The 230,193-nt window shown below is 40.8% G+C and overlaps 11 protein-coding genes across 22 annotated transcripts; 4 read left to right on the forward strand and 7 right to left on the reverse strand.

Moving 5' to 3' along the window:
• Positions 1 to 5,655: 5,655 nt before the first annotated feature.
• Positions 5,656 to 10,604, forward strand: LOC137879688 (G-protein coupled receptor 26-like). Its single transcript, XM_068720596.1, has 3 exons — positions 5,656 to 6,733; positions 7,682 to 7,795; positions 8,776 to 10,604. The coding sequence occupies exons 1-3, from the start codon at positions 6,063 to 6,065 to the stop codon at positions 9,026 to 9,028; spliced, it is 1,038 nt and encodes a 345-aa protein (XP_068576697.1). The 5' UTR covers positions 5,656 to 6,062; the 3' UTR covers positions 9,029 to 10,604.
• A 13,482-nt stretch (positions 10,605 to 24,086) lies between these two features.
• LOC137879696 (carbohydrate sulfotransferase 15-like) lies at positions 24,087 to 39,759 on the reverse strand. Of its 3 annotated transcripts, none has more exons than XM_068720618.1 (9): positions 39,642 to 39,759; positions 38,941 to 39,034; positions 30,127 to 30,716; positions 29,011 to 29,350; positions 27,819 to 27,956; positions 27,208 to 27,364; positions 26,864 to 27,020; positions 25,559 to 25,706; positions 24,087 to 25,451 (listed from the first exon to the last, which is right to left on the reverse strand). In XM_068720618.1, the coding sequence occupies exons 3-9, from the start codon at positions 30,559 to 30,561 to the stop codon at positions 25,261 to 25,263; spliced, it is 1,566 nt and encodes a 521-aa protein (XP_068576719.1). In that variant the 5' UTR covers positions 30,562 to 30,716; positions 38,941 to 39,034; positions 39,642 to 39,759; the 3' UTR covers positions 24,087 to 25,260. The 3 variants fall into 3 exon arrangements, with proteins under 3 accessions (XP_068576719.1, XP_068576729.1, XP_068576711.1); XM_068720628.1 differs by having other exon boundaries at positions 39,630 to 39,642; XM_068720610.1 differs by lacking the exon at positions 39,642 to 39,759 and having other exon boundaries at positions 38,941 to 39,177.
• Positions 39,760 to 49,938: 10,179 nt separating this feature from the next.
• Positions 49,939 to 52,156, reverse strand: nkx1.2la (NK1 transcription factor related 2-like,a). The gene is made up of 2 exons (XM_068717167.1): positions 51,940 to 52,156; positions 49,939 to 50,587 (listed from the first exon to the last, which is right to left on the reverse strand). The coding sequence occupies exons 1-2, from the start codon at positions 52,154 to 52,156 to the stop codon at positions 49,986 to 49,988; spliced, it is 819 nt and encodes a 272-aa protein (XP_068573268.1). The 3' UTR covers positions 49,939 to 49,985.
• A 29,178-nt stretch (positions 52,157 to 81,334) lies between these two features.
• fam53b (family with sequence similarity 53 member B) lies at positions 81,335 to 103,625 on the reverse strand. The gene is made up of 5 exons (XM_068720639.1): positions 103,478 to 103,625; positions 93,715 to 93,987; positions 91,355 to 91,409; positions 88,549 to 89,423; positions 81,335 to 82,526 (listed from the first exon to the last, which is right to left on the reverse strand). The coding sequence occupies exons 2-5, from the start codon at positions 93,793 to 93,795 to the stop codon at positions 82,200 to 82,202; spliced, it is 1,338 nt and encodes a 445-aa protein (XP_068576740.1). The 5' UTR covers positions 93,796 to 93,987; positions 103,478 to 103,625; the 3' UTR covers positions 81,335 to 82,199.
• Positions 103,626 to 106,050: 2,425 nt separating this feature from the next.
• Positions 106,051 to 110,441, reverse strand: eef1akmt2 (EEF1A lysine methyltransferase 2). Its single transcript, XM_068720658.1, has 6 exons — positions 110,292 to 110,441; positions 109,912 to 109,977; positions 109,620 to 109,734; positions 109,107 to 109,214; positions 107,534 to 107,750; positions 106,051 to 106,338 (listed from the first exon to the last, which is right to left on the reverse strand). The coding sequence occupies exons 1-6, from the start codon at positions 110,402 to 110,404 to the stop codon at positions 106,241 to 106,243; spliced, it is 717 nt and encodes a 238-aa protein (XP_068576759.1). The 5' UTR covers positions 110,405 to 110,441; the 3' UTR covers positions 106,051 to 106,240.
• A 49-nt stretch (positions 110,442 to 110,490) lies between these two features.
• On the forward strand, positions 110,491 to 118,927 carry abraxas2 (abraxas 2, BRISC complex subunit). Of its 2 annotated transcripts, none has more exons than XM_068720647.1 (9): positions 110,491 to 110,588; positions 111,783 to 111,873; positions 112,443 to 112,479; positions 112,985 to 113,051; positions 113,539 to 113,729; positions 114,236 to 114,358; positions 115,085 to 115,169; positions 115,254 to 115,371; positions 115,601 to 118,927. In XM_068720647.1, the coding sequence occupies exons 1-9, from the start codon at positions 110,517 to 110,519 to the stop codon at positions 116,155 to 116,157; spliced, it is 1,341 nt and encodes a 446-aa protein (XP_068576748.1). In that variant the 5' UTR covers positions 110,491 to 110,516; the 3' UTR covers positions 116,158 to 118,927. The 2 variants fall into 2 exon arrangements, with proteins under 2 accessions (XP_068576748.1, XP_068576749.1); XM_068720648.1 differs by having other exon boundaries at positions 114,239 to 114,358.
• A 710-nt stretch (positions 118,928 to 119,637) lies between these two features.
• LOC137879722 (ubiquitin thioesterase Zranb1-like) lies at positions 119,638 to 136,379 on the forward strand. 2 transcript variants are annotated; one of them, XM_068720644.1, is made up of 10 exons: positions 119,638 to 119,842; positions 121,191 to 122,248; positions 126,178 to 126,365; positions 127,462 to 127,615; positions 128,449 to 128,520; positions 130,977 to 131,175; positions 132,081 to 132,201; positions 132,458 to 132,587; positions 134,186 to 134,415; positions 134,640 to 136,379. In XM_068720644.1, exons 2-10 carry the CDS (start codon positions 121,285 to 121,287, stop codon positions 134,856 to 134,858), a joined length of 2,277 nt encoding a protein of 758 aa, XP_068576745.1. In that variant the 5' UTR covers positions 119,638 to 119,842; positions 121,191 to 121,284; the 3' UTR covers positions 134,859 to 136,379. The 2 variants fall into 2 exon arrangements, with proteins under 2 accessions (XP_068576745.1, XP_068576744.1); XM_068720643.1 differs by lacking the exon at positions 119,638 to 119,842 and adding an exon at positions 119,987 to 120,043.
• A 7,420-nt stretch (positions 136,380 to 143,799) lies between these two features.
• On the reverse strand, positions 143,800 to 205,044 carry ctbp2a (C-terminal binding protein 2a). Of its 6 annotated transcripts, XM_068720685.1 has the most exons (11): positions 175,476 to 176,295; positions 165,925 to 165,935; positions 165,395 to 165,404; positions 155,573 to 155,727; positions 151,469 to 151,613; positions 150,501 to 150,707; positions 149,511 to 149,725; positions 148,605 to 148,735; positions 148,224 to 148,351; positions 148,016 to 148,139; positions 143,800 to 145,988 (listed from the first exon to the last, which is right to left on the reverse strand). In XM_068720685.1, exons 1-11 carry the CDS (start codon positions 176,293 to 176,295, stop codon positions 145,805 to 145,807), a joined length of 2,130 nt encoding a protein of 709 aa, XP_068576786.1. In that variant the 3' UTR covers positions 143,800 to 145,804. The 6 variants fall into 6 exon arrangements, with proteins under 6 accessions (XP_068576786.1, XP_068576794.1, XP_068576802.1 ...); XM_068720693.1 differs by lacking the exons at positions 165,395 to 165,404; positions 165,925 to 165,935; positions 175,476 to 176,295 and adding exons at positions 184,533 to 184,697; positions 204,699 to 205,044; XM_068720701.1 differs by lacking the exons at positions 165,395 to 165,404; positions 165,925 to 165,935; positions 175,476 to 176,295 and adding exons at positions 184,533 to 184,697; positions 204,466 to 204,631.
• Positions 205,045 to 213,344: 8,300 nt separating this feature from the next.
• On the reverse strand, positions 213,345 to 215,103 carry tex36 (testis expressed 36). The gene is made up of 4 exons (XM_068717179.1): positions 215,005 to 215,103; positions 214,768 to 214,908; positions 214,515 to 214,589; positions 213,345 to 214,415 (listed from the first exon to the last, which is right to left on the reverse strand). Exons 1-4 carry the CDS (start codon positions 215,053 to 215,055, stop codon positions 214,095 to 214,097), a joined length of 588 nt encoding a protein of 195 aa, XP_068573280.1. The 5' UTR covers positions 215,056 to 215,103; the 3' UTR covers positions 213,345 to 214,094.
• Positions 215,104 to 215,471: 368 nt separating this feature from the next.
• Positions 215,472 to 219,081, reverse strand: si:ch1073-143l10.2 (uncharacterized protein LOC565165 homolog). 2 transcript variants are annotated; one of them, XM_068717199.1, is made up of 7 exons: positions 218,860 to 219,081; positions 218,625 to 218,711; positions 218,435 to 218,519; positions 218,152 to 218,225; positions 217,207 to 217,458; positions 216,963 to 217,084; positions 215,472 to 216,247 (listed from the first exon to the last, which is right to left on the reverse strand). In XM_068717199.1, the coding sequence occupies exons 1-7, from the start codon at positions 218,922 to 218,924 to the stop codon at positions 216,174 to 216,176; spliced, it is 759 nt and encodes a 252-aa protein (XP_068573300.1). In that variant the 5' UTR covers positions 218,925 to 219,081; the 3' UTR covers positions 215,472 to 216,173. The 2 variants fall into 2 exon arrangements, with proteins under 2 accessions (XP_068573300.1, XP_068573292.1); XM_068717191.1 differs by having other exon boundaries at positions 218,625 to 218,688; positions 218,837 to 219,081.
• Positions 219,082 to 220,060: 979 nt separating this feature from the next.
• edrf1 (erythroid differentiation regulatory factor 1) lies at positions 220,061 to 229,706 on the forward strand. Of its 2 annotated transcripts, none has more exons than XM_068720722.1 (25): positions 220,061 to 220,188; positions 220,361 to 220,499; positions 220,582 to 220,787; positions 221,570 to 221,636; positions 221,735 to 221,860; positions 221,993 to 222,117; positions 222,209 to 222,356; positions 222,562 to 222,663; positions 222,760 to 222,881; positions 223,129 to 223,240; positions 223,449 to 223,596; positions 223,674 to 223,785; positions 223,914 to 224,025; positions 224,169 to 224,444; positions 224,562 to 224,633; positions 224,743 to 225,082; positions 225,273 to 225,473; positions 225,680 to 225,886; positions 226,149 to 226,375; positions 226,521 to 226,679; positions 226,862 to 227,011; positions 227,161 to 227,314; positions 227,415 to 227,539; positions 228,628 to 228,800; positions 228,894 to 229,706. In XM_068720722.1, the coding sequence occupies exons 2-25, from the start codon at positions 220,401 to 220,403 to the stop codon at positions 229,048 to 229,050; spliced, it is 3,720 nt and encodes a 1,239-aa protein (XP_068576823.1). In that variant the 5' UTR covers positions 220,061 to 220,188; positions 220,361 to 220,400; the 3' UTR covers positions 229,051 to 229,706. The 2 variants fall into 2 exon arrangements, with proteins under 2 accessions (XP_068576823.1, XP_068576831.1); XM_068720730.1 differs by having other exon boundaries at positions 220,061 to 220,166.
• The last annotated feature ends 487 nt before the right edge of the window (positions 229,707 to 230,193 follow it).

The following is a 230,193-nucleotide window of genomic DNA, read 5'->3' on the forward strand; positions in this document are numbered from 1 at the left end:
CTCCTCACGCATGCTCACTCATTATTTCTTTGCTTTCTTTGCTCGGGGCTGTCAATCGTGATATCAGCTGTTTAGATCAGCTGGTCTCCTCTATCCAATAGCACAGCAAAACAATGACATTGTTAGCCTATCATCTTGCTGCTGTCTGTTTTAAATATGATTGTCTCTCTACCTTCAGTACGTTCATGCTGCTGTTACGCACCCCTCCACCTCCCCATCTCCACCCAGTCTTTACAGATTCATCAGCTTCATCAACTCATCATTCTATCAGCCTCATCAGCCACCACCATCAGTGTCTGGACTCCACGGGGGGATTTATGTTGCTGCTGCTCAGGGCAGACGCCCCTCGATTACAAATCTCCCTGTAGAATCCAAGCGCCAAAGACATACTTGCATTCTCATGATTTAGCCGTCGTTCCTCTGAGTCACCAAACTGACGTGTTAGAGTATGAATCTTGACATAGGACAAGCAGCTTGGCCGTGGATGTGAAGCTTACTCTACAGAAGTGAGACGGCTGTCCAAGCACTAAACAAACAAAGAATAATACGAAAAGACAGCCTCTGAAGTTGTGCATGAGCCAGTTGGGGCTGCAGCCAAGCGTGCATTTATTTAGCCAAAGGCACGAGTCATCTATTGCTGGCACTGCTGTCTGCATCACGCATATACTGTAAAGTACTATTGCTTTACTATGCTCATGAGGTTGCTTTAATTGAAGAAATTCTATCTAACATTTCTGTCCTTTGTAGAAACTAATTCCCACAAGAATTGACAGTGAAACACACACATAGATTTGAAGCTGTGTGTGCCAGATATTAATAGAATAAAACCAGCCAGCTTCAGAAACATGCATGAAGGTCCTGACATGTACCATCATGATCCCTCATTAAGACTCCCTGCTTCATTTAAAAAAAATGAAAAGCTGCTTCCTGTCATGCTTGTATACAGCGATGTCACACTTATTAGCAGAGAAAGGACATCAAAGCAGATGGGCGAGCACGATTAACTGAGCCTGGAATCGCTGGGAGAATTTATGTACAGCCAAGATACAACCAGCCATTTGAGGTTTAGCCAACAGAAAAAACCACAGCCTTCAGATCTACAGTAAAATAAAGAAGAAAGTGGCTCTGTATCTAAGGAGAAGTGTACTCAGTAAACTCTGTTTTACAGGTGTGGAAGAGTGATACAGTCGGACGAAGAAAAAAGCAGATTTAGATACTAACTAAGATTTAAAAGTTCAGTTGTAGTGGAAAAATTGGAGTCAAATTGGAGTTATAGAAATTCTTTCAAAACCGCAATCAAAACTCACCTAATTAAATCTGCTTTTAACCTGTGACGCTAATTATATAAGGTGTTTTATTTTATTGATATGTCATTTTTCTGCCTTGTTTATATCATTATTGCTTTTACAGTTTCTGTTTTTACCATGTGAAGTGCCTTTGAGTACCTTTTAAAGCGCTATACCAAATACTTGTATTATTATTATCATCATAATCATCTTGTGAGTAAACAAACATAGCATGGCAGCAAAAGTGAAACAATCTGCTCCTGCAGGTTGATGAAGCAGCAACTGTGCAAGTAGACACAGGAGATGTCCGACTAAGCAGACAAATCAATATTAAAGTCAGTTCTAATTAGCTAATTCATAAAACTACACAAAACAGACAATGCTGACAATTCATGATATTGCTTGTTTGCAGAAAAATGACTGACTACAACTTTGTGTGGTCTCAAAAACGTTCTACCTGTTCTAGCTGGCCCATGGAAACTTCAGAAATGTCACTGCTTCAGGAACGAAGAAACAGCCTTGATTTCAGCTTGACCACCCAGTATTTTGGGTTTATTAGAAGGGTTTTGAAAAGGCTTTGAAAGACAAAACAGGGGAGAATTTTCATCTCTATTCTCCTACATTTCCAGCACCAGCAGGCTGTACACTGCAGAACCAGCACACAACTGCAGACAGACAAAGTTAGCAACTATAGTGGAAGATTTTAGCAGCTGGAGTGACACATTTTTTTTCATGTCCCGATGGAGCTAAAACAGAGCTGAAGGGAGAATAAACATTTAACTCACATTCATCTCCAAATGAATGATAATGTTGCTCCATGTCTGCTAGCTAGATGGGTTAATAAGAACACTAACCTGAACATGTTTTTGCTGAGATGTTCCCACAACAAATTCATAAGGTGATATAATATGTCAGCGTCGTGTTTACAGCTTATTCTGCTGTCCATAAGCAGCCAAAGAAATCAAATTCAGTCAGAGATTGCATAAAAAGACCCACAACAACGCCAAACTGTCAGGGGAGAAAATGCCTCAATCTCATCAGAGCAAACAAAAGCCATGAACACCAACATTTAATGCACATCATAATTGAATCCGAACAGCAACAGCAGCAAAGCCGAACCGAGACACAGCCAACAACAATGCAGCCACAGCTTCCTGGCATTGCCAAGCAAACACAACCTGCATGTTGAGTCCAAACATGCCATGTCACTCTCAATGAATGAAAGCCCACAAGTACACTTAGCTGCAAACGGTCTCTGGATGTATTTTTTTTATCTTTCATGTAGAATAGTAGTGAAGGTAGCTGGTCGATCACCAGGTAGAGCGCTTAAGGGTGAGTCCTTACCTCAGCGGCACGAGTTCAAGTCCCGCACAGGACCCATTGCTGTCATCTATTCCCATCTCTCTCTCCTGCCTTCTGGTGCTTCTTTCTCACTATCAAATAAAGCAGAAATGCCAAAAATGTATTAATAATAATAATAATACCAGGGAAGTATAGTTCTTCAAAGTTTATAAAACAAGAATCCATAATATAAATCAATTCTGGGTTTATTGAGATAAAAATAAATTTGCTGTAAATGTGAATTATGAAAGAACTTACAAAGTTCTCCAGAGGATTATATGGCCGTGTGTAGCTGTAACCTTCCACCTCATTAACTCAAAGTCTGGAGGCAAATGAAGTTCAACTTTATCCTATTTAGGGGAGCACTGCAGAGACTTGATGCTTCTTAAAAATAAAAAATAAAATATCACATGTTTCACTGTCTGTTCCTTCACTTCCTGTAAAGGGCAGAAGTGAAAAGCCTCTCCCTCTCTCTCTCTGGGGAATTAATTAAAAATCTGCGCAGCCATTATTGGCAATTTTTCATTACTGATAATTTATAGCATAGCTAGACAGCTGAACATGTGACAACTCTTATAACAAATAGATGGTTTCTCTTATACTTGTAGCCGGACAGAGACAAGAGCTCTTTCAATTAAGCACTATAGATCACATCCATGATTTTGGTCCTGGAACTAATCTGAGGCAAATCACTTTTTGCAAATGAGTAATTCTAATTTTCATCCTTACTAGGGGGTCTCATTGAGCATGTTAATTGAAATTTTGAAAGAGCTGAAATGCATGGTCGTCTATGACAGTGGTAAATGAGTCTATTCTGTATTCAAAGAATAGGTGAGAGTAGAAACTATACTAATATAATACAATGGTCATATATCACAGTCTTCCCACGAAAAGCGTCATTCTTTCTGTATGTGCTGTTTTGTTTACAGTGTAGATCCCACTAGCACAGCTCTACAGGACGACAGTGAATCATGTACGTCTTCTCCCATCAGCAGGACGATCAGCAGACTCTCTGCCTCAGACACGACACCAGACCTGGATCAAATAATAGTCTAGTCTGTTCTAATCTACTGGAACACTAGTTCAGTGGAGAAGATTTAGATTGAGGCCATTCACAGAATAGTATTCCTCCTACACTGTCCACTGCTTGCTTGACAATGTATGTACTATGAATGTATGTAAATATCAGTACATCCTGAACTGCAATAACACCAACAGAGCCATATGATTTATTATTATCAGTGGTGAAATATATATAATATAATACTAAGTACATTTGCCCAAGTACTGTAGGCTACTTAAGTGCAATGTTGACATACTTAGACTTTACTATTTTCATTTTATGCAACTTCACATCAGGAAATGTACTTTTTACTCCACTTCATTTTGTTCACAACTATAGTTCAACTTTTAAGATTTTACATACAAAATGTATGTTCACTTAGTTTATAAAATATGATGCAAGTTGATTATCTCCATTAGCTGCAACATTACAATGCTGCTCACACATTGATGCATCCATAACAATAATATAATATACAGCGTTAATATGTTGCCTTTTAGGTGGAAAATAACATTTGGACAGATGCAAAATCTGAAAATTAACAATTTGACATAATGCACATTTCAACATTTTCATACGTGTTTTTTTTAATCCAACTGGGCACGTACCTGTTCTTATCGACGTGACGTTATACTGGTTAGTTCCCCGTTATGCTGCCAGTTTGGGTAGAGTAAACTACGTTTGGTCAGTTTCACCACGTTGTCCTGATGCTTTCAAGTTTGGCAATCCTCTCGGAGGGATGCTTGAGACCCTGAAAGTCTGTTGTTGACCCAGGCATTATCCCATCCCGATAACACACGCGTGCTAGCGTCTTTTTTTACCAGCGGTTTGGTTTGTGAAAATATCCTGCAGCTCGTGGACAACTCTATGTTTAATATTGAGCTTATGCTCTAAATGCAACCTTTTGAATTGTGTATAAAAATAAAATAACACGATTCACATTGTTCACGTTGACCGCAGTTTACGTTGCCTTGCTCCATAGCCAAACTACGAGCCAATGACGACAACAGTACTTGGCAAACAGCCAATCAAATAGCAGATGGGCGACAGGTGAAAATGTGCGTCATCCGCCTGCATTGCCGAAGAGTTTGAGCATGAACATTGTTGTTTTCCCAGTCGTGACACTTGACTTTGCAGCATGAGTTTATCCTATGGCTGTAGGTCTACCCACACTTCAAACACCATTTATAAATCATCATTATCAGCCACTGACTAAAGATGATAAAGAACCACATGATGTATGTCATGCATTAATTCAGAATTATATTGATTGATGAATATGTTGATAATCATAGGCCTACCATTAAAACCACATAAACCCGACATTCTGCTGCCAGCAGGTGGGGCTTTTCCCCGTTGCAGGGGGCATTTTTCTGCATAAGCACATTTTGCTTATTTTACTTACTGTTATGCATGCAATGTAAGAATTTGAATGCAGGACTTTAACTGAATACCTATTAGCCACTGAATATTTCTGACCTTGTGACCCCTATTCTTCGGACCTTTACTCCTGCAGAGTTGGTCATTATGGCATTTCCTCCTGCTCCTGCTTTACTGTGGACTAATAATCTGGATGGAGTAGTCCAGCTACACCGCGTCCATATAAGGCTTTGAACACTACACTGATGAGGCTCTGTACATTTTTTGCTGCTGAGAAATTAAATTATATAAAGTGTCGACGGTGATTCTATCTAGACACTGACAAAATAAATAAACTAATAACGTTACTCTGCACGATTTTAATACGCATGCACTATCGTTTAATGCAGGGTGTTACTTGCACAAGTCATCTCATTACCCAAAAACTGCTGTGTTCAACGTGATGCTCGTGACATCAGCTTCATCACCAACCACGCAATTGTGCGTGGTGCTTCTATTTTTTGCTCTAGAAAGCTATTTTTGAACAGAGGTGCACTAACGTGCTATAGACTCTGGCAGAGTAGACAATATAAGTAGCGACAGAGCCCGAAAGCTTGAAGTACTTTCATGTCCCTGACAGAGCAGCGTGTCAATGCGCAATTGCGCAGCCAGGAAACTCTGAGCTGTGCGACCAGAGGCAAGAAGGGAGCGTGGAAATTACCGCAGTGCCTGTCGGAAAAAAAGCCTCCTGCTGTGACCCCATTCCCATGGAAATTCCTTTCAAATGTTCCTCCTTATGATCAGGTGAGCACTATTTATCTATGAATTCCCTGCGGCTTGATCTTGGACGGCATTGGAGGGGCCGCTTCGTTAATTGACATTTGGACACATTGGGAGGTTAGGCATGACAATGTATTGGACTCATATATGTTGTGGCAGCAACTCACGATGACAGTTCGCATCAGGACGGTGGATGCACTCATCAAAAGTCAGGATATTTCTGGGGAAGCACCATGGACGCAGCGGACATAGTTGCTTCCGTTTTGGTTTTGGGGATTATTATCGTATCACTGCTGTCCAACGTTGTGGTGCTGATCTGCTTTCTGTACAACCCGGAGATCCGCAAACAGGTACCCGGTCTTTTTATTCTCAACTTGACGTTTTGCAACCTGTTGCTAAGCGTGTCAAACATGCCACTAACTCTGGTCGGGCTCGTCACCACGGGCTACCCCGGAGGCAGCGGCTTCTGCCAATTTGTGGGTTTCCTCGACACTTTTCTCACCACTAACTCCATGCTGAGCATGGCAGCTCTCAGCATCGATAGATGGGTGGCCGTGGTGTTCCCTCTGAGCTACCACTCCAGAATACGGCACCGGGATGCAATGGTAGCACTGGCGTACACGTGGATCCACTCACTTTGCTTCTCAACAGTGGCCACCTGCCGCTCCTGGGTCGGGTACCATCACCTTTACGCATCGTGCACTCTCTGCAACGTCAGGGCGAAGGGAGCCGGGACGCAGTTCGTCATTTTCACGGTGGCTTTGCACTCTCTCACTTTCCTCCTCACGCTGATCGTTATGTGTGTAACGTACTTGAAAGTGCTGAAAGTCGCAAGGTTTCACTGTAAACGCATCGACGTGATCACCATGCAAACGTTGGTGCTGCTTGTGGATATCCACCCCAGGTAAACAATTATAGAGATGCATTGAGTCTAAACCGCTTGTCCCTTTGATGCATTTGTATTTCGCTGAAGTGATTTCTCTCTGTTCCTTTTCATTTTGCCCACTATGTATAACATTTCAGAAGGAGCGTTTTGATCCTGTGGAAAAAAAATAAGAACATGCTCCAAAGAATTCTGGGAGTTTAAGACTACACTTAGAGTGTTTATAATGTAGAATACCAAAAGGATGGTGGTGGGTTCTTCTTTGCTTTGCAAAACGTTTTTAGATGATGGACAGGAAAAATAATCAATTTAATAAATGTATTCATTATTGCCTGGCTCCAGATTGAGGATTTGCTTTTTAATCAATTGCTACTATTTATTTTTCTTTTGTAGTTAGAACAGTTGGTCAGACAAATTGAGCAATTTGGAAATGTCACCTTGGATGCTGTGATGCACATTCTTCCGAATACATTTTATAGTTATCTGTAAAAAAATAAATATTTTGAAATGAATCTATAGTCAAAGAAGTTGGTTACAGTAGTTATTTGCATTACTACACAGTCAAAATATATGTTTAACTATTTTAAACTGCACAACGTATACACAAAACTTCTGGAGCATCCCTCTATGGCTACACATGAATATAAAGGTCTCCACTGATGATGAGTGAACTCCGTCAAGCCTGTCTGCAGTCAGTGCTTACATTATCATGTCTCATTAAGGTCAGAAATGTCGCCATCATTTTTTGTGTGTTTCTTGTTATCCATCCTGATTCACACCTTGAATGGCTCTTCATTTACATAATTGATACATGTACAATATCCAATGTAATCCTCAGAGATAACAGGGCACAGTTCACTGCTTTCTTCTCGTCCATCCCACATGTTTTCTCTGTTGACTGCTTCATTGTGGCTTCATGTCTCTGATCATGCTTCCTGTGTATATAATGGTGCCTGTGTGCTTTGGCAGTGTGCGGCAGAAATGCTTGGATGAGCAGAAGCGGAGGCGGCAGAGGGCCACCAAAAAGATCAGTACTTTCATCGGCACATTTGTGGTGTGCTTCACCCCACATGTCATTACAAGGTGAGCAGAGATTCATAAGATTCTAAATGGGTTTTTTGTGAGCTTGTGTGGGAATGCATGTGTCAGGTATTTAACACTTTGTACAGTATCATCCTCCCTTTTCCTTTCTTTTGAATCACACTATTGAAAAGAAATGCTTAACACACAGCGTAAAGGATATTGAACTCCAGCTCAACAATAAAACAAATTGAGTTATCTTCCTCGTTCAGCTTTAGAAGTACAACTCTCCCAGGACTTTCTTTCCCTTACCTTGTTGCTGCTAATGTGCTTCTACTCGCCTTATCGTTTGAATACAGATGGTGATAATTATTTTCAATGCTCTCTTGTTATCTGGTAACATTTTGAACTGCTTCCTTTTCATAATGTCACAGCTCATTGGTTCTACACTCATTTGTCATCCTTGTCACTGAGTTTCCACAGCTGGGGAGATGAGAAGGAGAGAGACAGGGAGAGAGGGAGATAGCCAATGAGTCAGTGATGGTATCACTGGCTCTCATTAGTATTAGCCACAGTATTAGTGGTGGCAACCTGTCAAAAGCTGTTAATATTGTGGTATGGAAATAGAAAGGAAGCGCATTAGGAGCTGTGTGTTGGTGAGACACGCTCAACTTAAGGAGATCACGCCAATTACAAAAAGACAGATTGAAGACAAAACAATGCTCCTGTTGGTTTTCACTTTGTCTTTAATTTCATTTATTAGGACAAAAGAAGTGTCAGACACTGGATTTGCTGTAAAAATATTTTAACAGCAAGAAGTCTGGAAGCTGCAAAACTGACACCCATCAGTTCACATTCCCCAACACAGTGGTGACATTTCAGTGAAGTGAAATGATGACATTTTGTCAATATTACAGCACTGGGGGAGGGTTATTAGCTTTAGATGTCTTCCACACTACTTACACTGATCTAAGAATTGGCGTGTGTCTTGCTTATGGATGGTGTGTGACCTTTTTTTCTTCTTTTGTTTTTTGTTGAGGTAGAATTGTAGAGCTGTTCTCCCCAGGGCCCATAAGCCCTCACTGGGGAGTGCTGTCCAAATGTTTGGCCTACAGCAAGGCAGCAAGCGACCCGTTTGTCTACTCGCTGCTGCGTCACCAGTACAGGAAGACCTGCAACCTTCTGGCTAACAAAGTCCTCAAGGGGAGTCCGCTCAACTCCTCCTCCCTCAGGATGGAGAACAGCGTAGTGAGGAGCGACAACCATTCCAACACAACCAACAACATCCGACAGTAGATTGACCTCTGCGTGACGGTGTAACATCAGCGTGAACTGTTAACGTAATTATTGTTGAAGGACAAGGCTGGCAATATTCTCTTTTTTTTCTTATTGTCAGCAAATCCCATGAAAAGACCAAAACCGACAAGACGACGTTCCCATCCTGTCTGCGGCACCCTAAGATCATACATTTCATACTGAGGACATGCGTCTTTAAAATAGTTAAACTGCCGGGTTTTTTTGCAAACAGAAGTAGAAGGTGTTTACAGTGCACGACTTTCTGCAGCAGATATGGTATAGCGCATATTTACAGCAGCAGGACTGCATACATAAGATCAACGTAAGATAAACTACACTGCCCATGTAATGAAGGAACATGTCACCCAGCACTACAGTGTGGCTCATAGATGTATTTTTATGATGACAATGATGGAGGTGTAAGGCCCAGAAGAGTAATCTGTATAAAGCTTTGGCTATACAGGAAATCATAATCAGTAGAATAATCAGTAGGATCAATTCAATGTAAAAACAGAGAATATCCTTTAAAGAAGAATAGACAGACCCCCTTTGTAGGTTATGTGTGTAGATTGTAATGGTATTAAGTATTTCAATACAAATGTAATACTGTCTTTTTCTGCAAAGACTGACAGTTTCCAATAAGCTTATTTCGTAGCATTCTGGTAAGTATGTGTCAAAAAGCCTGTATAACATGAAAAGCAACATTATGGTGACTAATTTGTCAATTGTGTCATTAAAGGCACAAACTACAACCCAAATGTGAACTGTAGTGTAGCCCCACCTCCAAACTACAGCAGGAGCCAGTTATCACTCTTTAACACTATAGACAACATCTAAATCTAGTAGAACATCCAGTATTAACATTCTCTGATGCTGTTAAAGGTTTGGACAAACCAGTCCAATGTATTACCTATCGTTAGTATGGTGTAAAAAACAAAAAAAAACATTGATTTAAATGTAAGATGTTTTACATCACACCTGAACAGAATGGCAGAGTTTCTAAATTCAGGCATAACCTCTGACCTCAATGATGATTCTCTGGCTGGATAAAGTAGTATAGTATATGTTGGAGGGATAATAAAAAAGAGATGAGCATTTTGACTGATTTAATTGAAATGACTGTATGCTGTAGCTGTGAGTTCTAAAGTGCCTTTTAGACTATATGAGCTCGCTGATTTGATCAAAACGCAAAACAGAGGAAACCTTCCTATTCATTTTCTTGGTATTCTGTGCTGTGGTCAAGTGTGATGATGGAGCCTGTGATGCAGTTTGGTGACATTGTAAGAAAGTTTTAAGTGATGTTTATTTTGTAATAACCACCCCATTGTATTGTTGCATCGAGCAGAACAGGGTGAAATGTTATTTGAATGTGGTAGCAGCTATTCTGTGATGTGTAATTAACATTTCTGCTCATGCCGTGTGAGCGGCTGTGTGACGTCTTGGTTGTAAAAATGATTCATTTTGACAACGCTGGCAAATCAGGATGTTGTGTTTTTACTTTATTGTGACAGTATGAAGACTTTTCAAGGCTTATTTATTTTTGTGAAAACTATGTCTGATTTTTGCTAAATACATTTGTGACTATATTGCAATAAATGCTGTGCATTTTGACATTTTAAAACCTCACAAGTTTCTTCTTATACATCTATTAATGTCTGTAATCATTGCTGTGTATGACCTGAATAGACATCTAAGCTCATTTTTAACAATGCTTTACCAAAAGACAAGTCTGCCAAATCTTAACACCTTTATTCTCCCACGCTGATCAAGTCAAGGAGAAGGAATAATTAATTTGAAAAATAATTTAAGATGTGTTCCACCCACCACTGCTGCTGTTGATGTGGCAGCAGAACAAAGACTTTTTACAAAAGCATCGGGGCTGTGAGTTAAAGGCTTTTTTAAATTGTAGAGCTGCTATAGGGAGTGGGAAAAGAAGAAAAGGAGCCAAGAAAAAGAGAGGACAGAAGGCATTACCTCACAAAGTCCATGCAGCTGTGACAGTACTAAAGATTACGAGGAATTTGCATCCGCCATCCACCATCATAAACCAAATTTCAATCATATATTGTTAAAAAACTCTCTTGTTGACCTCCATTTTCCAGCTTTAATAACAAGCGGCTGCAACAAAGTCTATTCTATCTCCATCAAAAACATGAGACAATCATGACTCGTCACCCATCAAAGCTGCCTCCACCAAGGGGGGCAAAACCTACATTCATCATATTATTGTAGTCAGTATGGTGTTCCCCAATCTAGGGGAATTGCTGGAGAGTATTCAAAAGGTTTGGAAGGATCCCCAGTCTCTAATCTCCTTGGGAGACTCAGTGAGTGGGTGAGAGGCAGACACCAACCTGCCATCCACAAAACGCTGCACACAGACCTTGTGATTAAGCCACAGCATGTAGGAAGTACAAGAAAGCAGAGGAGGAAGGCTGAGAAGACGAATGCACTGGCTGACTTCACACAACCCCAATGTGAGGGCAAGAGTGGTTCTCCCTGACTCTTAAAGTAAAGGTTGTGCCTATAAGACCTCATCACATTTACTGAAGGGATTCCATCACGTCACTTAAATTACATGCCATGCTTCCACACAGTCACAGTGCAGCCACCGTCTCTACATCTGACTGAAAGGAAGTTACATACAGCATGTCTAAATGTGGCATGAAGGAGACAGCTAAGCTCAGACCTAAGACCACACTTGACACAAAAACATCCTGGCTTGAACATTAAATAAGTGAATTACATTAATTTGGAAAAACATGTGCATAATAACTTTCCTAAGTCATGAGAATTTAGCAAGAGAAGAAAAAACATGAATTTGAATTTTTTTAACTGCGTCATAAACGAAAGCAGCTGTCAAATTGTGCAGAACATCCAGAGTAACTTGAGTCACCCATGAACAGCAACTTCTTTTAATCAGCAGCAGCAGCAACACTGAACTGCATAAGTAATGAATCATCCACAACTCACTGAGAAAACTTAAAACAAATAAAATGTCTTTATGCCAACAAAAGAGCATACAAGGCGGGTCACTGTTCATTCCCTCAGGTTCGTCATTAATCATATATAACAGGTGTTGCAAGTCAGCTGGTGTTCAAACATCACAAATCACTTGATCATGGAAGCCAAAACATGAAGTGATAATGCATACTGTAGATGCATTATTGTCTCATTTACTATCAGTTTTTTGTTTTTACTTAGCCCTCAACCTCTGACAGGCTTCTCTAGCTCTGGAGCTATCAGACTGGCTACAGGCATTTAATGTGAGTCATGGGAATGTTGGACCCAGAAGTCATGGTATTCCCCATCCCTAGAGCAAACAGTTTGCCCTGCTCACAGGACAAATAATAAAAGACCGTCTATTTCTGTCCAGGAATGCTGTATTTGTTTTTGCTGTGGGGGTTGTAAAAAAAGGTCTCAAATGCATTTGCAGCAGTGTTTAAAAAGTATCATGGTCTTCAAGTGACAAATCTCAAACCTCTATTATACAGTTTTGAGGACATGTAAGGACTTCAGACAAACAGCTTTTGATTTTATTCCTTTGATTTTATCCAATATGTTTGGAAAAAGTCTCATCAGCACAAATGTGTCAATTCAAGTAGGAGATAATGCCGTTCCACTGAAGTCAAGAAGACCAACAAAACCTGATTCAGAGGGTAATCCTCCATAAGGGCAAGGTGTGCTCCACGGGTCCATGTACAGCAGAAATTGTCTGCATTAAATTACATTGTAATCCATCTAATACTTGCTGTGACATTTCACTCTGAGACACAAATGTCAACCTGCTGATGATACAAGAGGATGGTTCACCAAAGTCATTAGGAGTCATCCTCTGGGTCGCATGGATATCTGCAGCAGATGTATTGGCTATCCACTCATATATTGAGATAATTCCCTAAAAAACAAACATGTCAGCCTCATTGTGGTGCTAGAGGTATAGTCAGGGGTTACTTAAGTCAGAAGGCTTCATCCTCTGGGGACAACGAATGTCTGTACAAAATTTCATGGCATCCCATCATTGTTTAGATATTTCCAATTGACGATGCCATCCAAAGAGCCACCCAGCTAAAAGGTTAAAAATCTAAATTATTAAGAGGGATTTTGATGACTTTGGTTAAAAAATGAATAGCAGCAAAGAGTTAGAAAAGAGCCATATTTTGCTTCTTTAACTAAATATAAGTCGCTTTGGACTAAAGCATCTGCCAAATAAACGTCTTGATTTTACAGATAGGTCAGTGAAAGAAACATAGAAATAATCACAGACGGTTGTTTTAGACATACACGTTTAAAAGTATGACAATTATGAGTTTTCCCGTGCTCCATACAAGCACCAATCAAAATGTGCTAGATTTGTCTTCTGTAGTAATAGATAATTGCCTGGCAGCATATCCCAACCACCACATTGTTCCAGATTCAAAGCAGTAAAGGCACTTAACAACTTAATGTAATCTGGCCTTTACATGAACATATTACCAGTGTCCAGCTATACGATCTATAAGATCCACCGTTCCAGCAATTGCTTCAAAATAATCAGCAGATGGGTTGAAATATGTGTAATGTTCAATATATGTGCAATATGAGCAAGATATTTATGTCTTCTTTTATGACAGAGAGTGAAAAAAGAAAGACGCACACACAGATGTACGATAACAATTATTCTATACAATTGTATACTTTACATACAATAATTACACAAAAACAGAGTCCCTTCTCTGCATCATATCTTTGAGTTGATGCAGAAACACCGACTGCTCCTTATGTCACGAGTCACATCCACAGCCGAGTAATGCTGCTCTGCATCAAACAGCAGCAGAACTCCAGAAGAGGGAATTCAGCAACGGAAATAGATCAGAGGGAAAAAAATGCTCCATATGTTGTTATTTCATACCTAATCAAAACTCAAGACGAGACAGCCGAGAAGGTGAAACCATGAGGCCTTTATTTGCATGTTAACACCAAGTGATTGTGAATGTCCATTCAAATGCTTGCTAGGAGTATGATGAGTGCTTTTTGAATAATATTCAAGATTACACAATGATTTACTGGACGACCACATTAAGCCAAACGTGGATGAAGTTAGATTTTTACTTTAACTGTGCCTGCTGCTGACAGTTAATGAGAGTATGACGTATGTGGATTCAGTCCTCAGAGTGGTTTGTGTGGGTAGCAGAAAGATAAATAATCTGTCGTAGCATAATGAATACAGAGGGACGCATAACTGTATTATAGATTAGAATGTGGTGAGGGAAGATGTAAATTAATTCCCCTCTGTAAAACAAAATGTTTGTTTTGAAATTATGTCTTGAAAAAAACATTCACTTTTGATCCAAGCAATAGCTACATGTTATATGAAATGGGCTGAAGAAGTACAATACATCAGCTGCATCTGAACACCTTGTTCAATCAAACTGATACAAAGCTAAGTGCCACAAATGCTGTCTTGTCTTCATGTCTCCAGTTAGCATGCTGCCCATGTTTACCAGTGCTGCCCAGTATACAAGGCACATATTCAGACAGCCGCCTTCTACTTCATTGATGGAGCGCTGCACGCAGACTCCCAACCTGCTAAAATTCCATTAACTCGTCTCTACAGTGTTTCAATTTAAATGAAATCCATTTTCTTCGCCCAACATCCATATTGCATTTTAAAGTACATGGCTTTATGTGTTTAAGGCAATAATTGGAGTAATTAGTGCTACAGTGGCACTGCAATAATGTTATCATTCTATGAAAACTGTTTTCCCTCTTCTATCCATATACACAGTCACTTTACATCATATAAACACACAGTCCTACCTTTACCATGTGGCATTTTGCTATACAACCCTTTGATAACCTCAGGCTGATGTTATGAAATGCATTTGACAGGTGATCCCACCTTTCTCATTACGCTGCTGTCAGCTGCAGTGATAGCTGTGTGTGATAAAAATGTGCCAAAAAGACCCACTGTGACATGAGGTACCATTAGAAATCCCATCAGACAATAATTGAGACCAAAGAGGGACACGTCTAAACTGACACAGAGACGACCTATCCTCTTTTAAAGGTGTGTTAGGGTTCAGAGAAAGTAAAAGCTGAAGCAGAAGTATCCACTCAGGGTTGTGTTATATTTCAACAGATAGCATTTGCTGTTTCATGCCCTGCGAGAAAAAACAACAACAAAATATCTTCTCATGCTGAGTGGCACATTGTGGTGAGGAGAGTGTGACATTGAAATGCAGCAGGATGTGAGTGTAGCTCAGTTACCATATATGTCTCCTTCCAGGCCCCTTCCACTACTCTCAACCACAGAGGAAATCTGAAAGAGGACTCTAAGGAGGAGCCATTAAAAAGGACAGAAAAAAACCCAATGGGAAGGGATTGGGAATCTATCAACAGGACAGAGAACAAAAACCGATCCACGCAATTATTGTTTCAGCCAGCTAAGAACCCACGGCTTAGGGAAAATCCATCACGTCATTTCATTAGGAGAGAGCCTCAGCAGAGAAAAGATCGGAGACAATGGAGCCGCTTTCTGGAGAACGGCAGTTAGACATGGAAAAGACGCTCTCACAGAAGGTCAAATGAACATGCAGGCTTGTTTCCTGTGAAAAGGAGAATTCCTGTCAAGTGAAAACACTTGATAACAATAACGAAAGGGAGACCTGGGATTGCAGATTACTTTCTAGTAAAATAGTACGGGGAAAAAAAAGTTTGAATTATCTAACAAGAAAGGGAGATGATCCAATGAGAAATGGAAGGGCTCCATACTCACTGTCTTCTATTGCGGAAAGGGTACTATTTTGAAATGAATGTATTTTTTCTTTGCACTCTGAGATGTTTGCACGCTGAGATGCGACTTCAAGTAAAAGGTTTTCAACACTTGACGAGTTCTCTGTCGCTTCACAGAAGAAAGATCCACCAGCCTGATGTTCCCCAGTGTCAGCATGGGTGTCCTCTGAGTGCTTCAGTTTCTTCCCACACTCCAAACACATGCCGTTCAGGTGTTAAAAGGGAAAAGGACTAACAGGAGTGGCATGACGTTGAACCTGACAGAGAGGAGACGTCATCACCTGCTGTGAACTACGAAGGCTCCATGTTCATTTCCTCTTTGTCACATCGCTCACTAATAAAGAGACAGAGCAGTGAAGATATATACGCTACTATGCAAGATCCAAGCTGATCTGATGTGCTCGTTAACCACGAGAGAAGAAAAAGACAACATAATGCAAGTAGTGTATTGCTATGTAAGATTGTTTTTTAATAAGGCACAGAATATTATAAGTTGTTTACACATATAGAACTTTCATATAAATATTTTGTAGTTATAATCTTGAACATAAAATGTGATTATGATTTGCTATCTCTGTCATTACCAAATGTCAAAATGTAAATGCAAAAATTATATAATAAAATAAATAAATTAATATTTAATACACATCTGAGTCATAATTTGTCACATTATCCCATCACAAAAGCGACTATCATTGCATTTTAAGTTAGAAATAATTAATATTAGGGACAACTGAGAAGAATGAATCAGAAATAAATCAGCACAGCAGCATAGATGGCAGATGCAGAGCGAGACCGAACTTAAGACAGACAGAAAAGTCTTGTCTTGAGTTGCCATGGTTTCAGGGCCATGCAACTTTTGGAAAAATGCTGTGTGTGTGTGTGTGTGTGTGTGTGTGTGTGTGTGTGTGTGTGTGTGTGTGTGTGTGTGTGTGTGTGTGTGTGTGTTTCCATTTAATTTGGCACTAAACACAGGCTTAAGAAAAGCAATACATTTAACTATTTAAATATAATTGACTCCAAAACCAGACAATCTTATCTAAAGTTGCGTGTGTGGGGGGGACTAGCGGTGACTGACAATAAAATAAAGAAAATAAAACATAATTATATCATTACACTCTTTTTTTAATGGTAAAGTGAAGACACTTTCCACCATTAATCCAGGGCCATTTTGTCTATGCCTGCGCTGGATGGTATAGTGGAGTTTCCCATAAGCTTAAAAACAAAATGCAAGTAGCACAAGATACATGTATTAGATACAGGCTCAATGCTCCTCCTAGCCAACATATACTAATAAAAATGAACAACTGAAACATTGGAAGCCAACATACAATAAGTGTAACACAAGAGCAAGCATTGTGTCATGTAGTTTTCCTCATGTCAAAAGTAAAAAAGCAGGAAGCTCATTATTCTATACGATGATCTCCTTATGGAACAACATGCTCCTGCATGTTAATCAAAGCCAAACAAAGGAAATTTAAAACTAAAGGCGGACATGTGAAGAGTGTTGATGGTTTGCGTTTAATGGCGTGTGTTTGAAGCATGGCCGTTTAAGTCATAGTCTGCTTGTCTCCATTGATTTCTGTTCTAATGCATTGTGTTTGTTTTGTTTCCATCAAGGACCACTTTGGATATAAGCATTTTTAGAAATGCTTTTAATGTTATCCTCTGTCTGTTTTGTCATGATCATCTTTTGAGTTGTTGTGCTTTTATCAAATATAACAACTTTATGATTTTCAGTCTAAGATTGTAGCATTTCTATCTATATCTATCTATATATATAGATAGATATAGATATATCTATCTATATATATATAGATATATATCTATATATATATATATCTATATAGATATATATATATATATATATATAAGAAGGCAAATGTCTTCTATCCGTCCTTGAGTGACATGTTGTTAAAGCACAAGAACACATACCTCATCCACATTTAATTAAATCTTCCAGTATCACACTCTTATGTGCTCTTGTGAACGTCACAATATCATCTCTGTGCATATAGCGTAGCGTGTGTGAAATTCAATTGAATTCAAGAGGTTAACATAATGTAAATTAAATCCCTCTGCTCTTGTATACATCCAACTAAATTTGAATACAGACTAAGACATATATCCTATTATTCATGCCATCAAGAGCCATAACAAGATCCTGTTATTTATGTATTAATAGTATAAATGTGTGTTATTGTTTTTCTGCTTGTGTTTATTGTATAAAGTAACAACACCTGTATGCATCGACACGTGTGGTCTTTGCACATTATCATCCATACAGAGTAGCATGTGTGTATTTCTTTGTTACAAAAATCATCCCAAAAATGTTGCCTTTCTCCTTTTTACCAGGATGAAATAAACAGAGTCCCAACAGTGGGCCTCTCTATTGTGCAATCAAATGAGATAGCAGGATGAGTTTCCTTTCACTGGAATTGAAGTCATAGCACAGTTCAACCACGACTGATTGCCTCTGCTCAGGCCCAGTAGTACACAGAGATTTATCTCTTTCATTCTTTTACTCGGTTTGTCTCCGCGAGCGTGAAACTGAACAAGCCGCCTTTGGATGTAGCTGGCTGTTGTTGCTGCTGATGGGTGGCCAGAAGGAAACACAGCCAATACACACAGTCAGGACATGTGCCTTTGCAGCTCATTCAACAGAGGTTAGATGTTTGTGCTCTGTGTAAGTGAAAGATGAAAAATCCCTCTGATACAAATTATTCACATAACATTTCTGAGTTTTCATTTGCACTAAGCCAATGTCTTTATATGGACAACACAGAGGCAGACTGGTGATAATCCTGGAGCTGTTCCATATATAGAACAACTCCTGGGACACTATGACAGCACCCATAGTGATCTTCACATTTCTAATTCACTGGTTCCCGGCATTCAATTTTGATCCTTTGGATATAATATTTATATTGGGTGTAAGACTTTGCCCTTTTAACATACACAGGGCAGGTGTGGATTTACTCACGAGCCCTTGGCTGAGTGCAGCTTTGTTGGAGTTTTATCCCGGGGAATGACGGGGTTGATTCTATGCGACTGCGAGTCGCTGAGAGGAAGTCTCCGGTAGTGTGTGCATATGAACCAAAAAACAGTTCGGAGTACCCGACCTTCTTGGAGTCTCTGGGTGGCGCCCTGGAAAGAGCACCAACTGGTGACTCTATAGTTCTGCTGGGGGACCTAAACGCTGGGTAACTATGGGGAAACCTGGAGGAACGGCCTGCCTGACCTGAACCCAAGTGGTGCTTTGTTGTTGGACTTCTGTGCTAGTCATGAATTGGCCATAACAAACACCATGTTCGAGCATTGGGCGGTTCATAATTGTTCTTGGTTTATGAAAAACAGGGTCTTCAGCTGTTGGAACATAAATATTTCAACAATAACATCGTACAAATTAAACTTTTGTAAATGCAAGTTGTGTTCCAAAGAACGGGGATTATTTTCTCCTGAGTCTACAAACTCGAAATTGCAAGTTTTCTCAAAACTCGAAACACTCAGCGCCCGCTTTTAGACAAACTTCATATGTTACAGTCCCACTGACAGAAATCGATGATCTTTCCAAACGGCATATTTTAGCGCAGTGAGGGAGGAGTCAGCAGGCATCTTAGGTAATTAGTCAAGTTTGAATGACTTTCAGTGGTGAGAGCTCTGGCTGTTTGTGGCCACCTCGTGGCCGTAACGAAGCACAAGCCTCATATCGCTCTATTCAGCTTGCTGAGACAAATCAGTGGATATCTCATAAAGCAGTGTGAGCCCTGACATCATCCATTTACCTGCCTGTATTGCGAGGAGCTCATCGTTGATCAATATTCTTTGTGTTTATTATTTCAATGTTTGTGGGAGATTTATGTTATTTGTAAAATGGCTACATGGAAATAAGTTTGTACAAGTAAAACTCAACATGTAAACATGGAGGCCTCCTCAGTATATCTTCATAAATTGCATTTTAGTGTATTTTCACCAAATGTACAGTCCCAGTTGAAGTAGAGAGGAAAATACATTCAGTTGCATCATTATCAATGGGATCTTCTTATAATGGTGATATTGTCTTTAAGCAGGGATACAAATCTTGTTGTTTTGATTTATTGCATCTTCATTTAATCTTGAATGGATAAACATAAACATAAATATGTTTGCTTCCAATGGATTCATATTCCTCAGCATCTAATCTTTCATACGGAATCGGAAACATGCATATAAACCTTATGGTTGAACTATTCCTGGTTCATTTAAGGTATGTTATTTTAGGCATTCCTCCTATAGCTAGGGCTTAATAGGTTAATAGTAGCCTTCTGCCAAACATGTAACAAGTCGTAATCATCAAAAAAATTACCATATGAATCTGAAAGTGCTGGTGGCGTTACAATTATGAGAATGATTCAGGATTAGGCCTGATTCTCCGTCTGATTAGAGTAGGGATGGACCGTCATATAATTGGATTAATTGGGCTGAGTACTATCTGAATCATAGTGCCAGATGTCTGCAATTTGGTGTTCTCAGTACAGCTGAACACTAAATAGTAGATGCTTGATACAGGATGTTTAATGTGCTCACCTCAAGCTACCTTTGCACAATGTCAATATGGTTGTTTTTAATCACCTCCTATTTTTATATCATCGTCGCCAGCGATGTCATTTTTCTCCTGCTGACTAAAGACAAGCTGTAATTCTGTACCAGCCAACAGCAACTACAGTGGACTTTTTAAACTTTGTTACTTACAATTTCCATTGAAGAACAAACAGTTAAGCAGAGGACAGTGAAGAACACACACAAAACTAACGGAACATTGAGGTGCAAAAGTTTGTTCCTACTACCTGTTCTGTACAAAAGATATTTTAGAGTCAAGTGCAGACATTTGTGGTTGGGATGGAAACGTTTGCTGATAAGAGGGTTGTTTTTCACGCGCTGATGTAGACCTGAAGGATGAACTTGGGAAGCCCTGAGAACTCTTGTAAAGTTTGTATTATTGGTAAAAGCACATATGCTTTCAGCCAATTATAAAGCTTTTCACATAGATTGTTTAGTTGTTATTACTATTACTGTCTGCTGCTCTGTTGAAACCCAAAGGCCAGTCTCATTTTAAAATGTTTCCTCAGTGAACTAGTGAGAAGAAACTTTTTAAATAAATAAAAGTTGGCATGAAAATAAAATGAAGAGTGAAAACAGCTTCAGAGTTAAACCTTTCACTCCGCAAGCAGTTCAATCCTGCCTTCTAGAAAATGTTTACAGTATAAACAACAAACAGACTGTCCATTATTCTGAAACAACAGCTTAACCACATTCACAAGTATCTCTGACAGAAATGTTGTTATTTTTACTATTTTTCTATACATATATAAAAACTAAACAGTTGGGGTCAATGAGCAAAAAAAAAACTGTACTGCTCCTTCATTATATATATATATATATATATATATATATATATATATATATATATATATATATATATATATATATATATATATATAGCGTATACTGTACATATTTTCATAGTATTTATTTTCTTATATTTTTACCAGATTTTTCTATTCTATATTTATGTTTCTTGACTTTTGTAGTAAGTTGCTTTTATTTGTTTATTGAATGCACCACAACAAGGCTAATTCCTTGTATGTGAAAACCAATAAACAATAAACATTATTCTGATTCTTATCCAAATACATTCTGAAGGAAATGTAATGCTGACTGGGCATACACATCATTTACCAAAAAAAAGCCTTTGTACACAAAGTCAAGTGTAAACACAACAAGTAATGGAACGTACAGAACTTGCACTGACTTCCCCAAAGACTCAGTTGGTTATAGCAAACTAACAGTGGCGACATCAATTCTAGCCATTTCCCCCTGCTCCCAGTATTTATGCTAAGCTAAACTAAGCTAAGCTAAGCAGCAGCTGGCTGTAGCATTAAATTGAAATTACATGACATAAAAAAATGTTTTTAAAAATGATTAAAGCTTATAGGCCTATACAACAATCTGTATTCCATTACACCTCTGTCTCCATCAGTAGCTGTGAGCTTCTGCTCCTCGGTAGGCAAGTGATATTTATTCATTGCGTTCTCAATTGATTCACTACTAATCAATGATTCGAGGATGCTCCAAAACTTCAATTGCTTTTTTCCCTCCACAACATGCCTAATTTACCTCAGGTCATCACAGATGAGCCGCAGAGAAAAGCCAAACAAAACCAAGAAGGAAGATATTTTAGACAAAGGATCAGATGTGTGAATCAACAAAAAAAATTAATAATTAATATATATATATATTAATATATATATATATATATAATATAATTAATATATATATATATATATATATATATATATATATATATATATATATATATATATATATATATATGAACAATGCCATGACATTGAAACTGAAGCCGTTAAATGAAATTCAGTCATTGTTCATTTTATTATTTAAATCTGAACCTTTCCTACTGTAACATGACCGAGATTCTATGATGTACCATGTTCCAGTCGATGAAAACATTGTTTGTTTTGGACACTAAATTTGTTGAATCTCAGCTGTCCGTGTGGAATAATTTTCCATTTTGAAGTGACAAGAAATACACACCTTACTCTAGGTAACCGACTTCAATGTGCCCTTGAGCAAGGCACTGAACACCAGACTGCTTTAGTGTAGCTGCTCAGTGGACAGTACATGATGATGATGTTTTGTTTCATGTCAGCTCTCAGGTGTGAATGAGTTGAAACTGTGAAACTGGGTGTGAAGCGGAACGATGGGAGCTCAGTTGATCCTCACTTGGCTCCTAAAATACACACACACACACGCATGGCTCCTAAAATACACTCACGTACGCACGCACGCACGCACGCACGCACGCACGCACGCACACACACACACACACACACACACACACCAATGTCTTATGTCCTTGACAAAATGAAGGAATGTCAAAAGACACCTCATCTGCTTCTTTTGCCTTTGACAATCATGGAGAGGATCGCCATCAATATCACATGGAGAGGGCAATCTGCCAAGCCTGACTACCTTTGTCTCTTCAGCCGAACTCTGTCATCATCCATGAGACCAATCACATTGTAAATGCACATAATCAAAGAGCTAAAAATGGTGATTCTGTGCACACAGAGCCCTGCTTAATATCTTATCTTTGAATTCCTCTATAAGTGCATGTGTGAAAATTTCACCTTTAATCTGCCGTTAAATGTGTAGTCAACCCATCAAGGGTGCTCGGTTCAGATACAGGGTTGACAGGATAAGGATGATGATAATGACAACAGTAGAAACATGGTTACATGTTAAGTATCAGTTTAAGGAAGCAAAGCTCTGATGGTATGTCATACTGTAAATTAGTCCTTAAAGGTACAGTATAGTGTTTAGGAGGATCTATTGGTAGAAACATATTAAAAAGCTTGTTTTCTTGAACTAAAAATAAGATTTATTTTGTTTGTCTTTTCGTTACCTTAGAATGAGCCTAAGAACAATCTACATGTTTTTACATTATTTTTGCAGTAGCCCAAAACGGACAAACCAAACGCTGGCTCTAAATTGGGCAATTCGCGTTTTCACGTCGGCCACCGTCGTTCTTCTACGCGCTTGCCTCACGGGAGATATTTCAGTTGATTGCAATCTCACCACTAGATGCCGCCAAATCCTACACACTAGACATTTAAAATGCTTGGCTGAGGAGAAAAAGTTGCAACAAAGTGCAATGAAGACAGAATAAGCAAATAAATGAAGACGTACATGAAGCACGTGACTTACCTGGAGCTTCTGAAAATAGTGGCAGATTAAAACAGGGTCCTCATCGCTCCACACAGATCTGATGTAACCTTCCTGACATTAGGCTAATCCATAAAACAAACACATATGTCATGTTTACATCGGCATTTCTACATTGTTTTTCAAAATTCGAGTTTGAGGTCCGACTGGCGCTCTTTGAATTATGTCATCTTGTTGCACCCTCTTCTTCTGCCTTAGTGGTTTTCTGACTGGATAATTGGTGCCACCTGCTGTAATAATCACATAATGGTAGTGGATGGACAAATATTATTCACAATTCACAAGCTAATTGCTATTTCCGTGGTAGCTTTTTTATTTTCATGATAGCTTTAGAAGCAATGCTTGAATACGCACGACACACGCCATTATCGTATGATAATATCATACAAAATATGATAAAATCATGAAATGTGTAAACAAAATAATTATGGATTGTTTATGGATAAAGGATCAAGTTTGTTTTGCTTTTTCACTTCTAAAAACAGGTTCCTACACACATAACAATGCTGCCAACATCTTTATTTAGCATTTATATTTCATCAAAGGCTAATGGTGTAGGCCTATGTTACAGGTACATTTCTGTGGTTGCCTTTGTAATTATTATTTTTGCATTAAATTGCAATGTGACTTTCGATGTAAATATGATGAAAAACTATTACAAATTCATCTAATTATATATATAGAATTATTTTTGATCACCTGGAGGAATTTTATTGCAGAGTTCCATCTGGTTCCTGGAAGGTGGAGAATGGTCATCAGGTCTGATTGCCTGTTATACCATTAAATCACCCCAGGACTCCATCCTTCTGATTTGGTTACACTGTATATATTTTTTAAAGGTATTCAAAGTTGTTTTTAATGTACCACATATATGATGGAATGCACATTGGCTCTTAATACTGTATATGAAATCCCCATAACTTACAAGAAAATGATTCTGTATGGGGAAGCTTAAACAGCCATGGCTGTATTGACATGTATTCTGTCTCAGCAGTTCTTTGGAGTGGAGTGTTTGGACATTGAGCGACTGCAATATTGTGTTTTAGTGCCCTCTTGTGACTAATCCCAGAACATGAACACGATGACTACATTATTGGGTAAGTGAGGCTGAAGAGGTTTGAACACTTCAACTGCTGGTATTGAAATATCTTGACTTTCAAAATGTTCCTTGACGACCCACTTTGTGCCCAAGTCTGTGTGTGAAGTCATTCCAATATGTGACCCTTTCACATGCGGACTGTTGACTGAGGAAAGGGGATGTTTCTTTATATAAAAGCCTAAATCAAATCCCAGCACCATGACCACATGATATTCAACTCAGCCTTTTGAGCCATAAATTAACCGCAAACTTAATCCAGACATGAGGATTAATACATTTGTGTTGCATTTTGTGGACTTTTAATCAGTAGTGCTTTTCAACACTGTAAAAGCATCAAATTAAAACACAAATTCAGCTTATTTTACTTATTATCATCTTGACTCGATGAGTCACTCACATTCTTTCAAGAGCAAAACCCGTACTTATTCAGACCTTCATATAACCCCATATACAACTATACACGTATATGAATTCTCCCACTGTACATTTATTTTCTATATGGCATTCCTGCTTTAGCTTCTTGCTCTGGTTGTTCACAGTCACAGTCATCCACATTCTCATGCATGCTCATGCCCCTTCAGGTGTTACTCCAGTGGAAGGCCGTGTTGTCCAACACACTGGCCAGTTTATGGTTGAAGGGTCTGTGAAATTCCCTGAGGAGGTCACTGGTGGCTGGAAGCATATGACCCAGGTTCCTGTCTGCTGTCCGCCGGGTGTTGGATTTGGGCCGTTTGTACAGTGCTGCCTCCACCTGCTGCGACAGAGGACCTGCAGGGAAGATGTCAGAGGCCTTAACTATACAGAACTGTAGGCTTGAGGCAAAAACAAACACATAAATATATATAAAAAAGATATTAGTGTTTTTGGATACGCACTTAGTCCGAGAAAATCAAAAACTTTCTTGATTGTCACTTTGAAGTTGGCTGCATAGTCCTCAAGTCGAAGAACTAGAATCTGCTCGCTATGGAAAACTGTCAGCCAGTCCAGCAAGAAGACGACGTACATCCCCAAATTTAGCCTCACCTGTGGAGAAAAAAAAAATCGAATTAAGCCAACATCATAACAATTATTAAAAATGAACGAGTCCTCGAAGTGTCCTGCAGTGAGAGAAAGTCAACAGCAGACGTACAGGTGGTACAAAAAATTATGGAAACACTACATGGAAATCGAGTTGGAAATGAGTCACTCTGTTGCACTGGGTGGCATGTTTCTTTCATTATGATGAACATGGGCATTTATTTTGAGTTGAGGCATACACTGTCCATAGGGTCCACGTTATTCCCAACCAATGCACTAGTTACTGCTTTTGAGTAACTTTTTCTAAAACTACGGTGGCCAGTTGATTTGTGAAATCAACTGCTTAAAATAAATGAATACATAAAAGTATATAATTCTGATATGATGGGCTGTTTAGGTGTGCAGATCAGACCAAAAAATGTTGAGAATGTAAAGAGAGTTTGAAACAAACCAACAGGGTACATAATATACATATTCAGTATAGGGACACCAAATACTTGTATTGTGACCCACACCTGTAGCAATACTTGTATGAATCATTTGGACTTTTAAAGTCTGAGACACTCATAAAGTCAACGTTTAATTCCTGTTTATTGAATGGAAAAATCAAACGTGAGATGCACCAACACATCCTCAAGAGGGCACCACAGTGACACAAGTTACTATGCTTTGATTTACAAGAAGAGAGCCAAAAACAGACTTTGAAAGCCCTCATCATCATTTCATCCAAAACATATGATCCATGTCAACAACAAAATACATAATAGTGTTTTTCTAAATGTTTTTGTTGGATTTGAGATGAATTCTGTTTCTGTTCCAAAAGTTTCACGTTGAGTTGATTGTTGTTTTTACTGAAGTAAATCTCCCTGGATAACAGTGCTGTCACTGACATGTTGTGATTAGGGGTGACAACGGACACAGCTCATAACTCAGCTGACTCCTGAGGGAGCGCTGCCTGATAGAATGTATGTTGAAGCATCTGAAGCGACTCTGGTCAGCAGCGTTGATTTTTCCCTGCAGAAAATTCTATTTACAACCACTCGGAGGAACAGGTGGAAAGTCTCAAAGGAGAAATACGTTGTCTGTCATTAGGTTTGATTAAATATAGTTATAAAAACCGTAGTTATTCTTCTGTAAACTCAGACAGTCAAAAGTGAGCTAACCGGCATGGCGTTGGAGAGGCTGGTGTTGTAGGCGCAGGATCGAAGTGACCTCTCAGCCAGGCAGGACTGAAACAACTGTACAGATTCTACGACTTTCTGATGGAAGTCCTCTGTTGATTTGTTGGCCATCTTAAAGTACAGGTAGTCAGAATAAAGTCTGAGAACAAAAAGAAACAGATTTGTAAGCCAGTTGGAACTACGAAAGGAAATTTTGCTGGACAAAGAATAGGAGTTATGATTCAAAACAAAAATCCTCTGCAGGAAAAAAATAATTAAGGAATCTAAACTGAAAATCACATCTGCATCCACACAAACAGACTTGTGGATGGTTTTCCCCACAGTACCTCTCTACTGGATCTCTAAGCATGATGATGATTTTGGCACTGGGCTGGACTGTGTGGATGAAGTCCTGGGCCAGGAACGGGGGCTCGGTCTCCTCCCCGTCTCTGTGAAGGTAGCTCCAGGCTTGGTTGTCCCACATAGTGGATGCACTGGCTTCACCTGTCAAGACATCGACAGTCTGAGCATCACCTTGGGTAACAACAGTTCATTTAAAATGCAGCGGGTAGTACAGGCACTCATGGCATAATGTAGCAAAGTTGAACTGAACTTTATCGACCAAAATATGCAAGGAGCGTTTGAGGTTCTGTGCACACTTCTAAAACTCCCATTTTGTTCTCTTAGGCCACAGAATATCTAGAATATGTGAGCGCCACTGTAGTGCTTCTGAGGTCAGAGCCACTTGAGGGGAATCCACTGGAAAAGAGCGAGGCCTGCCAATAAAGTAAAGGAAAACAAAAGAGACTTCATGGTCGGGATCCAATTTGGTCCTCAGAAAACACCATATGAAAACTATAAAAGGCAGCACATCATTCCATTTAATGCACAATGGACGGTAACGATACCAAACCATACCCACCCACCCACACACAAAAACACTTCCACATGTGTTCACCTGTTATGAGTGCGCGGTGGTCTCCAGATGAATTTCCACTGATTCCTTCTTGAATGTTGTGGGCAGCCAAGTCAAACAGATCCAGGTAATCTTCCACAGGAAAAGTTTCCTGGAAGCCATCTTTGAAGCGGATATAACCTGCACCCCGAGGAACACCAAAATAACACCCATTATGTACATTTTTATACACTTCTTTGCCATCAAATCTATTTAATGGATTGTATAAGCTTTCAATCAGATTGACTTAAAAGCCTTATTTATTGGAGAAGAATCAGAAGTCTACCAGCACAAACAAAGAATTGAATCCATTTTGCAAGTTCTTACATGCACAAACAATATACATACAGATATTGCATGCAGGAAAATAGTAGAATAGAGACAAACAAGCAGACAACAGACACATAGTATAATAGCTGTGGAATATATATAGATTTTTCAATTTACATATGGTGTCAGCTCACAGTAAGCAGCATTTCATTTTGAAGTGGCTACAGAAGGTCCTCAGTTATAGTCAGTGGTGGTAGGGTAGTTTTCTAGCTTACAGTTCATCTGGGCATTTTCATACTGCTTAATAAGAGTTTATTGATATAAATGATGTGCTCTTTTGATTTTATTAAATTTTAAATTTAAATTGTGTGGTGAAAAAAAATACCATCCTTCCTTAAAGGAGCATCCTAACATGACAAAACTTGGACCAGAGACAAAAAAGAAATATGGAGGCAACAGTAAAATCAGTGGAAGGCTGACATTAAAAGGAGAAAGTTTAAATGACACACTGTGTTTACTGGTTTCACATTTACAAAGCCTGGAAGACAATTTTTATGTTATCAGAAGTAAGTAAATTTGACCTGATTTCAGTGAGCTTTGTAGTCGGTTTGGAGGTAATGGGTTAATTTTCTTAATTCATTGATTCATCATTTGGCCATAAATCATCAGAAAACACAAGGTGACATCAACAAATGTATTGTTTTGGTCCAACCAGTCCAAAACCCAATAATATTAAATTTACTATGAAGTGTCCGGGCAAAGCTTAACTAACTCGCTCTATTTTAAATCTGTGTGTTTTCCGCCATTTATTTATTTATTTTCGATGAATTCAGTCCTCAGTTATAACTATCAATCAATCCACCAGCTAGCCTCCACCATCAGAATCAAAACATTTAGAAACACCATTCATCTCTTGATGACTTACCAAAGCGTTTCCTGGTCCACCAGTGTGGCTCCTTTATCGTGTTGAACTTGACTTCTGGATGCAGCAGCAGCCTGTAGAACAAGTCAGTCGTTCCGCACTTCGGTTGGCCGACGATGTAGAAGAAAGGCAGGCAGCGCAGACGAAACAGTTTGCTGCCTCTGTGGTGTAAGTGTTGGTGTAAGTTGGTCCTCAGGTGGTCACACACAGTCTTGAAGCTCTTTGTGCGCAGGGCGTAGTGGTTCCTCCTGTATGGATCAGTGCTGAGCTCACCTGAGAACTCCTCATACCAGCAAGGGCTCTTGATGCCGGGCAGGAAATGCCGAGGAATTACAGAAAACAACTGCAGAGAGGAACAAGATGGCAGATTCTACACTTTGAATTCATGTTAATTACACTTTACACCAGCAGTTACAGGTTCTCGTTACAGAAAAAAACTTATGTTCATAATTTAGGGTCACATGACATGATGTTGCAGTTTGTAGTTGTATTATGTTGCTTTGAAAACTCAGCTAGATATGTATGTGTCTAACACTGACATATGCCACTTATTGGTATTCAACGTACTGACTCACTTGTGTTGCTATCTCTGTAATTGTGATTTACAGTGTATCTGTCAGAGTTACTGATGCCGCAGCCATAACCACAGGGAACTGATTTAGGGTAACGTGGAGAAGCAGGATGAGAACATACACCAAACACAGGAGAATTAGAGGCCATTAGCACATAACAGCAGTCAGTAAATCCATAGCAACACTTAGTGAGACATGTAACCTGATATTACTTAACATCCTTGCAAACTTTGAGTTGAATCAACACCTCTGTCGGTCTCAACAAACACTGGTCATTATGAGCTTCACCAAATAGGAGTTTACTGTAGGGTTGATTGAAGGTGTTTGTTATTTCTTGCTGTTCAATTTTGTCAACAAAAAATAAAGCAATCATAGTGGGCACTCATTAACATTTACCCATGTGACCTGAATGTTCATTTGTCAGCAGGTTGTTTGAGTGAAATCATTGCATATTTGCAGCCTGGAACTAAAACAAAAACATCCTTTATTTTAGTTGGCCCACTCATGTGCAGCAAAAATGAGTCAGGGCAATTTTCCAAAGACTTACATGGGAGTTGGTTCCAACAACATCCTTTTCATCAGGCACCTTCCTGGGTGTGTATTCCAGTTTGGAGCCGATGATCTTCACCAGCAGTTTCATGTCTATTAAATTATTTTCAGACGAAACTTCAGCTGCTGCTGCGCTGGTCGGGACGACCACAGGTCTGACGGGCTGATAGGGTGGGGGGGTGAGCAAAAGCCCTTTCCTGTCCCATGTCAGGATGTGGGAAGCCATGATGAGGAACATCAGAGTCAAGCCCATCAGAAAGCTAACCACTTTGACTTTTGAGATGCTCCGCAGGTTAGCCAGTGATAACTGCCTGAAGTCAAACAATGTCCGGGTGGGCCTTTTTCCATAGTTCTTGGTCAAGGGCAAGCTGTGGAGGCTGTAAGTGTGGTCTGTTTGGGTGTTGCTCCCATGTTTGCAGTCTGATAGTGACATACTGACATAGAAGCAGCGTAGGCATGTGGAAATTAAAAAAAAGTTCACGCTTTACCTTCAGGAAGTCATGTGTCTTGTCTATTCATCAGTTTTAAATCTGCATGTCATCATTTGTCTTAATTTCTTACATGCTCCCCAGTCTTCAGCAAGGCCTCCTGTGAATGAGAAACACATTTTTTTATATATATATATATATGACTTCACTTTTCTTTACATCAAAAGTGCAGCAGTGTAGTTTCCTTTAAACTATTTCAGTCACCCCCAATAATTCCAAGGAAGTGGTATGAACATGTTTTATATTCTGGTAGTATAGGGAGCTGTATCCCCCTCTGAGACATCAGTATGTGGATTTCTAACTATACTCTATACTTCTACTTCTATAGCAAAAATCACCTTTAAAAATGCTTGAGGTCAGCTGCGGAGTGTGTGTGGTCTGCTGTATGGAGATCCCTTGCTTTATGATGAGGGCTGTTTAGCACATGCAAAGACCAGCTCTACCAAGACACTTCCAAGGTCAGAATAATAGTTACTCTGTAATTCAAAACTAAAAACACACGATTATTCTCTGCGAGCTAAAAGCTCACCGAGAGCTTTATTTTGTTAACCTGGAAATATAATTTTCAAGATCAAGGCTCTTCATAGCGAAAACCACATTGGGTATTGACACAGGTGGACACGCAGTGTGGCAAGTGCATGCATTTTGTTTTTCTTCTCCTGCCACATGAGTAATAAGAAAGTAGGCATTATTATTTCTAGGGTCCAGTGCTAATGAATCCAGACTTTGAAGTGTAAAATGTTTATCTAACACTTCTCTGTACAGCCAACATTATGTGACTCAACATTTTAACACTTACATTATTAAAAAGTGCACAGTCAGAGTTTAATGAATGGCCACTCCACATCAGGCATCATCAGTGGATTGAGTCCAATGAAAGGAAGTGTAGGATCCTGTGTTTTTGTAGCTTGAAGCATACTTAGCACTAAAAGTCGGGATATCTCGGCCGCTGCTGCCTCCACTGTTTTTTTAACCTGTCTTTTGTGAGTTGCTGAAGTTTATGGAAGTGCAACACTATATTGGGGTACATCTCTAAAAAGTTTTCAGAAATCATAACCATGTCCTCGTAGGATACTAAACAAACTGTGCTTGCTTGTGACCTGTGCATGTAAATTTGTTCTCGCCAGCCTATTTTATGTGTTGTTTATTTTTTTGCTTTCAGCCTTCATCTCATCCTTTTTTTATGTTGCAATACTCCTATAAATTGGGAGTTAGTCAAGCAAATTCTGAGTGTGAACTTGCTGAATATGTGCTCAAAGGGCTTTAAAAGTCCAGAAGAAAGCCTTCACACACTTGCAGATTTCATAATGTGACATCTCTGAGCCCTTGCAGACTTATCAGGAATGCATGGCAATATCTGCAGGCCTGTGTGGGATTGGGCAAATAACTTATTTTGAATCCCTCTTCTAGACATGTTATGGACTTTATTTAATGAAAAGTCAGTTGACGGAGGTTGGCTCACTTGCTAAATTCAACTATAGTGTTTCATAAGTTATTAGTGGATGATGCAGCTTCTGATACTACTCCTGATACTTGCCTTACCCATTATGTCTCTTATATTTCCATATTTGGATGTTGTTTTTATGCTTTTTAATGATATGTTAAGCCCTTTATTGCTGTTAAAATGTATGAATGCTACTGGTCTCTTTTTTCATTTTGCTCATACAAATCTTTATTCCTACAAATCCTGGTAATTGTCATCCTCTCTGTTCTCTGTAACTATAAATCAAGTATTCCCACTAAAGATTAATGTCTAGTTAAAGCAAAAATTCAAAGTGTGAGAGAAGAGAGAGATTTGGAAATGCAAGAGAGCATAAAGAGGACAGTGAGAGTCAAGGGTAAAGCACGACGTGGATAAATGAGGCAGGAGAGAAAAACAGAGAAAAACAGTGTGAGAAAGAGCAGGAAAGACAGCCTTTAGACCTCTTTGGCCTAAAAAATCAATCTGTAGCGGGAAAAAGACGGCAGGTGGGATGGACTGAGGTGAAACACCATCATCAAAGTCCTGCTGACTCTAAATAAAAGCCTGCATTCATCATTGCATCAGATGCCTTTGTTGTCCTAAGACCACAAAATGTCAAGATTCATCTGTTATCAAAGACAGAATAAGATATTACTCATGTTGTTGATGCAATGTGTTGTTTTTTTTACCCTCTATATTTGTTAGATTATGTGAAAAGTCTTTTTTCTGAAATGTTCAGATCTGAGCTGAGCTGACGAAGGCCCTAGATGATAATCCAGAAGATCACCAAAGTTATTACAATTTATCCTGAGGAGGACATGAGCATGCGGACCACATTTCATGGTAATCCATGCAACACTTGTTGAGATATTTCACTAAAAACAACAAGTGTCAACCTCATTGTGACACTAGAGAAAAAGGTCAGGGGATTGCCAAAGTCATACAGATTCATCATCCACACAACTTGAATGTCTTTAAAAGAGTTCATGGCAATCCATCATATGGTTGTTTAGATATTTCAGTCTGGACCAAAGTAGTGGACAGTGTGATGGTGTTGCTGGTGAGACCAAAACAACATATCACAACAACTGCTAGCCGCTTGTCCAGATAATTGATAGACTCCCCCACTCTTTTCTTTGTATATTGCCAAACCTGCGAATAGGTTTTTTTCAGCACAACCAACCAAATCTGACTGAAAATTACACCTTATGTTGTTTGTATACAACCTGTTCTCAACATCAATAAAGACAATCTTTGTAGAAATGAATGCAGTCTACGAAGAGGCTGGTGTTTTGTATTCTGCCACAGTGTCTTTTTAGATACAACCACCACGGGTGCCAAAAATAGATGTTTTCAAATTCTACACATAGTGGTTTTAATTATCATGTCTTAAACACACATTCATGTCATTTTTTAAATAACTATTTTTGAAAAACTATAAATGCAAAAAATGTGTCTTTACTTTTGAAATGATAGGTCTGGAGGCTACTAAACCTCACATGAAATACATACATTATTACAAATACGTTTACTGATTTGTAATAATGTGTTCAGCTGTGATAAAAGTCCATCAAATCAGTATCTTGTGTCTGTTTCATGGACAAACCATGAAGGTCATTGTTTTTTGATTAGCCCCAGCTATAAAGGTTACACTGTACATTTTATATCTGCTTGATTTATTAACTGGAATTCTGTTTGGGCTGTTAAAGTGGGTGCAGGAAATGCAATTACACAGGAGTGTCTTGCACCCTCTCATTAATACCTCTCTAACTACCCTTTGACACAAAACGATGCCAATCAGCCTCAACCCAGTCTGTGCGGCAAATATACCCACTGAACAGCAAATGAAAATCAGCATTCCTGCAGAGCTCGTTCAGAGGTAAAATGCTGTATGCTGCATTGCTCAGTCAACATTATGAAATCTAAGCATGAAACAGAGCTTCTACAAATGTGACGAACATGATGAGACAATCCGTTCCAAGAGCCAGCAATCATTACACATACACACATGTATTCTCGCCTCACCTGAAACATGCTTTAATCATGTCTCCATGTTTACATCTGTGTAAACACATTCTGACTTTGTCCAGTACACTCTGTGACTGGGACTTGGCTGAATACCAGCACTGGGAAATGGGAGGCACAAGAGAAACCAATGCCACAAAAGGAAATAAGACAGCCTCCCTGTTGATGGAGGAGTCAAACAAAGACGGATGGGATACCAGATCTGCAAGTTATAGAACTTTCTCTTTGTGGATGAAAAAGAAATGAAGCTAAATGGAAGTTCAGTCAAGAGGACTCTCTTTACACTCTCATTCTTTCATTCTCTCTGTCTTTTCGGCTTCTACTCAGCTCATTATGGGCGTTCACTCTGAAGTTAACCAACCAGAGTTCACCTCCAGTCTCAGTCTCTCCAGTCAGTGACTCTCCCCACAAAACTAAAATTTAGGAGACAGTGTTTCCAGGGGGGAATATTCCCAAACTAACCACAGCATCACTGCCCCCTTTAATATACTACGTCACGATGGCGTCTAATCAACAAAGACTCACTATTCATCTTATCATGCATGTAACAGTTTTTTTCACTCCTTATGAAGTCTCTCCTGATTTAAGTACTTTGAACGACAGAAAACAACAATTACTCCATAAGCGCATGCACAAAGGCGTTTATGTTCAATGCGCTGTTCATTTCATTATTCTCCGTAAAATGCGTACAAACAAAATGTAATGTGAAGAAGCAAAAAGTCTTCATAAAAACCCTAAGAAGTTATTTAAGTATATGCAATATGAAGATACAAAGGTTGAATATCCTGTAAACATTTTGATTTGGCAGGCATTTACTCAAATGTAGATTTTTAGGACCTCCTGTTTCTTAAGCATATAAAAACAAACTTTGTATAATCCTTAGACGTATAAATAGTGGTTTTCTCTGTGAACGATTTGTGACAGTCACATCTGAAAAGCTCAGATAGCGCACGGCAAGTCACAAAAATCAAGATGCACAACCAAGCATCGCACACAAGGCACAGGCGGTGATTTTCTGGCGCACACGCTTCGCACCGGCTTCACTGATGCGATCTTAAACCACGCTTAAGAGAACAAATATCTCACAATCTGGGCTTTATCCGTCTCATGATTGTGAAGAAGTCCTCCCTTTCCTTTTAATTTCCACTAAAATAATGGTTGAGTGGGATGATATTCTATCGCTGAAGAATGACCTTTGCCTTCACAGGAATCTGACTTTTTCATCTGTTAAATAAGCAGGCTGTTGAAGCTACAGTACAGTCTAAGCAAAACAGCACTCAAAATATTAAACGTCTTGTTTAACAGCAGTGTCTGTCTTGATCAGCCAGGTCACCACAGTCCATACTCACATCTGGAGTACAGAGGTGGTCCTCTAAAGCTAAACTGTGTACTTATGCATGCATGTAAGTGTATATATTTGCATGCATGTTTTTATAATAGTAACAGGTTGTTTGCTTTAGCCGAGCTTTAAAACCGATGTAGCATTAATAACAAGCAGAGAGCACTTGTCCTACTGTTTAACGAGTGTGAGGGAGAAGGAACAGGCAGGTCTGAAGGCATGCTCTGAGGCCTCTTAAAGGGTAATTCCGGTTTATTACAAGTGAGTCTACTCAAAAGTTGTTGGAAATGTTCCCTCATTTGCCCGGGATTGTATTTCACCGGTGTTTCTCACAGTGGTTGGCCTCGACTTGGGTGTGTGACGCAACTATGTCAGGGCAGGTGTATTGCTCAGAACCCAAGGAAGCGCAGTATCAAGTGTGACGTTGTTGTAAGACTTACTTCCAACTTTGTGACGTTCAGAAAATGCATGTGTTGTTTTACAGTCACTTCTTTTGTATGTGCATGTGCATGGGAATTTGTATTTTATTTTTTAGCCAGTGGGTGTCATGTGACAGTTTAGGTGAAAATTCCGTCTTTGTTTTCTGTTCCAAGAAAGTTTAGGCTAGCCTTGGGTTTGTTAAAAATCATCTGACTGCTTATGTTTCTTGCTATGTCTGTGTTACTGGATCTTACCTCAAATCAAAGTTGTAATAAACTGGATTGATCCTTAATGTGCAGTGGGCTATACAGATTACATAATTCTATTAAAAAAGACATTTCATGTAACTTGATATTTTGTTCTGATTACAAAGGGATGATGAGGCTAATTAATTATTGTCGAGAACATCTGAGCACAGTGGACTTGCATCTGCAGAACCCAAATGCTCATAACACAAGATCGAAGGAAACTGTTTGGAATATAAATTATTGAAAGATTATTGATTTTTGTTGACAACACAATGATTCCATTCTAAATGGTAACAAGACATACTTTACTTACTCCTTATTGTTGCTGGAATGATAAAAGAAAGTGGCAAAAGTTCAGCTGTGACTGGTTATTAAACAAAGCTTGAAGCTCTCCTCGAACCTGCACATTTCTTCTTGAGTTGTAACCAGGAGGCTTATGAAATAGGCTTGAAGACAGAATCTGTCATGGTTGTTCAGTTGGTTTTTAACTTGTCTGACCACTTTGTGTAAAGCTCGTTTGCTCACACAAAACAGGCACAACATGTAGTAATAGCAGCTTGTTCGCACCTGTTTGATTTTTTTTTTAACTCTTGGGAGCCAAAATCTGTTCACACTCTCAATATGCAGCTAAATGTCATGAGAGGTAAAACTAACAAGTCATTTTCATTTCAAACCTTTTACAATAAGACTGTAATTATTATGCGTCATTAATATAATGATTATACCTTATGAATCACTCATGACTTCAGTTTCACTTTAGCACGGCCGGATCCCACATTATAATGCCTTAAGACATGAGGGAAAATATTGGGCTTGGCTGGTGACTCGCTCAGGGCTACAGCACATACGTAATGCAACAAATTAAATATGATGAATTTATGAACTGTTGACTTTAAACTACTTAAAGGTAAATAATATAGTCATTGTTTAAATAGTTTAGTTAAAACCTTGAGTGTTATAAAATTGTTATCACTTTAGAATAACCTTGGTTTCTATGAGCAATATTATAGAATTTCTTATTATGAATGTTTCTTAATTGCAGATGCATACCATTGCATTTGAATGTACAACTGTACTTTTTAATGTATATGACAATAAACTTGAACTTATTGAGTCATAATGGACTGAGTACTACTACAGTGTAAATTAACACATTATGTACTGTATACATATGACCATGTTCATTAATTGAGTCATTTTGTCACACTTCATGAAGTTCAACTGCAGTGAAGGAGAAAGCTTGTTGGCACAATTGTAGAAGATATCATGTTCGAACAACACATCAGGAAAAAAATTATTAAGAAAAATCCCAGGGAAAAACGGCATCCATCAGGAAAACTACTCAACAGCTGGAGCAGAACAACAAGGGAGTGACAGACGCGGATAAAGGTTTGACTACATTGAATCATCCTTTCTAAAACGGAAATTATGCTTTACTGAAGATTGTTGTCATCTCAAGTAAAAAACTACCAACTCTTGAAATAGAAACCCACAGCTGTTGCCAAAACAATCACGCAAACCTCCACATTCCTAATGTGCTCTGTTACAGATTTCTTTTTCTTCCATATGTGGTGGACCCCCAGAGCCCAGTCCAAAGAATCTGATATGGTTCACCCCTCTCCATCTTCCTCTCCCCTCATACTTTTAGCATTACCTAACTCTTAGAGCTCAGCCCTTGCCAAAAGAAGCATGGCTTTGACATCGCAGCAGCTCCAGCCAGACATTTGCTCTGCAAACTCGGAGGGGCAACCGAAAACCTTCCTGCCCAGTAGACCTGACAGACTGCGGGGCTGGGCGCAGCAGCAGGATTGAGGTTTAGCTTGGGTGTGTGCAGAGTTGTGGAGGGTGGAGAGATGCTGCAAACTGTCACCACATCTATGTCCTCCTTCTCTCACACTCCAACTCGATCTCCCTCCAATTAACAATGAAATACAACTTTAGTGATTTGCGAGCTGCACTGAGCGTCCACAAAGGCCGGTTTGTCCAAAGGTCATCTTCCTCCGTCTGTCAGGACCGTCGCCCTACAGCCCGTTTAATAGACTAGAATGGGGAAAGCATGGGGGGAGATGAACTAAATGCCAAACCAAAATGGTGAGCATGCAAACAACTCACAAATCAACAGACCTCACCCCAGACTTTAAACCAAAAACCCAATCACTTCATGGCTTGTTTACTGGGATGCATGACAGAAACCGTTACCGCATAATAGAAGGAATTATCCAAGGAAAATCTGGCAAATAGTCAGATGTTGGCAGAGAACGCTTCAGTTTGTTAAGTTACAATAAACAAAATAATAAGCACAAGATCAGCGAAAGACATTGGAAGCGTGTGTACAAATGTTTACAGTGGTTTATCTCTGACTCATAACACAGTCCTGTTTTCAGTCTGGGAGACCAAGAGTATTTCCCCCCCTTGAGATGACACTGAGATGTTCTGCAGCTGTTCAGTGAGGGAGAAAATGTAACCAGAAGGATGTTGAGTTTAAAGCACAAAGTCTTAAACACATCGTTTTCGGAAACTTTATAGCTCATTTCTGGACACTTATAAAAGAAAGTGTAACATTGTTTTGGTTATATGTATATTTGTCTGTCCTAATGTCATATACAGGCTGTAGACACAGCTATACTACTCTACAGTCAAATTGTCTGATAACAGATTACCATAACGTTTCTGTTGAGATTCAAGGTGAAAAAAATGCGCAACCATTTTTAGTATTAGGATAATGAACTTTTAAATAACTGAACAAAAAAAGCCATTAGAAAAAAATGTAAATCGTTCTAAATCCCCTTTCTTCATTTTTAAAAAAAAATCTTGTTAAAAAGGTACTCACATTAGAGTTGAGTTTAGTCCACGCGCCTGTTTTGTAGCCGCTCACGAGCCATGATGAACGCCAATCAAGGCGATGAAATCCACCTGACGGGCGTCTGTATGAAACGATAAGTGAAATAAATGCGACTGTATATCCTCAGAATGAACGGTGTTCATGCTGACAAACGCCGGCTGGATTTTGACGCGGAAATGCGCGAGACTTTCCGGAGTTTCCATCTGAGGGAGCTCCCCTGCGCGCAGACTGAAGTGAGGAGAGAGGGGAGGTGCACGTGTGTAGCAGCGAAGGAATCAAGGCAGCAGAACCAATCTTATCTTCATATCAACCTCGAAATGCTTGTATTGATTTGGGTTGGCCTACCGTTATGATAATTGGTAAATCACATAAAAAGCAAATCAATAGATCTGCAGGCTGCGTCTGCCAGCCTCTAGAAGGGATCCTGATTTGGGAAATACTCAAACGCTTGATGGAATAGAATAATAATTAAAAAAGCAACCACCCCTGGATTAAAATTTGTGACATATAATGCAGTTATGTTTTATTTCTCCTTTTGATCCATTGTTTCAAATCATCTTATTTGTCACAACTTCAGCCAGGCTTTAGTTTTTCATTTGTCTGTCTCCTGTTTTGCCACACTAACTCTCATGTCATTTCAGAATCTGCCTCCTGCTCTGCATTACTTGCTGACCCACCTCCATACTCACCTGGTCCTCATCAGCTATCAGCCCCTCAGTGTATATGTACCGGTCCATTTCCCTCAGTTCTTTGCCAGATTGTCTAGTGTGTTTCCCTTGCTATCCAGCAACCTGTCATTCTGATTCTGATCCTGATCGTTTGTGTATTGACCTGCCTTTTTGGACTTTGGACCTTCCCTTTTGCCTGCTCCCACTGGATTTGTTTGCTACGCGGGTTACTACCTGGTTTGACCTCTGTTGGTTATTAAACCCTGTTTCTACACCTGAACTGTTTTCTGTGTCGTGCTATTGGGTTCTTGCCTGCCGTTTTGTGAAACCTGACATTATTAAAACTACTGTATCATATTGTTTTAGACCAAATTCTGATGCACAATGCCCCAGTATCCTCATGAAGCTCCGTGCAGCTGTATACCATAGCATGCACGCCATTTACTGTAAATGGTCCATTTCGTTTGATTTGGCTGCAGCAGTTTTATCTTTATGGACAAACCAGACTCTTTGAATAGTAGCATTGAAGCCTTGAAATAAGGCCCCTTGTTGTTATTTAATGATGTTTAAATGTTCACAACTTGTCCAGTATGAAACAAAAATGAGTATTGAAAGAAAGCTATCCACAACAATTCACTATTTAAAGATAAAGTGGCGTAATGTCTACCTGAGCAGAGATTGAAGTTGTGCTCCCTTTGTGGTTCCACCTGAGGTAAAGACTCTTTGTCAGCACTGTTGCTGCTGTTTGCGCTGTTAGCACCGTTAGCTGCAAGCCACCTGCTCAGCCGTCCCCATTTGAGAGCTGTGTGAAGGCATTTCCTTCAAATGCTCTGAATTTTGAATTCATCACCTTTAAGGACAACCTGTTACAATATTGTGCAATCAGTAATTTTTTGCTTATGTAATGTCTACGGTATATCTCATTATTACCAGAACAGTCATGTGCACATGATTGTCTTAGTAGTCATGATGACTCATTCTGAGTGGGAGTGTGGATGTTTCACAATGGCACATTTGGCCTAATGATAAAACCACAAGCCCTGTGGAAACGAAACTATACTGCTGGTCCACACGAATGTGGGACAAAGAACTTCATCTCTTTGTTCATAAAATACAGACCACATGTTTATCCCATTTATTCTATTAAAACATTTGTGGGCATGTTTTGCTGTTTACCATTTTCCACCTCAAAACTCTTGAGGTTAATATAAGAAAAGTCCTCTTATCAAATATATTTAGAATAACCCGGTAATTACAGTATTCGTAACACATTATTTTGCCTTGTCTATTTTTACCTTTAGTGAATTTGTTATTAGTAAAAGTTGAACATGTGCCAAAAAAAGGTACTGCAGCAAGCTAACTCACCTAAGCACTGTGTTTATGATCACTGCCATGTCCCTCTACTAAAGGCTATTGAGGCTACTGTTGGTGCAGGAATGGATATCATCAACATTGATACAAGGTCGACGAATCTTCTACAATTGATATCTCTTGAGTTTCTTTGATTCTATAAGTCTGATGTTTATCTCTAGTTTTAGATACCTGAAAATGTATTTATATTACTAAACACCATTACATCAGCACTGTGAATTTCAAGTGTAAGATCACATTGTCATTAAATCTAAAACAAGACACCACCAAACAACAAAGCATGTCCAGAAATGTAAAGAGCTTTGCCAGTAACTTTTTATCAGCGTAGATGGATTTGTGAAAAGAACCTATCACAATGACGTTTCTTGCCATTCGTCATGACATCTGTTTCTTGAAGGGAATTAACAGAAGAGGAAAAAAAATAGAGATAAATTAAATGACATGTTGAGGGCTGCTACAATGTTCATCTTTGGGGCTCCAACTAGTTGCAACTTTAAGAGGTGAGATGGTTCATTTCTAACAAGTGAAAGCGTCTGCTGTGGGAAACTGGCACTGCTTCATGAAGATAAAGTCTCATTTGAATAAACTGCCTCCTCTTCAGAGCATATCCATATGCATGAGACTCTGAGCCTAATTGCTGTTAATTCCTACTAAATTGATTGTGATTTATTCGCATCTCACAGAGATGCACAAGCTGTGTGCACTGTGTGAATGAAGTCTAATGGATTGATTTCCCCACAATCACCTGAATCAGTTTTGATCAGTTTGAATATATCAGATGTGGTTTCAAACACACCATTTAAGGATGTTATCACTCTAGGGGTGGGAAATTTGTCGGCCCACCACTATGGTTCAGACTGAGATAGTGCAACACATATTGAATGGATTTCAATAGAGTTCACACATTCATGTCCCGAAAGGATGAATTTAACAACATTGGTGACATCAATTTAGCATTTAGCACCATCATCAGTTTAAATGTGCGGTTGGTGAAATACTTTGGTTTATGACCAAATACCTGCAAAACTAATAACATTCCCATTTCCTCAGGCGTACTTTGCTAACAGTATGAATTAATTATAGCTGCTTATAATTGAAACATTTTGCTCAAAAGCACCGCTCAGCCTAAGTGCAGCCTCACAGACCTGCTAGAATGGCTGTAGTAGTAAGGCTCCCCCCGGCCTTGCGGAGCTTTGTGAGTTTCAGCTCATTGTTTAGATTTCAGGCCAGCAACTTTGTTGCATTGGTTCACTCTCACCACATTAAAAAGCCAAATACTTCTCTCAGCAGATGGTAGAGACCAAAAACAGAGCTAAAAGAGATTGAATGTTGGAATTATATTTGCCAGGTCGACACCATGTTATCAACCTGGCAAATATAATGTTGGATGGATAAATTAGCAGCAAGTACTCTGTATTAAGAGTGAGGACATGTCAATGTTGAGTTCACAACTTGTTCCCGCTGCATGCCCGCAAAGGGGCAAAAGACAAAATCAGTTATTGCAGTGCAAAACTCACCTTTTGCTTTTACTTACTTTCAGTCCCTTTTTCCTTTAACATTTGAAGACATGCACCCTCATACATTATGGAATCTAATTAATTACACCAGTAACACACAACACAGGCCTGCAGGCTTTTTCTGTCATCTCAAAAAAAAAATGAAAGTTGTGTGCAAGCACTCCCTGAGGTAAAACATATTTTTTCATACTGTTATTGGATATCCTTGTAGAAAAGCAAAGCTCATTAAAAAAACGAGAAAATAAATCTCAGCACGCTGCTTCCATCTGTAACTATCCTAATGAGTCAATATATGGACGATCACCTTTGAGTGTTTATAAGGATTTCAACAGCAAACAGAGGCTTAGCTCTCTTAACTGCTGAATGAGAAATTGTGCTTTGCAGAATCTGTAAGTGAAAGGAAGACAGACCGTTGCCTCTATTTTCCAAATCTAACAGCAACAACCTAGTTCATTACACTGCCATCAGTTCAGTGAGTAGCCGAGATAATGTCCTCTAATGAGCGTGTGTGCAAGGGAGGACAAGCTCTCTTCCAGCACTGCGGTCTTTGACTTTGAGACAGACTGTAATTAACAGCGCTCTGTCCTCTTCTGTGTTATTAGCACAGCTGACCTTTGAATGCATCAGATGAGTGAAACAACACATCTGGTAAAGCTGCAGTGTTTGGGGAGAGGAGAGGTGAAAGGAATATTAAACAGAGACTGTCAGAGAGAGTCACTATTGATGCACTGATGGATGGTACTTCGATACCCAGATTTTTCTTGAATATCTATATTCTAAATATTAGGATATATTTCTTCGAGGGAAATGTATTTTGTCTCGCATTACAGTTGCATATTTAAACTATTTGGTTGGATTTTGTAAAAAAGATCCTGGTTTGGCTTAAAATTACTACAAAACTGAAACAAAACAAAAACGCAACAAAAGAACTTGGTTAAGTTTAGTCAACAAAACCTCAACTTGGTTTTGTTTAGGCAGTACTTGGTTCACACTGGACACAAGCAGCAGGCTCCTGGGTGAAAGTCCTGTGTTTTTAATGTTCTACTAAAGGGCCCAATGTTATGAGAGTCGAAAACAGCTTCTATTAAGAGTGACGATCGGAAACACACTCCTGTCAGCTCTGCTTGAGTTCAGGCCTGAGTTCGAGTTGATTTAAGTCTGGAATCCAACCTCATTTTACTCACATTGAAATCATATTACACTCATTTCCCAAACCATGAAGCCTTTTCCTTGGAAAATCTGTTTTCATCCACTGCTTGACTCCTCTGCCAGTAGTCTTGTAATCACATCAGCGTGTCTACGCTGGCCCGTGTGCAAAGATTAGAACACGTAGTTAAAAGATTTGTGAGGGAGGGGAAAAGATGGACCAGGCGAGCTTAATCGATGTTGCCTGCCAGAGATTTATCCAAAACATCGCTGACACGCTGCCATGCCATTTCCAGACAGTCTTTAGCAAAGCCCCAACTGGGAAGTTATCCAAATATTTCCCCATGAGCCAGATCAGGTCCGAACTCTCACTCTAAATCATAATTGTATTTTTCGATGGGCTCTTTTAATTGTTTTGCTACTTTGAATTTTCTGCCTCTCAAAGAGAAATTTTTCGCTATTGCAAGTCAAATTGGTTTATCAAAACCACATTGTTTATCATAGAAGGAACAAATCAATGAAGGAGGGCAAAGCCAAACTGAATGAGAAAAAATATTGACCTTCTCTGAAAATTTGAACACACTGTAATCCCTCACCAAAGACAAAACTCATTCGGTTACGCCAAAAGGAAACTTTAATTGTGAATATGGAAAAGACAACGCTTACTTACTTTTAACACTTGGAGATTTAATTGTTTCCTAATGGCTGGTAACAGCTGGAGAGGACAGCTTAAATGATGGCAGACTGCAGGCAAACAGAAGGGGGCATTTGGATTGTCAAGTATTTGGCAATTCTCTTCCTTCGAAGGCACAGTAACTGTCTGAAATCTGAGTAATTTGTGTTTCAGGTTCAAAGATTTAGTTAGAATTTAACTGAAATGAAACAGCTGGTGTTACAATCATAAAGTAAATATTCTGCATGTAGTAAACAATTATGCAAAGGTTTTCAACAAATCTCATCCTTGGTAAAGGTGCTGTCTAAGTTTTCATGATTTCCACAAACCTAGAGATGACGTCGGACAGTACAACTCACTTCTGAAATCCCAAACAGGCGGGCCCTGAAGCTCTGCGGACTCGCCCCCCTCCTTTAAACCTCAACCTGACTTTCATACTCTACAGCTGATTAAAACACCATTAAAAGTTGGCTCCTTCTGCCAGCTGACTGCAGCTTGGTACTGAAGAAATCAGTTTTATCTCCTCCTGCCTTGGCTGTGGTCCCTGCTGTGCTGAAGGATGCAGTTGAAATACAAAGCATCTGAGAGAGCTGTCAAGCAAGACTCTAACGATTCAAGCAAAAAGCATGACTGTCTGCAAACTCTCCAGCTTTTGATTTCCTTTTATTCAGATGTTCTTGGCCTGCACAGAGGCAGTAATGTAACCAACAGATGAACAGATACAATTGGCCTATATGCTTCAAAAAGTACTTGATCATATTATATTACACCTCATGATTCATAAAGTTGGTGGAGGTGGTACGATGTAATCAAATTTGCAAGAGCCAGAGAATTGGCTTCAGTTTAACAACCTGGGGCCGTCTTCAGGAGTGGACGTTTGTTCACCAATGAAACACTCTGTAAAGATATTACAAATAATGAGCTCCTATGATATTCTGATCTTTAAACTATAACAGTGTCTGTTGTATTGGCTTGCCCATTGTATTCTGCAGCATACAGAATTAAAAAATAAAAGCTTTCTAGAATTTAAAGTTCACAAAACCGGACTATACAGCCCACATATTTTACTAAGAACCCACCATTGTAATGAAACTGTATAAGAGAAAAAAAAGCTCTTTTGAATATGCAGCCAATACCTGGTGCATGTGAAGATGCAAATATCTGAACTATGGTGGTTTATAAATAAACCAACTTAGCCAATCAGTAAGAGCTGATCTGGTGATCTGGATAAATTAATAGAATATAGTGTAGTTTCTTTGTGTTTTAATTTGATTTGATTACATGCTAGCCATACATGCTAGCCATACAGAAGTTCAGTGAGGACCAGCTATAATCAAATACTTTTATACTAACGCTGGATCACATGACCACTTTTATGTGAAAGAGGAAGGTAGTAGTGACAAACAGAGAGTCATCACTGGACTCCCAGTCGTTCACCTCAGCTCTATGGAACATTTTTCATCTCATTGTTTTGTTTTTTAACGGCGGGCAATTTTAATATTTTGGTTCACCGCTCTCATCTGCATCATTTCAAGCTGAAAAAAAAGACCTGTGATGAAACCACTGTACACTACCTGATCAGCACCAAACAGCAGACAAATGCCGCATTTCCTCTCTTCTCAACTGGACTCGCTTTGAACGGCTTCTTTTTGGCTTTACATTAGCAATAGCCTACTTGTGGATAGTACCTGGTACTCTTTTGGGGTTTGAAGGGAGCTGAGCCGATAGTAGGAGGTGAAGTTAAAACACTGCAGATAACTGATTGGTCAGAGAAAATCTGAATACATTTGGCTAGGTGATTGGTGTGTGACAGTAAACACCATTACATTCAAACATTTTAAAAAGAAAATGTACTATAGAATATGATCAACAAACAAATTAGCAGTACGTCTTAACAAGTATGTTATTTAAGTGTCAAGTAGATATTTAAGTGAAGAGTAATTGTATGTAATTGTGCTCAGGAGTCCGAGTCAATGAAGGTCCAGGACTTTGTTTATGAGCCCAACTGTTTTTGTGGCGTAGGGTTTTGGCCCTGATGGACCCAGAGGGAAGGGACTCAAACAGTTAGGAATACGAAAAAGAGAAAAGAACTTGGTACAAAAAGTGAGTCGAGTTGAATCAAACCATGCAGTGGAATTGAGGCTGAAGTTATCGACTAGTGAACACACTGAGGCATTTAGCAGATAAAGAGCCCGATATTTCTCAAGGGAACAAAAGCTATAAAAGAACAGTAAATACTGGACCTGCGTTCATCAGGTGGACACATATATATGACTCAAAACAAACTCACGATGCTTCGAGATGTTTTAGATCAAATTCAGACAAGCAATCAATTAGGCCCAATCAGGACCTTTCCAGGATTAATTCAGCATGAAAGCCTATTTTCATGTAGCTGAGTCAAGGACTAAGATTTAATGTGAGTGAGTAGTACATATCAAGATGAATAAAAATGTTAGATGTGATGATGTTCAATGTGTTAAATTATTAGAATGAATGAGAAATTGTCAGTGTCGACGTATCTTATGTATCCTTATAAAACACTCTCACAATGCTTTACTGTGGAAACCTCTTTTTTTCTCTCTTCCTATAGCTATCCCCGCTGTTCCCATCTGACCCATGAACCTCAGTGGAAACGATGCCGATCCCCGCGGACCACCACGGCTGAAGATAGCACGCGCACACACACACACACACACACACACGCGCGCACACACGCACGCAGACACACACCAGGAAATTCTCTGCTCCATTTTATTTATTCAAGCCTCCTACTCATTTCTCTGCAAAAGATAAGTGCAGCAACAGAGACTGTGGAGTAATTTTGTCCTCATACCACCGCACACACATCTACACACACACAGACATGAAAGCACTGTTAACATCTGACCTTGTCCCAGAGCATTCTCCAACATGAATTTTAAACATGCGCCCTCTTCGCCCAGACCTAAATGACCCCCTTCAGATAACTTGCAAAAATATTCATCACGTTGTCATACAGTTGCCTCAAGCCAAAATACGGGATGGGTTCCTTATGCTGTGTTTCCCAGAGTATTGATCAAAACTGTCAAATTCTCCGGCTGCATGCCAGTTCTTGTTGGAATGAAAAATATCACAGAAGGAAAGCAGGGGACATTCATATGCACCAGTCTACATGGAAGGATGCCAATTTTTTGGTATTTAATGTGTTTTGTGCATGTTTGTAAGCATTTGCAAAAGCTATGTGACAGAGGTAGAAAAGCTAGTATTGGAGCTGCACTAACACCAGCACCTCGGCAACAGGTTGACACTGGTCAGGCTATGACAGCAGTGACAAAATCCCATCTAATTGAAGGATGCTTGTCAAACCTCAAACTGCAAACTGATGTCAGGAGGAAAATTGCCTACAGCCATTCTCAGTCTGCTCTCCACCTGTTTCTTCCCCCAGCAGCACACTCACTGTCTGCAGATATAGACAAGCCTCTTATTCAACAAGTGTATTGTAGATCAAAGTAGTGAACGCACAACACACCCTTGAAAGATGTCAACTAATGAAACTGGCTTGACAGTGGGTTTGAAGGTCTCTTATCCCAGTCCTCTGCTGTAGGACTGCACAGATCATCCTGGTGACCTATAGCTGCTGTTTGCCCTTCTTTTGTCTGTCCTGTTGTTGTCTGTCATGCACACCTGCTACACATCAAAAGGTAAATAAAGTGTAATAGAATCCTACAGCAATTATACCAGTAGTGCACTGAATTCACAGGTTTTCAATGAACTGTGATTGCATGACTCTATTTTTCTAATCTATCTCCTGAAAATTGCTTCCAATCGATTAGAATATGAAGTCATGGTTCAAAAAACACAATGAAATGACATTATTAAAATAAGATTGCTAAAATAAAATAAAAGCAACAAATATGCCATAAAAAGTTTATAAACCATAGCAAATACGTTCATAAAATAGATGAACACATCTTTAAACAAAAGACACTGATGATACAATTTCATAAATTCCAATAAATAGAGGCTCTTCTGTCAATCATGCCTGCATTTAAACAGAGATTATGTAAAAAGAAAGAAAGGAAATGGTGACACTGTGTGGTTATGTTATGAAAGTGAAGGTTGTGGACTGTAGTATGACTAGTGGTGGAAGTATATTATTATATATTATATTATTGAACATATGTTCATAACACTTTCTAATTTGGCACTTTTTATAAAGGGTTTGTAAAATACACCTAATAGCTTTAGTAATGGTTAATAAATGATGTATTATTGCTTTATAGATCTGTTATGGGCCCTTCATAAGAACAAATTTTGGCTTTTCAGGTTGTAGACGATTCTCCTCCAGCATCACACTTTGTTCTGTAATTTATTAATTTTTTAGAGAGTTAATTCATTAATAAATGGCCATGGAATGAAGTGTTCAATGCTTGTTTCTGCTGCCTCCAGGTGGCCAAACAATTCAGCTATTGCAGGTTTAAGACGTATACCTGATCTATAAAGCATTGGCAATTGATTTATCATCCATTAATAAAGCCATTAGATACAGCCCCTATTGGACTATTATAATTAACATTCACTTTGATTTATATACTGTTGGGTTTAATCGATGACAATGCAGCATATTACCCACATACATCATGTGTGTAAAATCTTTATCTGCAAAGTAAATTCAGTCATAAATTACAAAAGTACAACATTTAACTCTGAAATGTAGTAATGTGAATAAATGTATCGCAACTTAAAACGTAAATACTCGTGTAGTTTAGAAGGAGCTACATTTTTTTACCTGGGGAAATGCACTTAATTGCTTTCCACCAATGTGTAGAACATATTTGGTTTAGATGCTTCAGTCTCTGGTCATAAAGTAGTTAAAATCCCTCTTATTGCATCGTGTTGCCCAGGAGACAGCAGCATTTCTGGCCTTTTAACAAGGACATGATCTAACACTATTACAAACCTATTACTGATGTCACATTTTGCCAAATTAATGTTAAGTGGGATGCAAAATGTCCTGCAATTTATTCTCATTTGAAATATTTTTACTTTATAATACACAAGCCACACACAGATGTTTTATGTTTTTTTAATTAAGTTACACTGATAATGTTGTATAACGGACGAGAGCTGTGCAAGCCTTTGAGAGGTAGACATACAGCTGGTTATTGGAAGATTGCAATATGCCACAGTTTGAGATGTAAGACAACGATGCAGAAAATGAAACTGTACGAGTTGTCAAATTTACAGCGTGAGCAGGTGTTTCAGCAAAACACAATGACAAACAATCAGCATGGTGGTGCAGTCTTTTCACAGAGCTATGAATGTTTGAATAAGTGTTGGGCTCCGTCACAGATTTGGCCTTTTGTTATGATGTTCAAATTTTGGAAAGGTTTCATGACAAACGATTAGAGACAGCCAACATACTATTTTTAAGTTTCTTCTGGAATTTCTTTAATTTCCTTTAAAAGGTAACCCCATTGAGGAAGGGGTAATGAGAGATGGCAAAAGCTGTGACAAAGCAAGGACCTCCTTTTCTCCTCAGTAGAACATAATATCGCATTAATGCAACATTTACAATGATTCTGGGCAGTAAAACCTCACTTTTGAATAGTTATTTTGTTCCTTTAAAGATTTGCCCCAACAATATACCCAGCAGCAGCATGTCCATCTTGGCTTCTCTCATAGATGTGGATTAAAATAAGTCGGCTGGACGAAACCACTGGACATGAAGGGATGCAACAGCCCTCCAGTGGATGAAAGCGGAACACCACCAGCCGTGTGGAAGATCACGTTACCAGAGCTGAAGCTGGGGAAAGTTTGGTGGAAGCTGGCGGGGCTTGCCCCACAGGTGGGCAGGTTTGGACTGACCAGGGAGTTGGAGCCGGGCTGCAAGGTGCTGTCCGCCCCAGGGTTCTGCTTTTTCCATTTGGTCCTCCTGTTCTGGAACCAGATTTTCACCTGGGTTTCAGTCAGACTCAAGGACAAGGCCAGGTTTAGTCTCTCGCACACGGACAGGTATCGAGTTGAGCGGAACTTGTTTTCCAGAGCCACCAGTTGCTCGTATGTGAACGCTGTTCTGGCACGCCGTGGTTTAGCGCAGGCCTGGTCCGGGCGCCGCCGCTTGTGTGGGGAGGGATCCTGCTGGGTGACCGCTGCCTCTCCCTCATCCTGCTCCCCGCTGAGACAGGGCTCTGTTTCAGTCGGTGGGGAAAGCAGAAGGGGGTCAGCAACAACTGCATGATGCACGGACGATGCAAAGTGTTCATCTCCTGCCTCTTCCCCTGTAAATAATACAAAAAGAGTTAGTCCACATCCTGCAAACCTCTGCAGCAAATTTAGCATCTAACAGATAGTGTAAGGAGTTGCTAGATTATTAATATGAATTATTGTTCCAGTCGTTAGGGCAAGTAAGCCTTATCCATCTTCAAGTAGTGGTGAATGTGCAAAATCCTTTTGAGGGTGGAAACATTTAGTTTTTTAGTGACAACAATGTTTGACATCAAGACCTGGCGTCTTGATTATAATTATGAATTATAACTTAATTAGTTGACTGTATTTTTAAGGTGATTGACAAGATTCAATAAGAAGATAACAAAAAACAATGTAAAAAGTAGAGTTAAAATGTAGATAGTTCATCTTTTGATGGGTCTGTGTTTTGAGTTACAAGCTGGTTTAATGGGCTAAATTGGCCATAGTGCTGAAGGGACAGCTCCTGACAAGACAGAAGTCACGTGTCAAACGTCAAAGCTGAAGGCCAGCACCTGCTTAAGAAATTAATCTCCATTCTGCAAAGACGTTCCACTTTGTCCTGCTTTAACCGCAGTTCAAATACCAGGGGGCCTGAAGTTTACATCTGTAAAGCGTTTGATTTGGATCATGAGGTTGTTGAAGCGTAACGGCGCATAGATTCAGAGGAGAGGGGGGGACTTGGTCACTAATCCTTAAATAATTTATAAACCACACAGCGCCTCAAATGTCATGTTGCGGAAAGAAATCCCGTCCAAATCCAGCTCCGCCACCTCAGCCGCGACGTGCTAATGGAGTTTCATATTTGCGGGTGGATCGATAAATGTCATCTATTTAAAGGGAAGTTTTAATCGAACGATATTTAGGATCAGACATGGATGGGGTGTGAAGTTTGTACCTGCAAGGTGCTGGAGGGAGATATGCAGGATGCAGTAATGGGATATCGATCAAAGCGCGCAGAGGCATCCTCAATGGGACGATTTAAACAATTATCTAGCCTGCCTGTCCCAGTGCCAATCACACGCTGGGGCTCTGGGAGCAAGCCTTTGTGGCTTCCTTGAAAGGAAACGCAGCCTTGGAAATTAAGGGAAGGTCACACAGAGATGACAATAAATCTGATAGAAAATAGCGTCTCACTTGCTGGTGTTTAGTCTAGACCCAAAGCAAAAAAAGTTTTTTTCAATCGTAATAATACTAATGATTCATTGTATTCATGCTCTTCTTTTAAAGTGTTTATAGATATGACAGTATATGGTTCCGTATTTGTGATAAGGCTGGATGTTTTGAAATAACTGGCATATGCATTAAACAAAAGAGCAAAACAAAATATTACACGTAAACGTTTGATCTGGAGGAAAAATATTCTAAAATTGTCTGTTTCCTCTACCTGCTTTCGTGCGTTCAACTCTGAAGTCTCCGTCTGCAGTGCTGTCCGACTCTAAACTTGTTCCCTCTTCGTGTGGCACAGGGAACTTCTCCGTGACGACGGAAAGTTCGCTTCCCCTTTTGCTGTTGAATTTGTTCGGATCCAATATATCAATAATAGAAAAGGAAATTTTATGACTGGACGTCATTGTCACTCCACAGTCCTTGGGGTCCAGCATCCTTTCTAGAGAAACACCTTTAAAAGGAGGAAACGGACTGGCGTGCGTAATTACGCGCGTGGAGTGGAACTTTTCATAGTTTAGCCTTCTTGTCTTCAAGCTTCATCAAACCGGATAAGTGGCGATGGTCCCTCGGCGTGTGGATTTCGCTACCTCTGCTTCTGTCTGTCAGTCTTGCAGCGTGAATGAGATGGCCAGAGCGCAGTCTTTAAAGCGTCCCCCCCCCCCCCCCCCCTCCCACCCCCCTAGTCTCACGTGACACAAACACTATTAGTGTTTCACACGACCACCTAATGGGCTCAAAGCATTCGTCGATAATCACCCATATAATTAAATTCAATAATCCGCAACGTGAAAGTAAATTGGGCACAGATGGCACTTGATCCGTATCAAGGATCGCCCTGTCTCCCCAAATTGGACTCTTTAGAGACGTTACCATCAGGGAGGAGATTGTCGTGTCTCTATTGCTAAAAGAAAACATTCTCTTAATCGAAACCAAAACGTTTCTGCTTCTAGACTCAGAGAGCCTCGACTCTTATCAGTGAAAAAGTATTACATGATTTTGAAATGCGAAACGCATTGAAATGTCGCTCCCTCAATTTAACAGTGTCAATATCGGAGGCATCAGTTAAAAGCACAGATAAGAAGTCAATTATAATGTATTCCGGTGATATATAAGTGTTTAAATACTAATCAGGAACACACAGATGATGAGAGTTCCAGATATAATATTGTGTTTCAGTAACATTGAAGATGCTTCATCAGCTTAAATTGGATTGATTTAATAACTTGATATACTGAAGGTAACTTATGGTTACGGCATCCTCTTTCCTATAGAATGTTTGCTTAGTCATAACTGCAGGTGTCTTCTGTTATACATGTTACATCTTTGTTACAGTTGTTTCCTGAAACACCGATGATAATATTCCCAGTATTGTATTTCCAGTACCGTTTTCACTACAACACATTACAGCAGTCTAATGACTGAAATAACATAAAATGATTTAGTTGCTTGCTTGAATTCATAAAGTGACAAAATGAGAGTAACTTTGACTTGCTTATTATAGAAAACTAATTTAGTGTGTGTGTGTGTGTGTGTGTGTGTGTGTGTGTGTGTGTGTGTGTTGGATGGACTAAAAGGATCTATGACAAATCTCCATTCTAGATGCTACTTTTAAGTATTCAAAGCTAAATTGCAGGCATACAATGAATAAGGCTGATTGTTTTCTCACCTAAGGTGATAGATTTATATTCACAATCAGTCGGCTCCCTCGTCTTTGCTATTAGTATTCAATATAAAGTGACACAGGGTTGTTTAAAGCTTGATGCCTGGTGATGGCTAAAATGGTGAAACCAGCACAGGATCAATATTCTCAGCAGGTGTCCGATACAGATAAAACCTGATGGCTACAGCCAGTCATTTTGGATACTGGAAGGTATAACCAGTTAGTAAGAGAGCTTCCTATAACTCCTCAGACTATAAACAACATTCATTTTGAGTGAATGCCTTTGCTATAATTTAATAATAGTTATTTGTATTTTTGTAGGATTAGAACAGGTTCAAATTGATGGTAAAAATATATTTTGTCTAAGCATAGCTGTGATTCGGTGATACTCTTTTAACATATTAACATATTTTACCATCTAAGCCTGTGAGGTCTACATTGTGTGTGGATGAGACAGATGCTGTTTCTCTGTCTGCAGTTCTGTCTGGTGGTAGTGACATGGGGGATCCGATCATGTTTACAAACTGTTAAAAGGTCTCTCAAATTCCTGCCTGCACAACTTCCTGTGTTACTTATATAGTTTACGGTGATTACTCAGATACATGGAGGTTTCATTGCTACCAAGTCATAGTCTGGTGCGCTGGCACAGTTTGCAGTAGTTACATAGTCAAACATTTGTTAAAGCCGCCCCTACAGGGTGTCTACATGTCCGCATTTGCATATGTATGGCACTTGCACGGCCATTACTGTAGTCCCTCCATATGAATAGAGCCCACTGCACACTGGAGGTTTACAACTTCCTACGAGAAAGCCCAGTGGCTGGACATCTGTTTGTGTGGGTCAGCGGGACAAAGGGACGAGCCCCCCAGGGCAAAGAGGCCCTCAGGTAGACTTCAGAGAGCGGGAACAGCAGCTGGCTCAGCTCCGAGTCTGTACGGGCCGGAGCAAGATTTCATAGAGGATGAGCGTTCCTCCGCAGGGAGTCAGAGAGACACACTTCCATCCAAGACCCCCCTCAAGGGTCAATAAAGTCATCACTTCGCAGGGAGGCTGCCCCCAGTCTGCTAAACTTCAGATAATTTGTCTAATGGCAGGAGCCGCATTATGAGCTGAGGTTCTAGTCAGAGACTGTAGTGTCTATTGTGTTCTCTAAAGTCCTCCCCAACTCTCTGTAAGTGGGACTCAAACAAAGGCTCAGCGAGTGTCTGGAGAATCGCTGAGTGAGGCTGTTAGATCCTCCGTGACAGATTCCTAAACTTTGTAGTTGTTGTGGTTTCTAAGATACAGCAACATCACTGAAGAACGTACAAATAGTTTTGCATGTTTCGGCCCATAAATTTACATTTCTCATTACTATTCTGTTCCTAAAGAATACCTAACTAGATAGATGTTCTACCTTCCTCTTTGTCTGCATTAATTTCAACAGAGACCTCTTTGATTTTTATTTTACCAAATCAACATCATCCTTTTCACAACATCCGCTCGCTTACTATTTATAATCTAGGGTTGATGACAACATATAGTAGCTTGTTTTTGGCAAGTGATCAATGTGCATTTGACAAAAAAACTAAGAATACTAAATGATAACTGATGCATTACAAATCATACACAGCTTTAGTCTTTACAGGTTTATTGTCATACTGTGCTTACATGAAATAATACTCATAACCTAAGGTATTACGTGGAAGATTTTCAGCAAGGTTTGCTCATTTGACTGCTGTGTATAACACTACATTTGAGCTACTATCTATGTTTTTACTTAATGACTGCACTGAGTTGGCATTGATGTTTGCCACTGTAGATCAATACAGTACAACCTCCGTTAACGTGCGTGAAGCTTCCCTTATTTGGCCAACTCTCCCGTCTGCACAGCATGCTTAGGGGTTTTGCCGCCCGGCCTCCTTTTCAGTTAGACCCCCGTGTTTGTTTGACTCTCTCTAACAACAAGGTCAGTGGCATTGCCCAGTAATTGTCCTAACGGCCTGTATACCTGTTGGGTGGAGGCGAGTAATGAGAGTTTTTCATTATGGGCGGAACGGGTGAGTGCGCCTGGCAGATGCTGACAGGCAGCAGATGTGTAAAGTTGGGGGTGATTTGTAAAGGGGTCAACTGCATCACAGAGGAGATGGAGGGTGATGTGGGCTGGGGGTAAATTATGCTGAGGGACACTGTCAGTCATACTGCGCCCCTGTCACAACAAGGTAAAGGTCAGTTCAAACGCTGATGTTGACAACTAACAACCGGCACACAGTGGTCATGTCGGCAAAGTGTGCAAACTTTCCAACACACATGGCCAGAGATGTTCAGTTCAAAGTGTATTGCTCTTCTAAAGTCTTGTTCCATATAGCTGGATGTACTGTATATGTGCAAAAACAAATCCTAATTTGTTTGTGATTGTTAAGATGTTACTTAATGTTTAATGTTGCATGTGTATTGTGCTCCTTTAAAACTAAAACTCAAAATTCAGTCTTGTGAGAAACGGAAGGCAAAGCTGCAGTCATGTTCTGCTCCCGTGTCATTGTTGTGTGGACTCTGTGCAAAAGGAAAACAGTGATTTGTGCTGAATTGTATCTCATAAAAACACACACACACACACACACACACACACACACACACACACACACACACACACACATATATGCATTAGTTTCCTTTGGCATTCACATGGCTTTGCAGGTAAACATGGATTCAGAAATCAATGGAAACCATGATCCTCAGTCGTGAGATAGCTGTGGGTGATGTACCAAATGATCAGAGCATTTGATCTCATTTCCATTCCTTAAGCTTGGGCTCACTTTTGATTGTATAACAGCAGAGAGCACTGATGAGATATTATAAAAAACATTAAATATGAATAATAAGGATTACACCGTGAAAAATACTCGGGTGACACAGTAGCATTTCTGCGTTCTGAGGGCACAAGGACTGGGTAAGAAGCTAAGCTATCTCGGCCTAATGACCTGGCTAGACCATAAGCTTTCCTTTAAATCAGGCTACACAGATATTTTGCCTGTCTTCTCCTCACAAAAATGGCAAAAGCAACCACAGGGAGGTGAGGGTAAAGGAGAGCGTCGATATTGTGAGAGACCAAGAGCAAACAGAGAGAAAGAGGTGCCGCTGCCTGTTTTCCACAGGGCTGAGGCCTGCTAGTAATGGCTCTGTGATCCCTGGCTTCTGCAGAGAGCGCACTGTCACTCAACGTGAGCATTGATTAGCCATTGTTCTGAGAAGGTCACATCATAATTCATTAACAATAATTAGTCCCGTAGTGCCACCTGCACTCCTTCTCTCGATTGCCCTGTTAAATTACGAGCAACCATCACGGTTCACGCGTGGAACAATGAAGATGTATCCGCAACGCAAAGGCAAGAGCTATTAGTTACATTATTTAAATGGACTCGTTTAAACCTGGGGAGCTGTCTTTATGAAGGGCAATTAGGCACTAACCATAATTGATAATTCGTGCTAATTACAATTAGGAAGTATAAATAGTGGGTGTAGGATTAATCATCATTGTGGTTAGCGGTGGAGCCGCCACGGTGCAGGCTGGGTAGGTGTGATGGAAGGCAATGGATTATGCCCCATTCATCTCCATCTAGTGCAGAAACAGATTGTGTTTGTCCCTTTATATTTCTCCATTGACCATTATCTCTTTTTTGTTTCTGTGCCCTTGCCAAATGGTCCACTAGGTTGTGAAACTGTGTGGCTGTAGTTAGTGAGCTGCAGAATGAGCACACAGTGGTGATGTAATGGTAGATGTTACTGGCAGGACTGGGATCTTTTCATCCTTCCCCAGCCTGAAATGACGAGAGTAACATTTCTTCTTTTTAGTTCTGGTTTGGTAAATTATCAGCATGAGTTTGGTAGTTTTGTTTTTAATGTATATATATATATATATTAAGTTATTTGTTTTTAATTCCGTAGAAAAAGCATTTTTTTCTAAAGCAATATCTATTTGAGTGAGGTGATTACAGTTGCAGTATATTTTATAGCATACATTCTTAACAGAGGCTGTTATTTTTTACTGTACATTTTCCAGAAGACCACTAGGTGTAGCTCACAATATTTATTTATAATAATATTCAAATGTATGGCTTTTACTTTTGAAGTAAGAGGCGCTAATGTAGATGTCTTCAGTAAAAAGAGCCAGAAAGTCTCTGCTCATATATTTTTGCCATGAGCATACAGCATGTTGACAGTATTCCCTGACTATATTTTTATTATTTTACAAGTACGTCTAGTAATTAGTGTTTCTATGTATTTCAGTTTAGAACAATAAAATCACCATCAGTGTTCATGTTAGTTTACTACTTACAATTGAATCTGTTTGTGAATACCCTCATGCGGTTCGGTGAGCACCAAGTCACATTTCTCATTACATTTTGGCCTTTCTCTTCTAATTAGATGATGGTTCTCCCAAGGTCACCTCATCTGAACTTTGAACTTGGTATCTAGGCCACAGGGATGAAGATCCATAATCTAATCCAGCACATTCACTTTCTTTTCAGTGCAGGATGGTGACATCATGTGACCAATACGACGTGACCCCTTCCCTCTCATGAAGAGACGTCTTGTTTGTATGCAACTGTTAAATTTAAACTATAATTTAAGGTAAGAGCTAAGAGAGGACAACATTTCAAGCCTCCCGTGCATGAGAGAGTCTTCAATTGAAACAACTGCATTGATAAATCAACATACATCAATTGACTGACAGTGTCTTTGGTCTAAGAAGAGACAACAGTCTGATTTCAATACAAATACAAAGCCGTCTTAGCTGAGCAAACAAACGTATGGAAATGATAAAACTGGCCACCGGGGTGGGTATGTAGACGCAGATGTGCCCCCATAAGACTTTATTGCTTTATTCACCAGGGATTTGAATAAATCATTGGTGATTTATTTTCTTTAAAGAGGAAGACGGCAGGTCATTCTGTCGTATGCAGATCCCAGCCTGCTCTGCTGCATGTGTATAACATGCAAGTCAAGGGCTTTGGTAAATGTGGTGAAACAAAAGGGACATGGAATTATTTATGATAATGAGGAGCAGGTCCTACACAGTAAACATACGCTACCCTCCACCCAGCAGACCAGGAAGCAACTTCCTTTCCCTTAACCCTAGAGGTGCATTCATTACCATTTTGCCTCTATTATGTATATTGCCTCTACTCGTTTTCATTAGTATTCTGCAGCTGTTTGGCATGATAAAAATGGTAATAAATATCAGATTATGAAATCAAAAAATCATGTGATTATACTAAAAAAGACGGTTTTATGGAAAGTCAGGGACATTCTTCTGTTTCAGTTTTAATGTTACAGCATTTAGCATTTTGACAAATATTAGTCCAAATGCTTCCTCTCTTCCTGTTTTTCACATCGTGGTCTTAAAATGAGGCCCTGCACCATGCGGCCCCCAAATAACCATCAGGCGGCTGGTTGTAATTGCTACAGTGAGAGCTGGATCAGTAGAGCTGCTCTAATCAATAAAGTCTTCATCAGCCGTTTCCCCTGATGATTCTCCCTCATTTCTCCTTTAATTGTTCTTTTTCATCAAACAAGGTCTGTGCCGTGAGCATGTGTGTGGGTCTTTGTATGTTTGTGTGCTCCCAGGAGCTCGTGCTCCAGTCCTCCCTCTCAATGGACTGTGGCTAACAGATTGCTAATGGAAGTTGGGCTGAAAACAGCGGAGGGAACCTTTGCCTCCTATAACTAGAAAGTGACCTCCATGGGAGGAGGATTACTGTTGATCCAAGCTCAAGCTTCCCCAGAGCAGCTTCACTTCTGATACTGAGCACGACCACCGACTCAAATAAAGACCTAAATATGTTGAGGCGACAGCTCAGCTGTCTTGTACTTTAACCCTGCACAATAAACAGGAATGTAGTTTCAGCCAACAGAGAAAGCAGCGACTGAGATCCGGCATGCTCTTTATAAACCCTAAGTTTATTGTTATTAGCTACAGCTATAGAGCATATCCTTTATAAATGCACTGGCATATGATGGCAGCAGTGAAGCTGATTCCTATTAATCTCCTAAAATGCTTTTTTTTTAAAGGGTCAGTTCACCCAAATTGTGGGGAAAAAAATGTCTTGCTCATCTGTATTTGTATTTTGCTGTGCATATAGGTTATATTTGGGTGCTAATTTGTGTGGAATTCATACATACATTCAACTTTCTAAAAGTGAAACAATTTTAAAAATGATTTAAAAACATTTTGTTCCTTAACAAAGCAACCCATATTCTAAGCATCACTGTCTTAATTAGTGCCGGATATTTCTGTTTGTCAGTTCAGTTTCTAATCAAAGCGTCCCGTGAACACGTTGGTCAGTGTTCATAGTTGCCCTCTACTGCTCTGTAACCTTCATCCTCAAGACCATTTTGGCCCATGACTGTCAAAGAATCGGAAATGATTGGGGTATAATTGTTTTCCTTTAGCACTTATTGCCCTTCTGTGCTAGTAAAACGGTGTGGGTCCTCTCCTCCCCCAGGGGGAGGAGTCGCTGGCTTTCATAAGGCGTCCGTCCTGCCTGTCTGGCTCTGCAGGCATCACTGCCCATGTGGAGCATCCAGCAGGCAAAGGACCAACTCTGGTGCAGAGGAAGAAAAGGGGGAGATATTTAGGGTCTTTCAGATAAGTTCATATAGTTGCAACACCAAATGGCACATTCTCACCTCTTTGACTCATTTTCTCTTTGACGCATTTTCACTCAGTTTTCCTGACAGATCCACATCTGTACCTTTTTATATGAAATGACAATTAGAGTCACTGCAGTTCATTCAATTCTGATTCCTATAAAATTAAATCCAGAAAACCTGGCTTTTGAAAAAGGTTAAAGAGTTTACAGCCTTTCAGAAGTCAATGCACATTAAGCATCGTTCACTAAATAGTCAAAATGACCTCACATAAAATCACCAATAATTCTGGCAAGTTGAACTGGGGGTCATCTGCCGGGGGGGGGGGGGATTAACGGCTCTAAATAAGATATGATTCCCTGAAATTAAAACAAACTGCCATCCCTTTAACCTCATTGATTTCACATTTGCAGTAGAGAGTAGGGAATAAAGCACCAAGAAAAGCCACTGCTGAAATATTTTGATTTCACTGTGCATTCCTAAATTATACTAAATGCACCATAACAAACCTCTGAGAGAGGAGGGAACTTGTTATTATAATTTTGGTAAAATGATGGTTCCTAATTGAAAATGTATCCATAACACCAAAATCCATTCCCTAAATACAGATTCTCAATTAAAAAGATAGACCCACACAAGTGCCCATCACTATTTAAATGACAACATAATTTCCTGTCTTATATTATCCAATATTCTCCCTAAAGAAACAATAATTATAAGGGAAACTGCTTCATTGAGTTTGACTCTCTTTTAATCCCCACAATTCAACCGAGTTAGAATTAACTATGGTATTGTTTACAAATTAATACTTGTGTAAAACCTGAATAATTGTAGAGCTAGAATAACTCTTGATAAGATGCTTCACATTACAAGAGGAAAGGGGCTAATTTTGCCATTAGAGCACACATAGTGATAGGATTAATGCTGCAGTGGCTCTCTGCCATAACAATAAATATGGTGTTGATGAATATGTCCTGTATTATGATTTATGGAAGCTTTAGGGTTGTTGACTTACAGGGCTTTATTGAGAAAATGAGATTTGAGTTGTCTAACAGCCGGGCCACTCATCTCCTCAGTAAACTGCCGTAGATTGTGCCGCCGTGGGTTTTATCGACATATCCCATTACTGAAGTCTTCACATTTTATGACTATTTCCATAAATTCTCCCTGGGACAATCTCCGCTCTCTGTGAGGTTGATGGAAAGATCATCTCGGGGGGCTGTCGTTTGACGCTCCAGCACCCTCGCGCATACACATTTATATATACACACACACACACACACACACACACACACACACACACACACACACACACACACATTCATCTATATACACTATGAGCTGTGTGCCTCTCTCTATCTCTCTAGCCCCCCACCACCCCGCGCTCAGTGATGGAAATGATTCAGATTCTTCCCAGACATCAAGGGAGAGAGGACGCAGAGTGTTGAATGAGTTTACAGATGATGAGAGTCTTAGTTCAGGTCAATCTGTATTTACAGCTCAATCACTTAACAGAGCACAGGCCTCTCTATTAGACCGCTATCTATCTGGCTGGGTGACAGTCAGCAGCAAATAGGGCCGCATAAGGGACACGGAGGGCAACTGATAAGACCTCCGGGACACAGAGAGCACTCTCAGGGGGGTTCACTTCATTTTCATCCCATCCCCACTTAACTAATAATGCATTTGTGGCAACATCAAGTTATCCATCAATTATAGGCCACGCCCTTAATTACAAAAGATAGGTTCATATGGCCAAATTGGCTGTAACCAGTTTCTACCAGTAGTCTAGAGGGAATCATTGTATTTTGGTTTGCATTTTAGACAAAATCTGCCAAATGTAATCCCTGCTTGGTCCAGTTTGTCTCAGTTAAAGCAGCATTACAGAATGCTGAATCATAATTTTCTGCACATATGGTGAGATGTTTTAATGGTTTCATACAAACCCCATTAAAATTAATGCAGCATAAATTTAAAACATTTATAAATATACGCATGAGGGCCACAAAGGACAATTCAGTCCAGATACTTTAAAGTGTCTATTCATCCAAATTATAAAAAATAAACAAAACTATTTTGCCTCTAATTGTATCCGTGGAGATAGTTTTCATTTTGTTTGGTCTATCACTGAGATTTCTGCCTCCACCTCAATACAAAGGAGGTGACTGTTGAATTCAGGCAGTCAGGCTCACGGTGTTGGAAATTATTTTATTTCAAATTGGGCCAGAGGCAATTTCCAAGATATTTATCTCAAAACCGGGACAAACAAAACCATCTGTGTGGTTAGATACCAGTCAAGGTAAGTGAGATGATCAATGGTTTGCAGCCTGAAGTACTGTTGAGTGTCATGTTGTGTGAACCAAAACATATTTTTGACGGAGGTTTTAAACAAGGGTTGAAAAGAGTACTAGAATATATAGTAAAAGTACTTTTACTTTAAAGAATTTGTACTTAAATAACTGTAAAATAACTTTGGTAAAATGTGCTTGGACAAAAGTACAAAGTACAGTTAAATTGTTCAGAAAAGGGGGGATGGGTAGACCTATTAAAGTAATGAACATCTATGCTGTAAAATATTAACATGTCAATGTATAATGTATAAACAAAACATGAATTCCTTTTCTATTGACGTACTTTGCAGCCAGTGCACACAACTATATGTCAATTATACAATTTCCTGTGTAGCTTCAGAGTTAACCAGAAAACAGACAAAACCCAGACAATTAAACCAAAATGGCCGACATTAAGCATGATGGGTGCAACAAGCATTATTAAATAAATAAGAGGACACTTCTTGTGGAATCAACAGCATTCCGCTTTGAGATCAGTTCCAGGTTCAACTTCTCTGCTCCTTCATTCTCAAAGCATCGATAACCAGTAGTCCCAAACTTGGCGTCTATGTCCCAGTACAACCAGTCCACTCGGCGTCTCTGTCCCAATGCTCTCCCCATTTTGAGCAGAACATTTTGAGCTCTGCACTCACATTGTCAAAAAATGCAGAAAGCCTTCGCACACCTCACTGAAGGTGAAAGTTCTTCAGTGAGCATGTTAGCCTTCAGCATGTTAGCCAGACCCAGCATGCCATGCACCTGGTACCTGTCACTCAACACCGTGGGTGTGTTTCATTGGTGTCACTAAACATGTTCGCAGAGTGGGGTTAAATTAGGTTAGGTAGATACAACATTTTTATTTTACTATGCCGAGGTAGAATAAAGCTGCTATTCCCTTAAACTATAATGATGAAATTCTTCATAATAATGCAGTTTATAGTGACTTTCTTTTAAACTTTATATAGAGGTACAATATTGAGATGAAAATCAAATCAAGTAAGTGCAAAAATAAAACTAACTTTGTTACTGTAACGAGAGAAGATGTAATTCCCTGTATTTAAGTTAGCAGAGACCCTTATCAACAATTCCACTGCAGAAATGACTGTGATGAGATAACTAGATGCTTTGATTGGCTGCTATTTGCAGTGTTATTTATATATATATATATATATATATATATATATATATATATGGTGGCATATCATTTGGTCAAACTCTGATTTGAACTTCTATTCAGGTTCTTGTTTTGGATTATGAAACAGGGAAGAGTGTGTTGTTTAATGTCATCTGAGCAATGTCAGACTAAATAAATAGGCCTAAATAAATACTCTTAACGGCTCAATTAAAATTCTTTATCCCATTATTTTAATAGCCCAGTTTTCTTTTACATCATGAAAGTCACATTATTTATCTGAAGTCAACAGTGAGCTGCTGTTTGGTGATATTTTCTGTGTCAGAAGAGGGAGCAGTTACCTCAGAGATCTCTCCCTGAACATTGATCAGAGGAGTTTCTCTGGAAGTCTACATGTGTTTTGTGATTAATAATAGATAAATAATATAATGATAAATAGTATAAGGTTAATTCAATCATATTTTCATACTTGTGACGTCCGGTGGAGCAACTTGACACACCAAAATACGACATAAAAAACTTTTATTTTACAATAAGAACACAAAAACTCACTTAAAAACGTCTAAGGGAGAATCACTGTGTAACATAACTAAAGTCTGGCTGTGCAGTTTGTGGGGTACATGATGACTTCTGGACTGAACATTGAACTCATCACCTCGTCACATATAGCAGAAAAATGCTGCCATCTGCTGGTTCTGCACTGTAATGAGGCACTACAGAGTGTGCTGGCTACAGTGTTTCCCCACAAATTACATGATATTTTATGATGGGCTTTATTGTTTTGGTTACTGGATTTAGCATTAACATGTCAAAAAACTCTCCAACTCAAATGTTGCTAAAATGTGTTGTGGCTCGTGTACTTGTGTATGTGGCACGTGGGAGGCTGCTGCCTTTATTAAGTATTAAGTATTAGTGTTATTGGCAGCACAGTGTGTTCCTTGGAGCCAGTGAAAGGTGTTGTGCAACAGTCCGTGAAATGATTAGTGACCCTGACAAGGACTATTAGAAGATGAGCCCCTGATAGAAAGGTCAGGAAGGGGTTATTAAAGGATATAGACATACACACACATATATACTCCCTGTCACCTGTCACCTAAACATTAGCAGTGTTTTTCTGGGTTATTCATTTCAGCAGGTAGATGAAGGAAGGTTAACTGCCATATTGTTGTCACAGACGTGCACACACACACACACACACACACACACATTCACACAGCTGCCATTCTGAAGTCAGAGCCATGCAGCTCCTCGCCCAGCTTCATCTATCTTCTCCCATGAAGGCTCTGCTCGGGTTCAAAGCCATGGGGAGTGTCGCCTACATATCCCTGACAGCTGCCTCTCGGCCAGGGTGTTGAATAATCAACGCAGGGCTTATTGGTTTGGTTATGGCTTCTCAAATTCCCTGTCCTTCTGCCAGATAGGCATCTCTGGCTTTTTACTGGAACACAGTGCAATAGAATGGCATTTCAGGAAGGGTATGTAATACCTCTAGCAATAAATAGTGTAGATTGTGTTTCTATGTGCATTAACAATGCGCTTGAAGGCAATTTGTAATGTGTTTTTTTATTTTTTTTATTTGTTCAAAGCCAGATGCAAAAGCTTTGGTTCATTACATAAATAGTTATTTACTGCCTTACCCAAGCCATGTTTATGCCTTGCTGTGTTTTTCAACACTGCTCTGCTCTCTCAATTACCTCCAGTGTGTACAGTGATCCTGCAGGGACAGAACAGGAATTTAAAAGCCAAACCATTGCACAGCCTTTTCAAGTCAATGGTGCAACCACTTTACTCAGTGAAAGCAAATCTTGGGAGATTACCTGCAGCTCAGGGGGATTTGGGATGGACTGACATGTATATATTTGCCTATTTTCAGAACTGTACAAATGGATATTTGGTGGGGAAACAGTTCAGTTTGAGGTCCTGTTGTTCCAGTACCATTTGTGTACATAATGTAAACATGCAGAAGGAACATGTGGTCCCTGCTGACTCTCTCTCCCTTGTGTAAATGATGCACTTGCCTATTGTGTGTTTGTGTAGTCTGTCCTCGTTCCAGGTCTCCATGGTGGAGCGGAGGTCATGTGGCTCAGGGTTAATCTGTGTGGTTTACGATATCTCTATAATATCGCCATCCTGATTTTTGTTGGTCTATTCTGTACACACGTCATCTATTGCCGTTTCAACAAAGGTTTATTTTGTGGGTAGTAAAGCTCCTTAGGGCACACTTGTTGAGTTGAAATTAACTCATGTAAGGACTGCATGAATGGTGGGATGGACAGCCATAAACGGAGCTAAAATCCAAAATTTGATAAGTGTGAGTTGAATAAGTTGGCCAGTTTGAGACAGTGGCGTTCACTTCAGTGCTGAAGGTTAAACGATGAGTCAGCATTTATCTGACGCAAAGAAACAGCAGGCCTGGTTTTTAACAATCTTATAAAACGCTGTCATTAACATGTGAAGTAGAATAACATGCTGCCAGTTACATGCATACCTTATTTGAACAGTTAAATATTATATCAGCGTGAATTATAAATCATTTCCTGTATCGACTGCCTAATTCTTGTTTAATCAACATCACCGTGTGGTACACAATGAAGAGGAGTAACATGAATATAAACAAACTAGCAAAGTTCATTTCATACTTGCCCCAAAGACATATCAGCTCCAATTTCTCAACACCAAATAAAGAGAAAACTGCTATTGAGAATACACTTTTTATTTTTGGTATTTCCAGTTCCTGCTGTCACATTAGATTCAGCTGATACACATCATCAAAGCTCTGTGCATGTCAGCACCAGGAAAACAAAACATACCTATCAGTAAATGGTGGTCAGTGTGAACTCCAAACATCCTCAGGAGCTTACACTGCTGCCTCGCTCTCAGTTTCCCACATGCTGTCCTCTCCTGCACAGAGTGTTTTCCTTCCTTTAGATTTATAATTGAACAAAGATTACCTTAATATAAATACATCTTACGATAAATCCCGCACAGTTCTTGACTTGTCTGCTGTGTCCTCCTCCCCATCCCTTCCAGATAAGTGCTGGCTTCCTCTATTGTTAGGCCAGCCATCCAGGCAAGCAGCCACAGAGTCCCAGTCCAGTCTGCCAATGAGACTGAACACACGCACATGAAGCAGAGAAAAAGGAGAGTGGGGAATGTTAAAAAGATCCAGAAAGTGAAAACATCATGATTTAGTTTTCTGCTCCCATCTTCATCACAAAATACTTTTTTACATTTGTTCGCCACGTTTGTTTTAATCGTCACTCAATCCCTTCATTACTCAACAAAAATAGGGATGCTAAGAAGACTCAAAAGGTTGGTCTGTCTCACTTCCCTGAGTGAGTTATTTTGGGCCCATTTAGATGGATGCTTTCTGTGCCTTTAAAGTCTTTATTCTGTCTGAATTGTTTTGTGTTTTGGTTGGCGTCAGTCCAACTCCTTGTGCAGGTAGAACATTAGAATAAATAAATACATTGTGATAGTGACAGTCCTGTGGTTGTAGTGAACACAGACAGCCAGACAGACAGTGGTAGAACCAGATTCTGTTTCTCTATGGCAGTTATGGCAGCCTGTCCAAAGTGGATTGTGTGCACACAAACTACTAGAACAACACTCACACAGTGTCAGGCGATCGCGCATACATTATATGGTAACAGGATCTTCTCTGTGTGTAATGTCATAATGTCACAGCACATGATATTAACACAGTTAACATTCCCAGAGAGCAAAGACATAATGTCTCTCACGTCAACCCTGTCAGCCTACTGGTCAACCTCTGCAGAATCAAGCTCTGTTTATGCTCGCGCTTGGAGCTGTAGCACGAGCCTCCAAAGATGGCGCGCGATCTCCGAGCATGAACGGAGGCCTTTATACTCTATGCGCTGTGTGCTGCATTATTCTCCGAAACGCCTGAGGGCGTACAAACAAAATTAACTGTGAAGAATCAAAAAGACAACTTCCATCACCGTTTTGAGTCAGGTTGACTGTCTTCATTCTCTGACCGGGTTATACCGAGGTGTGAATCGTCCTGTTCTCATAACGTAACTCATCCTTGTGACCCCTCCAGCTCAACACCCATTTTGCGCTCCCTCCACCCCTCCTCCAGCAGCAAACCTTGACTCATGCACCCCAGGGAACACCCAATGTGAAAAGGCAGACAACCCACCCCCACATCTACTCGGCCATGACCCCCTAAGACCACAACAGGAACCACATTCTTTCCTTTGTGGCTGGTCTTTCATCCTTCTCCACGGCCGGGGCACCAGAAATAACCTGCAAGGAGCATTGTGTGGCCAAAAAACAGGGCCTTTTGTTCGAGCCGTGCCACGACGAGATGATAAAGTAAACAGACCACGCTCTGTCTTTCTCACTTTCTTTTATATGTGTCTCCACATGCCTCAGTTTGTTTGCGTTAATGCCCTTAAGTGTGGAGGTGACAGGTAAAGCTGACCTAATGCATAGTTTCATCAAGGAAAGGCCCTTTAAGAAATCATGATATAATGTGTTTTCAGTTTTGAGTATGCTTCAGGAGTGAACTCCAGCTGAAACTGAGATCATTGTGTGCATTGAACACATCTAGTTTCATGTTTTTTCTTAGCTGTTTGCATATGGATATAGCATTCCCTTCAAAGAGGAGTGCTGCAACAGCTTTGATGCTTTCCGGACAATAAAAGCTAAGCCTGGTAGCAATTTAAAAAGTCAGGTATATGATGCTGCCACTCCTGTTGACCCAGAGGCAGCAGCAGTCAGGCAGAGTGAGACAGGATCTGACAGGACAAGACAGTACGAGGTGTGGTGTGTTTATCTTTTAATTAGGCTTCCTTCATTACTCACGCACTTCCTGCTTTACAGATAACCCCTCCGAATTATGGTAAACATCGCCCTTTTTTTTCCACTGTGTAGCTATTCATAAGCATGCTTAAGGATGGGCTTTTCAAAGTAACGGTATGTTGCATATCTCCTTATTGGGAGATACGCCTATTTTCTTACTGGTGGAGAGATAGATGTGAAGATATGTACAACTCTCTGCGAAATATGAAACTACAGCCAGCAGCCGGTTAGCTTAGCTTAGCATACAAACTGGAAACAAAGGGAGGCAGCTAGCCTGGCTCTGTCCAAAGACAACAAAATCCACCAGAAACTCTAAGAAAATGACAATTCGCTCTTATACAGGCTGCTATGTGCTAGACAACCTCTTGGCTCTGGACAGTAACTTCCTGGAATTGCTGGTCCACATACTGTATAACCCCCCTTACAACTTCTGTATTGTTTTTTATGGATTAAGCAAACAAGATATATCTTGAAGGTATACTTAATGTCTACACATGCTGCTTTCGCTTTTTAATGATTGTAACAGTGAATAAAGACCAACCCGGCTTTACAGTATCAGTGTTGCTCGTTAATCTCATTGTCATCTGTTCATGATGTGGTGGTTCACTTTAACACTGTGATCTGTAGCATCAGCTTCTATCTTTAAATTTTTAACCTGCTTTTTGCTGCTGAATCAGTTTGACATCCTGGATATATCCTTCAAATGCAATATTTCTTCAGGGAGTGCAGTTAGTGACAGTGTGGGCTCCATTATGACTGTGACTGGTTGACGGATTACCAGCGGGGGACTGGGTTTAGCGATGGGTCAGTTGCACAAAAAAAGTTTTTATGCTCGGTTGAGATGGTCTTAACAAAAATATGGATGCACTAAATGGAATATTGACAAGCTTTTACATAGTAAGTTCTGACGTAGCGAACATTTAACTCGCAAATATTCGTAATAGCAATTACTCTCTCTCAGTTACTTATTTAACCATCAGAGAAAGTCAGGCGCCTTAACTGTGTTTCTCATGACCAGGTATTAGCTTAACTGGGTTACTGTAACAGAGTTTATATGTGTCACACCAGGTTATTTGAACATGTGCGTTAGAGAGACTTTTTTGTGCATTTTTAGTGAACACAACCAGTCGCGGAAAGAAGTGACAGAGGAGTGGGGGAGGCATGCAGCCGGACAGATGGAAGGAAGAAACCTTACACCAATCTGTGGATGAGGGGGGCAGGACCTGCCTGAAATGTTTAAAGGAGAAGATCAATAGTGATTCAAGTTGTTTACTTTCAGTCCTTCATCATCGGTATTGCTTTTATCAGAAAAACAAATTTAGGATTGCCATGATAAGATCTTTGACCGACCGATGACAGTTTGCAGTCGCAGTCTGCAGGGAAACCTTCCTTCTGGATTTCACAAAAGAAGGAAGAGTGCTGTTTGTTTTGCATGTCAGCTCACTCCCTCTTTCACAAACCCACAATTTCCATGTCAGAGCTCAGAGCTTTTCCCTGTCTGACGCTCTCTGTTGGACAAACACCTTCAGTGATCCAAAGGGCTTAATGCCAGTAATAAGATGGTGTTCAGGTAATTCCAAGCAAAACATACAGTGCAGTGTGAGCAGCAGGCATACAAGGAAAGAAACAGTCATCTACAAAAACAAGCTGTGCCACAAGGCTGGAGTCCATCCAACCAAGGAATCATAGATAGAAACTGACAAAGGAAAACACAGAAACTCCAGGGCTTTTAGACTTTCTTACTGAATGTTTTTATTGTCTATTAATCCATCATCACTGTCATCCTCTGTGGATTTGGTAACTTTAAAGCTTAACTAATCAATATGTTTACATTAATTATGGCTGAGATGACTAAATGTAATATGAATGTCTGCAGATTGACTCAACTCAACAGGGCGTTTTCAGCTGATTGTTTTGGTTTAGCTCAGTTCAGTCTCACTGCTCTCATCAACCTTGTTTCCAGCTGTAGCAGGCAGATGTTTTCAGCAAAAATGAAGCACCAAACAGAAGCAGGCATAGTTAGAGACTAGCTCGTCATATTTCCCTCAGGAGCTGATGGAGACCAAAAACAGAACTAAAAGGAGATAGAATATTGGACTTACATTCAACAAGTGGCCAGAAACACACCTCCAACTGAATTTAGCTCCATGTAAATAATCAACTGTATGCTAACACATTCTCCATAACTTTAAAGTGTGATAATATATCAATGCTGCATTTAGAGCTTGTTGCACTGCCCTCAATTGTACATAAATGAAAACTAATGAATGCACGTTTAAAGTCGAGATGAAATTAAAAATACCTTTTTAACTCTTTTAGATCCGGTCATAGAGTGCACCAATTTAACAATATGTGCAAAAGAAATTTGATAATCTAAATCCAATTATCTTTTCTACCTGTAAAGCAGCATATGAAGTGTGATTATGTAAACTAGTGCCAAACAATTTCAACCAATAATACCAAGATATTCATCCATCAATAAATCTTTAAGCAACGAAGGAGGTGAGTGTGGAGTCACAATCTAGCCTGCCCACTTTTTAGTGTCCAATCAAATGCTCATGATGATTTGAATCCCTCTTGTAACAGTACGCCACTCAAATATTCCGTTTCAGTGTGAAATAATCACAGTACAGTACAACTTTAAAGTCTCAATAGAAGTTAGCTAACTTCTATTTTACTGAGACTTTAAAGTTGTTTGCATTCCTTCCTCTAAAAAATATAATCAAAAAGTTGAGACACAACTTCACCACCCGGTGCTGTAGTTATTTTTACTGCCTGTATCTGTACATCAACATATATGCAGCTCTGAGAGCTCACATCCTTACAGGATCACCTGTCACAGCAACTGTTTCAATGACTGGCTGCCCCCCAAAATCTGATGCATGGGAGTGATTTTTGCCTCACTTCCTGGACATGAAATCTTCTGAATAGAAGGAAGTTTTCAGTAAATATTTACATACAGATAAATTACAGATCAGAAAGCAGATCAACTGTGTTATACGTTAATCTGTCAACACCAAAAAAGTGTATATGCTGTTGTTGAACATCCAATGCATTCTTCCTTTATGTCACAGTGGCTGCAGTTTTTTAAGTGTTGAGGCCGTGGGGAGAGCACGGACAGGCCATATGACACAGATTCGAAAGCACTTTGTGGCTGGTTTTGGCAGCTGAAAACACCGCTATAGCTTCCATGGTATGCACCAGGGGAAGATAAAATGGAATGAAGAAAATGAAAGAAAAGAAGGAAATTGCTTTAAATGAAACCTCACATTTTCTTGCAGGGAGTCTCTGCATCTACCCAGAGCTGTTACAATGGCTCCATATGGGCTTAAATTGGTGAATATATGTGACATTCTTCCCCAGTGGAGGATATTGAAGAACAGGAAAGCAAATTCTGATAATCTCCACAACTCCACAAAGGTCAAGCAGAAAATCTAGGATTGTGGAGAAAAATAATTCTCATTTCATGTGAAACATGGACCAGATTTTGAAACAAACACAAAGACCCCTTTGATGCTGCACAGATACTGTACACATGAGGTTTGACTCAATCAAGGACTTTGTTGTTTCTGTCACTAAACTTACGATGAAAGAAAGAAGAGAAGTTAGTGGGAAACAGAACAAGGTAATAGTGACTAATGCAGAATAAGAAACTGGAGCCTAAAGCTCATAAAGCTCCTTCCTCCTGCTCTCCTGACACCCAATCAATCTGTCACTGACGTCCTGTTCTCTGCACAGGTCCGCCAATGTATGGGCTTTTTCACATGGTGCCATTTTGTTCTGCACGGGTTATGTAACAGTTTGTAACAAAACAGGGCCTGGATGTCTGTCAAGAACTTTATTTGTTAACAGTGTACATATTTGTGACTTCAGTGTGATTAACAAGCTGTGCAAATACAAGCAGGGACCATTTTGACATTTCTCCCTTCTTGGCGCAATCAAGTGCTTGAGGGAAACTTCAGTTGCTCCAGACACTGAAAAGCTGGCGGCTTCACACATAGCTTCCAATTATCCTTTTAAATGACATGTTCAAGTTTATCTTTATACAATACTCACATGTCCATATTGACATCTGTACAGCCTCAGGTAAAATAGTTTCAAGTAGTATAATTTGGGTCAATTTAATATTTAGAGTTTGTTTTTTTCATTAGTGGAAATGTAAATGTCCACCAGTCACTCGCATCAAATTGGAGTGTCACTATTGTCTGTTATGAGCCGTTAGATAGAGCTTGACCCCTTATACGTATACAGTGAGGTAAAGTAGAAATTGTTTCAGGTATTGTCCGTATGTTGAGTCAATTGACTCTATGACCATATAAATAATCAGAAAATTCTTTACTATGTGTTATGATTATTGCTATAAAGCATTGAATATATATGAGTGCTGTGACCCAAGATCAGAAATCTATATCCTGCAGCTGTTACACATATTTAAATTGATATGTGTCATAGGCTTCATAGAAAGTCCTCTCTGTGCCGGTGTGTCTGGAAGCCAGCTTTTGTTGCTTGCATGTGTTTTTTGTCCAAGTGTCTGGCAGTAGTGCCATAAAATTAGCTGGTGACTTGTATCTCACGCCTCATGCCAAAGAAATATTTTGCCCGTTGACTGTTTCTTCTCTCCTCCTTTGCCTCCTCTTGTTTTTTCTCATCTCTGCCCATGTTTTCCTCTTTCATGTCATTGTTTGTTTACATTCACAGCGGATGGAAATCACAGACTTCAGGACGATGCAGCCAGGAACAAGGCTGTTCTCTCATTTTCTTTGTCCTTTACTTCCCCTTTTTTCCTTCGCTGAAATGCAAGCTGTCGGGGATGCTTGGGGTTTCCAAACTAGCGTCTGTGTTGGGGGTCTCTGGAGAGCAACCCTGCCATAATAGCCGGGCGGAGTGAGCTGGAGAGTGCAGGGGAAGGAAAATGAATAGCATGCTATGGGGCTTTCCAAACCCGAACTCCGTACAAGGCCTTTGTGGACTGTATTGTGCTGAATATACCCGTATTTACTCCAGCTTACAAACCATCCAGCATGTAATGAAGGACAAAGGTTGAAACATGTTTTGTGCCTTTCTCCCACTCCGGTGGAAAATACTGTGGTTAGTCCTTGTAACACTGTAAATTTGCAGAAGAGAAGTTGTTTAAATCTTGTCTGTTTGTGTTACATTGCAGCACACTTGGTTCAACCCTTGATTCAACTCTCCCCTGTATTTCACAACTCATCCTCTCCCTGTTTCCTCTTTTTCTCAGAGAGAGAAGTGTGCTGAGAGTGTGCACATGTACGTACATATGCACACCGACATGATGGAGTGCCTGGGGTAGTATGCATGCCACTGCCCATGCATGCGTGCACGGATATCTGTGTGTGTGTGTGTGTGTGTGTGTGTGTGTGTGTGTGTGTGTGTGTGTGTGTGTTTATCTGTGTCTGTGTGCCTCACTATTCATAGCAGCCTGTGGATTCTCGTGCAGAGGAGTAGACCACGGCTGTAAATCTCGAAGGGAAGCTGATAAATTGGAGCACCAGTGACAGTTCGACTTCCTCCCCCCTGAATGGAGTTTGCTCCTTAACCTTGGGAAAGAAATGCCACGTGCGCCAGAGAGGAGGGATCAGACAACTCAGTGATGGAGTAAAGAGAAGGAGAAAAAAAAACAACATCTCTGCTCTCTCTTCCGCAACTCATCCCATCCTTAAATCTCCCTGATTATGAGTGTATAGCAATGGAAGGGAGGAGCAATAAAAAGAGCCAGAACAGGAGGAAACGTCCAAATCTGGGACAGGCGTGAAATGCATCAACTGACTCACTCAGTGCGATAGACAAAAACTTTGTGACTCCTACACAGACGACGGCATTGTTTGATCGCTGAAAGGCATGCGTAGACTGTACACAAACAGTACAGAAGCAGGACGCACTTGGAAAGCCCACACTGTGCAAACACGGGGAGAGGCCTTTCTCTTTTGTCACAGACATGCAAACCTACAGGGAGGCAGAAATAACAGACACCAGCACTGTCTTACTTACCCATGCACTATTGTACTCTCTATTCTTTCTTATTTACTCATATCTCTATGATGGCTCAGTGTACATTATAAAGGCACCATCCACCTGCACTCGATGAACCTGTAGAAATTTTGCACAATGGCCGACTTTGCTTATGCAACATTGAGGCGAGGATGTAAAGGGAAGTGAAAAATTAGACAAACACAACACAGTAAACCTCCCTATCTCGCTCTCATTGTCAGTTACAGGTGTCATATCTCCATCTCTCTGTAGAACAGACAAAAAAAAACCTATTAATTTTAACCTTGATGGCTTTGCTTGGCTGAGAAAAGTAAAGTGAGCATGACACACGATGTACTAAAGAGATAATGGCAAGCTGCTGATGCTTTACCAAGGATTTTCTAAGCACTCTAATTTTCTCTTTTCCCAGCAAGATCAAAAAGGACTATCTGTGCCTATCCTTGACAGAGACCCACACCAAAGCAACAACACTGGCTCACACAGATTAGTAATCTGTCAGTACTCGGTGGGAACCTGAAACACTGAAACCAGCCGCATCAAGAATATTTTCTCCCACATGGTTTGAGGGCATTCCAAGATCCTGTTTGTTCCTCCTCCCCTCAGATTTTGGGAAACAAAATGAAAACATTCATCAAACTGAATCCATTCATCATGCAGCTACGGTCGCTTAATGAGCACTTTCCTGAATAAAATATGTGAGTTGTTATAATTATCTTACAGGCAGAAAAGGAGATGAGGTTCAAATCAAAGAATAATATCCATTCAGTGCAAATAGGTTTTGCAAGACACATTTTACCAGCTTGTGAGTCTTACAAAAGTTGGAAAATGGGCTTCCACTTACTTGTTTAAAATGCAGAACCAAGAATTTCATTCTCAGCTTATGAACATGATTATATTTCCTAATTGGTGTTTGGCTGCCAGTTCATTTTAGATCAGACTTTTCAAATGTTTCTGAACATGTTTCTCTTGTTGTTGATTAGGATCTTCCTTTGTGTCTCAAGTTTTTAAACAGTATGTAACTTAAGTTGTGAGAAGTAAAAGGACGGATATTTTGGTTAGCTGCACACCAAATATTCAGTTGCTGTGTTCTGAAAGGGACGAAAGGGACTTTCATGCTTGCTATCTACAGAAACATTAACATTAAAGGGAAAGAATTCAAGGACTTTTAAAAGATGTGGAGACCATTCGCAAACTTCCTGAAAGACAATTCCAAGGAGGATTCTTCAGTGTAAGAACCCTTTTTTTAATAGTGCAAAGTAATGACTAAAAGAAGGTTTGGACAATGGTTAAAAATATACTAACCCCTTTAAGTACATAATGTGTTAATCCCATCATAGTGTAAAGTATTTGAAGTGTCCTCTGTGTTTGTTGATCAGTCAGAAACCTACCAACCAGGGACTAAAATGGAAACTAATTACCATTTTCATGTTCATTTGCTGTCTGCCCGACGGCTAATGTTTGTGTGATAACATCGGCGTCAGCTGCCTCCTCGTATGCCCATGTTTACAGATGTGTGACCAACGACGGCAGGCGCCTTTCCTGTGCACACCCTCGAGACCAAGCTGGAGGGTGGTAGACATTAGAACTTCTTATTCTCACTCCGATTGTGTAATCTACAGACCACACCTCTATTGAGCTGTAATCCATAGGCTACCTGCTGCAGGTTCTTTTCAAGTCATGTACACAGAAGCTCTTTGAGGGAGCCTTTTGTGTGTGTTGGTCTGCATGTGTGCACTTTAATGAACACACTTTTTAAAGAGCTGCTGTTGTGTTTGTATGTTTTCTTTTTCATCTATTACATGCAAACTGTATCAATTTATATTATGAAACATGAATTGTGTCCTTTGTTCATTTATTTAATCATTTATTTAACAAGAAAAAAGCAGATGCCTGTAAGCTATATTAACACATATTCAAATTGTTGATATCACATTTTTTTTCCCCCTTTAGAGAAATAATTGACCAGTAAGACCTTTGAAAGCAGGCTCAAAAAGAGTGCTTACAAAAAATAAACAAATAATTCTTTTGTACCTATTCTTTTGCAAGTGTTGTTCCATCAGGTCTACACTGGTATGTACTGCCTCCAGGAAGTAACCACAGCCTTGCACGTCACCCGCCTTCTAGGTGGCTGCAGAGGAGTTCATCTGCTCTGTCTGAAGTCTCTCTGAAGGAGATGGATTGTGTAAATGGTATCTGAGAAAAAACAAAGACACAATGGACAACTTCATTCTGGGTTTCAGAGACACGTGGAAACACAGACTGTGAGGAAAAAGCATCAGGCAGCCCATGTATGCAGAATATATGCAACAGTAAGTGTAAAATTGTACTTTGCACTATTTATAATCAGTATCCCAACCTGCCATATGCACCTATTTGTGATTTATTTTGTTATTGTCATTCACTTCAACAAAAAATGTCAAAGGTCCTCAAGGAGCTGGTGTGGGTTAAAAAGGTCAAGATCAAATGTGATAGCCTAATGTCTGTCCTTTCTGGAGTCTTGACAAACACAGGCTTTGAAAAAGTTGGTTTATTTTTTACCTATTAAAAACTGTTCATCCATCCTCAACATGTTCGACAGTGAGCCAGCAGCTTATAGCTAACGGTGCAAACGGAGCTAATGGTGCAAACAATGGGGAAAGTGCTGACAGAGCTAATAGGTCAGGACATTATTAGCTGTAACTGCCATGTGAGAGCAGTGCATAGCAGCGGCTGTGAGCTAGCCAGTGGGACACGTCAGAGAAGAAGCTCAGATAACAACACACAGAGTGAGAGTGACTTCATTCTCTGCTCAGGTATACTTCACAATATCTTTACATAGCAAAAAGTTGTTGCCGCTATAATAATGTTGAATTAAATACAGCTCCTTTAAGTTTTTAGTTTAGTTCATTATTATTAGCACAAAAGAAAGTGATACAAGCAAAACTATATAACAACAAACACATAGAATGTGCAGGAGAGGTTAGAACACACCAAAGGGTTTGTGGAATTTACAAGTCTGCATAATACTAAGGACAGTTGTTATCTCAACATTTTAAGATAAATAAATGTCATGGAGATAACAAAAAACCTGGTATTCATGTGTACACATTTAACTTCTTAGAATAAACAGCATCAACATTAAACGGATCGATGTTGTCAAACCAGGCCTCACTTCACATCCATTATCACCCCAGGTGCTAGTCGCACCAATTCAGCCTCTATTAACCATGACCAAGGCAGGACTCCTGAAATGGCAACCCCCCACCACTACCTTTATACCCAAGGTCAAAGGTAAGCAGGCAGGCTGCAGCTGTGCTGGCTGTAGTCTGATAGTAACGGCTGATTTCAGTTTGACTACAGCTCTAAATGTCCTGGCTCAGTCCTGTCTGCTTTGGTCACTCGCATCGTAAACTGGAGCTGGAAAACAAACCTCAGTGATTTAAACTAACAGAGCAGCTGACGTGAAGCCAGATTATAAATCAAGGTTTTTATACAGAACAGTGATACAGATCTGGTTACTCTGCCTTTGCATGATCCAGGGATTTAACCCTGTTAACCATGTGTTAATCAATTGTATGGAGGGTTATGAAGGGTTATTTGAGTTGCTGCATACAAACAAAGCTGTTTCATAAGGCTATTATTTGGTAACTATTTGGAAAAATGCCACATTGGTTACGGAGCAGCTAGAAATTAATTTGTTTTACGTTTTCACTCAGGAAATGGTCATCATTTTGACGGTTGATTTTTCATCTTGATTCATGAGCCGCAGCCACTGTGGATTCGGACCAGGTGGAAGGCGCTCGCAGGCAGCACTAGTCGACCCAGATGTGAGTGGTGTGATGGATGTATATGGACCAGCCACTGCAACAACATGTCTATTTCAGTCCCCCATTGTTTGGCACTCAGTCATCACTGTGTCTGTAGCAAGTCAACAGGCAGTCTCCTGTGTGTGCTACCCTTTCGCTCACAAAAGAAAAAGGATTCATAGCAAAAAAAAAAAAGGGGGCATGTGCTTCCTCTCTCTCAGCATGTGTCCTTCTACCTAGTGAAACTCCCACTTTCCTCTCTCTCATATTCTATAATTCACAGCACACGCAGAATGGGAAATATTTGGCTGACATGGCAACACATTTCCAAAATGGAATAAATGCTTGGCAGCATATGCGTTGTCAAATAGTCTGTGGCCCTATGGCACTCCTTTTTTCTATAATAGGAGAGTACTTACCAGGGCTGGCAGCATCAGTCCTTTGAGAAACACTTGATTTGAATGAGTTGTTCTGAAAACCACAAAGCACATCAACACCACACAGTGTTGCCATCTGCTCCCCATAAACTCAGCTACATTTACAAGCATTTCCAGACGTTTATCTCGATCAAGTCAACAACATGTACGGTTCAGGTGACCATCACTATCTCACTCTCTGTTCCTCTAATTGACAGCTGCGAGGCAAAGACTGCTCTCTCTATAGAGACATTTTGCATCATAAGTACAGTAATTAACGATGCTGGAGGAGACAAAATAGATGATTAATACTGATCTTTATTCAAACCATTATAAAAACATATTAAATGTAACCGTGAGTGAATTGTTTTTGAACCTGTCAAGTCAAAACTCCTTGTGAAGAGTTCAACAAATTATGGGATTTTGTGTCCGATTTCCTGCAAGGATGCATAGCTTTTCCTTCATCAAACAGGGAGCATAGTGGCTTTAAAATTTGCTTTAACATATGTGAATCTTCAAAAAAAAGTAAGAAAGAAAAGCTAGGCTTGTACAAGAGGGATTTTCAGGTACTCTTGGGTGGCTGGCATATAACACAACCAGTCATTACAGCACGTTATGAAGATGTAAATCACACTGTGAGGTGGAGGGGAAGGCAAAGCATTCATGGGAACCATAGTGATAAAGTGTTGGGTTGCACTCTGTCACCTTTGAGTGGAGAATTAGTCAATCGGTGACATGTGACACTGCCGGCCACCTGTCCAACTACGATAGCTGTCTGCTAACACGCATGTACTAACAAGTACACCCACTAACATGTAGACCCAGATAAACGCAGCTGTCTGGACATTTTCTGAGCTCATTTATCTTGCTCTATTCTTACACAGCACATCTAGCACACTATTCACACAGACAAACATATACTTTTAATAGTATCCCTAATCTCTAATAAACCTTCCACAAAACCCCCTGACAGCCGCTAATGTACTTTCAAATAGTGGAAACATGTGTCATGACTTATGAGGTGTGTGAATTATTAATAGGCTACTTCTGAACAGATTTATTACAAACAAATTATTTGATATTAAGCATTTCTTTTTAATAGTTTGTGATAATTGATTAACCACATGCACTTATCTGCTCTTCTTATGCAGAAAGTATACACAATGTCTCCTTTACCCTGTCTTTGACAACCCATATGTCCTACGTCAATTTCCCCTGACAAGAAAAAGAGTGACCTTCACCCAAAACACAAATACACCCACCAGAGGAGAACAAGATGAGTCTTAGAGGCCTAAAATGCATCAGTATTTCATAGGAAATATTTCTCAAAAGTTAAGATGCAAGCATGGTTGGACATAAACACTAGATTACGCCTTAAACGGTTGAGATAAGTGATGTTATTATTCTGACCTCCTCTGAAGTTCTCAAAGGGTAGTTGAAATTATTTTGCTGACAGCGTAAAACACAGATTGCTTTGAAAACACAGCCAATGTTTTCTCACATGTAATCGAGGCTGTGTGCAGTCCAGGGCGCTGTAAATGTGTGTAACGTGGCCTTTTCCGGTCTCCCTCTCTCCAATGTTCACATTTGTCAGCAGCAACTATAATGCTCCCTATTTATAGCTCTTTTACCTCAGATATTAACTCACTCCCCCACTTAGCCCTACCACTTCCTGTTAGAAAGGAAACGTGTGTGTGTGTGTGTGTGTGTGTGTGTGTAGTTCACTGACCTTTGGGAGCAGTGAGCAACCAGACTGCTGTTGATGGCTACGGGATTTTGTGTTTCCAGCCTTTTTGTGTCAAGTCAAAGAAGTGAGGCGTGGAACAGATGTCTGAGCCTGTTTTTGTTTTCCATCCTCTAAATATGAGCTGTCCTTCTTTTCAGCAACTCATCCTTATTGTTGCAACATCTAGAGACGGAGAGACAATCTCTCACCTATTGGGAATGAAAAAGTGACAGCTAATGCAGTTTGCTTGGCCGGGTGACAGGTTTTCTGCATATACAAGCAAAGCACACTCAGTATCCATTTCAGGGCCTTTGAATGAGTGTGTGTGTGTGTGTGTGTGTGTGTGTGTGTGTGTGTGGTACGTGTTTGGGTGCGTGTTTGTGTAAGCCAACACCTCAGGGTTGAGATGTCTGAGTTCACCTTCCTTCAAGGCCATGAACGAAGGAAAAGCTGCAACTGGCTGGAACATCCTGTTTTGGACGTAAACACTGTTCTGCAGCCAGGGCTTTCCTCCCCGTGTTGGAAAAACAATCTGTCCTATCTCTTTATGTCAGCATTCAGCTTCCCCGGTGGCCAGTAATAGTGACAACACAAGCTTTTAATGCCGTTTAAAAAGAGAGAGACCCGCAAAGACGTAGGTCTTATAACAGGTGGCAGGTGCTTCAAGTTTGTTTTAGTGACTTGGACAGACATAAGAGAGACCTGATAGGAAATCCCAGGGAGGAACACACTTTTCTGTCCGTCTGCCTCACAGGTCCAGGGAAATTTTCTCCTGACATCACTTCCTCTGGTCACTGCTGGGTTACAGGCCAGGGATAACTCATGTCTAGACTTCCTGCCATTTTGTTTGGGGCTGGTGGGCAACAACAGGGCATTACACCAGATGTTGATACATCAGAAATGCAGGGACATTCAAAACAATGAAGTACGAATGAGTGAGCTTCAGTAAAATGGTTCTGAAATGTGAAGCAGGAAGTGGGCACAACTTCTAAAGGGTATCTGGAAACTTAGCAGCTCATTCAGACCTTTGATCTGTCAAAGTGAAATATGTCTTAGTACAAAGCATCCATTAATGAGCTGAAATCAAACCAGACATATGAGTGCAGGTTGTAAATTTATTTCATGTCAATTCTGTTAGAGAAAAGGCCTTGTGTTTTCCTCCTTCACAAACAACTCATAAAAAACAGTTACTTAGAAAAATATACATTGATATTAGAACTGATACCTTGAGATTCAGTGTTTAATTCAAATATACAATTTGCATATTAAGAAACTACCAAAAAAAAAAGGTCAGAAAAGGTGGCTTCGATTGAGAACCGGTAGAGCAAACATCCAAAGAAGGCACTGTCATTATCCAAACTCCTCATAAAGCTTATTGAGCCTACATTCAGCAAAAAGATCTGATTTTCATGTGTGCTCAAAAAAGAGGAAGGTCAAGGGTAAGTCTGAGAAGATAAGTCTTCATGTTGTGTGTGTGTCTCCCCCCCCCCCCCTCTGTTTCACCCCTTTCCTGACACCCCCACTTTCTCTGAGAAAAAAAATAAAAACTCGAGCTAAATACAGGCGAGCCCAGCTACTGCTACAGTACTACAAACCTAAGGTTAGCTGACTTTGGAAAGGTCATCAGGTTGAAAAGACAGTGGGGGCTGGAAGTTTTTTTTTAAGACTAACCCTCACTTTCCTACTCCTGAGTTAAGCTGAATACCCAATAAAAAAAAAACTAAGGTCACTGCTTTTTGATTCAAACAGTAAGAATGTTCAAGGCAAATGTGTCATTAAAAAGGCAGTCGTTAACATACTTAGTCCTTTTTCATCCATCACTTTCCTTTTCTTTCTCTTTCAAAGTCCACTCCTCCATTTCCTCACAGCCCTTCCTAATAGCCAAATCTCGGTACATCATCAATGTCCAGTAACTTTCCACAACAGTCCAGACTCACTCTTTTTAAATCTCCTATAAAATGTTCAGTTTCTCTCAATCTGATCAAGATCGAGCTCTCCCCCCAGCTGGAAAATGTCCCTCTGTGTCCCACCCTTCCAGAGGGTGCGTTTACCGCCAGGAGAGCCGGGCCGCGAGTCCACGCTACACGCCGAGTCGCTATCCAGCTCCTCGAAGGAAGAATCCTCTTCCTCGTCATCTCCTGCCACTTCCTGCCGTGACTCCAGTCCCAACTCGGACACAGCAGAGAAGTCCGAATCTGGTTGGTTGGAGGTGGGAGGGGGCAGGCCTGACTGGAAGCCGTCGGTGGCCGAGAATCCGGGGCAGCTCAAGCTCTGAAAAGTCTGCAGTTTCTGTATAGAGGAGACAAAGAGGGAAAATAGATGTTTGTTTGTGTTCCTCAGCTCATGTTCACATTCTGGCTTCACTCTAATGAGGCTATAAAAGCTCAGGGTTTTCCTGGATGTCAGTTTGAAATTGGGTTTCAGTTTGGGCAGCCAAGAGCTGACGTTCCCTTTCATCAACGGCATGCGAGTGTGTAAACACGCAAACACACAAGTAGACACACAAGCCGCCCAAGAATATACACAAAACCTTCTGGCTTCAGAAAAAAAACCAACACACAAAACATTGAGATGAGTTGCAAACCACAAAGGTATCTTGTTTCAAACTTGTGCTCTAGGCCAATTTATCACAGCTGAAGCCAATGTGAAACACATACTGGGAACCCAAACTTGTATGGTGGTTAGGATATTTTGTAGTTTCTGCACTCTATGGACAGACGGGGAGAATCTGTATGTGAACAACTGCCTGCGTTTTTTGCACTTGACCTTAAGGAGATTTAATTCACTAAGAAGTTGTCTTTCATGCTCTCTTTCCACCCTGAATTCCTCCGTGCAACAAAGAGAGGCAGCCGTGCAGCGCAGTGAAGGGGTTAATGATCTCTGCAGTGCCCCAGCAGCAGATGTTGGAGGCATGGAGGTGAATAGAGATGAGGTTTTCTCTATAGAGCCTCGGTTTACATGACGGACACCTCTAATGTTCTTTAGTGTGTTAGGACATTGCTTTTCCTGTTACAATGAGCTGGGAGTCTCCCTGTCTTAAGTCTCACTTTAGTAGACTCACTCTTTTCCCTGCTCTGATTTAGCACGATCCAAAATAAAACTACAACACAGGATTTTGGCTGTCTGAAGGTTGGCTCCCTTGTGCTGGATTGACTTTACATGTAAGCTACTCAACCACAGGATACCTCATCTGCAAATGCTTAAAGGTGCTCATGTGAGGAGTACGAGGCCTTTTGGCTTTTGCTGTAGTTACCCCACTGGAGTGGAAAAGGGGATTTCTGAGCCCTCGCTCTCTCTGTTCAACCCCCGGTATTACCCCACTACTAATTATCACAGCAGAGGAGGAGACGAGAGGAAGGGAGAAAGGAGGGGGAGAGGCAGCTTCTCCACAATATGCTTTCTATAAAGTTGGCTGAGGCTGACTGGGATTTGGGTGGGTGTGGTGGGAGGTTGTGTTGGGGGAGCAGGGTTAGATTTCTGATGTGTACCCAGCTTTGCCTGTGTGCTTTTTCCTTTCACTTGAGCAGACCCCCACCCAGATGGACTCACTCACTCACCATATTCACCATAACCACGCACATTTAGGCTCTCTAACCTCATGCTGACATCTCTCACATAAATCACTGCCATAACAAGCAGATGGGTAAGTTAATTTATTAATCTAATCAGTTTCTGACAAAATAATTGGCACTTTAAAGTTGTAATCCTTCAAATGAGTACAAATGTTTAAGTCTCGGGCCCAAACTCAGTGGAGTGTTCAACTCTATGTGATTTGGCAATGGTGCTTTAATAGTATGACACACATATCGACCACTGGGGGCAGCAAACACGCCAGATGTGCAAAAGAAGAAGAGCAAGAGTGCGTTCCAAATCACATACTACTTCTTTTTACTTTTAGTACAAGCTGCAGCTGTCCTGATAAAGTACACACGGTTGGACATACTACTTCGTCATAACATCCATTTGCTAGGCAGAAGTTTGTGGGTCAGATTAGCCAGAAAATCATGCTGGCTTGCATTCTGCAAAATGCGACCAGATGTATTAGAGGACACACTGCATTTAATGAACTATGTATTAGGGCATACTTTTTCTAGAATACTATGGTAGTACGGGTATTGGAACGCACAGCAAGTCTTGTATCTGTTTACAGTACGTCCAAACACACTGTGAGCAGATTAATGCTTTATTTTCATAAAGAAGACGGAAGAAGTTAAAAAACTAAACTGGCTGGCAATAAATACTATCAAAAATGAAATGAAAATCTTAAGGTTTACAACTTTATTCCGTTCACACTGGATTATTCTCTAAAAGCGTGCCACTTTTCTATTTTTTTTATCATTAAAAGTCCAAAAACTATGTATATAACTGATATTCTGTTAGATATCCTCCATTATTCTATAATGGTACAATATGCGGGTACTGGCATTATATCTACAGATTCATAATACGAGTACATTTCTTGAGGTCAGATTAACAACATCTAGCCACAAACGGCTCCAAGGAAGACAGGGAAACAGACCTCCAACAGCAAACAACTATAAAACAAAGGAGAGGTGCCGGCGAAGACAGGACAACCTAACTCCTTCCTGACAGACAGACTACATATTTGCACACCTTTGCATCAATTATCTGTGTTGTTGTCTGTGTCTGCCTTTGCTTTGTTCTTTGTATTTGTCAGGCATTCACTGTACCGCAGAGAGAATGCACGGCAGAAAGGTGAAAATGCATACAAGTAAGATGAAACTATATAAGATAAATATGTTGAGATGAATCAAAGGCTGAACAAGGAAGGGTGACTGCACACTGCCGTTTGGCAATGCTTAACAGAGCACCTTTGGGACAAGTCACATCATGTAGTTTTTCAACCTCGAGCACCACACCTCAAGACGCCCACCTAGGTGTTCTCATACCTGTGGGGCTTGACGCTCAGCTATGATCACCATGTGTGCCATCTCAGGAATGGAGGGAGATGGAGAAAGGCGAGCAGAGCAGGTTGAACTTGGGCCAGGGAGAAGATATTAATAGAGAAAGGGTGAGGAGTTTGCCTGCCAGCTTCCCTGCAGAAATAATAGCCCCTTTCTTCACCCTGCCATTTCTCTCCTGAATGCACAGGCACTCTTGCACACACACACACACACACACACACACACACACACACACACACACACACACACACACACACACACACACACACAGGCATTGGCTGAACACACCCCTTTTACCACCCATACTGCTAACACAGCTAAGCCAATGATGGCCTGTAATTTTTCTGTAAAATGTATAACGAGGCATTTCACATGGGCCATTTCCTCAAAAGCAAAGTGTGAGCTGCATCAACCATCATTCAGTAAAGTGACCTAGAATCAAGACATAAAATTCCCCGTCTGACAACTCGCTACACCCACTCTATGCAGAGGAAACAACAACTAACGGCCAAGGTAAAAAGGCAGTCTGGGATCAAAATGAGGCAGCGGACAGAGGAATGAACCGATGCACCAGGCTGACAGGAAGAATATTCAAGGAATTTTGGGGGTGGTCGCACGTAAATCCCTACAGTAGTCGAGCTATTGCCGCTAAGCATGACATGCATCCCCACAATTCACACCCGCCTTCATTGACGTGGTTGAGGATTCTAGAGGCCAAGTTACACCATGTTCCACTGACAACACACCAGGGGGCTTGTAATATGTTGACCCGCACAATCCTTAACCCCCCACCCCAACCTGCGGCAGACTTCTGCATTGAAGAGTCCATCAAATTAAAGAAAAAACATCTCTTCAATGGGGAGACAAGTGACAGTGTTTGCTATAAAAAAAATGTAAAATGCAGACTTTTTTTTGTTTTTCTTACATGGACTGTATTACTCATCCAAACACACCTATAAAATGGATAAAGTATGGTGGCAAGTGTGTGTAGGTGTGAGAGAAGTAATGACTCTTAGTTTACACTCAGAGGCAGGGCAGACAGTATAGAAGCATTTGGCGGAATAGCATTTGATTTCACAATTACATATGCATTAATTAGGTCAAAATTGAAATCAAAATTCAATAATGCAATTAGCATTTTCGCTACCAACAAGTAAGTGGGAAATTCAAATGCAAATGCAAGATTCCATTTTCATTTTTCAGTTAGCCTGTCAAATGCTTCCATAGGAGTGGGATGCCTTTTCAGTTCAAGGCTGATGAAAGGAGTGAAAGGGAGAAAGTGTGTGTGTGTGCGTAGCCAGGGGAAAGTGTGTGTGTGCATAGCCGGGGGAAAGGAGAAAGCGCGTCACTGTCAGTGGTTAGTTCACATATCCAGTTTTCCCTAAAACAGCTGAAGAAATAATAGTCTAATGCCAGATATGTCACAAGTAACTGCAGGTACAAATCAAAAAAAAAATCTCAGCTGTTCCCTGAAGGTTAACAGACACAGGTTGTAACCAGCCCAGCGTTTGCGCATTATCACTTTCTTTTCCAGACAGTTTGCCAGCCACTAGAGCTTTCCCTTAGCTATCACTGTCATAGGTTAAAGAGGTAGTTTGTCTCAACTACGAGCATCTTCAACAGGTGCTTCAGGTCTTTACGTGGCATAGCACAACACTGCTTGTCTAGCTTCCCGGGCACAGTACATGCAGCCTTTAACCTGGACTGGTCATTGTCAAGGAGGCTAACATCAAGTTCAGTCTGAGTAGCGTAGGAAGAGAAAGACAAGTAAGTGAGTAAATGTGCTGCATTTGCTGTGTTGCTGCTTACTTTCCTCACTTCAGGCATACACAAGAGTGAGAAAGTAAACACAGTGGCAGTAGATACTTAAATAAGGAATCAAACCTGCACAACCCGACTCATTTCAACCAAGTACATACTAAGTACACAGCTATGGCTCTGCCTGTTGACTGCTCATCTACAAATGTGTGCTCCTGAATCAGAAAACTGCTGGGACCAGAGCTAACGTAAACTGACTCCGTGTGTGTGTGTGTGTGTGTGTGTGTGTGTATCTGTGCATACATGTGTGATCATCGTGCCTGATTTTCCCCTCTTAGCAGTTGGCATGACTAGAGGAAACATGCTCGCTAGGCTCCATTACCAAAGCCTTGTTGATCCAACCCTGGCTAGGTCCTGAGGGTGACTGGCTGGGAACAGAAATCTTTGGGAAGAGGAAGGGAGGGGTAGAAGGATACATTGATGGTACTTTCTATTAGGGGAACAGGAAAAGAACCATATTTCCGAGACAGGAGGTACGTTGAAGGAGGATTTTAGTGTGTCGTACGAGTGATACGTGTAGGACAGCAGAAATACTCAAGAGTCTGAGCACAGGCTGGATTTTGGTGTTGATGCCCGCCGTTGTTGCTATAGCTTTTATGTAGAATTTCAAGAGCATTCAAATGAATAATGAGGCAGGATGTGAGGAATCGAGATCTTTCTGGGCTCTGTAAAAACATCAGAGCACTGCCAAGCATCAAAACAGTACATGTCATTAAAATACTTCTACAGTTCTATTTGGAGTTTTGGTTTATCCTGGGGTCATTTTTACCCTCTGGCTGTTACACTGCTTCCTCTGACCATACCAAAGAACAAACAAACTCTTGTCTTGGGGAAAGCAATTCAGAACTCATCCAAATATCCCCATTATGAATCCCATTTGGTTGCTCTAGCTGCCGGGTAGTAGACAGAGGGCAAAAGAAAGAAGCAGTACTGGGAATGAAAGATGGGAATACAGGGCAGAAGTAGAAGTAGAGAGGAAGCAAATGAACGGTGAGGGGTCCAACCTTCGGACGAGTTGTTTACCCAACAGAGTAAATTAAATGATAAACCGGAGCCGGGCTTGCCAGAGCGTGGCGCTAGGCAGCGTGACCGAACATGAGGAATGCTTCTTCAGAAAGCACCACTCCCTGAGTTAAAGTGAGGGAGGCCTGATATCACTTAGCCCTGAAGTTTCGGACCGACGACCCAGAAAACTTAATTCAGCTTGATTTAGTCCAGTTCCTGATCAGACTCAGAGATAGATAAACAGGCCCAGTTGTATTTGAGGATCTCTTGAATGCCCCCTTGATCTCAGAACAAAAAAAAGGTGTTTGTATGTGTGGTAAGTGTGTTTAGTCCAGGATGTAACTAAATGCTATAGGACATTTTGCAGCATTAAAGCAAGATTACAAAATAAATTGATACTGATTTACGTTATGATTTAAGAACATGTTATGTTGATGTAATCAGTGCATATAAAGGATACTAAACTGTGAAGTTAGTTAAATTATAATGACACACATTCACCTGAATGTCAGTGTGTGAGCTTGTCTGTGCATGTCACCATGTGTTTGACATTTTCAGCTAACCTGAGTCATCTTTGCCAGGTCCAGGGAGGGCCGCTGCTCCTGGGCATCTTCTGGTCTTCTGCGCTTCATACCAATCTTTTTGTCATTCAGCACGCAGGGCTGGGACTTGCTCCGGGACAGACACCCCATGGCCCTGGCTCTCAGGCCGGCTCGCCTCCCCAATTCTGGGGTGGAGTCTGGAGAGCTGGCCTCCGACGCCTCCTCCCTCTGAAGCTCTGGCAGGCTGATCTGCTCATGGGAGAGGGAGAGCGGCCTGAGGAAGTGGTGATGGCGGGAGTGGTGATGATGTAAGGAAGGAGAGGTAGGGGAGACTGGACAGGCAGTGAATTGAGGGTGGGGAGGCAGCCGCTGGTTGAAGAATGGCAGCTCCATTGCACCATCTGAGGGTATGCTGGAGCGTGAGGGCAAACTGAAGCTGGAGCTCCGCTGCATGGTGGGAAGATGACCACTGGAGAAACCCGATCCTCCCCGAACACTTCCTCCGCTGTGGCACCTTCTTTTCTCCACCGTTGTCCACACTCGGGAGCCTTGGGGCCTCCAAGATGAGCGGAACCCACTGAATTCATCAGAGAACGACAGAGAGCGACACTGACGTTTGCTCGGTGGTGCCGTAGGAGCTTGGCTGGTAGCTGTAGTGGTGTAGTGAGCAGTGGTGGACGTGGTGGGGGAGTGGGGGGTGGTCATGCCGCTGTTGCTGAGGCTCAGATCTCTTATCAAACTGGTGATTGCCGTGGCGTTGCCTGGCTCCTTGGCCCAGTGCCAGCTCCCCGGCTCAGGCATCACATCCCAGAGGCTCTCCAGACTGGCACCAGGCTGGCAGGGAGCTCTCTGCTGGATGGCACAGCTTTGCCCCAGATCCAGCCACCTATCTGCCTCTGCAATATTCAAAACATACAAACTCATTCTCATGGACCTCAGTAACAGCTCTTTTTGTATGTCTCTATCTTATTGGTAATATAAACCTAAACTTGCAATATGTTGATCTCAGCAGGATGAATTTGAGCTTAAAGAAAGGTAAAAACATCTGGAAGGAACATTTAATACTTAATCACACAGACACAAGAGGCATAAACAAACAGAAGCGAGGCAAGAGGGAATGGTTGATGTAAGGGTAAGATGGAGATTATTGTCTGGTAACTGCAGTAACGAAGACGCTGAACACACTTTCTGTAGGGTCATTTGAGTCTAGTTAAACACAGCAAAGCACAAAAATCAACAGAAAAGCTTTGATGCATCTGAACAAATAATCTTTCTTCAGTCATCTGCCCTATGGTAAATGACAGGATTGGGACTCGCTGCACAGTTCAAACACAGCTCTTGTGTAACTGTACTGAAAGCTGACAGCAAGCATTCATATTTTGTATGTCTGAAGAACTTAAATGTCTTTTTTTTTTTAATAACATGGTAAGTGTTCATTATGATATATTGAATGGTTGAGTTGCCAACAGCATTACTCAAAAAGATCACTGTCTGCCATGTCTTGATTATTTTTCACATAAACAGCTGGAGGACATGAAGAGAAAAGCTCAGCTGTAAATTGTTCTGGTGCCAAGCATTAGAATCAAGTTCCTGTCTCCATTACTTTCATAGATACAGACAATAAACTATGATAGAAATCCTAGATCACCAATTAAGTCTGACTGTTCCAACCAAGTACAAAGCAAGTCGTTCCACTAAAGGTTATGGGTGCTGTTTTTAAAGTACCTAACAGAAAAAGCGTCTACACTCCTGACTATCTAAAACCTGGACCCAAAGACGGCTGATTCAAAAAAACTTGATCTACATATTATGATAAGAATCAGCCAGTGAAGCAGTTGGCAAGTCACTCCCGCTAGTCAAGTGGTTAGCAATATATGCTTCGGAAAGCAGCATGACTTGCCAGCCATTTCCCCATCTGCACAAAAGAGTCTATCACACAGTTGTGGGAGATAATACACCTACAGTAAAGTGCCATAGTGGCTTGAGCTATGAAGCCAAGTGGTCATGTTGTGAATCTATTCAAGCTTTTGGCAAAAAGGGCCCCTTGCTGATCCAAATTCCCGTCCTTTTGGATGCTTGTCTCTATTTCTGGCACGCTCTCTCACAGACTTGTGGACGGAAATCATTGTTTTGGGCGGACAAACAATGTACGGGGGCTACAGTGACGACCTGACAGGAATGTCTTGACAAAGGGAGAAAGGGATGAACTTCAAAAGGCCATCCTTTGAAAGCAAGATACAAAGTGTTGGTTGAACTAACAAGACGTGCTAGACAATGCGAATGCCAACATTAACAGTGGAAACAGTAAGCCATGCTCCTCCCTGTAACGTCACAACGCATGAAACATGATAGCGGGGGCTTGAATTTACAGTAGCATGTCTTTTAACACAGGGGGCAATTACTGTGACACTGACGGAGCCAAAAGGGAAATTGTTGACATAGGCAACAGCATATTCAATTACAGTCACTCCCATGAGAGTGGTGTGCAACGTTGTGTAGAGGCAGGTGCACCCTGATCATGAGAGGGGGATGAGTGACTGACAGAGAAAGGGAGAAGTGAGAGACCGAGTGGATTAACAATGAGACGGTTATAGTGGGGGTCGCTGACTTTGATGGTTCAACTTAACAAGGGGTTAAAGGGGCAATCCATTATGCTATTACATTCGGGAAAGTATGTTATGACAAAAGGACCCCCACCTCAACCATTAGTACTGTCCAGCGTCCAGGTCTTGAGTGAATGCAGAGGACAGAAAGATGGGACTTTTTTTTTTATTGCCATTGCAAAGAAGGAAAGACAAACAGAGAGACATAAATGGAGATAACCCACCCACGGTTCCACAGGAGAAGAGGGTGGTCCCTCTGCTCATGGTGTGGAGCTTACGCTGTTGAGGACAGGCAAACAGAGAGTCAGGGAGACACAGAAACAAACCAAAACATTTGGGAAAAAAGTTAAAACAAGTTATCCATCATACCACGATCAAATGAGAAAATCAATAATGATTTCATCTCTGCATCCCTGTAGGTCCAGTGGTGGAACGTGATAAAGTATATTTACTTAAAAAGACACAATGAGTAGGATTTGTTGGTTAAACAACATTCAAAAGTTGGCCCCTCCTCCCCGGCTCAATGATCAGAAGCGCACGCCCCCTGACCGCAGTTAGTGTTCGGAGTTTGCCGATTTGCTTTGCTACATTTGTTTTTTTCAGCGCTGTGTCCATTGTTTTTGTAACTTCCACTTGGATGCGTTCTTACGATCTGGCACCTGGGTGCTACGTTTTTATAGAGGTTGATGAAATATGAAAATACAGGCAGAGGGTAGAATCTACCCAATTCAACAGTACAGAATAGTTACAGTAACTCAACCTCAATGCTTACTTCAGGTTGCACTAATCAATGTCTTAATATTAACAATAAATGGAATGTTTTGGACTTACATTTATTTGGTGGACAGAAACGTGACTCCAAATGTATGTCTTTATGAGTAATGCAATGAGCACATGTATTCACTAATGCCTGTAATTATTTTAAGCTTGTAAGACCAGACTCAAAAACTTGTTACACAGTTCGCTCAAAATTTACTACAACTTTTACGATGTTGCTGGACAATAATTTTACCCTTTAGAGAGTCCTATAAAAAACTTCAACCACATCTGTTATATACACTAGTTTTTACAAAGAAGACGTTATTTGGGGAGTTTTGTCTACACACGTTAATCTTCTCATCAGACACCTATCCTCTCTCACAGTTCACCTCTTACAACAGGGTGGTGGCTGTCTGCACAAAAAGACAAAAGGGAAATGCCACAATACATTGCTCTGACTCACCTTGAGCTTATCGCCACAACAACAAAAATGTTTTCTAAGATACAAGGGATAGAATCCACAATAAAGTGTTGTGTTGCAGAAGATGATTAAATGGAACAATTAGTTCACTAAAACCCCAGTTCAGGAGTGAACGTTAATATTAAGCACGGACAACATTCATCGAAACTTTCTAAAAGCCATTATACTATGTATTAACTGATTTAGTTTAAAGCCAGGTTCTGTTGGTGCAATCAAAACCGGGGTTCGGTTCGGTGTCAGTAGTGATGCGGGCGTTGTACCGCACCGTTTTGGTGAGGAGGGAACTGAGCTGGCAAAAAGCAAAGCTCTCAATTTCCCAGTCCATTTACATTCAGACACTCACCTATGGTCATGAGCTTTGGGTAGTGACCAAAAGAAGTAGATCGTGGATACAAGCCACAAGGAAAACGTTGCTGGGGAGAGGGATGTATGGAATAGCCTGCTAACCATGCTGCCCCTGCCATCTGGCCTGGGATATGTGTAAGATAATGGCCGGATGGCTGAATGGATAGTTTGCAGCCAAGATCAACAATAGTGTAGATTGGCCTGCATGCTAAAAATGATCACCTAAATGGTTCCTGGACTTTTCATACCAAAGTCATCTTCATGTTAGATGACGTTTTTATAAAAGGCAGGGAGAGAACAGCGGGGAGACTGAAAGCTTTTCTCAGATTGCACATTTTACAATAAAAATGATACACTCTTATTTTAAGACATGCTTTGTAACGTTACTTTAGATGAAACCACGGTGCAGGTAAAAAAAAGGAAATATAATAATATTTACAATATTATTACAGTGGGCCCAACGGTTAGTAAAATACAGTGTGTAAGCTAACTCCTTTTTAACAAAGATATCCATTTTCTGTTTAACACGTGTTACATACAAGCTGTACAAAATGGCTTTGAGTTGTTAGAATGCTTTTTTAATTTTTTTTATTTGGACTGAGCTACATAAGGCCAGCTTTTAACTCCTGATTTCAATCTTTGTGTGACGCTAAGCTCAACACATCCTGGACCTCTTGGTGGTGAACACGAAACTTGATATGGGAACTTCTCATGTGGCTGTAGAAAGTAGTTCGTTTTCATTTCACTGTGACATTAATGACAACTAAAGACAGCTAAAGATGAATACTTTTTTTACATTTTTACATGCATTGTGCAAACGAGTAGTTTATACGTGACTAAATGTGTCATCTGTGGCATGTGGTCACGCACCGATGTAATATAATCACATCCCCGATTCACTTTGCTGGCTAATGCCTAACACGTGAAACGCCGTGCAGCCCTTTGACTGCAACAACTGGTTTGCTTTGTGTGAAATTCAAAAGGTTAAGTTTCTCTCACCAGCCGTCTCTCGGTGTTGTTGGAGTTCACATCATCGACACCCTTCTTCTTTTCCAGTGTTTTCAAGAAAATTATCACCATGGTAACACGCAGCTCTGCTCCAGTCTGTCCAGATTCAGGAGAAGGCCACGGGCAGCCATCTTAGACGAGGGCGGAGGGCAGATAGTGCATTTGGGAGAAACGGGCGACCGGTTGGTGACCTCCCATCTGCAAGGCAGCCCTCAAGTGCTGATGGCGGAGGTAGGAGGGTGTCTCTCACACTTCAGCCGATCCCTGTGTAGACGGAAAGTGATGAGCTCAGTAAATACACTGACACTGGGTTCATATCTTCGACACAACAGAAAGAACACTGTCTGGTCTGGTCACAAAAAAGCTTAAGTTTGAGCATAGCCTAAGGCAGTGGTAGGCAAATAGCATCCAGTGGGACAAGTCCAGCCTCCCAACTAAAATATTTGCCCCCTGAATTAAGTTTTGCTTTGATATTTTAAATGAATGCTTTTACATTTCTATTTCATAAATCTACTGAAGACAACAATCTAATACAAGGCTCATATGGATTCATATAAATATGTACCATCCAGTACTGCCCCTGCATGAGGAGAAGCATGCAGACTGCAGTTACTGTGCCTGGCTGTTTGAACAGTGCATGGTGCTAAGACCGGATGGACAACACAACAAATAACATAATCCACCTCCTTTTAAATGCTTTGTTTGTGCTTCATTCACAGATTCAGAAGAGGAATTTTAAACTAGGTAATTTAACTACTTTGTGCAAAATTTCACTGCTGACATAGTAGAAAAGGGAGTGCTGACTTGTGTTTTTCCATTCAGCATTTTCACCACCCTAACACTTATAGCAACTTAACCACCCAGTTCTCCATATAGCTACTCGCCTATAAAACTACCGTCTTTGTCAAACAAAACATGCTGCCATATGTGAAATAGTTTCCTTAACATTTGGCTTGTCAACGTAATCCACATATGGGAATCTAAACATGCTGTAACAGAGAGCAAAGTTAATCCGGGCAAAGGCATCACTCACAGCACATGACTACAGATGTGGCTAAGAAGTATGAACAGAGAAGGAACATATATGGGGCTGCGGTTGCCTCATCGACTGCCTGCACCACGCAGATGGTAAAGCACAGACAGTAGTTGTGGCAGTAAACACAAACTCTTAAAAACACTTGGAGGGAGTTCTATGTAAGGCAGATGGTCCATATGCTCAACATGCCTTGTCATGTCTGCTCTACTCTGTCTCTCTGAAGTTGCTTGGCACATGGGAAAGATCTGGGTAAATGACGGGAAGGTCTAGTTACACTTTCTTTATCATAGAAAAAAAAAAGGAGGACTAGCTGCAGTGACCTTGGCCTTGAGCTTCTCTCAGTCATTAGCCAACCACCAAACACACTGACAGCTCCAATTAGAGAGTACCGGCGTGGTTCAGATCCTACTCCCAATCAACTCCTGACTAATGACAGCTTTCTGCTGAGGGGCAACACGTGAAGCTAATGGATGTTCCAGGCCGACTATGTTATCCTGCCCGTGTAACATGTGGTTTCATGTTAAGCAAGGGTGGTTGCACGTTTATACCATGCATTAGATAGAAGGGTGCAAGTGTGCACTTGCTCCTAAATTAGTTTTGTGGGACAGTAACTTGTGCGAACAGAAAAAGGGACACATCATAAAAGAAAAAGATGGACAGGTGGTTTGATAAAGAAATGTTAGACCAGTCTAGTCATGTTTTGTTACTTTACTGTGTCATCTCTATCCCTTCCCTCTTCTCCAGCCCCATGACTACATGAGGACTATAAATGTTTCACGTAGGCCTGCCCCAAACCAACTGCTAGCATATGACTCCCATTATCTCCATTTATCCCGGAGAGTCAGTGGAGCACAACTGGGCCTCCGCAGGCAAGAGTGGCTGCTATAGTTGGTGGTGGGAGTCAGAGGAGAGGGGAATGTTCTTCTTGATCAGTTTTGCAGATTGCTTTGCTGATTCGGACTGACACAGAGTAAGGGGCGCGGTAGTGTAGCAAGGTTTGTGCGAGCGTGGTTGTCAGACAGAGTGGGAGTTGAGGAGCATGACGGCCATGTGTAAAGGTTGTTACAGAGTGCCGTTTGACTGAAGTGAGACGTGTTCCATTAGGGCTCAAAAAGCACCGTGATAGTGAGAACGAGTAAGTGTGTCTGTACATGCGTGTGGGTCTATGCTGTCCTGCACTGGTGTGCATGTGTAGTGACTGGCAAGTAGGGTCATGGGAGAGGGCAGACCGAGTGTGAATTCAACCCTGGAGCCATGCTTACTTAATGAACCGACTCCTCATGATGGGGAAACCAGAGCTTAATGGAGAGAAAACTGCAGAGCATTTGTGTGCAGCGTCTACTGATCAGATCAGATTTTCACTACTTAAAGTGAGTCGTCCTGTTGGCTACATCTCACGGTTGCCGTCATGCTAAAAAAAAATCCAGGATGAGATCAGTTTGCAGGACACCTCGCCTACAAGTATTCCCTTATCGAACACAATCATTTAAACAAGGCATTGTAGATATCAAATGATGCACGATCCTGCAGCTGGATGTGCAACTTCTCCCTTCAGGTTAGTTTAATTACAAGAAATGTGACATTTTCCAGGAGCATTTCAGCTATCATGCCGTACTAAGACGTACTCATGTAGCCATCTGTTTATCATACATACTAGTGCAATAACGCCTGTCTCCAACAAATGTCTACTGAGATGTTATGTTGAATCTGGTCTCTGTAATCGTGTATTTGTCATTTCACATACTAGCACTAAACTGAAGAAAACCCTCTACCCTAAATGGAGACTATGATATTGTTTGGACCTATGAAAAACATTCTAAGTTCATTTAACTAAATTTGACGTCCAGAGTGGACTAAAATCTAATGGTAATTCAAGTCAGACTTGTGCACTCTGGGGTGCAGACAGCAGCTCTTGGCTCACAATAGCCAGTGACTCAGGAGGGCACTAGAAAGGGCAGCTAAGATAATATGGCTCTTTGCCCAGGCAGTGATTTGTACAGGCAGATGAATAGAAGCCTATTCGGGGCCCCCTAAAGTTCTGTGACGGGGTGTTTGGTGTCCATCACCAATTGGCTCTGGTTACTGCATACTTGTGCAGAGCGCGTCTGGTGTCAAGACTTTGATCGGTGGCTGCGGCTGAAAGAAACCAACTAATTTCATACTAATGAAACGACGAGGACCAAACCAACATTACACTGCATGTGGGATACAAGTGAAGCACCGTGTGCGTATCAGATTCTTATTTTCAAAAAGGTCACATGTTATTGATAAACTGAAATTTGAACAGTTTTCTCTATTCACTCTTGCATCGCTAGAACATATTTTATGGTGCAAGACGCTGGACGTCGGTATTTGTTTTGCATAGTGGATATGGCCATGGGAACCAAAATTAAAACATCCAAAAGAAAAGTTTTGCACAAGTCCGGTTTTTGGTAGTCTGGTCCGAATAAAAGTAAGAGCCATTCTTTTGTGAAAGGTCTGCGGTGTGGATTGTTAATTCATGGCGAACACACAGCCACCCCTCTCTCATATAATGAGAGAGGTCGTAAAAATGGTCCTAGGGAGGTCAAGACATACCACTGAATCCACTGGCCATCACCCTAGTACCCAGTGGCACGGAAACACGAGCCAAAACCAACACGCCACTACACCGCTAGATCTTCAGAAGTGCATAAACAAGGAAGAGCTCATTCAGTTACACTGCGTTGTCAGTAGTCAGGTTCTGGACTCCTGTTGCAGATTCCCCTGATCGCTCCTCTAACGACAGGGATCATCAAGCTCTGCAGGAATACAACCAGCACTTAAAGTTCCTGGTAGCAATTTAAAAGAATAATTTGCCTCATTGTTGCTTTGAAACAGGAGAGGCTACCTATAATAACAACTCTGCAATGAAAACAGATGCAGATGTTCAAAAGAAATTATTGTGAATTTTCCATTGTTAAGAGTCAACCTGAAAGTCCAGTTAAGTGAAGATGGCAAGAAGACACACAAGTATAAACGCACATATGCAAGCACACTTCCCTTTGCAGTATCGGGGTTGTGCTTCCCTTGTGGTCACATGCCGCTGCTGATTTGGGTGTGGAACGCACTGACTTTGTTACCAAATACATGAAGAGAGACAAACGCAATATCGGTCATATCCACCAAGCACGGTGACAGAGTTCACATGAACAACAACAAACATTACATCCCAACATGATTTCACATTTATAGTATGTAAGCTGCATCATAAAATAAGTAGTGACTTGGATCACCCCCAATAGGTTTACTCATATGTGATAGCTTTAAGATAAGGCCAACTTAAAACATAGTGAAATCGAGATTTCACAGATATTTCTAGGGAATAGTTTCTCTCGGACTTCTGTCATAAAACAGTTGCTAAGTAGTACACTGTTTCTGTGAATTTAATAGGTAGCCATAGCAACCCAATACACAACAGAGGACAACAGTGACAACTGGTGATGTGAGTAAGGCAGACATCACACAGACAGTAGACCAACATCTGAACGACTCATCATTTCTTTATCAGTGAGTGTGTTTGTTATAGGACGCTGGACTATTGAACAAGGCCTGTTTACGAAGCTGCAGCACAGTGACACGCAACCTGCAAACACAACACAGCTTCTCTATTTAGGCAGCCTGAAATTTATTCGGGGTTCGACCCCCATGTCTCAGACCAGAACCTTAGTTAACTGAAATCTTAAGAAGCTTGACAGGCGTAGGATCAGGTGTTTCAGTTTGAGTAAAGGGAGGTATGGGGGCCTCTTGCCCCCTGGAGTGACCCTCGCATGCCTCGACTCTCCATACATCAGGTACCCCACTAATTACACTAACCCCCACCCCCCCCTCCCCCCATCAATCCCGGCCTTTCCGCCTGTGGTTTCTTCCATTATCCATGAGTGCCTGTTCTAGTCTGTTCTGTGCACACTAACCAGAGCCCTAATCCACCAGGGATACATTACATGGGAGCCTCCAGCGCTGCTAGCAATCCCCCTGCAACTGATCAGCTTTGTAAGGGTAACCACTCCTATGTTGTGTAAGAAAGTGATGTTATACAGATTGTCACTACCAATCAACTAATAAAGCCACATAACCGGTGTTAGGTAATATCACGCTCACATTGCAGAGGTGTCTTATGGGTGGGTTGAAAGTGTGTACGGGTTGGGAGGAAAAAAAAATAAATCTATGAGCAGCATTCCACCGGTCCATTCATTCATTCATGAGGGGGCTCAGCTCCACATATGGACCCTGTGAATGATCAGCATGCTGTGTAGTAGTGGTGTACAACAGATGCATCGGTTCAATATTTGAAAGCCAACTGAAAGAGTGTCATTTCGGGTGCTTGGACTGTTTACACTGCAAATAAATCGTGTTAAATAAAAATGTTTTTGAGCTCTCCATTCTGCAGGGCTGATCAGAAAGAAGAAGTGTTGTCAAGAAGGTGTCAAAAGCGAACACATGTTTTAATAATGATGATTTGTCGTCTTTGTTTGAACTTTTATAGAGCTCTTCTACTCATGGGAATGATTTAATTTATCAAATCAAACTGTGGGCAGAATGTGTGACTGGATCAAATTGTTGATGAAAGACTTGCACTGAATTGTTACACCCTCTCTGTGCACTGATGATGTCCATATGACGGGAAACAAAAAAGTCATTTTTTTTACTTTTACTGGGTTACGAGTTAGGATAGAAGTGACATTTTGCTCAATAACAGACAACTAATGATTGGCTTAAACTTTTCTATTGTAATACTTATGTAAGATCTTCATCTGCACCATCCTACATCTTCACATTCTGCAGCAAGATAATTGGTTGTAAATATTGCTGGTGTTCAGCCTCGAGCAGTCGTTGGGAATCACATGCAGGTGTATGTAAAACACGCTGACAGACTCAAGCCCAATAACTGAGAACCAATTAGAATATACCACAGAGGCTGAGAGCCAGGTGTTATGACAATGTCGCCATGATAATTAGCCTTCTTTGTGCAAGCAAGATTTTCGTGACACATTTGCTCTGTTCTCAAGCCTAGGCTTGCACAAAAAGCTACTTTTGAAGGATGTTACACATTAAATGTCAGGCTAGTATGAGGAAAAGCCATTGAGGTCAACTGTATGACGTTCCATAACTTGTACAGGACTGTAAAAGGACTGTACTAGAAATACAGGGTGCCTGTGCCAAACACTAACTGAAACTGTCAATTCTCTTTTTTCTAGGGATGCAATTGGGGGATTGTTTCACCAGACTGGATCTACAGAAAAGCTAACCTCCACATAAACACGATTCAGTCGGGAGCTATGTGATGGCTGACATTTTGAGGAGAGGCCAATCCAAAGCAGCTCAGGAAAATAAACTGAGATGCAGACAAAACTAAGACCAAGAGGGTATAAAATCACTAATTTGAGAGTCAAAAAGCAACAGCTGAGACAACTTTTCTTTTCTTTTTTAAACTTAAGATGATTCCTTGCTAATCGCCACATAGGAAAACCACTGTGGATTGGGTTGATGGGAGCCTTCCTATTTCATCCCAGAATGCTTTTCATCTCTAAGTAGAGAGTGGTGCCTGTCTTGGGGGGTTGGGGGAGAGCTTCTCTGGTGTATGTGAGAATGCCTCTTTCTTTTCTTTTCAGCTGCAGGTCGTACGCTCTGTGGGCGTTGAGACGCCAGACTTACAAATCTATATATATATACAAAATGAAGAACAACAAGTATACAGACAACAAGAAATAATAAAGCATTTGTTTTTAAACTCTCTGAAGCCAAGTCTAATGAGGTTCAGTGCGTGTGAAGCAGGAGCGGTTATGATTGCAGATCGCAGAGAAGAAAGGGAAGCGTCTCAAATGAATGGAAAGTAGCATGGAGGCACAGACAGGCATGGCTAACAATCCTTTTCTGTTAGCTTTGCATAATGCCATGGGCCGGAGAACAAGGGACAAGAAAGAGAGCCACAGTATTAGTAAAACAGAAATATTTTCTGCTTCACCTTTCTGGCAACCAGCAAAAAGTGAAAATGAAATATAGAGAAAGTCAAACAGAGAGAAACTGACAGAGTGGAAGTGTCAGAGAGTGTGTGTGTGTGTGTGTGTGTGTGTGTGTGTGTGTGTGTGTGTGTGTGTGTGTCAGTGTGTAGACTGAGGGAAAGTTGTACACACAGGCGGAGAATGGACCAGTGGCTCGCTCAGCACACAGCTGCCCACAGACAGAATGGAGCTCTAATAGGGCCTTTCGCCTGCAACACAAAGACGTTGCAAATGTGCGCGTCTTGAGCACACACTGGAGTGCAGAGCGATCCCCTTTAAAAACCCCACCGGCCTTAATTGCTTCCATAAATTATGTCTATAGCATGTCCAAATCACGTCTACAGACTAACAATGCCAGAGCTGTTGCTGAGTACAATTGCAGTGCATAAAAAGTTGGGCTTCGCTTAAAACATTAAAAGCAAAAAGTGATTATACCAGCAACTGTGATGAGAACGTGTTACTTCCTCTTTAGTCAGATATTGGGCTTGGTTTCGACCCCCTTTTTAACAAGACCAAATGTTTCCATAACAAGGCCATTGAATGTTAGATCACAATGTTTTTTTACATAGTCAGTCATCATATGTTTCCAGATTCTATATAATAATAGTTTTGCTAAGTATTAGTAGTACTGGTATTTTATGCCAGTATTTAACACATATGCATAAGGCACATTTTATTAAATAAAAAGGGTTTTGTAGAAAACTGATTTTTATATTGTCAAAGTGAGGTACGACTACTTTTTTTTTTTTTTTTTTTTTACGAAACTCAGATATTGGCAACAATAAAGAACATTTGCAGCCCAGCCCTTGTCAGATAAAATCAACAGCTACACATTAGTAGGTTCACATGATAGGATTTGATACATGCAATTTGCTGGAACACACCAAGCTGTAACATTCCAGCTGTACTTTATTTTTTAAATCAAAGCCAGGTGTGGTCATCATAATCTTCCAGAGACTGGAAAGGCAGATCAGAAATACTCCTCTGATCCTAACCTGTATTTGTGAGGCATTTATCAACATCCCCTTTGTAATTAGACACTAGAGCTGAAATGTGATTCAACCGTAAAGCCAGCTCTCTTCTTCACTTCCGACCTGAACTTAAGCTACACCTTTGAGCCGGATTCTTGAGAAAACTACAGCAATGTAATTCCTGTTTAGTCAACCAAACGAGCCAGCCATCCCCTGCAAGTCAAGGACAACCGCTGCCATGGTGGCAGCCAGAAACATTTCCAGGTATTTTCAATTAAGGTACCCTGGTACCAAACCAGTTCTTTGTGGTGTTGTGTTTATGGTGTCCACAAAGATCAACCAACTGCCGTGCGATATTAGAGAGGGTAAACATAAGCACCAACAGCTACTTCCTAACCCACAAAGGAAAAGAAACACTGACAAATAAGAAGTGTCGTGCTCTGCTGCAATGGCGCTCCATAATCAGAGTGCCTTTCATTTTGAACTAAGAAGGCAATAAAGCAGTTTGAACTCTGCTGTGATTAAGACACGTAGCTACTAACACATCCACACACACATATATAGATAGAAAAAGACAATTGACTTTACTCTTTATGTTCTTATCAGTGTCTTATCAACATGTGTAAGCTCTGTTTCAGTTTCATAAATGTGTAATAGCATAAATTCAGTGTGTATGACTCACATAGTCATAACAATGGACTATAAACACAATGTATATTTTGATTAGACTCTAAGGATGCAGCCTTTTTTTTTTTTTATCTCTGCTCTGAAAACAGAACTGAAATTGAGGAGGAACAAAGTGGCTCATAGTTTCAACATTGCATTACATTACATTACAGTCATTTAGCAGACGCTTTTATCCAAAGCGACTTACAATAAGTGGATTCAACATTGGTAATCAAAAGAACTACTAGTCACCAGAAGTCATAAGTACATTTCCTTTTCCAAACAAGCATCTAAGAGCATGAAGCAGAGCATAACTCAGAGCCAAAGTACAGTGCAGAAACAAGAAAAACAGTTAGTGCTATAACCTCCTCAGCATAAAGAATTCTGATATATGCTTAGAAAAGCAGGGAAATTAGTTATTACAGATCACAAAGGAGTAAAAAAAAAAAATGTAACTGCACAGTGGAGATTGGTGAGAGATATGCAACCGAGCCTTATGACTCAAAGCACTCATGCAGGTTGTGGTGAGGAGCCATATGTCAATACGTGCTGCAAAGCGACCACACTGCCTCTCTCCGCCTACACAGGTACTGTATTTAACACCAGCCTGGGCTTTATTACCATGGGGGGGTTGCTGGCTCACAGAGCTTTGTGTGCAACCCACTAATGCAGCAACAGGTTGGCCAGGCTGATCGAGTAAACTGAGACTCAGTTGTAAACTCCACAACAGCGAATTATGTCCAGAAACGTTGTAATACATGAGCTGGAGGCAATAACGTGACATCCACAAAGAGTGATAACGTTACTTGCCACAAACTACACTGTGCCTAAACTAGCAGAGACAGAGTCTAAAATGGAATAATTCAACGAAAACAAAGACATTCCTGCTTGCTGATTTATGGCCCAGAGTAACCCAACAATGTTTGTCATCTAACGTTTGAGTCGCAACAGCAAACCCAGCATGAGCAGCCACAGTGAACTCCACAGCGGTGAAAGAAACACGGTGATGCACGCCTCAACACAGTTATAACGATCATGTATCTGGACAAATCCCCTATTACCTGGCCAGCAGAGGCTCTGTCGATGTTAGGTCATCTTCAGCAAAAGCCAAAGCAGGAAAAGTCACAAAAGTTTTTTTTTTTTGTCGCAGTTGCAGCCGCCCGTTCAGCGTAGCCAGCGCAGGACTGAGCCGGACTGCGAGCAGCTGAGAGCTCGCTGCTGCTTTCAAGCCTTTAGCATTGATTTGTAACAATATGCGTGTACAGACGAACCATGTGGACGGGGATGGGGGTAGGGGGACCGGAAAAGTAGTTGTCGTCAAAGAAACTTGTTCAGCAACGGGAGTAATGGGTTAATGTACAGTTTAATCCTTACACTATAATTAGTAATTGAAAACAACAAATATTTTAAGGGCGTTCTAACACTCAGCTCAAGACTTTATTTAAAACAGACACCCCCACACCTTCCGAGTTGGTATGTTCCGCGGTCCTCCCTGAGGCATTTACAATACTCGTGTGCTACTTTCTATTATTATGCATTTCATTGATGTCTATCAAGCAAATAGGTAATTACTTTCCATTCTATAAAGAAAGCTAGAATTTCTCTAATCAACCAATTGCTACGATGCCTCTTGGTCGTTCACGTCTGGTCGGAACCAGCCTATAACAATAACCCAAGAAAAGTTATTAAAAAATCGATTAAAACAAAATGACGTTGAGGTCCCACGGGACTCAATCAAGCTCTAAAGTAGTCACGGAAGACATTACGCAAAAAGAAGAGTGTGAAAAGGTTTAAGTGCTTTGAAATCTTTCCCACTTCAGGCTTTCCTGCGATGGAAAACTTCACCGCTAACGTTACATGGTGGAGTAATTCAAATCAATCCACAAAAATCTTGTTAGGATCACTTCAAACGTGTTTCCAGGGAGATGGAGAGAGAAAAAACATAAATATTTGCAGTATCACATTTGAGAGGTTAAAATGAAAGCATGGCATTCATGCCGGTAGGGCAGCCAGTGGGTTATGGCATCACGTCTAAAAACCCTTATAGGTTCTTATTATGAGTGGAATAAAAGCGGAGCTTCAGATATGTGTGCCAACCCAAAAGCCATGAAAGTGCTGACGGTGGTAAATGTACTGCGCAGCTTTTACTTCATTGTAGATGGTAATACTTTTTAAGATGAGAGACAGAAACGGTTCAAAGACTGGCTTCCTGAATTAATCTACAGTGCACAGTGGAGCATGTCTCAGACACATGGTCAAGATATATATTCAGATTTTAAATAACGAACACACATCTGCCAGCACAGCGTCAGCAGCACATCTTTAGTATTCACTTATTTTTGCATCCACATACGTTTTCAGCAACTAAGATTGACATAGACAAGTATGGATTTGTCAGAATGAGCCTTAATTACTGTAACAGATATATTTTATATATTTAAGATTCTTTACATGCAGCACTTGTTCATTTTTCTTTTTTTTACTATGTTGTTTGTCATTTGTATGCACCAAAATACCAAGGCAAACTCATTGAACGTGAAATAATCCTGATTCTAATTCAAGAGCAATCCACTGTTAGGAATAATGTTTTCATGGAAAATCTCATGACTTTGTTTAGGAAAACAGGTTTGTGGTGTAGTCTGTTTCTTAGCAACTGCACCTGTACAAGGGAAATGAGTAGTATGCAGTATATTCAAAGAGGTACTGTAGCTTCAGTACTTATTAAAATCAAATTACACAATAAGAAAACACTGAAAGATCTGTCCAACCAGATGTTTTAGTGAATGTTGACAAAAGTAAAGGAGATATTTAATGAAGGTTTCACTTCATGGGAAAATGTGGGCATAATATGCACATCCAGGCAGGATATCTAGGGCCTTGTTAAATTCCAGGCAGCAATTCTTGTAAAGCTTGACTGTGTTTACTCAACATCTACGGTCCCATTGGACCATGGGCCAGCTTGCAATTAGAGTCCCGAGTTTGACAGTTATTAACGATGTCATTAGGAAGTAAATGGCAGACAGGCTTCTCTTGCACAGAAGGCACGGCCTCTTGTTTATTCATTATGTCAGAAGTTCTTAATCATGGTCCCCGGGACCCCAAGCTCTGCTGGCTTCCAGTTGAGCCAATTAGGTACAGGCTTCTTTTCACATGACATGAAAGATGGATGCAATTCATTATTTAGTAAGACAGAACAGGGGTGTTCAAACTGCAGGTCAGGACTCTCAACAGAGTCCTTGCAAAGTAATTTGAGGGGCTATAAGATGATTTATGGAATGGGGAGAAATGTTCAGTGCAAATTATTGTGAATATCCTCTTTCTCTTCTAGCCCTTTTATAAGATAAATACAGAACACGTTTTAGCCTTTAGGCTAAAAATCAAACAGACTGAATAATCGTGTGGCTGAACTATTGCTACAAGTAGCCTCAGAAAAGTAACGTTAGTCAAAAAAGTGTCAGTGGCTGCACAAGGGTGAGTTCACATTCCAAAGTGCCCCAAGACATGGAGGACTACATTATGTCAAGGGTCAGAGAGAACTATTATTACATTTTCTGCGTAACAGTATCACAAATATTACTGAACAATTTCATACAAATGTAACAGGTGGATCAAGGAAAGATAATAGGACAGCAACAAAACAAAAACTATATTTATTTCAAGAGAATTCCACTCAGTTACACTGTATGCCTGTGTCATTACACATATCTTTTAAAAGTGATTGTTATAAAAAAAAAAAATATGTACAGTAAGTATAATTTCCTGTGATAAACAAGAAAAAAATTAAATTGATAACACACAAAAAGTATCCTCTGGGCACATGTGAGTCAATGTTTTCGCTTGAAGATGAGGGCTGTCACACTGTTGCCCTTCTTGCCTCCAAATTGGAAGCTTGGTGTAGGCAACTCCTCTACAAACTCAAATCCTGTGAGGCAACACAGAGAAAATGTGCAGGTTAAGATATTAGAACATTAACATTGTCGTCTTAAACACAAGACACCTGGAAGCTTTTCTTGTTGACTTGTGGCTACAGAGGGTTAGGAGAAGAACTATGAGTCAAGAACTATCCAGCCACCATCTGTGGCGCTTCCTGAGGCCTTGTAAAGAGAGCCTGTCAGTGTGACAGATGAGACCTCAAAGCCATTTGGCCCCCTGCAGGCTCTCCAGAGTGACTACACTTAGAAGAGTGACAGCTAATGGAAGCTTGCCGAAATTTCGGACTTTACAAGGCTGTTGTTGCCTGAAGTTTAACAAGCTGCCAGCTAACTGTGTCTGTGTTTTGACTGTGGGTCTCACAACAAAACTATTTTCCCATCGTCAGAACACATTTACATCACTGCACATATCCACTTAAAAAAAAAAAGGTGCCCAGTGGAGTTGTCTTGTAAACATCCAGTCTCATCCAAACCTATTGTGTATATCCTTGAGCTCTAACAAACATGCCAAATGTATTTCATGTATAAAACAAAACAAAGCTAATAAAACATTAGCAAAGCCAATTTTTTTTAAATCGAGGAAAAAAAAGACTTTTCCTTGTCGGAGTATTGCTGAATATCTTGGCGTGTTACCACCACCTGTAGATCAGTGAAACAGTGTGAAACCATTGGCAGGACTGCTTAGTGCTCCACCCGGATACAGGTGACATGTGCGCCCTCATGCGCATGCATGAGATCAAGAAAATGGGCACCCACTCATAGAAAAACAGCTTCAGAGTGCTACGAGAGGTCAAAAACTCCTCGGGGAACCTTTAACATTACGAGCAAACCTGTTATATATTTTTAGATTGTTAATGTGTTTTCCTCTCCGGGCAGCTATGTATTTGGCAACAACTACCGAGTAGCTAACCAGATTGTAAGGCTTCTTAAATAAATGACTTAAGAATTGGCTTCATGGAACAATTCTGAGTAAAACCTCATCTATTGCTCAAATTGCTTACCAAAATGTGTGGATGAATAAACTGCTTCCACTAGAATTACCTGTCTGAGTGGGTTTATGGAGAGTCAATCTACCTTGTATGATGGTGGGATAGCTGCATACCCTGATAAGAAAGTCCTATGCAGCACTCTCACAAAGAAATTAACAAAAAAATCTGTGGTGATCAATCAAGTGATTCCCCTTACCGTCACTAAATCTGTCTAGCAGCTGCTCTTTTGTCCAGTTACAGGAAGTGATAGCGAAGAATCCTTTGTCCTTGAGAGCATCTTTTAGAACTTGGAGATACAGTTTTTTGTTGTCCTTAGAGCTGTCCGGGTTTAAGCTTATTGCATCAAATGTGCCTTTGTCGATGCAGACATCAAAACCTTTTAGCTCACCATGGCAGTTTAAGAAATCCATCTCCTAAAACAGAAAAAAAGTCAGCAGTTAAGGAAATGTCTCTGATCAACCTTACAGCAAATATGACGCCTCATGCTTAGTCTGACTCTTTAGATGTGGGGAGAACTATATAGTCACCTGGAGAAGATATCTTTCAGCATCAACCGAGTTATACCTCACTGTTTAACTACAAAACTAAACTCCCAACTGCCGACATGACAGAGGTTGCTGACCTACCATACCAGCGGTGAAAGGAGCCCTTTATTAGGACCAAGGGCAGAACACCAGACCTCTGGGGAGAGCTCAGGAGCCCCATACTCACAAACCATGGGTCACAAAATGCGTGATCCATGACGATCAAGAGATTCATGTGAGAGAAAAATGCCTCCATATTGTTGCCACTGATCAGTGTTAAATTTGAGTGTGAGCCTGTATAATAAAAGAAAACTGACATGTTAAAAGAATGTATAAAAGTGACATAATGAATAAAGGGCTTGACATAATAACCTTTAGGGTAAAACCTGTCAAAGAAGCTTTTTTACCCTTTACCGTGTGGCTCAAACTCCTCACTCAAGGCTATACATTCACATCCACACTAATTATCTTGGCAATCTGCAGTATTAAAGAAATACCAACATAATATTTCTCTCTCTCTCTCTCTCTCTCACATACACACACACGTACTACCACTGTGCTCCCCCTGTCCAGCTACAGTCAATATTGACTTCAGTAGATGGCTTTCTATCCAAGCAAGGCATACGGTCACAGCTGTGTGATGCATATAACATATATGCATCTGTACTTTGCACACAGGAGAGGAAAACTCACCCATCACATCCCTTATAGGCCGACCGCACATTTATAACTTGTTTTTCTTGCATGTATATGTCAGAAGATGTGTTAAATCCTGCCAATTCATTTCAGGTGGTTTAATCTGAATGGTGGGCAGACTTCCATCACTTTCAGGGCCGTCTTCCCGTCCAACTCTCCCACATAGTAAACACAGGAGAGTTTCCTCTGGCCTTCCCAGGCTGGCTCACAGTATGCTGAAAGCTGTGTTGTATTATTGGCATTTAGGAATAGAGGGTATTCATTTTGTATCAATGGCTGATGTGTGCATGGCATAAGATCCACCAACTACACTAAAATATTACATTGCAGCACTCAAGTGGAGTGAATTCAAATTTTGCAGAAAATGTTGATTTATACTGTTCTCCTGGCACTACAAGTACTCACATAGTACACCCGTGATCAATTCAAAATGTAAATGATATCATTCAATATCTTGTAGCAGCTACATGTGTTGCGATACTTGTGTAATTGAGTTAATTAACTAAGAAGTAATGTTATAGTTTTAATGACAAACAAAACCGAACTAACCTTTACAGTGACATCCTTCAAGTCCTCCGCCTGCAGAACGTTTCGGGCCAATTCTACAGACGCTGGAGAATAATCTATACCCGTCAGATTCCTGCATCCGTGTTTAGCCTTGACACACACAAAAAAAACAACAGAGCACATGAAGAGCTAAGCTTATCAACTGTTATAGAAAAGTTAAAGGAAAGTTCATCAAAGTAAAGCTAGCCGTCTTTACAAACTCTCAATTAAAGACCCAGATCACCTAAATAACAAACATATTTTCCATTAAACCCGTAGAGGTTTTAGTCATTCTGAATATACAATACATTGGAGAAGGAAGGCATTTGGATTGTTGCTTTCTAAGTGTGGAAAAATCGAACAAAAAAATCAAGCATCCATTAACAATATCCCATAATCCACAGATGTTGCTTCAATGATCGGTTGTGATTTTGGTGAAGTGACCCTTTAAAAACACCCAAACAAAAGCCTGCGAATTAAAAATCAGAATAATGTAAAAATGTACTCTGTTCACACCAGTTCAACTAAAAAGGCTCCATTTCCAGTGCCAATGTCAAGAATGGCAGCGTCTGCTGGGATCTTTGCTTTGTCCATCCATCGCTGCACACGGCTCATGCTTTCCTCACCAAACCTTGATGGAAACACATAGACGTTAGTAATGAGACAATAACACTGCAATACACATCTTATTATGAATCATCACATTCTGACAACACAAATACTAATACTGTAATAACAACCCGTGGATATCTTGGGTTAATTCTGGCTATGGACATGACAGACACTGCAATACTGTGAATATGATTACCATATCTCACCAACATCCCCAATGTCTGCGAAGGTCTCCAGTTCTTTTTGATATGCATCTTCCCAACTGCAGAAAAAAAGACAGTTACTGACAATTAGTGATAGAAATACTATGAGCACAGATGACACGTTGCTACATTAGCAACATGATAAAGTGTGGTGCAAAAAAATAAACGTAAGTAGCTTGATTCAAGTTCATATCAATTGTTGATTGAAGTTTAACATATACAAATATTTCATATTGTTTTTAACGGCGTCAGTTAACTTTAACCGATAGCTATGTCGCTAGCTGTGGAGCCTAGCAAGAATAGACAACCACCATGATCATACATTAACGTTAATAACGGATCACACGACTACCGTTAACGCTACCCAGCTTACTATTCTTTCGTTCCGAGTTTGGAAGGTTCAAAATCGGTATCTGAGCCGCTGTCGTCCTCTTGGTCCGATATATTTCCACGTTTCACTTCCACGCTTTCTGCAGCGACTTCCATGGTGGCTGGCAAGTCGTCGTCGCCAAAACTACAGTTCCCAGAAGACCTTGCGCTTGAGGAGCGTGCTTGGAAACGCAGGGGGGGCATCGGGACTGATCGGGATGTTTCCATCATGGCGGCATCCATTTCAGGTTATACTTTTAGTTCTGTGTGTTATCACAGCGCCAACAGCAACTCAGATCATGTAAGTATTAAACATTATATTGACAAACTATTAGGGAATTGTTGCTAAAGTGCGCGTGGCTCGGCGACGTGTCTGATCGTCCATTAACACCATTAGTTTGTGTTGTTTTCCAGTGTCATCATCCTGTTGCTGGCTAGCTAGTATCGGTTCCGTCTATTTACCGGTTTAATCATACTGTGTAGCTACAGAAACATAACGGTAAACTAGTCATTTTAAGATGATTCCATGTGTTACAGCTGCACATGTGTTAAATATCTAGCTCAATATGAATACGTGCTATTTAAACATGGCTAAATGCTGTTGGGAAAGTTTGAGTTCCAGGAAATACATAGCAGTTAGCTACTTAGCAGGTTAGCTAGCTGCCAAGTCAAGTGACTTCCGTGTGCCTGTGCCGCTAACGTCTACACTTCGACCTGTCATCTGATATCAGTTTATTGTGTCTTCAATGATATGAAGTGAAGTTTACGCAGTTCATTTCATAACTAGGTTACATGAAACCATTTTGTTTTTACCACATTGCTATATTAGCTTCTTAGCCACGTTGCTAATGACAGTTTTAAAAGTCAAAACCGTCTAATAAAGTGATTGACATGCGTACAAATATACTTCTTTTTCCTTTTTTTGTACTTTGGCGTGCTCGTTATAGAAATGCAATCGATTATATATCTTTTGTGGTCATAGTTTGGGAAATAAACCTTTTACAATGAGAGCAAATGAAGCTAACGTCAGCGCTGTTTACGTGCCAGACTTTGAAAAGTCGGCCCTGGGCAGGTGGCTAGTTGTTGTTAACAAGTTTGTCTGCATTCCTGACATAAAGAAAAAGAGACAGGCAGTGTTTACTTACCAGCTTACCAACGACTTAATTTACTACCAGAACAACATGTTGGCTTGCTATTTTATGTTGCTTGAAGGAAAGTCTTGATTATGATTCATTGATGCCGACACAAAACATGTTGTTCGTTATGCACTCAGCCAACATGAAACGATTATCTATCTGCTAGCCTAATATTAAACAGAGAAAAGCAAATCCTCACATTTGAGGCATGTTTGGCATTTGCAAAAAATACAACAATTAATCAAAACATTGTTATTGTTGTTTGATTCTTAGTTGATCAACTAACTGATTAACTGACTAATTGTTTCAGGTCTACATTAGTGCCCTAACCACAGTTTTGTCTAAATGTTTTTGCCTAGGAGGGCTTCTTATTAGGAGATGTACGGCAAGAAGAGACTGTCAGCATCAGTGACACACAGATCAGCACTGCAGAATTGCTCCAGGTAGTAGGTAAGCCCTGTAACAGACAAAAACAAGTCCGAGAGAGTTAAGAAGTTCACAGGATCACGCTACAATAGCCTTCTTTATGTCACCATAGGAAAAGCACAGCTATTATAATAATAAGGTTAGTTGTGGCTGAATACCATTTAGTTGCTTAAGTTTCAGTGTCCTGGTATTTGGGAAACTTAAATAGGACAGAACTATTGTTAATGTTACTAATAACGCTTCTGCATTATCTGATATGTCTGCTGGCCTTTAGCATAGCACAGACAATTTGCACCATTTTCCAAAAAGGCCAGGCTTACATGTATCACAAGTTGTGTAAAAGCCCCTGTGCCCACACAGGTGTTCCCACTTATTTTGTTTAAGAGCTCTTCCCAAGACTGTGTAGGTGTACAGATATGTTGTTGACATATTCCCCACTCCCCTATTTGTTGCATATATTAGGGACAACTTTCATCATTCTTTAAGTACACACATGTTGGGTGTGGGGCTACACTTTGGCTTATGCCTTTTTAAAGATTTTGCATGTATGATGCTATATATCTGAAACATCTGTCACTGTTTGTTCCCCACAGAAATTCATAACCATGATCCTTGTGCACAGTTATTTAGGTAAGATATGAGCTTTTTATTCTCAAACAGCTACTATTATCATCAGTTATCAATGAACATGTTGCCAAAATGTAGAACAGACACTGCTTTAGGGCCATGATCATTTCGTTTAGAAAACCTGACATAATACTGTTGCAAAACAGGCAAAACAAGGTAAGGTAGGTTGAAGTGACATTTTACAAGAGCTGTTGTCTAACGCATGTAGAGAGCCCAAGAGCTCCAGGCATGTCTTCGCATTGTTTTTCCCTCAATATAAAGGCCCTTTGTGCAGAGTAGCTTGTGGTGTCTTAGTTTTAGGTCATTGTAAATATACTGACAATTTCAATAGATAGATCACTTGCCTTACATGTGTTTTGGCAGAGGCTGAAGTAATTTGACATTGGACAGTAGATGGCCTCATTTGACAAGATTTGGTAAAAGAATTAGGCTGAAGCAGTGGAGGAGTAGGAACATGTTGAATCAGTTTGAACTTACTTGTTTGTTTATTTTTTTTTCCTGTCTTCAGCTTTTATGACTACGCAGGCCAACTCAATGAAGAAAATCTCAACAGCATTCTTAAAGATAGGCGGAAAGTGAGTGAATTTGTTTGTTATTGTCATTTCAACAAACTTTGTGGCTGATGTCCTGTAAAATGTCCGTAATACATTTAAATCAAGGCAACACTACAACCAAGGTGACAATAAACTGAATCCTTAGGAATCAGACCTGAATTTTGTTATTTATATTTTAATTTAAGTTGTATTATTTACTAATGACTCTTTGCAAACTAAAGGTGTGATCAATTAGATTGAAGTTTAGCCATGTGGAAATAGTTTTTAAAGTCCTGATTTCAACAGTTTTGGCTTCAAATGTAATATTATACAACATCATGTCCCATTGTTCTGAAATTATTTATGTTTTCTCATTGAAGTATTTCAATAAGTAGATGTACAGGTTTCATAATTATTGTTTCAGTTTTGTTCCACATACTGTATTTTATTTTGGTCGCCCATGTACTTGTGACTTGAGACTTCACTGGATTGAACACATTTAAAAAGAGTTGTTTCTTCGACCGTACAGAACGTTATTGGTTGGTACCGGTTCCGGAGGAACACGCAGCAGCAGATGTCGTTCAGGGAACAGATCATCCACAAACAGCTGACTGAGCTGCTTGGTGTGCCCGACCTCGTCTTCCTTCTTTTCAGCTTCATCTCCACCGCCAACAGCTCCACGCACGCACTGGAGTATGTGCTCTTCAGACCTAGCCGCAGGTAATGACTGCATGTTGACCACGAGAAAACACTTATTCATGGTACAATGTCAAACTACTGTTTGATCAATAAATATTTACTCCAGGCTTGTGATTTACATAGAGGTAGATTAGTGTCTCTAAGTTCTTTTTGTACAGGGATGCTCAAATCTCATCAATGTCATTCAGTGTGCCAGTTACATTTATTGGCCTCATGTCATCTCACATAAAAATGATTCAAATGAATTCCATTCAGGGACGTGTGCAGATTTTATAATTACTTAAGTAAAGTGGAGCACTGGTATGGGATTGGGAAGTCTGTTTATAAAGTTAAAATATGAAAAACTTTGTGCATATGTGTGCTACTTGGGGGGGAAAAAAGAGTTAAAGTATATAAATATATATATTTCACACACATATATAACAAATTGAAATGAATGATTGTCTGTAATATGTTATGAGTATAATATTCATTCATATAGTATTCACTTCCTGTTTTAACAGTGCTAATTGGTCATCTCTTCTCAGTAGGTTCAACCAGAGGATCACCCTCTCAATCCCAAACCTTGGCAACACAAGCCAGCAGGAATACAAAGTCTCCTCGGTGCCCAACACCTCAATCAGCTACACCCAGGTCATCAAAGAGCATGGGTAAGACCTGGGCTCTCAACTTCCTCTTTGCACCGCACCGATGTCACCGCAAACATATGTTAGAGAGAGTTTAGATGGCCATATGTCTCCCTTGATATGTTTTAACCGTACAGCATAGTACAGCTTTACGTTGAGGGCATAACATGTGCTCCCTGTCACCCCCCATGGTGAAGCCTCAACTAATCAGTGTGAGTTGCTTCCCTTCCACAAACACTTTGCAGGGGTGCACTACTGCCAGGGATTCACCTGGTGTCTCCTTGGTGTGCAACCTCATTATTAGTCCTAGTTTACATTCATCAGCATACATTTGCGGGTGACTGCCTGAAGGGGAAAGCTGGTATGTGACAGGCTTCACGTGCTTCTGCTTGTGTCTTTGTGTTTAAACTTTAGACCCGCTCTTTAGAAGAGTTGAACACTGTGATCTGAACTGCAGGGGGTTAAGCCAGACCTGTCTCTCTAGCTTCTGATAAGATCACTTTGTTTTCACCTCGGCTTCTTCAGCTGATGTTTATATTATGTGTCAGTCAGTGGCATATGTTTGATTTATGATATAGATGGCATCTAGAATGTACCCACTACACACCTTTACTGCTCTAATGCCTTTGATGAACTAGCTAGGTGAGCTCGTGCTGTGTGATGTTATATATTATGTCTTGAATGATGTGATGTTATATATTATGTCTTGAATGATGTAATGCATATACCCATTGGTAAATATCTTTCCAGGGCCGAATTCTTTGACAAAGATGGTGTCATGAAGGATATCCGAACAATATACCAAGTCTACAGTGCACTGCAAGATAAAGTGCAGGTGAGCTGGATATTAGATAGCTGGTGAAATTGTTTTCTCACTAGATGACTGAGTGAATTCTTTACCTGTTTGTCTTCCTCTCAGGCTGTGTGTGGGGAGGTAGAACAAAGTGAGCGTGTGAAAGAGAAAATTCAAGAGGATGTGAACAAACTCAAACAAGAAATTGCTCTCAGGAAACGCAAGACAGCAGAAGAGGAGAGAAGTAGGAGCCTATTTTGGATGTGATAAACTAGAATTGTGTCATAAAATTTCAATTGTGTGCTGGTTTTGAATATAAACTGGCTTTATAGCCAGCATCAAAAGCTCTCAATATTGAGCTTCAGTTCTTATGCGTCTATCCCTTTCCCTCAGATTTTATGTGCTAATGTTTTGCATAAATGTCCACATGCTTTACCCTTTTAACCAGTTACATCTTTCTCTCTGCTCTACAGGGCTCCTTGAGGCCCAAAATGCAGACTCCCATCCCACTCCGAATGAGAACACAGACCCTTCTGAGGCTTCCCCTGTTTCCAGAATAACTTTCCACACACCCTCGGCTCCGGAGCGGCCCAGTACCTCACCTAACCCACCATCTTATTCTGACCTCTTGTCCCAGGGTGACTCTCTGCTCTCCTCTTCTTCTCCACCCACCAGTGCTGCTCTACTGCCCCGGCCCCAAGCCGTGGGCTCTCCAGGACACCCTACGCCTGGCCCACTGGGGATGGGCCTGGGCCTCGCCAGCAGCTCTAATCCCGTTGCCACGCCCAACACCCCATACCTCGGCAATGGCGACGGATCGAGCTCTGACTCGTTAGACAGACAAGCCGCAGGGCAGGAAGATGACGAAGATGAGGACGAAGATGAGGACGAAGATGAGGACAGTAGCGAATATGAGAACTTGGTGAGTGAAGCCAGTCATCTGCCGACGGTCTCTGCCAGCGTTTTAGCACAAGGCCGGCCAGCCGCCCTCGGCCCGGATGGGGACGCTCGCGGCTCACAGACCACATAGAAACATGCCACAGGGTGTGTATGGGACACAAATAAGTGACGCACCTTGAGAGGTGGGCATCTTAAGCAATCAAAGATATAGACAAAAGTGCTGGTCCTGAAAGTGAAAGGCATGCACAGGAGGTGTCCCGCGTTTATTGTCTTAGTCTGATCTCCATTTTAAGGGGAGACTTTGCTCGGCTTTGCAGGCTTAACGGGTGTGTCTCATTGGAGAGAAAAGTCGTCTGTTTTCATTTTTTCTTTTTTGGAATGGGGTCAGTGGGGGTACTTAAGTGTGGATGCATCGGCTCCCTAAAAGACAGTCCCTGCTCCACGCTTTCTTCTGTATCTTTTTGTTTCACTTTTGCATCACCAACTCTGAGCACCCACTCTTGCATTACCTCTTGCACTATTTTTTTTGCCTTCTTTTGTCATCTAAGAAAAGCAAAGGGAGAATGTTCTGCAGCCTTCAAACTTTTCTTTAAAAGAAGTAAATGGTCGTTAGCTTTTTCTTGAAGAGATCTATATATGTAACTAGAACTTCTTTAACGTGCACATTTCTCTCATTTGATTTGGGACTTATTTGATTTTCTTCTCCATGCTCCACAGTCTTTAATTAATTATACAATTGCCTATTTAAATGATGAAGAATAGATTTCAAGCAAAATTTACTCTGCCACTTCTATAATGGGTGCTTTTATTTATATATATATATATATATATATATACACACACACACACACACACACACACACACACACACACACACACACACACATTTTGTCAGATTATTAGTTAATCTAATTTGATTGACAAGAATGTCAATGTTTTGTTCCTCTCGGTTAACACTGAAATTGTATGCGCTTTGCTGCACTTAACACAATTTAAGATTTGTTTATTATTGTGCGATACCAATGCTGTCATGTTGTGCCACTTGAGTAGTCCTCTCCGACCTTGAGCCACATTCAGCTCGGCTTTTGTCTGTTGTACGGAGCTCACAGGGCAAACACAATGTACTGTAGCTTTACTAACCAGATGCTTATAGGTTCCCTTCTGCTGCTGCAACACAGAGAGCCACCACTTTAAAAAAAAAAAAAAAAAAAAAAAAAAAAAAAACTGCATCTGTCTGTTCTTCGTCATATAAAAATCTGGCTGCTACTTCCACTTCACAGTGCTGGTTATCTTCAATACTACTGACCGTGATCATATAACCACTTCAGGCTCACTTCTCACTGACTTGTTCTCTATTAAAGTCACAATGGAAGGCTGATACCCCCTGTAGAGTGTGAATTGTAACTTTGGAAGCAGAGAGAGCGAGCGATCACTTTCCTGTCTTGGCATAGTCGACAGCAGACCTTGTGTATTCTGATCTGGTTTGGGTCAATGTCACGTGTAAGGACCTGGATAATGTGAGGAAGACATCATGACAATGCTTCAATACACAGTGCCTTCCACTCAGGTCAGTTTCTATCTGCACACAGAACACATTCACAGATCTGTCTTGAGAGGTAAAATTACAGTATAACAAACTGTTGTATTTGCAATAATCGACTGCCAGCTGCTTCTTTTCTTTTTTTTTTTTTCTTTTATCTTATCCTGCAGCTATATGCCTCCTTTTCCATGATGTGGTGTTTTATCTACCTGAAACAATCCTCACTGCTTCCTAAAGCTATTTTCTCCCTTTCTACTTTCACTGACGACTTCTAAGTGGACCTGTGTCTCATGGATGCAGCTGTGACTTTGCTTGCTTTATAATTTGAAACTGGAATTTTAACTGTAAAGTTAGAAGGGATCTGCTTCGTAACTGATACTTCATGTAAGGCCGAGATGGTATGATGATCACGACTGACCTTTCAAACAGCTGTCTCATCTGAAGACAACTGAGTAATTGTGGATTGATTTGGTGCTGGATGTAGGACACCCACGCATGAACTGGTCAATTCTACACAGTTATATTCAGCACGGACAGACATTTGCACTGGACATGGAGGAAGTCTTGAGGACGTCGTCTTGATCAGCAGATTGCACTCACATGTGATTTTGGGGTGGGAGAAGCTTTGCCTTGTGAATAAGCTCCACTTTATTTATGCGGCCGGTTTGTATGTCATGTTTTGTTTGTGTAATGCCAATGCATCACTTATTGGGGAACTGGCACCTAAAATGTTACTTAATAATCACCCAGAGTAACACAATCACACAATGTTAAAATAGATGGCAAATTGAATATGTTAGGAATAAGGTTTCCTTTGAGTACTGGAATATAAGGAAATATATAATGAATGTATAGTAGACATGGGAGGGGGTAGCACTAGCGTTTAAACAGCACTTACTGTATAAGCTTGTCTCAGTTGAGTGTTGTGGTGGTATAGAGCAGCCATATGTTGGTCCTTACTAATCCTTTCCGATGCTTCTAAAACCTTTCTTTCTGGCATCCCCAGGTGTAACCCTGACTTGATGACCAGAATGAAAATCAGCAGGGTGCTGAGGGCCACTGGTAAAAAGTGTGAGAGCACTAACATTGTTCGTATCCTATACCTTTTTATGTTCCAACACAATAGAGATATACACTCATGTACTCTTACTGTGTGGGGTGACACTTCCCCGAGTGGGCCATTGCAACATCAACACCTCCCTGAAAGCACAAAGTCCAGCTAACAGCTTCGAACTTCTCAGCTTTTATCTGGATGTGTGCACTTGACGAAAGTAGATCAAGGACTTGCTTGGACAAGCACAGAGAATATGGTTCTTAAATTGGGGAATAATAAACAAGACATGCATATGTGATTATGATATGACTTTGTTTTCTTATTGTGACAAATGTACCACTTTTAATGTGCAAATGATTTGACATCATGCTCTTTTTTTTTTTAAACAAAAATATTTTTGCAGGTTAATTTGAGAGCAAAAAGTGACAATAGCAATCGCAATAAAAATGTGCAATAGCTAGAAACAATTTTACCTTATCCCAAAGACAAATCCCATTTTATGCATTTATTTTGGATATATATGTCTGGGCTTTCCTGTAAACAAGACTTGCGTTAATTTTGACTTGGTAAAGTATTATAGTTCAAATTAATATAGAGTGCCCGTCAATATCAATCGCGCTGAGAACTGTTGCTCAACCTGTCAACCATCACTGCAGACTGCTTGCTGCAGTATTTTTACGATGACATCATCCCCCTCATCCCTTTTGAGGGCATACCACGTGGTTGCTTGCCAAATATGCAGCACATTATGATGCACAAATTAAAAAAAGAAGCATATATATATATATATATATATGTATTGTAACTAACTGGGCCCAGTCGCCTAAAAGAACATAGTTTGTTCACATAATGTGTCGTTGTTTCTGTGATATTCGAGCCGGGTTTGCGTTCACTGAGCCTTTTAACAGTTGGAATGAGAGGCGTGGACTCTGATTGGTCAAAGTCAAGGGATACACAAAAATCAGCCAATCTGATTGGTTGGCGGATTCAGGTGGTAAATCCTGATCCTGCCTTCTGACTGTAACCCAGAGAGCTCTCTCCCTCGTAGTGTATTTTTTTTTTTTTGCCCTGGCTCGGTCGCTTCCCTCTCCCTGTGTGCCGCCATTAAAGCCCGTCGGCTCGGTTGTTTGTTTGGGAATCGAGGAAAAAAGGATGAAAATGATTTAACGCGTCAAAGCAGACGCCCGAGGGACGGGACTTAGGGGGGGTTCTTGCTCCGCGGTATGTATGGACCTTCAGCTGCCCACTAAACGGAGCCCCAACAGAAGTAAATATGCGGTGTTAGTGTCGGCCAAGTGAGAGAAGCCCGAGTTCGGATTGGAGTGGGTTTCTCTGGTCTTTGGGGGGGTGGGTGGGAAGGGGAAGGGGGGCTCCATTTGTTTTGGCTGCAGTTGGAAACTGAGGAGTGTAAACACAGCAAAGGTAAGAGGTTAGCAGAATGTCTTGCAGAGTTGATAAGGGCCTCTGAAACAAAACATAATCCCGTAATGTTAGCGGGCAGACAGCTAGCTCGGCTTTAATTCCTGGCTCTGCAACCGAACCAACATAGCATAGTTGTCATGTAAGACAACACACGGCTAGCTCGCTCCGTCGGTCTGTTTACACGCCATATATAGCGTTTGGAGCTAGTTTGTTAGTTACGCAAAGTTAGCTGTAAATGCACAGATGGCACACTTGATTTTAAACTGTTTGATTGTATTATAAACACGATACTAACTGCAAGTCACGAGTAAACATGTTGACTAACGTCACCCTAGTTAGCTGTTAATCACAAGGTTTCTCTGCAATGTTATTTTTTTGTTAGCTCCTCAAAACATGAAGGAAGAATCGTATCCCTCAAATGTGTTGACTACCTCGCGGTGTGTTGGTAAACTTAGAGGCGTGGTGCACAGTGCAACCAACTCCCAGCGAGTTAACTTTTATCGTATCAGCTTTATTTCGTAAATAACTTGCAGAATGTTGCACCGTTCACTTTCATATAGTGGGTGATCGGGTGTTGGGGGTGAACTCAGTTTCGGTGCATCAGTAAGTGTCTTAACCAGTCACGCGCCTCCTTGCTGGGTGTCTGGTTTCATATGTCCTTGTCTCCTGTTACCTAGCTCGGTTGTAGGGCACATTAGCCTGGTGTATATAACTCACTGTATGTGTTTTAAAGCCAGTCTCGGGTTTTAATAGAACCGCGGAGATTGAGGTGTTGCATCCCAAGCTGCTGCGTCTTCGTCCTGGCACTGCTTTGTGGGTCTGTAAACATTGCTTCCTTTGATTTTTTAGTGTTAGGTCAGTTTGCAAGTGTTTGACAGTAAATCTGTGGCACTGGTAACTAATACAGCGTGCTTTGTTTAGGTTTTGTGTACGTGCAACATTGGAGAGATTTACTACTGACAACCTGTAAAGTTGAGCACCATATGTTTCCTGTTTGAATGCAGGAACATTTCTCTCAATTGTATTGTTGATCATTTTATCAATGAAAAGTATTTGTCTTTGAGTTATAAGATACTTTTATTTTGTAGTCTAGTTTAATATGTTTATTTGGCATACCATTAAATAGTTTTTTTCCTCTATACCCTAGTGTACTGCTGGCTGTGTGATCTCCTTAAGAGTGGATCTGCCAAGCTGAGAACCCCTCTGAAGGGCGGGAAGCCTCCTTCAGCGGCAGTGCGACGATGACCGAGCTGGTCGCCAAGTGGGCTTGTGAATACTGCACATACGAGAACTGGCCATCAGCCATCAAGTGCACCATGTGCCGTGCTCAGAGGCCCAGCGGGGGTGCCATCATTACCGAGGAGCCCTTCAAGAGCAGCCCTGCTCTGGATGCCAGTCTGCACCAATGGGACCCCGCTGGCCTCAGCAACAGCCCAACCCAGGGGGGCTCCAGCTTACTTATTTGTCCAGACTCCAGTGCCCGACCCCGTGTACGCATCGCTGATGTACCGGAGACTAGCAGCAAGTGGTCGTGCCACATGTGCACCTACTTGAACTGGCCTCGGGCAATCCGTTGCACCCAGTGCCTTTGCCAGAGGCAACAACAACAGCATGGGCAACATGCAACCCATCACGGACATCATACCCGGCAGCCACGCAGCCCCACAGAATCCCCCCAGACCTCGGGCTCTGGATGCCGCCCTGCTCCCCTGGCCACCACTACAGACCCCTGTGAGGAATATAATGACCGTAACAGGCTCAACACTCATGTAAAGCACTGGACCTGCACTGCCTGCACTTACGAGAACTGGGCCAAGGCACTCAAGTGTGTGGTGTGTGACCACCCGAGGCCAAATAGTCTGCTCGCTGAATCCATCGAGCTGGCGTCAGAGCCCGAGAGCCAACAACCTTCCTCAAAACGTATCGAGCAGGACAGGGACAACAGGAGAGGAGTTGTTGGCCATGTGGTTGGGCAAGGAGTCGGGGGCGTGGTGAGTGGGGTGGTGGGTTGTAGCAGCAGCCAAAGGAGGTCCCCCCCGACCTCCAAACGGGAGTCAGAGGTAAACATGGACTTTCAGAGGATTGAACTGGCATCGGGGGCCGGGATTGGGAGCAAAGAGGAGCTGGAGGTGGACTTCAAAAAACTGAAGCAGATTAAGAACCGGATGAGAAGAACTGATTGGCTGTTCCTCAATGCCTGTGTTGGTGAGTTCCTTAAATATGATTTATTCTATTGTATTGCACATCCAGCTTGTTCTCCTGGTGTTTTGTTATCTTACGAGGTGGGCAATAAGTCAACTGAATGATGTAAGGCAGGCACACAGAGAAATGGGTGAAATGGGAATTCCCAGAATTTGTGTGACGGCTTGATACTGTTTTACCGTCTGCAAGGTAATTGGTTAAAATACAATTTATAGAGCCACGTCGAGGTGATCGTGATTTGCGTCCTCCCGATGCTGCTATAGTGTAAATGCTTAGAAATCCCCTGCATTCAGCTGGTGTAAAACCTACACAAGCGGTGTCCGGCCACCCACACTGTCCACTGGTGAATGTGGAGTGGGAGGTAGGATGAACATTTTAAAGAACAACCGGTGATTGTTTGATCTCGCACCACTATCTCACTCTTTCTCCTACCTTAGCCATGACTATGTAGTGATGCCCTGCACACCCACTCAACCTCCAGGCCTTTTCTCCTTATATGTGTCTTCGACATACAATTCTTCGTTGTCACACTGACAGCACACATTTGACAGCCACGCATGTATTGATATCCCAAATGAAGCAGCTGCAGTGATTAACAGTTGTCCGGGTTTTTCATGCTGCTGCATTGCTTAAAGCAAAGAGATAATCGGGTGTGAATGTCAGAGAAACATCACTGGAGTTAGTCTTCTGGTCCTACACTGGGTCTATTACTGCATGTGACAGGGTGAGTTTCCTCATATCTGTGTAGCTTGTCCCCTCGGGACCAATTCTCGTCTGGTGGAGCGTCTGATGCGAGTGGGTCTGATTTCTTTCGTCAGATTCAAGTATGAGCTTTCCTTATCTGATCGGGAATTTCTCCATCGTCCGTTGAAGGAGAATTAAATCAAAGCCATATCAGAAACCAGCAAATTCGTGACGTATCATTTGGAAAACTAGGTCTGCTGCAGACAATTCTTTTGGTGATTGATGTCTGCTTATTGTTTCCTCAAATTGTCATTATTATTTTTGGAAAAATGGCCATTACAGTTCCTCAGAGCACAAGTAGACATGCATATATTTGATAGCCCAATTTAATGCTCAGAGTATAGTAGACTGCCTAGTTTTAATTGTCATAATATGGTGACTGAGATGTGACCCTGCTACAGCCTCAGAGCGCACAGATGTGTGTGTGTGTGTGTGTGTGTGTGTGTGTGTGTGTGTGTGTGTGTGTGTGTGTGTGTGTGTGTGTGTGTGTGTGTGTGTGTGTGTGTGTGTGTGTGTGTGTGTGTGTGTGTTTTAAAGCCCGTTGGTGTTAAGGGGATGCAAGTGTGTCTGTCCTCGGTTGCTAGGGTGGTTTTCCCATCATTGACGTATCTACATCAATGTTTATAAACAGTGGCCTCAAATTTCTGATAGACGCTCTAGTTTCCTTCACTAAAAATAGCATGACCCATGCAACAGAAGTCAAAAATACATAAGTCTTTGGCAACAACAACGACCGTCGCATCTATAGTGTGGATGGCCCGAGATCAACTCCCTGAACTCGTATGGTGTTACTCACACGTGTGGTAGCATTATTAATGGCTCTGGGTCATTTAGGTCCTGAACCAACATGCACAATACCAAAAATAGATTGCTATGTATCGATGATACTTCTACATTTCCTTACTGTACCATGTCAAATGACTAAAATTCAAGCAATAAAGCAATAAAGAAAGTGGTGAAATAATCTCTCCATAGTTGCGTATTATTACCAGCCGTTTCCTTTTGAAGAGGGAACAACCACAGAGGCTGTTTTGAGTTCTTTGGCAGGTGTTTATATTTCTGTGTGTGTCTGTCTGTGGACAGATTTAGTCTCTGTGATCGCATCGCAACCATGTAAAATGCAGTCACGTAACCTCACAAGTGGGTAGTTGAGATTAAAATGAAGGCAGAGTATGAAGATTGGTCTCAGCAAGGGACCCGGAAGTAAGGGTTTAGGAAGGGGCCATTGACACCCCTCACTTTACACCCCTGGTTTAATCCCATCAAGATGGTCTCTAGTTTTGCTTCTGTTAAGAAAGTAAAGGTCAGATGTCTTGGAAAAAAGCTCACCTTTGCAGCAATAGGAAGGCAGAGGGAGGATACTTAGTTATGATCGATGTTGTAAGTAGTGTGGTTTACCTGGTTTCTGTCGGCTTATTTTAAATGCTGTGGTGGACATGCTTTGTTTGACAAACTTTTTAAAATGACACATGCAAAGAAAACCAAAGTACATCCCCAAAACTATAAGCCTTATTTGCTTTATTACCAACAATTTGTTGAACTATGAGAGAGAACCTGACATTGCTGGTTGAGCAGGAAAAATAATAGTTTGTTGTTAATTTTCCAATGATAGAGGCAACCCCCATCCACATTACTGAAAGAAAAGAACACGCAAAAGACCAGCATTACTTAGCCTGAGCCGTTCCCTTTCCTCGACGGCTGTAAGTGTACGTCTGTTTGCATATTTGCACCTTTTGTGTTCTCTAAAAGATCTGTGGGTACAGTACTGACGGCAGGGCCACAGGCACGCCCACACTAATGGAGTTTTGTGTGGAAAGTGATTGTGATCCCTCTCCATCACACTGCGCTGCCTTTGTGTAGTTTCTCTCCTCATCTCACAGTGCTAGCCAGCCCCACATGGCACAGCGAGTCCTTCCACCCACTCCATGTCTCTCTCTCTTGCTCTCGGGCTCACTCATACACAGATTATGCAGCTGAGCGTTGTGTGTGTGTGTGTGTGTGTGTGTGTGTGTGTGTGTGTGTGTGTGTGTGTGTGTGTGTGTGTGTGTGTGTGTGTGTGTGTGTGTGTGTGTGTGTGTGGGGGGGGGTTTGGTCCTTTTGACTCAAGAACAAAAGCTCAACAGTGTTTTAATGCTGTTAAATGTAAGAGAGAATACCACATAGGCGTTTACTGTATTATGTTAGAAATAGAAAAATAAGTTTTATTTCATCTTATTCTGTCATAATAACACACTTGGAAAATAGTTTATTCTCCTTTAACAGATAATAACATTGGCTTTTTCTCACTGTGTTGCTGGTTTGATGACGGTAATGAAGGCTGGCATTGGTGCTGAAACGTTCTGAACCTTTCTTGTGTCCAGCTGATCATACAACCGCCAACTTTTATCAGTGTTTGCTGTTACTTTAAAACACAGAATGGATCAACAATGGGCATGGTCAGAGCATCAGATGTGTTTGAGTCCACAGTTGAACATCCAGGTAGTCGATGTGTTTTTAAGAGGAAGATCACTAGAATAATTTACTCAGCATAATATCTTCAAAGCAAAATACCGCAGAGTATAGTATGTTTTCTGTGCACACAGTCAAAGTTAGTTTTATAGTTTTGTTTTTTTATTGTCTTGGTGAATAGATTAGTCCTTGAGTTTGTGTGCTGGTGGTTGACATGAATAGCTTCTGTCATATAGTAATATTTGCACTTTGTGTCAAAAAATAAATAAATAAAGAAAAGTAAACACCTGCATCTGCCGGAACAAACGCATCGTTTGACCCTCAGGCTACGATCTAAACCTGAAGATGAAGAGGGGAAATAATAACTGACGGATTACAGTGTGGCCCCCCCATTGTCTTTCCCCCTCGACTTCAAAGTCAGTGGTCTCAAAGCTGTTACAGCTGCCACAGAGATAAAGCACCATCTGATCCCTAATGTTTATACTTCGTGGCTGAGCACAGAACGTCCAGTCATGATGTGGTTTTAACCACAGTGATCAACATGTTCAACGTACAATCATTTAAGCCGCATAATGCAATCAAAAGTAAACTGATACTCCTTTGTTTTCCTTCTCACATGTTTTGATTAATATGAATCCTTATACTGTTAATTCTGTGTTTGAAAGTCTTCATACAAAGTAATTATTAAGAATTAAAGAATGATTATTGTGACCTTTTTCCCTTCCTCTTTGTTGTGAAAGGTGTTGTGGAAGGTGACCTGGCAGCCGTGGAGGCCTACAAGTCATCGGGAGGGGACATTGCACGTCAGCTAACATCAGACGAGGTGCGTCTATTAAACCGCCCCTCAGCGTTTGATGACGGCTTCACGCTGGTCCACCTCGCCATCCGCTTCCAGAGACAGGACATGCTGGCTGTGTTGCTCACAGAGGTCAGTAGAGAGTCTTTCAGGAATCACCTGCAGCAGATATTGGCTGACGGAGAGCTGTGCATGCTGGGTAGATCAACGGGATCATTCTGTTCGGCAAATACAAAACGTTAGTCTTTTACATCACTCAAATTTGTTCATTTAAAAGATGGAGCAGAATCATTTTTGAACTATTTGCTAGCTTCACAAAAAGAAAAACTGGATCGTGGATGGTGCTTGTTTCTGGGTCAGCGATGATGTCGACTTTTTCTTGTGAAGTCTCTTAATCTCAACATCCAATGAGATCAGCCAGGAGGGATCAAAAGGGCAGAGGGTCTGGAATTCGACCACACACTCCTCTCTCTGTGCTTTTGCAATTGCTGATCCTGTTCATTTTACGTTTGCTAATAATAATAATGGAGTATTTTGTTAAAGATTCGGGTTCCCTGGTGTGTCTGTGTAACAGGAAGGCTCACTGAGCTAATGTGTGTGTTTGTCGGCTGTGTGTGTGTGTGTGTGTGTGTGTGTGTGTGTGTGTGTGTGTGTGTGTGTGTGCTGTTGTTGATTGCCGTCAGCACCGTGATCCCAGATTATCTGTGTACACACACCTCTCCTCCCACACTCGGTCACTGTCCCCGTTTCTGTTCCGAGGGGTCAGTGACTCACCGCTGGCTCATGCCCCGAAAATGCTTCAAAGCTGACATCTGCTTGAAAACAGATTCCTTTCCTCTTCCCATCTTGTCCTAGAGGCAACTTGGATTAGATTAGTGAAGGTAAATTTAGATCAGATCACTGAGTGCACAATGCTGGAAGAATCATTTATTTTGGAGCCACATTGTTCTTACTGTATGCGTGCAAAACTTATATTCAGGAGCCATCACAAACCGCAGCCAAAAGGAAATACTGTAATTCCTACACCCAAAATGTTTGGTTCCATCTTCAATTTCAGAAATGTATTTAAACTGCAGGACATCTGAGATTGTTGTCCTGTCATAATTTTGCGTCTTTCCCTTCTTTTAAAAAACACAATCGTTAGAAATTCTCTCGCTGAATTATCAGCCTCTGTCACATCTTCCTTTATATTTAGATCATACTTCCCTTTCTCCTCTCTTCTCTGTAGGTGTCCCAACAGGCAGCCAAGTGTATTCCAGCCATGGTGTGTCCGGAGCTAACGGAGCAGATCCGTCGTGAGGTGGCAGCCTCACTTCACCAGCGTAAGGGCGACTTCACCTGCTATTTCCTCACTGACTTGGTGACCTTCACCCTGCCTGCAGGTAAGCACCACAAACAAAACGCTGTCAAAGTGCACTTCATGTGCATTGTATAAGGGTAACTTAAAACCCAGTCTAGCCATCTCCTCTGGCTCTGCCAACTGTGTGATTGAATGCTTGTTTTGTTTACTCGTGGCGTATGAAATTGCTTTCTGTTGGGATGCTGAGGGGACATAATGCTACGGTTGTCTGTTTCAAACTGCAGAAGACGGAGGCAATCTCTGGCTCACTGTTTCAGTATTGTTCTTGCATACTGAGTAGGCCAACCCGCCAACGATGCATGTCTCTCGTTCATGACTAAGCTATATTTGGCTTTTTTTTGCGCATGACTCTGTAAAATTGCATGCATTCTGTGATATTTCCGTTGAATTTTATTGTGTGTGTGAAGTAGCTATTAATGGTCCAGTCTGTTGCTGGTAACAAAGCTCAGGATGTTTGTTGTGTAGTGTTCAGGACAATGCAGACTTTGGCTTCTGGCCACTATAGAGAGCCGTTCTCTTCAGCTAAATTAAATGCATGCAGTGACATTGTGGAATCGAAGAATGAGCCGCTGTGTTGACAAGAGCTCAGAGCACGCAGCCAAAGCCAGTGGCCATTGTGAGAAGAACAAAAACATGGTGACTTGAGTTGAAATGAGCCACAGAAATATATTTTAGTTGGCGTTTTCAGTCAATTCTATTAAGTGTTCTTGTATTTTCAATATTGTATTCAATCTCTGCCAATAAATCCCACTAAATCCTACACAATGTTCTTTTAACTGTCTCTGTCCGCTCTAATAATGCCCTCTTTTGATTTTCATCATTCACTTATCTTCTTTCTTTGTTTTCTTGTGTCAGACATTGAGGACTTGCCCCCAGCTGTTCAGGAGAAACTGTTTGATGAGGTGCTGGACCGAGACGTACAAAAAGGTGAAATATTTACTCCGTCAACTTCATGACTGAGTGTTGCAGTGACACCTGTCGCATGCTGTGCTTATATATGGATCCACTTTGAGAGAGAGAGAGAGAGAGAGAGAGAGAGAGAGAGAGAGAGAGAGAGAGAGAGAGAGAGAGAGAGAGAGAGAGAGAGAGAGAGAGAGAGAGAGAGAGAGAGAGAGAGAGACAGAGAGAGAGAGACAGACAGACAGACAGACAGACAGACAGACAGACAGACAGACAGACAGACAGACAGACAGACAGACAGACAGACAGAGAAAGAACGAGAAAGGCTGCCCAAACCTGGCAGTGTTACTTGTATTTTCACTCTTGCCAACTCAGCGTTTTACCTGCCTGCTTGTCACTTTGCCAGGCGGCTGGTCTTTATCGTGTGTGTACCAATTGTGTCTGCGTTAATCAGCCTAATTAAGTTTGAGGGAGTTCTCTGATCCCCATTGAAAAATATTGCATCCCCTCAGCCCACACACACACACACACACACACACACACACACACACACACTTAAACGGCATTGCTTTTCTGCAACACTTGCTTTCTTCAGTTTGCTGCTTATTTGTGTGTCCTGTTTAATTAGTCCAATGTGTCAAATGTTCTGTACTGCAGTATAAGTACAAAGAGAGACATCAACCCTTATTTCACCTTATTTCAAGATCCTTTCTCGGTGCGTTTGCGTTCACTTCAATAACTAGTTTTGGCAGAAACATGAAACATCAAGTGAACAGAAAACCATATCTCCTTTTCCAGGTTCGGGGATTAAGACGAAATGACCACGCCATGGAAAACTTTCAAGGTGCTCGGTGTGTGTGCATTTGCAAGAAAAAAAAAAACAGGAGAGAGAAAGTATTATGGTAGCAATGTAGAATAATGCCAGCCAGATCATTCCTAGAAGCTTTGTGTAGTTGTGTCCAGAAAATTTCAATATTTAATCAGATTTAAACAAAACCAAACCATATTGAGCTTTTTAAAATCGTATATCTGAGTGATACTTTGACAAGTTGTTGTTTTTCGTTCAGTATAATTCTGAAAATGTCAAACTATTGCTACAACCGTTTTACCGTCAACTTTTTACCCCAATGCCATGGTTTGATGTTAAAAGCAACTTTCTTCCACCATTTCTGCTTCTTCTGCGTTTTTCTGCTTCCCAGAACCTTCCTCATCAATGGCGTCCTTATCGTCTAAGTTGAACCCGATCAATTTAGACGCTGCTCTTTGTTAATGGCGTCTATATGTGGTTTTTTTTACCTTTTTAATTTCTCAAAGATATCAGGAGATGTCGAGGCTTTTTCTTCATAGCACAGTTTTACGTTTAGCTCTTGAAGGAATGCCTTCTTCTCCTTTCCGAGGCTTGGACTTTACTGCACTCTTTTCTGAGTGTCTCTAGAAGGTCATCTATTTGTTGGCTGAGGACTTTCGTTCTCTCAGAGGCTTTCAGCTGATGCTGCATTTACAAATCCTTGTCGTTTTGGAGCTTGATGTGGAGCTGAATTATATTTTGCCGGGCCTCTTTTTCTCTCTTTTCTGCCAATTACTTTTCAGCCGTATGCTGACGCATTTTAAGCTCCTCCGCCCCCATTGCTCAAGACCTTATGACTCTCTAAAGCTCTGAGTTTAGGTCCAAGCCAGACAAGCTGAACCCTCTGTTGGAAGCTTCTTTTTCAAGTCACATGTTTCTTGTTGGAGGACCTCGTCCTTCTCAGAGACCATGGGCTCCTCCTGGGCGCTGACATCATTTTGTTTTTGAACCAATGAATCAGTCTCATGAGTATTATCTTCTTGCTGCATCACAGTGACTTACTCTGCGCTCTCAGCCTCGTCCTCATACTCATCTTTGAACGTCAAGTTATCGTCTTTGCAGCTCATTGTAAGTTGTTCTATATCACTGTACAATTGTCCTTCTATCCAGAGTGGTGATCTGAATTTGGCTGTTGTATTTCCACATTCTTTATAATCTTTTATTGGAGGCTGTTCACATGCAGGTTTCTTTGCTCCCTCAAATCCATTGTTGTCAATGTATTTAAGCAGAAGGCGTGCTCACAAACTAGAGCGACACTGTCGTGGTGCACAAGCACCTGGCACATGTCTTTTCTTTCCTGGTTGCTTAGTAACGGCAGACTGGATAAAAGAATGAAAGCGGCACGGCTGCTGTTTTCCACCCGTTTTCAGACCCAACATGTGTTGTCCTTACGCAATACAAACACATTCACAAAAAGAGATCCACAGGAAACTATGCATTCAAGTGCTTCAGGGTAATTGTTTTTAATTTGTTCTTATTGATAGAATAGCAGAGTTCTGTTACGTTACTGCTTCTGCTTATACTGTTTGCGGGTTTCAAACTTTTCATGGCATTTGTTAATAAAAAGATATAATAATGCCAAAACTTGCACTACCACTGAGATGGAGCACTCAACTTCTCGTCCCCTCTTGTTCAGAACTCGAGGAGGAGTCGCCCATCATCAACTGGTCCCTGGAGCTCGGGACTCGGTTGGACAGTCGATTGTACGCCCTGTGGAACCGCACGGCCGGGGACTGTCTCCTGGACTCCGTGCTGCAGGCTACATGGGGCATCTATGACAAGGACTCAGTACTCCGCAAGACCCTCCACGACAGCCTGCACGACTGCTCTCACTGGTGAGTCCTGCAGGCCGGGAACTAGGAGAGCAGATTACAGCGTCTTTTTAAAAGACAACCTGTGAACATTACGGCATGCTGCACCTAGTCTCAGGCCTGTTAGTGATGTGTTTAGCAGACTGAATGACATAATACATCACACACGAATACTAGAGAGGTACTGACGTCAGCTGTGGTGGTGAGTAATTTGAGCAAACAAGGTGAATATACTGCATTTTTGTATATATATATATATATATATATATATATATATATAAACTTCATTAAGTGTTTTTACACTGAATTCTTGACCATTGCAGCATTAGTTAAACATCCATATCTCATTCATGTTTATCTTTATACTTTAAACATTTAGTCGACTGTTTTCCACAGTAATGTTTACAAAAAGGGAGCAGGTTGACCTCGAAACAGCTGAATACTTGTATTTACATTCAATGTTCTCAAGTTACGTTTTGTTTTCCTTTTAACATTGCATGACTATGTTTGAAATTGGGGACATGTGGTTCAGAGGTTGGGATATATACACAAAAATCCAGTCTGGATTGTCGTCTCATGCAGAGATGTGAGACTTTGATCTAGAAAGGAGAGGCTTTGATTAGGGATTTAGACCAGTCACACACATTTTAATGGAAATAAATAAAGTCTTGAGTGCGAAGTTGGGAGCACTGGAACAATTTAAAGCCTGTCCTGATTCTACTTGAACACAAAAGCCTAGTGTGACTTATGTCTATTTCTAAGAAAGTGTGGGTTTTGCAGTGAGAAAATTACTACGTAGATATGAGTAATTGTCATCCAACCTAAACCACAACAGAGATGAGTAGCAGTCACACGCCTTTCAGCACAGAGAGGTCAATTAATGTCAACAGACAAAACAGTATTTGTGTGTGTGTGTGTATGGTCTGCAGGTTTTACACCCGCTGGAAGGAGTGGGAGTCGTGGTATTCCCAGAGCTTTGGTCTGCACTTTTCCCTTCGGGAGGAACAGTGGCAGGAGGACTGGGCTTTCATCCTTTCCCTGGCTAGTCAGGTACATGCACATGAAAACAAACATCAACATGATGGACAAGAGCCGGATGTGCTTAGAATGTGACATACTAATGATGTATGAATTATGTAAGATGCTTTAATGCTCTTACCGCAGTATACTTAATCTGTAATTCCCTTTGAAAGTGCATCCCGTCTGGAATGTACAGTATATTTAATAATCCCTGCTTTGTAGTTTCACGGAGCCCCAGCGTTCTAACTATTTTTATCCCCCTTTTGTGTTGCATTTTCTTTTACAGCCAGGATCCAGCTTGGAGCAGACCCACATTTTCGTTCTTGCACACATTCTTCGTAGGCCTATTATCGTCTATGGAGTGAAGTATTACAAAAGTTTCCGTGGCGAAACGCTTGGGTACACCCGTTTTCAAGGTGAGGAGTTATTCGACTGTTTGGACTGAAGTTGTTTCGGTTAAATATCATTATGACAGTAGAAAACGAGACTTCCTTTGTGTGTCCATATCTTACATAGCTAACATAACTGCCCCTCTGGACTGTCGGTAATTGATATTTACAACATGTATCAGGCTAGTTTCTTTCATTTATGTACGGTGTGACTAGAAATAACATAAACAACTTAACAAAACACACCCGCTTGTCATTGGAGTAGAGGAATTACAGATCTCAAATACTAGTGTGTATCATCAGCGAAATTTCTGTTAGCATGAAATTCAAACTAATTATTCACTATACAGAAAAATATTCCCTGTCAGTGTGTTACTATTATATATTTAAATGTATTATATTATGTTTTTGGATTCATATTATTGCTGCATTAATATGAATGTTGCATTTTACTGCTGTATGTTTGAAGTTGTTCTAATTTTAACTCCTTTATATCATGTTGAATCTACAATAATTTATCATATTTTATGAGATCATCATGTTTGTAGCATCACTGTCTTGTGAGAACCATGTATCTCTAAAAAGCCAACTTTGTGACAATGCATTTTCCAGCTGATCCAAGGTCGTTTTTAAATAGTTTATTTAGCTCATTAAGGAACACACAAAATTGCCAAATTTAGAGGTACACTGTTTTCACTGGTCAGGTAGGGTATGAAAAAAAAAAAATGTAATCTGAAAATTAACTAGTAACTCTAATTTACAGACAAATGGAGTGGACTAAAACACAAATATCTCCAATTTGTACTAAAGTAGTACAGTACTTGAGTAAATGTACTAAGTTACAAGTTTTCCACCACTGCATAGGAGCAAATGTAGAAGTGATGCTGTTGAGTTTGTCACACACACACATCTAGATAGATGTGAACATGTGTAAACCATCAGAAACAATCCTGTGAGCACGGAGAGCCGGGTCTACGTTTACGGCTGGCAGTAAAACAGCCTGGTTTCGGTTTGTCTGCTGAGTGATGCTGCACAGGGGATGATGAAAGTGCTCTGTAATGGCCAACTGCTTGTAGTAAAGCCGGCCTGATGGATCCATGATTTACTGTTGCCAGGAGCCGATGTAAAACACACAGAGGGAGGCGTGCATATGGTTGCCTATAGAGAAGGAATGAAGAGCTCAGTTAACATGGTGACCAAGTGAACTCAGTAAAAACACAGTGGTTACTGGAAGAGGAGAATAGGCTTCTCAATTATCATGGAACTGGAGTAGTATTAAATATGAGCAGATGTTTTCTGCTTTGTTTTGTGTATTCTATGGGTAACATTGACAATGTTCCAGTGGTGGAATGGAACTAAATACATTTTACTTGAGTATTTCCATTTTCTGCTTCTTTATACTTGGATTTTGGGGGAAAAAAACACTTTTTAATTCACTTTTTTGACAGCAATGTTACTTTGCAGATTAAGTATATAAGTATGTTAAAATCAGCGTCGCCTCAACCAACTACATTATAATGCTTCTGTACATGTAAATGCATCTTTTACCCTTTCTCCTTTGTAAATTTAGATCATAAAGACAATTCTGTACATTGTTAAAACACACTCTCTCCTTCTCCCTCCAGGTGTGTACTTGCCCCTTTTGTGGGAGCAGAGTTTCTGCTGGAAGAGCCCCATTGCTCTGGGCTACACGCGGGGCCACTTTTCAGCACTGGTGGCCATGGAGAACGATGGCTTCGACAATCGCGGCGCGGGCGCCAACCTCAACACAGACGACGATGTGACCGTCACGTTCCTGCCATTGGTCGACAGTGAGAGGAAGCTGCTTCACATTCACTTCCTCTCAGCGCAGGAAGTAAGGACCTCCCCCACTGTGTCTACACAATTCTTGTTTGTTCTTTTAGAATTTTATCTTTTGGTTGATGTTTTGAAATTGGTTTACTTGCAGCTTTGCATAGTTGGTTTCCATCCTCTGTGTCAGTGCTAGTTTAAGAGACAATGCTTCAACTGGAGTACGTGATATCCTCAACTGCTATTGCTCCCTCTGATGGCCTTTTTGTGTTTCCCCGTGTTCTTCAGATGGGAAATGAAGAGCAACAGGAGAAGCTGCTGCGGGAGTGGTTGGACTGCTGTGTGACGGAGGGCGGAGTTCTGGTGGCTCTTCAGAAAAGCTCCCGCCGCCGCAACCACCCGCTCGTTACCCAGATGGTGGAGAAGTGGCTGGATGGCTATCGGCAGATTCGCCCCTGTGCCTCTTTGTCTGACGGCGAAGAGGAGGAAGACGACGATGACGAGTGACAAAACTAAAGCACGGGGGGAGAGTTTTTTTTTTTTCTTTTTACTTTTTTTTTTTTTTTTTCTCTTTCCTTACACAGACAAACTGTAAAAGCCTTCAGGAGAAGACAGGGAACCATGAGCCCCCACCCACCACCTCTAACAGGAGACACTGCTACTCTTCTAGCACATGCAGGCACTCAGACACTTAACTCGGACAAAGAGGAGACTGAACAACTCAACTGCTGCCAAACACAGATTTGGGGAGAGGATAAAGGTTTACAAATGCAAATAACCTTTGGATTTGTTTTGATTTTCAACTGTAAAGGGAAAAAAGGATTCTTTATCCATAGATGTAAATGCATGTGGTTGTTTTAAAAAAGAGTATAAGGAAATATACCAGCATTGATTCAAATCAACACTTTATATCTGTTCAGTGTGGGCACTGACAAAAGCACACTTCCAAATTGAACTTTTTGATGTTTTAAGAGTTGGCTTGTTTGGCAATTTGTTTTGGAATGGGCTGGGACAATAAATATCATTATCTTTAGAAAACCAGAGATTGTGTAATACTAAATGACTTAAATCCTTATTACTAAGCATTGCACATTTATTAAAACATTTCTATATAAATACAGTATCATTGCTTGAATTAAGGTCGTATATGAAGCTCTTGAAAAGGGAGATTTTCCCTTCACAAGTCAAATCTACACTCATTAAGTTTTAGCACACAAACATTCATGTTGGATCTTTTGGTTTACCTTTTTTCAGACTGATTGAACTGAGAAGTTGTGCGTGTGTTGTTGTTTTTTTTCCTTCTCTGAACTTACTCAACATTTATATTTATTATTTGGAAACTTATATGAGCTAATAAGAGCTTTCTTCTGTGTGTTTTTTTTGTGGTTTTGTTCATTATTTTCTCAAACTTGATGAAGACTCGTTGCACAGAAACACTGTTGCTGTGAAGAAAGAACCAATCATGACCATCAATGAGAAGTTTACTTGCATTGTTGTGTGTGATTTAGTACCTCATCTGGATGCCTGAAATCTGGTGCTTTTTTTTGGGCAGGCGAGTTTGTCTCATCGTTGTCTCCTATTTCCTCTTTGTCCCTTTTTTCCTCATAGCATTTGTTGTCAAGTTCACCCTCATGGTACATGTCAGTCCTCCTCTGTAATTCCTGTTTGTTGTCATTATGTGAACCCATCTTTACGTTTTTGATTAAGGTGGTCGTTGTGAGACTGCAACATATGAAACCAAAGCTGACAGGAAAAAAAACAAAAAACCACAAGTTGTTACTTTTTTTGCTGTGAATGTTTTGCTTTTTGTTTTTCTTGCCATTGCGTACTGTAACTTTTGTGTTTCATTCAAGTCATACACGTTTTGAGCATCACTTGTATGTTGCTTTGTATTTATGCAATAGTTGCAGTTGTGACTATGATGGTTTGTGGATTTAGGCCTGACTTTACTATACAGAGTGTAACGCAATGAACAGGCAAAATAAGGAGAAAAAAAATAAAGGAAACCCTTTTTGAATGTCCAACTAAGCTGTTTCCTGTCTGATATTCTTAGTTATCAGTTCATTAGTTATCAGTTTATGCTCTGATTTAATGATGAAAAAAAACTCTTAACACATTCCATCATCATCATCATGTCATTAGATTTGTCTTTAAATATGACTGTTACTTTCACAGCAGGTCAATTATGCACCGTTTCTGAAGCATTTCTAACTAAACTCATGTCTATGATTGTAGCACCCTCTACTGGATTTTAAATGTGTGACCATAATAGAAATGGGTCAATTGTATAATTTTTATAATTAAGACTTGTTTTATTTATTTACCTATTTAGCATTTTAAAGCTGTATACAAACAAATATATTGTTTAAACACACTATAATGTAGTTGTAAGCAGATACAAGGATATTTTAAAGTGTTCAGTATAAATGTATTTGTCAATAATTAAAAGTGCATCCATAGCTGGTGTATGAATAGTTAATAAATGATTGATAACAATAATCTGTAATAATACATTAGGCTATTTGATCACACACACACACACAGTACATGTCAAAAAAAGTAATAATGAAGGTAAAGTATAGCATGTCGAAAAAAGTCAGTCAGAGTATATCATGGCGAGAAAAGAAAGTAGTAGAGTATGGCGAAAAAAGTCATGAAAGTCATAGTAAAGCACGTAAAAAAGTCATCAAAAATTCATAGTATAGAATGTCAAAAAAAGTAATTTATAAAAGTCAAAGTGTAGCATGTTGAAAAAAATCATATGAAAGTCATAGTATAGAATGTCAAAAAAAAGTTTTAAAAAATTCATAGTATTGCATGTCGAAAAAAAAGTCATAGTATAGCATATTGAAAAAAGTCATAAGTCATAGTATATAATGTCGAAAAAAGTAATACAAAATTCATAGTAAAGCGTGTCGAAAAAAGTCAGTATAGAATGTCGAAAAAAATAATATAAAAGTCTAAGTATAGCATGTTGAAAAAAAATCATAAAGAATTCATAGTATAGCACAGGGGTATTCAATTAACATTCCAAAAGGTCCAGATTGAGAAAATCTCCTCGGGCAAAGATCTAGAACATTACAATAATATCTAACTTGCGCTATTTAGTGCCGTATATATATATATATATATATATATATATATATATATATATATTCAAGAAGCCTAGTAGTAGTAACAACGTATCTGTGTAACCAACAACTGTCAAATCAAATAAAGAAAGTACACATCAATTATATTTTAACAATTATTATTCTCAGTTTCCAAATTTAAGTGGTTGGGTTAAAAATAATACATAGAAATACATGGATATATGTTCTTCTCATTTCAAGTAAAATAAGAGCTGGATTAAAGAATATCGCATGCATGAGCTAACTTCAAATCACATTCATGAGACAATTTGTCTAATTTCAGATGGGTTTTTAGAGGAAAAGTTGCATAGTTACAAAATCATTTCACCTCAGGATAATAGCAGAACACCTCAAGGTGTCACTCAGAGAGAACCAAGACAATCTGATGTAGCATTTCAAAATTAAAGCCCTTCAAAATCGCATGAATGAGCTAACTTCAAATCACATTCAGGAGACAATTTGTCTAATTTCATACTATATGTATGTCTTTTTCAACATACTATTCAATGGGTACAACCTATACAAGGGTGACCGTTGCTAAGTGGAGAGCAGGCCCGCCTTTCAATCAGAAGGTCGTTGGTTCATTTTCCGGCTCCTGCTCTGCTAGTCTCATGTCAATTTGTCCTTGAGCAAGACCCCAAAATTGCTCCCGTAGCTGCATCTACGGTGTGTAGATAGATACTGAATTGTAAGTCGCTTTGAAAAAAAGCGACTGCTAAATTACTTTTTAAACTTTTTTTCAAAATACTATATTATGACATTTTTATTATTATTTTCAACACACTGAACTATGAGGGTTTTTTTTTTTTTTTTAACTTTTTTTCAAAATACTATACTATGACTTTTTTTTGACATTCTACTATGACTTTTTTTTTTTTACTTTTTAAAATACTATATATTTTTTTTCAATTTTGATTTTGAAGGGCTATGCACCATTTGTGATTTGAAGTTAGCTCAAGCATGCGAAAAAGTAATAGTATAGTATGTCAAAAAAAGTAAAAAAAAAAAAAGTCATAGTAGAATGTCAAAAAAAGTAAAAAAAAGTCATAGTATAGTATGTCAAAAAAAAGTGAAAAAAGTCATTGTATAGTAAAATACTAGTATATAAAAAGTTTTAAAAAAAGTCATTGTATAGTATTTTTTTTAAAAAGTAAAAAAAAAAAGTCATAGTAGTATGTCAAAAAAAAGTAAAGAAAAAAGTCATAGTATAGTAAAATACTAGTTTATAAAAAGTTAAAAAAGTCATTGTATAGTATGTTGAAAATTAAAAAAAAAAAAAGTCATAATATAGTATGTTGAAAACAATTAATTTAGCAGACACTTTACAATTCAGAATCTATCTAGACACTGTAGATAGAGCTATGGGAGCAATTTTGGGGTTAAGTGTCTTGCTCAAGGACAAATTGACATGAGACTATTAGAGCATGAACCAGGGATCGAAACACCGACCTTCTGATTGAAAGGTGACCCTGCTCACCACTAAGCCACGGTGTCCCTTGTATTGGGTGTACCCATTGTATAGTATGTTCAAAAGTATGAAATTAGACAGATTGTCTCATGAATGTGATTTGAAGTTAGCTCATACATACAATTTTGAAGGGCTTTAATTTTGAAATGCTACATCAGATTGTCCTGGTTCTCTCTGAGTGACACCTTGAGTTGGTCTGCTATACACCTGGGGTGAAATGATTTTGTAATTATGCACCATTTCCTCTAAAATCCCATCTGGAAATAGACAAATTGTCTCCTGAATGTGATTTGAAGTTAGCTCATGCATCCAAAAAAGTCATAGTATAGTATGTCAAAAAAAGGTAAAAAAAAAAAAAAGTCTTAGTATAGTATTTTTTTAAAAAAGTAAAGAAAAAAAAGTTATAGTAGTATGTCAAAAAAAGTAAAAAAAAAAGTAATTGTTTAGTAAAATACTAGTATATAAAAAGTTTAAAAAGTCATTGTATAGTATTTTGAAAAAAAATAATTTAGCAGATGCTTTACAATTCAGAATCTATCTAGACACTGTAGATGGAGCTACGGGAGAAATTTTGCAGTTGAGTGTCTTGCTCAAGGACAATTTGACATGAGCCTACTAGAGCGTGAACCGGGGATTGAACCACCAACCTTCTGATTGAAAGACAACCCTGCTCACCACCAAGCCACGGTGTCCCTTGTATTGGGTGTACCCATTGTATAGTATGTTCAAAAAGACATACATATAGTATGAAATTAGACAAATTGTCTCATGAATGTGATTTGAAGTTAGCTCATGCATACGGTTTTGAAGGGCTTTAATTTTGAAATGCTACATCAGATTGTCCTGGTTCTCTCTGAGTGACACCTTGAGTTGGTCTGCCATACACCTTTCGTGAAATGATTTTGTAACTATGCACCATTTCCTCTAAAATCCCATCTGGAAATAGACAAATTGTCTCCTGAATGTGATTTGAAGTTAGCTCATGCATACGGTTTTGAAGGGCTCTAATTTTGAAATTCTACATCAGATTGTCCTGGTTCTCTGTGAGTGACACCTTGAGTTGGTCTACTATACACCTGAGGTGAAATAATTTTGCAACTATAAACCATTTCCTCTAAAATCCCATCTGAAATTAGACAAATTGTCTCATGAATGTGATTTGAAGTTAGCTCATGCATACGATTTTGAAGGGCTTTAATTTTGAAATGCTACATCAGATTGTCCTGGTTCTCTCTGAGTGACACCTTGAGTTGGTCTGCTATGCACCTGGGGTGAAATGATTTTGTAACTATGCACCATTTCCTCTAAAATCCCATCTGTAAATAGACAAATTGTCTCCTGAATGTGATTTGAAGTTAGCTCATGCGTCCAAAAAAGTCATAGTATAGTATGTTGAAAAAAAGTTAAAAAAAAGTCATAGTATAGTATGTCAAAAAAAAGTGGAAAAAGTCATTGTATAGTAAAATACTAGTATATAAAAAGTTAAAAAAAAGTCATTGTATAGTATTTTTTTTAAAAAGTAAAAAAAAAAAAGTCATAGTAATATGTCAAAAAAATGTAAAAAAAAGTAATTGTTTAGTAAACTACTAGTATATAAAAAGTTAAAAAGTCATTGTATAGTATTTTTTTTAAAAAGTAAAAAAAGTCATAGTAATATGTAAAAAAAAAAGTGAAAAAAGTCATTGTATAGTAAAATTCTAGTATATAAAAAGTTAAAAAAGTCATTGTATAGTATGTTGAAAATTAAAAAAATAAAAGTCATAATATAGTATGTTGAAAACAATTCATTTAGCAGACGCTTTACAATTCAGAATCTATCTAGACATTGTAGATGGAGCTACGGGAGAAATTTTGGGGTTAAGTGTCTTGTTCAAGGACAAATTGACATGAGCCTACTAAAGCATGAACTGGGGATTGAACCACTGACCTTCTGATTGAATGGCAACCCTGCTCACCACCAAGCCACAGTGTCCCTTGTATTGGGTGTACCCATTGTATAGTAGGTTCAAAAAGACATACATATAGTATGAAATTAGACAAATTGGCTCATGAATGTGATTTGAAGTTAGCTCATGCATACTGTTTTGAAGGGCTTTAATTTTGAAATTATACATCAGATTGTCCTGGTTCTCTCTGAGTGACACCTTGAGTTGGTCTGCTATACACCTGGGGTGAAATGATTTTGTAACTATGCACCATTTCCTCTAAAATCCCATCTGGAAATAGACAAATTGTCTCCTGAATGTGATTTGAAGTTAGCTCATGCATACGGTTTTGAAGGGCTTTAATTTTGAAATGCTACATCAGATTGTCCTGGTTCTCTCTGAGTGACACCTTGAGTTGGTCTGCTATACACCTGAGGTGACATGTTTTTGTAACTATAAACCATTTTCTCTAAAATCCCATCTGAAGTTAGACAAATTGTCTCTTGAATGTGATTTGACGTTAGCTCATGCATACGATTTTGAAGGGCTTTAATTTTGAAATGCTACATCAGATTGTCCTGGTTCTCTCTGAGTGACACCTTGAGTTGGTCTGCCATACACCTGGGGTGAAATGATTTTGTAACTATGCACCATTTCCTCTAAAATCCCATCTGGAAATAGACAAATTGTCTCCTGAATGTGATTTGAAGTTAGCTCATGCATACGGTTTTGAAGGGCTTTAATTTTGAAATGCTACATCAGATTGTCCTGGTTCTCTCTGAGTGACACCTTGAGTTGGTCTGCTATACACCTGAGGTGAATGTAACTATGCACCATTTGTGATTTGAAGTTAGCTCATGCATGTGAAAAAGTAATAGTATAGTATGTCGAAAAAAAGTTTTTGAAAAAAGTCATAGTAGAATGTAAAAAAAAAGTTAAAAAAGTCATAGTATAGTATTTTGGAAAAAGTAAAAAAAAGTCATAGTATAGTGTGTTGAAAAAAAGTCATACAAACTTCACAGTATATAATGTTCAAAAAAGTCAAAAAAGTCATAGAATAGCATGTTGAAAAAAAAGTCATAAAAAATTCATAGTATAGCATGTCGAAAAAAAGTCATACAAAATTCATAAAAAAGTCGTAGTATAGCATGTCCTAGTATAGCATGTCGAAAAAAAGTCATAAAAAAGACAAAGTATAGCATGTCAAAAAAAAGTCATCAAAATTCATAGTATAGAATGTCGAAAAAAAAGTCATAAAAAATTAACCATAAAGAATGTCGAAAAAAGTAATAAAAAGTCATAGTATAGAATGTCAAAAAAGTCATAAAAAATTCATAGTATAGCATGTCGAAAAAAAGGTCATAAAAAATCATAGCATAGCATGTAGAAAAAGGCAAAAAAGTCATAGCATAGCATGTAGAAAAAAGTCATAAAAGTCATAGCATAGTATAGCATGTAGAAAAAAGTCAAAAAAGTCATAGTATAGCATGTAGAAAAAAGTCATAAAAGTCATAGCATAGTATATCATGAAAAATATCATTAAGTAGTCAAAAAGTCATTGTATCTTAAAAAAGTCAAAGTATAGTATGTAATACAAAGTCTTAAAAAAGTCAAAGTATAGTATGTAATACAAAGTCATAAAAAAGTCACACATTATAGAATGTAAGAAAAAGGTAATCGTAAATTGAGAATAAAATACCAGGAAAATGTCAAAAAAGTCAAAAAAGTAAAAAAAAAAGTGATATAGCATGTCGCAAATAAGTCAGAAAAAAGTCAGGTTATTTTATAAGAATGACGTAAAAAAGACAGAAAAGTATATAGTATAGTATGTCATAAAGTATGTACTTAAAAGCATGAAATGTTAGAAAAAGTCAGAAAAAAGTCAGGTTATTTTATAAGAATGACATAAAAAAGAAAGAAAAGTATATAGTATAGTATGTCATAAAGTATGTACATAAAAGCATGAAATGAAAATTTCATGAAAAAAGCATATACTGTCATAAACATATCCTAAAAAGTCATAGTATATAGCATGTCATAAAAATATCATACAAAGTCATAGTTTAGCCTTTCATAACAATGTCATATTACAGTATGTCAGAAAAAGATCATCACAAAATCAGATTATAGTACAAAAAGAAACATGATATACTTTCTCATAAATCTGTAAAAATAACAGTATAGCATATAAGAATAAGTAATAAAAGTTACAGTAAAGTAATTCATAAAAATATCATATTCTAGTATTTCTGAAAAAAGACTTAATTAAAAAGTTATGAAAAAGTAATAGTACAGTATGTCAAAAAAGCCAAAGTATAGTATGTCATAACAATGTCAATACGAGTCATAGTACAGAATTTCATATAGTCATAAAAGTAATGTGTCAGAAAAATGTGTGAAAAATATCTGACAAAAGTCATGGAATAGTTTGTCATAACAATGTCACAAAAAGTCATAGTACGACATAAAAGGTTATAAATAAGCCATAGTATACTATGAAATGAAAAAAGTCATAAAAAGTCACTGTATATATAGTATAAAAAATGTCAAAGACATTTCAAATTAACCTGCATATTAATGTAATAATTTAGGCCTTTATTTCAACACTTCATTCTTAAGTATTTAATTTGTTTATTTATTAAGTTATTCATGTATTCATTATATAGGCAGCTTAAGTCCTCCACATAGTGGGGTTTTCAAACTTGAGGCTTTCTAATAACATCCGTAAGTTGGTTATTGTTGTTTTAAATGTACTTCTTCTCCTCTTTGTTAAATCTGCATCCACAAACATGATACACACATTTTTAGGCTAGGTATGACTTACACTTTCCAGGGATATCATTATCTCCAACGTGCATCCCAATGAATGTTCATAAATCTGCTTAGAATAATAGAAAAAAAGACTCATCTTTTAACTACACAACTTCAGAATCAGCACATTTATTTGATTTCTACAGTATCAAAGTTATCCAGTGATGGTTGTCTGTATATTCATGGGTACATTGCAAACAGGAACTGCTAATAGCTAATCATCATACTTTTGATGCCAATTTGCCAAATTGTTAACAATTATAGGCAAAAAAAACAGGGCTCAAGTAACTCAGCATGAATTATGAAATACACTTCCGGTTAACAAGAACTATGGGTATTTTCAAAAGTTAAAGCATGATTATCTACCAAATAGAAGTAAGAAAGAATAATAGGAGTGACAAAATCCATTATTATGAACTTTTTTTATGTTTGTTGCACAATAAATATTTTTTGACATAACTGACATTGACAGCGTCAGACTTTGAAAACCCCTTTTAGAGGATTTTTAAGCATCTTTTAAATAACTGAAAAAAAATGAATATCCCACAAATGTTCCACAGAGCCAATCATCAATCAGAACAGTAAGTTTTATTTATTGTTTCCAGCTGCACTGTATGCTATATGTTCACCTTGTACAAGAAACAAATACAAACACTCACACTAAAAACCAAATCATCTGCTAGCAGCTGTCTCTTGCTAACTCCACTGGGCTAAAAGGGATGGATGTGGCTGCTGTTGTTCACAGAGGGCACGATGCCTCTGAGAGCCACAGCTGGCTTTTATTAGAGCAGAAAAAAAGCGGAAGAAACTATAAAGAGGAGAAGGTGGGGTCGTTCACATAAGACTATGATTATAAGAACATTTAACAAGGCAATACAAATCTGACAGGACTGAAAACCTTGAACATCAAAAAAAACCATACATTTGATATATAAAAAATATCACAATGGAGAAAGAGGTGGAGACATGAAAAGCAATAATCCAGTTTTTTTCTCTTTCTGTTTAGATTTGGACATATTTGAAGGTTAATCATTTTTTCCTGAGTCAGTAGGAGATTTACTGTTTTTGTTTTTCCTAACTCGCTAGCTGGTGCTGCAATGTACTGTGTTGTAGGTCCTTTGGATGCAAATAGATAGGATTTGGGACACTGTTCATGACAATAACCAAATATTGTATGTACCTCAGTTCAGCAGAGTTGGAAAAGTCTTATCAGCAATATTTAATTGATGTGACTAAATGTACAGTATCAAACCACAAATGACAGTCGGTTTTTTCCTCTTTTTTGGGGGGTTTAAAAGTATAATTTTTACCTCATAAGCCGAAATATTCTTCCTGGAACTGGAAACCGGATCTACTGCTCTGCATCTCGTCTCTACATTCAGGGGCCACCAACCACGACAAGTAGATGAGCAATGATGGAGTCCAGGTTTCTGTTGGAGACGGCAGACGCTGCTGTTGTCATCAGCTGACTTTTGTTATCTGCTAAACATAAATCCATTCATTTTCACCCACTGAAGAAAAGAAAAACAAATATTCACTTGCAACAGAAACACAGAATATAGGATAAACAGAGGAAAGTAAAAAAAATATATAGTAACAGACATGTTTGCGCTGAAATGGGTGTTAATTGACGAAGGGAGGAGGGGAAACGGAGGCTTGACGAATTGTTTATGAAGTCACTGTCCCTTCAAGCTCTTCCTTTAAACAAAAGGAGTGTGGGTCAGATTTCCATCCTGCACGTGGAAAAGTCAACATGTCCCAGAAGTCAGGAGGACTCTCCCCTTAAAATATACTCCAAAATAAGGATAAAAACAGAATCACTTAAATCAACGTAGAACAAAAACATATGTGGGAGGAAAAGTTTCAGATCTTCGGCGCATGAGTTTGATGGTCAGTCTCATCTCGGTGTGGCAGCTCATGTGTGTAATAACATCCACTGTCCTCACTTGGGCGTAGTGGTTTCATACAAAAAAGAAAACGTGTGAAACGTTGCCCGGCAGGCGGTCTGCTGGTAGGTTCAGATGGCTGAAGTCAAGCGTACACTTGGATGGTTGAGTTGCAGTTTTTTTTTGTGTGTTTACGTCGGTTTTAGCCGCCTGCTCTGTTACATCAGCAGCCCTACGGCTCGGTCATGTGCTCTCTCATGTGGTCACCATGTTTGGAGGGTTGGTTGGGGGAGGTGGCCTGTGACGGATGGATACCGGGGGGCAGGGTGTGGGCGATGGGCACTCCCCCAGGCACCAACCCCTCCATAGGTCCGGGAATCCCGCCAGGGGCGACACCCACCACACCAGGAGGGAATCTGGAGAAGGAAAGGAGATGATTAGCAGGCGTGATAAAGAGCAAAGGAAAGCTGTTTAACTAAAAGTAACTCTTTCTATTTTCCAAAAGGGCAAATACAAATCCTGGAAAACATCTGCTGCTGCTCAGTGGCTGATTCATCAGTTACACTTTTTTACCCACCACACAGCTGAACTGATATTTGTTGTCCTAATCATTACTGTCTGAAGTTGGATTTTACAGTAATTGCTAATTAAAAAATACAGAATCAACACATGAAATAGGAAAAACTGTGTAACTTAAAATGTTAAAGACAAGCAAAACTACTTAGTTTTAGTGGACTCACTAAGCATCATCACCTCTATGAAACAAAAAATATTGAGAAATGGTGCAAAGTTAAACATGACAAGGAGCGTTGCAGCGCGGAGGCAATACATGAGAATGTTAGAGGTCTTAATCTGGTGTATGGGGGGATTTAAAAGGGTCATTCACCCAAATTAAAAAATGTTTCTCACTTTCTCCCATATGGCGTTTAGCCTTACGGATAGTTGTGGTTTAATCTGCTCAGGTTTTATTTCTGCTGTTCATTACAACAGAGTCAATTGAACATTTGTTTGTTTCGTGGTAATCTCTGTAAACATATGCTGCATTCATAAGCACAATCTGGAAGGAAATGGGACAATATGTTGGCATCTTTAGCATTCTGGTGTCCGTGAGTAGTCTGTGTAGTAGTGACTAATTACGTTCAAACAGGCTTAGGTTGAATGCATACAAACAGTGTGTGTGGAGAGCAAAAGAGGCGGAAGGCTTTGGCCGAAATGCAATCTTAGAACCCATCGGCTATCGTCTGACGATGATTTAGCTTTTTATTGGTTTAAAATTAGCTTGGAAACTGGCTCCTTGTGAAACAATCTGGGTGTACAAGTCGTCTTTAAACAACACTTCAGTCTCGCATCTCAAGATGCTAATCGGAGTGTAAACAACGAACAGGAAAAGGAAGTCTTGGCCGCTGGCTACACCGGAACCCCAGCAATATAGCAACTCGCCCCCAGAGGCTTATCGCCGTCAGTTCTGAGATCGGTTTCACGGTATTGACAAAATACATGAAAACAATTAATCAGCAACATCTCTTCCTAGAAGTAGTGTCCCGAGTAAGAGAGTTGTTTTTGTGTGTGTTTTTTTCCCCCTAATTTGGGTGAACTGATCCTTCATTACAGGGAACTGAAAGGAACAGTGTAGGGGGGACTCTTATAGCAAATAAAACAACTGATATTCCAGGTTTGTTGCAGAGTTGTTCCTTCCCTCAATGACATAACTCTATTTCCTATTCCTCTACTTTCACAAAAAAAGGTAATTGCACTCTTTTGATCACACTTCGTACTTATTTCTACTTTTGATTTCCAGATGTAGCTGTAAATGCATGAACACTTGTTTCAAAATGTCCAACATTAGAGTGATTCGGTGAGCTGTGTTTCTGTTTCAGGGTGGGGGTGGGGGGTTTGGGGAATTAATGAGATGCTGGGTACAGTGGGTACAGTTACAGGACATGTGAGTGTGAAGCAGAAAAAGGACTACAGATTTCAATGGGATTTGTTGTTTTTTTTATCAATGATGTTGTTCATTTGCTCTGGCCTGTGGGCCAGCAGTTGTAGTATTCATTTACCTGGTTGAGAATTAGGTATATAATTTGTCCTGCATTCCCCCCGTTGCTATGGCCTGTACCATGGTTTGGTTCACTCGGCTGTGTGAGAGAAGCAGTTCATTCTGGTTGAGACAATATAGAGACTGAGAAACGAAGAGCCTAAACTCAACAAGGGATTAATTCATTTGGGCCAACTTCTATGTATAATTGCGCCACAAAAACTAGGACCCAGCCTAATATTCAGGAACAGAAAGTCAGAATTGTGGCAAACATACATCATGTGAACATCTAGACTACCCCTCCAGCGTGTGTTAAGCCTCATTTACTGCAGGTGTTGATGTGAAACAGGTGATCTCTGCGCGATGCGAGTAGCCTGCTGGGTTCATTCACATAAATCCCCCTCCTACCTGTAGGTGGCACCATTCATCTCAGGGTGAACTTGAGGCTGCTGCTGCTCCATCATCCCCCACGGTGCAGAGGTAACAAAGAACTCCTTGTTGATGCAGTTTCGGAGGCTGTCAGGAATACGGCCTGTGTCGGGGCAAGAGCAAACATCGGTGAGCAGAGAAACCAAAATCTGTGAGTGTGGGAATGCATTCAGGGACGTCTCCATACCAGTGATGGCTCTCCGTATTTCTGTGGCGGCGGCCTCTCTCATCTCCAGTGATGCCTGCTCGCTGTACCAGGCGGTGTGGGGTGTGCAGATCAAGTTGGGGGCGTCTTTCAGAGGACCTTGGGAAAAACTGTTCAACAGCAGATGTATGACAGAAAAGAGAAACAACGTAAATAAGAGATGCAAGAGGAAACATTTCTTGTAACCAATTTTCTTGATAAAATCATCTATGTCCCTTATTAGGGAGTATTAACATTTACTATTGTCCTTATACATGTTGGAGATTCTTGTCCTGAACACCCAAGTTAAACCATTTCTAAACAGTGAATTGATTCAATGAACAAAAGCCGTTTTTTTCACAAAAAAGATGTGATCATAAACACCTGAAAGGCTCTGACTCGTGGACGTCCAAGGCGGCTCCCCGTATCCGGCCTTCTTTCAGGGCCTGAGCCAAAGCTTTCTCATCCACCAGACCTCCTCGGGCCGAGTTGACCAGAAAAGCACCTTGACGCATCTACAGACACAGCAAAACATTTTATTCTCTCAATAATAATTTCTGCAATCAACATGTGTGGCTTTGAGATTGCACCCCTAGAGGTGTTGTCGTTGACTCAATGCTGCGTGGGAAGACATTTTCTAAAAACCCAACACGGGGGGAAACAAATGCTTTTCAAATAAAGACCGACAAGGTAACAAAAAGCTTTTCAAAGAAAGCGGGCATTTAGATGACACTAATCCCTTCATATTCACAGAAGCTCTTGTTCCCTGTATACAAGAAACTAGCATGTAAGCGATGATGCAGACAAACATATGTTGTCTTTAACTTGATTTTCTTTCGAAAGATAATAACACTTGAAGTGAAAACATATTCCATTTGGAAGCAGCTGTCGGTTAAAGCGGCTGTACATGCTTCAAATAGTTATTAAACCACTGAATTTAACACAGCCAGCAGCTAAATGTATGCCCTCCAGGTGGCAGCAGTGATCAGGAGAAGAGAAAGAGGACAACTCAAGAGTGTTTCTTGTATTTATCATGTGATCCCAAAGCGATGGGGGTTAAAGTGCATGCTGTGGTTACTTTAGCTGCTGATTCTCCAAGGCTGGTTAACTTGCATGCCTGCTGACTGCTTTGTTTGCGACCCACAATAGGTGTGGTGTGCTGCATAAACATATCATGGACCTTGAAAAGATTACATTGCAGTGAATCTTCCCACCATGTCTTTATCTTTTATCAATAAAGGTTAAGATATACAATTCACTTCTTTCTCCCGCACTAAAGGCCCTCCCTACCTGTTTGATGGTGAAGTCGTTGATGAGGTGGTGGTTGTGTTCGTTCAGGTTGCAGTGCAGGGAGACACAGTCGCTCTGGTAGAGCAGGTCCTGGAGCGTGTAGACTCGCTGAACGCCCAGAGAGCGCTCCAAGCCGTCCTGGAGGTAGGGGTCGTAGAAGATCACGTTAAAGCCGAACGCTTTGGCCCGCATCGCCACCGCCTGGCCTGAGCGACCTGATGGATGATAAGAAAGCACGGACTAAGTGTTTATACTGTATCCAGCCACTCATATTTTAGTGCACACATAAACACAATTAATGTGATTATTGATTAATTGAACATTTGATAATTCAAAACATTCCTCATCACATTCAAATTTGTATTCATCCAATTCTTTTTAGAGGTTTATAACCAAATACACAAAATACTAATAACTGTTTTTAATGTACTTTGAGTACATTTGAGTTAAATTCTAGTTAGCAAATGTTAGCAAGCTAACCCACCACAATAACTTGGTTTTACATGGTAAACATCAGCGTTTACCTGCTAAACATCATGTTAGCATTGTCATTGTGAGCTTGTTGTCATTATGATGTTAGCAATGAGCTCAAAAGCATCACCGGGCTTACATCCAGCTCGGCAGAGCCGCCAGCAGGTTTGTAGATTAGTTGATAATGAAAGTAGTATTTTGCAGCCCTGATGAGTTCCCAAAAAAAAATTAAGTAAACTGGGTTAACCAAATTGACAACCAGTAAAAACACAACAAAAGGTATAATTAGTGCTCCTAACTGATACCAGGAATGGAAGAGCTGCCTTTAAAAAAGGAAGCTCCACTGAAGAACATTTCATCTCACAAAGTGACAAAGGCAGATAAAATAAGATACATTTTGATCTGGCTAAAAGAAGCTGTCCCTGCAGGGCATATTCGCAGTCATACAGTTACTGATTACATACAGTTGCTGTCAATGTAAAGAAAGAATCCAGTACTTAAAAGAAAGAAGGAGCTCACCAAATCCGATGAGGCCAAGCGTCTCTCCTCGGATCCTGGCCGCCCCCGACGCCACCTCCCGGATCTGCTCCACGCTCTGGACCCGCGTGCCCTCCCGGAGAGCCTGGTACAGCCACGTGTTTCGCCGATACAGGTTGAGGATGTGACAAAGCGTTGAGTCTGCCGTCTCTTCTACAGCCGCCGAGGGAATATTACACACCGCGATGCCTGGAAAAAGGTCAGATAGCAGAGAAAAATGAAGAAACAATGACATAGATCCTTCAAATGACTAGCAACATAATTGCTTCACAGATTAGTTATAATAGTCGGTTAGAATTACTGTAGCTGTTTTGAGAGAGATTCATCTGTAGTTTATTATTTCACAAAATAATTGGCAGGACATTTCTTTTCTTTATGACCCTCTAAAAAATAAAAATGCACTGTGTATAAAACAGAACTGTGAAGGATAAGAGGATAATTATAACTGCTAATTATGCCCATGAAAAGTGCATTCCTCAAAAAATCCATGTCAGCGCACTAAGATGTATTACCACAAACGGCAATAATTAGGATATCACACTAAATCCTGCTCTCATACCAAACATATGCTGAAGGGGCCAAATGGGAATATTAGGGCGAGTTTCATATCAGTTGGAGCATCTGCTCTGCATATGCAATCAGCATTACATATTCTGTTAACAGTATGTAATAATTCCTGTTACATATGTTATTTATGTTAAGTCAATAAAGCAAGCAGAGTTTGGTTTGGCTCCCATCCAACAGTGCACTATCCTTATCCATAATGCATTATTTTTGTTGATTTATTCTGTATTTTTTCCTCATGCGGCAGAGAATGATGAGCCATATGGGCAGATAGGACCTAACCTTGTTCATTATTCTCAGCATATGATTACTGTCTGCTTCTGAGCAACCTGACTTTGTACATCTATCTCCCTCCTCGTTCGTCTGCATCTGTCCCTCAGCCTCACCGAGCTCCCCGGCAGCCTTGATGTCGATGTTGTCGTAGCCGCTGCCGATGCGGATGATGATGCGCAGCGCCTTGAACTTCTCCAAGTCCTCTCTGGTCAGGGTGATGGTGTGGTACATCATGGCCCCTACTGCCTCATTCAGCACCTGAGGGACATTAGAGAGGAGGAGGCATCATCATCGCTGTCTTATTGCATCAATATTCCCTCAACAATCATTAGAGGCATTAGAGATGGAAGCAAACTGGAAATCTGCATTCGCTGGTTTTTCCACCACACTGTGTATGAGAAACCTGATTAAGAGAGCTCTCACTGCCTCCCATTTCCCTGGTCCTAAGTTCATGTCCGCTTTTCTTCATCTAAATGCAAATTGATTGTTTATGCGTGCACTAAAATATGAGTGCTTGTCTGTGTGTTTATAATGACTGCTTGCCAAAGCTGGTTTTTGTCACAGTCCATTCATTTAAACTATACGCAAACAAGGTTGAAGTGGAAGCCGGCAGGACCATAAAGTAGACTGACAGCTGCTGAGGAACCCAGAACTGCGGCTGTTAAATAACAGGTTTAATTCACAACCCGCTAACTGATTTGCCCTAACTCAGCCTGATTAGCATAGCCATGAATTTCCATGCAACATTTTTATTGGAGCGAGCTGCAGTGAGACCTGGATGCTTAATTCAAGGTTAAAGCACTCCTCATGCATTAATCTCATTACTTGAGCGAAGCAGGCCCAGCAGCAGGCTTGGCTGGAGACGCTGCTGGAAAAATGAGACGGAATCACAGCCAACTGTTAAGCAACAGGAACACAAGCTGAGAGCAAGTTTACATGGAGTGGAAAAAGTGAGGAAAGGGGTTCTTGTGTTACGTTAATTAGTTAAATAACTCGTCCACAGTTTGAGCTGGCATGTGAACCTTTACATTGTTTCGTACAGGGCTATTACCTACAGCAAGGGATCATGAATATTGCAAAGCACATAAAGCTCTTGACAAAGGCAGTTATTAAGTTATTTCACGCCTGTGTAATGGAACATTTACAAAGCTTTAAAGAAATACTTGAGCTTACATAGTGTGAATGTATAAAACTACATATAAAACTACTACTATAAAATAGTAATGTTTATAGTTGTTGGTGGGTATATTCTTGAGTTTTTGAGTGCGTTTCCCACGGATTTCTGTCATTATGCTAAGCTAACCACCTGCGAGCTCTAGCTTCATACTTATACATATCAAACTATTCTATAAATACTGTATAGACCCAAATGCTATAACATATACTAACTAATACAATATAGTATTTGATACATTTTATTAAAACACAACAACAATGTTAATCACACTCCTGTTCTCCTTCCTCTGCATATAGTGACTAAGGGCCAGTTAGGGGGGCTTGAATTAGATGGAGAGACACAATGCAGACATGAAAGTCACGAACCATCATTATAAACTTTCATATTTTGTTTCATTACTCATAAATGTAATATTATTCAAAACACAGAGCACAGATAAGGCACATACTACATAAGTCCCAACGTCTCTGCTTCAATTCCAGCTCAGGACCATAGTTCAATATGATGCCCCCCATGTTTCCTGTCCAACACTACAATGTCAACTATCACATAAAGGTCTAAAACTGCAACAACAAAAAAGAATGCCATTCATGTATGACAAAGCACTGATATGATCCATTTCTCTCAAAACATTTTGTCCCGATTGATGTAGTGCTTTCTGCATGAATGAGATACATGTTGTTTTCTTCATCACATCCTCAAGCTGTGGTTGAGATTTTTAGTGCACTTTTACTTTACTTTACGCACTAAATCAGTAGCACTTCATGAGAAGAGGTTATTGATACAGCAATGTCAAAATCACTTAAAAAACACGCCACATTTTATCTGAAAGTCTTCTGTGTCTCTCCAAGGACAGTACTGTATTAGTTAAGAGACCACAAGTGCTTTGTAATAAATGACTTCTGAGGTTAACTCAACACGGGCCACAATGTTTTTGCAGGTCACCGCTGGCATGCAGCTGCCCTCTGAGAGCACAAGTAAAACAGTCTACTGATTCCTGAGTGACAGATTCCTTAATCGCTGCATCTGCTCACTTCCAGGCAGTGCATGCAAAAAGACAGCAGTGTGCTTTGGTTTGCTTGCTTGGTGTGTGAGTCTGTTTATATACTTGTGTGTGAACAGTACTTCCCTACTGAAACTTGCAGTGAGGTTTTTGGCAAGTGTGTGTGTGTGTGTGTGTGTGTGTGTGTATAGAGTGCCCCATCTGTACCCTCTGCTGTGCAGTTATAGTTGTGGGAACGCTGCCAACATCTATTCTCCCAGATGGGTCCTCAGTATGTGTAATGTATTCACTACAAGAGCATCTTACTGGACAGATATTGCTTGTGTGTGTGTGTGTGTGTGTGTGTGTGTGTGTGTGTGTTTATATGTGTATGAAAATTAGGGGATCAAGAATTTAGAATTTAGTACAAGATAGCATTTACATTCAAATAAAATAACATAAAGTGGAAGCCTTCCTATTCTCTTTTTGAGTGTAAAGACAAACTCTCCAGCTTGGATTGTAAAATTGCTACTGACTGGCTCCAGTGTATATGCAGTAAAATAAGACAAATGTTTCACCCACTCTGGCTCAGAACAATTATACTGCATTTCTATTACCAGCCTCCCCCTCCACCTTATTTAACAAAGCAGCACTTCAGCACCCAGTGGGATTAGAGTCAGTGATGAAACCATTATAGTTGAACTGGGAGAGTGGAACAAGCCAGTGGGCTGAAATATTATTAAAACATTACAGAGGAGGAGACGCAGAAGGAGGAAAGAGATTCTTCTGCGCTCAACTGAAGGCAAATTATTCAAGAATCACATTCAAAGTTCATATTATGTCCATATCACAGTGTGTGTGTGTGTGTGTGTGTGTGTGTGTGTGTGTGTGTGTGTGTGTGTGTGCGCCACTGCAACTACTGCTGTTACAGCAAGCAACACACACTGATGATGTTGCTTCAGAGTACTAAATGATGTGGTCTATAACCTATTCTGACACTTTTTGCAAACACGCACTGTAAATTAAACTTTTAAACAATGCCTCACTTCCTGTTTGCACATCTTCGCTATGAGTTGCATTTACAGACATTGTAAATTTAACACAGTTGTAATGTCAAAATCTGCTTAAGCTACATAGAAACTATGTGCAGGAAGAGACAAATCTGAGGGAGAAGCTGTAAAAAGTCTTATAATAAATAACTGAATAGTGTACTTTGTTTTAATTCTGTGTCTCTGTGCTTTAATCACATTTACACTTTTAATTAATTTGATTAAATCTAAGTGTTTAACATACTTCTATTTCATTCTATGCATTTTCTTGATTTTAAGTCTTGTTTAAGACTTGTTTCTGAAAGGTGCTAGATAATAACCAAAGTTCCATTCGCAGGCTAAAATCTCTGAAAAACAAGCTAGTAAATAAAATTTAAGTTTGAAATACTTTATCACAGATATGTGACATCATGAATGAATCCATGTGCGCTAATTACTATTAAAACAACATTATCAAGATGGAAATGACAAAAGTATACAACTCTTGGGAAACATGATATAATTCAAAATTATTGTCCAATATGGGAAGTTGCTTGTTACTGCTCCTCCACCTGACACATCATTGCTTTGATTCTTATTCTTTTTCTCCTCCCCTTATATTTTAGTGAGTTAGATAAGAAACATTTCCACTCTTGACTCAATGTCTACAAACTCCAGATTGTTTGAAGCAACAAAAAAGCAACATAAATTGACAGCAAATCAACAAGAACTAATACAAGTTAATTACATACATGGAAAAAGGTTGCTAAAATGAGCTTATAAATAAGGAGCTGTCAAGAAAAAACACTGAAGATTTTGGACAAGGCTTTGAGAGCCATGCCATGTTAGATTTTATAAAGGGTTAAAAGGTTAATGCTACAGATTCTATCAATGCAGGTAACAGTTTAACAAATGTAAACATTTAAAAAACAAAACGGAGGTAATGAAATCCTGTTATTATAAGAATGGTATGCTGCATTTTCTAAACTCTAAAGATGAAAAGGGGACATCTGAGAAGTTATTTTTGTACCTTTTCATGTATCTCCTGTGTGGACTGGGCGTCACAGAAAGCCACTGTGGCCAGATCTTTGAGGATGGGCATCTCCACGGTGCAGTCGCGCCCATCCAGCAGTGCCACCAGGGGGCGTGGGTGCATAGGCCCATTCATAATCTGGGGCCGAATACCTGCAGACAGACAGGGAGAGAAAAGAGGGAGTTCATTATTTATGTCGGGCACACACAGTCAAGTGGAGCTGCAAAAGAATTGGTAAAATGTAGGAAACGCATCCCGCGGCAGGAAGTGTTTACATTGTCACACACACACGTGTAGTTCTCTACTTTAAACCACTATCATTGTTTCCTTTACCTTGCAACACTGGTCGATATAATATAACACACACACACACACACACACACACACACACACACACACACACACACACACACACACACACACACACACAATGCTGGTGATCTGAATACCCCCCTCTCTCGCTGTTAGCCACACTGTTACCAGGCAACAGGTCCTTTCACCCCATGAGGTCATCACCTCCATTATCCTATCACCGCTGAGAAGCAGGCAGGCCTTCAGTGTGTGCGTCTCTGCACCTTCTGTACAGTTTACACCCTTTACACACTCGTTCCGACACTAAAGAAAAGAAAAATCAGCAGGTATTCAATAATTAAATTCAAACTTGTGGTCGTGTCCAGGTTTGTGTGTTTTGACTTTTTCTATCTTTGTCCTTGCTGTCGAGTTGTGATACGATTAAGGAGAAACTGCTGGAAACTAGCAACGTGCCAGTAATGAGGAATTCAGAGTATCTATCTTGACTGTCAGAATGTGCCAATTTACTATTACTCTCCATAAAATCAATGAGATGTTTTAGTGTTATTAAGGAGAAAATGGGACAGTGTGGACTCAAATTCCACTAAAAAGAGGGAAAAGAGAAAGGAGAAAGGGGGGGTCCATACACCACCACTCTCTGGCTCCCTGCTGCCTGTTGTCATGGTGATTAGAGGATTTGGGCAGGATTATGAAATATTTTATTTAGTGACATCTGCGCTGCTGGAGAGGGTATCCAAGCCTGCTCGCTCTGTGTCTGTCTCTCTAACTCCTCCAGTTTTGGGAAAGCAAGGACGGCGTTTGTGAACCTACACGTCACATCATGCTAACATATGTAGCTCTAAACGGATCAGATGCGTATAATGGAAAACAAAAAAACAAGAGATGCATGTAAACGTAGCAGCGTTTCAGTTAACCGTGCTTTGATTCTGCACCGCTCGGCTTGTTTACTGTTCTGCACAGTTAATCAAAAAGGCTACAATGATTACTGCTCCGAGTTCGAGGAAGAAGGAACTCTGAACTGGTATTTTCTGGAACTGGTCTACAATTTAATCAGCTTGTTACTGTGAATGAGGAGATCTGACATGAATTCAAACATTTCTGTCAAAGTCAGAACAGTTTTGGCTATTTCACAAGAGATTTCTGTATTTGTGTGCTTTTCTGCGAGCTTTTCACTGGTTTGAAAAATGCCAAGCTCAGTTGTAAAAAAAAAGTAAACATTGGAATCGAAATCTGATGCCAGTTGTTGAGTTGATGGTTTATGTTGCCAGGACACTGTCAATGAATACAAATCAAAAAACGGTAGTGTGTTTCCGAGCACTAGAGTCCCTTAAGCTTTTTTAAAGATTCTAGATGCAATTTATACAAACTGTAGATTCATCTTGATCATTTAACAAGCTACATACAACTCTGTGGTGCCCCATTTTCTGAAGATATGCAGCGCTAAAGGATGCTGAAAAAACAGGCTGTAAATTATGCAGAGTTTGATGCCTTTACACATGTGCAAACACACACACACACGCACACACACACACACACATACACACACACACACACACACACACACACACAAAGAGCATAAGGAATAACCACCTGCGCTAGATCTATCACAGAGAAATGGAAACAGGGGATTAAGTTTAAAAAGACCTGAGCAGTGTATCATTAATATCACAGCTTTGACAAGCTGACATACAACCTGCATCTCTTTCAGGGTTAATTCCTCTAATAACTGGTGGTGTTCTCTGTCTCTATGCAACTAAAGAGGAAGGTGAACCAAATTCAGACATCTCAGAGGTGAGAATTCAAGGTGTGCAGCAAAATAACCTCATCAGGCAGAGATGACACATAGAGACTTCTACTCTCATGGAATTAAAATGAAGATAAAGTAGTAATAGTAGTAGTAGTAGTACTGATGAGAAACAGGATGAGGAAGGAGGACTGGTGATGGCTGAAAGAAAATGCACAAAAGTGTGTTTTTCAACCTCTTAAATGGGTTGTAAGATAAATTGTAATGATCAGTTTTAAAGACGTGGATGTGATCATGATCATTAAAGGGGTAGAACACCGATTTAACACGTGAAGTTGAGACGTAACATCTTTTAACAGAAAGCCTGCAAACTGGATGTGTGGAGTTTAACAGATGTGGGCATTTAGGATGCAAGGTGAATCTAATTAATATAGGCTATTGAAATGCATGATGGTAAATGGAGTACACAGCGTTTTGGTCGCTTCACCCATGCCAGACACTTAAGTCATCATCTTGGTTCTTCTTTTTCTTTTCTTTTCGTTTCTTGTGAATTTCTGTTTTATGAAAGTGGAAAACTTTTAAGTTGTAAGGCTTATTATCAGTTAAATCACAGCTTGAAATGTATTTTGTATGATCTGTGAGAATGACCTTTTCTCTAGTTATCAGTTTTATTATTGCTTCACTTTTAACTTTTTGTGTTGATTTTGAGTTGAGGGTTTTTATAACTGCTTTGTGGGCCACTTAATGAAATGCTGTAGAGATAATGGATTGTGTTTGTCTTAAATTTCATTATAGTACAGTCATTAACAATATTATTATTGTGCAGCGCCCATAATAAAAAAGCAGTGCATCATAAAAGCCTAAATAGCATAAAAATAAGAAAGATGAAAAAAGAAGAAAGGTGCATAAAAAAAGGAAAAAAAATAAGGTTAAAAGAAACAATGTGGAAGAAGAGACCTCCATCCTGCTCTTCCTAGTATGAGCTGAAAGCATGCATTATTCTCACTGGAGGGACTCACGGTGTGTGTGTGTGTGTGTGTGTGTGTGTGTGTGTGTGTGTGTGTGTGTGTGTGTGTGTGTGTGTGTGTGTGTGTGTGTGTGTGTGTATGTGTGTGTGTGTGTGTTAGGTAGAGGAGGGGGGCCTGCTTGCAAAACACACCTGTGGCTCCACAGCTCTCCCTGCGCCTCCTCATCACACTCTTACAGAGTTCATTATCACAGCGCAGACTGGCTGAGCAAGAAAATACTTCAATCACCATAGAGTCACACACAAGGAAACGTACCGCTACGCAAACACTGTGTGCACACACGATGACACAAACAAACACACACACACGCTCTGAGATGAAAGGACAGAAAGGCAGCCAACACAGACGCACTTACTTCTATTTTATACACTCACACATAAACAAGAAGCCGCTGGCGGAAAAAGCTGCGTCACTCGTAGGAAGTAGGTCAAACTGCTGTTGATTAAGTATTTCCTAGTGGCTAATAGCCTTTCTACGGCCTAATAAGGCAGAACGTGGCACTGCATTTAACACATGATTAATCTGCGGATAATTAACGCCTAACAAGGCTGTTAATGAGAGTCTTAATGACTCGGATACCTGGCCAGTGATTTGAAGGAGCTCTTTAGTTTTGGACAGAAAAACCTGAATCTTCCCCAAGTCCCTCAGCCAAAGAAAAAACTCCAAATGACAGTATGTTGATATATCTATACATAAGGACAGGTTTAGACAAACAATAAATCCACAACTGCTCGGATAATCATAATGTGTATTCACAAAGAAATAAACACGTTCTGTTAGAGAGGTGTTGTTGACTGAGGCTCTGTAACGGCCTCTTATCACCATCCCTCCAGGAATTGTCACATCAAAGTTAATGAGTTTCGAGGCTTTAGTCTCTAGTCGCTGTCAGAAGTACACTACACTACTTCCTGCCGAAAGAGCAGAATCCATCATCACTCAGAATTTCTTCAATCAATCAATGACAAGATTTAACTGCACTCACAGTGTCAGGAGGTATATGCTCTTTAGAAATAACGCTGCGTTGTCGACATATAGGATGACATTCTGACAGAGCTCACATTTCTGAAGTGAGATTTTCTAAAATGTATGCATAGGCCTGCTAATGCCTCGTTCATCTGCATGTGCCACAGCTCAGAGAGGTTTCCGGAGGACGGATTTCAAACTATTTCAAGATGCACATTTGACTGCAATTAAACGTAATGTTTTGTCTTTTGCCACTCTTCTAGCTGGGCGAGCAGTATCACTCGGATGAAAAGGAGCTGCTCCACCAACATACTTTCAGTGTCTTGAGAAGACAATGCCTTAAGTGTTTGCTACACTGCATATGGATCTCATAAGGTCAGGAGATCTTTTCATGCATGTGGTATTGACCACTATCGCTCAACTCCACCTGAAGAAAATTAATTTTTATTTACTTCTTTCTTTGTCTTGGTTTTTTTATATTATAGGACAGTGGGAGAGGATAGTGGAGGAGTACTTGTGATTTGTGTTGAAGAATATAACCTGCCATCAAGAGAACATTTATTAAGAATATTGTACTTATATATATATATATATATATATATATACTGTATATACACATGACATTATGGCAAAGGTATACACAACCACATGCTGATGTTTACTGCAGCTTTTTTCAGGTAAAACTATTAAAATGTGACTCATTTAAACATTGAATTGCTTGAAATAATTTATTTTTTACAGATTATTGCAGAAATACTTTGTTGTAAACCACTGGCACACATTATCATTTCCGGTAGTAATATTATGGGAATATTACACTGCCTTACTGTGTGTCTTATTTGGTTAATAAAGGCTTCTGTAAACTACATTTTTATTACCACACAGACATTATTGATCCTCGGGGGAAATATTACAGAGACTCAGAATTAGGTTTGCAGCAGCAGACTACTGAAATATCATCTGTTGATTTTAAATGTAAGCAGTAACGTAACTGGCAACAGTGACCTTATGTCTGTTGATTTTAGATGATTAACTTAAAGAGAATCAGGCACATTTTTATCAGATCATTACAAGAAGATTATTTATTACTTGTTTTGGAATAATAAAGTAATACAACTTGTTTTATAGGAGTCATGCCATAATAACAAAACAAACCATTACATTCTACGGCCTTCATCTCAGATGGCAAGTTATCGATTTCTAAACTGGCCAAGGAGCCCAAAAAGGGAGAACATAATGGAGTCTTATCCCAATAATCACCCTAGGGTGAACTTCTACCACCCCAACTGATCACACAGCAGCTGGTCTCATGGCAGCACTTGAAGGCCAGAGGTCCAGCTACTAACTATGAAAAATAAACTGCTTCTTTTTATTCACTCCACTTAACTCGTGTCTTGCCACTCTCTCTCTCTCTCTCTCTCTCTCTCTGTTTATATCCCTCTCACTCTCACTCTCTCCCTCCCCGGTTTGGGTCGGCACCAGTCTGGGGAGTTTGGCAGCAGCTTGCCAGCCTCTCCACCTGGCAGCAGACCCAGAACCTGGACTCAAGGAAACAAAAGCAAAGCCAGAACTCTCCTTATCCAAACACAGAGTCCCGCCCCACACCAGACCAAAACCCCAGACTCATTCTTCAGCGGGGTAAAAATGTACCACAGAGTCGTTTTTCAAGTGCCTATTTGCTGTAAACTCTTGTGAGCAAGAGAAATAACATGACTAAAGATGGTTTACATTAGGCGGTAGGATATCTTGGCTGGTAGTCATTCGGATAAAAATGCAAATTGCTTGTGTCAATTTCCTGTTATTGTACCCAAAGCATTTTTTATCAACAGCCAGCATCGTCTGTAAGCCAGCAAGTAATAAAGAAACAAAGCCAACAGCTTGACGAACTAAATCTAAACCGTGTTCAGTGTGACAGCAGATAGTCTTTTCCAGTGGAGGTCATGTGTTGTTACATCCCTCAAGGGAAGCGTGAATGGACTAAGACTGATATCATCCTTTAGCCAGCGCTAATCACAAACTGGATGATTCTCCAGGAAGTATGAAAACTTTTGGCAGAGCTGGCAATAGCCACAAATGGATTACAGATGTTCCAAACTAAAAAGCCTTTTTGGATTCTAACAACAGAAATAGAAGTAATCTTTTTAAACGTAAAAAAAAAAAGCAGAACTCATAGAAGTATGCCTCTCCTCAGTGAATACGATCTGGTGTTTAATTCTCTCGTTTGGAAGGGCTGATCTTGGAAAAGCAGCTCAGAAAGCTTCGCTGCCAGACGCCGTGAGTCAGAGTTTTCAGAGGGAGAAGGATCATTTCCTAAATAGAGAGCAAACAATCAATGACAGAAAATAAACCCCAGCTCAAACCTGTGTTTCTCGGAAATCTTTAAATTGGTATTTAATAACATCACACTACACCAGTTTATTCATTTCTAATGCTGTATTTTCTGACACATCGTGTGCTCTGGTTTTGTGGTTTCATGGATCTACAACATGACGTGACGATTTCATTTGGAAGTGAATGCGCTCCCCACAGATTCACTCGCGGCTTGTTTGCGAGGTCGTCCCACACTTTGAAAGGTACACTTTCCACTTGGGGACTGGAGAGTCGTATTAACTTACCTGCACTGCTGTGATTTCTTGAATAATTACACTGTGTACTTTACCATCTCAAATCTCTGTTAATAGCCCTCTGAGACAGTTTAGCATCCTTACCTCACAGACGAGTGACACACTTTAGAGACTCTCTCTTACATCCTGATGTCTTTTTCGACTGACAGCAAAGCAGCTCATTCTTTTTTTACTCTCCTCTTGCCTCTTTTTTGCTGTATTTCACATCTACTCCCCTTAGTTGTGTGAGAAAGGTGATGAAATGCTCCTAAATTACTCTAAACTGGTGTGATGCATGCCGTGGGCGCTCCCACACCGGTACCCGCATCAACGGAACAATAAAATTGCAAAAACAAAAGGAAGTGAGGAAGATTTTCCATGGCACGATGATGTCAGGGCCACAGCAGCGGTCGCTGGGTTCACAGCGAGCTTTCAGAGAAAACTACTCTGCAGTTGACGCAGAGCCAAAACGGGCTCAACGGGCTTAGGACCAACAGCTGGTTCTGGTTACCTAGCAACTCCCAAGCTGGGGGCCTCAGTGATGGGATAGTCCCAGAGCGAGGAGGAGGAGGAGAAGGAGGAGGGGGCCCGAAGCCGATAACCCAGCGTGCTTTCTTTGTGGCAAGTGCAGCAGCGGGACAGCCAAAGCTTGATCTCATGATATCAAATCTTGCCCCAAAAAAGGCAACGTGCCACCGGCCACCCAACCTGGCAACCCAAGCATGGAGCGCGAGGTTTGCACAAGTGGCACGATCGGTGTTTCTCTGCGGCAGAAATCAGGAACACAAACATGCTCGCTGTGGTACTATGCACACACACACACACACACACACACACACACACACAGTGTTTGGCTGCACTTAACTTCACACACACCCACTGATGATAACCATTAATGATCAGTGATTACCCAGGATGTCACCGAATTTTGTTAAATAACATGTTCAAGGGCATTCGCAGCTCTCGATGCCAACGCTCCCATCTACTCTACTTCTGTTCTCTCAGTGCTGGTTGTGTATGTCCACCTGCATGCTACTTACAATATAAAAACAGCTTGTTAAACTCTATAACGACGCATACATATTAACAAGAAACCGGCGCCTGTATTCTTGGGAGTGTCTACTTTCTTTGGTGTGTTTACGATCCCTTGGCATCTGCAGAAAAAGAAGGGAGGTGTAATCTTTTTTTTGGCAGACTTGCCTCCTCCAGGCCCCCACCGGACCCTATCAGCGCCCGGCTACACCGCCGCCACCCCGGCCTGTTTCTTGTTCCACTATGTGGACACACAAAGACCTTGTTTGTCCTCCCTCTGCCTGCCCTCCTCCAAACTTATCACCACCCAAACGCCCAGCCAAGAGGGGCGAGGGAGGGGAGAGATAAAAGGATGAGAGAAAAGGGCAGGGGCGAAATTACATCTAGAAGTGCGCGGGAGGGAAGAGAAAAAAAAAAGGGAGGGGAAAGCATATGCTGACATAAAGATATCACAGGTGGCGTTGTGGTAAACACAACACAAAGTGAGAGAGGAGAGCATCCATCCATCACTGTCTCTTCTTTAAATGTTATCTTTTGTGCTCTGCGGGTAAGGCCTGGAAACAACCAGGGTCCTGAGACAAAAGGAGCTGCCAGTGCTGATGAACAGCGGACAGTGCTCTCGAGCTATACTTCCCATGCACACACACACACTCTCACACACACACACACACACACACACACACACACACACACACGTGAGTGTGTGCAGGTTAGGAACATGCATACACACAAACCTGAGAGGAGAGGGAGATAAGGCGTTCAAGCTCTGAACGCTGAGAGTTACAAACTACAGACACAAAATCAAGAAGCATGAAACACATTTAACACATCAATCTGCAGAACTCCTTATATTTTCCTGTGAAAATGTAACACATTTTTTGCAGAGCTTTTGTCCCCATGCACCTTAAAGTTATGTTTACTGCTGGCAACATTGATTACTATTAGTTTACACTGAACAAGCTATTTTTGCGATGTTGACAACGCTGGAAAAAAATGGTGAGAAAGTGTGAATAAGCTTCTGATTATGAGCTCCAAGAGTCCTAGTGCAATTAAACAAGGGTTTTGTGGTCAAAATTATATTTTTCATCCAATTTTTCACTACTACTAATTATTTTTTAAATATTTTATTCATTTCATGTTAAGCATAAAAATGAGCACTGATAAATCCACCGATTTACTGACATACGTCTTTATATCCACAGTACATGCCTGAATACACACGCTGTGACAGACAGCATTCACACACAGGACCACCTATTGACTCACATTGAGCCACTCGAACGCCCATTCTGTGACCTGTGACCCTTCAAATGACGGAACATCTCATCTCACCTCCTCTCGCTGCTGTGCAGAGTTCTGTGGTTTCAAACCAAGGAAACACTGACACGCTCACATTGGTGCTTGCCCTCATGCGTGCACACACACAAGCACACACACACAGTTTTCATGACACACTTCATTGCAAAAACATAAGAGGCTCATTAGCTTTTAAGCCAACTCCAACTCTCTCTTCCCCCACCTCTCGCCATTACACACACACACACACACACACACACACACACACACACACACACACACACACACACACACACACACACACACACACCACAGCTTTTTATTATTACCCTTGATGAGTATGTCCACACACACATATATGCACAAGACAATTTGAAACATGCTCCTTGCCTGGGAAATGCTGTCTCCACATTCTTCAAATCAGGAGCTACACATGGCAGAGGAAATGTGGTGGAGAGGGACAAAAAAAAAAAAGAAGAAGAGAAGAAGTGGGGTTGGGGGGGTTATTCTCACACAGTATGTCCTGGGGTTATCCTCTCCTCTCTACCTCCTCTTCCAGCCTCCCTCCTTCCCTCTCTCTGTCTGCTCTTGCTCTCCCACTGCTCGTTTCCAAATCCGTCCTCCTTCGTCACCTCACCCCCAGAAGCTCCATTTCTCAGACGACTGGTACTCTTGAGCGGGGGGGGAGGAAAAAATGGAAGGTGGCACAGGAGGGCAGTGGGTGAGGGAGAGGACGGGAGAGCGAGAACTACGATAGTCACCCCCCGTGCGGTTAAAGCGGCGGCGTCAACTCCTTTAATCTCCAAAGAAGAGGGGGGAGGAAAAAAAAAAAAAATTGGACCTCTACTCGTCTTCAGCCAGAAATCAGCACTTCTGAGCGTCCTCCTCTTTCCGCCTCTTCAGCCAGATCACTCATCTTTTCTCCTCAGCCTCCTCTTTCCTGCTCTGTCTCCCTCTTCTCTCCCTTCACGGCAGGTTTGGGCTATTCATTCAGACGTCAGGCTCACTCCGTCAGCCTTTTGTTGCGAGTCACAGAAAGACAGAGAGAGCGAGCGAGAGAGTGAGCGAGAGCGAGAGAGAGAGAGAAAGAGAGAGAGAGAGGGAGGAAGGGGTAGGGGGAGAAAAATGCTAAAAGACGAAAAAAGACAGAGAAAACAAGCCGGTGCCACAGCTATGCAGAAGAAAATAAAAGAGGGAGGTAAATAAAAAAGACCAAAGAGAGGGAGAAAAAAATCCTTGAAGAGCACCAGTCACAGCGAGAGGTGCAGCGCTCCTGGCACACGTTCGACTCCCTCTTCCATTCTCTCCGACCTTCCCCTTCGCTCAACATATTTTCCTTCTTTTTTTTTTTCCCTCCCTCCCTTCCCTCACTCCCTCCCTGCCTGCCTGCCTTTCTGTTTTATTATTTGTGATCCGGCCTTCACGGTCCTTTAAGAGTGCCAGCCCCTTTCCCCCCCTCTTCTCAGTCTCACTCAGTCTTGCTCACAAACTCTCCTTTGCGATCTCAGTCTGCAATTTTCATCCTCGCTCTTTAACAGGAGTTGATTGGTTTTGCCTTTCAACGAGCCATCAAGTGCGTCACTTCTAAGCTCCAACACCAGCGTTCACTTGTCATGCTTGCACAAAAGGAACCAAGACGAACGTGGAAATCCTGAGACACAGGTGATGACTGTTTCATACAAGGACGAAAGCCGAAGCTGAGGTGTGCACTCACACGTGCATGCAACCAGCAAAGACAGGTTAAATGTTTTACTAGAGCACAAACATCTGGGGTTCAGTCTTTTCAATAGCAAACCCTGCAGTTACAAAATGAATCCTCATATGTAACAATATCTACAACTCTCCACACACCTGCTACTAAGCTCTCTGGGGGATCCGATGGTGATTGTGTGTGTACCTGCAGACACAAGCACAAAGGATTCCTACTCGTGAACTTATGGTAACACTTAGGAAAATCCTCCCTGGAGTCTAATTGATCCTGTGATCTAAACCCAAGCACAGCAGTAACAGCAGTTTTACTACTACGCAGGTGTGAGACTTTGTTTCTGACGGACGCTTTAAAAAGGATTTTGATAATGAAGGTTAAGAAGGGCCTCCGGGTCGTCATACGCAGACACAACACTGCTTTTGTGGAGGGGGAGCATGCGTTCTGAAATCTGGCATCCGTTACAGTTCAGAAGTGCAACCATGTTGATAATCAATGGCAAACATTTTGATTGTTCAAGCTTTTCAAAAGTAAAGATTCACTTATTTTCCTTGTAATGCATCATAGTTAACAAAAGATCTGTTGGTTGGACAAAAGAGAAGAACGCTCTTTGAATATGTCACCTCAGGATATTACAGTATGATGGACATTTTCTACAATTTTCAGAGCGAACAATAAATCAATTAATTAGAACATAATCCGTAGATTAATCAATAGTTAAAAAAATGATAGTTGCAGCGGTAACACTTTTGGTATTAGTGCATGATAGATATGTCAGCAGTATTGTCAGATACTATACGTAACACATTACAGTGCATAACTGTTTTATAGGCTGCATTTTTTAAATATATTTCTTTCTTAATTCAAGTTCAAAGATCCCATTATACAAATGTAAATATGATTTGATATGATTTTTTCTATAAAAAGGCCTTGATTACTTAATTAAAAATGTGTACATTTACATTACAGCTACACATTTTTGCTCATTAAAAAAATCCAAAATCTATGATTATGCAAATGTTTTTCATAAAATAATTGTTAGTTGCAGACCTCTGGTGAACAAATAAATGCGTTCTACTCTTTTTTTTTTGTAACTGTAAAAAAAGTGACCAAAATCAACAAACTACACTTGCAGTATTCTGCTGCATTATGCACACTGTGATTATTGTAGTGTACCGCCTGTATTGATCGTAAGTTCAACAGGAGTGTAGTGAGTTTAAAGGGTTCCATTGAGGAGGTTTTGTTACAACGTGTAATCAGAGATCACAAACCGGGCCCGGAGTAAAAAAGCCCCATTCATGAAAAAGAGAGCGGTAAAATATGACCTCCAAAATTCACCATCCCATCTGCCTCTTCTGATCTACATGAGGTGCTGTTGCCAAATGATTGAAACACGAATGAGGGTGAGAGGAGAAAGAGAGATGGCACAGCTGCAGGTGGACAACAGATGTTGAGGCTTTTTTGTGTATTCTTTTTTTTTTTTCAGGGAGGCGATTGCAGCACATACATTCTTGTTCTCCCATTCATACCCCGTCTGTGCATTGCTCCACCTCTCCAACACCATCCCTCTCCTCCACCTTTCTCTTTCTCTGTGACTTGAGCCAACTGGCCTGATTAGAGAGAGAAAGAGATGTAAAAGAGGATGTGTGTGTGTGTGTGTGTGTGTGTGTGTGTGTGTGTGTGTGTGTGTGTGTGTGTGTGTGTGTTGAGAGTATGAATGTTGGAAGGCGTTGCTTATTACACCTTTCATGTACGCTGTAGGCTTAGTCGAATAGAGTGTGAACAGGCATCCATGAAAAATGAAACAGTGATCCATGAACAAATATGCAGACATGCACAAACGCACAGAGATACTGAGTCATCCAGCACCAGGCTGCTTTAAGTTTAGCTTCCTCAAATGTGTTGTTTTGGCCAAATATCACAAAAGAACATTATATAAATTAAGGATCAAATAGGGAGTGATGGCTGCTCACACACGTACAGACACACTCAAATCCTCTTCCCTGTGTGAGACTAAAAACACTGTGAAACACAATCCCATTTACAGCCCTGTGTAATCCTGAACACGACTGACATGCCGACTGAGAAATGTTTCATATTTTCCTTCGGTGCAAATGAGATTCATCTGCACCTCTAAACATATCCCCCCCCTCGCTTTTGTTAAAACACAGCCAAGCAAAGTGTCAAGTTCTGCAACGCCTGGTCACACACACACACACACACACACGTGCACCAACACGCAACACACACACACACACACACACACACACACACACACACACACACACAAACACACATCGTGCATACAGAGAACATGGTCATCTTTGTCTATTCACTCCGATTTAACACCCGTGAAGATTTCATTTTCTCAAAATGAATAATTCAGGGTGACTCCCCGGTTGGCACTGAGAGGAGACGAGGAAAGGAGATGAAGAGAGAGAATATGAGATGATAGGATAGGAAAGGAAGCAAGAGGATGAAAGGAAAGGAGAGGTAGGAGATGATAGGAGGGGAGGTAGCAGGACTGAGGAGAGTAGGAGTCAGGGTCTTTATGGTTCTCATTTCACTGCTTTTATTCTCCTTTTTTTTTTGAGCTACAAATGTTTGAGCATGTGACCTCTTGTATTTGTCCTTCCTCCACCTCTGCTTCTACAACCTACAGTTAATCACTTCAAGTCTTGCTGAAAGGATGCAGCAAAATGGCCAGAAAGAGCTTTTTCGTCTCCATGGTCAGATTTTACCTTTCAAGGTCCAGTTTCTGTTGATGGCATCAGTACAGACTAATATCTGTATTTTGTACACACATCTACAAATAGACACAGACGTGCCTGCTGACAGGCGTCATTCACTCTCAGAGGGAATTGTGTAAAAATGACAATGACACTGACGGTTCAGGTTTACAAAGCGTTCTTTTTACTCATAATAAAAATAAACCAAATACAATTTTTAGGTTGTCCTCCTGCTATCATTCCCTCCTTCACTTGCTCCAAGAAGCATGACAGAGTTTCCATTTATGTAATCTCCCGTTTGCACTCCTCTACCGATTTCTAAGACTCTATCACGGCCTTTAAAGCGGTCAATACTTCAATATTCAATCTAAAGCAGCCCTCTGTGCATTTAACTCCATTCCTGGGCCTTTCTGGCGCTATCTTCTCCTCTGTTCTGCTGTTTTTGGTTGTGTTCAATCACCTCCCATCCTCCCACTTCCCTCGTTTCCCTAATTTTCCTGCAGACGGGCTCTGCAACCCACAACCACAGTAATGGATGAATGTGCTGAGCTGGGTATGACGTTTGTTTAGAGACATATTTCTCCCATTACCTCCCCCCCCCCCATCTCTACTCTCTTGAGTTAGGAGAGTGTCAGAGAAAAATCCTTTCCTACAAAGATTAATTTACAAATGGAGGGGAGACAAAGAGAAACTGGGATCAATTTATACAAAGAAAATGAGTACTTAAGATTCATATAAATCAAATGCTGTGAATGTGACCACAGACTTTATTCACTCATGAGGGGAAAGGAAATCACTCCCTGATATTAAGTGAAACCTCTGGAGGTGAGAGGAACTCTGTACTGTGCCACAACAGACGCCACACCTGCCAACAGCAGCTTGCACACAGACACAAATACAAAGAACACACACAGGCTGTTTAGAGCGTGTGATGTGGGAGAATAGGATGTCCCCAATGTCCCTCAACATAGACACACAGCAGTATCCTTGATGATTAACAGACATGGCCATCAGCTTTAATTATCTCAACTTTGCAAATTTGGTTTGGCTCTAAATACGACACCCATAAGCCTTTGCCGCTATTGCAATTGGGAACTAAATACTGCACCGTAGTCAATCAATTCATACAAAATTGACTCCGAATGAGATAATTACTTGATTATGTTTCCAAAATGTGTTCTCTCATCTACATTTCTATGTACCCAAGTTTGTAACTTTGTTTTTTTATTAAACAACCAGATATGTTCTGACACGTTTACCAAAAGATTTTACACATCCAAGCCTTGGAAGTGCTCCAACTGCCAGGCACTTATTATTGTATCCACACCGAGTCAACAGTACTTTGACTTACCTTTTTAATTTGACTTTTTACAGATTGAAACAGAAGAGGCTTTACATTTTCAAAAAGCACAATTACGATAATATCTTTGTCACTCCTTTGTTGCCCGGAAAACACCCCAATTTAATCCAATGGCTGCATTACTAAAGGTTGCAGCACTGGTAAAACTATATAGCAGAGTGACCAGCAGCGTAAAAAACAACCTTTGACTGTCAGCCCAGATTAAGGCCAAAGTTTGACCCTCAAAGTCTAAATGCAACACTGATAGCTAGCCTCATCTCCATTGAGAGTCCAAGGTTGACTGACAGCTGTCAACGCCCTGTTTCCCCTCCCCCGCCCTGCAAGCAATCATCATCTATCAGCAGCTGGACTGTGTGTGTGTGTCTCTCTCTCTCTCTCTCTCTCTCTCTCTCTCTCTCTCTCTCTCTCTCTCTCTCGCTTAATCCCTCACTCTGTATAACAACTGCCGGAAGCTCTGACCTGGACCCAGTTAATACATAATCTGCCATCTCCAAAACTAATACGCCACACCCCTCCCCCCCATCATCACGCCAGGCCTGAGCAAGGAGGAAAAATTGCGGCTAGTGTGTCATGCAGATCAGAACTGACCTGAGCCGGCATCCGGTCGCCTAGCCAGAGTCCACGGAAGGAAACCAACACACTCGGCAGGGTGGAGGTGAAAGAGTGGAAGTCCCACAGTATCATATACGGTCATTATGCCGGAGTGGGGGATGGGGAGGCCTAGTTAGTCATATAAAGGCGGGGTCTTGCTCAAGGGTATTCCACAAAGCATCATATACCGAGGAGGGCGGGGGCATGCCATCTGTATTTACACAAGGGCTATTAGTTCAGAGAGACATTCTTTTTGGTTGTGGGTGCAACTCAACTAATTAATTGTCTGACGCTTTCAGAATATCAGGCGCTCATAACAAATTGGATTTTAGGGAATGCAAAACGTGTTATTGCTGCAATATAATGTTATAAATTTGAATAATTTATTTTAACTGAAAGGCTAAATAATATTTTGTCGGGTCAAAAATGTATAATTCCTTTTAAAAATATACAAGAAAATGCTTTTATTTTGTATTTATCACCCATACAAAGGATGAATATGATTAATTAATACCTTCTCCCTAATGCATTAGCTTAACAGACATATTGTTAAAAAATAAGTAACGTGCATTTGCAGTGTTTTCTGACAATGGACCGACCTTTTTACTAGAGGCAAATCTGCCTACGATTACCACCAAAACCACACGTTGCCTAGCAACATACAATTTAGGAATATGCTTTCAGAGCAGCTTTGCGGCTGTGTCCATTAACAGATGAAATTACCAAAGCAACAAATGTCAGCTACATGCAAATTAGGTCTACTCTGCTGACTGTGTGTGTACCAACAATGCGATGCGTGTGTATGTGGCAGACTGGAAGAAAAAAGCACGGGTCCTCCTGTGCTAGGAGCAGCAGTTTGTTTTGACAGTCAAGCAATGGGGATCATTTAATATCTATAATATTCTTAAGGCCAAAATATCTGAGAGGCAAGAGAGAGCAATCATGTGTGTTCCCAGTCTGCCTTGGACCCCCATTTTATTCCATTTCAACCTACTGGCAAAGTGAGGTAGTTCACAGAGTCGAGCAGAAAGCCAGGAAGCTGGTCTGAACAAAATGAGAATATCTGTGGATTAGTGCAGCAGTGGAAATGGAGGATCTGAAGGATTAAACCTCCTCCCCTCTCTTCTCATTACAACCTGCACAGAGAAAATTACACACAATCACACATCGGCCATCAGCACTGTAATTTGATTTTATCTTTCCAGTGATGCTGCTAGTCTGCCTCTGGTGAGCAGGTGTTGATGGAGAAATCAGTCCTTATTGCCCAAAATGTCTGAAATATATTTTTATCAGGCCATGGGTGTGAAAAGAAGATAATTTTGTTACCATGAATTAAAGCTTTAATCTGATATGGATAAATGATTCAGGTGATTACACAATAAGGATGCATTCAATGAGTGAATTCATTTCATTTCAGACTGGAATCAAAACTTGAATTTGGGACACAGATGGAAATAAAATGTAAAAAAAAAAAAAAAAACCAGCTGGAAAAAACAACTATATAATGAAAAGTTTGCCTTTAACTCAACAGCCGGGTCAGCAGCAGGACTGATGGAAGGCTGTGTATCCTGATTGGCTATAAAGGCTTTCCAGGCTACTCTGGTGCACCCACCTTATTATCATAATGCAATAAAACAACCATGTGTACTACAACAACAGCTTGGGGGCTGTGAAGAGCAGAAAGGTCTTCATCAAAAACAGCTGCAGTAACAATCATACCACAGCTAAAGAGCTACATACAACTAATCCTGCAACACTATGAATACTGTATAGTTGAGGCAGATTAAATGATTTTAAAAGTGGCCTGAGCTTTTGATTTTGCTCCAATTGCTCACAAAGAGAAAATATCTTTGCAAGCAGACTGTGCCAAAATCAGACACACACATTGTTCACACATGCACACACACAAATGCCAGGACACAGTCAACCCTACCGCACACTATATCTGACTTTTCTGATGATAGAAGTGTAAATGTAAACTGTTCACACATGAATGCAGCGACTGACAGACTGTAACATGAAGTCAGTGTGCAGTTGTTAAAATTTAAAAAGGTATCAGAAAGGGTGCTGACAGCTACTCCTCCCTAACCCTCCATACTGCGCCTCATCAATGCTGTTTTGTGTTGTATTTGATGGGGCGATATGTCATTCTGACAAAAGAACCACATGAGATTACTGAAATAATAAAGGACTTGACACAAAGTATATGGAAGTCTGACAAATCTGGCTCTCACAGAGATAAGCAGACAAGAAAGCCGGATGTAAGTATCGTTTTAGGATCGTGGCAAATGTAGAAACCAAAATTAGGGCAGGGAATGGATTGCCAGATTGTCAAAGCAAAAGTTATTTTTTTACGGTATTTAATCATAATCCTGACAACAGCTTTGGAAAAGGGATAGTCAGCAAGCAATTTAGATTTCACTCTACTGGACTAGATGAGAAAGAAAGCCACGCCATTTATCTATTGTTGATGTAATGAGAACAAACACAGGACAGCAAACAAATGACAGCACTGACCAGAAAGATAAAACGATTTACAAAAAGTGCTCACTTAATATTCTCATTGTTTTTGGGCTTTCTTAAGGTCACACATCATGCATTACACCAGCATGCACATTCAGCTAAATAGATCACAAGCCCTTCAGCTGAATGATGGTTTCACAAACCAGTATACAAAAAACCCACAAAAAAAACCCACTGATTTGACTGAGATGGTATGCACACCAACGATTCATCACAATGAAGGGTGAAAATACATTTCTGGTGCCCTCTTATTCTTTAAAAGCAAAGACTGCAACCCAACACTCAAGTTGTTGCTTTCAGTATACTGAATGGCTCTTAGAAATTGTGAAGGCATGATATGATTCTTAACAATGCAGCAGCAGTGCTTTGTGGAGCTATTCAAAGCAATGAGAGGATTTGAGAAAGGAGTCTTACATAAAGCATGGCAAAAATGAAGAGCTCTAGCACAAATCAATTTTCTTATCCATCTAAAATATGTGAAACAGCGATAAGAAAGTGCAACCAAATTAAACAATTAATCGAAAAAAAAAACAGATGATAAGAATGAAAGGAGAGAAAAATAATTTACTTGTATCTGGTGACGCCATAGTGGACACGATGACTGGTGGACCCGTGCGTCGACTTAGTTTCTGGTTAACAGCCAGGGTACTTTGGCCTGGGGGTCCCATAGGGATGAGAGCATTGTCCTGTGCAGATCCCCCACCCTTACGCATCATCTGAGGACTGGGGTGAGGGCTGTGCATGGGTGACAATGGCAGTATGTTCCTGTCCCTCTTCATCAGCTCCATAGGCACTGTGTAATTGGTAGAGTACGCTTTAGGGACCTGTTGTGGTGGCTGAGTTAAAGCTGGCATGGACACAGGCATCTGCTGTGGCATACCTGACATGGAGTGCATAGACCCTTGAATGGAAGGCATTGACCCAGTCATTTGCTGTGGCATCATCTGCATACCATGCATGGGCATCCCTGACATTGTCCCCCCAGAAGAGTAGGCTGACATGGGTCTTGATTGAACAGGCATAAGTGCTCCAGTGTATGACCCCGGGGAGCGAGGTGGTTGACCTGGGTAGCCTCCAGAGGCTTCCATGAGGTGCTGAGACGGGGCACTGTTGGGCCTCCTACCCATTACATCTCCCATCCTTGGGGAGATGGTCTGCATGCCCCCAGGGGTCTGTGGGTGCATCATTTGGGCATCCAAGGTTAAAGCCTGTGAGGGGTGCGTTGGATGATGGTGCTGCTGGTGGTGGTAGATGTCTGAGCGATGGCTAAAGCTATTGGAGCGGCCTCTCATGGGTGTCTGAGGTTGGGAAGGGGCTGGCGGCGCCTCAGTGGACCGCTTGCAGTTGTGGACCAAGCGAGACAGTACACGAGCCTGGCCGAGGTTGGGGGCGACGGTGCGGACATCATTCTCCTCCATAACAGCCAGCATGCTAGTGGAGTCAAATCCCTGGTGGATAAGTGAGGAGATGGTGCTCTCAGAGAGGCCCTCATTTCGCAGAAGGGCAAGGAATTCAGGGTCAACTGTCTTCTTGGGGTCCAAAGGTAAAGGCGTCTGTGGGGCAGTGGGGGGAAGAGGAGGAAGAGGAGCAGGAAGTGGAGTGACTGGTGGAGGAGGGATTGAAGTTTGGGCCGCCTGCACAAGGGCTGGTGCAATTGGAGCAACTGCTGCGGTCTGCACTGTGGCAGGTGGAGCGGCAAGTGGAGCCATCATAGAAAGGTTAGGGTCAGAGGAAGGCATTGTAGGTGGAGGTGGCAGGGGCTGTTGCTGTTGCAGATGCTGCTGTAACTGTTCTTGCTGAAGTTGCTGTTGCTGTAACTGCTGTTGTTGAAGCTGTTGCTGTTGTAATTGTTGCTGTTGAAGTTGTTGCTGCTGTATTTGCTGTTGCTGAAGTTGCTGTTGCTGTAACTGCTGCTGTTGTATCTGTTGCTGTTGAAGTTGTTGCTGCTGTATTTGTTGTTGTTGCTGCTGTTGGATGGTGTAGGGTGAGGCGGTCTCTTGCCTCATAATCATACCTTGACTGGAAGGATCTACTACTAGACAGGTGGCACCCTGCTGCTGGGGATCCAACGGACGACCGTTAATATCAGTATAGACCGTTTGACCAGTCATAGGTGGAGGCTCACTGGCATACCGAGGAGATGCATGCTCCATACCATAGTGTGCAGGAGATGGCTCCCGAGAGGGTATGCGCTGTTGGCCATCTGACGTCATTTTGGCAGCAGTTCCAGCAGTATAACCCCTAGTCATCTCATGTGCAGTTGGAGGGGGAGGGGGAGGAGGTAGAGGCGATGTAGGGGCTTGAGGTCCTGCTCTTCCTCCCTGACCTTGATCCCACACAGCACGAGCCCCAGGTGCCATCCCAAAGTGAGAGCCAGACCTACTGAGTGGATGAGGGTGAGGCGGCGGAGGCGGGTGTTCAGGCCGGTAAAAGCCCTCGGGTGGCCGAGGAGTCATGGCCGGGTCATGGGAATAGTAATCCTGATGCGAAATGGATCCTCGATGAGCCATGGGCGCTCGTTCGTAATTGTTTAGATCAGGAACAGAGCCCTTCCTCAGCCCCCGCGGGTCCTGTCGCTCTGCGTAAAGTTGTCCGTACAGAGAGTCTTGGCAGGAATACGGGTTGCGTTTCAAATCCAGGTCAGGGGGACGCACTCCTGGTGGAGGTTCGTACCACCCTCCTCCCTCTCCGTATGACAGAGAGTTCCGCCGGCCAGCTACTCTTGCCTGCTGCTCGTAGACACTCTCAGTCCTGTCCCACTGACCCTCATTCCCCCCTAATGTGTCCCAACTGTGGGAGCGACCAAGACTCAACTGTTTGTTAGGGACAAGCATTGGCAAAAAAGGAAAAAGGAGAGAAAAAGATTACGGAGCAAAAGAAGAAAAAAAAAGCACAAAACAGAAGAAAATGTTCCGCTTCTACCTGTTTTTGTGAGAGTTGTCTTTCAAGTCTTCTTGTACTGTAGCACCAAAACAATTAAACGGAGAGAGGGAAGAGTAGAACAAGCAAAAAAGGAAAATGAAGCTGTGTGTGCCGTTTCACCTGATATCGGGTTGTAATATTGTAAGTCCGCGCTATCAGGTGACTCCCCCTTTGGCTGTCCGTCCTTGAATAATTAATCACTGGTCATGCTGCCTTGTTGCGCGCGAGGAAAGCAGACACCACACACAAACACATTACACACGACCACACAAACACAGCACAATGCAACGGTAGCACAGCTACTCCATGAAAGACATGGTAGCAGGGTGCATGCTTGAGATGGCCAGCAAAGGCTGATAAAAAAAGACAAAAAAATGAAAGGAGTGGATAGGTTGGGTTATAGGTTGGGATGGGCAGGGGCTTGTACTAATCCAGTAGGGTTTATCTCTTGCTTCTCCGGGACGTTTTACTCGCTCTGTCGATTGCTATGAGGGATTACAACTGAATAAATCCTGTTTAATTCCACTTCCCACTATGACGTCACGTGAACCAGATAAAAGCGTATCTGGTGATGATGATGATATGATGATGGCAATGATTAAGAATCCACCCCCAAACCCCCTTACCCTGTCTTGAAGAGTCACCTACCTGAAGCTGTTGATGATGCACTGTCGTCAACAGGTTTCAGTATCTAGATTCTCAGCGCGGGGAGGGGAGGCCAGACAGGGTGCCGGCTTCATTGAATACAAATGAAATACAGTTCTCTCAGCTAAGTCCCATGTGCTGTCAGTAAACATCAAATCCACTCTGATTGGACACTAATCCTCCAGGCCCCATGCTTGCAGTAGAGCCACCACGCAACTGCTGCCCAACTCTGAAATGTCCTTGATGCCTTTGTGGCGAACACAGTCACTGCCCCACTCTGCTCAATATGAGATCACTCAGACCTGCTGTTTGTATGTTAACTGAAGGACATGCAGACTGCAGAATGCATAACCAAATCTACCTAAAATGTTTGTCTTATTTGCCCTCACAATGATTGTCATTTCAAGCAATATCACCATCGTCAATATTACCATCTGTCATGTAGAGTACAAAGTGTTAAATGAAGGCCATGAGCAGAGTCCAAATAGTTTTATTTGGCCATTACATGATTTCTAACCATATGCATCTTACTGCACCTTCCCCCCCTTTCCTAAAGCTACTCTGATCTCCTTCACTTAGAGAAGCTCTGTAATCTGGATTTGCCCCTTTGCAGAGAAAAGTAAAACCCTAGGGGAGTGTGGTGTGTGTGTGTGTGTGTGTGTGCATCTGTATGTGTGTCTGTGTGTGGAAGCGGGGGGAGGTTTTTGTAACAGCATTTAATACAAAGCACCTACAACCTTTGCCTTACAAACATACTATGCCTTTTGAGCTGCAACACAACACAAGCTCATTCTACTTCATTCAAATATGAAATTGTCTCGTGGAAGAAGCTCTTTGCACTAATGCTGCAGCATTTTATATTATGTTTGGCCATAAGCAAACATGAAGATTCATCATTTTGTCAAACCAAGGTGATGCTCAACATAGGACGCTGAAGGTGTTTCTGCTTAGCTGCCTGCATGTCTCACTTCATGTCACTGTGGCTGAAACCTGATTCCTCCTGCAGAGGATTCCTGTTTATTAATGCATGAAAACAGATGTAAGGTGAGGAAGTGTCCGTTTCCATCCAAATCTAATCTCAGAGCGAGGCGGAGTAGTAATACATATTTTAGATTGTGAAGGAAGTCTTGTTAATTACTGTCTCAGCATATTGAGAAAAGTTCCTGAATATCTTAGTGCCTGTGGAAGCTGTGCAGGCATGTTGGTTATCCACACTTATATCTTGTTTAATCAGAGTTATGAAATTAGAGTAGGAAGAGATCAGACGCGGAGCAGAGTATTCTGCTATTTTCACAAGATGACAGGAAAAAGCTGACGACAGTGGCTCCAAAATCAGTTGACTGACAACTTTTTTTTTTTTTTGGTAAGGTCAAAGGAACATGAGTCAGCTTGATGTTAAAAGGTAATTAAAATGGGAAGGTGAGGAGGCAAGAGCTCTCACAGAGATCAAAAAATGATTGTAAAGATGAATTAGGCTCAGAGTTGGAAAGAAAACCCATTTACATTCATCAGAGCAAAGCTATTATGGAGTCAATCACATTTTGCAGCCATTTCAAGTACGGGTGTCACTTGTCACCTGAAGGCACAGTTTTTCCTGTTTTTTATTTGAATCATCTGTAATATAGAAACTAATTTCCTTGTCAAAATCCTTTGTAAAAGCCAATCTTCATGTATATCAGTTTTAATTTTAAAGCTCATATCATTGCAAGGTTGGCAATCTCTTTTAGCCTTAAGACTTGAAACTAGCTGCTTAGATTTAGGAGAAAATGTTCAGAGTCAATACATAAACACACATCCATGTCAAGGGCGGCATCCTATAGAGTATCTGTGATCCCCTGGCTTCCCCAACCTCATCCACTCCACTCATTACTTCTTCTAGCCCGGCTCTCAAGAGACTCTAGCTTTCAGTGCAGCAGATCACTCATCCCCACAAAGTCAACCTCAAACAGAGAGACAGGAGCAGAGGTGTGTACTCAGGGTTTGCCGATCTAATCCTGACAGAAAATGTAAATCACAGAGTTCTGTTTGCCTCAAACTAAACAATGTTTGACTTTCAAATTCTAATGTTTCTCCATTTGCCATACATGCCAGACTGTGCACACAACGCCAGATTCACTGTAACAGAGGGATTTAGGAATTAAGCCGGGGATTTTAGAACAAATATAATACCACCCCAGCAGAAGCTTATAAAGACCTTACATTGAATAAGACTCGACTGGTGAAAAACGTGAGTAAAACTTTTTAGAAAGAGTAAATGAACCTTGAGTGAAGATGCAATTAGGTAGTTCAGGGCTCTTTCAACAGCTAATAGATTTCAGAAAACTCTACTCTAGCCTGGTATAGTGTATTACTTTTCCATCTCTCAGTATGGGAGAAAATTGCATTGAGCAGCAAGTAACAACACAAACATGATGTACAACAGTGAGATCTGTGGCTAATCTGTCACACAAGACGCTTGCCGTTGTTTAATAAACACTCCACATCTCAATGTCACTCAACCCTCTCAGTCCCTGCCTCCATATTAACATCACAGCCGAGCCAGCAGGAGAACGGGATGTCGATCGCTTTACGTGTGCGCTCGTGGGTGCATGTTTTAACCATGTAAAATGTTTGCATGCCTTGCCAATCAGAGGGTTCACATGCAACAATCCCATTTAGAATCTGTCTATCCACTGACACACACACACGCTCGGCTTGCACGATCATGGATCCCCGCTCCACCTTTTTGACCCCGTTCTGCTCGTCTTGTGACGTGCATCAGTGACAGCGGCGGCCACAGCGCTTCGTTAATGTCCCTTTCATTCACACACGCAAAGCGCCGCTAAAGCCTTGGCCTCGGCCTGACGTGCATACATGAATAATCATGCCAACTCAAAGTGAATGCTGCACTGCAACAGAAATAAAAACAACTGTCTCCTGCAGTGTGACACGGCACGTACTCAAGGCATGATTTGAATGTTAAACACACATTGATTTATGCATGAGCGTGGGGCAGGAGGCACTAACTGGAAATGGGATTACAATGCCAGTTTGGCCGCAAAGAGCGCTGTCAGATGAATTGTAATGCACACTTAACAGACACGACATGGCTGCCTTGCATGTGTTTCCAGTGGGATTATTTATCTAAAACATCTCCATAGGGACTAAATGGACTGTAAAATGGAGGTCAATGGCTATGAGGCTAGTACTTATCTAAATGACAATCACAATTGACATACAGTTTATTATCTATTTTCCTAGTATACATGCACCACATAAACGCAGCAAGAAAAGCCAACAAATTCTCCCGAATTTCCTCGATGTCAACAATGTAGAGATCCATCTACCCATAATCCACCGTCTTTGAGCGCTTTCTCGCCAACCCATCTTTCACTCAATCTCCAGCCCGATCCGGGGAAGACACAGGTCATTTAAATACTTAGTGTCGTAGCTGAAGAATTCATTTTGAAACTTGATTTTTCCAGGAACTCATGTCCAACTTTCAATAACAGCAAAGCTACATGCCAGCTCAAACAGAGGCAAATACAGACACTGAGAAGAGAAGGGAAACCGTACCAGAAAATTACATTCAGGTGTGCACAAGAGACAGTCACACTTTAATGATAATAATAACACAATCACATGTGCCAGTTTGCAGCAAATTATTATAAAAATTTCCTTCCAAAAAAACCAACACTTTTTACCATTTTTCATCTGCTCTTTTCCTTTCTCACCCCCCCCTCTCCAGTTCTCCATGCCCCTCCACAAAGCCTATAAAGGGGTCGCGGGTTTTGGTGTGGAGCCTGGAACAAGCCCGAGGGGGGGTCAGGCCCAGAGAGTGCTCCGATGACTTCATACCAGAACTGGATGCCAGAGCGTGGGGAGATGAGTGGGAGGGAGGGACGAAAGCAGAGAGGTGGATGCAGCAAAGCCCTGAATCTGTGCTGAAAAGCTCTGGATACGAATCCCCCCCCCCCTCCTCCTCCTTGCAGGGGAGGATGACATCAGGACACCCCCCCTCCCTTTTTCTCCACAGCCTCCCTGATTGTCGTCTCTCGCAGGTCCCTTAAATGTGAGACTATGAATAATTCACAGACTAAGTTTTACAGTATTTTTGCTTGACTGGCCACATTATTTATTGTTCACTGTTTAAACATCTCCTCTTGTTGTACACGTGACAAAACAAGATTATCAAGGATTAACATATTTATTTAACTGCCAACTAAAACACTTGGACTCGCCATGACAAATTCCACTACCCCACCTTGTGGTGTTTGCATCCAAGCACAGATTTACAACTTGTAAATCAACATTCAGGAACATGCTGTTACTGCGACCTAGTTCACGTCGCACTGCCGCTCACATCCCATCCCTGCCCAGATCAGTCAGTTAGCTCTGGCTAAACGGCAATGGCAACGACTCACGCGGCTGCCCAAGCCAATGCATGCTGGGTACACAGATGGAGCGGACAGAAGGAGAAACGGAGAGAGAGGGAGAGAGTGAGAGAGAGAAAAAGGGGGGGGAATGAGAGAGAGAGAGTATGGGAACTGATGCTCACAACAGATGTTTGCCACAGTTCCCTTATTGCAGTTACACTCTTCTTGGCACTTTATCAAACCCACAACAGAAGGAGCAATTGCACCATATACATTTTGAAAGCTGATATCTAAAACAAACAACGCTGTTAGGATTAATAGAGGAATAGAAAAGAAAAGTGTCGTATTTGTATAATGACTTAAAACTCCCTTTGCTTCACTTTAAACAGATTATGTTTAATCAATTAGTTGATTACTCTGTTTTAGATTTAGCAGAGGTGAGCCCCCTCTGCTAACATCAGAAACAATATATACATACTGTTTATATTTCATACTTATATTTGCTAATAGTTGGTTAATAGTGAAAAATGTCCAACGCCTTATTTATTTTGAGTCGAAAACCCAAAGATAATTAGATGAACTAGCTGTAGATGATTCCATAATGTTTAATAAAAGCGGTTATTGTTTAGGCTGTGTTCTCCTAACAAAAGCGATCTCAAGGCGTGATGCTTATAGAGCCGGGGGTTTTATCAGCTCGGCTAAAACAATTTCCTCAGGGAAAATCCAAATTTGATAATCGATTAACTGTCAAGAGTAATTCATCAGGCAAAATAAGCCAAACATTCTTTGTTTCCTGCGTAGTTCTGACCTTGCTGGTCTAATTTGAAAAACCACAAAAATCCAACGTGAAAGCAAAAGACAGTGAATCACATGAAAACAGCCACCGTTCCGGTGAAATCTACATTCCTGCGCCGTGACTACTTGTGATTGGAGTAAACAGCTACACTTGATCAGCCATTTCGAATTCGATTTAGGCCACAGGCGTCGCTCAGTTAGCCACTCATCACAATGAGTAAAGATGTAATCAATGCACTCCGCTGTGAAACAAGTATTGGATTGACACACTTATCCCCAGAAGATAAATAGGAGATTAGAGAAGCTCCTCTCGCTGTCTCGCCATGTGCAACCCACGACGGCAACGCAATCACAATCACTCCATAGCGTTCTTGTTTTTGTCAATACACACGATGCGAGCGTTGATTTCTATTACATGCTTCAGTCCCAACACTCTGTTTATAGACAATAGTGGGTGGCTTTGACATTATGGGGCAGAACACCCCATGCCTCTAGTTTTGAAATACCCTTTTTATATGGTTGAGCAGATTTAACGCTACTGTGAAAACAGCATGATTCACCACCCTCTGATCTTTTAACTTCCTAGATGTGAATCACCCTCCTCTACACATTTTTAAGAGCAGCTGTGATGACTAACTGCAGCAGGGGGGGAAAAAAATCCCTCCTCGTCTTTGGTAAAGAATGACTTCATTGTTGATAAGCAGAGGAGACATGGACGTCTGTGGGACAAATGGGGCGGATCAGAAAATATTATAATAGGATGTTTAGCATGTTGCATCCTCAGACAGGACACAGTCATTCTTCTTGTATTTAAAAAAAAAAAGAAAAAGTGGTAAAAAGTGTTTCCAAGCAAGCAGGCTTGGTGGTTTGGCGAGGTTTGAGATGCCACATGTGGCTCTCATTCTGAGGGTGGAAACATACAGCATCACTGCTTCATTATAGTGTGTTTCTCAATCTCAATGTGATTTTTCCTTCGACATGAGCGAAGAGGAATGTTGATACGTGCTGCTCTGTAGAGTTCTAATCCTTTGGTTTTGCTCATAGAGAGCTGAAGTGAAGCTGTAACGTCTATGTTGGTTTACATAAAGTAAGAAGTCGCGGTTACGCCCACGAGACGCAGCTGAGACGCAGAGCCCGCACAGAGCCGGCGTAGACAGCTGCACAGATTAACGAGAGACTGTATCTGTTGTGTCAGACGGGTGGGTGAAAAACGCATCTGATATGCGGTTTAGACACGGGGTACTTCTTTTCTTTATAAGATTCTCACTTGATATGAAGCATCACGTTAGTTTGCGCAGGACACAGAAGTCATAGTCACAGTTTCCAATCAGTCACACACACCAATCACAGCCCATTCCCACTACAAGGCGGGCCATTCAAATAGGCCTCCCTCCTCACTTATACCCACTAGACCAATGCTGCTACACTCACCACTGCAAAGCTTCCACCTTCCTAGTTCAGAATCCCGACATGGCTCAAAGGTATTCAATGCATTGCTTTGGGACCACTCTTGTATACCCAACGGGGGTTTTCTGAATTGCGCTCGCTGTTTCGGTTTAGCATTCTGCTTGGCTAATCCATTCAGAGAGAAGCAATCAGTGCCAAGCATGATTGTATACCCATTTGTTACAATAAATAGTTCATTCTATGATGTAAGTGTTCCTGACTAAAGTAGAGATAGTACCACAGATATACATTTCAGTTTCTCACAAATGTTGATGAAAGAATCCCTTAATGAGAATATAGAAGCTAGAGGAACAGCAGCTAGCGGCTATACCCACATTATAAAATGTAATCTTGCACTATACAGTAGAGCAGGATGAGGATGATTTTGGACACGCAAACTCACACTAACTTCTGACTGTGGTAAGGGGAAAAAGATAAGATATTTATGTGACAAAGCACATAAATGCGCGCCCGTGGGCGCGCGCGCACACACACACACACACACACACACACACACACACACACACACACACACACACACTCCTAGACAGCCTTCAAAGCTGAAGTTTGGTAGTCTGGTCCCAAGGCTCCCTTTTGACACACACAAACACACTTATGCAAACGAACCCACTGGCTTTTTACTGAATTTGTAGCAGCAGGCTGAAAGGCTTGAATACTGGTGGAAACTTAATTTCCATATAACAGAGGAGGGAATCTTTTTTTATGGCTTCAAAATAAACCTGTGGAACTTATATTCGAAGTTACATGTACACACATAAAGACACAAGCATCCCACAGGCTACATAATCAATTTCCAGTGATCTGCAAATGTGTAGCCACCATCTCAAATCCAAATATACATAAAAAGCAGAAAGAAGGGGAAGAAAGAGGAGTTAAATGAGACTCACCCTCACAGATCTTGTCCAGACGCTGGCGTTTCACTTTATGTTTGTCGACCAGAGCCATCCCCGTTCAAATGCTCTCTACTCTCTGGATTTTTGTATCCACTTCTCTCCTCCTTAAAGTCTAAAATGCTCCAATCCTCCAGACGTTAACTAGCTGATGTTTTAAACCTGAAATTCAAGGCAGAGGGACAAAGATTATTACTGAAAGCCAGTCTGACAGTGACGTACAGTATCAAATGTAAATGTTGCAGCTTTGATTTTTATGTATATCATTGGAATTTGTTGGATTTGAGGGTATTTGTGTTCTTATTCATTCTTTTGTAAAGGGACCATGTACTGTACGGTATTTAACATACATGTTGTCATATAAAAGAAGTGTATGATGTGCAAATTAAAGACAATTGAAAGTGTGCACAATACAAAACAAACACAATCAGTGGTTACAGGGTTGGGTTACTTTTAGCTAAATCTTTGATTTGGCTTTAAAGCCACTGACAGAACTGTTTTCATCATGTGGTAGATAAGTCCATTGAGTTGTGGCTTCTAACGTCATGCGCAGTAAGAAGCTGAAGAGTCTGATAACGTTCCGTCAATACTAATCGTGGCTTTGGCTTTCTGAAAGTGCATCACAAGGAAAACAAAAAAGAATTGTCACCTGACAGCGATCACGCACAGCTGTTTCCACCTCAAACCTCTCAACTATCAGACGTTTACCTTGCAGAAACGTGACTCTCCACTAGAGGGAGCCTCATCTCAGCGAGCACTATTTATCTAATTTAATGAGGAAATGTCACTTCTGCAATCAGAGCCATCCAAAATGAGGGGAACACAGCGAAGACCAGACAAACACAGAGTGAGCGAGTAAATGAGGCGTTTTACGAATCATTTATGTTCAGCGACTGATGCTTCTCTAAAGAGCAATCTTCTAATTGGTTCCTGCGGAAGCCTGAGGGACACGGCACCGTTTTTTCGAGGGGGGGAGGCAGACAGAGATAGACAGAGGAGTGCACAAGAATGCACAAACAAAAAGATACACACACACACACACAAGATGACAAGCAGAAATGTAGGCTTGCGCGCGCGCACACACACACACACACACACACACCCACACTGAGGGTAGCGAGTCAAACAGAGGAATGTGGGTCAGTTAGTCAGCAGACGAGAGGAGGTTGTATCAGCAGAATAAAGACATAAAAGGGGGTTGGTGGGAGGGAGTGGAAAGTACTAGAAAAACATCGGCTAACAGGATGAGTACAGTTTGACACCATCCTCCTACATTTTAACTGTATCTTTTTCAGCACTTTCGTATTTATAACCCCACCCCTGTGTATTTCTATATTCGCCTCTGGGCCTAATCCTAGAGTGCTGCACTTTGAGAACGGCTCACACTAGAGTATTTATACGATGATATATATATTGATATTTGCGCTGTGACTGCAATTATAACTGTAATGTTTTGGTGGGGTGGAGGGCAGCCTAAATTATGAATCGATGTTGCATTGTTATTCGACCAGCTGTTGGGAGGTGATGCACTGCAGTTGTGTGGACTTAAAAGTTTGAAGATGTAAGGGTTAAAATTGACTTTGCATCCAACAGACTATGATCTCCTGTCTTTCTCCGACACTGACACAAACACAAACACGTCTTTCTTTTAACCAAATGCGTTTCGCCTCGCTTCACCAGTCAGCTGTGCTTCAGTGTCCCTCCTCCACAAGGTAAGCCTTCCTGCCAAAGAGCTGAAGACCCACATGTGGGAGTCAGAAGAGAAGTAATTGAGCAAGGAGGAAAGGCAGGAAACAGTCAGGCAGAGGCGGGGGGGAGTGACACCGCCTCGGCTATGAATAGACTGCAGGAGACATGCATGGGCATCTCCTACTCTGTGCTGCATGAGCACTAACACTACAGGTCATGGGTGCATCTGGTCATTGAGTCATTATAGACTCTTCTGATATAGATCTCACTTCACCGACGGCTGGCTCAGTGGGAAAACAGTGATACAGGCTGCTCTCTCCTAATGTACAACAGCATGAGGTGATTATACAATATCAGGATGGGAATAACATGATGAACAATATTGTGCAATACAGTACAACTGCATTTCTAAAGTCATACATTTTTGTAGACACAGCATCCAAGATCAACTTATTATATTAAAATATGTAGAGGCTCGTATCCCCCAAAACTCAACATTCTCTCAGAATCAGAACACTGCTCATCAAACATGACATTTCATCACTTCTGTTCTCACTGCTGGTCTCAACTGAAGGGATGGCAAAACCCTCCGGCTTAGAAGAATGGCCTGCTCAGCAGTTTTTGAGAGCTACATTTGACCAAATACCCAAAACTGTGGTATACATGACTTCATTTCCATAAATTAATTCCAGAGATTTGACTCATGCAAGAAGGAGATCCATTTCCAGGGGAGGAGGGGGGGGGGGGGGGGGGGGGGGGTCGACTCTGCTAAGCGGGTTGAAAAGTCAACAGCAACTTTGAGAAGGGCTCTCAGGCAGTGGAGTGCCAGAGGGGAAGTACAGTTCTCCTGCAGCCCTTAGCACCATCGCTGCTGGACTGTTACTTGACTAAGTGCTGTTATGTAACTGAACAATAAGGGGATTGACCTGAGATAAAATATGTGCTCAGTGCTGGAGGAGAGGAAGAGAAAGAGGAGAAAGTCTCATACACGCATGCATGCAAACAATAGGAACACACAACTCCAGGGATTGTCTGGCTCGCTGTAGAGAGAGGGCAGGCGCTCTGCTCTGCTCAACACACACACACACACACACACACACAGCGCTGTGTTGCTTGTCTTCACAGGTTCCCTGACAAGACTGTGAACGTTACCAAGTCAGATCGCGACCAAAGAGACGGTTGTCTGATCTGATGAACGTCGCAAACTTCACACTATTCTTGGTAATACAAGTTTGGTAAAACATGCATCATAACAATGTATGAAAGTCTTTTTACGAGCTACAAGATGATTTATGACAAACACACATATGACATTCAGTTCACACCATTTCTGCATTAAAGCCGATCCGCAAATGTTGTTTTGTAATTACATTCTGTCTTTCTACTTTGATGCATTTCACGCACTGCCGGACTCTCGTCTGTGACCAAAACCTGCTGCATGCCGTAATGAGACCATTTTCAAGATAAATACTGTGTGTCTTGAATAATGTACTAAATGTTCATAAGATAGTGCTAAAGTATCCTGGGAAATTAATGCAACACCCTGTTGTTCCTGCACTACATATTTTGTTAAGTTCTTAATGCCTGCATATTTAACTAGTTTTCTTGTGCATCAATATCACTTAAATTGACTCTTATTGAGACTAAAAATGAAAAATGTACTCCAAGTCTATTTCATCAGCCTGAATCGCAAATTCTCTCATCTCTTATAAACTTACTCAGCAGAAACAATTACTTGATTAATTAATTATCAATTAGGATTATTTTGATAATCAATTAATTATGTCAAACATTGTCAAATACTGGTTATTGGTTCCAGCTTCTCCAATTTGAGGATTTGCATCTTTTTTATATCATTGTAAAATGAATATCTTTGAGTTTGGTTGGTAAAAACAAGACATTTGACATTTTGATATTTAATGTACTACAACAAAATTGAATTGAGAAAATAATGGACAAATTAATTGAGACTTTACATTAATAGATAGTTGCAGTCATATACAGTCAAACATGGACATTTTCATGGTATGCAGGAAGTGACCAGCAAAATACAAAACTGTCTCTTTACCAGCAGTAAGAGAACACAACTCCCCAGTGAAGGTTGAAAACATGCAACCAAAACATTTCCCCACCAGCAACATCCACCACTAGCCACTAAACAGAAATCATTTATTGAGCGTGACAGTTATTCATGTCACACTGCACGATTTCTGGTTATGAATCCCTTTAAACTTTCTAGAAATACACAGTTGTATTGGGCTTCAAAAGCGTGAAGTTGCCCAGTCAAGCTTTATCAAATAATTTAAATGGCACTCACATGATGGACTTAAAAAGTAAGGCTCTTTTTGATGTACTTTTACACTGGGTAAATTATTGGTATAGAGATGTTAACACTGTGGCAGATATACACCACATATGTGCTAGCACAGCTTCTCTACTGTGTCTCACAAATTGAAAAAGATTTTCAAGAAAATGCCACAAAAAAGAAATGGTGTCGCGCCAGGCGTTACATTGCATTGTTGCAGCTGTTGCATCACTCCAAGAAGTTATGCATTCAAACAGTGCTTCCCCATTGACACCCTATACATCAAGACATTTCACAAGCAGAAAGAGCCAGTTTTACACTTCAGAAACATATTTCTCTTTCAGCTCTTTGTGTATCTCTCTCACTCGCACCCTTTCTTTTCTACTCCTTTTGTGATGAAAAGCCCATATAACAAGGCAGGCAGCCCAGGAGATGCTGTTTAGGTTGGTAATAGCACAGAAGACACAGAGGGAGAGAAGAGAAAGTGAAAAAGGTCTTTTTCTGACTGAGGCCATCTCTCAGAGGAGCCCTCTAGCCAGATTAAGAAACCTGTGGGTTTGGTTTAAGGTGAAAAGGCACCGAATGAAGTAAAACTGCAGCTTTGACTTTGTCTTAACACGTGTTTGACTGAAATATCTTCACTTCAAGGCAAAAAAAGAACATCTTGCTCGTTCTTTTTTTAGCTCAGCCGAGCTTCCAGCCCTTGACCTCAGTGAACTAGTTTAACTATGTGAACTTGATGACCACCAGCCCGTACACACACGAAAAAAAGACTAAGCTGCACAAACATGGGGATTGTAGTCAAAGTATTAAGCTGAAAGGAAACCTGGTGCCCTTACGATGAACTGGAAGAAACCCTTCTTTTTTTTTACTCCTTTTCATCTTTTATTGTTTGAATATCTTTGTTTTAAGTGAAGCCTTGTCTCTACATGCGACAGCCTTGCCCTTCACACGTCATCCCTTTGAGGGAATCGTTAAACAAAAATGGGCTTTTTCAACTTCTTGCTGAGAGTTAGATGAGAAAATTGATACCGCTCTCATGTCTGTACAGTCAATATGGAGCTACAACCAGCAGCCGGTTAGCTTAGCTTAGCGTAGAAGCTGGAAACAGGAGGAAACAGCTAGCCTTGAAATTCACAATAGCTACCAAAACTTGTAGAACCACAACTGTTTTTTTACAGTTCTGTTTTTAACAACAAATTGCATATAATGTGTTAATAAGTGAGCTTTAGATGTGCTGCTAAAGTGATAGGTTTTTTTCAGTTTTGATGCTAAACTAAGCTAACCAGCTGTTGGCCTTCTCTCGGTATTTAACAAACAAACATGAGAATGTATCAATCTTCTCATCTTACTCTTGGCAGGAAAGAGTGCATCTCCCATAATATCGATTTACTTCTTAAACAATTGTAATGAAGGTGGTTCAATGGACACTAGCTGCAGTAAAATCACAGTTGTACCAACATTTTGGGGGAGAATTGTGTTGCAGCTATCCAAAGTAAATGCTTAAGAGGCTATGATTTATGTCCCTGAAAGTGCAAGATAGCAGAAAAAGAAGAAGCCGAGAGGGAAAGGTGGTTAAGGTTTCTTTTCTCTCATTAATCGGATAGTTGGGGCTCCGAGGGGCACGTAAAGCTGTCGCTCAGGCCGCTGATTTACACATTCCTCCTCACTGCCAGCCTCTTTCTTACTCCAGCCCTCCCTGTCTAAATACACCAGTTACTTGACAACTACAGCTCTCTTCTTTCTACCTCTCCATCATCATCACTATCCCACCAAGTCTGTCAGTCCATCTGTGCCTCTCCGTGTATCTTTTTACATCCTTTTGCATGTCCTGTCAGCCTCTGGCAGATATCTTCCATTTTCATTCCCCATTTCTCCTTTACGTCGCCTTTTTCTCTCAACCATTTTCCCATCTTCCCCCTTCCCTCTCCCTCCCTCCCTCCTCCTCCTCCTCCTCTCACATTCTCGCCATCTTTCTCTCCTCTCAACTCTAAACGAAATGAGACTGCAGCAGCACTAACTGCTGACTTGGGCTAATGCACAATTTTGTAATAATGCCTATTCGTGTAAGTCACCCAGGAAACGCATAATGGAGACATTATTGTGCATGGCAGCCTGTTCTTAACCCAGCGAGACTTTCAGCATGGCCTGCATTCCTCCTCTCTCCAGCTCCTTACATCTAATGAACTAAAACAAAGTCTGGCATATATAATCTCCACTAAAATAATCTCTTGTTTCACAACACAGGCCACTGAAGACTTAGAATCCATGTCTGAATTAAATAAAAAACATTGCAAACATGTCTTTAAATAATATCCTGATATTTGTTCTCCTTTACCTGGTAGACTAAATACTGAATTTACTCATCTCAACTAACACAAGCACGTAAATCACGAACACCCACACAAGCAATTACACCAAAACCTGTGGTACTTAAGCTGAAGGATAAAACTCTGATTCCAAGATGCTTTTCTACTTTCCTATTGAAGAGAATGACCTCAGACTTTTTCTCTGCATAGGGGGGACAAAGACCAGCACTGAGCTCCAAACTACAGACACATTACACTTGCATACAACAACAATTCTCACGTACTTATGAGAATTGGACCAACTTCTCTTCAAGGCGACCCTGGACCTGTTGGATGAGACCAAACTCCTTCGTGATGAGTGGTAGACATAACGAAAGCAAATTAAGGACAACGTTTGATGCTTTCTGCTAAGTAGGATGCACGTTAGGTTGGTTCATTGATATGTTGTCAAGGAAGCAGAAAAAATAGAGCATCTTCATCATGTTGTAGAAACTGCTTGATTCGGTTTAAACAGACTGTTGTACGTTGGTCAGCAGCTGGTTTGGTTCATTCAGTGTGAAAGTTGTGATTCGAGCTCTGGTGGGAACTAAAGAACCGAAATATGAGTCTAAGTCCTCTTTCAAGTGAACTCATTTGATTGGTTTGCAAATGTTATGTGAGTAGATATGTGATTTTAGTAGAAATTCAAAAGTTAAACCACTAATTGAACCTGAAACAATTAGTCGAGTAAATTATTATTATAAACATGTCATGTTTTAAAGAAAAATGCCAAATAATATCATTATTTAAAAAAAGACATAAATGCAAACTATTAGAATATCTATTTTTGCGCATTATGTCCATGAAACGGTGTCCTAACTGGACGCACGCAGCACTGCACACTGCAACGGTTTGAGCTGAATCTTGGGCGGATGCCCTGTATCTATTTATTCCTGTCCCTCGCTTTGAAAGCACCACAATGGATGTGGACCGGCTGATTGGTGATATTGAAATGAGGAGCATTCTTTACCATATCTCCTCATAATAAGGTGCCAGCTGGCTGGAAGGAAATCGCCGAGGAGTTCAAAGTTTCCTACTTATGCTAATTTCCAGTAAATCTCACAAAAAACCCCGTATTTTTCTGTTTGAAAAGAACAAAAGACAGCAGGTATCAACCATCCTTCAAGTGGTTACATCTCCAGTCTGATCTGGAGCTCACAGCTGATAGGTATACGTGGTTTGTTCACCTGACAGAACGCTTGCTGTTAGGACACGGTTTCACTCTCTTTGCGGTCAAGTTCTCTGTCATCATTACGACTGTGGTTAAATTATTCCTCGTTCAGCTTGACCTAAATTTACATTTCCTTTTCAATCAATAATAGTGACGTCGTGTGACTCCCATCGTGTGGTGCATTCAGTGTGTGTGAGGCTGACAGCTAAGGTACTGCTGCTTTTTATTCACAATCAAATATCAACTTTCACATTTGAAAATCAGTTTTTTTGTGGCAGTAAGGAATTGTAGTCTGCAGCCAGTGTGAAACTGTAATCAGTTGCTGTCTCACCTTGTTTTTCTCAGCTCTTTAACATGAGACCAGAGCACAAAACAGACACCTTGTCATTTAGCACAAGTGAAAACCATTAAGTTCCATTTACTCGAAATATATGTAACCTTGTGCTCACTGATTTCTAACACCTCTCCAGAGTGAAATGTTTAAAGCTATTTAGCTGCATCATGATAGAAACCTCAAGAAAAGAGCGAAGACGAGCGACGAAAATGCAATTATATTTTAGGGCTATGGAATAATTATGCCTCGGGGAAATGGACCTTCAATTTCTAAAAATTAAATGAAAAAATGAATGTGTTGGAACAGAGCCATTCTCTTAAAAACTCCCTCAACCCGATGGCTGATTGAAGAATGAAGTTGCTACAGTCACATGAGGAGTAAATTTAGAATATTTAAGAAACACAGAGCATGACTAACGAGGACAGACTATTAAAACTATTTCTGGGTCTAAGTGTGGGCTCGTAAAGGCAAACACATAAAGAGAATGAAGACAGACGAGCACAAATACCTTCTTTTCCATGTCACCATGATCACAGCCAACAATCTATTTCAAAATCTATTTGAATACTGCTCAACAGGTACCACATCACAGAGAATGCATAATTGTGAATTATTTCCACGAAATCCCCTCAGAATGGTTTTAGTATAATTAGATACACTTGTACATTTGTGTGTATCGAGGTTGGCAAGTGCAAGTTTTAATTGATGAACCTGAAAATCTGTCTTTTCCTACCAATTAGCATCTGAGCACCTGATGCATATGCAACAACTGTAAAAGCAATTAAACTGCAAATTAACTGTAGAGATGAGTTCACGATGTGAGTGCAAACGCTCATATTTTGAATGAGCTTTGGTTTCCAATTTCTAGAGGATGATACACACATGAAATCCTCACTACAAGTGAGCTTGCTGAACCCTTGGGTCATATGAAGTACCCATAATTCAATTCAATCCAATCTGATCTTTGGCATGTTGAAGTTCAGAGATTCAGAGCTTATATTTACAACACGGAATAATGGATTTTTAAATAGCTTTTCACAGCAAATTCATTGTTTACGCGAAGGGTGATCAAATGTTGCTGTGCCAAGCATTTCAAGCAACGCAATTTGTTTTTGTTAAATCATATTGGGTACAGGTGTGATAGTACACGTCTTGGTTTAGGCCAAAATAGATGGTTTGTTACACCGCTTCTTATGATTTGCGACACCGTATGAACAAAAAAAATGAATTCTGTTTTAAATTAAAATGATTTTTCTTAGCATGTGTGCAATAAATTCAAAACTGTGAGGTCCACCTGGATGACTCTTGATAACATTTCTAAATGTTCAATACTGGTGTCAATATTACAACTGAGTTTCAGTTATTTAGTATTTTTGTCAATATCTTAGTTTGAGGACTATAGACGGCAAACTTCTGTTCTGTGTGTATCAGTGTTTGTCTTAACACAAGCAGCCAAACAAGAACTTTGTCTCAATACAACTCAGCAAAGGAAATATATATAAAGAACAAACAACACTAAGAATATCACAATATTTTTAAAATACCTCCATATATTATAGCAGGGGTCACTAATAGGCGGACCGCGGTCCAGTTCCGGACCCAAACGCCGTTGTATGTGGACCCGTACCTAAAACCGATAGTTGATAATTAATACATTCTAACAGAGTGCTTTTATTTTTACCGGCACAGCTTTTCCAGCCTTTACGGCACTCGTGCACCGGTCCAGGAAACACACAGACCAATTACATGCGTTGTAAATTATATACTGTATGTGTATTCCTATAAGCGTCACAACTCCAGTCGGAGAAGTACGTGAGTTAGAGATTTTATTTCACATAGTGTTCTCTAAGAAGAGACACGTGACCAGAGAGACCATAGTCTTTATCCACGAATGACCAGACTCGTATATCTTCATTCTTCCTACAGGCAGATCAAAAGCAGTATGTCTCATATGTTCAGAGACCGTGGAGTGAGTTTCGAAGCGGTAATGTGAAGCGCCACTACGAGACAAAGCACACATCTTTTGAGCAAACGTAGCCATTCAAATCCGAAATGAAGGTACAAAAAATGAACGATCTAAGAGCCCAAAAAGATCAGAATCCTAAAACATGAATTCACCATCCAACAATGATGTTAACAGAGAGGAATAGAGCTGAAACAAGTGGTAACAATAACCACAGATAAAGTCCCTGCACACTAATTTCTCTTTTTAGAAGAAATGAATATGGATATCGAGGCTTTTTTGATTAATTTTCTAAAATTAAGTACTTTATAAGAGTCACATTTTTCAAAAGCTTACTGATATGTATTTCATTTTTTAATTCAGCCTACATCTTACTTAAGAGAACATTTATTTATTATTAGAGTATATATTATTTATAATGAATCCAGTTCAATTTGAAATCTGACAATAAATATTGTTTAGATATTATTCAATTGAACTTTCTTTATTTGATTTGACAGTCAGATGTTGACTACATACAGACGTTAATACACCTGTTGGCTACTTCAATATACATACATGGGACTAAATCACAGCGCAAGTTAAGACATTATTTGGTGTTCCGGACCTTTGGATGAGGAAACTCTCTCCAACTGGACCTCGCTGAACTTTAATTGAATACCCCTGTATTATAGGGTTGACCATTTGTGCTTTTACAAAATATTTATATTTCCAAAAAATTGTTCAGTAATGTGCATAACATGACTAGGTTTGTAAAGGGAAACAATAGAAGAGCGAGAAAAGTTGAGTAAATTCAGAAATAAATCACTTTACTGTATTGCAGCCTTTAAAACCAGGAAAAGACAACAATCTTATGCCATATGACAATATCCAAAATCTAACACGATATCAATATAATATTGATATATTGCCCTGTCCTACTTGACAGCTTTCAATACTCAAGGTTTTGAGGTTCGATACCCAGCCTATACTGGTAGTGTCCACCTTTTAGCTTGATGCTTTTAGCTTACTAAGCTGTGAGCTGAAGGTCCAGAGGCTGCAAAAAAAGCCAGTTGAACCAGGTAAAGTAGTATACACAGCTTAAACATCTTGTCAGGTTCTTTAACAGCAAACTACGTATGAGGTAAGTAGACTGTAAGTTAGTTGAGTAAATGGGGTTGAGGAAAGGCCAAGCTTGCCCCAGAGGCAGACTCGCAGTGAGCTGAATGCCACTGACCTAGATTAATACCAACCACAGCAGCGCCAGGACTATAACACACCCCGGTTTCCTGTATCCTGCCTTTCTGTCTGTGTGTGAAATGATTCCATCTGTCAGTCTCAGCTGGGCTGTGAGAACACCGCTGAACACTGCTGCCCACACACACACACACACACACACACACACACACACACACACACAGACATATATACACAGACGGACACCAAAAAACACAGACGTGTCGGCTGGGAACTGGGGCCAAGGTGGGTGTCTGCATCCAGCCTCCAGGGAGGGGCGGGGGGGGGGGGGGGGGGGGGGCACTGAAAAACTCTGCCCAGCATCAAAGGCTGGAGGATGGGGGAACGAGACGTGAGATAGCGACTGCGGTGCGCGGCAAACTATCTTATAAAGCAGTGTTTGTTTACGAGGCTTTATAATTGCAGCTATGAAGGCTGTGTGCACAGAACATTTTGTGTCAGTACAACTTGAAAAGACCTCTTTTCAATGACAGCCGGCTTTATTAGCTTGCTTATAATAAGACCAATTAACCATTGCATACATGCGTGTGTTTCTGTCCATGTCTATGCAGGTATGTGGGTTTTTGCCTGCTTTTATGTAAATTTACGTGTATATATCAGGCAGGTTTATTACACTGGCATGCTTCCCTGACCAAGGACAGCAGCTGGTATTCAAAAGATACCAAACAGAAGAAACAAAGCCAGCCAGCACACCTCTCAGCCACCTGTGAGCACACAGAGATGAAACTGAGGGAAGCAAGTGACAAGATAAGGGCACAGACGGACCAGGATGCACAACTGATATTCAGAGGAAAATAAGGAAAGAGCGCTGAGAGAAAGGTCAGGGTTGACGTTTGGCCAAGGGAGAAAAGACACGGACAAGTGGGTGAAAAGTGGAACAGAAAGCGAAGTTCTTTGAGTCATTTGAAATATTTCAGTAGTTTTTAAACTTCTCCTGAGGCTGAAAAGACTGCAAAACATATAACCTCTGTTCCAGTTTATCATCATTTCAGCTTGCTGTGTGCAGTGAAATGAAGAAACCTGTCTCATGGCACATTCCAGACAAGATTAAAACAAAAAACAAACCCCCATAACAAGAGAAGAATATGTGGAATATTAACAACACTAGAATAAAGTGACTGGTGCATGCAATTCATACGATATTTCCCTTGGTGCATCAATTTTATGACAAAAAAAGAAGAAGATCTTTCCAGCAGTGCTGCATTGACTACATTTCTGAACGAGATAAAAGGACTTCTCTCTGACTTATTCACATTTGACTATGCTGCTTTATTAAAAGAGTTCAGTATAGCTGTAGGTAAAACATAGACCTCATGCATCAGCAAAATCCCTGACAAGGCGATACCAATGAACTGAAGCTCTGTTATCGTACTAATGCACTCCCTCTATCTCCTGATGGCACAAAACTTCATTATTGGAAAAAATGTTCACCGTAGGTCAAAAGATGTAGGGAGCTATAAAAAAAAAAAAAAGGGAGCACGCACTTTTAGTCTACGAGCAAAATCCAGTTCAGTAAATGTTTTATAGTTATTACGGAGGGTTGTGTCTCTACTTGACATGTCGTGTAGTACAAAGACTAAAAAGATGTTGAAAAATTCCTGCACACACACGTGTATAATGCCTTAAAATAGCATTTTGCTAAAGCTGTCTGAAAACCCCAGGGACACCTATTTCTAACCCCGCACAGAGTCCCAAGGGAGGTATTCACAGGGGACTGAGGAGGAGGGACTACTCAGTCTACTCAGGCTCAGTGAAACATTAACCCACAGTAAATCCCTTTTTTTTTTGCTCAGGATCAGGAATCAAACATCTCCATACGGGTGAAAATCAAACATGTCTTTGTGCGAACAAGCTGACAAGTTGAAAAGCCAACCATCCCACTGAGCTTCTCAGCAGCCGGCGAATCAAAGAATTAGCCTCGGGCTCGCCAAACATTGGTAACATCCATATTCATAACGGAGATAGCTGAGGCGATAAGCCTCCGTCGCTCAGCTCCGCCGCTCACTTTGTCAACACTTCCAGAACTGTTTGCGACGAGTAGATAATATGCCACTTTCCACCACAGATGAGTGATGAGAAGCAGGATGACAGCTCATCCTGTTGATCTTTCCATACGGCAACAAGTGGATAACTGCTTTATGACATCGTGTAAGCATGTGTGAGTGTTTATGATGCGCCGTAGCAGCAGCCGTGCCGATGCCCCCCTGCTCATGTAAGTCAATGCGATGTGCAGTCTCTCACTTAACAGTGTGGTTTAGGAGTCAAATGGTTTCATGGACATTTGCCAGATTTCCCTGTTTGGACTCCTGCCAGTATTTATGCAAACAAAGAGGCTGTTAGATGCATGAAAGAGAGGTATGTAGAGTATTTTAACCTGGATTGCAAGGATAAACTCACAGCATGAATATTGTAAAGGTTGGGTTTATTCTATTGGCCTCAGGGCCCAATCACACCAGCATTAAAAACAGTGAAACATCAAAGCTAAATCAATTCACTCCAATATAATCGCCACTATCAGTGGATTCGCTTCAGGGCCAGTAAATCCACAAATATGGTTCATACGGGTTCAACTTTGGTAAACGTTAACACACAAGTTCACGATAGCTATTATGGCGTCTTTGACAGCACTGGAGAGTCCATAATGAAGAAAGCAGTCATAGCTTAGGAGCTGTGTTGCATCCTCTGCTTTCAGGACCTTGTAGCATGTTATCGCACCTTTTTAATCACTTGTTTCCTGTGGCTTTCCACTAACGAATCACTCTAACTACCATACAATACAATGTATACAATGTAAAAGCTACAAAGCAAGCAGGACTATGAGACCGAAGACTCCACAAGCAGGTCAAAGTTGTCTTGTAGCTGGCTACTGCTAACAAAGCAGCCCATAATAAACCAAGGACACATCGCCTCACTACAGGGCTGCCCAGCCAGAGCCCCAGGGGCCACATCTAAGACCGGCATTCAAACTCTGCCACACGGCATCAGCAAGCTTGTAAAACAAGCTGTTAAACTTTATCTGCATCATAACCATTGAGATAATACACCACAGATGCCAAAATAAAAAAAATAACAGATTTCCCTGAGGGTTTTTTTTTTCTGGATGAAAGTCTATTCTTCGTGCCTCTGTGTTAAGATAATCTCCATGTGGCCATAAAAAAAGAAAGTGATAATTTTTTTTTTTTTAAGCTTCAGATTCCACATAATCAGTTAATAAAATGAGCTGATGCACCTTCCAGAGCTATTAGAAGTAGCACTCAGACAGTGTGCCTGCACACTGAAAGTGTACATACTGCACTACTCCAGATTGAAACACCTATTAGCCTGCACATTCACAGAGCCATTAGCATTTAAATATGCAGGAGCTGTGCTCCTTTCAAAATGCCATTTTTACTCTGCTGCAAGGAGAGTTCTCCAGTTGTCATAAACAACTTTTTGTTTTTTTCCCTATTCAAGGACCTTTTCAAATGTCAGGGCCAATCAAACACAACACGACAGGTCTCTGGGTGGAAAAAAAATACAGAAAATAGAAAATAGAAAATACAGCTCAGAGGGCAGAGAAGAAAAGCGGACTTAGCATGCATATTCATGTGGTTGGAAGGTTCAATGACTGCTGTCTCTGTATTGTGAGGAGTGGCAAAACAGTTTGTGTGATAAGAGACGGCTTTAAAAAAAAAAGTAAGCTTTTAACTCCTTTCTCCCGCTCACCATGTCCAAATGTCAATGTCTGTGTGCCCACAAGTGACCCCCCCCCCCCCACCTCCCTTTCTCCCCGTCAGCAAATTTGGGCAGAAAAGTTTTCTCTGTGAAGTGGTGCTCAGCAGAATGGCAAACAAACAAGAGCCATCTCACCACTGGCCAGGGCCCACTTCAGCATTTCAGACATCTCTTTCAGTTTACAGCTTTCCTAACATCAGCAGGATGGATCCTCCTGACACAAGTCTATGTCAGCTGGACTGGAATAGGGGCTCTGCTGAGACACAATGGACCCCTTCCTCCTCCTCCTCCTCCTCCTCCTCCTCCTCCTCCTCCTCCTCCTCATGCCCACCTCCCTCCTGAGACGCTGAGGCAGGAGTGAGTGAGTAGGAAGGAAGGAACAGAAAAAGAAAGAGGAACTAAAACACGATATAAATATGCCTGTACTTTCAGTCTGTGTGTGTGTGTGTATATATATATATATATATATATATATATATATATATATATATATATATATATATATATATATATATATATATATATATATATGTGTGTGTGTGTGTGTGTGTGTGTGTGTGTGTAATCCTCTTCAGCAAACTTCACCAGCTCAGACAGAGGGGGCTGCACGCCCCACCAGTATCTTCCTTTCTATTTGTTTCTGTCTTCCTCTCTCCTTCACTTCCTGCCTCTCTTCATTAGTCTCTGTCTCTCCTCTGGCTCCAGCAAGGCACAGTCATCCAGGAGGAGGACATTATTAGCTGTCAGCATTAACCACCAGCGTAGCAGCAACAGTAGCAGTGGCGGCGGCGGCGGCAGAGTCGGTTTCATAACAATGCTCACAGAGAGCCTCGTCTCTGCCCCAGCGAGAGGATCAGGCAGTCAGGACAGCCTGCTGCGTGCAGATGGTGCTTTGTCTCTGCTAGTTCCTGCAAAAGTGACACGCAGACACACAAACGCGAGCACACAGTCGCATGCACACGGAGTTGGAAGACGGTGCCACTATTCATTCCTAATCCTCTGTGGTTTGCATGAAAGTTAATGGCAGGTGTTTAAAGCGCTGGCTATGCCAAGAGAAGGAAGGGAAGGTGAGTGGGAGAAGATCAACTCTTTTTTTTCTCCTGCTGGCAAACACACAGACAGGCTTTTCCATGTTGGAAAGACAGTGTATTACATCCCTATTAGATCGGCAGACTATGCCCCTTCATCCATCCTCGCACCATCTATCTCTGGCATAATGTCCATGCATACAGTTGAGAGCAATTAGGACTTCTTTGGAGGAAAATAGCCAGTCATTAAGGAGGAGCAGGGACTGCACAGTGTGATGGTTTATACCAGGTGGGAGGCTATTAGACAGCCAAGTGGTGTGAGCAAACTCCCATGGTCATAAATACGGGGAACAGTAAACATCTTCAGCTGCCGCCAAGCGCTTTCCTACAATAACGTCATGAGTTAATAATTTAGAGAAATGCTCATTTATGCGTCGACACAACATGCTGTACCTTCACTCAATGTACTGTAGGACGACAGTCGCTTAAAAGACTGGCGTTCTCCACTGTAGACCTTTTAGCACAGGTGTTAGTATTAACATTAAAGATGGCTCCGCTCTACTTGAGTGTGTCACAGTAAGCCGTGACAGTGCGACAGTGAGCCAACATGTAAAATATTCAGCCATCCCTATTTATTATTTATACTTTTGCTTTTCCCACTGCGATGTCAAAAGGTCTTCATGTGCAAAAAAAAACTGAACTTTTACTGTACTTTTTGTTTCTTCAATCTGAAAAATGACATTATATGGCTGAGATTAGCCAAACAGCAAAAAAATAAGTGACAGCAATTTTGATAATCAAACACTTGAAACATTCACTCGTTTCACAGTTTCAAATGTGTGGTGCTGTACTCTGCTTTTTGTATTATCATTGGACATTGAATATCTTTTGGTTTTGAATTACTGGGCTCTTGTGATTGATTGGCATTTTCCACCATCTTCTGCTTAAAGACTAATTGATTAATCAAAGCACACTGGATCAATTATGAAGAAAAAAAAAACATAATTTGCGTCCTTTAATGACACATCAATGTGAATTTTAACTCGACGAGGAAAATCTTCAAAGAAGAAAGATCTTAAAGAATTAAGATCAAAGCTTGCTCTTAATTTTCTACACATGCTGCAACACTATATTTACAAGATTTCATTGAACGCTTTCATGTGAACAGGCAGTGACGTGATGTGCAGGGAAATGATGCAGCAGTGATCAGACACTATACAAACAATAGTGCAAACCTAATACTAACAGCAGTGGTACTTAATCAGTTTGGATTGAATATTTAAGAATTGGCAACAATTCTGCAGTTATATATTTGGTTGTTTCAATTTAAACGCTTTCAAATATAGCAGTGGACTATAAAGTGCTTCTTTTCTGGCCACTATGACTATTGAATACATTATTTTAGATTGGCAAAGCTTAAAAACAGGCTCGTGGGATGCCGATGGGGCTACAGAGATGATGTGCACGCATGAAAAACTAAAAAAAGACTGCACTTAAGAGCAAACTATTGAGGAAGTAACCTTTTCTTCAAACTGTATATACAATAACAATGACGGGCAAGAGTTTGTGCACATATTATCTTTTATGCACACTGGGCAAACAGGTCTTATCAGTGAGGAGAATCAGACACCTGCTGCCGTCTGGTGTAGTCAACATCCACTCTCCCGAAACTATCCATCACAACCACAAACAAAACCGGACTCAGACGCAACAGAGCAAATTATAACAAGCAAGAAACAGGTGCTGAATATGTGTAGAGTGCAGCAATTACACTAAATACGGACGATTATAAGAATGTCTGTTCTCTGAGGGAAAACTATTACCAGCCAGCCAGCATGAGATACAGTATAGTTGCTCAAAGAATAACTGAAGTACAATCGTCACCTCATTGTAAAGGCCTCTGAAGCACACAGTTCTCAATTTCCAAAGCGCACTACTTCACAGAACAATCTTTGTTTTCAACATCAAAGGCTTAATACTATTTGAGAATTAAGTTGTATAAAGATCTGCGCGAGAGGATAACTGCAGGACTTTTTGGAGACAAAGCACAATGTTTCACATTCAAATATTCTATCTCGGAACTATGAAAAAAAGCTAAACTGGCTAATTGGCTATAAAGTCTGCAGCGAAACTCTCAAATAAAAGAAAAGCGACGACTAAGAATTACTCGGGTGAAGATTAATCGCAGCCACGTCAAAAGACCTGTGGTATAAATCCTAAATCCTCTTTGCTCTGTGATTTTGCAAAGCAGTACGTCTGAGTGACATCAGGCTGTGCATTTGTGGGCCCCTTACAGATGGCACAGTGTAATTTCACAGCCATTACCTCCTCTCCACAATGCATAGCACAATCACATGACGGCAAAATCCTCTCAAACCTACTCCTATGGGAACTTTTACAAGCCGTTAGTGGCCTGGTCATTATGGGAATTCTCATAAGAGTTCATAAGAGCTATTTCGGCAGCGTCTAAATGACTGCGTTAAATAGAGTATTAGGCTCTGAGAATATGATTAACCAATTGTAATTGCTTCTGTGACTTCAAAACAGGCAGTCAATGCACGATTCAGATGTTGCTCTTCCTCTTTATCAAGTAAAGCATGTCAACAAAAAAAGAAGGACACGGCAGCGACGCAGAAAAAGGTCTCGCAGAATAAACATGACATGCATCAAATGTGCTAGCGGTGAGCGAGAAGTGAGAGACAGCGCCTGTCCTTTCAAAACCATCATCTCTTCCTGCATCGGTGCACGTGCTCCCCTAGATTGCCTCTCTGCTTTCGCTATTCGCTGTGTCAAAAGAAAGCAGACAGCCAGACACACACACACACAAACACACACACACACACACACACACATGAGTCCCTACACAAGCATGTTGTACAGCAGATCCGCCATGTACAACATGTGTTCTCTGCAAGCACAAATCATGTTAGTAATCACAGTACACCGACTCCACCAGTCACTGGGGAATATCTTTTGAGGCAAATGAGCCTCCTGATTTCCAATACAAACACACACACACACACACACACACACACACAAACGTCAACACTGATAGCTACCGTCAAGCACAAGCCCTATGCATGATATCATGAATATTAAAGCACTGGTTTAGCATTTTCTCGGCATTCTTCTCCTCGGCGATGAATCAGAAAGGCCTGATAGGAGCTGCCGTGTACATTGCGATGCCGTCTGTGATGTGTTTGCCTTGGGAGGCCAGCTTTCATATCACATAACACATGCAGGGCCACAAGGACGTGAGAGGAAGTTCAACCCCCAGCGGAGTTAAAGGCGGTGGATGAGGGGAAGGATAGGGAGAGGCGAACAGGGAGGGTGGTGTTGCAGGTGGGAGGCGGGGGGGGTAGAAAATCCCAGCAACCAAATGACTTTCTTATCTATGATGTATCTGTTGCATCACCGGAAACTCGTTTGTTTTGAGGTTAAGACACTTGAGATGATCAAATGTTCTTAAAATAAAACGCAATCATTCGCCACTGGAAGGGTGCGGGCCACGGCCTGAATATCATCAACAAAGGCCTTTTCTCTGCGGGCAGGCTCCACTCTAAGTTCCCCTGCCTGTTGTGACAATGCCCACAGGGGGAGAGCAGATGTCCGTTGCCAGGAGCACATCTGCATAGAGTCTCAATCCCCACCCCTTCACTGGCCAGACAATGGAGCCGCCCTCCTCCTCCTCCTCCTCCTCCTCCTCCTCCACTTGAATCTTTCTTCCACTGGAGCCTCCAAATGCAGTAAAAAAAAAAAAAAGAAAAAGAAAAGAAAAAAAGAAGAAGAAGAGTGGGGAGAGTTGGGAACCGATGCCCACTGTGCCTGTCAAAACTGCGAAATGGAAGGATCATCCTTCATCTATCAAAATGTGCATGTGCTCATGTGGATGCATGATTGGGTCCCTAATTAAGCCCTCATTAATTAGTAGGCCACAGACGATAAGTTAAGTTCAAACTAGATGTATTTGGTTGTGTGCAGGCTTGCAAGAAATGTTGTAAAAAAAACACACTTGTGCCAAACTTTTGATCAAACTCTTTAAGTCTCTGTGATTTCAAATGCATTTTTGAAAAGTAGCCCATCAACATTTACAATATGTATATAAATATATGTATGTATTATATATGTATGTTGACCATTACCTTGTAGCTGCCCAGCTAATTAGGACCTTAATCGAACCTATACTCCCACATCACTGTGAAGTGTATCGGCTAATGTCTACTCCCAACCTCTCTTGTCCCTCCTTGCCGATGGCGCAGGGACACATGGGCAGCGACGCGAGTATAGCTTTCAAACTAGACCCCGGTGGAGCACACACTGAAATATTTTCACACCACCTTTTTTCTTCTTTTTTAGCAATAATCTTGAATCCTACCTCGGCTGGATGTTTACTGAGAGTTCAAACGTCGGCTTTGGGGGCTCCAGAAATAGCATCGCAGGCTACGCATTTCAAATTCGCTTGTTATCTCGGATTTAGATAATGATCCACCTTTTTAGATGACATAAAAAAAAAAAAAACTTAATCCGGAACGCAACGGGACAATCTCCGGCGCTGGGAAACGGTGCCTGGTGTCGTTTTTGAACGGGGGGAAGTCGCGTCGGCTGTCGGTGTGCCTGGTTATCCTGCTGTTTACTTCTACGGTTCATAAACACTCCTATTCTTTTCCTCCTGCCAGAATTGAGAGGTGTGTATCAGTTTGCTTTTCCTTTTTTTCTCTCGCTTTTTGAGTGAGGCGGAGCCTTTGCCCACTTCTCCCTCACACACACACACACACACACACACACGCGGACCCGCGCGCGCACACACAGCAGAACACACACCAGGGACATGCAGTTGATGGAGATGGGACAGGGGGAAATTTAGAGAAAGGCGGTTTGTGATGGTGATATATGTCCTTTTAGACTCTATTGTTTTTTTTCCCCCTGGCTAATTTCGGATAATTTGAAGTCTTGAATGGCCAATCCCATGCAAATAGATTTTTCAAAATATTAGCCTATTTCAGCAAAAAGTTTAAAGGCCAGGTAATATGAATATACATCAATACAATACAGATGTGTACTCTAAATGTTGGTTTCTATAAACAAAGCCGTAGCTACTGAAGTCATGTTTATTTATTTTTCATTTGACAGTTTTGGGTACTATTTGTGTCGACTTCTACCTAACTTCTAAATTACTGAATTTAGCTACAGCATTCAAACTTGAGGCAAGTCTTTAGCCGTTAAAGACTTTATTAATGTGTAAATTACCATTGCCACAAAACATCTGTAGCAACCATCCAATCAAAAGCAATCAACTAGACTTCATGATTAAGATAATGTTAAATAGGCAGTCGCTCCACAATAAAACTGCAACACACCTTTCCAATTTTGTTTTGTTGGCCAAATTATTAAACATAACTATTAATGCTTTTATGTGGGTGACATATTAATATGACTTATTATTTACTGTCTGCATACATGGTGAAATGTGATTTTCAGATTCAGTATTCCAGCAGTTTAAAGCAGCTACTCTCAACCACTGGTGGGCCTCCAAGCGCCATCTAGTGGGCTGCGGGGGTACTGCTAAATGGTTAGATTAAATAAATAAAAAAATTCATGTAATTCACAAAGCTAGTTCATTTTACATCTAAAAGTGCTCAAGAAATCACATAAATAAAAAACTAAGAAATTAAAACAAAGCATAACTTCAATGACCAGTAACGTTTAAATGTCACCACGCCAATCACGACACATCATCAGGTAGAGAAAAACGTGCTTGGCCACTGTTAGCCAGCTAAAGTTCTCGGATACATATTTTTAATATATATACGTATATATGTGTAGTCTTATACTAACTAGGCTATACTTAGGCTATAATTAGACGTTTAGTCTACTAAACGGTCAGCCCAAATCAGTAGCTATAGCATTAGTTATAGAAGTACATTTGAGTAAGAAGTGAATCCTATGGTCATTATTTTGGTATAGATGTAGATGTTCAATAGCCGTCTAATTGATGGTCAGTCTATAATTGGACTCTATACTATACTAACAATATACTAACACTCTTCAATCTAAATTGGATATATATCAGCAAGCTAACATTAGTTTTTCATCAGTTGGTTAAGTTAGACACTGGGTGCAAATCTTTAGCAACTAATCTCTAATTAGGTATTAGCTCGCTAAACGGAGCAATCCATATTAATTTAGTGATGTGTGAATCAATCTTCGCTTAAAAACGCAATTTAATTGAGCGACTGTTTCCCTCTATCTTCTGTAACTCAATAGAATCTCTCATTCAACATCGAGATTCTCTGAAAAAATGAAATGTTTACTTTCAGCATCCACGGGGTATTTACATTCTATATTTGTTAGTTACACATCCTTGGTATACAGACTGGTTATATCATTTGTAGACTCAGAGTATTTAGATTTGACTTTAGACCAATAATTAAATCTATAGATGGTTGAATCATTGTTGGATTTAGTCAACCAGATTTCTGTTTTTTTCTTTTTTGGGGGGGGGGACTGTGGAAGGGACTTTGCAACAGTATTTAGACCTTTGGGGAAATAGAATATACATGAACAGTTACAGTCATAAGAGGAAAAATTCTCATAATTAGAACATTTTACAGACTATCTTTTGGATGTCTGTTTAATCAATATTTTATGCTGTGTTGGCGGGACTTGAGAGTCGACCTCTGTATGTCTAAAACCCTGCCTCCGGCCCTGGCTGTAACTGTTCCTGTTGTACAGACACACAGATATATAGCCTACATTGGTACATAGATAGATTTGGAGCTCAACTTCATGTTTACTCTGTTCATTCCTCCTCTTCCTGCCACAGGTGCAGAGTGCAGCAACTGCAGCTGTGCCTTGATGTCATGCTTAAAACATGCAATCCATATTCTTCTTTTTTTTAGTCTCAGTCTGAGAGTAACTGTGGACCGTCCATTCATTCATTCCGCAGCGCGGGCCATATATAACACAGCGCAGATGGCCGAGAGCATCTTTGGATTTCCTGGTCACTTTAATCCCTCCATTCCTTTCCAACACTTCCAGCAAATAGTTGTCTTTAAATGGAGCTTTCCACAAAGACAAAGAAAATCACCGTTAGCAATGGATGAATCATTAATGCCTACCTTCTATTCTGTAGCTTCTGTACCATGTGCACTGTGTGTGTGGTCCCAGGCCTGGGGGGCTCTTGGCCCTGTCCTGAGTGTATCTTTCCCTGTGGTCATTTTGTCTCCAGCACAATGTAACTCCTGGGCATCAACCCAAACAATCCAAAGACCAACACCAGCCAACAGGGGACACCAACTGAAGCATATGCTTTCAATGGCAGCAGAGGGGATGGACGACAGGAGGAGGAAGAGGCAGAGGAAACAGTCTAAGTTACTGCTGTGAGGTTGTAAGTCAAAATCTGATTTAGATGAAGGCCTCCCTTTCTCCCAAATTAATAACACAACAAACACAAAGGCACTTATTCACTAATGTCTACTAATGAATGCCCAAATCAATGATGCAGTATATTAAGAAATTATTTAAAATTGCATGCATGATGTAACATATACTGTATGCTGGTTGCCTGAACTTGTTAGCCATGTGTGGAAGATTTCCCATCTTGTTGTCATTTAAAAGAGTTCAAAATCGGATGCATTGTTACAGCTTTAATCCAGCAAAAGGCTGTGTTTGCTAATTATAAGCGTATGCTTTGTTATGTTTATTATAGGTCACTGAGTAAATCACCTCCCTGTGCTTTTTCTCTGCACATTTCAAATAACAATTAAATTAGATGACTATGTTCTCCTTTTTTATTATTACTCCAGTCCCTATAGCTTAAGAATCTGGTTGAACTAAATCAATACAGTCCTGGAAATTATTAAAATGTGCACACCATTAGGGTTTGAAACTATGATTTGCCTTTGTTTATAGACTGGCTGTTCGAGGATGACAGTCAACACACACACACATACACACCTCTAATCTCTTCACTGTACAGCGGGTATTTGAGAGGATCAGTAGTGTGCGACTGCATATTTCTGCAGAGAGACATTATTTCTTCCCTCAATTCCTCCTGGCAGAGATCTGAGTGTTTGACCTTTTTAAAATGCAAAGCGATTCTTCTACTCCTGAGAGTGAACGGGAGGCTCATGATTGTGCTACTAAATTTGAGGGACTTAATGCAGTAACTCACAGAGAGGGAGAGCTGTTCTGCACCTGCTGAAGTCTTGACTTGGGTACTGGGATACAATAACACCTCCAAGGGTTATGTTAATCTTTAAAGACGGGGTTATTCTTATGCTGCTCCACTCTTTACTTCATTTGAAGGAATATTTCACTGCAACCTTGAATCAGTCTCTTGTGCATAAATCACCTTATTGCATAGCATTTCCTTTCACTTGGTACTGAATGTGTACTATAACGCTGAGGTCTTTTGCTTTAGTCTTCGATATCAAAATAAACTGTGAATATATTTATTCATTCAGTCTGAACATTCATCAATTTTTATTATATCAAATAATTTGGTTCTATTCAAAGTAACCTTGTATTTGTCACTATGGTAAACAGTCTTATGATTTTAGATAAACATCACTACCAGAGCACTTGTGATTATCAGCAGCTAAAAAGTGGAGGTAATGTTAAATTGAGAATTAAACAACTTATGACACCCACTACATATGGGGTATTGGAATGAGAAGCTCACTGGAGTGTAATTTACATTTGATAATGATGTCAGATTGATAAGAGTGTGCCATTGTACTGCATGTTCAGCACCTCCTCCACTAAGTGCACATACAGTGCAGCAGCAGAACGTCTTTTGAGATGGCATAATATGATTCAAACAAAGCCACACAAAACCACTCTGGCCGCACTCACATCTAATTATATTCTACTACATTAAGGCCTCTGACACATTCATAGCAGCCTTTAAAAGACACAGGGATTTCGTCATTGGCTTATGCTTATGCCTCCAACAGAATGCAAATGAAGCAGATTTACCCCTTTGACTGGAGAATAAGTTGGAAAACAGTTAATTAGACTTGTTGTGAGGTCTGTGGATGATTTTGCTTCCTCCTACAGCAGGAAATAGAATACTGTGAATGGTTATGTGAGATGCTCAAGCTGTTTCCAAAGCTGAACTGTAGATAACGGATCTGAAAGCAGGAAGTTTCTGAAAACAACAACAGACTTTATACTGTGAGCACAGAAGATATCAACTGAAGGAAACAGAATTGATCTCCTCCAATTAGAAGACCATCTCAAATGTGACTAACTTCATTTGTTGAAATGCCCATCAGTCTACACATCCACACATCAAGTATTAGAGACAGTGTAGAGAAGCAGATTCTGAGGGGGGGTGGTCGGGTTCCTGATCTGCAAATTAGATTTTCCCAATGCTGTGATGCTGAGGTTATGAAGGAGCTGTAGACTAGATGAAACTAAGAGGTGGAGCTTTACAAGTAGTGATGAAATACTTGGTAATATTATACAAACGTGTCAAGCCGAACTGAGCCACTGTTTGAGCGAAGAAGTGTGTTTCCGAGCAGAAGATAAGAAGTGTCCATTCATGTCACCTGAAGGTTGCCTCTGCATCGCTGCCTCTTACTCTAAATATACAACAAAACAGATGATCAGGAATCCCAAAAGCTGGTTCTGCTTGAAAAAGCACTTAGCAAATATCTAATTTCATATTCAAGGTCTTAAATGAAACCAAATCAATCTTTTTCACTCTTATTTAGCACAATTGTGCTGTTAAATCACACAGCTACGCTTGCAAACTGACACAGTCTTAAATACAATTTTCTTCATATAATATATGCATGATAAATTCATCCATCCTTGTATAAAGTACTTTCCTGTTCCCTTGCGGTAGGGTACTTGAACAGACTACTGTTAGTACGTCTTTGTTTACAACCAGCCTAATGTAATTATACATCACCACCTACACACAAATTAGCATGCAAACTGTGGCGGAGGTTTGAAAAATGCATGGAGGAGTGTGATGTAGTGCAAGGAGATGTCTGATCTTCTGAGGCAGTGCTTCTGTAGCGCTGCTAGATGCCGTGATGTCAGGTCCGCGGACCTCACAGCTGCAACATGGGGAGCAGGACTGCAGCTAACAAGCTCCAAGTACTCCGTTTAAAACATACATACACAGTGCAAAGACACAAAAATACACACACACACACACACACACACACACACAGAGCTTAGCTGGACAGCTCTTATCTCCACTGAACAAACTCCTCGAGTGATGGGAATGTTCTCACGATGTTATCTTGTCCTCTGTGGAAATTAGATAGCCAGCCACCTTTATCACCACCCTCAGACTCTGGAGGGCCCCTGACCATTACTGGAACAAGGACCACTAGGCTGCCAGGGGACACTCACCAACTGGTTGCTTGAAAAAAAGAACTGCTAGAGAATTGTAAGTACTGCAAGTGGAATGACTGACAGGAGATTGGAAGGAGTCTTACAGTTAGGTAGTTTAACCCATCAGCAAAGGGAGTCAACTCTAAGACTGTTTTGGACTTCTACGGTTGGTATTTGCACAGGATGCTGAACCAGATGAAATGTTAAGCAAAAGGAAGAGTCCTACTGTGAGCCTTGACACCTTATTAAAAAGAATATAAGAAGAGAGAGGAAATATCTAAAGAAATCGGAGAAGCTAGATATTAATTATAATTGGCAAAAGAATAAACAGAAAGAATCTTTGAGATATGCGATTTAACAGAAACATCTCCATGGCAACTCTCTTTTCAAGTCACATCTTTAATGAATAGGTAATAGAAAGAATGCAAAACACACAACGTCCTAGTGTCAGAACAGATGCCAAAACTGAAACGAGACACAAAAAAAAAGAGGATTTTTGTTTGACAAAAAGTGATTTTGCGGTGAGCACAACAGAGTATGTCAAAACAGCACAGCCGCCCTTTTTTGAAAAGAAAACACACACACACACACATACAATTCTGTTGCTGTCATTTTGACTGTCTGGCAAATCCACTTCTTGTTTTCAAAGCATTTTTTTTTCTCTAACAGGTGCAAAACCTCTCAACTCAACACATCAAAGAGACACATGCACCTGCGAATAAATCATAGTGAATGGTAAGAATCCAGACTAGGGCCTCCTAACACCAAAGAGGTAGGATTCAAAGTGTCTGATTTAATATTCATGAAGTGCAAGGCTTTGGTGGTTGAATGCTTGTTTACTGAGATGTGTCTTTTGTCCTTGGGACAAGGTTTGATATTCCACCAAGCAGCTGTATTTACATATACTCGCGGTTTTGCCTCTGCATGATATACATATATATCGCCTAACGTGGCACATACATTACACCTAACCACATACTGACTAATGATTGACACGCAATCTCAGCACGCTCTTCTCTCCCCTCTGTGAAAGTATTAAAACCCTTACTGCTGTTCTGACAGAGCTAATGAGAGTTTCTGATTGTGAAGTGTTGGTGGCTCCTGTGCGGAGGAGTTGCAGCAAGTCTAAAGCAAAGTGTAGTCTGCAAACTGCACCCACAGGGACAGAGGTGGCAGACATCCAGTCAAGAGAGGACAGAACTGTCAAACACCACTTCGTTAATAAACACTTCTTTCCCTCTCGTTACCACTCTTCTTCTAGATTAATTAAGAAGGTAAGATCTGACTATAAAAATGGTAACATCTACTTTAGGCTACTGTAGGTTTCTGTTTCAGTGACATGGCAAAGAGAGTGTTAAAATAGTGCTGCAACCTTCTTTTTTTTTTTTATCTGTGCACCTGTTTTTTTTCTGTTTTATCAAAGGTTTGGTCATTAAAAACACCCTCGCCCTGCAGCTTGGTGTCAGTCGTGCACCTGCATCAAGGAATCCAATTTTTGGCAGCGACGTGCAAAATAATCTCAAAGTGAAAACACAAAGGGGCAGCGGCTCCAAATGGATGTCTCACATCTTTTGTCTCTCGCCATTTAAAAAAGCATGAGCTGTATGTCACCTTTTAAAAGTGAAACAAACTCCTACAAGGTTGGTGCCGTGTGCGGATCAGCTAATTAACACAGCTGAAACAAAGCTTGTGAGAAAAACCCATCTCCCTGATGGCTACTTACAGACAGAAAGCAGCTGGTCAGAACGTACTCTGGAGAAAACATCAGCTACTGGAGAAAGTGGTTGGGGATGCTCTTCACTTAAGTGCCTTTCTTTGAGCCGTGTTCTCTGTTATTCTCCCACGCTTTCTCCTCTCCTATAGGAGACACACACACACACACACACACACACACACACACACACACACACACACACACACACACACACACACACACACACACACACACACACATACACACCCATCTCTTTCATCCCCACGGGTGAAACAAACCCATGAATTATGACTCAAATCAAGCCTAATTTATTTAACATGCTCTAAATTAATGTCTTCATGTTGATGTGCATTGGATATAAATAGCTGGATTATTTTTCTAATTATTTCCCCCCGTATTTTCTCCAGAGCCTGCACATTACACAGGGGTTTTGGTTATTACATTTCTCACACAACTTGGTTATTGAACAACTCACTGGATCAACCGGCCAACTAATAAGTTGTGCAGACCTGCTGCCCTCTGCTGGTGAAACTGTGAACTACCAACAGTCTCACGGGGCTCTGCAATGGCCACAGAAGATCATGAAAACCTGTGATTAGGTTTAGACACTTCCATACCAACAATTTCATTGCTCCCCTTTTCTCACTTAAGAAAAGTTCCATGACGGACATACTTCATGTTATTGTACTTTCATATGCACTCACGAGTCTAAACGTGCTATTATTCATATCAGTGTGCTTAGTCCACTTGAGGTTAGCAGCTTCAGGCTGCAACTAGCATAACACACCCTCTTCTCTGACTGAGCTATCTGTGGTCAAGTTGCATAATGGATAATGTAGGCACTCAGTTTTGGCAAAGAATAAAAATGTATTCTAATTCTGAAAAAGTTGTCCACATCTGACAATGTAGTGCAATGCTTCAAGTACCCTATTTAGTAATAATTCCAGATTTTTATAAGATTGCACTTTGTTTATACTAATTTTCAACAATTAATGTACATTTAAAACAAGAAATATGATTTAGTATACAGTATTTTAAAGGGGCACTCCACAGATTTCAGACATTAAATTCAGTTTCTAAAGTCAGAAAATAAAATAACCCAGACTGTCATCGGGGTTATCTCAGATTGAGTTTGAGGTATCAATTTTTCAACAGAAGCTTTTAGCAGAAGCATTGACCAGACAGGGAAGGTCTAACAAAAGATGCTATTATGTTGCATTATGGGAAATGTAAGATCCAGTGTTTTTGAAGCTAGACACACACTAGTGAAGAAAAGTCAGGATATCTTGGCCTTTGTCTTTGACCATTATTCTTTAATCTGTCTTTTCTGAGTCCTCATACTTAAGAACATTGTAAAGCCAAATCACTGGAGTTCCCCTTTAAATATTTAAACATAACTGAAAGAGTAATTTCAGTACAACAATGTTACATTTCAAGTATGTAGCCTATAGATTAAGTATATGTAAATACAATCAAAAACAACTTGATGTCTCAAAATAGCATTGTCAAGTGTACTTGAATATATAGTCAAGTATATGTTAAGATGCACTAACGATATATTGTCAGAGCATCAAATACTCTCAAAACAAGAGAACATGTTATCTCATGTTTCCAATTCAGTTCTTTATTTGACAGCTAACCCTCCAGAAAGTTCACATGACCCCCTTCTATGCTGCGCAACTCAGTGAGCCATCTATTGCTATCTTAGGGCTCGGATGGTGCGGAGCAGTTGGTAGTTGCTCGCGCCTGCAGGGTCTCCGAGTGGTTGGAGTCGATTCGTCCAAACCACAAGAATGTCTCCCCTGCTTGCGACAAAGCTGCCTCTGCAGACTTCTGCTTGTGGTTGCGGGGGAACCGCCTGTTGCTGGTTGGAACATTAACAGCCTGCTTCATCGTAAAGTCAGCCTGGTGGACCGTGATGTTCCTCCCAGTCCCTTCGGGGCTGCTGTAAGCTCCATCGTCGCACAAGCAGAAATGGGGGTTTTGCTGACTGTGATCACCGAGACACTTCCTGCGCCCCACACCCTGAAGTACACCAACATGCAAAAGATATGGTTTCCTTTTAAGGTGCAATGTGGTGATGGATAACAACATTTTATAATGGGCTGAATTTCTGTTACTCACATGACTGAAGACAGAGATGTTGTCTTTGAAGGCACGCTTGTTGTCATGGTCGGAGAATGGATATTCTCTGGATTTCTGATAAGAAAGTGTTTTTGAAGACAGTGTCTAGTACGATACACTGAATGTAACAAAAATAATAAAATGAAGAGGCAGTTTCTTTCTTTGCAGAAGTGCAATGGAATTGTTTAAAGCCCTGGGCCATAGCAGTGAAAAACAGTCATGTCAAATACTATTATCTACTGTACATACACACCTGCTGAGTTTTCCATTTAGGATAGCGCTCCATGTTCAAAGCCTGAGGCAATGATGATTGAACCTGAGTCAGCATGGTCCCAGTGCTTGTACAAAGCTCCCGACTCCTGGTCTCATTTTCTGGTAATACTGGATGAGCAAACTGAGAAAGAATGAAAGAAAAGCTTATTACACAGCCAGGTTTGAATGCTGTCATTTGTAACGATCTGATTATGTGTTGAAATGAATAATTTCTTACCCATTTGCCATCATTGCTCATTGAAGAATATCGTTTTCCACCTTTTACCATTTTAATAGAGTTTGAGAGTAGTTTCACTAATAGAGCACAGCCACACACGCACACACTGTCCAACTGAACAACTACTGCAAACACACTGGTGACCACGGAAACATGCTGCTGCATGCAAAACAACCTGAAATGTGATCACATTTTGCCATGGAAACGTGAAACTGAAATTCTGGCAGTGATAGAAAATCAAAAAAGAACTGTTCAATATTACATTTGAGCAAATCAAGAAATTAAATGTACAATATTAGATTTCCTGTCTTTTTTTTCCTCTGAATATAAATCTGGAGAAATTAGACAGAAATCCTTTATTGAGGAGTTTTTTTTTTAAATTTTGAGAACATATTTGATTTCAACCACGAAAGGCTTCTCTGATGGATGACAAAAACAAAATTAACATATAAGTGACTTTATTTTTTACAACACTGGATTTAGAAAACCAACAATACATACTGTATAAAATAACATATTCAAATGGAATAGTTTTTTCCCCCATTTTATTAGCTATTCAGTTATTTTTCAAAATATGTTAAAAAGTACAAATCAATTTATTGAATTATTTTCAAAAGCGTTGATTTAAGAAATAAAAAATGAGTCACATGATTTTCTTTACAAATAAACATAGTTAAGAGTTGAAAGAGGCACATAGTCACTAATACAAAGCCCTGACTGTACAACACCAGCTTCTGCAATGTAAATGATGTGAAACTAGATGAGCAGAAGTGGTTTATCACCTCAAAAGTTGAAGGATTTTAAAATATCTTCAGTGACAGAAGGTTAATCAGGACAAAGTCCAGATGTGATAAGATAACTGGAGTGTAACCCACATTAGGGGGGATTTATGTTAAAGTAGCAAATGTAGAAATTAGGCATTCTTAAGAAAGTCTAAATTAAACAATATATTTAGAGAACAGGGTGGATAAACATCTTTAGGTTTAAGACAACAGATAAGAAACCAACACTTCTAGTTTTAAAAGGGCCGCTCCGTTGTAATCTTTCTGGCCTCAAACATGGGAAAATAGTTTTTCAACTACACGCAAATGGAGAACAGAGAAATGGAAAGTGTACAGAGAGGTAACCTTTGTGCTGAGAACTGTCGTCTCCAGGATCCCATGGGAATATTAGACTTTTGCCACTGCTGAGACATGGTTGTGGTCTGAGTGACCCTGGTGTATATCTGTTGTATTATTGATCCCTGAGGACAAGATGAGCATGAGGAAAAAGGTTGTATCACATGTTTTAGGTTATGTTCAATATTACCATTGAATCCAGGGTCCAAACATATTTTTAAGTAAGTTATTGTGTAAGCACCGATATCGACACAGTTCTTTATTTAAGTATTTTTTATTGGCCTGAAAGGAGTAAATTAAGTATATCAAGTCTAAACATACTGGATTCACACTGCAAAATACCAACCACGTTTACATTTTTATGTCTTTTCATGTTTAACAGGAAGCACACAAATGCATAAACATGGCTGCGTCCTGAAGTAACATGCTTTCATAGTCTTTATCCAGGCCCAGTACCACAGTCACAACAAAGTGAAGGTACTGGATGTGGGTATACTATGAATATGAAGCACTTAATTGATAGTCACTTGGGTGACTGGCTTTGAGCTGACTTCTGGTATTATTCCCAACAAGCCCGCCGAGTTATTTCATGAAGGCTAAATAGGCACTCATCAGCGCTGTTAATGCTTTGTTGATCACAGTAACATTGTCTTGACCTCATCAACTACACCCTCTTAATTAAGGAGGTCATACGGATGCGCTTGATGAAGGCTCTAGATGCCTCAGAGGGTCAGTGTGTGCAGCACTGAGGTGAACTAATGGTATTAAATTAAGAGGCAGCCATTTGATTGCACCCACTACATTATGCATTCATATTTTGAAGAGAATGCTGATTCTTACTCTGAATGACTGATGTAGGCGTTTCTGTTTCACCACTCCAAGAGCTCGTCACTATGGGAACACACTCCTTTCTCATCCCTCTATGGAAGTGCTTCTTCAGCTGTCTGGCCAAAAGTTGCCATCTGGGGAAAAGAAGTGATCAGCGACAGCTTAAAATCTCCAAAAATGTGGTTATGTTCTCATTCAAAGTGAGTAAATTGTTGTGTTTAAGCTTTATGAAAGTCACAAGCTCATATCATCTTACCTTTCCTGTGTTTCGTTGTGTTTATTCAACCTGTCTGCCTCCTCGCTCTTCTCCTGCATCCATCGCTGCAGAAGTTTTTCTTTCTCTCTCCAAGTCTGTGCCAGCGCCTCATGTAGTCCTTTCTGCTCCGCACGCAGGGCTGCCAACTCTTTGGATTGACACTCAACGGTGAACTCCAACTCTGAAAGGGTCGCCTTCAGGGTGATACTCCCTTTAGCCAGAGTAAGCGCCTCTTGACGGTAGCGGGACATACTGAAAACAGACAAGTAATAATAGTGGTTTACTGTACCTTTGATCACCTCCGGGTATTGTCACTTGAAATGTTTAGATGTTGGATTTTGGGTCACAAGTTGATCGACTAGTACTGAAGAACACCAACTGGTTTAAGCTGATTTATGCTTCTTCATCAAGGTGTTTCAGTTTATGAATTGTAACCTGTTGATTATCAAATACAGCGCTGGAACAACTATATCAAGTCTGTTGTTCCGTCACTATATCTTCAAACTGGCCATATTAACATTCTTTTATTCACTATGTAATATATATAGCGATTATGGGAAGGTATTCATTGAAAATAACTTTGCTAGACAGTTCACAAAATACTTGTAAATTCAGCATTTCTCCAACTTGCTCTATGATGTCTGATAGGTGGATATAATGTAAAGGAGGGAGGCTGAATTGTATATATATTTCATATTTTTTTTAAAAGCAAGGCCCTCCCTTGTGTTGGTAATATATTTTTCGACCCACTCCTTGACGTCGTAAAAAAAACTCCTTAATACCCCTGATAATATATCAAGACAGAATATTTATGTCAAACAAACAAAAAAACATTGTCTTTTTTAAGAAAAAAGCTGTTAAACATTATATATCCAAAATCATTTCCATAGAGTGCCTAAATGTGACCCAATAACCAATAGGACTGGAGTAAAAACCTGAAATTACCGTGACTGCCAGTACTGCAGTTCAGCCTCTTTCAGATAGAGGACGGTGGTCAGGTCAGAGACAGTCTGAGACAGCTGGGGACGCAAAAAGCAAAAGGATGAATTGATTGAATGGTGGATAAAGTGAGGGCCACACCAGTTCAAAGGTCTGCCTTGAAAACACCAATCACCATTAATGCAAACTGCCTCTGCTTATATAGTGCAATGATGGCTGATAAATTCTTTCATACAGTTGGAGGCTGATGTTATGATGTTTATCACTGATTTCTCCACATTTCACCCACCTTTTCTTCAAGGTGTTCACTCTCTCTCAGTTGGAGTTGAAGCAGTCTGTTGTTTCTCCCAACTTCAAATCCACCTCTTTCTAAACTGAAAAAAAAGACAGTGCAATCATTTTAAGTGTTACGGGGTTTTTTTGCATCCAGATCATCAGAAAGGCCAACAGTTAGTTGAGTGAAATTCTACTTTTCTGACCTCTTGGACTGAACATCATCCAAAAATTGTTTGCGAATTTCAAAACGTTCCTCCAACTGAGACACTAAAAGAAAACAGGCACATGTCCTAAGAATAAGACAGTGAGAACATCATCATTGCAAATCCTTAAATAGAAAAAAAAAAAAAATATATATATATATATATATATATATATATATATATATATATATATATATATATATGAATCTTACAGCTTGTGAAGACGCCAACGTACGGGAGTTTCTCAGTTCGGTCTCTCACGTGCAGTCGAGCACGCACGTGATTCTTCCAGCTTGCCATTGTAATAAAAACGAAAATGTCACACGGTCCCAAAAAAATGTCCTGAAGCGGCGGGTTTAATGAGTCCTCCGCTGCCACTTGATTTAGGTCGAAGACGAAATGATAGTTAACACATACAGCCTACCCGTCAGCACAGGAGTGAAATGCCTGAAGCAAAGTTTCACAGCTCCTCCCTGTTCAGCCAGTCAGCTGCTTCACACTCCCTGCATTATATCGTCTGATATAACCATTAAGCTGTCCTCTGCCTATATAATATAATATAATATAATATAATATAATATTATATAATATAATATAATACAATATCATGTAGTGTAATGTAATATAATATAATATCTACTTAAACTTGCTACTTTCTCACTTTCAGAGATAAATATTTTTAACTTTTATTCCACAACATGTATTTACATGATGAAGGTACTGTTAGCTTTGTAGGTTCATATTTTATAAAATCATAATATTTCATCTGATCTTCTTTGTCACTTGGTCACTTTAAGCATAATTGTTGTGTATTGTTGTGCTTGGTGTGTGTCTTATATAAAAAGTGCCAAAGACAAATTTCCATTTTATGTAAATCTAATGGACATTTTAGTAATCTGGATCTGAATTTGTGCTGCTAAGGTAAGTCGTCTTTAAGTAAAACTATGAATGCATTTTTTTTTACTAAGTCCTATTTTTACGTTCTCATTTGGTTACTTCTACATAAATAAAATTCCTCAATACATCATCCACCACTGAATATAATATAGTATAATATAACATAACATCATGCTTTGACATAAATATGAGTATTTGTACTTTTGATACTTTACGTTTTGCTGTTAATAGTTGACATGTGAGTAAATTTCAGAATAAAATACAACAGCACAGAATAGAAGGTGCTCAATGTTTCTAGAAAGGTTCCATCAGAGCTCTGACACTACTTCCGGTTCATAAATTTTTCTCAAAAAGTCGCAGTAGCTGAAATATTTTCCGCGATACAAGGTAAAGTTCTACTGTTTCAAATTGTTTATTGTATACTTAAAATTTGGAGTAATTCTGAGTGTCGAAATAAGAAAGAGGATGCGTTTTAAACTTTGTCTTGCCGTAAAACCGGAAGTTGATACTGCTGTTAATTACGTGCGCTCTAACAACAACAGACTGGCTGCTGATGGAAAGAGGAGAAGCTGCAGGATTATTACTTCACTACTTAAGTAAAGGCTGAACATTACAACAGTTATCAAAGCAACAGCAGTGTCTCGTGTGAGTGTTGTCTCTCCTAAATGTAAGAACCGTGTAACTACACTTATTTTGTACAGCAGTTTGTGAGTCAGCGTTGAGCTAGCCTGTCAAGCTATCAAACTAGAGACAACTGTATCGAGATAGTTCACGTATCTCGCTCGTTCCATAGACTGTCATGAGTTGTCCAAGTCATAGATAGCTTGTGTGGTTGTTAGAAAATCGCCAGTGCTCGCTGGGTTGGTCGTGTGTCCAAGTATGAGCGCATCATCTGGGGACAGAGAACCTGGGGTCCTCCAGGATAACGCCAAGGAAGACAGCAGTGGCCCTCCATGCGCAGGAGAGAGCAGCAAACACGTGAGTAACGAATGTTAGACTAGAAATGTTTATGCAGAAGCACCAGAATCACGGTAACTCACTTTACTTTGTCGCCCTAAAGGACTCCGTATGCACGGGCAGCAGTGAGATAAAGAGCCGTGCCGTGGTCAAGTACTGTGCCGCCCCACCTCCTACCAGCTATGCGCTGCTGCAGGAGAAGACGGACCTGAAGCTGCCTCCTGCCAACTGGCTGAGGGAAAACCCCCAGCTGGGCAGCGCTGGCACCACCGTATTAGGGTCCAGCAGCAAGAGCAAGCCCTTTTCCAGGTATAACATCGTGACTACAACTGGTATTTATTAGTCTAGTCTAGTGTGAAACTGTGCTGGTCTCTGCAGAGCAGTTCAGCACTGTCTCTTTAACCAGTAGGCCCTACTTTCCTCACCCATAGTGACAGGACCAATCATATAAACACCAAAACAATCTCTCACAGTACAGAAGACGCATGTATCACCAATGTATAATCTGCAAAATGGTGTTAATTAGTTGACAATTGTAGGGAGTGTACTAGACCTCACATAACATACTGAGTGCTGCATTTTCCAGTCTACAGTCATGCCTACATGTTGGGAATTCAATATGTATTGTAACATTAAACACATTTTAGTGAGCACAGTCATGTATTTATGAAGGCTTTAACTGTACTAACCTAGCTCACACTAATGCTGTCTAACACAACAGCCCTGCAATGAATACAATTTCTGTAATGTTGTGTTTGTGTTGAAACTGTTTTAGATGGACAGCTCTTGGTGCTGTTGAATTGTATTGCATTATACTGCGAGGTATTTCTAATATTTTGTCCACCCCATGTATATTAATAAGGGTGACCTAAATATTATACAGACGTCTTGTTGGGTTGGTGTTTTAAGATGCGACTGTGACTGATCACACATTGAGTTAGAAAGTTAACTGTTATTGTTTGGGTTGGATAAAGGGCTTGTGAATATGTTTTGCAGATAAAAGTCAAAGTTTGTGTTCGAGGCTGAGAGAATCATACTCTGCTTTATTGTGGAACCTGGAAGTGAATACGATCCTTTCTCTTCTTTTGCAGTTTTGGGATGGCTTATGAATTCATTGATTGCATCGGAGACGACGTCGACGTGGTGTCAGACTCGGAGGTTTGCGGAGCTCTTACAAAAGCTCACATTTCTTTGTTTGTTTGTGAAAACCTGCTCGTACACCTTGGGGGTATAACATTGTTTCCTGTTACATTCAGAACATCAAGAAGCTTTTGAAGATTCCCTACAGCAAGTCCCACGTCAGTATGGCTGTTCACCGCGTGGGGAGGACGTTGCTTTTGGATGAGCTGGACATTCAAGAGCTCTTCATGCGATCCTCTCAGGTACTGCAGGGACCCCAGACCTTTTTCCTTATGACAGTATCTTTTAAGTGTGGGGTTTAAGTCCCTGTCGTGTGTGTGTGTGTGTGTGTGTGTGTGTGTGTGTGTGTGTGTGTGTGTGTGTGTGTGTTGTAGACAGGAGATTGGACATGGCTAAAAGAGTTTTACCAGCGACTAATAGATCAGAAGTGGCAGAGGAAAAAGAAGAGTAAAGAGCACTGGTATCAGAAAGCCATCCTGTCAAAGTTCCTTTACTACAGGTGAGTACAAAATAAACGAGTGGCGTTTACAATGGGAATTTTAAGGTGCGTCTTTCCCACTCTTATCCAATAACAACTGCCGTGTTTGCAGTATCAATGGTGATGGGGCTGCAGAGCCTGTACCAGACAACCCGAATGACGGGGAGGAGCAGAGTGAGGCAGAGGAGTACAGTTCTTCATGGCCCACCGCCTTCACCAGCGCAGCGTCCGATACCGAAGAATCAGATGCTCCCAAGCAGGTACGGCGTTTTAGCTGTTTGACAGATATTTAGCAGTCTCCAGTGCAGCAATGTTACTTAAGAAATTATGTGAATTTCTTCTTTGATTAGGAATCAAACCTGTGTTGCTGTAGCCAATCAAAACTTTTAGTAAGAAGTGGGATTAAATGTTTTAGAAAGTGAGTGTTTTTAGATACTGACAGTACTGCGACTATTAAACGTGCAGGGCAGTGTTTCTATGGACAGCCAGTTTGCTCTGGGCCAGGTGACTTCTGTACCCAAAGAGCAAAACCTCCAGATGCTCTTCGACGAAGGGGAGAACAGCCAGGTAATACAACCTCTTACCCCTCCTTCATGGTTTACCTCTACAGTTTGGTAGCTTATGGCTAATATCTGCGTACACTTTTGACGTCACGCTTGACAGGGCTTAAGAAACGACTTTGTGCGAAACATAATGTGGACGTTTGAAGACATCCACATGTTGGTTGGGTCCAACATGCCTATTTTCGGAGGTGGCCGCTATCCTGCCGTCAGTCTGAGACTCAGGTTTGAATTTTAAACCATTTGTTTCTATTAAGGATCTGAAATTACAACTCATTTAGAGAGTAAATGATAAGAATGTGATAAGAATTGCATTGCACTTCTTTTGGGGTCTTATGTTAGATGTCAGCAAATTAATCTGTGCATGTTTTTGGTTTAATTTTGGATGCTGCAACCTCATCAGAATGGCACTTTGGTTTCCACTACATTATTCCTGTTTAATCTAACATGAACCTTTCTAACTGTTCTTCAGGGACAACAATAAACCAATCAACATCCTCACAGGTATCGACTACTGGCTCGACAATCTGATGTGTAACGTCCCAGAGCTTGTCATGTGCTTTCACGTCAATGGCATTGTTCAGGTAAATTACTGTTTGCTGTAGTCCAGTATTGCAAGTATTATTATTATTATTATTATTATTGGTTTATTGATTTCCATAGTTAAGCTTCACAGTAGAAGCAGAATACAGACATAAAGGCAGAACTATAAGCTGAGTTTTCTATGGTAGTCATTTTTAATGGCATTACATTGTTTTTAATAACTGAAATAAAATTATGTTTTTTTTGCAGAAATATGAGATGATAAAAACAGAGGACATCCCTCATCTGGAGAATTCAAATTTCTCCACAAGGGTGGTAAAAGACATCGCCCAAAATATCCTCTCCTTCCTCAAGTCCAACTGCACCAAAGAGGGTCACACCTACTGGCTCTTCAAAGGTGGGAGATGAGTGAACAGGAAGTCTTCAGTCTGTACTTATTGTGACGTTTTCTAACGTTATTTCTTGAATCCACAGCTAGTGGGAGTGACATTGTGAAGCTTTATGATCTTACTACTCTGTGTGAGGAGGCAGAAGAGGAGAAATGTCAGAATCCCTTCACTCTCCCTGTGGCAGTGTTACTATACAGGTACGTCTCAGGAAGAGCTCTAACTGGCCATTTTCACGTTGTTTGTACAGATAGTTTGCAAATGAGTTTTAAATAACAATAAAAGTGTGCAAAATGTAATGAGTTCTATTTTCTGTTTTTGGTTGCAGAGTTGCCAGCAACTTGATGCTGAAGGCGAGGCAAAACAGAAAGCACTACGGCACAATCAGAACTCTGCTCTTAAACTGCGTCAAACTTCTGGATGAGGAGAGACACCCCCAGGTAAGCAAGGATATAAGAATACTATATTTAGACATCGGGAAAGTAAAAAGTAAAACCAGTTGACTTCATCTGAGAATGCCATAGTTGAGATTTGATTGAACCTGACTCCAGTCCTGATGTCCTCCATCTCCTCGTCTGTTCAGATCATCGCCTCCGCCCACTACATGCTGTCAGAGCTGTTCCAGCTCGACGAGCCTCCGGAAGAAGATGAAGGGGAGTCGCTCCGGGCCGGTGGATCAGAGGACAGCTACAGCGATGAAGACAGGGAGGAAGAGGAGGAGCTGACGGAGGACAGCGATGAGAACGGCTCCTACGGCTCCTGCTCCAGCCCACAGGACGATAGCAAAGCTGTGGCTGTGATCCGCTCTGTGGGGGAGCTGTCGGTCCCGGAGAAGTACAAATCCACTCACCAGATCAGAGTGAGCGCCCCTCCAAATGTTTTACACAGACCTGAGGGGACCGTGTGGAATACACAGATAAATATGTTGTATGCAAACACCAAAACATAACCTTCCCTTTTGTTTTTATCCCTGCAGCCGAGCGGTGTCTTCCCTGTTTCTCAAGACAAGGAGGAGAGATGCAGACACGTCCTGAGCTATGTGCTAAAGGTGAGTCTCCGCATAATGTTTATGTTTAGGGTACATACAATGCTAATAATGTGACGTGTCCCAAGACATGTGTCAGCCACTGTGTTGATAACTGTAACACACTACACAGGGGCTGAAGGCAGTGGACGGCACCATCAAGAAGGAGAGCGATCTCCCAGCTGCAGACCCCAACACCCCCATTCCTCTTAAATACGAGGACAGAAGTGCAATCGGAGCCTGCGCTGCTGAGCAAGGCATCTCTCTCCTTCTGGAAAGGGGTCAGTCCACAGTCCACAATCAGAAGCTCCCGACTCGCTCCGGGATGATTCCCGGCTCGTGGCAGCACCGCATGAAGCTGCAGCTCTTCCTCAAAGCGTCCAAGGCCTACTACGTCCTGTCTGACGCAGCCACCAACCTGCTGAAGTACGGGCGGGCCCTGCGCTACATCAAGCTATCTCTGCAGTGTTATGGTGAGTTTATCTAGTCCTGGAATACACCAATTAGGATAGTTATTGCTTTTCAGAAAGACTGCTGCTGAAAAGAGTGTCATTTCTACCAGCCAAAATTACCAGTGCAGATTATAAACAGCCACTTTAATATTTTATGATCCATATGATAAGTTATCTCTCCCCTTCCTTCCTCTTCTACCATTCCCTCCAGATGCCTATTGTTCTGTGAGTGGCACACTGCACTCCCACGTGCTGCAGTTTCACAGCCAGTGCCTGTCTCTGTGTGGGGACATCCAGCTGATGTTGGCCCAGAATGCCAACAACAGAGCAGCTTACCTGGAGGAGTACAGCTACCAGACCAAAGAGGACCAGGAGATCCTGCACAGCCTGCACAGAGAGAGCAGCTGCCAGGGTCAGTCGCTAAAGAGACGCACACAATGGTCCACTTTGTTGCTTGATGTATTGAAATTAGGGGTGTTAGCAAACACTTATCCACAACAGGTGTCTTCTTATCCTTTTCAGTTCTACCAATGTCATTCACAATAACATTTCAGTGCTTGTTTCTTGTCTTATCACGTCTTCATTTATTTATCAATGCCTGTACTCTCTATCCACCAGCCTTCAACATGGCAACAGACCTGGCCATGGACCCGGAGTACCAGCTGTTTGTGAGCAGTAAGTGCTACGAGGCGGCGTATGAACTGGTGATCTCAGAGGCTTTGAAAGATCAGATGGCTCAGGTGCTCAAAAGGTTGGGAAACATCCGCAACGAGATGGGAGTCTACTATATGAACCAGGCTGCAGCCATGCAGACTGAGAAAGAAGGTGTGTTGGATTAGTAGACAACAGATCAACCAATATGTGTACAGAAAACAGTACAATTACAGTTATTCCTTTGAATTTATAATGTCATTTACAGAATTTCTGTATTTAAGAAATTAAGATACTTTGCACTTTTAAGATACCACCAAATAATTTCTTCCAACCTGGATCAAATGGAGAAAAAATAAATTCATGCAAACATATTGCTCCATTGCCCATGTTGCTGTTTCTAACTTTCCTTTGCCCCTCCCCCCTCCCCATCTAGTGAAGAAGTCTGTGTCCATAGCAGAGCAGGAGATGTGGAAAAAGAGTTTTGCATTCTTTGAGAAAGGCATGAAGGACTTTGAAGCCATTGGGGACAGCACCAACACAGCCTTGCTGCTGTGTAATACCGGCCGGCTGATGAGGATCTGCGCTCAGGCCCACTGTGCCGTGTCTGCCGACCAGAGCCGAGGGGAGTTCTCGCCTGAAGAGGCCCTCTACTACAACAAGGTGCACTATCAATCCTTTAACTCTGGATCCAGCAGTCACACTTGATGGAAAATGATCAGCTTTTTTTTTTGCAACGATCTTATATCTCTCTACATCTTAACCCTTCCCTAGTACGCTTTTGATTATATTTATTGTTTCGCCCCAGGCCATAGACTACTACTCGAGGGCTATGAAGTCACTGGCGAGCCGAGAGAACCACCCCGCGGTGTGGGACAGCGTGAACTGGGAGCTGTCCACTACCTATTTCACCCTGGCTACACTGCTGCAGGACTACGCCCCGCTGTCCAGGAAGGCCCAGGAGCAGGTCCGTTTGTTTCACAAATATTCAGAATTAAGTTAAAGTCACAGACATTTTTATTGTCTTGCGACTGAATGATCATTGATGCCAAAAAGGCAATCGTTGTGACTTTAAATGGGTGCATTACCAGTTGTTTTTTACACCAGTAATGCCAAGACATGCGATCAAACATTCCGTTGTTTCCCCAGATTGAGCGGGAGGTGACTGAAGCGATGATGAAGTCCCTGAAGTACTGCGACCTGCAGACCGAGTCGGCTCGTCAGCCGCTCTACCAGTACAGAGCTGCCACCATCCACCACCGCCTGGCCTCCATGTACCACAGCTGCTTCCGCAACCAGGTGTGAAACCATGCAAAAAATAATTCAAGAATGTAAAGCTTCACTCTGACTAGAATAGGATTACTGGAGATTTGGGATGCTATAGCTACTTGTAGCAGTATAATACACACAGAAGGATGTCTGTGTTTCATGCTCCAATTGTGTGACAGGTGGGGGATGAACACTTGAGGAAGCAGCATCGCAGCCTGGCAGAGCTTCACTACAGCAAGGCGGTCTGTCTGTTCCTCAGCCTCAAAGATGCTCCCTGTGAGCTGCTCCGCACGCTCCTGGAGAGGGTGGCCTTTGCCGAGTTCACCATGGCGGGTGAGTGACTGTGGCCTGCAGTCGTGTTTTGGTTTTGTCAAGAGAAATGGCGTTCCCACCCACAGCCTCCAGAGTGACGTTTCATATTGTGCTTCCACAGGTCAGAGCAGCAATGCAGCCAAGCTGAAGAGCCTGACCGGAGCAGTGGAGATCATGGCAGAAACTCGCTGTGCTTTCCAGCTGATTCACAAAGAGCTGCTGGAGGAGCAGATAGAGGTACAGATGGTAAGGATGCTTTCATTACATTACATTACAGTCATTTAGCAGACGCTTTTATCCAAAGCGACTTACAATAAGTGCATTCAACATTGGTATTCAAAAGAACTGCTAGTCACCAGAAGTCATAAGTGCATTTCCTTTTCCAAACAAGCATCTAAGAGCATGAAGCAGAGCATAACTCAGAGCCAAAGTACAGTGCAGAAACAAGAAAAACAGTTAGTGCTATAAGTAATACAAATACAATAAGTGCAACAAGCTAGTATGAATACAATAAGTGCTAAGTGGAAGGCTCAGGGTAGCACTTCCTGAAGAGGTGGGTTTTCAGCCTGCGCCGAAAGATGGGCAGCGACTCCGCTGTCCTGACGTCAGTGGGAAGTTCATTCCACCACTGTGGGGCCAGGACAGAAAACAGCCGTGACCGGGTCGATCGGCTGCCAGGACCTCTGAGCGACGGGGCAACCAATCGCCCCGAGGCAGCAGAGCGAAGTGGTCGGGCGGGGGTGTAAGGCTTGACCATGGCCTGGAGATAGGAAGGAGCTGCTCCTTTCACTGCCCTGTAGGCTAGCACCAGAGTCTTAAACTGGATGCGAGCTCTTACAGGTAGCCAGTGTAGAGAACGGAGAAAGGAAGTTGTGTGGGAGAACTTAGGGCGATTGAACACCAGGCGAGCTGCAGCTTTCTGGACAAGCTCCAGAGGTCTGATGGCCGTCGCCGGGGCTCCGGCGAGTAGAGATTTGCAGTAGTCCAGGCGGGAGATGACAAGAGCCTGAATGAGAACCTGCACCGTCTCGTCAGTCAGGAAGGGACGAATCCTCCTGATGTTGTAGAGCAGGAATCTGCAGGAGCGTGTAACGGATGAAATGTTTGCCGAGAATGACAGTTGTTCATCCAGGGTCACACCCAGGTTCCTCGCAGTCCGAGTTGGCGTCACCACGGTATCATCAATGGTGATGGACAAGTCCCGGTGCGGGCAACCCTTCCCCGGGAGGAACAGTAGCTCGGTTTTGTCTAGGTTGAGCTTGAGGTGGTGTGTCGTCATCCACTTCGATGACGACACACCACCTCATCTTTTCCTTTCATGTCTTGTGCTGTAGTTGAGTGAACCAGACGCAGCTGAATCAGCAGAGTCTCCTAATGTGGTCGGTGGCTCCGCCTCCGGACTGAACCTCCAGGAAGTGATGAAGTTAATTGGGGTGTTTGAGCCGAGTTTCTCCTTCCTGCTGCTGCAGCTGATCAAACTGATGACGACCATGAAACGGAAACCAAGGTGAGCAAGAACAGTAGAGCGTTATGGTATGTGTAATATCCTTTTAACTGTCACACTGCTCACTCCTGACCAACCCTTTTGTGTTTAATACAGCAATAAGGATGAGGAGCAGTTGAAAACCTATAGGACTGTGTATTCCAAGCTGCTGCGAGCTGAGAAAAACGCACCTCTCCTCAGCCGCGTCGAGCTCCACATAGAGCTGCTGCAGCAGCTGACCCCACAAACAGGAAGTGACAACACGCATTCATGATGACGTAAACGCAGCAAGACGCTCAAGACCTTAACTCCAAGACCTTAAGACTTAACAACTGTCTTCTCAGAAACGCTGTGACGGAAAACGATTTGTAGACACCATTGTTAACAGGCACATGCTCAGGCAACACCGCCTTACTATGAATTACAGTTTGAAAGCTAATTTCACCTCCTGCGCCTTTTTAAAATTGAGCTCATCTTTTTCTAACATTTGCATTTTGAATTGTACATTTTTGTGAAAAGAGTTGTAAATTCAGAAGATATTATTTAATTTTATGGGTCACATGTAAAGCTCCTATGCGTAGGATTTGTTGTTGACTGTACCAAACATCACCTGGATTGTCTCATTTTTCTACAAAACTAAAACATACGGTATAAGATTTCGAAGACGGTATATTCGATTAATCTGAATATAATTGGTGTTTTTGATATTCAATAATACCAGTAATGCTGTGAATATAATAGATTAAAGTGCGATTGATGGCTGACAAGTAGATCAAAAGAGTTACGTCCTTTTCCAAAAAAAGTGTGCAATTGTTTGGCAACATTTAATGCAAGCTCAGATTCTAGTTTGTCCACATGGCTGTATGTATAAATATAAGTTTATATCGGCATGGTTTGCTGTGACATGAAAATAAAGTTTTTTAAATTTGATGTGCCGTATTGCTGTTATGTACTTTCTCCTAAAGCAAAAATGCTAATGTGCCCTTGTGTTAATAGGGCACATATCTGACTAGCTTTTAGTTTAGGTAAACATATCTTTGGATAATGAATGTACATTATGATCTAACATATTGGGACTGTTATTTCAGTTTATTTATCCTGACATTTAAACATCTACTAATCTCAAAACATATTGTGCACAGCTGGTTCGCCTCGAATAGACAGTTTGTAAAAGACTTTAAGTGGGTCAGGCGACACTGTACCCTGTGGGTTCTGGCACTGGTTCTTGGTCACTGCTCAGCCCGGGTCACTGGAGAGGGGGAATGATGTTTTCAATGCTGTGTCAGTGAATTAGGTCACCTCACTGTTACTGAACTGTATCCACACCAGATGGAGCTGCAGGTGGGCCCACACTGTGCCTGCACCTCATTAATCAGACTGGACCCTCAGTGCTGTGGGTAAAGGTAAGCTGTGAGAC

The sequence above is a fragment of the Cebidichthys violaceus genome, unplaced genomic scaffold (genome assembly GCF_023349555.1).
Source record: "Cebidichthys violaceus isolate CVI_PGR_0920_01 unplaced genomic scaffold, fCebVio1.0.p SCAF_10, whole genome shotgun sequence".
Lineage (NCBI taxonomy): Eukaryota > Metazoa > Chordata > Actinopteri > Perciformes > Stichaeidae > Cebidichthys > Cebidichthys violaceus.

Excerpts from the sequence above, each read along its gene's own strand:
- LOC137879688 (XM_068720596.1), top strand. The coding sequence starts at position 6,063 with ATGGACGCAGCGGACATAGTTGCTTCCGTTTTGGTTTTGGGGATTATT. Across the intron at positions 6,734-7,681 it reads CTTGTGGATATCCACCCCAG|TGTGCGGCAGAAATGCTTGG; the intron begins GTAAACAATTAT and ends GTGCTTTGGCAG. Across the intron at positions 7,796-8,775 it reads ACCCCACATGTCATTACAAG|AATTGTAGAGCTGTTCTCCC; the intron begins GTGAGCAGAGAT and ends TTGTTGAGGTAG.
- LOC137879696 (XM_068720618.1), bottom strand. The coding sequence starts at position 30,561 with ATGTCACTATCAGACTGCAAACATGGGAGCAACACCCAAACAGACCAC. Across the intron at positions 27,365-27,818 it reads CCACCGCGCACTCATAACAG|GTGAAGCCAGTGCATCCACT; the intron begins GTGAACACATGT and ends ATGTCTTGACAG. Across the intron at positions 25,707-26,863 it reads GCCTCTCCAACGCCATGCCG|GTGAGGCTAAATTTGGGGAT; the intron begins GTTAGCTCACTT and ends TTTTCTCCACAG.
- nkx1.2la (XM_068717167.1), bottom strand. The coding sequence starts at position 52,156 with ATGCTGGACCCCAAGGACTGTGGAGTGACAATGACGTCCAGTCATAAA. Across the intron at positions 50,588-51,939 it reads AGTTGAACGCACGAAAGCAG|GGGAAGAGGCAGGAGATGAA; the intron begins GTAGAGGAAACA and ends TATTATTTACAG.
- fam53b (XM_068720639.1), bottom strand. The coding sequence starts at position 93,795 with ATGGTGATAATTTTCTTGAAAACACTGGAAAAGAAGAAGGGTGTCGAT. Across the intron at positions 89,424-91,354 it reads CTTCTCCTGTGGAACCGTGG|AGGCAGATAGGTGGCTGGAT; the intron begins GTGGGTTATCTC and ends TGAATATTGCAG. Across the intron at positions 82,527-88,548 it reads ACCTGGCAAAGATGACTCAG|AAACTGCAGACTTTTCAGAG; the intron begins GTTAGCTGAAAA and ends TCCTCTATACAG.
- eef1akmt2 (XM_068720658.1), bottom strand. The coding sequence starts at position 110,404 with ATGGAAGTCGCTGCAGAAAGCGTGGAAGTGAAACGTGGAAATATATCG. Across the intron at positions 107,751-109,106 it reads TGAAGGATGTCACTGTAAAG|GAGATGGATTTCTTAAACTG; the intron begins GTTAGTTCGGTT and ends TTTCTGTTTTAG. Across the intron at positions 106,339-107,533 it reads GCTAGACAGATTTAGTGACG|GATTTGAGTTTGTAGAGGAG; the intron begins GTAAGGGGAATC and ends GTTGCCTCACAG.
- abraxas2 (XM_068720647.1), top strand. The coding sequence starts at position 110,517 with ATGGCGGCATCCATTTCAGGTTATACTTTTAGTTCTGTGTGTTATCAC. Across the intron at positions 113,052-113,538 it reads TTCTTAAAGATAGGCGGAAA|AACGTTATTGGTTGGTACCG; the intron begins GTGAGTGAATTT and ends TCGACCGTACAG. Across the intron at positions 113,730-114,235 it reads CTCTTCAGACCTAGCCGCAG|TAGGTTCAACCAGAGGATCA; the intron begins GTAATGACTGCA and ends ATCTCTTCTCAG.
- LOC137879722 (XM_068720644.1), top strand. The coding sequence starts at position 121,285 with ATGACCGAGCTGGTCGCCAAGTGGGCTTGTGAATACTGCACATACGAG. Across the intron at positions 131,176-132,080 it reads CTGCACGACTGCTCTCACTG|GTTTTACACCCGCTGGAAGG; the intron begins GTGAGTCCTGCA and ends TATGGTCTGCAG. Across the intron at positions 132,202-132,457 it reads TCCTTTCCCTGGCTAGTCAG|CCAGGATCCAGCTTGGAGCA; the intron begins GTACATGCACAT and ends TTTCTTTTACAG.
- ctbp2a (XM_068720670.1), bottom strand. The coding sequence starts at position 176,295 with ATGCTTGTCCCTAACAAACAGTTGAGTCTTGGTCGCTCCCACAGTTGG. Across the intron at positions 150,708-151,468 it reads CAAGGCTGCCGGGGAGCTCG|GCATCGCGGTGTGTAATATT; the intron begins GTGAGGCTGAGG and ends ACCTTTTTCCAG. Across the intron at positions 148,352-148,604 it reads CACGAGTCAGAGCCTTTCAG|TTTTTCCCAAGGTCCTCTGA; the intron begins GTGTTTATGATC and ends GCTGTTGAACAG.
- tex36 (XM_068717179.1), bottom strand. The coding sequence starts at position 215,055 with ATGGTAAAAGGTGGAAAACGATATTCTTCAATGAGCAATGATGGCAAA. Across the intron at positions 214,590-214,767 it reads CTAAATGGAAAACTCAGCAG|AAATCCAGAGAATATCCATT; the intron begins GTGTGTATGTAC and ends CTTTCTTATCAG. Across the intron at positions 214,416-214,514 it reads ACATCTCTGTCTTCAGTCAT|GGTGTGGGGCGCAGGAAGTG; the intron begins GTGAGTAACAGA and ends GGTGTACTTCAG.
- si:ch1073-143l10.2 (XM_068717199.1), bottom strand. The coding sequence starts at position 218,924 with ATGGCAAGCTGGAAGAATCACGTGCGTGCTCGACTGCACGTGAGAGAC. Across the intron at positions 217,459-218,151 it reads CTGCAGTACTGGCAGTCACG|TATGTCCCGCTACCGTCAAG; the intron begins GTAATTTCAGGT and ends GTCTGTTTTCAG. Across the intron at positions 217,085-217,206 it reads CACAACGAAACACAGGAAAG|ATGGCAACTTTTGGCCAGAC; the intron begins GTAAGATGATAT and ends TCTTTTCCCCAG.
- edrf1 (XM_068720722.1), top strand. The coding sequence starts at position 220,401 with ATGAGCGCATCATCTGGGGACAGAGAACCTGGGGTCCTCCAGGATAAC. Across the intron at positions 222,357-222,561 it reads AATCAGATGCTCCCAAGCAG|GGCAGTGTTTCTATGGACAG; the intron begins GTACGGCGTTTT and ends TTAAACGTGCAG. Across the intron at positions 222,664-222,759 it reads ACGAAGGGGAGAACAGCCAG|GGCTTAAGAAACGACTTTGT; the intron begins GTAATACAACCT and ends CACGCTTGACAG.